Raw genomic sequence first — 268996 nt, forward strand, 5'->3', positions numbered from 1 at the left:
TTTGCTCCTATAATTAGCAGAAAGACCTCAGCGACTCGGCCTCAAGTACCCACCGCCCCCCATCGGTAATCCCGCCGCTCCTTCCACGTTCCCAGCCGGGCCACCACCTGCCGGCGGGCCGGCCCCTTTTTTACATGACGGCCGACAGGTTCTCGCGAGCGAAGACGGCACCCGCTGCCCGCCGACGACAACGCGGGAAGAAATAAATAAAAGAGCCCCGAGAGCTCGCTGACTTGTCATTGCGTCCGTGTGGACCGGCTAATTGTTTTCCCGCCACATGCCGAGCAGTGCGCCGGCAAACTTTGTGGCTAGCTGGGAGCTGAGCATTCCTCAAGGTGAGGGCGCAGAGCCGCCCGCCGCCAGGCCGGCCAAGCGGCCTTCTGAGGTGGCTGCTCTCCAACAAGAGAAAAAGTTGCCCCAATTTGCCCAAAACAGCGGCGTCCTTGTCTCCACTTTCTGGTGGTTGGCCTGTCTTGTCTTTGTTCTTAAGCCGTTTTCTTTCCCTTTCCCACGCCGGTTTTGGCCGTCACGGCGGATTTGTCCGCTTTAGCGCCTTTTGGAAAGCTGAGGCCATGTTGATTTTGGGGCTTTCATTCCACACAGCGTGACGAAAATGTGCCACATTACACCTCTCTGAATTGGCTTTTTCATTGAAAGAGTCTTGGTGCTTATGAGAGCACATGTAGGGCCACGCAAATATCATCATCATTATCATTATTATTGGACGGACAGATGGGCGGACAATTGAAAGTGGCAGCGAGGTGACACGGAACAAACGTTGAAAAGGGTGCGCACACTTGCGCAACCCCACCACCGCAGTTAATTATTCTCACTCGGAAAACACTTTGCATCTCGTCAGCTTTGGGCGGCAAATTAGCAACATTGCTAACGAGGCGGTTGGGGGGCAGGCGGCGTTTGGCTGGGGGGCGTCCGGGGACACCGTGCGCGCAGCTGTCGCTTTTATTGACCCGTCACTTCTTATACGTCGATGACAGTCGGCCGATACAAGCGGCTGGCGAGCTGGCAGGAAAAGGCTTGTAAACTTCTCCATGGCGCTCATAAAAACACGCATATAGAACAGCGCGAAAAAAAATCACGCAGCCAGCCCTCATTCATTTTCGAGAATAATCCGATTTTTGCCCTGCAAGAATGAAAAGCGTCTCGATGTCATACTGCTATGGCTCCCGTGTCAGTATCATGGCATGATATCCATCTCCGTTCAAATTGAAAGATTTTCATCCAATTGTTTTTCAACATGGATACGACGACGACTAGAATTTGGTGCATTTTCCAGAGCAAAGACTGATTTTTAATCCCAAAAATACGAGGGCGAATTCTTTGGCGTGTGTAACGTTAGCTGCGCGTGCAGCTGAGCGCCAAGTCACCAAAGCAGATGCCAACCACGCGGCTCAAATGCAGTCTAGCGGAATGTTCCACTTGACCATCCAGCGTCCGCCACGGGCCGGCCCGGCCCGGCATGGCACGGAGAGCGCGCATGCAAGCACGCGCGTTCTCGCCTTTCCGCGGACCTTCTCGTATTGCCGCGCTCGAGCAAATATTTGGGCTCATAAAACAGGAGATGCGGCCAGCGACTTTGTCCGCTACGACGTGTTAAGTGCGGACGTGAGGAAAGCCGGCAGACATAAACGTGCCGGCCGCAGTTCCACGTCACGAGCACATTCCTCGCGTCACCGTTGATGCTCGCTCCAGACCGTCATCGGTACCGTACGCAAAAGGGTCGCCGTCTGCCCAAGGAGCCAAACCCCTGAAATAGTCAACCGAGCACGTCTTTTCAACAAATGAGCGAGCAGCTCAGCAAATTCACCCGACGACAAGACAAGACAAGGCAAGGCAAGAAACAAAGTCTGTCTGGCTTTGCAAACTGCGGCTTTGCGCTCGTCTAGACAAGGCCACGTTTTTCAAGCGCTGGCAACAAGTTTGCGACTTTTCAACAGAAAAAAAAAACGGTCGCGACAAGAGGTTTCACCTTGCCGCCGCCAGCCGACAAGCATTCAGCGCTCGGCGACCCGTCTGTCAGCGACCGCTCGACAATTAGCACTTCATAAATCAGACCCTCCTTTTCTTCAGCGATGGAACTCATTAGTGGACACAAGTATTGGGACGCAATTAACCAAAGCCGGAAAGTCCCTCGGAAGTCTCGCAAAAGACAACGGAGAGCAAGCTCACATCGCGACAACGTTGAGAGCGCTCGGTACGGCAAACGTGGCCGGACCTGGTGAAAGTCCAACGAGTAAACAAACAAACAAACAATCGGTCCAAATGTCTGGCTTTCCCCCGCTGGGCCTTTGCGGGTCAAAGGCAAACGACCAGCGGAAAGCTCATAAATCAGCCAGATTTTAGAATCTGATGACAAACTAAATTCCCGTCTGAAAAGGTCCGCAGCCCCGCCCCCCACCCGGCGGGACTGTCATCGAAGCCGCCCTATAAACATGGCAGCTGTCAGCCGGGCTCGCTCGGACCGCCATCCGACCGCTCACATGCTCCTTCTGAGGGACAATTCTGGCCCGACAAATTCCACTTTGCATTTTGTCACATTGGACTGCTGAGGTGCTGCTCGTGGGCGGGGAACGGGGGACTGGGGGGGCTGTCACAGCTTCCAAAAAACAAGAAGAACAAGCACTCGCTACCCGCCCGTTAAAGGTGGTCCCATAACGGGCCAGGCCGGGGCCGGGCGCCCAGCTGGGAAATGCCAAGCCGAGGGCTCAGGTTTGGGTCATCACATCGTGCTAAATGTTGTCACGGCAAAAGGCCATTTGATGAGGGGCTTTGGAGCTCATTTTGCACTCACCAAACGCTCAGTGATGATTTTGGGATGGGCCGCTTGGTTGCTTTCATGGCATCCTTTGTCACTTGAACTGGTGCGGATGCTTTGTGCTAATGAGCTAGCAGCTCGCAACTAAAGCTGGAGGAGCACGTTGATGCCACTTTCAATATTCATTTGACTGCAAAAGGATCGATTGCGCCCTTTCTTCCTTTGGCGGCTTGATCAAGAGAGGCGAGGAGAGCGAGCGAGCGAGCGCAGCGTGAACAAGTGGAAGCGCTACCAAAGTGTCAGAGTCCAACTCGGGCGTCCTGAATTCAAAGCTGTCCTTAGGCGCTAGTAAATTTAACTTGACATTCCGCCAGCCAGCAGGTGGGGGGGGATTAGCGTGGAGCGCTAGGAGGCGCGTGACACGAAGGGAGGGAGGCTGGCGCTGCTGGGTTCAAGGGTCGCTGCGTACGGTAAAAAAGGCCGCGGGTGGGTCTAAATGCATACGGCGTATAAATACATACATACTATGCGCGCGGTGGAGGCACATGAAAAGACGTTTGCCCAGAAACGGCCCACGCCGTATTCTCTAGAAGTCAATCAAGCGACACCTGTTCCCCGTATCAACAGCAGCGCTTACATTTAGCTAGCGCTTATCCTTAGCTAGCACCTAGCTTACGGTCAGGAAACCTTAGCTAACTTTGGTTTCCCCCTTCAATTGCTGTCAGCGCCCTGCCTTGTTATGATGGCAGGAAGTTGAAGCGCGGCGTAGCCACAATGCTAACGAGTCGCTCTGCCCTCTAATGGCTAAATATTGAGTCATAATGAAGCAGCACACACATGCGTGGCATAAATCACTTTTATAACGCTTGTCACGTAAAATTGGACTGCCGAGTGTGTCGGCTGCGTTTCAAGTGGTGGTCTGTTTCCTGGCCGCTTGGCCCCCCCACCCGGGTCTATCTATGGGGGGCTCACACAAACACATACATACGTGCGTGTCTGAATGCGAATCTGAAGGTGGCAGCTGAACCGGGACACGCAAATGCACACATCTCAAGGTCAAACAATCGTGACAGACATGCGAGGAACTACTTGTCCTACTTTCTAATGTGGAAATTTGCCGGTCCCATGTCCGTGTCGTTTGCGCAGAAGGACGGGCGACCTTGAAACAAGGCGGAGCTTTTAACGATTCTGCAAGCTTAAAGGGGTACGATTGCCAATGCACACTTTACCCCTTCTGACTTTGTGGGTAGGCCGTGCTATTTATGGCTAAAAAAGGTACCACGCGCCCGCTGCCCACCTTTCCTGACTGCTGGCACGAAAAGGCGAACTGACATGAGAAGAGAAAAGCCAGGTGATAATGTAAGCGGCCCGGCGTCTGGAGGCGGCCGGGGGTGCAAAGCGTGTCGTTAACAAGGCGGCTCAAAGCCAGCGGCCGCATTAGCATGCGTCGCCTGCCCGCCCGCCCGCCGGCCGGCCGGCCGCCGCTGCCACCACGTCTCTTGAGGTGTGAGGTTTACACGGGCGCTAGCATGCTACCGTTCCTCGCACCCCACAAAGCTAACACCCCGACAGACACGACAGTAGGGTGCTGCTGATGCGCTTTATTGGCCAGGGGTGCTAAAAACGTGACGCTAGCTAATGACACATTGGAATGAAAAGTAAACAAATCAGCCTCGGGCACGAGTTTCACCACTGGACCTGAAGCTGGCTGAATTTCATAATGGGACACACACAAGTCTGGAGGACCTTTGCCAAAGATAAAAGCGGAGGCCGGCCATTTTGGGTCTAAACCGACATTTGGGAGCAAATTCCAGGCCTCAAACGTTCATTTACAAAAAACACTGCCCTCAATAGCAGTTTGACCAAGGCATTCAAGTTCATGAGAGAGTTAGTCAAAGAAATAAAAACATTGGTCGCCGACAGCAAAAAACTCAAGACGTGACATTCGATAGAACGTCGGCCATTTTGCTTTGAGTTGCATGACGGCTCCCGAGGTAACAAAAGCGCTAGCTTAGCCGAGCGGCAGGCTCAAAGTGTCACCGGGGTGCGGGCGGGCGGGCGGGCGGACGGATGCACGGACGGACGGGGGTTGGGCTGGTCACACGATCCGCTCTCGGGACCCCGCCCACCGAAGCGGACCTTTCTCATTTCGACACGGGGGTTTCTCGGCGGGACGCCTCTTCAAATGAGAAACACCTGCCCGTGGGGGTCGTATCTCCGACATCTCCCGAGGCTTTGGTGTGCGCGCGGCGGGCTAGCTGGCTGGCTGGCCGGCCGGCCGGCTGGCTGGCTGGCTGGCTGGCCGGCTGGCTAAAATGAGGCAAAAGGGCCCGCCCGCGGCCACAAAGACTGTGCTCCTTAGAAGCTTCAGTCTGGTGCTGGTTAGGCTTGAAAGTGGTGGCCAAATGCAAACTCTGTCTTTTTGTCACGCACCAAATGTTGTTTGCTCCAAAAGCTTCCAGCAGTGATCTAAAGCACCAACTTGATCTTGACCCTCAAGGGGGGAAATCTACTGTTCTTCTTTCTGCTCTGCTTTTGTCACAGGTAATGAAGAGCGCCAAAAGAAGCAATTAGATCGCACTTCTTTGACCAGAAATCTCAGCGAAAGACAACAACAAAATTGGCAAAATCCATCGTGGCTATTTGCTTGACGTTTTTGATTGTCCAAAGCTGCGAGGCCATGAAATTGTAATTGAGGTCATGTGGACGCTGAACAAATTGGGAAGCATTTCCAAATGAGGGACAAAATGCGGTCAGCCTTTTGTCTTGTGTGGCCAAAAACTGTCTGAAGGTGCTAAGTCCTATTTGGGCACTCACTCCAGTTGAAATTTTCAATGTGGAAATCTTTTGAGCACATTCCTGACACGCGGATGACGACTTCACAGATGACTGCCAGTGCTTGGGAAGCTTTTCTGGCACTTTTTTTTCCTTTTTTTGATTGAACGCTTCAACACGTGTCGAAACCCGCGCGAACGCAATGATTCACGTCTGCGGAATCTCGGCACGAGAAGAACAAAGGTGAGAGCGCGACCTTTCGTCACAGAATCCAATTGGACAAGCGGAAGCAAATTGGCGCAAGGAGAAGATGGCCGCAGACGGGGCCGTCCAATTTATTTGCCGCCGCCGCCGGGGTGTCGGACGCCCGCTCGTCCGTCGGCGCCTCGGCCGGAATGATGAAAGGCTTCCGGGACCTTCTCTTCCACTCGGAGATTCTGATGGATGGCGCACGGTCCATTAAGCCATTGATGAATCGGCGGCGGCTGGAAATAACGTCCGCATGGGTGGCGCGCCGCCAAAATTATGAAATCACGTCCCTCCCGCTCAGAGGGGGGAAAAAAACAACAGGTGGTTCCAATCGTCTCGGCGCTTGTGATGATGGCCCGCATCTGATATTTCACGCGCGTGATTGGCTAGAAATAGGCGTGTAATGGACGCCGATTGGCCCCGCAGGCAAGAAGGAGAAAACTTTTAGTGGACGTGACGCAGCACTAATTCCGCCGACCGTGTCAATTTGATCACCGTATGGGTGAGAAGTGACTGGGTTCGGGCCCCCCGGGACCTCTTGCCGTTCGCTTGCGTCCGGAAAAAAAAACACAACAGCTAACGTTACGTAACGGAACATTACGGCGCACAAGTAAGCTGACGGAGCGGTGCAAGCTTACTCGGGAGACCTCGGCGCAGCTTCTAATGGCAAAAAGGTGTCAGGAAAAGGAAGGGCTGATTTGTCTGCTGCCGTCACCAATGTCCAGCAAAAGTAGCAGCAAATAGGACACACACACAGACAGACCGACAGACAAAGGCAAAAAATATTCTTTTGGCTCCCGTTCCAGTTACTCATTCAAGGTTCTGTCCTGTGGGCAATTTTGGCCACATTGCTAAAGGAAATGAAAACGTGCGTGAATTTAAACGTTTATTGAGCTTCTTATGTGCTTGGCACTTTTTTTTTTTTTTTATTTACATTTGCGCAAAGACAAAGACATTTCTTTCTTGCTATATCACACATTTTTATAACAACCGTTGGACTGCTCAGCACATAAATACCACAACACACACCTGAGCAACTCTGCTTGGCTATTGCTGATAAATTCACACATTGACACTTACTGATTTGAGATATATATATATGTGTATATATATATATATATATATATATATATATATATATATATATATATATATATATTTCATATGCTGAAAGACATACGAGTAATCCACTCCAAAATAGTGACAGCAGGTTTCAGTCTGTCAAAGGTCTTTTCTTGGGGGTCAATGTTGCCCGTGGGGGGGGGGGGGAGTTGTTTAGGTAACGTGTTTAACAAGACAGGTCCCCAGATCTCTGCCCGCCCCACCTAAGGTGCCAAACCCAAGACCGCCCGCAATTCCGCTTCCAGCCCTTATCATGCCTACTGCACATGCCACCCCGAACATAAAGTTTAATAGTAGTAAGGACGTCCCCCACAAAGAGCTTTTTAAGAAGAGGGGTGCATTCACAAAGTCGCATCCTTTTGTCTTCCAAATTTCCGTTTGGGTTTGTCCCCGCCTGCATGGTTACACCATGTGCATGGACATCTGGGAGGGCGCCCCGTACTGGCGAGCGTCGCAGGCGGCGCCGCCGCCGCCCTGCTGCTGCCCGCCGCCGCCGCTCATGTGCATGGTGTCCACGTTGCCGTTGGACAGGTACTGGCGCTCGGCGAAGGCGCCGGCCTGGCCCGGGGGGCACAGCAGGCCCCCCTGGGGCTTCTCGGGACTGGTGGCCAGGCGGGGCGAGGCAGGGAAGTTGTAGCCGTACAAGTTGTAGGGGTTGTGCAGGGAGAAGGCGTTGTAGGAGCCCTGCTGCACGTGGTGGTGGTGGTGGCCCCCGCCGAATACGTGAGCCGAAGACGAGGAGGATCCGGAGGGGGCGGCGGCCGAGGCGCCCGCCGACCCACCGGCGCCGGCCTGCATCACGTATTGCAACTGCGAGGCGGGGAAGGAGCCCAGCTGGCCGCCGTAGGCATCCATTTTGCCGCCGCCGCCGCCGCCGGCAGCCCCGGAAGCGCCTCCCTGCATGCCGATCAAAGAGGAAGTCCTCTGCGGCAGGAAGGAGTCAGCGGGCTGGGCGGAGGCCACGCCCGCCGCCGTGCCCCCGCCCGTCGCCTGCAGGCGTCCGTAGGAGCCGTCGGCCAGGCCGCCGTAGCCCTGCAGCGCCGCCATGTTGCTGCGGGCGCACGGCGGGTACTCGGGCAAGCCCAGGTTGCAAAGCTGGCTCTCCCGGCAGCCCACGTTGAAGGTGTTGGGCGCCAGGTGGAAGGCGGGCGGTGAGCAGGACGGGGACAGGAGGTGAGCAGCTCCGGAGGGGGAGGGCGTTCCCGTGCTGGAAGCGGTCGGGGACGTGCCCGTGCTGCCGCCTGAACACACAAAACGGCAGGCACATTTTCAGCACCGTGGGCGCTGGCTGGCTGGCTGGCTGGCGGGCAGGCGGGCGGGCTGATGCATGCAGTAGCATGCAGATCGTCTTGGCGAGGGCATCCACTGGCAAAAGTGGCAAGCAAACCATGCGACGTAGACTGCTACGTTTGCAGGTGGAGCATGCGGGGCAAATGGGGGAGGGGAGGGGAGGGGGGGGGGCATCATTGCTTTATTTGCAGGACATGCGGGCAGAAAATGATTTTTTGGACTGGGTTCTATGTGCAAAGGATATACTGTGACTCGTCTTAAGTTTTTTTTTTTTCCACTCTAACAGAGAAAATGGTGGAAAATGGTGCAAATGATTTGTTTGTTTGTTTGTTTGTTTGTTTGTTTGTTAGTTTGTTTTGAATTGAAAAGCCTAAGTCTGCTGGACTGACCTTGCTGCTTCTGCATGTTGGTGAAGTCCTCGAAGGTGAGCGTCCTCACCGGCGGCCTCCAGAAAGCGTACGTCTCCATGATGGCCTCCAGGCCCGTCCTGAACCGCAACACAGTTGCAAAGTTGGCATGGCTTCAGCTCAACCGGTCGCCGCAAGTCAATTTGGAAGACGCGCCTTTGGAAGAACGTCGACCAGGCTGGGAAGCCCGGCCAGAGGGAGGCGCCGTTTGGGCCAAAGAGACCGACTGGCCCGCTTTCAACTCCCACTTGACTTATTTCAAGTCACGGCGTTAGCGCTAACTGGACGACGGAGTAGCGCTGAAATATGTGACTGAGCAGTGGGAAATCTACGGATTCAGGCTCATTAATAAAAAATGCATCCATTTTGTTTGATGCCACGCTTTTACAATTTGGAATGTCAGCACCAGATGAAAATGCCATGTTTGATTTTGGCCGTGAATTAGGGAGCAATATTTGTCACTTCTCAGATTTGATTACGGCCTGATGATCTTTATTGGGGTCAGGTCGAAATTGCGAGGGGACCGGAGACGAAGAGGTTCTCTCTGTTTCATTTTGACGACGTTCGGCGAGCGTTATCGTCTCATGTGTTGCCGTTTTTCCTTTTAACGCTCGGCCATAAATCACAAAGTCTATTGTTTGAAAAGCGAAAAAAGATGTCCGCGCCGCCAATAATGCGGACCAGATGACGGGGGCTGCTTTCATGTTCCCCCCCGCCCAATCCCTCCAACGCGCTGATTCAAAGACAGACAAGGAAGGTATGATGTCACCACGGACGCAACAGAAGCCAACGAACGATCTGATCTGCCCGTCCAACCGACGTCGTTTCTTATGCGTAGGCTCCAAACAAACAGCGACCCGAGCGGCTCACAAAGGGGAGCCCCCTTTCACGCACGCAGGCGGCCTCTGTCTCGACGAGCCTCGTCCGGGACCAGAACAGCCACTAATTCCGTGGCCGGTGGTTCTGGACGGCGACGACTGCTTTGGACACAACGAGAGCGTTGGCCAGACGCACGCACCTGTTTCTGCCAGAGTCCCGAAAACCTTTGGCAAAGGGGTTCCGGTCGATCTTTAATCTGGTGATCTGCCGAGAGAAGAAGAACGCCGACGGTAAGCGCGGTCGGTCGCACGGCCTCCGAGGAGGACGGCTACGCCACCTGCTGGTTCTGGTAGGCGGTGACGGTGGTGAAGACGGTCTCGGGAAAGCTGAAGGTCTTGACGCCCTCGCCGGCCGGCACCGCCTTGTTGGGTGACAGCTCACCGCTGAAGTCCTTGCGGATGACGTGAACGCGAGGCTGGTACTTGTGCATGGAGTGAAGGATGATCTGCGGGAAAAACAGCCGTCACTCCAGCCCATGCCCGAGCGGGATTCTTCGGGCCGGCCCACGCTCAAACATTCGACTCCAGATGGAGCGAAGGAACATATTTGCGGCACATGTCGCCAACGCGGGATCAGCCAGAGGACGAGCGCTCTCGTCCTTGTTCGCACTCGACGGCGCTCAACGGACGACGTTTGTCCTTTCACGCAAACCGGGCCAGCAAAGTCAAACAAGAAGCGGGCCGACCGCTTACGTGTCCTTGGTCATCCAGTTCGTTGTTGGTCAGCTTGAGCTTGTCGAAGCTGACCACCTGCCGCATCCAGGTGTCGCCCGACGCCAGCGAGTCCGGGTGGATGTAGACCCGCGGCGGCACCGGCGAGTCGGCGTTGCCCGCCACCATCCACTTGGAGCTGTGGTACACGTACCTGCCCGCAAAACAACAACAACAACAACATGAGTGACCAGCCAATAGTTTCACTCACTGCTGGCCAAAATGGGAGGCCAGCGATCCTTGCGGTGCTTGGCGTCACAAGCGAAAGGGCAGCCTCAACCATGAACATTAAGGCTGACGTGTTTTTGACGCTCACCTATTGACTTGGCACGCCGCTAACGTGACGCTGGGTCGGGAGGCAACGTATCGCTCATTGAACGCTAGCTTGGCTCACGGCAGCACCAGCGGCACACAGGCCGACGCCTCCCATCCAAGCACGCACAACAATGTTTTCCTTTTTAAGAATAATCTTCATCATTTGACGAGATGATTGGTATCAAAGTTGACACCGGTTCTGCTAATTTCACGTTTGTTTGCTTTGGCTGGTTAATGCGCACACGCGCTACTTATTAGCCACGAGCGTTAAGTGCAAACAGACGCGCGTTTTTCCTTCCAAACGCTTTGAAAGCTTCTTGTCCTTTTTATTGCAAGCGCGGAAAAATATGGCAAGTACAATTGGGCCTTTTGGTGACACGCAAACCTGTCAGGACGTTGGATGATTGTATTGTGTTGTGTCCCATTAACTTGTTTCCAGTTTATTTTCATTAAGAAAACGTCTCGTGTAAAACGAACGCATATTAAAAAGGTTACAATCCATTTGCAATACATTGTTGATGCTTCATGTTTGGATCTATTCGATCATGGACAATATTTGCGGTGATTTAATTCGGCCAAGTGACACGTTGCTCCTTTGGCTTACGCCACACGTGTTTATTTCCGTCACTGGCGTCGACGCCCCTTGCGCGTTTTCTTCGTCAAAAGTCGTTTCAAAAAATAAGGTCCTAAATCTCTTCAGTATGTCAGCGTTTTCAATTGAGGCTTCTTTGGCGACAAAAAATAAAACTTGCTAGCCGAATTACGAGGCCAACTATATATCCTCCGCGAGATTACCCAGATTAGTGCCGTCAACAACTTCTGCAAATAGTTTCCTGGATGTCAACACATTTAATTGGTGGCAGAAAAATGACAATGAGGTTTTGCGGAAAGACATTTGAAGCGCTTTCAATGCAAATGCTCGGCGCCAGCGTCAGTGCCACGTTTCGGCCGACGCACTCGGTCGGTCGGTCGGTCGGCACTAGCGAGCGACAGGCACTCGAAACGTCGCTTCGACGGACGCAAATTCACAAGACGCAGAACCATACAAGTCGCCCATTTGCTTGGCGGCTGGCTCGCTCACCGGTAGCGCTTGTTGTCCACGGGCACGATGTCCATGGCGATGTAGTACTGCTGGTGGGGATCCAGGCCGGCGATCTTGACTCGCATGGCAGGAAACATCCTCCTGAGGCAGCAAACCAGCAACAATAAGTCACCGATTTATTCGCAACGATTAGCAATCGAAAAAAAATTGGAAATGGTCACATCATGCGGGAGAAAACAAAGCAAGAAGCTTGGCCTTGTTTCCAAGACACCTAGCATTGCGCGTTCCAACGGCTTCGTTGGGGAGCTTCTCGGCTGTTCGTTGGACTCCAGCGCAAAAGCGAGAAGCACATGGGGAGAAAGAAAGAAAGAAAGAAAGAAAGAAAGAAAGAAAGAAAGAAAGAAAGAAAGAAAGAAAGAAAGAAAGAAAGAAAGAAAAAGAAAGAAAGAAAGAAAGAAAGGCGACGACTCGGCGGGATCAATCAACGTGGGAATGATCTCACGAGGGCCGAGCACGCAGTTGATTCAAATTCCTCGTCGCCGTCATCGTGGCCGGACGCCGACGCGCCGCTGTTTTACGGCGCTCGTTTGGGCCGGGAGAAAGAAAGAATGAAAGAAAGAAAGAAAGAAAGAAGTGCTGATCTTGCCGTTCTTATCGCGACATGAAGAAAAGATGGAAAGGCATAAAACGAGAGTAGACGAAAACAAACTTCGCACGAGAGAGAGCGCAGTCGTAAAATGAGTCGGTCGGTGGTCACTTTATTAGGGAGGCCATGCAGGTTGCCATCTCATCTGGCTCCGTGAGAAGGTCGGACGGAATATGAGGAGCAGCTGTCGGCTTGGCGCGCGGCCGCCTTTCGAGGAGACGCTGCGCGTAATTCAAAGCCACGAAAAGCAAACAGCCGCTTCTGCCTTTCCCGTCCGACCTGCATGATCAAGCGGCCCACATCGCACTGCATCTATCGATCGATCGATCTATTGATCTATCTAGCTAGCGTCCGTCTGTGCGTGCGTGCACTCACTCCCTTATTCTTCCACCAACGCTCATTTCGTCTTGGTCTCGCCTAATGATGCAGCTTTGACATCATCTCCAAATTTAAAACATCATATTTGATGTATGTCGTTAATGATAAGCCTGGATACTCAATCGAGTCGATCGAGCTATATTTGACAAAAAAAGGTTTGTATTTTTATTTGATGAAACAACTATTTTTTGGACAAAAATTCCCCAAAAATGACAATACTTTTTTTTTTTTGCAGGGACGTTCAAGGCAGCTCAAGAGCTTGCTGGTGTTGCTCTATTTTGGGGGTTACCTGCCAGCCTTGGTGATGATCATCTCGGTTCCGATGTCGTGGAATCTCTTCCACAGGTCGGCGCACTGCAGCTCCACGTGGATATCGTCCATGGACGCGCAGGCGACTGCTGAGCCTGCGGTCGCCGGCGGCGGCGGCGGCTGCGGGGAGGCCTCGCGCGGGCCGCCCCCGCCTCCCGCCGCGGTCAGCTCGCTGAAAGGGCACGACGTCCCGTCGACCAGGTCGGAGCCGTCCGAGCCGGGACTCGCCTCCGAGTCTGCGCCGCGAGTGGGAAGGAAGGAAGGAAAGAAGAAGAAGAAATTAGCCGTTTGGCGTGGGCGGCGTCCCACGGCAAGGACACGAGCAAATGACGTTTGCCATTCAAATTGCGCCTTACATGAAGGCAGATGTTTCTGCACGACCGCTTGTTTGTGTTCTTTTCCTTCATTTGAGCTGCAACGCTCTGAATGTGCATGGATCGAGCGACTGATTATTATTTATTGAAAAGGTTATTTTATTGCAGCTTAATCCCGGGGAACTGAAGCAAAGCTTCCATCGAATGAATGAATAAATGAATGAACGATATTTTTCTTCTATTCAATTTTAAGTTCTTCAATTCCAGTCAAGTCTATTTTTATGTCGAGGAGCAAAGCTAAATCGAAAAAGCTCCGCTGTGATGTGATTTTCACATATCGCCAGATATGATATTATTATACGCCAAGTGGCCCTGCTTCGAGGAGCTGATGCGCGTGCATGTAGAGATGGAACTTTTTTCACCTGGCACCATGCAAATAAACAAAGAAAAGCTAAAGATTGGGAAATGCGTGACGTCAAGTCCATTTTTCAAACCAATTTAAACGCGTCCACGCACTTGTTGCCGTCATCACACGACAACACGCAAGCAGCTGTTTGGTTGCTTCACTTGCATTTTCACGTGCACGTGCTTGCCATCTTGTTTTTGAAGCTGGCGTCCAAATGGAAGCGCGCGTATATATGCGCGCATGGACGACATGCACATATGGCGCACGCAGATGTGTACATTTGAACGGAAAGTCGGAGCGCGCTGGAGCTGTCAGCGGGCCGGCCCGCTTGGCATGCACCCTTCCGCCCGCCCGCCCGGCCGCTTGCTCGAGTCTTGGTTTCCGGCGGTGCAGGAAAAGGGAGCAAATGTTGCCCTGCGCCCGAGCTTCTTAGCGATGTTTTCCCAACCATTGCAATAGAATGGAATGGAATGGAATGGAGCATTTTCCCGGCGGGCGGTTCTAGTTGGCAAACTTTCGTTGGTGGAACTTTTTGGTGGTGTCGTTGGAATACAAGCCAGTCATGGCCGCCAACATGTTTGAGTGGCAAAACATCTCTTTGAGCCTTTGGAAATGCACGAGGCACTTTTCCCGGAATTATTTTTTGCCGCATAAACAGGTGTGTATTTGGACTCACGCAAGGACACACGCTCGTTTGTGCGTGCGCGTGTGTATTTGTAAATAGTGAGTGTACCGTGTGCGGTGTCGCATCAATGGAAAAAAATAAAAAGAGGAACATTTATTGTGCACAAATGGTGAGTATAGCTACTTGAGATTTCACGGTAAATCGAGCATGGTGCGTCTTTGCGTTGCTTGTTTGTGTGCGTGGCCGAGCGAGGCCGAGCGAGCGAGGCCGAGCGGTGCAGGCGAGAGACCAGGCCGGCGACCGCGAGGTTCAGCTCTGCTCTGCTCTGCTCTGCTCTGCCCTGCTCTGCATGGGCGCCCGAAAGCAGCTCGGCCGCCGCCGCCGCAGTCTGACTTTTCTTTTGCCTTTTCTTCCGCTGCAGCTTGCTCGTGTTTTAAATTCGCATGTGCCGCAGCTTCGTCAAGTGATTTCAAAAGGTACCGGAAGGATGCATCTCTTGATTGCATGCACACAATCGCGTCAATGTGTTTTTTGCGCGCGTCGCTTATCAGGCAACAATCAATTTCATTTTGGGTCAAACTACATTTCGTTGATAATTTTTTGGAATGCTTCGGTACATTTGCTAAACGGACAGTAAACAACTATCAATGATTGTCTTCTCCTTTTGGAAGATTTCAAGCCAATGTCGGCAATATTTACACCCCAAAAGATTGCAGCGCTCATTTCATGCGATTATTAAACTATACGTATTACTGATTTGTTTATGTCCATATTTTAATTCCTTTTTTAAGCCAGACTTTTTTTCAGATATTTGAATTGTATTTGGTGTTCATTTGAACATTTTTCTGGGACGGAGAATATTACCAGTGTTGGATTCTTCCCCTTCACATTCTTGCTTAAACATATGAACGGTTTGCAGATTTTAAAAGCATTTACAGATTGACATTTTACATTCATTTTATTTGAATTTTGACCAAATAGTCAAACAACATTTCCCCTTAAATATGTGTAATTAAATTACAACATTAGGTGTGTCATTTCAATCTAGCGCTATAGGGCTATATCAATTGAAAGAATGATGACACTGGTGCGCGCGCGTGAATGTGTGTGTTCATTCGCGCAAATGAGAAAAAGACATATGGCATCGCATGATGCTAGTAACAACTCAAGGACGTGTTTTGTTTTGGGACGTGCGCGCTCATGTTGGCCCGCATGCTTCGGTTCGCGCACGCACTATCAATCAAAGCTATCTGACAAAGACGGCCAAAAAGTTTGGAAAATAATTGTTTGGTTTTTTTGTTCGTTTTTCCGTTCCATTGATAAAATAATTAAATAATATTATATATATATATATATATATATATATATATATATATATATATATATATATATATATATATATATATATATATATATATATATATATATATATATATATATATATATATATCCGTAAGATTTGATTTCGCTCAAAGCCTTATTTTGGTGTGACGTCTTTCACTGCTCATCTGCTAATTTATCAAGTGCAAATTCCAACATTGTTGTTTGCGTGCTTTCACTGTGGGTTCTCGTCTCGTCTCGTCACGGCATTGAACAATGTATATGTTCTTTAACGTCATCTTGGTATCATTACAACCCACATTTCAAAGAGTAATTCATCTTATTCAAACGTATAACTTGTCGTTATTTAAATGACATGCATGTTACATTTTTGGGGGCAATTAAAAACTGTGAGAGACTTTTTTTTTTAGGATTTGGGACGTGCACTTGAACGTGCGCGCTCCCGCGGGCCTGCGGCCAGCCTTCACGTACTTGCACGGCGATCCGTGCTTCCTTGCAGCACCGGTTAAAACATTGCTGTCCGGTTCATAAACACGATGGTTTACGCAAATGAATAAAAGAAAAGAAATGTCAAAAGTGCGTGTGTGGTGTTGGGAGCATGCGTACTGACCAGGGTCTATGTCGAGACAGTGTGCCGGGTCGTCCAAATGGAGGTCGTCGTCGTCGTCCTTGTGGTGGTCCCAGCCGACGCCTGAGGCGCCGGCGGCCGCTGCAGCTGCAGCAGCGGCAGCGGCTGCAGCCGCCCGGAGCTTCCGCTTCTTGCTAGAGCCGATCAGGGCTTCCACGGAGAACGCGTGGGCTCGCGAGCTCAGAGCGGCGGCCGAACGCCTTCTCTCACTCATGTCGGACGGAGCACAGCGAAGCACCCGCTCGGTCCAAACCGCGCGTGGCCACGGAGACGTTTTTCCACCCCCAAAAAAGCAACCCCGAAAAGTAATCCAGCACTCAGACGGCGAGGGCGAAGCTGGAGCGTTGCGTGGAGCTTCCTCGGGCCGCCATGGTGGAGTGAGTGCTGGGCTCGTCGCCTCTGATTGATTCGATCGCTCCAATAGATAGAACTTGTTGGGTTTTTTTTATGCCGAGGGAGGGGCCGCTCCCGACGTCCAATCGGGAGTGAGAGCAAGCTGCCAGCCAAACTTTTTTCACCAATGGCGTGAGAGCGAGCCACCCCTGCTGCCTGCCTGCCTGCCTCACGACCCGGAATGCACGCGCAGCCAAACTGGAAGAGTTCACAACAGCTGTCAATCACACGCACATGCCAAATAAGCAACATTAAAAACAAAAACCAACAAAATAGGAGCTTTACAATCCATCAATCGTCACGTATCAGTTTGAAATTTCGCTGATTTGAATCTTATTAAAAAGCGTAAAGGAAAACCGATGGTGGGTCGCAGAGGACTGACTCCCATGCACGATGAGAAATGGATATGTAGAAAAAACACATGATTAACAAATACACCTTATTTCACATTGTCTATTTCACCACTAATTCATTCCAACAAATATGTTGTGACCAACAAGTGGGAATGTAATGATTCTATTTACAAGTTGATGAAAACGATGACATTCATACAAGTTAACGGTGGTTTATGAAACGTACAAAAATCCGTCATCACAAATATTTCTGCTTTTCAAAAAAATAAAAAGTCACACAACGACAATGACGTTTGTGTGCTTTTAATAGTCACATATATTGAAAAGTAATTACTGAAGGGGAATAGCAATATGTGCATGCCTTACGCATTTCGATAATAATTAACGCCACTGTGTGCCGTTGAATTTCTATTTCAAAAATACACAATTACGAGGAAACACCAACAAAAATAGATCAAGTATTACAAACTCCAAAACCTAAAAATCCAACCCGTCATATCATTTTTTTTAAGGATGTCTGACTTTATTTTCATGTATTTACCGAGCAAGTGCAAAAATCCCGTTGCTTTTTTTACATCTCTGTATGTGGACCTGCAAAACAGGACTAAAGTACACTCGCACGCACGCACGCGCGCACATAAACACACACGCTCACATGATATTAATTGCATTACACTGTATGAATGCCTATTACGTTTGATTTTTTGCCCTATGAAATAACGTATAGAATACCTTTGGCCGATTGCATTTCAGTACAATCAAGACTCCATTTAAAAAAAAAATATTTCCAGACCAAATATGGGAAACATAAATCATGCAGGTCATGATTTGAATGTTGTTAAAATTTCAAAAAATTGAAACCAAAATATGAGAATTATGAATGAATAGTTTCTGCGTTCCATCGTATTTTTCTTTCAGGCATGGTTTCATGATTTGAATGAGCTGCTTGAGGACGCGGACGCGCTGCGCCTGCGTCAAGGGAAGGCAAGGGAAGGCTGCTGCTGCTGCTGCTGCTGCTGCTAGTGCTTTTAATATGCAATTAGCACAACCCTTTTGACCCCGAGCGAGTGACCCCTGCAAGTGCAACAACTAAAACGTGCTGCAACAACAACCCCAAAAATCATTAGCCAGCGGTGCATGAGGCCAGTGATCTCCGCAAAGCGCGCGCGCGCACACACACACGCACGCACACTCACGTGCAGGATGTGTTTTATGTTCAAATAAAAGCCAGTCGGCGACATGATTTTGTGTGCACAAAAGTAACGAGATGTTGGTTTTTTTTTTTCCTACAAAATGCTTTTAAACAGTCATTTTTGTTTTGCAGTTTAAAGCAGGTCGCTTTCATTATTGTTCAGCGTGGTGACTTTTTGTGTTCATAAAACACGTTTGCACGTTTTGGTTTGTTATAGACTAAAATCAACTAAATAGCACTTTTCGCACGTTCTTTCATTTTACGTTGATTTTTTTAAAAGGGTGCGAAAATGACCTTATTTAGGGGGCGGTTAACGCAGAATGTGTGTGCGTTCGTGTGTGTGTGCGCGCGCGCGTGTGTGTGTGGAGGGGGGTTATAAAAGGGTGGCAAGAAAATTGTGGAAATGAAGAAAAATAAAGGGTTAGGGTTGGCGAAAACTTTGGATGGTTCCTTTTTGGGCTACTTTGTATGCATGTAAACTATGTCTACATTTAATGTTCACATTTGCGTCCTAGTTGAGACAAAAATTGAAAAGCGCTTAACGATGCATTTGATTTTATTTATGAATCAAAACAATGCATGTGAAAATTGTGAGTTTTGGACATAACATATTCTAGTATTTGAATGCATCTCGTGGCCTATTTCGTATTTCTTAACCAGAAAAAATATAAACACACATCAAATGGTTTGATTCAAAACATGATGATTTAGTCTGTGATGTCATAAAAAAATGGACCACGCAGGGGCCATAAATGTCATGGCCATCTGTGAGCTGTTGTCTGACATTTTCATCAAACAGAAAAAGTGTGTCAGAAACAACAAACAAAACCAAAAAAAAACCAATAATAATAATAATTTATCGTTTTTAAATATGACTTGCTAATTTTTGTAATCATGATCACGGAAAAGAAGAAAAGAGGAAAAGACATTTTGCGGAGGAAATAATCAGTGAAAAAGTAATTACTTTAACTTAAGTACAAACAAAATAAAACAGAAAACATTGACTGTTCAGACATTTGTTATTATTTCTGCCAATTGTAGTCTTGAATAAAAAAATAAAATAAAATAAAGAATCCCTGCAAAGGCCTAAAGTGATGTCCCAAAAAATAAATCAGCCAGCTCGGTATCTGTGCCATGTTTGCCCGTCAACCGTCTGACTTTAGGTGAAAAACTCAAGTATTTCAATTTGAATTTAGTATTTAAAAATGTGTCATAATTATTGTGACCGCCATGCATTCAAAAAGAATACATAAAAATAAAACATTTCAAAGACAGGAAACAAAAAATTAAAACCAAAAAGGACCAGGTGGCATCTGTTCCAATTGCGTCTGTCAATAGTCCTTTCACGCCTTGGAGCAGAAAAAGCATAAAAAAATGCATATATTGTTGGTGTCACAAAGAGACACAGACAATTAGAGGCAAGCAGAAGGACCAATGGGGCGCTCCCAGTTCCAAGTCAACTGAATCCGACCAATCTCCTGACTTGCCGTATGGTGGGAGCCGCCAGCTCCCTGGCTCGGCGACGCCCCTCGTCCAGCACGGCCTCCAAGTGGGCGCCATCGGCCCGGAGCCGCAGCAGCCGCTGGCGAATGGGCGCCAGCCTCTGGACCAGCACCTCGGCCACCAGTTTCTTGTACGCCGCCGTGTCCAAACCCCGGGCCCGCGACACCGCCTCGTCCACGTCGATGGCGGCGGCGGCGGCGTGGATGCTGACCAGGTTGGACACGCCGGGCCTCGTCTCCGGGTGGTACGTCACCTCCGAGGTGAAATCGGTGACGGCGCGCCGGATTTTCAGGGCGATGTCGTCCGGCGTGTCCGTGATGTAAATGGTCGCCATGGTCTGGGGGTCCGACTTGGACATTTTGGAGGAGGGCTCGCGAAGGGATTTCACCTTACGGGTGGAGCCTGCGCGCGGACGGATGGATGGAGGGAGGGAGGGAGGAAGAAGGGGTCAGGGTCCAAAGTGATAGAAAATGGGTCACTTATTTGGGAGTGCACATCAGAAAATCTGGGCTAGCAAGAGGCTAGTCTGCTCCAACGACAAAGCAAAAGCTGGGACACAACAACCGGCGCTGTTCAGCCGAAAACTTCGGGCAAAATGGCACTCGTATGACTTCTTGGGAAAAGGGGGGGCGAGGCAGAAGAAAACCTTTAGGAAAGGTCACCAAGGTCTGCTACGATGAACGGTGGGACAGCAATTTGGAAGTGCGCATCTTCTCTTAAATGCGTTCAAAAGTTGCAAAGACAAATTTAAGGGTTGAATATTTGGAGATGCGCAGCTGAAAAGCCTGTCCAATTTTCAAACCTCATCCATTGGCCTCCAAAAGGAAGAAAAAAAAAAGACAGGATGGCGGCTGCAGATCAGAGCATCCTCTCCGCCGGCCACCGATCAATCACAAGTCCTGCCCCCCTCAGCAGTCAATTATCACCCTATTGGTGGCAAAGAGGCTTCTTTCATCAAAACTGCTGACGCCATTTTGTATTTTTACGACGCTTGGGAATAAACAAGCGCGCTTGGCGTGTGTGTGCGAGTGTGCGAGTGTGCGCGAGTGTGTTGACCATGTGTGTGTTTAATTGCAAGGCTTGCGCTGCACACGCATTTAAAAATAGCGAAGGTGTCCTTACTGAGCAAGGCGCGGGGGTGCGGGAAGAGCGGCTCGCCGTAACGCGCGTTGAAGATGCGAGCCAGGTCCTGGGCCAGCTCCAGATGCTGGACCTGGTCCTCGCCCACGGGGACGTGCGTGGACCTGAGAGCCGGCCCGGGAGGATGAGAGCACGTCAACAGAGCATCATCTGGAGAACACGGGCTTGCGCAAACGTGCTTGAGCGTGGAAATCAAATCAAAGCTGCGGCGGCGCATATCGCCACCTAGAGGCCTGGAGCCAAAGCGCACGGCCTGGGCCGGCGACAGACTCACTTGTAGAGGAGAATATCGGCAGCCTGGAGGACGGGATACGTGTACAGGCCCACGCTGCCTTCGTTCTTCTGCGTGCTCTTCATCTGGACAAAAGAAGACATTTGGTGCCTCCAAACGGGAACATTTTCCGACTGGACAAGGTGTAGTTTTTTGGGCCTCCTCGGGGCCCGATCCACGCCGCATGTGTCCGGGAAATGACGGCTATTAAGAGGACAAATCTGGCAGGTGGAGAAAGCAATAAAACAGACGACGACGGGGAAGCGAAATGGAAATCCGACACCCGGCGGCGGGAGGAGAAAAAAAAAAACACGTGCTGCTATTCCAAAGGTTTCGTCCACTTGAACAAATAAACACCTCGCCTCGGTTTTCGCAAAATCCGAGCGGCCAATGCGCAAAGCTAAACAGATGTTAGCTTGCCACAAGTTGCGGCATGTGGCGTTGCTCACGTGGGGAGAAATGAGCTTGTGTGTGTGCGCGTGTGTGTGTGTTTTGCATGGCTACCTTCCACTGCGGCAGGTGGCGGAGGCGGGGCATGCTGGTCAAGCATCCGAGGATCCAGGAAAGCTCGGCGTGCTCGGGCACCTGCCGAGATCGGATAAGCTTTCACACGAGTCACGTTTTCAAACAAGACGGCGAGTGAGAAGGGGGCCCCTGAGAGGCGGCGGGAGGTACTGCGCACGGGGGCAAAGGCTTACATGAGCCCAGGTCTAATCAAATGAAAGGACAGTCGTAGAAGTGCGCCGCGGCTCCATTGCTTTATGTGACATTCTCTCGGCTTCGAAAAGCGTTTGCGGTGACAAATTGCAGCCGGGCGGCCGCTGGGATTTGCCGCTTCGTCGCTCCAGTGATGAAAATGTGCAAAATGGGGCCTCGCGCTTTTTTTGTTTTTCCTTTCTTCCTCCTTGCCACTGAAATTCTTTCATGCGGTTAAAGCGGCTATTTCTTTGCGGTTGCTGTTTGTGTGTCTTTCCATCCTGTCCTGTCAAAGGAAAATGAAGCAGGCGCACGCGAGGGTGTCGGCGGGTCAAGGCGACGACGGCGCAAAGATCAACTCCGAGATAGAAAAGGAGCCGTGGAGGGCTCCGAGCAAGGGGTCGGACTGCATGACTAAGTTTGAAAGGCGGGTGTGTCAGGCTTGCGAGGAGGGAGGGAGGGAGTTAGGGAGGACCTGTGTCAAATGTGCAAGCGGCGGCGGCGGCGGGCGGGACGTGCGATTGGCTGCTCTGCTGCGCACCTGCGACTGCTGGAAGAGGATGACCTTGCGCGGGTCCACGCCGCAGGCGAGCAGGCTGGCCACCATATCCAGGATGTTGGTGCGGAGAGCGCGCGGGTCCTGCGGCCGGGTGATGGCGTGCAGGTCCACCACGCTGTACAGCACCACCGGGTAGCGCTCCTGCAGGGACGCCCACTGCTCCAGGGCCCCCAGGTAGTTGCCCAGGTGGGGGACCCCCGTGGGCTGGATCCCGGAGAACACCCGCTGCGCTGCCGCCTGCCCGGCAAAACAAGCTAACGTTTAGCATGAGCATTGCGGCTAGCTATCAAACACTTGCCGGCGCTTAACTAGCAAAAAGAAAAAACACCATTTGAATTGAAATGCCAAGCCCGACGAGTGGCTTTCTTTTCATCGGATTTCCTCGGGCCTTTCTGCCGAGCGGTGCCGAGATCGGCCGGCGAGCGCAGAACGAGCGCCTGTCGCGGTTTGCAAAAATGCACCGGAGAGGCCGGAAGCGCTTCGTTCATTAGCCTCCGCCGCGTGATTGCGCCGAGCCTCTTTGGAGGTCGACCTGGGGCGCGAGCGGGACCCCGAGTCTGGCTCATGTGTGTTCTCACTTCCAGCTGACATGTTAACCCCCCCGAGGGAAGCCATTAGTCACGCAGACATGCTAATGGCGTCATTTGAGCCAATCAAGTGGCGCGCAGAGTCAACAGCAGCGGCTACAAAGCGCCCGTCACCTGGCCAGACACCGCTGCGGAAGGAAGGCCTGCCTGCCCGCCCGCCCGCTCGCTCGCTTTGTGGGAGGGAGGGAGGGCGGGAGAGTGGGGGAAGAGGTAAATCAGCCCCCGCCCGATGACAGGCCGGACAGCCACGGGTGTACGGCAATTAATTTTTATGACGGATGCCGCAACACAAGCGCAATGGTTGTAAAAGGTGATACGCTTTGAAATCACAGCGGCCGCTGCGCCGCGACATGATTTGTTGCGCAATATTTCACGCCTCTAATAAAATTATTGGAGAATAAAAGGGGGGGGGGGCAGGGGGGACTTCCTAACTTTGGAGGTTTAAAAAGGACACTGTGACAAGCGCAGGCCATTTGGGCCCACAAGGTCAGGCAAAAAGTTGTCCAAATCAAATGGAGTCCATTCTTTTTATTTTTTTGCACCATCCACGTCGCCTGGGAGCTTCGGCCCGCTCGCCCAACCCGCTCGGGTGGGTCGCTTGTGGCGGCTTCCATTTGCTCTTGCGGTCGCGAGCTCCCAGCTTGTCCACGTGGAGTTAAAGTCGGACGAGTTCCCGTGCGAGCCTTCGCTCGCAGTTGAAATGTTCCGACGCCTCCGCTCCACGCTCGCTTGCTCACTCGCTCGCTCGCTGGCGTCTTGTATTTATTAAGCATTCTTGCGCGAGGATGTCATTTTGTTGTGGCTGATTAATGCAACATTTTCTCGCCGTGCGGTCGCTTGTTCATTGGAGAAGAAGAAGCCAGAGAAATGTTGGAAAAGGGCTCTCCTCAGGAACCCGAGAGGGGGAGAAAAAAGGCTCGCTCGCCGGCCATGGCATCCCGTTCGCTCTTAGCCCCTCCGCGTGAAGTGACGGCTGTTTTTCCGTCAGGCTGAGCGTGAGGCAGCTGGTTTTTTTTGGGTCCAAGTTTCAGATGGAAGCATTTGCGCCCCCCCAGCGCACGGTACAAGCGAAGACCTATTCTGGGAAAAAGTGTGAAAACACAGCGCAAACGTAAGCTTGCCGTGGCCCGCCGCCTTCACACACACAAAGCGTGTAATGTCTTCAGCACATGGCGGCCGCAAAAGAGCAAAGCTTTCGTCGCCTTGGCGACCGCTGCTGTCGACGTTGAAATATCAAGAGCGGAGCGGGGGGCGTGGCGGATCGGCTTCGACGTGCCGACAGTCGTTGGGTTTTTTCTTTCAATTTTTTTCGATTGCATTTGCCAAAGAGGGAGAGCATTTCCTCAGCGGCAGTCGGCTGCGGAGACAATGACATCACTTTCAACCAAAATGGCCGACTTGCTGTCGGTGTGCAGGGCTGATTGACTTTTTTTTTCCTTGAGCAAAGGTGACATTGGCCGCTTACCACTAAAATGGCTGACTTCCGCACGCATCTGCGGCCAATTTTGGGATGGGGGGGGCTAGTTTTGAGTGACTGTGATGTTGCAAAAGCAAAACAAAAAGCATCCAAACTTTCAGTTCTTATCAGCATTTGGCCACAGACACGTGCGCCCCCTAGCGGCCGTGAGCGCTATGCAGTAGCAGTGCGACCCAAAATAATCTTTTTTGTACAGTAGGGCACTCTTTGGCATACAATGCCAATTGGAGCTCCACGTCGGAATCCAAACGCGGGCTTCCGATAAGTGCTCGCTCGTTGTGAATGGGCCACGCCTTTTTCAATGCGGTTTCAACAGGGATGACGGTTTTGGCCAGGCTATGTCAGCGGTGGAGAGCATTTTCTCTCTCCGGCCGAGGCTTGGCTATTGTCGCCGACGATGTTCCAGCAGAGCCGTCAAGGTTATTCATCACGGCCGGCCCGACAGAGCGTATCTGTTGGGCCGTGGATGTGCTCTGGGCATCCTTTCAGGGCTTCCACGCGGCTTCCACGGCAGCCAAGACATTTCACAGCGTGCCAATTTCAACAAGCGCGCGGGACGGCCGCCCGCCGCCGGCTGGCTCGACCGCTGGCTCGGCCCCCCGCCACCGCCGACCGTCAAGTCTTTGCGGGGGGACTCCGGCGTCACGTCTTTGCCAGCGCCGCATCCCGGCAGATGGAAGGGCGGAAGGATTTCCCCCCACCGCCTCGGCTCTCCCGCAGCGCATCCCCACACAGAGGGCCCAGTGTTCCTTTTCCGTCCCGTGTTCACGGCGACGTTAATTCACCTTGACGTGCCTCCCCCCCCCCCCCCATCCCACTTGGTCAAGCGAACTCTACGACATCGCCAGTGTTTTTGTTCGAGGTGAGAACACACCGCAGGTCCAAAACCCGGTACCGAGCGTAAAAGAAAACCGGACTGTTCTTCCCAAAAACTCTCCGTTCCAAGCCCTCATTTTGATGGTTCTTCAGAAAAAGCCTTTGGTGGATTTGCACCTGCGGAATGTTGGCGTCGGCCGTGCGGTCGGTTGGGGGGAAGCCAAGCTGAACGAGTCGAGAATCTCCACGGCGGGGCAGAGAAGAATGCAGCTACATAATGAGCCCGAGGGAATAAACGCTGACGTGGCAGATCCCACCAACGGTGCCCATCCTCATTTATGCCCTGATATTTGGTGGCTAGCGGCCGGCGGGTCACCGGCGAAGCCCAAAGCTGGTTTGTTTTTCCTTCACCGAGGGAGGGAGGGAGGAGCGCATTTGATTAAGTCTGCGTGTGAAGGCGGGACAGGTGAGATTGATGAGGTTCCTCCGAGCGTCACGCTGTGCGGCGGCCGGGCAGGAAGAGAAACGCCGCAGTGTGGCACCGGCGGGTGGGCGGCACGGCCGGCCTGATTAATGGCCAACGCAGCCCCTTCAAAAACAGCGGCGCTCCAAAAATAACCTGCACGGGCCGGCCAGCCGCGGCTTCACAAGGCTCCAGACTTCAAGACGGCCCGGAGGGAGGCCGGGGCAAGAAGGGAGGGGAAGGCTCAGGAAACAGTCATCGGCCTCATTAGGAACTCCAGCTTTAACGAGCGTTTCCACTTTACGCAAAAGTGACAAAAGTTGACGAGGGCAACCCAAGCAAGTATATGATCTTGCCGGCCAGTGACAGACGCAATTAGGGGGGAGAAGTTAGCGGGCCGGCCGGCCGGGGTCAGCCGGGCCCGTAAACCGCAGCGACCGACCTTCTTCTTGCTGCGACCGACGGCGCTCATCCCAAGGGAACAACCGCAGCGGAAAGGTCCAATAATTTTTTTTTTAAAAAAGCAGAGTCACATTTGCAGCTCAACAAAAGGAAGCCGTTTGGGCAATTGGTTGTTATCCTGTTCCCGGGCGGTAGACGGACTCTTGCATTTTGGTGCCGAGTGGACAGAAAAGCACGCCCAGGCGGGCGCATGAAAACTTTTGCCTGGCGCCAACATTTGCAGGTGAGCTGCCAATTTGGTGGAGCTGGCGGCAGACGGACAGTGTTGCTTTTCCTTCCTCGTCACGCTCCCCGAAAGGGGGCCGAGGTGTGATTGGCGTCAAACCTTCGCTTCCCCTTCACGCCCTGGAAAAAAGATTTTTTTTCCTTTGCTCATTCCGCCTGTGGTTGCATGATGAAGTGTCGCCTCTCCGTCACGTGTTCCACATTCTCACACACACACACGTGTGAGCAACATTTTCACGTGAGCGCTGCTTCAATTCTCTTCACACTTGCGCTAAGGTGGAAGGAGGAAAAGCGCTAGTTTGGAATATTGCTTTTGCCTTTGCGTAGGAGCTGCCGCACCGGTTGTGTTCAAACGTCAAGGCAATGCGGAGTTATGGCGCAATTGTTTTGCCAACAAGCCACGTTTGGTTTGCGGCAATGCAAGCATTAGGACATGACATCTATATTCTTGACCCCAAAGAAATACATTTAAATCAGGGAAAGGCGGCAACTACATTGTTTTATTGTTGTGCTTGCCGAACAGATATTTGTAAACTAGAGTCACAAGAAAATGAACTCACAAAGAATATCTGTGACTAAATGATTGATTGTTATCAGGACGCTCATCTACGACTATGAACGAGTCTTATATTCCTATTAGAATATTACTCCGTGCTATTTTAGAGCGAACGAGCGTTGAACTCAAGCTTTAACAACCGGACCAAATTGTCCGCACAGGTCGAACACGAACACAAACACAAAGGCTGACTGTCAACAGGCTCGCAAATACGAGCGTCTGATGTTGACATTTCCACCACTGGTGGAGGGAGTGAGGCAAGGCAGGTGAAGGCAAAGAGGAGAGTCGGGCTCCCAGGAAAGAGCACGACACACAAGACACACGAGACACACGAGACAACTAGCACCGATCTCCGTCTTTACCTTGTTTTCCGACGCGCCGCCATCACAGAGAGACCTTCGGTGCACTCGCTGAAAGCTCCTGGAGAACCTGAGCAACACATGTCGCGCAAGCTTGGACCGCACCGGCAGCGCCATCTTGGAGCAGAGGATGGTGACGTCACAGCCGGCCAGCTCGTACGGCAGCCTCGCGAGGTCAAAAGCACTCGGAGAAAGGCTACCTGAACAGACGCGGCTCGAGCGAGTTTCCTCATCAGTCACCTTTGAGCGTTCTTTTGTTACATGTTTGACGGTTGCGTAATTGTAGCACTTGTCATTAAAGCTTGTTTAGCGTGTTTAAGATCAAGAGGTGTTTTCAGGGAGCAACAAGTCCGCTGAAGTGGAAATAAAGGCGCTAACAAATTCGAGTTGAAACTGAGAGTGCCGTTGTGGTGTCAATAAGAGCCACTTTTAAGGCAGAAATGAAGGTGCTGATTCAGGTGTGTTGAAGGTGGACATTCTTCAGGTTGTGGAAGTGCGCCTTGTTGTTGTGTCTGGGCCCCGACTGGCTGGCCTTGGTTTTCCCATGACCGCTGAGCTGCGCTGAGCTGCGCTGCGCTGCGCTGAGCTCTTTTCCATGCGTGGCTGTCACCTATTATTATGATGACACACATCGCCTATACATTAGCGATCAGTCGGCACACGGGGGTCGGGTTACGCGACCGACGGACGGACGGACGGCGTGTCTGCGGGGCGCGCTCGCTCGCTCGCTCGCTCGCTCGCTGGCTCGCCACTACCTGAGAGCTTTCATGTCGGCAACATCTGCCGCATCTGGTTGCGTTTGCCACGCAAAACGTGAGCGCGTCATTCCATATTCATTAGCGTTTCCCGAGGCAACGCAAAGCAACGACTGCCGCTGCCGTCTCCCACGCTGCTCCCCGTGTGCGTCTGTGCGCGTGCATGTGCGCGTGCGTGGCCCAGCTCCTGTTTCCTGGCCACCCACCAGACACGCGCGCGCGCACACACACACACTATCGTGGACCCAGTTGGAAATTCCTCGACTTGACTCAAGGCAAAGTTCTTTGCAACGAGCGAGACAAAAAATGCAGAATAATAATAAAATAGAAAGAGCTCGGGTTACTTGCAAGGCAGCCATGGAATTGTTCAAACGGGAATGCCACTCTAATAAAATGTGTGCGCCAGATCTGAATAGATTGCATTCACTGTGCCTATGAAGCTATTGTACAAATGCAGACGACCATTACCATCAATACACAACTCGACAAGAACATCTTCACAATTTTCAAGCAAGAGTAAAAAATAATTGGAATGGAAATGTTGCCGATTTCTGAATACTATCTGAATACAAAAAAATGCAGATATACACGATATTATGTGTACGTAAAGTGAAAATTAAAAAAAATGCAAAAACTTATGTTGTCATCAGCTTTTAAAAGCATGACTGAAAAGGAGCATTTATGCGTCCAGAAAGATTGGCGTCAAAGCCTTCGATGTGTCCCAAAGTAGTTTGACCCGCCCGAGAAAGGTGACGAGCGATAGGCGACGAGTGAACGCGTCAAAACACTTTGAGCAATAACAGAGCACAACAACAGCGCATTTGTCTTCCCGCTCCACATTGGACACCTCATTAGGTACACCCAACCACAACAACCGACGGACCGACCGACCGACCGACCGACGCCATGCCAAACGCCTTTACGCGACAAACGCAAAAACAAGTTGAGAGGTGAACTGGAATGCGCATCTGGGAATGAAGGTCGCTCTGTGCGCTCGGGGTGAAAAAAAGGTGCCAATGAAGTGTCGAAGGTGGAGTTGGAATTCGGGCTGCGTACGTGCAGGGGGGGGTGAAGAGCGAGCTGAGGGCTGTTGCTCTTTCATGCGTGTTTATTATGCCGGTTGTAGTTTTTCGGGGTGCCGTCCACCTGTCATAATAACGCCGGGGGGAAGGAAGGAAGGAAGGTGATGAGTGACGCCTCAAATGTGCCACTGTGCGCATGTGCGCGTGCGGACGGTGACGCTGAAAGACGCAACTCCTCGGGCCGACACCGACGGAACGGACGCACGCACGCACGCACGCCACCCAGGCGGACGGAATGACGGACAAGCCACTAAGGATTGACAGACAGCTTGAGGGAGGGACAAACGTGAGAAACGGTGACGACCCCAAATGATCCACGTGTGACACTTCACATTCAGATACCAAATTTAAAACGAATCAAAATGCATGCGTACGTATGCGAGTTCCCTTGGGGAGGCCCGTTTCAGCACCTTGTCTCGTTGCCTGTCGGGGCGTCGACAGCAGCCCAAGAGTGCAAACTTGCTCGTGCGTTTGTGGGCTAGGGGGGAGTGCATGTGTTGACCTCCTTTCAGGCCAGGGGGGGTTGTGTGTGCGTGGGTGAATGGTTTCCCCCGCCCTGATCTGGGTCAAGTGTGGTTATTAAAACATGTTTCTCTCTTCCGCTCACATGAGAGGAGGTGCGAGTCCCAAACCCCCCATCAAGAGCTCGCCGAGTGTCGTGAACTGACCACTTTTTTAACAAGCCGTCACTTCACTCTGGAGGGAGGGGAGGGGAGGGGAGGGAGGAAAAAAAAAAAAAAAAAAAAAAAAAACTTGGCATCGGATATCCTCGAAAGGGAATCCATGCAAACTTGGATAGGAAACGAGTTGGGTTTCCAAGTTGGGTTTAAACAATTGAGGCGTTGGTGGACATACAGAAAATGTCATCAAGGAGTCCTTTGAAAAGATGCACTGGTCTTAAGTGGGAACAAAAATAAGTTTTATTGTTATGATTGGAGAGACGGGTAGAAAAAAGCAAGAGTCTGGTTTGCCATTAGCGTCAAGCGAGAGTGAGGATGGCCCTCTCGCGTTTCCTCCGCCGTTTCTTCTTGTCGGCCAGGCGTCCCGTGGCGTCGGCGAACAACATCACCTCCTCTTTGCTCTCCAACTCGCGCTGGAGGAACTGCAGGGCGGCGCTGTTGAAGCCCATCAGGTCCTGGAAACAAACCAAAAAAAGACACCACCGTGATGACAAAGAGGAGGGGCGAGGAGGAGGCGGAGCTTCGAGCGGCGCACGTACGCGGATGTCTTGCACTTTGGAGAGCGTGTTGGTGCGCAGGTCATCGATGACGGCGAGAAGCTTCCGGCTGTCGACGATCCGACCAAAATGAATCCTGGGGGGAAGAAAAAGCGGCCTTTCAAAAACGGGCCCGTCCGTCCGTCCGTCCGTCGCTGGTCAAGGGAAGCGAGTGACTCACTTGAGCAGGAAGAAGAGGCAGCGGCACACCAGCTCCACCTCCAGGCCTTCCTGGATGAAGCCGTCAAAGAGCTCCAACAGCTCCGGAACGTACGGGAACGGCAACACCAGCAGAGACACTTCCAGCTCGCTGACACGGCACAAAACACCAGTCCAAGAAAAAGAACATTTAGTCCTGTGAAAGAAAGTTGCTTCTCACCTGGATCGGACTTTCTTGATGACGTCCAGAACGTAGCGGGAAGGCTGCAAGTGCGACACGTGCACAAACGAGCGAGCAGCGTGTCAGAAACTTGCCGCTCAAATCCGGATTTCAACTCCAGAGAAATTCTACAAAGACTCTGCGCTGACAGAGGTTCACACTTACAGAAATGTTTCCAAAGGCTACCAGGATGGGATTTGCTTCGGGAAGCGCCAGCTGCAAGTAGTGGTGGGAGAGCGAGGGAGGGAGCGAGCGAGCATCAGCCAAACTTCCACATACTTGATGTCCAAACGCACGGCAAGCGGCTCACCTCCTTTCCGGCTCGCTGACAAGCGTATTTATGTTCCTCCATCTTCCTGTTCTCCCCGCGGAGGAGCTCCAGAGCCTCCATGATGCGTTCGGCCTGTCGGTCAACACGCACGCGCGTCAACGTGACGAGCCACGTCGCGATTACTAACGGCTGAGCAAAGTCAACTCACAGCTTTGACCGTCTCCACCGTTTTCTTGGCGGCCGGCGCGGCTTGGCCAGGGGTCTCTCCGGGCACCTGCAAAACGCAACAGCAGAGTGACTGCGCTGCGGCCCGCTAGGTGGATTCAAACTGTCCTGAAGCCTTGGAAAAAGTAGAGAAGGAACAAGGTGGCGACTCACCGCCGGAGTGTCACCTTTGGCCAGGCTCTCCTCAAACTCCGCCTCTCGCTCCTGTCAAACCCGAAAACACGCTCAGTGGCGAGAAAGGCCAAAAGGAAGATTGATGAGAACGCTTACTCACCATCTCCCGTTCCTCCTCCAGGATGACGGGCTCCCTGGTCCTCTCCCACAGGCGCAGAGACTTGTCATGCGACGCCGACACCACGTGGTCGCCGTTGGGGCTGATGCTCAGGCACCACACCTCGCGGTGGTGGCCCTTGCGTGGGCGAGAAGAGAAACGTCAGCGGCCGGGCCCGCTCCCGTTTTGGGACAGGAGAGACTGACCTCCAAGGTCTGGATGTGCTCAAACTTGTCAGCGTCCCACTGTTTGATCTTCTTGTCCTTTCCCGCCGTGAAGAACAAATGCGTCTTGGGGACGAACTGCAGGAACATGACGCTGTGCGCGGGGCAATCCACGTGAGAAATTGCGAGGCGAGGCGAGCGTGCCGCCTGGCCACGCGGCCCACCTGTCGTCGTGCGCAAACATGGAGCGGTGACAGTCGCCAAAGTCCAGACCCCAAATCTTCACGTTGCGATCTGCCGAGCCTGTGGCTATCAGCTTGCTATCCTGGGGGGGGGGGCGAGTTAGGGTTAGGAAGTAAAAATCATTTGATCCTGGCAGCGGGCGACTCACGTGTGTTATGTCCAGGCAGAGGACGGGCAGCTTGTGTCCGTACAGCGACAGGAAGAACTGCAGACGAGATGAGACGAGACGAGAAGAGTCATTACGTGCGGCGAGCCCCTCGCCTCGCCCCCGCCCGACCGACCGAGCGGTTGCCCCACCTTCAACGTGTCCGTGTAGAAGACTTTGACGGTGCAGTCCAGTAGGGAGACGGCCAGCAGGCGGTGATCGGGAGAGAACTTCACGCACAGGACGTCGTCGTCCAGCTGCAACGTGCGTCTGTGCTTCAACGTCAGCTTCCTGCAACGCGTTGGGTGCAAACGCCCATCGATGACAAGGAAAACATTCAAGAGGGAGAATGAAAAGAAGTCATCAAATGAGCAAAGAAAAACGGAAAGGTCAAAAGAAAAGGACAAAAGACAGAACACAAATGAAAAAGGAGGAGAACAAGAAAGGCAAGATGGAAAAAGTGCAAAAGAAAAAGCAATTAGAAAAGCACAAGGGAAATGGGAAACAAAATGGAAGAAAAAAGAAAGTGAAAAACCAGGACCCAAACGGGAATGAAGAAAAAAGGGAGAACAAATGGAAAGAGAGGAAAAACAAAACAGAAAGAAGGAAAGGAAGAAGGAACACAATGACAATCAAGAGAAACGAGGTGAGAAAAAGGACAGACTGTAATATGCACATCAGGCCACCAGAGGGCGCTCCTGCACTTTCAGCAGCTTCTGCCAATGGAGCCTTGAAAGCAGACTTACTTGTGTCCACTGGCCTCGTCCTTCACCAACTCAAAGTCCCACAACTTAACCTTCTTGTCAGCGCCTCCCGTCACCACGCCCCGCTGCGGACCATGCAGATTGTTACACATACTATGCACATACCTCCATCGGCACGGCACGGCGTACCTGGTCGGGCGCCAGGCAGAGGGACCACAGGGCCCCGGCGTGGGCATCCAGCGTCTCCAGGAGGCTCGCTGACGCCAACTCGAAGATCTGCAGAGCACCGCTCTGCAAAGCAAAAGCTCATTGATGAGAGCGCCTCGCCCCCCCCCACCGGTGGGCACGACTCAGGACCGCTCAGCCCACCTTGGTCCCCAGGATGATCTGCCTGTCGCCGGGCACAAAGAGGGAGCAGAGGGCGTAGTCGCACACCATGGTGCGCACCACCTGCAGCGTGGACCTGAGAGAAACGCGGCACACACTTTGATTGGCACGCCCCGAGGGCAAACGGCCGGTGCACGGCCACAAGAGCGGCGACGTGTCAGCGACCTGTTCCACACTTTGACGGTGTCGGCCGACGCCGACAGCACGGCCAGGTTGTCGGAGCTGAAGGCCAGGGTGCGCACGTCGCTGCGATGGCCGTCCAGCGTGAGGCGCGCCGTCTTAGCGGCCGTCGCCGCTTTGTCCCTCGTCTTCAGGCTGTACGTCTCCACCGTGTTGTTGTGCAGCAGCAGCGCCACCTTCAGCTCACCGCCGCCGCAGCACAGGCAGTCGGCCCACCTGAGGCGAGGAATCGGCCCGTCAAGTGACGGCGGTCGGTCGGGCAGATCCGGGCCGCCGGGCCCCTGGGACTCGGTCACCTGATCTTGGAGGAGGCCCTGATGTCGCTCAGTCGCACGATCTGGTCTTTCAGCGTCCAGTCCACCTGCGGCTCCTCGCCGTCGGTGCCTCCCGCCGTTCTGAAGGAGCAAGGCGAGCATCACGCTTTTACTCCGTACAATTGGAAGCGACAAAGGATGTTCGCGCCTTCGTTGCAACTCACTTGGCGGCCTTCTTGATCTTCTTGTCCATCTTCCTGCGCGCGTCGCGCTCCGACAGCACGGCAAACACTTCCAGGACGCTGTCGTTGCCCTGACAAGTCGCCATATTTCATTGCGTCTTTGCATTTGTTGTCTTTCTCCCCAAGCTTACACTCACGTGACAGGCGAAGATGCCGGCCTTGGTGTCGGCGGTCAGAGACACGACTCTGTCCCTGGCCTTGCGGAGGACGGAGCCCGCTTCCTTGCACCTCAAAATACGCTAAAGACGGCGAGAAACACAGAGTTGGTCACACATGGGCTCCAATGGTCAAGACACGCTTAACTCGCTCCGTACGTCTTCCGGACTCTGGCCGTCGTCGCCGTCCTTTTCGCCGTCGTCGCCGTCGTCGCCGTCCCCACCGCCGCCGTCGTCCGACAGACTTTTGCCCTTCTTCGCTTGGGGCTCACCCTTGGCCTGCCACGACACACACACACGCCGCAGGCGGGCATCAAGCGCAAGGAGTCCACGCCCCCTTCAGGGCGGGCGGCAGCGTCTCACCTCCGACAGGTAGGTGACGTCCCACCCTCGGAGCTGGCTGTCGCCCGAGCCCGTCAGCAGCTGCCGCTCCTCGTTCAGGAAGGTCATGGCCCACACCTGATCACGAGAAACGCAAAACTGAGTCAGCGATCAAATTGTCATCTCACCATAACAAAAGCAATTGATTTCAGTTGACGACTCCACGTGTTTGAGACGGCTGTAGTTTTGAACTACAAGTGCGTTAACGGGGACGCTCACCTCACTGCGGTGGCCCACCAAGGTCTTGAAGCAATGCTGCGTGTCCAAGTCCCACCACTTGACAAAAGTGTCCTTGGAGCTGCCCACAGCACGTTCGGCGGTGAGATCAAGTCGTTGTGCGTTGGCAGAAGTGAACTCCAGTAAGCTTACCTGGTCACCAGGAGGTTCTTGTCTTTGAGCAAGAGCACTTGCGTGACCTCGTCTTTGTGCCCCCGCAGTCGGTACAGGCCGCACTCGTTGATCACGTCCCACACGATCACGTCCGTGTCCTGCGAGCGCAAAAACAAACACAATAAATGGGAGGAAATCGGTCCCGCCCAAAAGTGAAGACGAGCGGGGCAAAGGTTTTTATTGGTTGACCTTGGAGCCGGTGACGAGTCTGGCCCCCAGCGCGTCGTAACACATGGCCGTGACGGCCGACTTGTGTCCGTTGAAGCAGACGTTGCTCTCTCCGTTTAGCAGGCTGAAGAGCCGCACGGCGCCGTCCTCGTAGCCCACGGCCACGTGGACGCCGTCCGGCGACGGCCGCAGGAACGTCACCTCGTGTTTCTGACCCGCCAGGATCAACACCTGCACCGGGAGACGAGAGAAAAACAAAACAAGTAAAAAACGTGAGCAGGAAGTATCCCCCCCCAAAAAAAAATAATCAAGAAAAGTTCTTTGAGTCGATTGATAAGAACGGAACCATCTCATCCCAAAATCCCAAAGCAAGTTTGTTCATCTTCTCTCTCACCTTCTCCGCTTTGCGGGTGTCCCAGATGAAGACGTGCTCGCACGCGGCCACGGCCACGTAGCGGCCGCGCTCTCCGCCGCGTAGCATGACGTAGCAGATGTTAGCTCTCTGGCTGCCGATCACGCCAAACACGGCGCCCGCCACGTAGCGTAGGTACTGCTTGGTCAAGCCCATGATGCGTGGACTCCAAGTGGCGCCGATCCCTGTGGAGACCAACCGCAGGAAAGCTTGCTGTGGCCAACTATTGTATTTGTCTGAACAATTGCAACCTACTGTGAATACTTGCTGTTTTACAACTACTTCTTGTTCTATTCCTTTAAGAAACTACTACTTTCCAAAAGCCAAAAGAGGCCATTTTTGTCCACAGCAAGGAAATAGTTGATGACAAATTTTAGTTACAAAATTGGCTGGGAAGGTGGCAGGTGTAAACCGAATGCAATATTTTGCAGTTTAAACACGATTTGTTCCAAGGATGTGCTCGAGAGCCATTATTGTCATTGTTTGGCACAGATGCAACGAAACTGAGTAGACAGTACTGCAATATGATCTCTTTGACGACCTTTTTTTGTGGCAAAATGTTGCCTTTTGCGATTCAATTGTTTTAAGAGCTCATTTATGTGGGAACCAACCACTGTCTGTGTATAAATATTGTCCAGTCGTTGGTAGATTTACTAACGGACAAGATTTGAATTCTTTTTCAATTCATTCGAGCAAATAAACGCACTTGCAATTCTATGTACCATGGGGTAAGCTAGGCTACCTTTAGCCGGAAACTGACTGTTTAACCGTAAGAAATCCCCCGAGCGGGCGGAGATAAAGCGTCAAGCCAAAGGAGCACCGTTTAACGTTCTTAACCCCGCCCGCCCGGCTACCCGTGTGCATCAAATCGCTCCACCCTTGCACCCACGTGTCGATATTTCCGACTCGAAAGAGCTCATAAAGTCGCACCTAAGTTGTCATATGTTTGTTTGTGTTGTGGAGTAATGTGAGCTCTATATTTCAACGATTGTCCTCAAGAATCGGGCTCGTTTTTCAAGTCTTACCTCTGAAACGCAGCAGCGAGCTCCTTTCCTTCCTCCGCTGTTGTGAGGGGACGGGATGGCTTCAGACCGTACTCATCAATCACAGATTCGCATCAAATCACAAATTGCAGAACGATTTTTTAAAAACACATTGATTTTCAGCCACATTCGTTTTATGATATTGATTCTGATCAACTCACAAAGTGAACCGGAACTTTGAACTTGCGTTGATAAATTGCAATCAGCGTTGATTCTACTGCTTCTGACTGGGGTTCAGAACCCGGAAGTGTCAATCGGTGGCTCCTCATGCGTTAGCTTAGCATCAACCTTGGTTGTGTGTGCGTGTTTGGGGCCAAAAATGTCTTCGAAAGTTAACAATCAGCACCGCAATTCAAACGCACAGTCAGCCGAACGCAAGGAGGAGCTAAACAAACAGGTACTTGGATTGATATGAAAGTAGATATTCCTTGATGTGTCCCACAAACGTTTGTGTTTGAACTTTTAGATCAACGAGCAAACGGTGGTTGTGGACGAGCTCTCCAATTTGAAGAAGGACAGAGTGAGTCGGACGAAATGAATGCAATACATTCCGTCGTGAATGACTGAAATTGGACTGAAATGGATTTTCGCCTTACCTTTAGAATGTATATGTCCAGCAGAGGAACAGCAACGTATTGTTTTTGGCGGACAGAGGGCAAACGTTGAGTTCATGCAAGAGTAAGTCGAGTCCAGCTCCCGAGGGATAGTTTCATGTAAAGATAACCTCTTTCTTTTCTCGTCCACAGAGAAGCTGGACAGCCTGACCCAGGAGTTACAGGACATGTGAAGCTGAGCAATCGTGCAAGCATGTGTGGCATCTTCTGTCTCGTGAGTCCGGCATCCTCTCCTTTCACACGGGACGAAGCCATCGACGAGCGTTTAAAAAGAAGAGGCCCCGACTCCAGCAAAGATGCAATTGTCTCGGGCTGCCAACTTCCTTATCGGTGCTTGTTCTCGGCGCACGTTCTCCACATGAGAGGTCTTCTCACAACTCAGCCGCTGCAGGACCCCGCCGGCAACGTCCTGGTCTGGAACGGCGAGGTCTTTGGCGGTTTACAACTCCTCCCGACTGAGAATGACACCACTGTCGTTCTGAAGCATTTGTCCTCTTGTAGTGAGCCGTGTGACATTTTGTCATTCCTATGCACCGTTCGAGGTCCCTGGGGCTTTGTGTACTACCAAAAGAGTAAAGACTGCCTCTGGTTTGGGAGGGATTACTTTGGGAGAAGAAGTTTGCTGTGGAAGTATGACCAAACACTGAAAGCCTTGACACTGAGCTCAGTGGCTGCCAGGCCTCGCCGTCAATCTGCCACGCGCGCTACCGCTCACTGTGAACCTGGTCACGAATCTGGCGCCGAGTTCAGCCCGGGTGAAGCTTGCCAGTGTACCGCTCCTTGCAAATGTGGATCTTGCGCATGGCAGGAGGTGCCTGCAGTCGGTGTGTACAGAATCAACCTGAAGTCAATTGTAGAATCCGGGTCACCGACCATTGAGCTTCATCCCTGGTCTCAGGTTGGAGATCATCTTGTTTCTGCCTGCCTGGAGACGACCCAGCCTTCTGGTCCGGGCGGCTGCGTCATCCTAAAGAACCCCCCCAGCTTGCTTCGATCACCCGTTGCTCCTCTAAATACCACAGTGGATGAGGACCACGGAAACCCAGAGTCCACTGTGGAGGATCTGGAGGAGCTTCTGGACCGTATCAAAAAGGATAAGGCGGTGAAAGGTCTGATAGACGTTCTCAGCGAGGCTGTCAGGAGACGCGTCCAGTCTTTGCCCGACGAATCGCAGGCCGGCGACCGTTCACGCGTTGCCGTCCTTTTCTCTGGCGGCATCGACTCTATGATCCTGGCCGTCTTGGCTCACCGTCACGTACCCCGATGTCACTCCATAGACCTTCTTAACGTGGCTTTTCAACAGCGCGAGGCTCGGAAAGACTCTGCCAGGGGGGAAAAACCCGGTCGGAGTAAGTCGGAAACCCAAACGCGCACCCCGATGTTTGATGTCCCGGACAGAATCACTGGCAAATCGGGCCTGAAGGAGCTACAAGCCTTGGCTCCGCAGAGGCGCTGGAACTTTGTGGAAGTGGACGTAAGACGGGAGGAGCTGCAAGAAATGCGGCGCACGCGCATCGCTGACTTGGTGTATCCGCTGGACACGGTCCTGGACGATAGCATCGGGTGTGCCGTGTGGTTCGCCGCCAGAGGGGAGGGCTTCCTGGCCCGGGACCACCGCCGGACCGTCTTCATGTCTTCGGCCAAGGTATGTAATTGGATACCCCCCACTTGACTGTACGCCGTTTTGGCAGGTGACGAGACGGCATCCCTCTCTCCCTCCAGGTCATTCTGACAGGAATCGGCGCCGACGAGCAGCTGGCGGGTTACGCCAGACACAGAGTGCGCTTCAAGACCTCCGGACACCAAGGACTGGTCCAAGAAATCGCCATGGAGATCGGGAGGATCTCGTCCAGGAACTTGGGAAGAGACGACAGAGTGATTGCAGACCATGGCAAAGAGGCTAGGTAAGGGACCTTTATTGTTTGTTAGTCACGATGGCGCCGCTCCGAGGGTTAAGAAATATTGAAAGCGGCACCGTGCGTATGCAAATGGCCGGGATGAAAAAGTCCGTCTCGACCCTCCCGAGGTTTCCCTACTTGGACGAGAGCGTGGTGAGCTACCTCAACTCTCTGGCCATGCGCGACAAGGCCGACCTGTCGCTCCCGAGGGGCGTCGGCGAGAAACTGCTGCTGAGGCTGGCCGCCCGCCGGCTGGGCCTCGGGCCCGCCGCCGTCCTTCCCAAGAGGGCCATGCAGTTTGGCTCGCGCATCGCCAAAATGGAGAACGGGCGCGAGAAGGCGTCGGAGCGCTGCGGGAGGCTGCTGGACGGGCCGGCGGGAGGAGTGGTGGCCCTTTGAGTCGCGTCTGTACATCAAGGGAGTCAATAAAATGTGGAAAGCTGCGCCGCTTCGTCTACTTCATGTACGCCCGCGTGCCACCGAGGCCCTCTTTGAAATAGCCGTCGCACTCGACGTACGATTGCAAGTTGCCCACGTCGAAGCGGCCGCAAATCTCCTGCACGTACACGGGCTTTCTGCCAAAAGTCCAATTCAATACACATGAGCAGATAGGTATTACATGACGTTCAGCAAAAATCACTTCCTCCAAATGTTTTGTTTACCTCGGAATGAGCCAAGCCACAAAGTTTCCAGGGGCGTCTTTGTGCTCTATGGCCGCATCCTGACGTGACGGAAATTCAAATTCATTCAACGGATCGACCGTCGTGAGTTGAAATGGAACGCGCGCGCGGATGAGGAGCGTCACCTTCTTTTCCAGGAGGAAGGCGTCCAAGAGAGGAAGGCTGTTCTTGGACAACACGTAGAAACAAGGACACTGCGGAAACAAAAGCAGGATTAGCAAGCAAAGGGGGAGGGGCTTGGTAGACAACTTACCGCTCTCCTTGACGTGGTCTCTGAAGGCAGCGGCTTCTCCTTCATACACAAGGCCCGAAGATCAGGATCAACTTCCACTATTCCGTATTTGGGAGTTTCTGCACCAGAAGCAGGTGAAGACTTTTTTCTTTTCCTTTTTCTACTTCATAGACCGAAGCGCCGCAATGCTCACCGTCGTCTCTGCACTCGTAAGACAGCACCAGATTGTTATCCTCGCATTCCGCTTGGAGTTGACAAAACCTAGACTGGATCTGAGCAAGGCTGAAGTCTTCTTTGAAGAGTGTGTCGCTTGTGAGGATGGGGAAAAAAACCAAAAACAGTTAAGCTGGTCAACGTTTTGCGAGCAAAAAGCTGCTCACGTATATGTATGAGCTCACCCTCCAATCACCATGACGTGGTCCTGGATGTGGAAGTGCTTGACTGCCAGCTGGAGGCAGGCCACCGCACCAAGGCGCCCCTGGGGATAAAAAACAACAACAGAGTGGGCGGGCGCACGCCATTCTTTGAAATACGAAATGGACAAAAAGGCATCATCAGAAGAATACTAGGCAAAGTTGAGCAAGAAAAAAATGGCTATATTTACATCATTGCTCGTGGTCTGGTCACAGACAATCTTGACGTTTGGCAAGTGTGCGGCCCATTCTTCAAATGCTGACAGGTAAAGAGCGTTGCTCTGTGGAGAAAAAAAAAAAAAACACACAAAAACAGAAGTCAACATTTTGACAGCACTTTCATTTGTTAAAGGCTCAAGGAGCCATGGGCCAAATTAAACAGGAAGTTGACCACATTGGGTTGCCGTTGTGCGTTACTGCCGTCGCACAAACAATGGGGGCGCAAAGTCCATTTCATTGAGTCGAAAAGTGGACTGAACTCACCACGACGTAGATGGCGTCCAGCCCGTCGGAGGCGCTCAGTGCTCCGATCCAGTGGCTGAGGAGCGCGCGGTCGCCTACGGGCAGCAGCGGCTTGGCGACGCCGACCAGGTGAGCGAAACGCCCGCTGCGGTCGGCCGACACGTCCCGCTGGAGCCTGGTCCCGTAGCCGGCGGCCAGAATCACGGCCTTCATCGATACGCAGCGGCTGGCGTGCGTGCGTGCTTGTTGCCGCAGTCGTACTTTGGCAGTGGCCAGCCCTCACGCCCGCACACCCGAGACACTTCCGGGTTGCTGTCACGTGGGACTGCGATTGCCACGCCCCTCGAGGGAAAGATTTGCTGAGATTGATTTCGTGCACCTCTTTTCGAGATGATTCAACAAATGTAAGAAAATGTTTGATTTTTTTTGACTTGTTTATTCATAAAATAAAATGCTCCTTTTTGCTACTACTTCTTCTACCAACCACTACCCTCCAACTAGCCATCAGTCAAGACTGCGCTGCAAAATGTCAAAGAAATCAAGAAGGAAAAGCATGTGACAATGTCTCTTATTTTGTTGATTTATTGTCGACCGCTGCGGTGGGGGTGTGGAAACAATCCTGACACTCAAAATCAATTTTATACAAGAACAAAAGGAAGAGAAGGAACATTATAGTCTACAAACATTTTTTTTTCTTTTTTTGAGCGCTCTTCATTTAGCACCTTCACAGCCACTCCCAATGTCCTGTTTGGCATCTCCGCCCTCGTCCTCTTTCAACGTCTCCTGGGTCTCGCAAGGTTCAGCTTCTGAGGTCTCCATTGGCTCCTCAGCTGGTTCCGTTTCCGGCTCTGGTTCGGGTTCAAGATCGAGCTCGGCTTCAGGTTCAGCTTTTGGCTCAAGTTCCAGTTCAGGTTCGGCTTTAGGTTCTGGTTCCACCTCAGGTTCGGCTTTAGGTTCTGGTTCCACCTCAGGTTCGGGTTCAGGCGTTTCATCGGTTCTCGCCATCTCCACCTAATGGAATTCAGATTGGAGTTAAAGTCTGTTTTTGCGAGGTGAGTCCAATTGACCCATCTCGGTCACAGCGTTAACAAGGAGATCCGTCTTCTGGGCCGAGGGATGTATGGCCACACGCGGGTTTGTTAATGGCATTCACATCAGGAAATTGGATTTTACCTGCAAGGTGGCATCGACGGTCTCCTGGCTTCTCACTGGATCTGCTTGATCTTGCTGCTGCTCCTGCTCCATAGGCTCTTCCTCCTGCTCCTCCTCCTCCTCCTCCTCCTCTTCCCCCTCCGTCTCCACATTAGTCGCGAGGGTGCGCATTTCCTGCTGCTGCGCTCGCTCGGTGCCCTCGGCCGTGAGGTCGGCAGCCCTCTCCGTGTGGGGCGCCTCCTTCTGCACGGGCTCCGCCGGCTTAGCCGCGGCTTTCTTGCTGGCTTCCAGGACGGTCATGACGGAGGCAGGGATGTGAGCTTGCTGTTGGATTCACCAGAAAAAAAGATACAAGACAATGAGGGGGGGGGGGCCACGATGTTGCGAAAAACGATGTCGCGTTTGGAAGCCGTTCCAGATGTTTGGGCGGGGGTCGGTCCTTGCCTGGTGCGGCGTGAAGGACCGGACGTGGTGCAGCAGGGGCTCCCTCATCTCCGGGCAGCGTTCAAAGACGCCGGCGAGCTGGGCGGGAGGCAGCTGCAGGAGGACGCTGTACGACTGAGGTCTGGTCCTCTGGCAGCATTTGACAAAGCCCTCCCACACCTTGGGATACTTCCACACCTGAGGAGAGAGGAGAAAAGAAAAAAAAAAAAAGGATAGCCCTCGTGTGACCTTTCACATATTCTACTCGCCAAGCCACAGGAAGCAAGATCAAGGCCGAAGCAGAAAAGGCCTTAAAGGAGCCGTGGGCAAAGCTGACCTGCTTGACGATGAGCCTGGACAGGATGTTCATGACGAAGCCGCAGAGGCGCGGGTACATGCTGAGCGACTGGATGACGGTCCGCATCAGCAGGATGGGCAGAGGGCTCTGCTCCATCAGCTGCTGCATCACCACCGCCAGAACCTCCGAGGTGTAGACGTTCTTCTCGCCGAAGCACAGGTTGGTGGCTGACGAATTGCAATTTGACACATTTCAGGGCGGCCGGTCCAGCGTCTCGGGGCTCCTCCCGACTTCTAACCTTTGATGATGGACTTCATGTCGCATTTGGCCGAGTCGATGTTGTGCAGGGCGATGAGCAGATCGCCCGGCGTCAGAGGGGACACTGACGAACTTCCCTCGCCTGAAGGACAACACGCACAATAAAGCGCACTGGCACCGGTCGCTGAAATGGCCTCGTTGCCTCGGTCTCTTCTGAACGAGCACGGCAAAACGGATTGACGAGGGAGCATCTTACTGTGCTGGGTTCCCAGGAGCCGGTTGAACACCTCCTTGACCACAATGGGGTTGAGTTTGATCAGCTTGGGGAGCGCCTGGATGACTTCATTCTTCAACACCAAAACAAAGGCGAAAAAATGTTTCACTCAAATTTTCCAATCCTTTGTTACATTTAAAAAATATACCTCTAGCAACAAGTAGAAAGAAAAAAAAAAGGTCATCATGGACTTGATCAAATCAGTGGTTAACACATTGATGGTAAATTAGAGCAAAAATGTTTTGAGACTTGACGTGATATTTTGCATGCTTTTATGAAGCAATTGGTCAAATGACATAAAAATGTAAATGGTCCAATTTGTTACCTTTTCGAGGCCGTTGATGACCGGGATGAGGAAGCGAACGTCGGGCACACGTTTATGGTAAAGGTCCCGCACCCGCTCCACCAGTTCCGGAGACGGAGGCACTGCAAAGCGCAAACATGCTTTATACTTTGGCCGTCTCAAACCCGCCGTCGGTCCGTCCGTCCGTCGTCGGGCTCACCTTTGTCGGTGAGAATGTGCAGGCAGCGGGTCACCAGCGTCTCGGCACCCTTGGGGCAGTTTTCCACCAGAAGCAGCAGCTCGGGGGAATTCATGCCCATTCCGCGGATCTGCCGGCCAAAGACGCATCCCGTGGTTATTGCGGAAACAGACGTTGGCAAAAGGCTCAGAGGCGGGCGGGCGGCCGGGCGGCGAAGGCCATTTTGACGTACGGGGAGTTCGATGGCTCGCAGCACGCTGCGCTTGATATCGGCGATGGCCTCGGTGTAGACGGACGCCAGCTCGTGCACCAGCTTGTGGTTCAACGGCAGCAGAGACAAGTAGAGGAAGAGACACTGACGCACCGTCTCTTCGGTCCAAGGGGACGCCACCTCTGCGCCATCGAGCAAAGGCGTCAGTTTGCGAAGACCTGAAACGGCGGTGGCGGCGGCGTGCGCCCACCTGTGTCTTTGTCGGCCCCAAAGAGCAGCGACGGGGGGTTGGGGTGCACCAGGAGTTGCATGTAGTTCAAGGCAAACTTCTCAATGTAGTCCCGGAGGTGCTCTTTCTCATACATACGCTTCAGAAAGGCCAGGGCCGTGGAGCGCACTTTTTCCTTTTCATGGGAGCTGAGATCCAGAAGCACGTGAAGGTACTGGAACTGCCTGGAGGGCCGCTTGACGATGAGCTCCTTCAGCGTGGTCATGCCTAAATAGACGCGCGACTGCAACGAGACGACCGGGCCGAGCGTTGAGCGGACGGAAGGCGGAAGACGGAACAGCCAGCGACCGACGCACCTCGTCCTCGCAGTAGCGCCGGATGACTTCCAGCGCCGACTCTGTGATGATGGGAGCTTCCAGGACCAGTTTGGTGAACAGCCTGACGCGCAACGAGGACACGGGTTAGGCCAGCCCATGTTTGGGCGCGGTGTCAGGAGGCTGTTTGGCGCTCACCCGTCCTTCTGCTCGGGCTTCTCCTGCAGCCCGGAGAGCAGCGTGTAGAGGCACTGGTCGTAGCTGTCCAGCAGCCCCGACGGCAGCTGGCTCAGGTACGTGTTGTACTCTTGATAGAGCAGCGAAAAGGCCAGCTCGCTGCGGCTGCGGATGTCCTCCAAGATGAAGTGCAGCACGTCCTCCTTCATGATGCCCTCGAACTGCGTCACCAGCTTGGAGAGCAGCTTCACTCGCACCTGGCAAAAGACGCAACGAGCCGCTCGTTTCTCCCCGTCGGCACTCGTGACGACGTCGCGCGGGCCTTACGTGGGACATGCCGCTTTGAGAGATGGTCTTTTCGGAATGAAGGATGCGCTTGATGGTTTTGGAGGTCAACTGCTCAATCTGCGTGTCGGATAAAGGCTGGATCACGTCGGACAGCCTGAAGACTTTCTTCCTGCCGCTGGGCCCCGCCAATCTGCTCCGCAGGGAGACAAAGAGAGTCCAGAAGAGTTCTCTTTTGCCATTATTTTGGCCGTTGCTCGCGCCTCTGACTTCGTTTGCGCCGACGGAAGGATGGGCTCGGGAAGCCTCTTGGTGGCGGGGACGTTGGCGGCGGCCCTCCCTTTTTCCGAGTAGCCCCCCACCACCGAGATGGCCTGGCCCACCATCACTTTGCGCTTGATGAGCGAGTCCTTGCCGCCGTCTTCGTCGCCCGCCTCGTTCTCTCGCGCCTTGCACTGCTCGAGGCCTGCGCGTGCACCAAAAACACACTTCAAAGCCAAATCACGCCCCCACATTTTGACTCCTACGGGTCGATGCCACGACACTTCATGGATGGTCGGCGGCGTTAGGTCAGGTCCGCTCCAATTCACGCGCATGCTGCTGTTTTGGTTAGCGACAGAGGTCGTTTTGACAAGCGCGGTTGGACCGACCTGGCCCGATCCCAGCCGCAGTCATCTGCGTGGCCATCAGCCGGGCCAAATGTCTGATTTGAGCGTCGGTGCCCGCCGACTCCACGGGCGTGTACGTGGCCTGGAAGGACGCCGGCATGGTGTCGGGCAGATACACCATGCTGATCAGCACCTGCGCAAAGAGACGGCGGGGTCGGGTCAGGTCGGGGAAAAAAAACAACGTGAAGAGGGTTAGGGTGGGGCGCTCACCATATTGGCCACGTTCTCCGCGTTGAGGAGCGGGCGCAGGAAGTCGGCAGTGAGGTCGATGGCGGATTGCGCCACCGGGACCGGAGCCGGCTTGGGCGCCGAAAGAGGGGCCGGCTCCTCCTTGTCCTCGTCGTCTTCCATCAGGGTCGGCTCTGAACGCCGACGCAAAGCCACTTTAATACCGGCAGCCGAAGCGCAAACTCCGATAGGCGCGGCTTTGCGGAAGGGCCACTCGCTCACCCATCTTGACCTTCTTGCCCTCGACGTACTGCTCCTGGCGCGGCCTCTTGCGCTGCTCCCGGACCGGTGGCGTGGAGCGCGCAATCTCGCTCTGAGGCATGCCCAGGTCCAGCAGCAAGGTGCCGATCTGGCCCTGGAACTCCACGCTGCACGGATGCTTGAGCACGGCCACCAGGTGCAGCTTGAGGTTCTTTCGCACGCTGCTCACCTGTGACTTGGCCAGGGTGGGCGGAAGGTTGGCTGCAAAAGAAAAGAGCTCAAGCCACGGAACGCCCTGCTCCATCTCAGTCGCCGCCGCCTCCTCCTCACCGTGCAAGGTCTCGTAGGCCTGGACCACTTTGGACATAAACATGGGCCTTTGGCGGGCGATGGTGGCGAGGGAGCCCAGCGCGGTGGTCAGGTTAATGCTGGAAATGGCCGGATGCACCATGAACTTGAGCAGCTTGTCCAGAGCCGACTTTCCCTCCTCACACAAAACATCTAGGGAGGAAAACATGCCGACTTGGATTCAGAAGAGGCTATATCGGCGGGCCGGCATTCTAAATCGAGTCCAATTTCATCGCAGAAACGACCGAACGCAGGTCGGCGGCGCTCGGGCTCCCGGATCGTCGTCGATTCCTACCGTAGCGGATGTACGCGTGGTCCTTGGGCACTTTGTCCAAGCTGATATCGCTCTCCTGCCGCTTGGGCACATCCGAGTCAGCCACGCGAGGCGACAGCGTGACGATGAGCGACTCGGTGAATTTGATGGCGTGAGTGCGCACGCCGTCGTTCTCAGAGTCCAGCAGCGCCAGGACGTCGCCTTTCATCTGCGTCACCATTTCCCAGCAGGCCTCCTGCATGTCCGACACGGCTTTGGCTCGCACCAGCCACTGGTGGGAAAAGGCAGAGGACGATGAAACAGCCAAAAGCGGGAATATCTTTTCAGCCAGATAAAGCTACTGGGCAAAACCAGAGCAATGGCTACTATACAGGCAAGAAAGAAGGCCTTACCTGTAGCGTCACCTTGTACATCTGCGTGAGTGTGAGAATAGCTTTCTTCACCACGTTGACACTGTCGTCCTTGAGCAGCATGTTCAGGTTTGCGATTAGCCTGAGCAGCAGCTCGTTGTCACGTTTACTGCAAAGACAAACAACGTGACGCCAGGCTGCCTAAGCGCTTGTTTTACGACGCTCCCACCGCAATTCAAGCGCGCACCATGCTTCCTCGATGAAGCCGATGACAAACTTCCTCACTTCGATGGATTTGTCCGTCTGAAAGGCGATTATTTCCTGAAAGGTGAAGAAGAACAAGAAGAAGAAAAGAAAGGCTCAATTTCACATTACGATTGGGAGAAGAAGATCCATGCTCACGTGCGCCCTTACGTCCAGAAAATTGTCAAGGAGAGACGGATCTTTGTTGATGATCAGCTCTTGGACCTGGACAATAAAATGGAGGTGTCAAAAACAAAAGTTGCTGTTGGGGGATGTCTCCCATTGCACGTGAGGGGGAGCACGAAGACGATTGAGCTCCCTCGATTGGACTCTTGCAGGAGAGTACACACCTGTTTGAGCACGGCCAGCTTTACATCTGCGGGTATCAAGGCAGCCTGATTCAAAAGCTCCACCACCTGAAGGCAGACACGGAGCTCATTACATGTTCATTCTATATTTGATTATTATTGCTTCATAGACTCCTGTTTACCTTTTCGCTTGTGGTCATGTTGATGACACTGGGTGTCTCTCCGTCATCTGCGGAGAACTCCATCGTGTCCTTGGACTTCCTTTACTTACTAAGTGTATCACACCATATTCCCAATTCTGGTCACATAAACATAAAACCAGTGTCACGGACAGCCGTACATGAATTCAAGGCAACCGCGTGTAGGACGTAACAATGGACACAAGCTCAAAAACCATGTTTACGGCTAATACGCTAACTGGCGCCATGCTAACCATCAGGCACACAATTGGTCGCTGACGGCCAAGAAGCCCGAAATAACACACTCGCTAGTTGATACCGACACATGTAACGCGCCTTGATACGGTTGAAATACCTTCAATCGCATGAAAACCAAGCTTAGCTCTGTAAATGAAACAGGCACGGTTCGGCAGCGGCGTTTTTTGTCTTCTTCGTGTAGTAAAACGTGTAAGCCCGCAGCCACACTGCCTCCCCAGGGCACATTGCTCATTACACACACACACACACACGGTGCAGTACTTTGCGTCGCATTTCAACAAATAATATTACAGCTAGAGTCATAAATAAAAAACACAAATACAAGTAGTTTTTAAGCATTCGCGTCGCGCAACATCCGAATAATGATATATAGGAGCATTCCGGAAGTCTGTCTCTTCGCAGTTGCTCGTTCATTTGGCAAAGTATGTACCATTCAATGAAAACCAGTGTCCATAAAACACGAATTAAGGGCGTTTACACTTTCTTTTATCTTGAAGGTGGATCCGGGAAGTCATCTCTCGTTGCTATTGGTTACCTTGACGCGTGGCTCGTGGAAAAAATGGCGGCCATCGTCACCCAAAGAAGGAATTCAAAAATTCCCCACCTTTAGTTTTAACGAATTAAGCGGCGGAAAACTTCAAGAAAAAAAAATCTGAAGGAATATCATTTGCTTCCCCATGCTGGCTGAAAAGTAGAAGGCGTCGCGAGCTACTTCAGGTTTGTCTCGCTATGTTTTGTCAACAGCTGTTGAACGAAGTGCTGAAGCAGCTCTCCTTGTTTACAACAACACGTCTGCGCCCTTAACTTGCTGCCATTGAGATAGATAGATAGATAGATAGATAGATAGATAGATAGATAGATAGATAGATAGATAGATAGATAGATAGATAGATAGATAGATAGATAGTAGTCAAACGCTCCATTCTGTCGTTTCTGCTGTTTGTTTGTTCATTTCCATCTTGTGTGCCTGCGCAGTGTGGCGATGGACTGCATGCTCATCATGAACCGGATGGGTTCTCTGGGTAGCTCGGCTGCAGCCCAGCGGAGGCGCATGGCCCTTGGGGTGGTCATCCTCCTGCTGGTGGACGTCATCTGGGTGGCCTCCTCCGAGCTGACATCAGTGAGGGCCACGTTGGCACCACGAAGCTTGATTTGATATCGATCGATCGATCGCTCGCTTATGACAACTTGACTGCTACCGATGTGGATCTTGAATCTTGAACCTTCCGGTGAATTGTCTTCTTTCTGTGCCCGTTGCAGTACATTTTCAGGCGGCAGGAGTACAACAAGCCCTTTTTCAGCACCTTCGTCAAGACATCCATGTTGGTGCTCTACTTGCTGGGCTTCCTGCTGTGGCGGCCCTGGAGGCGGCAGTGCACCGGCTCGCTCAAACGGCGACACGCTTCACGTGTAAGCGGAACGGCGAAGCCGAGACGTGGTTTCCTATTGATTTTGGAATGTGTCCGCAGTTTGGCGATACGGAAGCCTACTTTGCGCCCTGCGCCAACGACACCGCTGTCAACGACGGCTTGGTATGTCCAAAGTCAGCTCTATTTCTCGACCAATTTCAATAAATGAAAGGCCAAAATGCAACTTGCGCGTGCGTGTCAACGGTGGTCTCCTTCTCACGCAGAGCGAACCGCTCTACGTGCCCGTCAAGTTTCCGGACGCGCCCGCCGAGCTCTCCAACGGCTCCATGGAAACGAATCGCCAATCTGGTGAGTGTTGTTTTCCGTGGACGCGGCCGGGCGGGAGGGAATGCTGCTTTCTCATTCACTCGGGTGTGCCTTTGTGTCCCAGCGGCCTGTAAAAAGCAGCGGGTGCGTTTCAGCGACATGACGGAGGTGCGGCGGCTGCCCTCCACGCAAGCCGTGGAAGCCAAACTGTCACGCATGTCCTACCCGGCCGCCAAGGACCACGAGGCTGCGCTGCGCGCGGCTACCAAGCTGAGCGTCCGCGACGTGGCCAAGCTCAGCTTCTTTTTCTGCTTCGTGGTGCGTCCGTTTTGATTCCATCAAGCCATCCAAAGATTGGTCACCGTGTGCCTTTTGCTTTGTTCCCGGGCAGTGGTTTCTGGCCAACCTGTCGTACCAGGAGGCCCTCTCGGACACACAGGTGGCCATCGTCAACATTTTGTCGTCCACCTCGGGTGACTCCCGCTCATCGGAACGGGCGCCGTGCTCGCTCGCTCGCTCGCTGGCTCGCTCGCTGAAACGCCCTGGTGTGTCTCCCTCCCCGTGTGCGTGCACGCAGGCCTCTTCACGCTCATCTTGGCCGCCGTCTTCCCCAGCAGCAGCAGCGACCGCTTCACGTTGTCCAAGTTGCTGGCGGTGGCGCTGAGGTCAGACACGGGCCAACGTGAACCGTTGCCGAGACGCGCGCTGTGCACTTGACATCTTGTGCCCCCCCCCCCCTTTAGTGTGGGAGGCGTGGTCTTGGTCAGCCTGTCAGCCTTGGAGCGGCCCGACGACAAAGGCGCCGCGGGTAAGTCCCCCGACGACAAAAGCCGCGTAGAGCCAGCGTGAGTGCCGCCGGCGTGTCGCCGCAGGTTCCTTGTGGTCCCTGGCCGGGGCCCTTTTCTACGCCGTCTACGTGGTCATGATCAAGAGGTGGGCGGATGGCGAGGAGAAGCTGGACATCCCCATGTTCTTGGGTAAGCTCCGGCCGGCCGCATGAGGCGAGCCGGCTAGCCTGCTAGCTAGCCGGCTTGTTTTGCGCCAGACAGGCTTTGTGGGGCTCTTTAACCTGCTGCTGCTGTGGCCGGGCTTCCTGCTGATGCACTACGCCGGCTTGGAGGCCTTTGAGATCCCCGGCCGGCTGGTGTGGACCTACATCTTGCTCAACGGCCTCATCGGGACCGTCCTCTCTGAGTTCCTGTGGCTCTGGTGCGGGCTCCGCCGCAGCGCAGCGCCGTGCCGTGCCGCGCCGCCGTCTTGCGTCTCAGGGCGCTTGTTCTGGCCTCCGCAGGGGCTGCTTCCTGACTTCGTCGCTCATCGGGACCCTGGCCCTCAGCCTCACCGTGCCGCTCTCCATCATGGCCGATATTTGCATGCAGAAGGTGACAAGCGCGCTGCGCTGGCAGCTGGCGCACGCGGGAACAAAACATTTTGGGCCTTGCAGGTGCGCTTCTCCTGGCTGTTCTTGGCAGGGGCGGTGCCCGTCTTCCTCTCCTTCTTCATGGTCACGCTCTTGTCCCACTACAACAACTGGGACCCGGTGACGGTGGGCTTGAGGAGACTCCACGCCTTTGTTTTTCGAGCACATCGTGTTCACAGGTACGTACGCTCGCAGCCGGCGCTCAAAGCGAATTTGTAACGCTTCTCGTCTCGTCTCGTCCTCCCCGAGGCTCCCCGAGGACCGAGAGCTGTGCGAAAGCCTTCTCCCTTTGCACGCCGTCTCCATGAACCAAAGAAGCCCGTGCTCGTGATCTGCTGTGAGTCCGACCGCTTCGCTTCCTGAAAAAGAAAACAAAAAAAAGTTGCATGTCAACGCAGGGCTGCTCTTCATCTGACCAGAAGCATGACTGTCTGTTTGTACAAAGTGCCGATAAGGCCCGTGCTGACATTCGTTTGAAGGAGGGAAGGGGGATTGGGGGGGGGGGGGGGGGCAGCGCTCCAGACCGCTCGTCACTTTGTGTTGCTTGAATCACGTTGTGACTCAGCTTTGCTCACACGCTGGCGTTGATGGAAAAAAAGGTCGGCGGGCGGCCGAGCCGCCGGGAGCCTTCATCGTCCGACTCCCAAAAACAAAAGGTCTGGCCCATCTGCTCGCCACTTGGACCAATCTCGATTCGATTCCCAACACACGTTGCGCCGTCTTCCTTTCCGCAACGCGTGCAAGCTGTTGATCTTTTTTTTGTTTCCCAGGTATGAAAAAGCTGCTCGGCGTCCGCCCAGCCGCCGCAGAGACGATGGAGCCGGCCCGTGCCTCTATTTTCAATGCTTCAGTGTGGCGGTGGCAGCGGCAGCGGCTTTTGACTTTTTGACTTCAGTGGCAAGCCAAGAGGTCCGGGCGCCGGCGGAGGACTGGAGCGGGACTCGTCACGCTTCCTTTTGCTTTTCCTTTGGCGAGATTAAAAGAAAGGACGAGTGCAAGCACAACATCAATTTTGGGGCCGCTGTCATTCCAGACTTTTTATTGGGTAATAATGAGAAGAATTTGAAAAGATTTGATGATGAACCTACCAGTATCGTTTCCTGAACGGGTTCAGCACTTTACCTTTGGGAGAAACGTGTTCCTTCTTCTGGTGTGACGCGGCGCCGTTTGTTTGAAAACACTTGATTCCAGTTTCTTGTCGTTTTGCCTTGATTGTTGGGGGGGGGAATGCCAATCATTTCTTTTTGTTGACCATCATCTTGTTCTTTGATTTGACGGATTCTCCTTCTCGGGTTCAACACAATTAAAGACTTTTTTTTTTAAATTGCTGTCGGTGGGCATTTTCTTATGGTCAAATGTAAATACTTGACAGACTTTGCAAAGTCGCTTCATTCCATGTGTCCGACTCACTTTTTTATCTGTTTGGAATCTTGGCTGGCAATCCAAACTGACTTACGAATCATGCGCTAAAGGCGAGGCGAGGCGCTCATGATAAGGAAGGAGAGCAAATCTTTGTCATGGCGTTTAATGGTTAACTTGGCTGCTTTTGGGGGAGGAATCAAGCGAGGGCGGGAGGGAGGCAGGGAGGAGGACTTTTGTCCAAGCGCAGCCCCCTGTTGAAACAATTTTTCATGGGCAAAAACACATAGAGGACTATTTCAGGGGGTCCTGTGGAGACAAGATGAAACCTCTGGTGTTAGGACTCACGTCAGAAGAGAGCGTCCTCGCCGCCCGCCGGTCCCGGTTCTAATCACGGCGACTGCGCCCAGAAGCTGATAAGACACAATCGATACGAGCAAAATCTAAAGCGGCGTGGAAGAGGAGATAGCCGAATGAAGAATTTGGCCCAAGGAGCTGCCGCAAGTCTTTAGTCCAGCACGCTTTTGGCGAGACGGTGCTTGTTCAATCGCAGGTCAGTGAAAGAACGTCTTGAAAATTTCATTCAAACAAGAATTGAGTCTTGAACTCCGGGGAAGCCTATGGTCCCGGTTCTCCGCCCACCCACGGCAACATGGACGAGGAGATAGGCGAGGAGAAAGATTGGAGGCGGCTGGAACCCCAGCGCGGCGTCAAAGTCTTCCTGAGCGTCTTGTACGGCCTCATCCTGGTGACGGGCATCGCGGGCAACTCCGTCACCATCCGAGTCACGCAGGTTCTGCGGCGCAACGGCTACCTTCAGCGGAACGTGACGGAGCACATGGTGAGCCTGGCCTGCTCGGACCTTCTGGTTCTGCTGGTGGGCATGCCGGTGGAGCTCTACAGCGCCATCTGGTTCCCGTTCAGCACAGCGTCCGGAGGGGACGCCGCCTGCAAGCTTTACAACTTTGTGTTTGAGGCGTGCAGCTACGCCACCATCCTCAACGTGGCCACGCTTAGCTTCGAGCGCTACGTGGCCATCTGCCACCCCTTCCGCTACAGAACTCTGCGCGGGCGCCGTACGTCGGCTTTGCTGGCCCTGGCCTGGCTGCTGTCCGTTCTGGTGGCCCTGCCGCTGCTGGCGGCCACGGGGACGCAAGGCCACGTACCCGCGCGGGCCGACGGCCCGGTCCAGAACCTGACCTTCTGCACCAATCTGAGGGAGCGCTGGCTGATGTACCGAGCCAGCGTCTTTGTGGCCTTCCTGGTCTACGTGCTGGTTTTGGCCGCCGTGGCTTTCATGTGTAGGGCCATGATCGTGGTCCTGAGAAAGTCTCTGGGCTCCTCGGACGGGAATCTCAAAAGGCCCCGGCATGAGAGTGAAAAAGTGAAGATGGCCAGGAAGCAGACGATCGTTTTTCTGTGTAGGTTTTCGGTCGACCCGAGCCGTCGCCGCCGCCGCCGCCGCCGCCAGTGATTGGCGTTTGTGTTCCCTCAGGCTTGATCGTGGGCTCCTTGCTGGTGTGCTGGTTCCCCAATCAGATCCGCCGGCTGATGATGGCCGGCGCGCCCAAGTCCCGCTGGAGCGCGGCCTTCTTCCACAGCTACATCGTCCTCCACCCGGTGGCCGACACCTTCTTCTACCTGAGCTCGGCCCTCAACCCCTTCCTGTACAACGTGTCCTCCCGCCGGTTCCGCCGGGTTTTCGTGCAAGTGCTGCGCTGCCGCGTCGGCGTCCGGCACGTCAACATGCGAAGCGTGCCGTCGGCGCCGAGCTCCATGCCGCTGGCCGACGGGATCCGGTCCGAAGAGGAGCCGCGTGGGAAGGGGCGTGACTCGGGAGCAGAGGCGGAGACTCTCAACAAGGACTTGATTTTGTAGGAATTGACAGATTTATGCCATATGCATGCTCAAATGGCTTGATTGTTGCAAATTGTTGCCTGTCCAGCGTCGTGTGCGCCAGCCAATTGACCCCCGGGCACAATTCAGCCAATCTCACAATGATCAATCTCTTCATTGACGACTAATCAAACCTCTGTGTTGATCTCGTGATGCCAGTTGGTACAAGTGGTGCGATTCAATGCTCTTCCGCCAGATGGCAGTGTGTACAATATTTCTACCTTTCGTGCAAGCTAAAAACAAATCAAGTCTACTTTTCACACTGAGTAAGCTTCTTCGAGATCAATACTATACAACACTCACAAGGGCTTTCCGCCGTTATTTTTTTGGGGATGGTAAGAATTGTCCATTGAAAGTGGAAACTATCTTCCTTGGCCAAGCAAAGATAAGGAAGGAAACGCGTTTACGTTTCAGAGCACCGTCCGTCTGCTCCGGATTTGTCTTCTTGCTTGCTTTTTTTTTTTCTTCCACTTGCTGTCTGCTGGAATGGCCAATTTGAGTTCTCGCAGCTCAACTCATCCTCCACGTCTTATTTTTTTTCGCATACATTTAAGCAGACTCCTCCATCAGATCAGCCGCCACCATCAAGCGGCATACATTGATTCAATGACTTTATTTAGTAAGCAATGATTCTCATAATATGAGCATAAACTAAATTCACTTACACATCGAACCTTTTTTCGCCCTCAAAACTCGGTTTGATTAAGGCCTGTCCTATATTTGCCTGTTTCATCCTGAAGATTTGACCCCACTTTGCGTAGCTTGAGTTGACCCCTTAGAATAAACAGAGCAAATAAAAATTCAGGTCAAACAGGAAACACTTTATTTGTTATTTTTTTCCCCTCCAAAGTAAAACAAAGCAATTTCATAAGTGATTAGTGCAAAGGAAACGATCACCAAAAGACATCATTGTGATTAGCCATTTTTTATATATTAAAAAAAAAACATCAATATCAGGAAGTTACAATAAATGTGCAATAAACTGACAAGTCCACCAATCAGTGCAGTGAGTAACAAATACGAGGTAAATGTTAGAAAAATACAATATGCATACTCATTATAATGAGCCTTTTCTGGGTGTTTTTTTTTTTTTTTTGTACACGACCACCACAAGAAGAAGAATGCCGAGCTCAATCTACCCGTATGTCGGTGTTGCCACTCGCTTCCCTGATCAATAAAAACCGCCTCACGCATTTCTAAGAGCTTTGTGTTGCTACGGGTATAAATAGCACTGCTATTTTCTTTTCTCTCCAACATGCATATAGCAGGTGAGCATAGTTTAAGTCACGAGGTAAATAAGAGGTCTAATGCTACCGTTTGAATATTTCTCCCCTCCAACCTTGATATGGCTCAATAGTGGCCCGATTGATGAGTGAATGATCATTTGGTGCCAATGGACAGTGCTTAGCAAATAGAAAAAAGGTGGCTTTGGGACATTTTCACATGACTCCATTCTTTGCGGCTCTCCACACGGTCTGTCCAAAGTGGAAACGTGGGAAATTGGCTTGTTTGCAACCTGAGCCAGCGCTCTGCACTTTCCCCCGCCCGCAAAAGCGCACAATTTTTACAAGCCAAAAAGCTTTTCTGGGTGTTTGGTTCTGCGCAAGCAAAGGGTGGAGCCAGACGCACACACGCAGGACTATTCAACTCTGCGCAGGCAGCAAAAAAATAAAAAAGGACTATTTCATCAACAAGGTAACAGAGGCAACATGATTCAACAGCAACAACAACACGCAAAAGTAAGATGGAGCCAAAGCAGGCGCCTAAATACCAGCAAAGCGACGAGCACACCTGGACGAGACCGCCGGCCCGAGGGAGCCCATTGGCTCCCTCCCGGCTGACGAGAACAGGTGCAAAGCAAAAGCTAACCGGGCACACCTGGACGAGACCGGCCGCCCGAGGGAGCCCATTGGTCCACCTGACGAGAGCGGACGCAAATGCTAAGCAGGTGACGTCGCACCAAAAAGGATGCGGGGAAAACGTGAAACCAAACCAAATGTAGCAAAAAAATCATCAAGGCCAGGCAGCAAGTGGGCAGACAAAGTCAGCAATCCTGACACAAAAGTTTGAAGGACACGTGCTTGCAATTGGACCGGAAAAGTAACCAAAATGCCACGAGGAGCTTGTGGCAAGAATGCAAAGCACACCGTTCACGCCGCCCGTGTGCGCAAGCAAGCACCATCTCTCTCCACGCGAGCTTTGCCTTCTTCGCATTGAATCCGGATTTGCAAAAGGTCACAAATGCAAAGTGAGGAAAAGCGACGGCCGCAAGCTCCTTGGCAGGCGGCGGGAGCGTCCGGCCGGGTCCTCTGGCGGGCGAAGCTCTTCGACCACCGCGTGGAGTCAAAAGCTCTGGAAGGCAGACAGCGAGTGAAAAGGAAGTCGCGGGCGGCGTTTGGTCTTCGTGGTCTTACAGTTGGCCAGCTGCAGCCTGCTCTGCTCCTTCTGCTGGGCCGCCCTGCTCTTGCTTTTCATGTAGGTCAGCCTCTTTGCCTCCATTTCACCTGGCAAAAAGCAGAGCGCAAATGTGCTGCGGGGATGCGCCCAACTTGAGCCAGAGGCCACGGCGTTAGTAGCAAAAGCAAAGCGGCCATCGTTTGGGGACAAGAATGCTGAAATACGGAGCAGCGGAAGGGGCGTCCCGGCTCGACCGCTCATACCACGGATCACCTGCCGGCGGGTGGCGTGAACCCAAAGGTCCCGCTCGGCGTCCCCGAGCTCCGGTGGCGGCCGGCTCTCCTTTACTTTACCTTGCGGCTCTCTCCGGGTTGCGTCGCGGGGATCGCACACGCGCTGGCGGTGGCGGCGGCGGCGGCAGGCAGACGTCACAACGGCTTGAGGTTGGGCTCGGAGGAAGGCCACGGAGGGGAAAGGCGGCGACCGGTCGGGGGCGGACAGAGAAGGGGGCGCACCGTGGTCCCGAAAAGCCGAGGGGATCCTCCAGCGGGGGAGCGGGGACGCCTCCTCGCCGGAGGAGCCCGCGACGGGCGGCTGGGGTTCGGGCCCAGGGGTTGATGATGATGAGGACGACTTGGGGAGGAGGTGCAGGATGGAGGAGAAGAAGGAGCAGGATTCGGGGAGGGGGATGGTCCCGATTCCGCTGTCCAAGGTTCGCATCTGGCGGCCGTACCCTGGGGCACAAGCACAACGGTCGGCGGGGGGGAGGGAGGGGAGGGAGGGAGGGAGGGAGGGGCCGGCGACACCGCTAACCGGCTAACTGTGGCTGAAGTGGCTGGCACTGAATTCCGTTCTTTAGCCACCCGCCATTATTTACATCACCAAGACGGACAACACTGCATTGGCTTCGACCTCGTTAATCCCCCCCCCCCCCCAAAAAAAATCATCATTTTTCTGTTGCGTTTGTGTCACTCTCCAAATAAGCAAAGGACTTGTCGCCATGGCGTGTCATGAACTTTTTTTTCTACCAGTGCCAATTGACACGGAGGCTGGAAAAGAGCCAATTGCAGTGAGTCCACTTGAACCACGCTGTCCGTCCGTCCGTCCGTCCGTCCGTCACGTTTGACATTGAACAACCAGCATGCGTCCACCACAGCCACCATGGAATGCACCATGCCTTCAAATCCACACCGCATTTTCAAGTTGGATCCCTCCGGGTGTCAACAAATGCCATTTTCTCAGCTCAGCATCCGACAATTAACACGACGAACTGCGGCCAGACAAAATCAACCTTGCTGTCGGCGTAAGAAGCAGGAGTGAAGAGCAAAAAGTAGGCACAGCTCGAAATACATATTCCAATTGAGCGGCCCTGCCATTTGGTGGCCGACGGTGGAATTACACCCAAAACCGCCGGCCCCAATTTGACGGAATCTGACCCTGGGATCCGCCACGCCGGGGGATTCCCGTACATTGGTTTTCACGTGAGCAAACAGAAGCAATAGGATGACGACGTTTGCATTAAACGGAAACATTAGCTCTCCCTCTTTGAAAGGGGGAAAAGATGCCCAAGAGTCTCCTGCGCCGCCGCCGCCGCTGCCACCACATGACACACAAAACCACGACACGAGCATCGAAAGCACGACTGGCGATGGATCTAATTGAACAATTAGATCCAGAATGGGCTCACCCTGGCAACATATGAGGAGGACAATGAGGCAAGGCGAGGGAGGCAATGCGTGGACAACATGCCGCCGGGCTGAGCCGAGCCGAGCCGAGCCGAGCCGAGCGTTACCTTCACAATGCAGACTGGCCGGATTGCTCCCGAATGGCTCCTGTCACCATCGTAAAAGTTCACCTTGTCTGCGGGACGCCTCCCGCACGCACGCACGCGCGCACACACGGCGGGCCCGACTCCAGCAAAATACAAATAAGGCTCAAGCGCTTTCCCCCGTGTCGGAAGCAATGCAACGAAGCAAGTAGCAGAGGGAAACTTAGTTGGGTTAGTACTTAGGAGGCCTGGACTTACAGCAACATTTCAAAAGTGCTCTTTACTTCTTTCTGCAAAAAGGCAAGAAAGCCTCAGTGAGACTTCCCAGAGCCACGGTTTGCTGCGGCCGGAGCCAGCTTACCCGTGACGGCGTCCTGCAGGGCGCTGGCCATCAGGGCCGCCTTTTCCCCCTCTCCTCTCTGGCTCGTCACCGAAAGCAAAGAAAAAGAAAAAGGCGAGGTCAAGCACGCTAGCGGAAAGAAGCTCACCGCCGCTTCCGTCACCTGCGCGTCCCCGATGATGTCACCGCGCGGGCAGGGCACGGCGATGCACGCTCGCACCGCATCGTGCGACTCTCTCCTTCCCGCTGAGCTGAAATGGCAAATGGTTAGCGCCCATCCCGCCTTGGCCATTCTCGTTTAGCCAAGGGAAGGACCACGACGACAGCGACACGTCTCACCAGTCTTTTCCGTCGCTTTTTCTCCGCTCTCTCTTCTTGTCCGTCTTGGTCTGCTTCCCCCCACCCAGCAGCGAGCTCATCTTGGGATCCCGCTTCTCCTCTTTGGCCTTGGCCACGTCCGTCTTGGCCGGAAGCTTCCCCTTGCGGAAACCGAACCAGTTGGCCAAGGCCGATCCGGACTTGTGCTTGACCTGGCTGCTCCTCTCCTGCTCCTGAGACTTGTGCAAGTTCTCCTCGATGCCGAGCATCACCTTCTCCTCGATGGCGGTGACGGCGCTCCGCCTCTCGGCCTCTTCGCAGACGGGTTCGCCGAAGGCGCTGCGGAACTGCTGCTCGATCTGCAGGCGTCTCTGGAGCCTTTCGCCGGACGAGCCCGGCCACGGAGGAAGCGCCGGGCCTTCCTCCATCAGGAAGTTGTTGAGGAGCGATCGGTTCAAGGGGCAGTGGTAGCTGGCGGAGCAGCTCACGCTTCCCGGCAGAACGTCGCCCAGGGAGTTGAGGGAGCTCCCGGAGTGCGTTTTGATCTGAGTGCGCACCTTGCCGGAGCGATTGAAGCCGGGGCGCTCGGCGTAGCGGGCGCCAAAGCTTTGGCTCCGGGCCTTGGCCCCGTTCATGCCCATTACCGGCTTCAACGGGGGTCTGGTGGACACCGAGACGGAGCGCTTGAAGAGCCAGCCTTCCTCGTCCAAGCCCCAGTCCGGCGTCACGCCGCCGCCGCCGCCGCCGCCGCCGGGCTCGGAATCCAGAGAATTGCAACGGGTCTCCTCCGTCTTGCGTTCCTTCATCACGTGCGCCTCGCAAATGTACGTCTGGTAGCTTTGGACGCCTTTGGCCCACGGCTCGGGATCCTCCCTGTTCTGCGGACGGGCGAACGTGAAAAAGGTAGCGCTTTCCGCTCCCGAGATCGCCTCGTGGGATCTGGCGTTGGCGGGAAGGGACGTTTTGGCAGCTCTGGAAGCAGCACTCTGGCAGTTGGCGTAGTAGACGTCGGCGTACGTCTGAGGCGGGACTTGGGAAAGTTTGGGCTCGCTGATGCTCTGCTGAGACCTTTGCAAAACGTTGGGCTTCGGCGCCACCGTTCCGCCGTGGTACGCGGCGGCTCTCCCGACCCCCGGTTCCGATTCAAGGTGGGGGGCGGCCGGCGGCGGCATTCTGGGCGAATGGCCGTTGAGGACCACTTGATTGTCGGCTGAAAAGTCGCTCTGGCGAACGGACGCGCTCTTGCCCGCGGCGGCGCTCGGAGGACCGTTCACTTGTCCGGAGTCCGACGCGGTCCTGAGCAGGAGCGAGGCGGTCCGACACGGCGGGAGCAGGGCGGGCGGGGAGCCCGGCTCCGAAGAGGCCGACGGGTCGGCGAGTCGCTCCGGGTGAACGGTGGCGGCTTGCGGCTGTGCCGCCGGAGCCTTTGAATCTTCACCGTCGGCCGTCAGTGACGCGCTTTTGACCGGCGACGCCAGCGGGGAGCGCTGTTGCACGCGCTCCAAAGACTTGGAGTCGTCGTCCTTTTCCGCCTCGTGATTCAAACTGTGCGCTTTTCCGTGACTGGCCCTTTTGTTGGGGCACCCGGACTTGTGACCCGGGATGAGGTTTTGATGCAGAGGCGAGCGGACCTGTTTGTGCTGTTCTGCTCCGGCGTCGGCGCTCTTGCTGCGCAGGATGAAGGCCTTCCTGGCCGAGTCGCAGAGCTGCGCTTTGGGCTTGGGGTTCCTGGAAACGCCCTCGCCGTGGCGAGGGACCTCGGCCGAAGAGCTGCGCTGCCGGGCCTCGCTCACGCAGCTCAAAGCTTTGGCGGCAGAATGGCGCGCGCCGGGGTCGGCGTCTCTGGCCCGGGAATCCGGGCGGGATTTGCGGTCGCCGGATGGTTCCGGGTTGTTGTTGCTGTCGCTCAAGGTGACGCCAGAGATGTGGCTTTCCGCCGGCGGGTGCTCTTTTATGTTCTCCGGTGCCTCTGCCGAGAAGATGGCGTTGTCTGTGGCGGTGAGAGGTTCTTCTGCCCCGCGGTGGCTCTGGACTTCTCCTGACACGCGGCCACCGGATTCCTGACCGATACGCCAGTGGTTGGCGCTCTCGTGGCTGATGCCTCCGTTCACATTTTTGTTTGTCCCCGACGGGTTCATTTTGACGCCCGGCAAGGAGATGCCCTCGTCGGACGCAGTCGTGCGGTTCTCCTTTGAGACGCTGCTCTGAAGACGCTGGAGGTCTGCCGGACGAGCGCCAAGGGGGCCGGCGCTGGTCTCGGGGTCCCAGCCGGCGGCGCGCTGCGTTGCAAGCATCATAGTCATCGCAGTGGCTCGCTGGCGGTGACCTTGGGAGTGTCGGAGGCGGTTTGTCACCTGATGTTTGGACGGGCCCCGCCCCTCCGCCCACGTGCGCGATCCGGCACCGGACGACGGCAGACGGCCGCCGCCTCTGCTGCCACGTGGGCACGTTAGACTCAAGAGGCCGGGCCACCTCCCCACGCCGATCGACACGTTTCCATTCCTTTGGATTTCCTGGACAGAAGAAAGCATTTGATTTTCAACCAAACAAAAAGTGGACTGATGAAAAATGCCAAATCCAAAAGAAAACCTGTGGCGGCGGCGGCGGCGGCAGACTCGGGGCGGTGCCGACTCGCTGTTGGAAGAAGACGCTCAGGAGGCGGTTCTGCTGCTCCAAGTCAAAGACACGCGTACGCAGCTTGACGCATTCCTCTTTCAAGTCCTGCCAAAAGCACAAGAGGGAGGACGTGGCAAGAGCGGAGAGGAGAACATCGCCAGAGCGAACACTTGAGTCTCCAACTTGGCGTACCTTTTGAGCGAGGAGAGCCTGAACCACCTGGTTGGCCACCTGCGGTCACAAACCAACGGTTGAGTAGACCTCTGACAGGGCGCCTCCGCCTACCGTGGGCGGTGTCCTACCTCATCTAGGCAGCGTTCGTACTGCTTCCTCTGGTTGCGGTTTTCCAAGGAGAGAGCCGAGTTCTCGGCCTGCGAGAGCCACAAGGACACCGGATGAGAGACCGCCAGCGCATGGGCGCTGATCATCAACCGGAGTCGCCATCGTGACCAGCCTAAAATGGTTTGTCGGAGGTCCGCCGAGTCGCACCTCCAGAGCTCTGAGGCGCCGGAGCACGGAAGCGCCTTCGTCGGAGTCCTCGTCCGGAGCCTGCGGCGACGTTTGTGAAGGCGCCGGAGCCTCCAGGCTGTCCTGCTGCTTCCACATCTCCTCCAAGAGTTTGTCCTGGAAAGCAAAGCGCAGATTTGGCCTAGGTGGATTGCGTCTCGGTCTTTTGTACCTTATATGCTTTCATCAGGTCCAGTGGGTCCACCTTGGGGCCCTCCGATGAGTCCTGGTTCTGCAGGAGGCTTGGCGCGCTCTCCTCCATCCTGCAGAAAGAAGAACGGGACCTTGTCATTTTGCCGTTTTCTTTTTTTGACTCATCTGAAAAGCGGCTGCATTGAATGTCATTCATTTGACGCCTCCTCAATGCTCATGTGTGCTTGATGAAGGGCTGACTTTTTTTTTTTTTTGCAATATCATCCGTCCGTCCCCTGATCAGGCTCAACGGTTCTGTGATCACTCGTGATGGCTTGGGCTCATGTTGAAACGCAAGCCAGCCATCCAGCCAACCAGCCATCCAGCCAGCCATCCAGCCAGCCAGCCAGCCAGCCGCAGTGTATTTTTAGAAATCCATTTGCATTTGAAGGAGCAAAAGCGGAGCCAAGTTGCGTGGTGCGCGTCGCTCATCAAATTGCTCAACGTGCAAAACAAAGCCAAAGACTTGCTGTAAAACGCTTTGGTTACAATTGACAGCTCCTACGTTTGACTTGATGGCTCTGATTTTCTCCAACTTCCTGTTATTCGGTGAGCCATTTCCTCACTGCTATGGGGTGTGTTTGCCGCTATGGGTGCACGAGGGGCAAAGGTTTTACCCGGCCGGCCGGGGAAGTTCTGTCGCAGCGTCACCGTCTGCCAGAGCCTCCGCCACGGGTCGGCCCGCTTCCCTTTCCTTCCCTCCGTCCGTCCGTCCGTCCTTCAGCTTTGCTGCTGATTGCTGCCTGCGCAAATGAATACATTGTTGTTGATTGGAAATGCGTTGAGAATTGCAGAAGGACTGAAATACAGATGTTGGTGAACAGGAAGAACCATTTGGGTCACATTCCAGTCCGTCGCTGCTGCCAGCTTGATGGTTTGTGATCCTGGAACTTACTGTCATTCGGAAATCGCCCCGGCGTGTACAAAAGGATGCATTGACACGGATAGGCCTTTGCAAATGTCCATTAACGTGATAATAGTTGCTTCCCTCACAATGAATCCAGGTCAAGTGCCGTGACACTTAATTGCGCCTCTGGCCGCTTCCGACTCACTCCGACCGACCCATTTACTCCACTCGGATGCTCGCCGCACGTGAACTATTGCCAAGTTAACACCACGTAAATAAACAAGACTCGGGGAGACAAATCAAACACCGACCAGGAAGGACATCTCCTGGCAAACGCTCACCGTTTAGTCTTGAAGAACAAGATTGAATAGCACTGCTGCCTAGTGGCGCTTAGCGGGAACGGTCGCACGGACATCGGAACCGACTCAAATACACGTGGACGTTCACACGTGCTCCTAAAAAGCCGTGAGTTCGGGCCCACGCTGAAGCCCCTGAAAGGCCATCGCAAATGAAGACAGCCATTCCAAGGGAGGCTTTGTAAAATTGCAAATGGCCTCAGGTGCACGTGCGAGTCACTGGCAGTGACGCTTGCCAAGGAAGCGCTCGCCGCCTCTGCTGACCTACAAATCATTTCTGGGACAAAGGACATGCGAGTTCACTTCCAAATCATTTGGAATACCGTGGTGAACGGGATGACTGCGATGTTACAATTGTCACAAAGTCGTATCTTTGCGCGACTAACAGGACACCGACTCGTTTGTTGGGCTCTGAAGACGAGACACGTTGTTTGGAGAATAAAGGCAGAGGTGCGCTCCAAATGTCTTTGGCACACGACGGAGCCTCGCCTCGGCTGGAAGAAGAAGAGCGGGCCGCGCTGCCTCCGCCGGCTCGACCGGGACAAATGTGGACATTGATGGGGCTTCACAATGGGCGGCAAACAAAGGCGGCACGCGCTGACTTTGGGAGGGAGGCCCGATTATACGTCTTACTACGCCGTTAAAGTGGCCATTCAGCCGCGGACGTCGGAACCAACGGGGACGGTTCCCCCCAGGGCATCAAGTGCAGACGCTCACGTTTCAGCAGCTTCCAAATGGGTTAGCTTGTCCCCAAACTACGAGCGGATTCGACTCGGCCCGTGCGGAACGCATCAATGGCCGTCGAGCTAGCATGGTCTCCATTTGAAACGTGTCTCTTTCAATGAATTGACCGTAACAATGGTTTCATTCAACAACATCGTGGCATCGAAACAATGTAACGAGTTAGCTCGTCTTCCAACAAGTTGTTGCCGTCAAAGGCGGAGCGGACGATGTCCGTCTTTCACTTTGTATTTTGCTTGCGATTGCTTTTGGCCTGCCTGCTCGCCTGCCTGGCCGCTGATATTTTTAGCGCTTTTTGAAGATGGTTGATGTTAGAGAGGTTGTTACCCCGCTGAGACGACGTTACGATTCTGTCGCTCTCGCAGTCTAATCTGGTCCCGCCGCGTGTTTTTATTTCTGGAGTTCAATCTTTGAGCGAGAGCTATTTATTGCTGATGTGCTTTTAAAAATACACGTCTCTTTTTTGATTGTGCTCACACTGAAGGCCAACAATCAGGATTATTTCAGGTAGCACATTCATCTTTTAACATCTGTTGTAAAAAGGAAAGAAAAGGATTTGGACCAGTCCCTTCGGGACACTTTGGACATCGCTAAACCTTGGTCGAATTCATTGAACCATTTCATTTAGCAACTCAACGTCGATCGAACGATGCCGCCACGTCGACCGACACCTGCGAGTTGCAAAAAAGCCCCAAAACGAAATGCTGTGCTCCGATGCAGACCGACTGGGCCGGCCGCTTCTGAGCTCAGGTCCGGTGGCAGCCGCTCGCCAGAAGCACTCGCTGGGAGCCTCAAAGAACCTCCGGGCGAGCGCTGACCCCCTTCAGGGCTTGATTTTGTTGGGAGTGAAACTTTCCAAGAAAGCGCCACGCCAAGAAGTGGCCCAAAAAGCCTGAAAGTAAAATGGATGGCCTGCCGGCTGGACCGTTGCGATCAACGTGTCCTGCGGGCGGGCGGGCGGGCGGGTCAACTAGCCTGCAGGAGACAGTCAATTATTGATGCGGGGCTTAGCTTAGCCTACTTTCTCTGCGACTTCGGGGCAAGCAAGCAAGCAAGCAAGCAAGCAAGCAAGCAAGCAAGCATGCCGATTTGTTGCCATGCGTGCGTGCCACGTCTACCTGTTTGCGTATTATGCATGCAGCGGCGCAGGCTCGGCCCAAACCGTTTCAATGTGGCCGCAGCGTCTAAATGGAGGCTTTGGTAAGACGTGGAAAGACTCGACTTGCTTTGTGCATGGCTTCGATCTGGGCCATTTTGCCAGCGGGGCCAAAATCCGGCTTCCCGAGCCGGATTTTGCCTCAGCGAGCCAGCAAATCCTCCAGTGTCAAAAGTCAATAAAGGGCTTGCTACTTTGAAATCTTCTGCTTTTCCTGCTTCAACTTTGACGTTGTGATTTGGAACAAAGTGCGAGTGTGACTTGTCAAAGTACGGCTGTTTTTGTCAAGATTTTTTTTCTTGAAAAAGATTCTTCTCAAAGCAACTACTATGATGTATGTTTATATGACAACATTAGGACAAACTTAAAGGCTTACTTGCATTTTTTTCTTGATACATAACAAGCTATTGAAAAATGCCACGTTGCATCATAACAGTACGTCTTTTTTCTTGGGGGAAAAAAAACAACAACTCTCTTCTCCAAATTGTTCACCCATTCATGATTTTAACAAATAAACAAATATGAATTTGTCACGTTCGTGTGTGTGTGTGTGTTTTTTTTGTCTCTCTAATGGAGTTGGCTTTTTACCAGCTGCACGCGCACGCACGCATACGTGACATCACAGGACCTTTGCACCTTTTCGGGATGTGACAATTATGCCATAGTATGTCTGCATTGGCGGATATCAAAGCGTCGACTTGTGCTTAAGCTAAGCTAAGCTAAGCAGAAGCAATGGGTTGCTTGCCGCACATCATGCTCCTGCTCCTGCTCCTGCTCCTGTCCTTACCTCGTCAGAGATGGACGTTACATCCCCGAGCGCAGCGGGTAATCTGGGTCAGTGGCGGCGGCGGCAGCAGCGCATCCATCCGGGCCCGCCCGTGCGGACGCCCGCATCCGGCATCAGGAGCATCTGGCAGCAGGTGCTCGCATCCTTGCGCACAAAAAAGAAGGGAAGGAGAGCAAAAAATATGGATGAGGGGGAAGCAGAGAATGGGGATTCTATCTAGCAGGGCTCTGCCAAGGACTCAGCAGCTCCGCTCCGCTCCTCCTCCTCCTCCTCTTGGTGTTCTTCCTCCCCCCCTCGCGCTCACGGTGCCTAATTTGCCGCTTTATGGCTCTATTTGTGTCTCCCTGTGATGCTCAGCCGCGTTTCCACCTCGCCGCTCTCTCTCTCTCTCTCGCTCTCTCTCCTCTCGCTCTTTGGGTTCCTCAGCTGCCCAGAGGATGCTGAACATGTGTGGATGGCGGGGGGCTGGGCCGGCTCGGAGTCGAGGGCCACGCTTCATAGGTGGTGACGCGTGTGGAGCCAGCGCATTTGGGGGGCATGAAAATGGATTGTTTGTTTGTTGCATGCACTCCCACCTCCCCTCCCTTAACCCAATTTTGCAGTCTGACAAGAGAAAAGGCATTGCAGACATTTGGGATATTAACAGAAGGATTTTTGGATTGGGGGGGAAAAGGGACAACTTGCTATTCAGATGTTGAACTTGAGTATTGCAAAAGATAGAAGACTAAAATAGTCTTTTCGAAACCCAAATGTGGTGGGGGCAGGGCGAGGTGGGGCAGGGATCTGCTTTTACAGCGCTACAACAGAGAGCTGCGTGTATTTATAGCAGGCTTGGCGGCGGAGGACGACGTGAGGAAATAAGCTCCTCTATTTTCTCGGCGAAGCCGTCACACATGCGTGCGTGCGCTCGCTCGCATCTCGGGTGATACGCTGCCAGGCTGCGTTAGATCAAATTGTGCGCACGCACGCACACCCAAAATGCACTTAAGTGTCTCTTTTAGGATGGAGAAGACTCGCTCCCGAGTGCGCTTGGTCACGCTGGTCTTGAGCCAAATTACAAGTCGGCTGAGCCAATATTGAGCGCGTGAACCGTTGAAAGATGCGCTCATATGAAGATGCATGCACGCATGCATGCATATGTGTGTGTGTGCGCCGTTGCAGGAGAATCCCTTTGGGCTTCTGCTTTGACCTAGATGGAGCCGTGATGCTCGGCAGCCTGACAGGCAGGCAGGCAGGCACGGCGTGTGCATATGCGCAGGATGCGCACGCTCCGCCTTCATATGCAGCCCATGCCAAAACGGAAAAGATGCAGCAAAAGAAGCAGAGATGCCAGAAGCTTAGCTGGAGGCCGGCCGGCCGGCCAATGAAAAGGGCCTCAAAGAGGGGCCCCGGTCAGCTTATGTAACTTGAAAAGAAAGGAAACCAACCATTCATGAGTGGTCAGTCAAAGCGACAGTGAACATAGCAGAACTCACCTAAAGGGAATCAGTTGATCTTCAGGGTGCTGGCACAATGGCACAAGTCGGCCGTTTTTGCTTGAAAGTCCAAGGCGGGAAGCCGGCCGGTATCTCCAACAAAACGGGAAACTGCTCATGGGGTGCTGTTCATCACTTAAGGAGGCGTCCTACTCACTGGCGCAATAAAGAAGCTGCCAAAATGAAGCATCACCGTTCATCTGCAAATCCGAGTCATTGAAAAAGAGAATACTTTGCTGAAGCCCAATTTATTTTCACATGCGAACACTTTGCCGCTCTTTCCAAAATTCAGCCATCCCTCGAGACAGAGCCGCCTCGGCTAAGGCCCGGCACTCGCTGGGGGTGAAGCCCGCCAAAACGGCGCCCCCGGTGGCGACCCCGTGCTCGTCCGCCAGCTCGGCCACCCTGGCGGCGATGAGAGACGCCGGAACGTGGCAGTACGGCTGACCCGCGATGCTGAAGGATGGCCAGGGCGCCGCGGCGCCCCTCTGACCCTGCGGAACCTCCGGCGGAAGCCCCGGCACGCTCTCCACGTTGCAGGCGATTTCCACGGCCCCCTCATGCGGCAAGGCCAGGACTTGGACCCCCGGAAGACCTCCCGGCGCCGATTCCCTGAGGGCGGCGGCGATGCCCCGGCCCACGCTCAGGTCTTGAGTGTCGATAGTCACGTTGCAGTTCATGACGTAAGGACTGGCCCCGATACCTGCCATAAAAAAAAAATGAGAACAATTTTGTTTTGGATCGAAGCGTCATGCCATTACCGGTGAGGCCAAAGCGTTTGTCCGGCACGGGCCCGACACCGTTGGAGTCCGCCGTCTTCCGGAACCAGCCCATCTCCTTCCTCCGCTGAGCCAGCCCCCGTTGAAGAGGGGCATCCGCCCACCCGAAGAGGAAGACGCTGGTGCCCGGCACTCGTCGGGTGAGGCCCGCGGCGATGGCTGAGCAAGTCCGGCAAAGAGCAGAGACAGACAGGAAGAAGCCCAACGTGAGCGCCCCGGACCTCCACAAAAGAACACGCGCCCAAACAGAAGCTGACCGCGAGATTCTCGAGCACAGTCGTCAGGTCCCACGTCCTCCCCCAAGGGGTAGATGGGTACCAGGTCCACGGCACCCAAACACGGGTGGACCCCCGAGTGGGCGCGCATGTCAAACAGCTGGCAGGCTTTCTCGCAGGCGGACAAGACGGCCTCCCCTTATGTAAGTACGCACAAAGAAGGCAGATATGTTTTTCTTCCTCGTCAATTAAGATGGCATCAAAGCGAGTCGGGACCTACCGATGGCTTCGATAGCAGCCACGATTGTGATGACGGAGCGGTTGTAGTCACGGTCGTTGAAAATGTTCAGCACCGCGGTCGTCTCTCTGCCAACACCTGAAAACAAGATCTGCTCAAAACGGCCGATTCAAAACGAAATGTCCGACTCACGAGTCCATTTGGAGAGTTGTGTTCAGGAGTCAGGACAAGAAAAACAGCAGATTCCTTTTTAGCAGTCGCCTAACAACCTTGCAAAAATTGGAGAGAATCAGCTCCACGTGATTAGAAATCAGATTTGCCTTGAGAGTCGTACAAGGCGGCCTTGGCCACGCTTTCCACCAGGTCCGCCCTGCGAGCTTCCGACACGTTGAGCAGACACGTCACCAGGCGTCTTCCCAATGCAGTGGTCGACATCTTTCTCTGCAAGAATAAATCGTTGGAATTAGGGTAAGCAACATGCTAAGCTTGTGAAAAAACAGAGTGCTCTGAGAAAAGGGCACAGAATGTCAACTTCGGAATGGTCCAGCCTGGGCTTGAAGCCACAACCTCCAAACTGGGAGGCAAGTGCGGTAACCGAGTCATCCACCGAGCAGTATTCGATAAAAACAAGGTATTCAAACTCATCTCAAAAAGTCGCTTAACAACGGGGTAACATCCATACTATCGCCTATCTTGTATTTGGGAAGACGCAATAATGGTTTGTTTTCTTCTTACAAAAGGGCAAATAGTGCATCATAGACACTTTGTCTTTTTAGGAAAGTGCAACATTTCATTTCCAAGTTTGTGCGCTTTTCACTTGTGTAGCCGTAAAGTAATGGTTTACTTTTTCATTTGGTGTGTGTGTGTGTATTTGGTGGGTTCCTCTGTTTATTTCGGCTGTATCGCTCAAGCATCTATTGGAACTTTACGAGCAAGTTAGCTTTAGCGGTTAGCACGACTTCTCTCGAGCCCACAAGCCACTCGAGCTATTTTCAGACACTAGTTTTTGTAATAAATGCAGTTTAAATTTGCTTTCCGCCAAGGTGTATCGGTGGCCGACTATGTAAGCCTCCGGAGTCACACTTCCTGTTCCATGCCTATTATGTTCCGTGTTGAAACTCGCAGCGAATGTCTGAGCAAGGTGTGAGAATCAAAACAAACTTTTCAACAGGTTCATAATCAAATGTTTTATACGCACCGAGTGGTCAAGAATCACTGGCTGCTTATCATCGCCGGTGGCAGTGCAGAGTACAGAGATTGGCCAAAGTCCAACCTGTCACAATACTACTGTGAAATGTTCAATAAAAAAAAAAATAATGAAAACATTTGATGAACTCATTTTATGTTTACAATCGATCTGAATATTAAATGTAACCATCCCTAAGTTTCGGAGAGAGCAGCGCATTGGAATGCGTTTAACGAGGCGACCGGACGTCGTCTCACAGCGAAGACGGAAGTAACCATAAGTGAACCATCTTGGTTTATGGTCGCTTCTGATTCGTGTACTGTCGCCAATTGTCTTGTTACCTCGCGACAGTCACGTCTTGAATATGTTGAATATGATTTTCCCTTCCCTTCATCAGTTCCTGCGTATTCAGAGCACTGCATTTGAACGTGCCGGATTAAATGCATTTTGTTCGACTCTTGTTTGGTCGTCTTCGAGAGAAAAGAGAAGTAAGCGACGATCGTTGGTTGTGAACTATCTTGGCCTACATGGACATTTGCGCAGGCTCTGTGGTGTCAAAAGTGCCACGCACGCGCAGTAGCAGTTGACGACGTGTTGAATTTCAAGCATGTTTCGGAACATGACACGGTGCTGCCGTGGATTTAATAAACAGCGCCTCTCTGTGGGCACATCACAAAAACAAGCAGAAGAACGCAAATTGGACGATTTTTCAGGCGGCGGGGGAGGCGCGCGCGCGCGCTCGCGCCCTGATATAATAGCGAGAGCGGAAACGTCACGCAATAGCTCCTATGCCAGAGGGAATGTCTTTTACAGCCATCTCGGAGCTAAATGTGCTGCTAGTTGCACCGAGGCGGCTCCTGCACATGTGAGCGCCTATCTAAATGCTTGTCTTGCGTCCGATTGAAGGATTGACCTGATTATAGTGACAGCTGCAGCCCAAACCGCGCCGATGACAACCACGGTGGCGCCGTCTTCTTCTCCGGCGTCGAGCAGCCGCCCGGTTGGACTCTCCAAAGGTCCGGACGCGCCGAGGCTCCACAAGCTACTGGCCGTGCCCGGGTGCAAAGGAAACATGCTCAACGATCTGCTCCTCCTCCGGCCTGGAGACGGACACGGGTCGCAGGCAGATGAGAGCAGCATTAGCAGGCACGTGGTGTTTTTCCACGGGGATATTCAGGTGAGCACAGGTAGAAAATGAACAGTGCGGTGTGCGTGCGCTCTACTGCATTGGATGATCGAGGGGGTCACTAACATATTCCATTCAAAGTTAGTCAAAGGAGAAAACGTGTCCATCACAGTGAAAACCATATGAGCAAATTGCATCCAAGTGTGCGCTGCGCTGGTGTGGTCTTGTTGCAGAACTTCCAGGAGGAGATGTCCTCGCAGCCGGAGTGCGCCCAGTGGCTGGCGTGGAGCCTGGAGCAGGTGGGCGTCGCGCTGGGCCGCCGCTTCCCCGGCCACCACGTGTGGGTGGTGCGCGCCTCCCGCATGCACCTGCACAAGTTCAGCAGCTACCGCAACTTTGTGGAGAGCAACTTGTTCGGCGCCCCGCAACACGGCCCGTACTCGCCCGACGGCGGAGCGCTGCGCCAACTCAGGTAGGGGAAACTTCTTTCCTTTGCACGGCCCGGGTAGAAATCATGGCTTAGCATTACAGCTAAATGCTAGTTCACCATGTTTGCTCCACTACTTGACACAAGTCTGCAGACCTTTGAGTCCAACTGGGCTTACACGCCATCAACATTTCGCATGATCACGACCACTATGTCATTTATAGATCAGGCACATCATTTGAAAACATATGCCACAATAGTTTGAATAAACTCACCCTAAAGCGATGCGAACAAAGAAGTGGAGTGTCTGGAGCAGTTGAATCTTCAAGCTGACGAACCTGGACTGTGGTGGTCGCAGGTCTCTGCTGGTCCACGGGATGGAGCGAGCCGGCCTGCCAAACACCATCCGGCCTCCGGGCGGCGCCAGCGGCAAATTCTCCCTGACCTTGGTGGGCTTCAGCAAAGGCTGCGTGGTCCTCAACCAGGTGGTCCACGAGCTGGCCGGCGCCCTGGCGGACCCGGGTCTGTCGGACTTTGCCGGAAGCCTTTCGGACATGTTCTGGCTGGACGGCGGCCACCCGGGGGGAAGCGAGACCTGGGTGACGGACAGGAGGCTGCTGGGCCAGCTGGCGGCCAGCGGCGTCGGGCTCCACGCCCACGTGACGCCCTACGAAGTCCGGGACCCCGCGCGGGCCTGGGTGGGCCGGGAGCACGCGGCTTTCGTGAAGACCCTGGAGGAGTTCGGGGCACGTCTGTGCCATAAAATCCATTTTGCCGACGAGCCGCCGTCCATTGAAAACCATTTTGGGGTCATTCGGGAATTCTGAGCCCCCCTTTAAGAGCTTTTCACAAGCAACAGAGAATTGAACTTGCAGTCACGGTCAACCTAGGCCGGCTGTCGTCGCCATTGAATGTAGCAAAGCCAATCATTCCATTTGAATGCCCTATTCCGATGTGTCTCAATGACCCGTCAGCATTGAAATGATGTCAAGAAATGAAAATCTGCATAAAACCTCCGTTTTTATTCATTTTGCTCATTGCTGGCTTAAAATGAGTTTTTTTTAATCGTTGCGCTGAATACAGGAGGGAAGTTTAATTTCATGGTTCGACATTTCCCCTGCAAAAAATGGCAATTCGTTTTTTTACGGGTCTTCAAAGCAAAGGTCAAGTGTATGGGAGGGAGGGAGGGAGGAGCAAGGGGTCGCCGCATCATTTCCATCAGCTTTAGTGAGCCGAAATGTGCACTAGCTTGATCACAAAACCTGAGTTGGACGCAATCGACTTGCCCCTGGGTTCAATTGGAACCATTCCAAAAGAAACAAACATCTGCGGCCAAATGTGCGCGTGAGGTATCAGACAAAACAGCAGACCATTGTCATGACTGTCACCTGGATGACTGACATCAAGAGAAAAACGCAAGTTGGAGTGAGCGAGCGAGCGCAAGGCTATTGTTTCAATACAACCTGAAGAGGCCGCTCGGGGCTCCGATTCAATTCATTCCATGGGCAGGCTGCTCACAAATCATCTTTCCCCACCCAAATGAATCTAAATGTCAATCATCCGTTCCGGTGCCTCCCCCAATTTATTTTTTAAATAAAAAAAAAGCACTTTTTTTTTTTTTTTTTACAAAGAGGTCAGTTTGCATGAAGCTAGAAAGAGCTTTCTGGAAGGCAAAGTAGTTAAATGAAGGACAAAACTTGTTTCGTTGGAGCGTACAATTGAAAATCAAACAGCTGGAAGCCTCTTTGTCGAAGAAGCCAGCGAGCCAGCGTGGAATGTTTGCTTGCTGAGCCGGCACTCAAGCTTCAGCACGCGAGTAAAAAAAATGTCAAAAGATGGCTTGTATAGCAAAAACTCATATCTCAAGGCACTGTTGTACATACTTGCGTCACCTATACCACCCCAAAAAAAAGCAGCCTCATTCTGAGCTGAACGTTAACAGAAGGCGACGAGCGCTTGGACGCATGCCGTTGATGTCACATGGAGTGTTGGTCCATCTCAATTGCCTTCATTTGCCATCCACATAGCCAAAACATATTAGTGACATGAAAAAAGTAAAATAACGTTGAGTTCCAGCGCATAAATAAAATCAGTAAGGATGACGTTAGGAATATGAAAAGTGAGCAGTGATTTTTTTTTTTTTTTTTTGTCTTTTCTGTTTATACGCAAAGAAGAGCCTTCATTTTAAAAACATGCGTGAATGCATAAAGCGCCGCGTCGATGAGGAAGTTAAGTGCCGGTCGGCGGCGGGCTTCCCTTTTCCGCAGGACGACAAAAGCGGAACCGGTTTGGCCGCCGACGTGTCGTCACCTGAGAATCGGATTAACACTGAAAAGGGAAAAAGGCCGTTCAAAGATTCGGGTTTCCAAAATGTACAAAAAGTGGCCATCAAGTGTGGGAATGTGCTTTTTGCATCAGTCCGGTGCAGTCCTTTGGCAAAACAGGCGAGAAGCGCAGAACGTGCCGCGGCCAAAAGTCCACCGGCGACAAGAGGGCGGGCCGCTTTAACTCGGCGGCCAAGGAGTGAGATGATTATCTTTGGCTTGTGTTAATCAACAAATGGAAATACGTCACCCGGCGGCGCTCTTAAAAGCCGTTTCACACGTCACCGTCTCCGAGAAGCGTCTCCTCGTCCAAGCGGACGCGTTTGGCGTGGAAGTGCAGCGGTGCCGCCGCTGACTCCAGGAAGTTCTCCTTGTCTTCGGGGTCCTCGGGCGGAGGCGCCGCCCACTTTCCACCGCAGCTCCGCTCGCGGGCGCCGCGGGCGGACGCCGCCTCGGGGCCGGCCGACGGCGGCGGCTGCCACAACCAAGGGTGGCCGATGCATTCGGCCGCGCTGGGACGGTCCCTGTCGGCGACAAATACTCGTTAGTGCGGTGCGGTGCGGCTCGCGCGAGGAAAACGAATGCAATCGGCGCGGCAAACAAAGCCGGCCGGTTGAAGAATTGACAAAGCAAACCGCCGGCAGGAAAAAAACAATAAGCAGCAGTTGCGCTTTTGCGGTTACGCTAAGAAGAGAAAAGCATTGAGATTGGCCAAGCCGGCCGGCCGGCTCCAGACTTGAAGCCAGCCACGGGGGATTTGAAGTGGTTCCTTCAAGCAGTTTGGACAACAGCTTGAAAAAAAAACGCAAGAGGAAAGAAAGAGGCAGGCTTGACGGGAAAGTGGCTATGATGAGGGGAGGCGGCCTAATTGCTACTTCCAAACGTGTTTGTTTGTTTATGGAGCGTGCAAGGAGCTGTTGGCAGGTGCCCTCCTCCTTAAAAAGAAGGCGCATTGCTCCAAAATGAAACGAGGGCAGACGACGTCCGCTCTTTTGCTCTTTTCTATTGCGGGCTCGTTCGCCGGCTGGCCGGGCTACTCACTCGGGCGCTTTGACCAGCAGCTTTCGGATGAAGTCCACGGCCAGCTCGGAAACCCTGGAGAAGGCCTCCAGGCTGTAGTCCACGTTGACCTGGGACACGTTCAGGTACGTCTCCTGCTTGTCGTCGCCGGCGAACGGCGACTCGCCCGTCACCAGCATGTAGGCGATGACGCCCACGCTCCTGAGGCAAACGGCGGGCGGGCTCAGCAAACAAAGCCACTCGCTGCCTGCCGCCTTTCAAAATCGCCGCTCGCTGGCTCGCTCGCTCACTCACCAAAGATCCGTGGAGGTCGTGATGGGCTCGTAATTGAGGACTTCCGGTGCTGAGTGAAGAAAAGCGGAAAGAAAGCCATTTAAGGTGGACGACTTACTTCCTGCTCGAGACGTTTTTCACGCGCGCGCGAGGCTGCCCGCTTCAAAGAAAAAAAAGGGCTGACTCATTCACTTGAGTCATTTCAACTGGAGTGGAGTGGAGTGGGTGCGTTCAATTGTTGACTTTTTTTCATGTCGGAAGGAGGTTTCGCAACAGAGCCAGCCAGCGCTTTCTTCCGCAAAAATGTGACTTTTTTTTTTTTTCCTGGCTTACCCACATACTCAGGTGTGCCGAGAATCTCTCGCAGCTCGCCGACCGCGCCCAACCTGCGCGCCAGGCCAAAGTCGACAATTTTGATGTCCCCGGGTGGGGAAAGGCTGGTCAGGAGGATATTCTGAGGCTGAGACACACAGCAAAGAGTCAATGCGGAGGCAAAGGTGCAGCAGAGGCCCGGCCCGGCGCGTCCCGGCCCGTCCCGACCCGTCCCGTCCCGACCCGTCCCGTCCCGTCATGTCCGTCGCCCACCTTGAGGTCCAAGTGCACCAGGTTGCTCTGGTGAAGGTGCTGAACGCCCTCCAGCGTCTGCCTGATCAGACGGGTGATCTGGGCCTCGGGCAGCAGCTCGTCACACACGCAGTGGTCGAAGATTTCGCCGCCCGCCGCGCTGGAAAAGGCCACAGCGTCAAAGTGTCCGTTTTCGGCAGCCGCTTTGCCGTCGGGACTCACTATTCCAGCACCAGGACGATGTCGTGGTCCGTTTCGTAAGCGGCGTGCAGGTTGACCACCCTGGGGTTGCTGCGGGCCGTCTCCAGGACGGCCATCTCGTGGACCACCTCGGCCCGGCAGTCGCGGCCCCGCCTCCTTTTGCGCAGGAACTTGGCGGCAAACACCTTGCCCGTGGCTTTCTCCACGCAGCGCTTGACCACAGCAAACTTGCCCCTTGGATAAAGCGGACACCGTTAAGGTTCGGCTTGCGGCCATCCGGCAAGCTCGCCAAAAGTGCGAGTCGAAGAATAGGTCAAAAGGTGACACTAAAAGTATGTCAACGAGATCAGGGGACGTTCCCATCAAAGTGTCAGACTGCAGGAATAACACAAGTCCAAACCGCTAGAACAGGTTGGACAAAGTTCATGTTTACCACTCACGAACAAGAGCAGAGTGGAAAAGTGACCTCGATTTGCACCAGGGCAACATGAAACCAACCGCCTTCCACTGTCTGTCTGTCTTTCTGTCTGTCGTGTGGAGCCAAAGCAAATAGTCACGTAAACACTCCACCAAATCTGGCCTTTCATCATTTGATGGGCCTAAAATAGCAAGTGGTGCTCAAACTGCGGTCCCGGTCACCTGGAGGGGCTGTGTCGCTCTGCAATTTCAGGAACAAAGGGCACACTATTGCAGGAGTGGAATATGACCTTTTGGAGAACAAAATGGGGTTTATTTTGAAAATGCTGCCACTTGCTGTTGGCTCAAAGTGACATCACAAGTTCTCAGACATTCTCCTGCTGAAAATGGCCAAGTTTCCTTTGCAGCGTAAAAGGCACACAACTCGAGAATGGCGTTGTGCTTTCAAAATGCACGTTTTGAAATCATCTCATGAAACTTTATCCTGGTAGAATTCCATGTTGCACGGATCAATTCATGACTTTTGATTCTGGCAACTGCGCTTCGGTTTCAAAAGCGATCGTGCTGACTGAATGGACTTTGACACCGACTTGATCTCGAATTGTTTCGTATGCCATTATTTGTTGGACCTTGCCCTCCCATCTCATGGTTTCTCACCCCCCTTGCCCGGGCATCAGGGGATGTGGATGTTAACATCTGTCACCCTTGAGAAGCCCCTTTCCGCGGCGAGAGAAGAAACAAATTGGACTTGCCTATCCTATCATATCTAGTTAGTGTGTTTGGGAAGTGCTCCGACTCACCTCCCCAGCTCGCCGGTGACTTCGAACACGGCATCCAGAGGCTCCGCGCTGATCGGTGTGTGACTTTCGGCCAGCAGTCCGGCAGCCAGTCCGCTGCGGCTGTCCAGCCGCCTCCGAGACATCGTCGCCTAGATCAGCACCAGTCGGGTCGCCGCGATGCCAAACACGGTGGGGGGCTGTGAAGAGGACTCTCGAAAAGGGCGAAGCGAAGCGAACGAAGCTAAGACCGCCCGCCGCCGGCTACTTCCATGCTAGCCCGGTTAGCTTCCGCGGTCAGGTCAGCTCAGCTCGACGCTCGATTTCGTCAACTTAACCGAGGAGGAGGAGCTCGACTACAAAAAAGACGATCTACGACATGTCCCTCCATTGATTAGCGCGTCAAAAGTCGAGCACTTCATTCTAGTTTGTGGAAGACTTTCCGCTTCTTTGCTCTTTTCGCCTGTTTCTTTTTTAACGACCTTCTTGTTTGACACTTCTCGACGCGTCACCGCTCCGCTCCGCTCGGCTCGGCTCGGCACGGCACATGCGCACTGCTCATTTGCGGGCTTTGGTTTGAAACAGAAAAGAGTTGAAAAGGAGATTGTTTGCTGAATGTGACTGCAATATGTCTGGAAAAAAGTAACTTTTAGTTTACGCATTTCCAAAAATGTAAAAAAAGAAAACTGGTTTAATTCCAAAACAAAATAATCACTTTTTCAGTTTTTGATTGCCTGTCAAAATGGACAGAACAATACATTTAGAATCAACAGTGCCTTTTTATATACAGTAATCTTAATATTCGATGGATTTAGAGTTTTATACGTGAGAACCATTCACGTTGTGTAAAAACCACTGTAGGATTTAAACCCGTCTGTGTTTTTTGGGTCAAGTCATCGAGTCTCACTGCCGTGCCTTTCCCAATGACGCAAAAATGTTTAGCAACTTCTCTTCTGTTTACCTGTCAATGACATAAGGTTCGAATTTGGCAGCAATTGAGCAACGTCTAGAAGATAAGGTTTTTCAAGGACTCCTGGAAAGAACCATATGGACTCGAAAATGGTGACTTGAAGCAAAAGAGCCCAGACGTTTTCAGTCAGAGCTCCCTGCTCATAATAGACACCAAATTTCCAAATTGGCAAACTCAGCTTAATTGGATTGAATGCGGCCCACAAACTCAAAGGAGTCATTGGAAGCAGGCCCACTTGTGGAGCCCCTTTGGTCCATTCAGTGCAAAATATATATTTGTACACACAACAGGACAGATATGCTGTACATTTACAGATATGTACAAATAAGAGACAAACACGATGACTGCACACATGGTCCACATACGTACATGTGTTGCTTTTTTTTTTTCTTCTTCTTCTTCTCAAAACAGCCCTATCGGTTCATGGCCGTCTGACTGGCCATGAGCCGCAACCATGGAGATAGGCGGGCCACGCGCGGAAAGTGACGTTTAGTGGTAACATGCCAGACGAGACACATTCAAACTACATTGCACGTTGCCAGAGCTCATTCAAAGTGACTTTTGCGGAAGAGCAGCGGAGCACCCCATCCTTATTACTCTCGAGCCTCGCTCGGGTCAAGCGCGAGGGCCTCACCGCAGTGATTTCCACGATGGAAAAAAAACAACAACAATTCATCCTTCATCTTGGTTTTTTCCTGATAACAATATCGTCATGCAGAAAAAGCTAGTAAGGACAGTCAATGTCTTGCAAGAGCCGAGCATGCGATATCAAGCGAGAACACGCCGCCGCCGCCGCCGCAGATCTTGCGGCCCCCGGCGCGGCTCACGGAGCCCACCGAGAAGCGCTCACATGCACGGGAGGATTCAAAAGTCTTGCCGCCGCCGTCCGTGTTAGTTAGCCAGCTAGCTACTCCGTCCTCGGCCACACTCAAGTTTCCCTTCGCATGCATCCCCATAGAAAAAGAAGGAAGATTTTGGTTGGCGACGGTAGCAAAGGGCTTTTCGCCGCGGACGCAACAGTCTGTTTGTTCCATGGCATGCTGTCGAGGCAAAAGTAGCGAGCGGCGTCGCACGAGTCTTAGGTCGGTGGCTTGAGGAAACGCTTTGGTCCTCCGAGCGCTAGCGGCTGTCAACGGCACAGTGCTAGCAGACGGGGATAGACAGGGACGCTCACAAAATGTTGATTGGGTCTCAAAGCAAATGCGTGGTTGTCAGCGTGTCACCTTTGCCACGGAGCACAAAGGCCCGCCCCGAACATTGTCATTCGTCCATGCTGTGAAAGAGGAGCGATGCGCAAAATGGCTCTGGAGAGGCGTCGTGGTCGTTGGCTGCCGTGAAGGTGTCAATCCAACACATACACCGGGGCGGCTGGCATCATCGTGCCGCTTTGGAAAAGCACTTTGTGGGGTTCTTCTCTCTCTCTGCTGGGAGGGGGTGGTGGTGTCACTGTGTGTGTGTGTGTGTGTGTGTGTGTGTGTGTGTGTGTGTGTGTGCGTGCGTGCGTGTGAGTGTGTGTTAGGGTTAGGGTCACTCCAAACCAAAGGTGCTGGTCTCCTCCACGGCCGTCACCAGCTTCTCGTAGAGCATGGAGAAGGACGGGTAGGGCGGCAGGTCCAGCCGATTGAAGCAAGTGTGCGCTCTGGAGGACACACAGGTAGATGGACTTGGCATGTTTGGGTGACATTTCAGACACAAGTGACAGATGGCTCAAAGGTCGGCCCACCTGTCCAGCAAGCAAAATGGCTGACTTGATGGTGTGCTCCTACCTGGGTAAGGAGGTGATCTTCCCCCACTTCTCCACACAGAACCGGCGGGGTCCGTTACTTCCGCGTAGCGAGGCGAAGCCCTCATAAGGAATGCTGGACGTGCCCGTCACAAACTACATTGGAAAGAGGACACGGGAGAGAAACCGGTGAAGACGTTCCACCGCCGTTCTTCTTGTTTTGTCGGAGGCAGTACAGGCTTTTGGCCAGCGGGTGGCAGCATGTGCCTCACCTGCAGTAGGCGCAGCCTCTGCTCATTGTTGAACCTCTCCACAGCTGCCCAGAACCAGCGGATCACTATGTGGTTGTCATGGTAACCTGCCAGAGGAGAGGACGGGGGGGGGGGGGCATGGCAGAGCATGAGTCAGAGCAATAACAAATAAGGAGATTCCGATGCCTTCATCTTTTGAAGGCTCTGCGGGCCGTGCCGACGCAGGACGGCGACGAGACAGAGCCACATTATGAAATTTGGACGTTAGTTCCTCGCAGTTTCTCCACGATGATTGTTTTGGCTATTATTGAAATTGCTTCTACGGAAGCGAGCTGACCTCCTCTGTACTCGGTGTTGTTCCTCCAGTCCGCCAGGTCGATCTCGGCCGTGCCGGCGATGACCAGCTCCAGCTCCCTGGCGTCAAACACCGACACCAGTCGCACGTCCACCACCTGAATATGGCAAAGGGGGCACAGGGTTGGAATTTGGATGCGGTGGCTTTTGAAGGCAGCGGCGGCGGCGGCGGCGGCACCTCGTAGAAGCCTCGCACCAGGCTCTCGGTCTGCTGAGCCACGCCCCTCTCGATGCGCCACTTGACCATGCGCTCGATGTACTCCTTCTTGTTCTTCTCCGACACGGGGATGCCGGCCCCGCCGGGCTTCAGCTCTCGCTCGGTGATCTGCAACGTCACACGAGTCACACCGACCCGCTTTTAGGGAAGGTACAAATATTTACTACATTTTTTTTTTAACCTGGGCAACGTTTTATCCTTCACCACGTTTTTACAGTGGTTTGTTTTGACCGTTTTATTTTTAGCTATGCAAATGACTCAAAGTAGTTTTACATCCATTTTCAAAGCACGTACCTGCCCAAAGACCTCCTCGTTGACAGTGAACGTGAGATCCAGCATGTCCTCGATGTCGTTGTCCTTCATCCACTGCAAGCTCTGGTGGAACTCCTCGTCCAGGAACTCCAGGTCACTCAGATCGCACGGTCTGCACAAGTAAAAAAAGAAAAACCTCGTAAAACATCCCAGAGGTTGTGCGCTTTGAAATACAAATCATGCGCGGCTTGCAATCAGGCAAATGCGGACAAACAAGGTTGGCCAGATCCAAACGAAACGAGCACCGATGCCGTAGGTTCAAATGGGATTGCGGTAAACGGACGACCGCCGCCGCCGTCAAAAGAAAACTCGCGTGAAGCTAAGCGGCCCTGCAAAAGTCGCACGGGGTTTAAAACGTGCGCCTGCCCGCCCGCTCGCTCGCACGACTTACATGCGTAGCAGCCCCTTGTAGAATGGACGAGTGAAGAAGGCGTCCAGCAGATACTGATGGACCAGGGCCAGGCCCAGAATGCGCCCGCTGAAACGAAACCTTAAGACACGCAAACGCACGTGTCTTCACTTCCACCGGCCGCAATGAGCGCCACTTGCAAAACGGCGGCGCCAAACCATTCGTGGTGATTGTCCACAAAGGCCGACATGGGGCTGATTTGGACCGTGTACGTGTCGTTGGCCGAGTATTCAAACAGGCCGTAGTAAGGGTTGAAAAGCTCTCTGGACACCAGGAAGAAGAACTCTCTGGAGGGGCCGCTGTAGTCCAGCCTGCGCAAAAACAAAACGGTGACCACCGTCGGCCGCGGCTTTCGACGGTCCGTTGATTTGCGCTCACCCGTCCTCGCCCACGAAGCTGACGTAGAGTTTACTCCTCTGCAGGTCTTTGCGGGAGTAACACATGATTTGGTTGAAGGCGTCCTCCAGGAGGTGGTCCCGCCGTATGATGAGCCTGGGTGACAAATTGTATCGTTCAGAAAACCAATGAAGGCAACGGATGAATGGTGTTTCACTTGCACATACTTGACTTTGCCGGGGCCCTGCCCGTATCCCTTGGTCTCCAGTTTCCGATAGAAGTTCCTCAGCTTGGCCTCAAAATCTCGCTTGTAGGGCGCGGGAGCGCGCGCGTTGGCCCGTTGGGTGCCTGACGGAGAAAAAGGAGGCAAAGGTCCGGGAGAGGGAAAGGCGGCAGGGCGAAAAGTCCAGCCACGCGTCTTCTCACCCGGGGAACTCTGAGGAGACGAGGACAGGCTGTAATTTGGGTGGAGCAAAGGCGGCACGTAGGACATCACCTCCTCTTCAAATAAACTGCCGACAGAGGGGGGGAAAAAAAAAACACATCCCATTTGCAACGTGCACGCGTTCATGTGGGTGCGAGCAAGCACCAACCTGAGCAGCATGACCAGGTCGGCGTCCCCGGACAGACGCGCCAGCCCGACGGCGCCCTCGCTGCGGATGAACTGCACCTTTTCCCTGCGAGCCACACAAGCGCGTGCCATTGGCTGACGGCGAGGACTGAGCGCCAGGCGGCGGAACCTACTTGAGGGAGCTGTTCCTGGCAAGCTCCGGTTGTCTTTCCTGCAGCACCTCAAAGACGTTGGGCTGCCTCAGGAAGGCCACGATCTTGTCGTTGTACGCTGGAGGACGGCAACGAGAAAGACACGTCACGGCAAAGGCGCTCGGCGGCGGCCCGGCGTTGGCGCTCTTCCTCGGCGGCCCACGCACCGACGGGCACCGGCTCGTGGTACTGGCCGGAGCGACTGGACCCGCCGAAGGTGTTGGAAGGTCGCGGCGCGGCGGACGGGTTGCTTTGCCGGGAGTCGTCGCCCACCTGCGGCAAAAGGAGCTGCTGAAGGTTCAGCTCGCATCCGGGTTCTGACGCATTGTGGGAATGCGCCGACACGACTCCGGGATAACTCACCTCGCCGGCGCTGTGGCTGCGTTGGCGGCTCAGGTGCTGGCGGTGGGCAAGCAGCCCGGTGGAGCGAGAGCTCTGGAGAGGAAGCCGCGGGTCGATGAAGGTTGTGGAGCGACAGTTGTGATCCACAAAGAAGGGCTGACGGGGTGAAAGGCAAACTCGTTTAGGGGTACCAAAAGTTTGGCAAGAGCGAGCGGCCCAGCCTGGCCCGGCCCGGCCCGGCCTGGCCCGGCCCGGCCCGTCCAACCAAACGAATTGGAAGACACATCCACGCATGCATCCAGCCAGGCAGTCAGCCACCTTGCCGGTGTGGTCGTGCTTCATTTCCCATCCGCGGGGAAGCTCCAGCTGCTTGTTGGAGAACATGTTGAGGAAGGTGACCAGGTCTCGGTTGTGCTGGTAGCGCTCAAAGTAGTGAGCGTCTCGCCGCACCTTGCTGATCATGTGCTTCAGGCAGGTGTTGCTCGTAAACATGCGGTAGGCACTCTGAACGAGAGACAAACACGGCCTTAGAAAGCTTTCAAGACCCCCAAAGACGGTGGACACTGACGGGGTTAGAATGCAGCACAGTAAAGAAGTCGGGACTGCACAGGAACTTGGCGCTGGGCGACTGGAGCAGCAACGACAGACGGGAACGACTGCTGGAGTGACCCACCAGACTGTCTCGTCTGTATTCTAGGAGAAAGAAAGAAAGAAAGAAAGAGAAAAAAGTCTTACACGACGACGCCGATTGTTTGTCTGGTCATGGGCGTGTTCAAACGGACCGGAAATGGAGTGAGGAATGAGCTCAGCTTCTGGTTCTGGTTCTGGTTCCGGGAGCAGCTCAGCAGGGCTTTCCTCTGGTCTATCGCTGTTGGTTATGGTTCTTCGAATGCTCTGGTATCTAAAAATACAACCAGCAATGGCAAGTCGGAGCTATTCGTTTGCATTTTGGGGAAAACAAAAAAAACGACAGCTTGAAATTCCAAGAAGAAACCTAGAGGTCAAGGTGAAAAAAGGTGACAACATCACAGTCCCCTGACGTCAACAAAAAGACATTTACAGTACATTTTGGGCCTGAGGAGAAAGAGTGCCAACACAGCAAACTATATCAATGACGGACGGGGGGGGGGGGGGGGGGGGGGGGGGGGAGAAGAAAAAGCCAACAACATTTTCTCCCAAATACCTGCGGTTGAGTTGCTCCATCTGCTGAATGGAGTTGGAGCGGGTCAGACCCTGCGGCGCGGGGGGTCCGGTGGGCCTCTGCCACGTTGTGGTCCTGTTCACGTGGTCCACAAAAAAAATCCTGCCGTGACTGTCGATCCGGGCCTCCCAGTCTGAGAGGACACGAGCAAAAGTTGCTGAAACATCCACAACGACAACATCCGAAGAGGAGGCTGGAAATGGAAATCGAGACCGGAAGCCGACAGAGCATTTGAGCGGCCCCCGACGATACGCCAAACAAACCAATGATGGAAATGCTCAAGTACATCAAGACGTACTCGGCGGCAGAGGCTCGTCCACTCGCTGGTAACGGTGAATATCGTGCCGTACGGACGGAAGCGACCGCACCGGATGGCCGTTGACGGGCGTTCCTGCGTAGGGACAAACGCAGCCGCTCCACAAACGCAGGATTTGCAGATTGACAAAATGTTCGGGGACCTGCTGGCCATACCTTCCTCTCCGTCTGTTTTGGCGCTAACTTGCTCAGACTTGGCAGAGCCCGTCTCGTCGTGCGGCTTGGACTGGTCGCCGTCCGCCTCTTGGGCCACGCCGCCCGCTGCCTGCGGACTCATCTTTCTCTCGCCTATCTCCTCGGATGCCCGAGCTGAAGCTGCAGCTTCTCCTTGGGCCTCGGGACAATCTTCATGGTGGACAGGCGGCGGCTGCGGCGGGGGGGTGGCGTCCATCCCACCTCCCCCTGGATCGATGGCTGCATCGGCCCCTTTCTCTGCTTCCTACGAGCAGAATGATCAGAAAAGGAAGCACCATCTGCAGCAACTACTCGAGTATATTCACAAAGTCCATCGAGTCGAGCTCGCCACTGGGTTGAAACTCACCACAGCTGTGGTCAAGGTGACCGGACAACTATCTGACGACGACGCCACCGTCTGCCGGGCTGTGGCCATGGAGCACGTGTCCACCTCGGAAGAAGGCTCCTCGCTGGGTCCCCCTCCCACCTCCAGGGCCTCCCCGTCCTCCGGCAAAGCTTGGCGGCAGGTGCTCTCTGCGAACGGCGCTTCCTCCGCCTCGGAGAATACCTCCGCCTCCAGAAGGTCATCTTGTTCCGCCTCGGGGACGGGCCGGGCCGCCTCCGGAGCGCCGGCACGCTCCGGTTCGTCGTCTCCGGACGGCTCGAGGACCGGTCGCAGCTCAGGAGACGGCACGTCTTCATCCGGACCGCTGGTATCCGGAGGATCCCCGTTAAGTAGCAGCGGGGACGACATGGGAGGCAGTTCTCCGAAAGCGGAGCGGTCGTCATCCTCGTCCGAGTCGATGTGCAACATGGCGCTGAGCCGCGTGTGCGTGGGGAAGCTGGAGCGCAATTTTGGCGAGGCTGCGCCCAAGGGCCTTTCGCCGGGCCCCTTGGGGGCCTCGATAGCATCCAGACCCTCGCTGAAAGACCTCTGGAGCAACTCGCCGTGGCCCTCCAAAAACCTGGCCCCGCCGGCTCGGACGAGCAGCAGCTCCTTTTCCGGGTAGGCCGCCGCCGCCGCCGCCGCCTCGGCTTCCCAGATACCTCGAGGACTCTGCGATCCGATGGGGGAGCTTCCTACCGAAAGCACTCCCGGAAGGTGATGAGGCAGGTCCTCGTCGTCCGAAGGCGTCCCCGGAGCTCCGTTGAAGGTGGAAAGGCCAATGATGGAATCCGGAGAGGCACCTGGGCAAACGGAGACTCTTAATATCAGCATGGTGAATCTTTTGGGGGGGGGGCGATTGATTGTTTTATTATTCATCTCGGTCCTTACCGTCAGGTCCGGTGGACGTGAGTTCAACCTTAAACTGCAGCTGTCCGCTGACGTGCTCGGTGGGCAGACGGCGGCACAGGGGAAACGTGACGGGCTGGACTCTGCAAGACACGCCCGCCATTCATCTTTAGAGCATGCTCCCATTTGGCGGCTGAGCACCTACCCGGGTATTTTCTCAATGAGCCGCTGCACGGGGATGGTCAGCTGACCCAGGAAGCGCTTGATGATGGGCCGACTTTTAGCAAACTTGTCCTTCACCTCAATGTACAGGATGTCTGTCATCAGGGCGACAAATGTATATTTCTGCAAAGAGACGCCCGCATCGGGCTCGGGTTAGATCACTTTTAGGAGAAGAGAAAAAAAAGGGGTTCGGCCTTCTGGCTGGTGCCCTGACCTACCTCTCCGTGCCAAGTGGGGTTGACGGTGTTGGCGATGATGGCCGAGCGACGTTCCTGCCCGTGGTGGCTGAAGACGGGAAAGACGCTCCTCTTGCCCGGGTGGATGGACATCTTGAGGTACGGATCGGGATGGAAGAACATGCCTTTCTTCAGGCCGCTGGCACGCAGATCTGCGGGCCGACAGCGAGCGCTTTCATTTGCACTTTGGCTTAGGGAGGAAACCGACCCACCTGTCAAGGTGAAGCTTATCAATTTCCGAGGATGCTCCACGCCCACCTGCTCGGCCAGACCCTCCACCTAAACGAGCGAAGAACGGTCCAAATCACGGATGGCTATCTTAGTTATTTGGCCTCTCCCCCTGTCACAAACCAGGACGGCCGTATTCTTCACAGTGATGCAGGGGGTGGTTGCTCTCAGAGCTCCGCTCACTCCGTGGTAGTACTTGAAGCAGATCCTGGTCTCCGCTGTGAGAAGAGCAAAAAGAATCGATGCTGCCAGTAGAGCGTCTCGGTTGGTGCGGCTCAGGTACTCACGTTCCATGAAGTAGGGCCCGGCCTCCAGCCTCCAAACGATCTGCCCCTTCTGGGTACCGTTCACCCCTCGGTTCTTACAATCCCACACGTTTGACGGACTGGTCTCATCTGCGAAGACCAGAACGCAATCTGAGACCAATTGCTCCCTCGCGTGAAGGCATTCCAGGAACAGAAAAAAAAAAAAAAGAAAAGCCTCACTCTTGCCGTTTGCAACAGCAATCTTTGTATTTTTTTTTTGCAAAGAGTCGAACTCGCTGACATAGTTAACGCTCGGATCAATGACCAAGCAAAGGCGTCATCCGATCAATGTCTGCTTGGTCGACGGTCGGCTGTGAAGACCTCGGCGTCAATGATGAAGTCCTCCGTCGATATCGAGTGACCCGATGGCACCGGATGGCACCGGATGGCGCCGGATGGCTCCGGACGGCACCGGACGGCACCCGACGGCACCCGACGGCAGACGGCTCGCTGACAGCTTTTCACGTGGTTACAGGCTGAAAGTCTGAAATTGCTTGCTTAGATCCCATCCAGCGAGAGGAAGGAAAGGACTTTGCCTCTGCGTAGCGATACTTTTGGAGGAGAGCGCGGCCGGGGTCTCCATGACAAATGTGCCTGTTGGACACTATTACTCGAGTATTACTTTTCAGCCCAGTCAGAGAGATTGATAGCCTTGTTCAGCACTCACTCCTTCTTCCCTGTAAGCACAATTCTCAATAGCAACTAGGCTAGCCCGGTTAGCATCGCGGACAGAATTGCCTTCCAAATCGAATCCAGTCCCCAACCAAATCCCGGCCTTACCGATATGGTAGAGTCCGATCCAGTCGGTGGCGTCCACTTCCTCCTTGATGTCCCAGGATATGACCAGGGTCTGGCCCCGGTTCAGCGTAAAGTCCAGGGTGGACGCGGTCAGCGAGGACCTGGTCTGCGAGCTCACCAGGTCGGTGTCGCTGTTGGCGCGGGGGAGGCCGACGGGCCCGCTCACCACGGACACGGCGTCCAGCGAGGCCCCGCCCCTCTCCGCCAGGCTGCGGAGGTTCTCCGGGCTGAGGGTGTGCCGAAGGTTGGGGCTGCGCCGCCGCGGGGCCGAGAGGTGCTCGCGGCCCCCCACCGCCAAATTGGGCACGGCGTTGTGCGTGCGGGTCCTGGCCGGGAGGACGGCCGTGGCGAGGGACGGGCGCATCTTGACTTTTATTCACCATCCATGGCGTTGACTCAAAGCCGGCCGGGCTCTTCACTCAGTACCTGGAGACGGGCAAGGACCGGAGAAGCCGAGAAAGTAGTTTGAGCAATTGGACTGACTTTCCACACAAGCAATTCAAACCTTGACCTTGAGAACTTTTGCAGTGTAAATAGCAGGCAGGAGAGAGCAGAGCAGAGCAGAGGCAAGCAAAAGAAAAAGCAGAGCATTTCCTATTTGGGCCACAAGTCAAATGATTGCAATGGTCCATCTTGTCCGAAATCAAACGTGAGCAACACACACAAAGTCACCACTAAGTCACTCAATCGGCGCCGCTCGTGCGTTTAATCTCCGTTCGGCGGCGGATTACCCATTGATTCGGGGAAATGACAGGAGGCTCGGATTGATATGACAATCTAAAAATAGCGCTGTTGAGAACACGGGTCGGCCAGACACCTGGAGAGAGTCGAAATCCCAGCGAGTGAGCGAGCGAGCGAGCGAGCGATGAAGCTGCGGCGGGCGGCAAAACTCTAAACCGGTCTCAATTGGAATGTTTCCAAATCAACTCGCCCGGAGCGTATTTTGTAACATTTGGAAAAGCCTTGAGGTGCTTTTGCAGGCCAAAGTGCGGTTGTGCTCTATTGATTGCCACTTAATGAATTGCACCACTGTGCCGCCTTCCTTGGTGGAGACGAGGGAGAGAGGGAGGGAGGGAGGGAGGGAGGGAGGGAGGGATCCCTAGCTGCCGTCCGTGCTGGAGGTGACTGCAGCACTTTGTTGCATGACACGACGGGCACCTTGGGGAGTGCACACGCACGCACGCACGCACGCAGCCAGGGCATTGAACCCTGGCCATCCGCGGAAGCAAGAAGAGCACATTTGGATGAGCTTTGCTCCAGCGCAGTCGCCCCTCAAGGGTTCCCGCTGTGAGTCTGCGATGACGACGGCGACTCGATGTCAGCGTCTGCTTTGGCTGGCTAGCTGGCGTGAGAGACGTTAGTTTGATTTTGGTTTTGTTTGTTTTTGCTTTGTTTGCTGGAGACGACCCAAAGGTCAAGTGGGTTAGGGTTGACACTTGACACCCGACTTTTGTCAGTCGAACTCTCTCTCCAGTTGTAATCGTGTCACGTGGAAGCTCGAAGCAAGGCTTGAAACCAGCACCACGTTGAGTTGGAACACGACTTTGAACAGCTCAATTTGAAATGGAACAGGCCTTTTTGACCTGGCAGATTTAAGAGCGTACTTGTCGAATTTGTTCTGGGAACAAGCTCGCAACTCAAATGAAGTAAAAACAAAGAAGCTTCATCTGATTTCTGTGAAAATTCCCATTTGAAATATTGCAGGCTGTTAGCTCCAGTTGACAAAAGTTGCATTTGGTGTTAGCTTTTTGTGTTTTCTTCACACGTCATAAACATTGTTGAAATTGTGCTCAGCTTGTTAGGGCTGTTATTTATGTTGCATTCTATTTCGGTAGGGTAAAGGAAAATGGCTGTGACTGAAATGTCGTCATCTGCTCACCGCCTAACAATTTAGCGATTGTTTGAGAATTGCGCCAAATGAACAGCAAAGTCGTGCACCGACCCAGTCACTGACTGCATGGTGCGGCCCACTCCAGATCCAATTGGAGGGAGGGAATGTGGCCCCTGATCTCAACTGGGCCTCACGGTTCCAATATGATTTGGCGCGAGGGGGAGCGTAGGATTCCCTGACAAGTCATCCACAGGTTGGCTACCCCTTCCATCTTTGTTTACCTGCCACGCACGCACGCACGCACGCACGCACGCACGCACGCACACCACATTATTTATCATGACTACGGCACTCAGGCAGGCAAGACACTGAAGCAAGGTATGCGTTGGGCGTTCGTTCAAATGGGTATTACGCAACAACTCGACCCCCCCCCCCCCCAACTTGAATCCTTCTCCATCCATGTGCGCCTTGCATGCATTGCATGCAATATGCATACATGCATGCGATGCATGGCTATTGGACTGCTATGGGAATTCCCTACGTCATTTTCCACGCTCAATTAGAATCTTGCCAAGGGACGCATGCATGCAAACATCGACGACACGACACGACTGCATGGGAGCCATCGCGCTTACCTTTGACGCAGAGGCAAAATCAGCACCGAAGAGGAGGAAGATGCGCTGGCGGGCGGTCGGGCTGGCTGGCTGGCGGTCGGGCTGGCTGGCTGGCTGGCTGGCTCTTCTTCCCCACTTGCAGCTCGTTATCCCCGCAGTCCAAATGAGGCGAGACGGGCGGGGTGCAGCCGCGGCGGCGGCGGCTCTGGGCCCCTCCCACACCCACGCGCACATCCACCAGCGGCCGGGGGTAGTCACGTAGAGCGGGATGGATGGATGGGTGGATGGATGGATGACTGGATGGATAACTGGATGGTGGTCCCGGACAAGCAGCCTTCCCAAGCCAAAAACGAAAATATCCAAAATAAATCTCGGGATGACGTAGTGTCCCTCTCTAGTTCTCTGTAGTTCTATTATAAGAATCCACGCATGGAATCATGACAGCAGCTTTTTTAGTATCCACATGACGTCTTCAGGGGTTCCTGTGCACCACTATTTGGAAAAAAAAAAAACAGGGGGGGGTAAACTCGTGCTTGCCGCAGAGCGTGAGGGAGTACGGTTGGCAACACAATGGCGCCCCCTGGCAGGCCCTTGGACGACATGCAATACGTTCATTTTCGTTATATCAAGCAGTTATTTCTCGACAGTGTCTTCTTTACGTTTTATGATTATTATTTCTAATACGTATATTTTTTAATTTGATGTAAAATTGTGGCTGGCAAAACGACAGCAAAGTGGCGCTCTCTATTGGCCAATCAAAAGTATTGAAACGGAAGGATTTGTTTCTGTTGTACGCTGAAGACCTTCATATTTCCGATCAAAAGAGAATAAGAGAGGAAAGTTCAGAAGGCCAGAAGCGAGGTCGTGCCAAGGGAGATCCAAACGGACAGACGTTACGGACGCTTTAGTCCGGAAAAAGTCAAACAAATAAATTGATGGTACAGTACTTCAGTTTTTATTGAGATAAATACTTATTGCAGTTGGCGTAACAAAATCAACTGCTACTCAGCTACTTGACGAGAAATGACTTACAAAGTCAAACTAACGCAGCTTCTGTTCACTTTAAAAGACCGCAACTCTGAAAGATACGATTCAAGTAACTCCACACGACTGCTGGGTGGGAATCTTTCACCGGCACCGTTAAAAACACAAAGATTCACGCTAACCTGTCCGCCGCCGTCCAATAGACGTGCTTCAAAGAAAAGTGGCGGGGTTCCCAAGCCACGTCACGGCTTCTGGAAACTTGGACACGTGACGGGAGCAGCCTATCAAATGGGATGCTGGCCAACAGTGGATTCTTTGGCCCAAAATCTTGACGCTACTCAATACGGAGAACACAATGCCTGTGGAAAATGCTGAAGAAAGAATGCTTGAAATGTTTGCAACGGGAAACTTTGAATCCATTGAGAAACACGGAATGAATAGAAAGGACAAAGAAAGAGAGAGTGATTGGTCTTGGCCTCTTCCGCATTCACACAATTAGGTTCATGTTTTCACAATGGAGTGCAATTGAGTTTTTCCAGTCTTTTGCAAAGGGATCCAAAGAGCGGGCCCATATTTGGGACGGAAGGTCACTCGGCGCATTCGGCTATCTCGGCCCCGTCCACCAGCAGCGTGTGAATGAGTCCGTCTCGGCGCTTTCCGCTGCTCACCGCCTTGACGCAGCAGTTGTGCTCGCCCAGGGTGAAGTGGGTTTCCGTGCCGTCGTCCACAAACTCGCCCTTGGAGTCGACACACACCGACTTTGGAATTTGCTTCAAACAATACGGAACTCTTTTTCTGTTCTGATTATTGACTCTGGACGTGACAAAGCAAACAAGCAAGCAAACAAACAAACAAACATAAATGCACTTACTGCAGTTTCAATCTTCTGTCCATTACACCAAACATCCATGGTGTCTTTCTCTGCAAGACAAGAAAGGGAAGCTGAAGTTTCGCCCATCACTTGATGAGAAGTCCTGCCAGTCGCGTGGCCACCCCAGACGCAGTGCACGAGGAGGAACTCACCCAAGACCACCCTGGAATCCATCCCGTCCAGGTTGAGCAGCCAGGTGCTGGTCACCTTGGACCTATTCTCCTGGTACTTCTTCAGGCTCTTGCCGTTGATGTCCAACGTGTACTCGTAGGCGAAGCCGCTGACTGCGTCGATGTTGATGGTGGCTTTGGTGTCCAGCTTGCCCACCGTGAACGTCTCCTTGCCCACCAGCTTGAACATCCACTCTCGCCTCAGCACCTCCTAGCAAAACAAAGGTCAAGGTACGATTTGAGCCCGCCCCCTTCTCATCGGTTGCTTGAATGTACCTTCCCGTCGACGTAGATGACCCTCTTGCCGGTGGTGGTGCCGTGCTCGAAGGCGATCCTATGGACTCCGTCGCTCAACGCCACGTCCCACACGGCAGCGAGGTCGCCGGACATGGCGGACATGACAACCTTGGCGAGGAAGTCACAGAGCCATCGAAAGAGATGAGTTGACACGTCTGGGCGCCCATCAATTAGAAATCGAGAGAAACGCGGTGAAGAGCAACGAGGTCAAAATGACTTTGAATGTCACTTGACGTTTCAGCGTCATCCCTTAAAAATAACAGCGAACGACCCTCGCGCAAGATCACACATTAGTCCCTAATTCTTTGATATGCGCATCAAATAAAAGTAACAGCTCGACTTGAGTAACGTTTAATAATCAATAGATGGGTTTTGATTGCTTTTGGCTTCGGGCAGCCCGTCAATTATATTTATTTTGAAAACAAAACCGGAAACACCGCTGCAAGAACAGTCGTAATCTCTGCCGTTAGCTTGTATCCGCCGCTAGCTCGCGTCATCGTACATACCCAGAAAATTCCCTTTTCGGGGTCATTTGATAAAACTTACTCTGCATTAATGTAGCCTTTTAACCATCACCAATTACCTTGACTGTCTTGCGGAATGGGGTGGAGCGTGTAATAGACGACTTTCGACAAAAAATGTGGGGCGAGCTTGAGCTGTATGTACGGTATCATGTAACCATAGCAACACGACATCCGCTTACGTGTATGCTTGGCCACGCCTTCTTAAAATCCAACGCGGCTTTTAAGCTTAAAAAAATAAATAAAATAAATCTCATTTTCGTCACCTAACCCAGATAAGTGTCTTGTTGTATCCGAACAATGTTGTTTTTTCACTTTACAGTACTGTTTATACTATATGTTAATGAGCGCTCTCATTTTTGTGTTGCATTTCCCGCTTCAGCCAGAGAGCGGCAGCAGTCAATAACTCTTAACGGCATTCCAAATTTTAGGAAGAGCTTCGTCTTTCCTGCAAGCAGAAACCATCAAACGTCGTTACGTGCGAATGTTGTTTGTCTGCAAGTAGGCTACCTATCCCCCAATTGACCATGCAGTTTAGGGTGTGTCCCGTTTCTCTGGCCAAAAGTCTTCTGGAATCGCCCCTCCGGGGAGGCTCACTCGCTCGCGGTGCTTTTATTTCACTGTGTGGGGCTCGTTTTCCATTGCTTCATTCAGAGGAAGACGCAATGGAGACGGACTCGTAGGCTTGCCTTACATCGGCTTTGACTTTCCCCTAAAACCCGATCCGCCGCTTTTATGCTCCCGAAGTTAGTCGCAATCACGGTCAACCGCGTTTGCCGACCGAGGAATTTTCCGGCCTCCCAGTTTAGGCCAAAATAACACGTGCAGAAAGCAGCCACGGAAATGTGCGGCGGTGCGTCCAAAACAGAGGAGGGCTTGTGGAGGAGAAAAGCCAATAGGTATCGGCGTTACGTTGACAAAGGCGCTCGCTCTCTAGACCCCGCCGCTTGTTGCCATTCCTGTCAAATAAGCCAACACAGCAGGCCTTTGTAAACACACACACACACACACACACACATATACAAAGATTTCATAATACAGGCATTTTGGCATGGAGGGAAAACAGCACACGGGTGTTATCCTCATAAAAGTTGCTCGCTCATCCAGATTGAGTCGCAATGTCATAGACTTGTTCCTCCGGTAACCTTTGCCATTTGACACGCTCTACTGTCTCTAAATAATAGCTCGTTAGCTTTACGAGCGGCAAAACAAAACAATCATGTGCCAAAATGAGATGCTGGAAAAGGATGTGAAAGAAAGTCCAGTTGTAATATATTTCACGCAGGATGCCCGTTTATTATCCAAAACAAGGACAAATGTTACATGTGCGCAATATAGGAGGAAGAGTCATGCAAAATGGCCGCCCCTCTTAGGTGGATAAAAACAGGTAAGTTTTGCCTGTTCAATTCATATTCCACACACAAAACCTAAATGAAAACGCTGCGTTTCGACGCGTTGGGCTGCGCAGAACATATCGCAAAGAACATTTTTGGGTTGCGTTACACAAACCCGAAGGATTTTTCTTGGCATACCACTAGAGGGCGTCTAGCGAGCTCCGATTTCGAGATGGCAGGCAGGCAGGCAGCATGGCAAAGGAAGCTAAAGCGCAAGAAGGGGAAATGGAAGCAACGATCATGCGTGTCCTGTCAACAGCTTGCTCAAACTGGAATCTTTTGCTGAGTCATGGGGCCCAGCGGGAACAAATAGCGAGACACTAATCACTGACACGCTGGAGGTGTGACAAGAACAACTTGTATTCACAAAGCGGCAAACAAAATCCCTCTTTGTCACCAAGCGCACCTGATAGCACTGTTGATTCCTTTAAATTCCTGACAAATAGAACGACAGCGCCTTTCGTGTTGATTCAAGAAGGAGCAGTTGAAAACATTTCGTTTTCACCCCGCTCGCCAAGGTCAGGCGACGCCGCGTGTCGTTCTCTGCCTCGTGATCGACCCGTCAAAATCGCTGGAACTTTCAAGGAATCAAGACCGTTGAGAAGCTGCAGAAGCTTCTTTTTTATGGACCCGCCAAGACAATATGTCGTAAAATGGAGTCCAAAGTCCATCGATGAAAAACGCCCGCCCGCAGTCAACGCATGAGTGATGAGCGTCAAAATTGCGGTCAACCAGCGAGACAGTTTTGCGGTTGACGCAGTCTTAGCCTTGAGCAATCCCGACATGGGAATGTGTCAGCCCCCCACCCCCCCACCGAAAACAAAACAACAACTCTCTCTGTCTTGTGTGCTTCCCCAAATTATAAGAGATGCAATGCGTATGGGCGTTGTTGTCGCAAGAATGTTGTCAAACAGGTCAAAAGACAATTTAATGGCACCTGGCAAAGCTGTTGGCAAATGGCGACCAAAAAATGACAGCGTAATTAGGGACTCTTTGATGGCACCCGGCAGAAGCTGTTGGCAAATGCAGTACAAAAAAAATGACAGCGTAATTATGGACTCGTTTGAAGTACAAGCAATGTTTGGAAAAACCTCCCATCAACTGCATAACTTGCACAAAGTCACCATCCGAGGTGAAAGAATTCAAAAAGAACAAATGTGCAAATGCAAAGTCACAGGCAGCATTTCCAAGGTGTGATTTGTTTGCGCCAAACGGCCGTTGCTCCACTCGGACAGGATCGCTGCACTGGAATGTCAACACGCAATATTTTGCAGCCGCTTGCTGAATAAACAAAGGTCTGGAGCATCAGCATGAGCATCTGGCTTTTTTTTTTTCTTTCTGGTTGTAGTGAGAGAGACCTCCAAAGTGATTCCATGTGTTTGTTTGCTTCTCGTTTTTAAATGTTGCTAAAGTGTCGGCTGTGAAAATGAGTCCAATGACTTTTTTCAATTGTTTTTATTTTATTTTCCCCCTTTCTCCAGCCTATCTATCCTGTCGGCCTGCTTAGTCATGCGCTAGCGTCGCAATCTGTGAAAGAGTCTCAGCACCTCATTTAGCAAAACGTGACGGAACAGGTGGTGCTACATTTTGGGAGGGAGGCAGATACAGCAAGAGTAGCAAACGCTATGAATCAAATGAACCAATCAAATCCAACTCCCGGGCCATATTATGGCGAAACTCTCGTCTTTGCATCCGGATGTTTGCGGAAATCTGTCGATGGTGATGGCGTTGCAAAATTCTCTTCCCAAACCATTGGAATTGTTTTCAGAGGCCTGAAATTGTCTTGTCGGCTCTTTTTAATACGCAGTGTCGGTGCGGCCGTTTTTCTTTTTTCTTTTGATTTATTTGGTGCAAGCTGGCGGTTGTCACCGCTATCTCGCAAGAGGAGCATTGATTACCCGCCACGTGGACTTTTTGCATGATTTTCAGTGGTGTGAAGCGGAAATGAAAGTCTGCGTGTGTTTGGTGTTCTGCTTGCCGAGCCAATGGATTCAAATCCCACCCTGGGAAGATGTTAGTCATGTATTCATTCAGATTTTCTCTGACTCACTGGCTGAAATCTTGAGGAAAGCGTGTGTCATTTCACAGGAGTCTCCCCAACAGAAAGTCTACTTACGTTTGAAAAGGAGAGAGCCTTCTAACTTTGTGACCTCACCGCCCAGACACGACAGAGCCAGAGCACACGAAAAACAGACGGCGCTTGTCTTCTGATCAAACGGCGACAATGCGTGCGATTCAAAGTCGGTAGCCCGGCTCCGAAGTTGAAGCGCGCTGAACTTTGGACCGGAGGCTGGCGCTTCTATTTTTGCGTACTCTCACTGGCACACTTCCGCCGAGGAGGGCAAAAAAGCGCTAGACGTGAGGAGTCGGTTTGTTCGCGAGGGCCGAACTGCACGTTTCTCTTTTCAAAATGGCCCCTGGAGAGAAAACAAGTCAGAATGCAATGTTGCAATGCTCCATACCAGATGTGGACAGCTGCAGAGTTGAGTCATGTGCTGCACACACACACACACAGCCACACACAGCCAAGTGTGCAACCCTCCAATAACTTTCATGTGGCCGACATCCAAAATGTCAAGTTTGGCATGGCTCTCACGTGAATGTTGAGCTTTTCCGCAACTCTACGGCCAAGTGGCCAAGTAAGGCGAGACGGTGCGACGGAGCCGCCCATGGGACGGCGCTCCATCCACCCGCTTCCCGTGCTTCAGCGCGTCTCTGGGTTCACTTTTGAACGGGCCGCCTCGAGGCAAGTCAAACAAAACGTCGAGCACATGGAACACAAAGGCCAGCTCCATTTGAGGCACCGCAATTGTTTTGATCGTGGCTTTGGCAATCTCCTTTGTTTTCAAATTTGGAATAAAGGACCTGACAAAAGGTCTGTTGAAGGGATTTAGCCATTCATTTGAAAAGTCATTGACGAGTAACATCTTTAGCTGTGGCCGCCTGAATGTAAACTGAACCAAGAGGCGTGATTTTACAAGGGTCTTCTAAATCCCGCCATAGCTTCACCGTCACCATCTGCTGCGGCCGGCTGGCCTAACGGGGGTAGGGCTGTAGTCTGTTTCCACGGCAACGCTGTACCCTTCCTCCCAAGAAGTATGGGGGTGAGGGCTTTGTTTTTGCGGGTCCCACACGTGCGGCGGCCTCACTTCCCACCGAGGGCTGCCGTGAACCGTGCTGCCGACGCGCCGTGCTACGCCACATTCCTTTCCCACCCAGCGGGGAATTGAAGGGGGCCAAGTCATGGTGAGATTAGGGAGGAAGGGAACCCCTCCCCCACTTTACAACAAGGTGAGCGTGCAAATGGAGCACCCGTCCCGTCCCGACCCCCGACACAGAATAGTGGGCTGTGAAAAGGTCCATCAGCAGCAAATAAAGCGCACAAACTGGGGAGCTGCATCGCAGCGTTTGCTCCGCATCCTTCAAATGCATCTTCAACCTGTGGGAGAAGAAAAAAAAAGGAAACGTACGGCTTTAGCACTCCAACACCGCTTGACAAATCCGCCGAGTCGGCGTGCAGAAACCTTCAAGGGATGAAAGATCGGAAAATGCCAAGAAGTCGCTGGCAGGCAGGGAACTCAACTCCCTGTTGCGCTCGAAACGATTATCGTACTTAATGCAATTGCGGCTCGCTCGGCCAAAACAAACACGACACATACGAGCGAGCGGATTTATGAGCGCCGGCCGGCCGGCCGGCAGAAAGTACGCCACGCGTTTGCCTCTTCATTCCAGATACGCTTTTGGAAAAAGAAACGCGACCACTCGACGCCCAAAAGAGCCGCCAGCAAACGGAGGCAAGGCCGGCTAGCCCGATGCGCCTCCGGATGAGCTTTTCTTACATGCGCTGAATAAAAGACCCGCGCTTGACAATAGGGCCACGCCGCTCCCCCCGACCAGGGGGGAAGGGCATCGCATTCCTCGGCCGACCCCCGCTTTGCGACGCCCGTGAAACCATAACCGGATTTGTGCGGCCAAATCGTAGCTTGCACATTTCCTCCATTCCAAAGGGCCGCAAATTGCCATTTCCAACTGCGCATTTGGTGTCTATCCGCAATTTTCGTGTTGTGTCATTTATAAATTTCCGAATGGGCAAAAATCGTCACGGTGCAGATGAGTCACGCCGAAGGCGCTTCTCTTTCACCTCATTTGTCAACCCCCCCTCCCAGTCTCTGGTGAAAGTGCCGAGTCATCCCTCGGGGAAGAAGTGCAGTCTTGAAAGGGACGCTCGCTTTTTGATGGAGTGCGGTTTAAGGCTTTACGTTGGGCTATTGTGCAATGGGGCGGGCACTTTTATTTTCTTCAGAGTGCTGAGCTCAGGCGTCCGCCGAACTTGTGATTCACGATCCGGGCCAACTAACGTCGTAATGCGGTGCATAAATCTCCCGGTGGAAATGCTGCAAACTGTACAAACGAGTCGGCCGCGCGTCACGCCTCGTTGGCGGCGGCAGCCCCAAAAAGCTCGGCGACAAAGTCGGAGGTTGTTTTGGGAGACTTTTGTCACACACAAGACCAAAAACCGTCCCGGCTCAGGCCGACCCGATAAGCGAGTAACGAAGCAGCTCCGTTTTCCGCCGTGGGATCGTCAAACGATGACGTCGTGCTCGGTTGCGCAAAGGTGTCGGTTTGAGCTTTGGGCCCAAGATGGCCGCCTCCTTCAAAATGGCCAGCGTGCCGCTCCGTCGACCTCAGCGAGAACATTGAGCGCTAGCAAATCAGCGGAGCATACAAGAAAGAAACGTGACAAACGCAAACAAGCAGCCACACTCGCCAAGCGGCAACGTTGCGACTGTCTCGGCCGGGTACCGTCGAGTCGCTTTGAGAGATTTTGCTTGCCGAGCAAGCCGTTACGAGCGACGAGGACACGTGCGGCCTTGAAGAAAGCATTTGTTTGCAAATGAATGCAAAGTTTCAAAGGTGGTTCAAAGTTTGATTTCAAGTTTTGAAATGGTGCAGATAGACACCTGGGTGCTATGGCTTTAAATTCAAAAGAAGAAAAAACGCACAATGCACAATTTGGCATCGTAGCAGTATTACAATCGACGTCATTCCAGAAGGGACATAGAAAGAACTCATTCAATCGGAATTCGTGCGCATAAATATATGTAGCTATCTTATTTGTCACGTCATGTGTGTAGGTCGGGAGATAGCACACACTAACTCCCGCCTATGTAGTTGAGGGCGACACAGTCTCAACGGCACCGAAGCGTTTGGACCGGTTGTGCGGGGGGGTGCAGGGGGGGACGCCGGCCGGCCGGCCGACTGGCCGGGCAGGATCGGGAAAAATGAGGTTACATCAGGAGCAGCCAACGCGGATGAGGGAAGGCGAGGCGGAGGCGGAGGCTGAGGCGGAGGGGGTGGTGCAGCAGAAGCGGCGGCAGCAGCAGCAGCGGTGAAAAGGAGGGGGACACCCACCCTGCGGGGCTCCATGCACTCAGTCTTTGTCTAAAGCCCGCCTGCCCGCCGCTCGCGTCCTACGCACACAAAAGCTATCGACGTCGCATCCGCCGCGTAAGCACACGAGCGAACTCCTCCACCACGACAAGAGGACACAACGGATGGCTTGAACGGGGACGCCCGTGGCGCGTGTTTTCTTTTTTTTTGTGCAACCCAAAAAAAAAAAAAAAAAAAGAGAAGAAAGTCCGAGCAGCAGCCGGAGCAAGAGCAAGAGCAAGAGCAGGAGCAGGAGCAGGAGCATCGCAATCACAAGGTAATTGTTTGGCTACTTGGCGAACAAAAGCAGCTTCTGCGCGTTGGTAGCGGCAATTTGAACGCAAACTTTTCAGCCAGGTAGGACGTGACGTGGCGTGGCGACTTTTTGGCTCCGTTCGAGCTCAAAATGAATTTTCCCCTCCGCTAACATTTGACTACGTGTAAGAAGCTGCTACGCGCAATGTGTGGCAACACGCGCAAGCACAAACTGCTTTCAACGCAATTTGTGCCTTTTGGGAAAACTCGTTGAAACCGTGAATCATTCTAATACCAAACATATATAACATATATCAGGGTTTGACGTGGACGTTCGGAGTCTGAGGCGTAAAATGTGACGAAAAGGCACAAAGAAGGACCTTTTTGTCCTCCCCATCCTTCCTTCCTTCCATGCATCCATGCGTCCATCCATCCATCCTCCCAACGTCAAATTGTCGATCGTCTCGGTTTGTTTTCCAACTTGTTCGTGGTTGCGAAGTCATTTTTGCCTAAATGTCGAGAGGGCTCAAACACGTGGAGCGTGCAAAATGGACCACGAGGAACATTGCAAGCTTCACAATCGCGTTTCCCCCTCTCGTTGTATTTGGTAAGACGCCCTACAGGATTGTTTTTGTTCCAACTCGCGGAAAGGAACATAAAAAAAGCCCATTTTGGAGCATTTATTTGGCTTCCAAAATGCAGCCCCCCCCTCCGCCCCCGTCCCGCTGAGCCCTCTCGGCCTGTGGAGGAATTCTTAACTCACCTCCCAGATGTGGAAGCCACAGCAAGCTAAGCTTTTTTCTTTTTTCTTCCCTGTTTGCTTGGCTTAGTCAACGCTGTGAATACACACTTTGTCATATTGACTCAAGTTGTGAAAACATTTGCCACAACCTTGAGGAACGAACCACACACCAAAGGGTGATTTTCGACTTTAGCAGGCAGAACATTGGAAAGTTTATTGGATGGAAAAGTGATGCCGACTCACTGATATTATGCTTCCTCCAGCGATACTTTGACTTACTAGTTGAGTCTCATCACTCAGGGCCTCAGTTTCATCAGTATTTACGTAAGTTATGACAGATGTTATCTCCATCTAAAAGACAAGATAAACGCTTTTAGCATTGAAACCTGTGAGATTCCTTTTTCTAAGGTGGTTCTCCAACCCTAACAATTTCTGCGTGCTTCTTGGCAAGCAAAGTCATTTTTGAGGTGGCGCTTGCTATAAAAAGTTTCTTTTACCACATGATCTAATGTGGTTGGAACATGGGGTCAAAGTTGGATGAGGCTTTCTCTGTCTTCAATGGGAAGGGGTCATTTTTTCCCATGAAAAGCAAGCAAAAATCACACTCCTTGCTGGCTGGAAGGCAACATAGAGTAGACAACAACGAGGCACGTTAAAGCATCCATCCGCCTATCCTCGTATCTCGGCTTGGATCTCTGTCGCACGTTAGCGCTCGGGAACCACAACATCTGTGTCGCGGGGTTGCTCCGACACCTGAAGATGACTTCAACTTGAGCTTTCCCACCATTTTAGCGCCAGGGTTTCAATCCACTGACATCACTTGCGAGTCAACGTGTTCGAGAAGCCTCTTTGTCCTTGTTGCTGTCTTAGATGTGGCTTGAGGGTCCTCTCTGAAACAGCAAATGCTCGTTCAGCACTTTTCTGCGCCTGCTCGTGTCGCGCGTCGGAAACTTGCGCAAGCTGGGATTCGTAGAGGAATGCTTTAGCACGTGAGCAGTGAAGCGTAAAGGCCGGCAGAGCAGCTTCTCGGCTTGATTTGCATCCCAAAATGAAGGGAAATTGCGTATAGGTGAGAGTGAGGCTTTGAAAGAGGCGTGAAAACGACATGCGTGTGAAACTATACAAAGGCCGCCCCGCCCGCCCGCCTCAAGAGAGCAGGAGGCATCTGATTTCCAGTGCCAACGCCCAAAAGCAGCCACACCCGGCCGGGAAGAGCGACCACGTAAGCGGCGGCGGAGGCGGCGCCACCTTTGGAGTGGGGCGCGTCTTCATAATGGAGCCATGAATAGGTTTTGCAATTAGAACGTTACGTTGTGTACTTTACTGGAAGGGCAACTCCCTTAGAGCCATCCCAGATCCTTCCTCTAGCCTCGCGCAACGTGTTGGATACTTGACACTCGTCAGTCAGTCCAAGTTAGGAGCTTGGTCACAGATGGCGCGAAAGCACAAGAGCCCCTGACTCGCCGGGTCATTGATCATTTTGTTGTAACGATCTGCCTCCTAAGCTCAGTCGGCGGCCTCAAATGTCAGATTCCGAGCAAATTGCGTGTTGAATAATGAGGCGAGATTAGGAAAGGAAAGGAAAGGAAAGGAAAGGAGGCATGCGTGCACACCGTGGCTGTGAACGTTGTCAACATGTGAACGCTCTCCGAGCGGCAAACGGGTGCGAATGGATGGAAGCAGCAGTGCGGTGGCGCCCCCTTGTGGCTCAGTTTCAAAATGCTGATGACTGTTGTGTCCCAATGTAACGTTTGTGTCCTTTTTCAGGACTGAGAAGCGGATCGCGGCAAGATGAGCTGGAGTTTCCTGACGCGCCTCTTGGACGAGATCTCCAATCACTCCACGTTCGTGGGCAAGATCTGGCTGACGCTGCTGATCGTCTTCCGCATCGTGCTGACGGCGGTGGGCGGCGAGTCCATCTACTACGACGAGCAGAGCAAATTTGTGTGCAACACGCAGCAGCCCGGTTGCGAGAACGTGTGCTACGATGCTTTTGCGCCGCTCTCGCACATCCGCTTCTGGGTCTTCCAGGTGATTATGATCACCACGCCCACCATCATGTACCTGGGCTTCGCCATGCACAAGATCGCCCGCATGGAGGACGCCGACTACCGGCCGCGGGCCCGCAAGCGCATGCCCATCGTCAGCCGCGGCGCCAACCGCGACTACGAGGAGGCCGAGGACAACGGCGAGGAGGACCCCATGATCCTGGAGGAGATTGAGCCGGAGAAGGACAAGGAAGTGGAGGAGAAGCCCAGCAAGAAACACGACGGGCGGCGGCGCATCAAGCGCGACGGCCTGATGAAGGTGTACATCTTCCAGCTGCTGTCGCGCGCCATCTTCGAGGTGTCCTTCCTGCTGGGCCAGTACGTGCTGTACGGCCTGGAGGTGGCGCCGTCCTACGTGTGCACCCGCTCGCCCTGCCCGCACACGGTGGACTGTTACGTGTCGCGCCCCACCGAGAAAACCATCTTCCTGCTCATCATGTACGCCGTCAGCGCCTTGTGCCTGCTCTTCACCGTGCTGGAAATCCTTCACCTGGGCATCAGCGGCGTCCGCGATTGCTTCTGCGCCCCGCGGGGCGCCGCGCGCCCGCCCACCCCCCGGCACTCGGCGCCGGCCAGCCAGAGGTCCTCCATCTCCCGGCAGCCGTCGGCGCCTCCGGGCTACCACGCGGCGCTCAAGAAGGACCCGTCGGGCAAGCCGGGCTTCCGGGACAACCTGGCCGACTCGGGCCGCGAGTCCTTTGGCGACGAGGCCTCCTCGCGTGAGCTGGAGAGGCTCCGCAGGCATCTGAAGCTGGCCCAGCAGCATCTGGACCTGGCCTACCACAGCGAGGAGCTCAGCCCGTCCCGCAGCAGCAGCCCCGAGTCCAACGGGACGGCGGCCGAGCAGAACCGACTCAACTTTGCCCAGGAGAAGCAGACCGCCGCGGCCGACAAAGGTTGGACTTTTTCCCAATGACTTTCTTCCGAGACGAGGCGTTGTGGCAAAGATGCAGAAGCCAGCGCCAAAATTGTGTGCGCGCGAGCATCACCTTGAACTCTTTCTCGCTTTCCTTGCAGGTGTGCGTGCGTAGGCAGTGGTCAGCGCCAGCCCAGCCCGGAAACTGGACCTGACATCCGGATCGCTGATTGGGCAGAAGGGAAACCCGCAACAATTACAAATGTGTGTGTGTGTGTGTACACGGAAGAGACACAGTGACTTTCTCCGGCCGGCTTGAGGTGTATGAAGTCGGCCCCGAGCAATACCAGTGTTATGGCCCGTCCAAAAAGGAGGAGAATGGTGGACTCAACCTGACATTGCTTGAGACAAAAAAAAAAAAGTCCGATCCAAAGTGCTTTTTGCCATAAAGCGTCTCCCTCAGGGCAGCTACTTCTTTTCCATTTTTTTTTACACATATCTTACTATCTATGTTTGTTATAGGAGACTTAGAGCTAGTCACAATTTAAGAGTTGGAAGTGTGGGAGGTTGAGTCAAATGCATCTCAGCTTTACAACTGGAATGCCACATTTTGGGAGTAGTGTGAACGGTGAGCAAAGCTGAATGGATGAGGCACCTTGCTTCAAAAGAAAGGTACTGACTGGACCAAGTGTTGGTGGACCAGACCAAGGCCCTCCAGTGATTTTTTTGATACTGTTCTGTTGTTGTTGTTGGCGGCCATGCTGCACCAGCTTTGCAAACACTCCGGAGGTGCCTCCGTCCAAAGACAGACAAACCTGGGTAATGCTTGAAAACTCTTGATATTGTTCTTTATTATTATTATTATTATTTTTTTCTACAATCATGTCAAAAAAAGGCGCCTTTTTGGTTTTATATATACCGCTATCTATATATAAATCACTGCTGTCTTAGCTCCCTTCCGCAGCCTGATTGAGTCTGGGGGGTGGGGGCACGTTTTGACTATTTGCTTTGGTACTAGTTCATTTTCTTCTTTCTTTTTCTGAAATCGGTACACAGAGCACACGCTCGTTTGTTCCAAAAAAGGGATACTTGTTGTTGAATGACTGGTTGTAAACCTCGCAATCATTTCAATGTGAACTCAAGGCCTTTGGATTTTTGGGGTACGTGAAGTCGACCCGCTCAGTGCCACTTTGTGCCGACTCAAAAACAGTCATCTCAATGTATTTTTGTAGAATGATACTTTTGTACGTTTTTTATACCTTTTTGTAATGATAGTTTTTGTGGTTGTTGTTGTTTTTTTTAAATAAAATATTCGCAAAAATGGTTGAAGTGGCTTTATTCACCGTCTCAAGTTTGTTTGGAGGACAGAATTCGTGTATAAGAAAAAAACAGACGGTCATGGACTCCTCGCTAATCTTATTCCAAACACTTTGGTTTTATTCGCTGAGCGTTTGTAAATAAAAAAGAAGATCGAATGCGCTGCATGGCTGCTCTGCGCCGAGCTGGATGCTGGAGGGCGTGTCCTACCTGGATGCAACAGCCAATCATTTCAGCGGGGCGTGTCCTTCCTACCTTCCTTCCTTCCATAATAACGATGGCAGGCATCAATACACTAAAAAGGGACTGAAAACAACACGCAGGGCAGGGCAGCGCAGCGCAGCGCAGCGCGTCGAGGTGACAGCGTGTCCACACTTCCATTTGTTTTCACGGCCCCACCCAGACGGGCTCAGGTGTGCCTCCGCCCACTTGTTGCGGCTCCCGAGTGCGGAAACGTCTCGCTCCACTTCCCCGCTGCGCCCATGGCGTCCTCTTCGGTTCCGACGCCCGACAGCGGAGCTTCGTGGCCTCCCGGGAGCTCGGAGCTCGGCGCGCTGCACCCGATGGCTCCCCCGAGCCTCGAGGAAGTCGACGCTGGTTCGGAGAAACTCACCTCGTCCGGCGTCAACCGCATCCTGACCGAGTTCTTCATGTACTTCCTCCGCGGCGCGGTGCTCTTGTACCCGGTCTACCTGACGGGCTACCTGGGCCTCAGCGTCAGCTGGCTGCTGCTGTGCATGCTCATGGTCACCTGGTGGAAGAAGAACCGCCAGTGGAAGGCATCTCGCATCGGGGGCGCCATCGACTTTGTGGACAACGAGACGCAGGTGGTGAGCACGGAGCTGAAGAACTCCCTGCAGATGGCATCGTGGGTACGTACGTACGTCCCAAGCTCCACAAAGAACAGCACTCGATTCCCCTCAAATGAGAAGAATGTGCAAACCGCGGTCCGAAGCGCACAAATGATATTCGAGGTGCGCCGTTCCCGTCCCAGCCCAGCCCAGCCCTGGCCAGCCCAGGCCAGCCAGCAAAGAAAAAAGTGCTTCCACTTTCTGCAAGACCTATTTCTGTTTTCTGTCTGTCAATTGAAAGAGCCGACCGATAGTTGTTCAATTCCATCATTTGGGAAGTGAAATCGGACGCTGCTGTGCTAGCAATGGATTTATTTGCATGACATACCTGACTTGGGTTGATCCTCCGAAACTTTGCACCACACCCACAAAGTGCTTGAATGTGCTTGCAGTGTTTGAAAGTGAAAACAATTAGGATTCAGAATTCATTCATTGGGGGGAAAAAACAAGGAAGATGATTCAATCAGTCAAAAACTTGATGAACTGACATTGTTGCTGTTGTTGTTTTTTTCTCTTCCTCCCCCAAAGATCCAATTCACCGACGTGGAGAAAGTGGAGTGGGTTAACAAGGTATGACTTTAAAAGCGCTCGCACGAACGCACGCCGAGCTATCTGGGGCAGCAACGTAAGCGAGCGCTGTTTTTTGGAAGGTGGTGGAGCAGGCTTGGCCTTTCTTCGGGATGTTCATGGAGAAGCTCCTGCGGGAAAACATCCAGGCGGCCATCCAGCAGTCCAGCTCCGAGCTCAAGACCTTCACCTTCACCAAGATCCACTTTGGACACATTGTGAGTGGGTCTTCGAGGTTGACCGCGGCGCATGCCCACATAGCCTCTGAAGTTGATCTGTGCCTTTCTGGATGGCAGCCGCTCCGCATCGTCGGAATCAAAGCGTACACGGATGAGGTGGATCACCGGGAGGTGGTTCTGGACATGACTATCAAGTGGGTGCGGCTGGTACAGTTCTCCCGCGGCGGCGGTAGCAGCGGCGACGGCGACGCCCCCTCCTTTCTGACGCCTTTTCTTTCCTAGTTACGAAGGCGACGTGGACATCGACGCCGAGCTCAAGTCGGCCATCACGGCGGGCGTCAAAGGACTCAAAGTGAGCCAGCCGGCCGGCCGGCCCGTTGCCCCTCCGTGGGGGCCAAAACGCCGAGAGCGAGCACGGAAAGGCCAAAGCTTGGTCAATTTGCCGCAAGCCTCAATCTCAATCTTTCAGCTGCGGGGGATGATCCGGGTGATTCTGGAGCCGCTCATCGAACAAGCACCGCTGGTGGGAGGAGTCACCTTCTTTTTCATCCAACGGCCGGTGAGTGGGCTCGGCCGGCCGTCCGTCCGTCCGTCCAGCCGGACCATTATCACGTGGCCTCTTCTCTTTCAGACCCTGGAAATCAACTGGACGGGCATGACCAACATTTTGGACAGCCCCGCCTTCAGGTACCGCCTCCGCTGGGCCGATGGGGCGCCGGTCCCTTTCGCCCTTTCGGCCCAGTCAGTCTCGCCCGCGCGGTCTCTCTGACGTGCAGCTCCTTGTCCGAGGGGACCATCATGGACATCATCGCCTCCCTCATGGTGCTGCCCAACCGCATGTGCTTTCCGCTCATTGACCAAGTCAAAGTGGACCAGATGCGCTTCCCGCTTCCTCGCGTACGTCACAAAGGTCCCGGTCGCTCGGTGCGCAAATGCTAGCCAGCCCCTTTGCTCTTCAGGGTGTGGTGAGAGTCCACTTGCTGGAGGCCAGGGACCTGGTGGCCAAGGACACGTATATGCTGGGCATGGTCAAGGGCAAGTCGGACCCGTACGCCGTCCTCCGCGTCGGCGACCGCAAGGTTAAGAGCAAGACCGTCAAGGAGAATCTGCACCCCAGATGGGGGGAGGTCTACGAGGTAGGAGAGCTTCCCAGCAGAGCGACCGTCGTCGCCATTGAGCAATACCACGTGTCTGCTTTTGCAGTTTGTGGTCCACGAGGCACCGGGACAAGAGCTGGAAGTGGACATTTTTGATGAAGATAGAGACAAAGACGACTTCATCGGAAGGTCAGAAGAATCAAACGCACAGGTGAATGGTCTCCAGGCGTGACTACGAGTTTGTCCTTTCAGGTATCGCCTGGATCTGGGAGAAGTGAAGAAGGAGAAAGAAATGGATCAGGTGAGGCCGCACTTGTCATTTGAATGAAGTGGAGTCGTCCCGTCCAGCCCCGCCCCGCCCCGCCCTGCCCTGCCCTGCCCTGCCCTGCCCTGCCCCGCCCCGCCCCCCAACTTAAGTAATTTCGATCTCTTTGTGTGTCTTGACATGCGGAGGAATTGACAGTAAAGGAGACTTTGACTTTGACTTTGACTTTGATGTTTCTCTGCCAGTGGTTTCCTCTGGACGGGGTCCCGAGTGGAGAAGTTCATCTGAAGCTTTGTTGGCTTTCACTCCAAAGTGACGCCACGCTGATGAAGGAGGTACGAAGCGGGCCACAATCAATCCAAAAAATGGAATGGCTTTGACGCCTGCGCATGCGGAGAGACGAATCCATTTTCCTCCTCCCGCAGTCTTCCGAAGGCTACGCCTGTGCCATGCTGGCCGTGTATCTGGACAACGCCTCCAACCTTCCCGTAAGTCACCTTAGCGGCAACGCTTGATCCAATTTGCCTTCATGATGCTTCTCGGGTCAACGAGGATGCCTTCAAATGCATGTCTGCAGAAAGACCGCAGTGAGATCGAGCAGCACCAAAAAAAGAAGCACGGGCGAGAAGGTCGGGTAAGTGACCTTTTTCTTTCTGTTTGGTGCGCCAGCCGGTATTTCCTGTCTTTCGGCTGTCATATTTTCGTTGGCGTGCTTCCCACACCCTTATCACTTTTTTTTACTTTTGCCTTACGTTTAATTTGTTTGGGGATGAACTTTCTTCATAAGACATCCTGGTCATTGGGGCTTTCGTATTTATAAGTACCCAATATTGTTGTCTGCTGAATGTCAGCGCCTCAGTGGGCTCTGGCTTTCTACTGCCACCTGCTGGATGTTTACTGAAAGTACACTTAAAAGCACACGAGTGGAAATTTGGACTTGCCAGTCGTTTGAGTGACAAAAACAACTTGGAAAAAGTGAATTATTATTATTTTTTTGCATATTTCCCGACGGACTGGCTTCATTTTCAGCTCACAAGGAAGTCTGCAGAGCCGAGCTCCTTTACGGAAATTTCCATCGATGACAACGTTCATAAAAGCAAGGTATGGCGTATGCCGTACAATATTCTTGTTTCATTTTGAAAATAGGAGCAAGAATAGTTTGACTCAGATGGCATGCACATGCCAAGCTAATATTGCTAACCGACTTATTACAACTAGCGCTTCTCCATCGCTGTTCGCAGGTTGTGTTTTCCAGTAAAGACCCCGTATGGGAGGAGGGCTTCACTTTCTTTGTCCACGACGTCAAAACGCAGCAGCTCATTGTTCAGGTCGGTCGACGTTACGAGCCCACTCTGGCCCGATGAGCGTGTCCCTCGCTGATTTGTGCTGGCAGGTGAAAGAGCACGAGAAGAAGACGCAACTGGGCATTCTCCGCCTGCCCCTCACCCGCTTTGTCAACATCTCCAGCATGATGTTGGACCAGCGCTTCCTGCTGGACCAATCCGGTGCCAACAGCCAGATCAAACTCAAGGCCACGCTCAGGGTGGGTCGAGATGGCCAAAAGGAACAGCTTGACCCATGGACATTTTTGCAAAGTCTATTTTCTGCGACATGCCCGTCCGTCCCCTTTGACAAGAAATTCCCCTCCGCTGATCTTCACGAGTCCTTTCTTTACCCCGACAGGCTCTTAAGGTGGAGCAGCCAGAACCCAAACCGGTGAAGCCGCAAATGGCGGCGAGCAACGCCGGCGCGTCCTCCCTCAGCGCGCTTTCTACCAGCACCAGTCTCGCCAGTCAGGCCTCGTCGGCCGCCTTCCCCCCGGAGGACTACTCCACCCACCGACGGGCCTCCTATCTGGCTTCGGAGGCCTTGAGGCCGTCCCCGGCCACCCTGAGCATGCGGCGTTACGACTCGCACAGCCTCTTGTCCGAGAACGCTCTGGCGGCGTCGCGCTTCGATCTGGTGGACGGGGCCTCCTATCCCGAGTGAGTTTGTCTGGGTCAAAGTTCGCGCAACACTTGGCGGCTCCCTTGGGGCTCACTTTCATTCGGCCAAATCAAAGAAGTGAGAAACCTACAGCAGGTCTTATGGACGGAGCCCTATCCAGAACATGCGTGTCACGTGAACGCTTATCTTGACACTTGGTGGTTTTCCGCAGGGTCCTCCGCAAACATCGCGGCTCCTTGGGAGAGATCAGCCTGACCGTGCGCTACGCCACCTTGAGGAAAAAACTGGTCATCATAGTCAACAGCTGCAGGTATTGCCCCCCCCCCCCCCCCCTCCCATCCAGTCTGCGGTCGCGCTCTCTCACTCGCCGTCCGATGGCCGTCCGCAGAGACATCTTTCCCTGCAGCGAAAACGGAACGGACTCTTACGTGCGGCTGTACCTGCTCCCGGACCAGACCTGGAGGCACCGCAAGCGGACCCACGTCAAGAAGAGGACCGTCAATCCCGTCTTTGATGAGAAGTAGCCTCTCTCGCTTTGCTTAGTATGGACCGGCCGGCGCCACCTTTTCTCTGACGCCGCCGCCGCCGCCGCACGTCTTCCAGATTTGAGTTTGACGTGAGCCTGGAAGAGGCCCTCACGCGCACCTTGGATGTGGCGGTGAAAAACAACAAGATGTTCCACAGGCGGGAAAGGAAGGACATTGGGATGGTCGGTCGGCCGAGGCGAGCGTCCGCGTGGCCTTTCACAATTGAGCTTGAACTTCATTTCCTGTGTGCAGGCGCTGATCAGTCTTGCCCAGCTGGATCTTGTCAAGGGTGTCAAAGACTGGTATGTGATGCCTTCCTTCTTCATAGTCTTTTCTCAGGAATTGAACTGTGGTGTCAGATAGTTTTCCCCTCACCATTACTGTAGAGCAAACGAGACGTTTTTTGGGAAGGATTCTTTGTGAATATTTCTTTCTTTTTCATGGAAGGTACAAGCTCTCGTTACAAGGCCCGAAGAGTCGAAGCAACAGCACAAACGATGCTTCCGGATCAAGCTCCTTTTCTAAGTGATTTGAAGATGTTACTGTAGACTAACTGGGTTGATGTTACATATTTGAGAAATATTTTTCTGCACTACTCTCATTTTTGTAAGGTTTGATTTACAAGCTGTTCTGCATTGTGATGTCATTTTTTATGGTGTTTTGGTCATATGTTAAGGGATGTTAAAAAAAACAGTTTTGATTTGTTTTTGTTTTTTAATTACGAAAAACCGTACTGATTTCACATTATTTCACTTAATAAAAGCATTGAGTAATAATGCAATCTAGTTTCCGCATAAGCGCGATCCAATGTGTTGTGCCCACCTTGGCCACCAGAGGTCAGTAGAGAACATGCGAATTGCGCAGAAACAAGCAAAGAGGAAGAAGAAGAAGCAGACTACCGCTTCTGACGCTAATTGATATTTCTGCGTGTTAGCATTATGCTAAAGGACTCGAAGAACAACGTACAAATGTTTGCTTGGAAGGTAAACTAAAGATGGGAGTGTTATTTACAGAAGACTCAGTGAAGACTCACTTTTTCAGAATTTTTCTAAATTTGGTCAAGTGCCGTTTGTCGGCGAGTGCCCTCACCATGGAGTGTTCTGATGCCACCTTTGAGCTCGCACGTCAAGGAAAAGTCGGTTCACACCAATCACTGTGTAAAATAACATATACTGTATGAAAGTCCACTTAAAAATCTCGTGGAGTCGTGGTTAATTCACGTAAAGTTGTAGTCCTTGTAAACATTGAAAAGAACTCCCCAACACGAGCTCGAAAAGACACCAGCAGAGGGCAGCAACAACTCCAGAGAGAGAGAGAGAGACACACACACACACACACACACACACACACACGGAGTGGGAGCGCAGGCTCCCAACTGGGCATGCAAAGTTTTCTCATGCAAGCATTGCATCCACAAAATTGTGTTCTGCAGCCGCTTGGGAAGAATCCCGAGAGTCCGCCAATGGGATCGGCGGCCTTTCTGCTCGGATGGGATGCACGGTGAGCTTCATGTGCTGTGAAGAAGAAGACTTCCTCCCCATGCCTGGTGAGCTGCATGACGATGATGAGGACAAGCCGAAAAAGAAGAGGAAAGACGGCAGCCTTCTCGGGGTGAGTCATTTAAAACCTTCAGCTGCTCATCTTAAAACTTTATCAGTCGAAATCAACTGTGGTCATGGCAAAATGATTAGTGTCAGCATTTTGAAAATTCAATTCGAGGGGGCTATATATTCAATCGTCTTTAAAAAAAATATTTTGGCTTTTTTGGGGGGTTGACTGCATCCAGGATTTTAGAAATCAAATTGCAGTGATTATTTTCTGCGCGGACTGCCGCTGCAGAGTAGCCAAAGATGCAAGCCAGGAGCAAAGAGTGCGTTTAAGACAGAAAATGTTCAGCAGGCAAAAGTGCCATGTGTTTCATGCAAAACAACTGGCTGACAGTAAAGGAACCACTGAATGAGTGAGACTGCATTGTGAGCCATGACAGGTGGTCAGGAAAAGGGGGGGGGGGGGGTGCCTTTATAATCACTTTATTGCACAAATGGTTAGAAAATCGAGTGCAGACAAGCACATTCTTCGACGGTCTGCCCGTGACCTCAACTGACGTCGTCACCCGCCACACGCAGTGCAGTGGCTCACACTTCATTTGGCTCCCTGACTGCACTTTTTAAGGTGCACACGCACGCATGAGACCATGGATAAAAACAAAACCTGCACCTCACTTGCTCACTTGAAGAATCAATATATATATCGGTATATGCTCGTTTATAAGTAACTGAGGAGTTCCTATTAGTTTGTGTGTATTACACTGCCCTCTAGTGGCCAAAGAGGAGCAGCACAAATACAATTGAATGGTTCAAAACTTTTTTTTGTTTTTATAAGGTGATCATCGATTAGATTGACACAGATTCTACAAAAAACAACGTTGGATGGATGCCTTTGTGGGAATGAGTGGGATCTACTTTTGGGCTTGGGTGTGTTTGAAAGGGATGTGGTGAAAGGTGATTTTTTTTTGGAGCAGCAGCGTCACTCACGCATTCCATTGGCCGTCAGCGGCAGACAGTGCGTCCTCTGTGCTGAGTGTGCGAGGACGGCCTATCGCTTGACTCCTACCTGCCAGCGGGCCAGAACAAGAGCCTCTCTGTCTCGCCGGGGTCTTTGCGGCGTCCGGCCCGCCTGCGACCCGGGAGAGAGGCGTGCGCTGCTCCAGCAAACGCAACCTCTGCTCATTTCCAGTGGCGGGACATTGTTTTTTTTTTTAAACAGGCTCGTCTTTAGTTCTAGCATGTCAGATTGATCTGTTGGTTTCTTTCTAATGCAAAAAAGTACACACAGATCTGCGGATGGATTATCAAGTTGGGCCGGGGGAGCTGGGTCGCCCCATCATGTCCCGACGCCCCCCCATTGGCATACTGCATTTACTTTGAATGCACACAGGGAGAAAGAGCCCGCTTTTTTTCTTTGCCCCCACACATCTTCTTTTCGTGACAAGCTGAGGCACATCGTTGACACTTTGCGCTGACTTTTTTTTTTAAAGGATAGATTAGTAGGTATTGCCACTGGAATGCGCTTTCAGGTTAGCCTCTGCAAAACAAATGTTGCCATTAGGCACCGACTAGTATTTTCAAATTTGACCGAGGGAAAATAAAGCCTGTTGTTCGCTTCAACACTGACCTTGGCCAAAGCAGCGCAAGAAAAAAAGAAAAGCAAGATTTTGCTTTCCATGTTGTGTTCGTAAGCTTTCCATGATGTGTATGTGTGTGTGTGTGTGTGTTTCCTCTGCTCTGGCTAACAATGCTGCTCAGGAAGTATGTCAGGATGAGGGCCAGCCGACAGGGCTGGCTTTTGTCACTGGAAGCCTCAGCGAGAAGAACATCCAAGTGGGAAAGTTTCAAGAGTGACGGAGCGCTTTGCTTTGGATGTGTCTAAGGAGAAGGAGAGCGCTGTCTTGGCGGCAATGTCGTTCTTGTTGGTGAGTGCCGTTGACGCCTTTGGTGGCTGCCTGTGGCGTTTTGCTTTGGCTTTTCCTTGAAAGGAGCTCCCTTTTACTTTGTTCAAGTCGCTGGGTCAAAATGCCTTGTTTCTGCCTCTGGGGTGGGTGGGAGAGGAGGACAAAAAGCAACATGGCGGCTTCATTTAGCAACGTAGCTGTCTGTAATGTTGAACGTAAGAAGCTCACGTCGTCATAACATTGTTGACTAGAACGCTGCTGACTGTCTGTGCATCGTGATCAATTCTTTGCCACTCTTTCTGGTGTGTGCAACTTGGCCACTGGGCGGCAGTGGAGTACGTAGAGACAAACAAAGAAGAATGTAAATATGCAATTAGGTCGTTGACAAAAAGCACAGCGAAACATATACAAATGGCGGACTGCTAATTTAGCACAGCTTGCGCGCAGCTTGGGCTAAGTGTCCTTTCCTAGTTTTCACCCGCGTGACACTGTGTGGGCCACCAATTAGATTTTATTTTTTCTCCGGCAAAAGTGATGGACTCGAAAAGAGGCTCACTCCCATTTGCTGACTCGAGGTAGAACCTTGGTGCTTCTTCGCACTGCTAATGAAATGAGCTTTGATTTAATCCCTCATGGCTTTCTGCCACGCACTTGCATTGGCCAAGCTCTTGAAAAAAAAGATGGCTGCAGTGGATCAATCGTGGGGGCGGAGCGGGAGACAATTGAAACATTAATCATAGGCACTTGGCTGGGATGGAAGAGGACGGTTGGCCGGCCAGCCGCTAATATGATTAAAAACGCTCTCTTGTGGCCAACCTTTTGGATGAGCAACATTGAAAGGCGGGCCGGGCTGGGCCGGGCCGCAAGGCCTTGCAGAAAAGAATCTGCTTGGTCCGCTTGTCACTGAGGGGATAGAAAGTGCAAGCTCAGCACAATGCGAGGACGGAAGCAGCACCACCGCATCCGACTGATTAAAGTCGCCGACCGGCCGGCCAGAACGCTTGACCCGGACCGATTGGAAGAGCCAAGTAGCCTGTTGGCTGCTCGCTCTCCAAGGAGCAAGGAGGTCGGACCCGGATGGACGGATGGACGCTCTGCTTCGGGAGCGTCAATGACAGACTGCTAGCCCGCCATTACATCTGCTTCGTAATTGGTGTCTTTCTTCAGGGTGGCGGGGAACCCGCAGCCCAGTTCTGGTCGCCGGTCATTCATTGAGGCGAATTGCCATAACGTCATCGGGTCCTCCGAGTTGATCTTGGTGTGGAGGAGGAGGACACATCTGTCTTGTGTCAACTGGAGTCATTAGCCTAAAAAGCCTCCCTCCCTCCCTCCCTCCCTTTTTCATCACTTTAAGTTCCTCCCTCAGAAGACGAGCGGTCCCACCGCCTCCCACTTGATATGTACGACTCTCTTCTCCTCCTTTGCCTTCTTCTTATGCTGCAAAGAGGACGAATGGATGGACAGATGGATTGACGGACGTATGCAAGGCCACTCACTGGTCAGGAGTCGACCTAGGCACATGCGTCCGCCACGTCTGTGATTGGCCTGAGCGCCTGCCAGGCCAGGCCAGGCCATGCCCGGCCCGGCCCGGCCCTGCCCGGATGGTCTGTGTGATTTCTCAGCTGGTTGCTTTTGAGGGAGCGGCAAGAGGCGCATACGGCGAGGAAGATCTGCGCTCCCACGGCCGTCCCGAGAGGATGGGCAGACTCCAGCGCTGTCTGGCCGCAATCTTCCGCTGGGCCAGATTGTTCCTCTGCTGCATCTTCCCTTTTTGGAAAGACGGCAAAGGCCAACACCAGGTATCACTCGGCTCTCCTCGTTTGCCTGCGAGCCACAATCAAAAGTCATGATGGGCGGTGAGAAAACAATCAGTGCATTCAGAGAGCAGCTTCATCTTGTTTGTCCGCTCGGGGTCGCCGGCCTCACGTTGTCCACTGTCGTATCTGTGATAGTGGACCAGTGGGCTCTGTTATAGACAAACAATCAAATATGTCTGGGAACGAATGGAAAACATTGTTTGGAATGTTTTTTTTTTTTTGGGGGGGAATATCGGCTCAGTTTTCGTACTTCGTACTTAGTCAATTGCATTTTCTGGCAGTCGGTCGGGCTTAAATGCTGGCCGTCTCCCTTGGAGACTTTGCTTCTCTCCGGGTGGTCTGCGGGAAATACCAGGAGATTAATCCTCTCGGCTTGCTGCGCGGTGTGTGTGTGTGTGTGTGTGTGTGTGTGTGAGCGTGTCTTTCAGCACCACGGCGGAGGTTTGTCTATTTATGCGGCGTGTGATAAAGATGTCAAGAAGTTGAGCGGGTGATTATTAGGAAAGATGCTTAGAGAGCCCAGAAATTTGCGTCTACTTTTTGTGTGCACGTGCTACATAGGCATGACTTGGAACTCCATGGGGTTGGAGTCTGGGTTTTGGTCAGCACCCGGAGCTGACCAAAGCCCTTCTCGCTCTCTCTGGACGCAATCTCGTGTCTGTGCTGGCAACGATGGGGGAGGTGGAGGGGGTGAAGGGATCGAGAAATGAATGAAATTAAAATAAGTGCGGCCGAGAAGGTGGGGGGGAGTAGAAAGAGGAGGGGCAGGCAGGAGAGATGGAGAATAAGAGCACCCCACCCCCTTGGCTCCATGTGGAGAGGTCGGAGCTGGCTGACCCCCTCCCCTCCCCTCCCCAGCCCGTTGGTTCCCCTTGTTTCTAAAAAGCTTTGTCAAACTTTGCATTGGCAGAAGGGAGGAGCCACGGAATGACGAGAAAGAGGAGAGGCAGTCGGGATCCAATTAGAGGACAGAGCCACTTTGACATTGGGGGGAGGGGGGCAAGGGGGGCGAGTCGAAGGATCCTGACGTTCCCAAGCATCCGCCTGGTGCGTGGCAATGGATCGGCGAGCCGGGACGGGATGTCCGGAAGCCGTCTAAGCGAGCCCTCCCCCTCCCCCACCATGCCGTCCGTCTCCTTCGGCTTGCCGAGCGTTTTGGCCGCCCCCGCTCGTACCTGGGTCTGCCTGTCCTGCATGTTCTGGGTGAGATGATGTCGTGCGTGGCGCCTTGCTCTTTCTCGTCTGGCGTGCGTGCTCCAGACCAGACGACTGTCTTGATGACACGGGCGACTTTCTGGCAATGAACAAGGAGGAATCGATGGCAAAGCTCTCGGGAGTGATTTGGTTGCAGACCTTTGGTCTGGATCCAGATGCAAGCAAGCCAAAGGATCTGTTGGGTGGTCTGCTTGTCGGGGGTTGGCTGGAGATTTAGCTCCTGGAGGGGGGGGGGGGGTCCGGTGTGACACTTTAGGGACTTCTTGGAGGACAGCGCATTGAGAAGACAGGAGGCGCATTGTCTCCCGCTGGATCCAATGAGTGTGCATTTCTGCTGGCTTTTAGGTGGTGGACACACGCACGCAGCCTTTTTGTTGTCGTTGTTGTTGTTGCTGCTCTCGCTCTGGTTTAATTGAATCCGCCGTGTGCTCGCCGAGCGCTTGTTTGTGCAGCGCCGGCTCCTTCCGGGTCGTGAGCTTTCCTGTGCGTTTGCCCGAAAGTGGCTTGAGCAAAAATGTCCTCCGTTTGACCTGCCGCATTAGTCCCTTGCACCTCCGCTGTGTCAAGATCGGGTCAGATTGACCCACTGAGGAAGTTGTGGCACTTTTGCTCGATTGCTGAAGTCGGCTGATTTTGACACGAGAGGCCGGCCTTCCAAACACCTCAGGCGCTTTTCTTTTTTCTATCTCAAAGTAAAGAAGGAGCTGATCCCGCTGGCGCTGGTCCTTTGGAACTTGACGAGCGGACCGGATAAGCTCGTCATCAGTCATCAGTTAATTACCATTCTTTCCGAGGGGGGGGTTGTAAAATATCCTCAAAGCGCTCAAGCAGCGGTATAGCTTTCTTTCACTGATTGAGCGCACCACAGCAGCGTAGAACAAAGGCAGCCAGCTCGCTCCCGGACCCAATGCGGGTCGCCGTTAATTGACGCTCCATCGGGCGAGGACAAACCCCAGACTCCCTCCAAGGAGCCTAAAAATTGGTCTCGCTGTCTGTATTGAGGTGGCGCTCGTGTGTGCATTTTGAGTCCGTCGGAGGTCCAACTGCAAAGTCACAACGTTGACATTGTCAGAGGTGGGAAAAGCCCGGCGCCCCCGCCCGTCGGCCCCTTTTCCGCAACGTGTTTGCTTTGGATGACTTGCATGAAAAATCACAAACAAGAAAAAAGGGAAGTTCAACCAGCGCTGGGTTGATTTATGAGAGGTGCCGGGCTTTGTGGAAGGCCCCTCCCAGGCCTTTGGCTGGCCTCAAGACCCCCCCCCCCCCCCACACACAACTTGGGGCACGCTCGAGTGGGCACATTGGCCTTAAAGCTCCCGGCGGCGGCGGCGGCGGCGGCCTCTCTTGGCATTTGCGCAATTTTCCAATTTTTCCGCTGCCTGATCCAAGGCTGCTTGACTTTACTTATGTCCACTTAAGTGCACATACGCTCAAATTCTTTTCATTCCGTTCTCTTGTGTCAGTTCTGATCAAAATATATATTTTTTGGGTCAACATAAGTCAACCTTTTTCAGTGTTTTTCTTTTTTGCTTTTCACAAATGCCATTGCAGGAGTGGTTAATGACGTTGCCGTGTTTTTTTTTTTTTTTTTTTTTTGCAAACGGCTTCGGACAGGATCCAAAAGTAACGCATGAGCGATTTACGGCGTCATGGCCGCACATGTGTGTATGCTCTTGCATCTGGATGAGTCACACTTTTGGAGTGATTTGAGAGCAAGGCGAGGAAGGCTTGTGCAGGTTACCTTATGCCGCTGGAATGCGTGGAGTCGTTGATCTTGTTGAGGAAACGTGACCAACCATTACTCTGCTTAACATTTTTGGAATTGGAGGGGGGCGCACTTTGACACCATGTTTGTGTGGATGCATGCGCAACTGTTCCCATGTGTGTGTGCTCATGAATGCCGAACAGGCGTCAGATTATGCATGCGTCGCCGGGGTGAGGCCGTCTGTTCCCAGGAGCTGGGAGGGGCGGAGCCTACACGTGTACAGCCGAGCTTCGGGGCTCCCATCTGCCCGCCCGCGTCACCCCCACAAGCGGCTGGCTGGCTGGCTGCCTAACCAGCCCCAAAACAATAAACAAACTGTGCCAGCTGCATCACTAATGCTCGGAAACATTTAGGGGCCCACAAAAGGAAAGGTGGCCGACGCTTCAATGTCTGCGACCGGATTGCACCAGGACGTATGGCCTCCACATTCCGGAGCATGACAATGTGGAAATAGGGCCAGTGCTTGCCCCCCCCCCCCCCCCCCCCTCCCCCAACATGCACCTCCTTCAGCGCTCTGTAGAGAACCCAGCTGACGCGCGGCTGCCATTTCAGCCAAACTCGATTAAGCTAATCACGTTAAGTCGCGATGGCCAGCCGCTACGAAGGCTTGGCCGGATGGTTCCCGCCATGCGCCTCTCGAGCGAGCCGGCACGCCGGCTGGCGCCGCTCGCATCATTCCATTTGTCTGTCCAAAACCACACGCACCACCTGCATCGCTAAAAGCAAAACGCATTTCAGCACCGACACCTGATGTTTTTTTTTTGCAGCCTGAGGAATTGGAAGCGGTGCATTCCCACACCTTCCGCCAGAAGACTTTCAAGAAGCCCAAGACCTGCGTCGTTTGCAAACACATCATCGTACACGACGGACTCATCTGCAGAGGTCTGTACTCCAACCCGTTAGCGTTAGCCTCGGAGCGGAAATGTCTGTTTTGGGCCCGCCCGATAACTTTGCTGGTGGCCCAGCGGGAAGGTGCCCTTGTTTAGTTTGGCGGGAAAATTGGGAACACGCATTTGATGCTTGCACTTTATTTTTCGTATTGGGACGAATGCACTTAATTCGTTGAGCAGCAGATTCTAGATGGATCGAAATGTGTTTGGCAGCTCCCCTCCGCTGCTCTTGTTTACTAACACTGTGCAGTCACATGGTCTCCCCATGCATGACGCAAGCGTTTGGACTTCCTCCCGTCCGGCCGGCCGGCGGTTGCCAGGATACCGCGTGTGGGTTACTCTCACAATAGGCGTGTTGACGCAGGTCAGCGGTGCTCTTCCAAAACAAGCAGCTCTGCAAGTGGCTATTTTGGGCCAGGAAGCCACTTTGATTTTTATTGACAGAGGGGCGGTGGCGGCGACAGGAGTGCGTGTGTGAGTAAATGTTGAGCGCATCCAGCTGCTCTGTATGCATGTCCCACGCTTGCACGGTTCCAAACTTTCCAAAATATTTCTTTTTTGTGTGTGTGGGTGGGGGGGGCAGACAATTAGACAGTAATAGGAACATCTTGCTCAAGATTGGTCATCATTCGTCATAGCCATTCGTGCAGCAGAACAATGTCAAGGCCCGTGTTTGACAAAATTGTCAGTCTGTGCCCAATTGGTGGAGCCTGAAGCCTACCAGAGTTAGTATATCCGGCCCGTTTTGCTGCTGCAACCCAATAATGATGACGTGATGGGAATGGTGCTTGCTGAGGAGCCGAGCTCATTTGAAGCAGCAGCAAAACAGGCACAAGAACGTGGCGGTGGCGCCCGGGCTCCCCTTCCCCTCCTCTCGTAGTCAGGAACACAAGCGTCAGCATGCCATCTCCTGGTCATATGGCATCATTGCAACCATTTGCACGCTTTGATCAGGTTGGCCTGCGTTTGCGTTGCGTGTTGAGAAAGAGATCCGATGCAAAAGCGTTGGCGGACTCTTTGACTTGACAAAGATAGAATTGCAATGATGTCACGAATGTATCTGTCTCGACTGCTGCGTCAGATTAGCCAAAACGCTTACCATGTTTCCATTCTCGCTCAAATTGTTTTCTCAACATGGCATTTGAGACAAGATCATCGATAGTCTGACTAAATGGAGCCAAATGAAGATGGCTGAACAGGAAACAATGATGGCTCATATCCCAAGTGACGGTGCGGCCCAGTCGCCGCAACCTGTGCACGTGCGTGGCCGCTCACGTGGCGGCGCAGCTGAGGCAAAGGACGTCGGCGGGGCGCGGCGGGGCGGCGACACATTATCAGTAGGGTAAAACTAACCTGTCTCACGACGGTCTAAACCCAGGACGGGGGAAAGTGAGAGCGCATGCGGAGGAAATTGTCTGGCCCCGCCCGGGCGGGCCATTGTGTCCGGCCTGGTACGTACGGGGAGCGGTCGGGCCCGGCCGGCCCTGCGGGACTATGCGCTCGTTCGGTACTGAAGGGCCTGCGGAAGGAAACGGCCCGAGCCTACGTCATCTTTTCCTTCCTCTCACTCTCCGTGCCAAGCAGCAAAGTGAGGGGCGAGGCCAGGCCAGGCCAGGCGCTGGTGTCGGACGCGCTTGGCTTGACTCGTCTTCTGTTGCTTTCCGCGCCTTCTGTCAACGGATTTGATTCTATTTGGAAAAATGACCATTTGCTGATTGTGGATGCGGGCTGGGCCCCTTGCGCAATCTGATGCTGGCTGTTTTTTGCTCGGATTTCACGGCGCTGCCCATTTTTGATGGCCTGTAATTAACAAGTCAGAAGGACCCCCCCCCCCCCCCCCCACTTGCGCGCGTCTCTGGAGGGCCCAAATAGGAACCAAATGTCTGATGATGTCATTGGATCTCGTTTACCCTCCTGTTATGCTGTGGGTCAAATTGACCCATTTTCAATGAAGCTTGGTTTAGAGGAGATGTTTTTTTCTTTTTCCCCCACAATGTAAGCCTTCCCAGATGTCTTTGGTCAGAATATTCCCAAAATGAACAATTAAAGCACAGTTTGATCCACTTTGCTTTTATGATTTGTATGTGTTGCCTCAGATTTCCGCGCCTGTTTGAACTTTTTTAAGCAATAATAGAAAACGGGATGTCAATGCAACATGCTGGAAAGACACTTCCTGTTAAAGATGTTCAAATTGACTTATTGCTGCTGGATATTCCAACATGGTTTCAGCAAAGCCCCTCAAGCCACATGACTAGAAAAGATTGGAGGCACAAGGTGATGCCACAGATTTTTTTTTATCTGTCATGGAAACGGTCCGGTCCTGCTGACAGTTTGAATGAATATGAATTTTTTTTTTCATTTTGCTATGCAACTGTGGCAATAATCCATTCTCTTTTTTTTGTCTTTTCTCTCCCCTAGTGTGCCGAACTCCTTGCCACAAGCAATGTGAAGCCAAGGTAAGAAGCACACGCTCGCTCGCTCGCAAATGCATCAAAATGCGACCGGTGCCGTCTCGTCACATGTCTCGTTGGACATTTGAAGAATTTCCAAGCGAGCCGTAACTTGGAAATTGTTCTCGAGTCAGGAACTCAAACACCTGATCCCTGCCGGAGCGTCCGAAGATTGCGCAACGCCCGCTTGTAGCTTTCCATTGAAATATTCTCTGGAGCCCAGCTCACTCTTTTACTGGCAGGAAATGCCACACAGTCTGTGCTAAATATGATTGGTGTGAGAGAGCAGGCAGGAAAGGGCAATTGGAATTTTTTGGGATCCAAATTCTCCAACAGAGGTGGGAGGGAGTCATGCCACGTGCCAGCCAACAAGTCTGACATTTATCTGTCTGGACATACATTTGATGCACAAGTTAGCAAGCGCGCACTTGCTAGCCGGCCGGCTACCGCGGCTTTGTTTGGCTTTTCGAAACGCACCGTCAGCAGTGGGAAGTCGTTTCCGTGACGACGGCTATTTCCTCATCGCAATGACTTTCCACTACACAAATACTGCGTCACGTTTCCAGCTCCTCTGCGGAAAGAAAACGTTGTCTTGTTTGTTTGCCGTTTTGAGCGCAAATGAGAAGCCATTTGAAGCGGCGCTAAACTGCCAGGATGGGCTGTTGTTCCTTTTGGAACGTTGGTCCGGCTTTGTCAAGCATTCCCTCGCCCCGAACGGCAGCGGCATTTCCTTTTGCAAACATTTCCGAGGATGGCGTCACGGGCCGGCCAGGAAACAATTTGCCAGCCGGGCCGAGATGACGAGCAAGGGCGGGACTTTGATGGCCTTCCTCCCGATGGCTATCGTGTCGGTCGGGCATTCTTCGCCCTCATGGCGCTCATGGCTAATTGGATCGCTCGCCCGTTTCTTCTTCTTTCCAAGAAAGGCATCCCAGTTTTTGGGCGGGGCTGGCGCGCAGTGGATGCGTGGCACTCACTTGTGAAAATGTTTGTAGCAGCCATGTGCTTGTTTGCAAGGGGATGTGAAAAACACGTTTGGCATGTCGGCAAAATTTCACACGGAGGTGAACACGCAACATTTGGTCCTCCTTAACTCCAGAACATGTCCAAAACAAATCGGGCCCCCGCCAGCCTGAGGGATGGTGCTCATCTTTCTTCATATTTGCTAGCGCCTCCTTCTGGCCGCATAAAGCTCACGTGGCTTCTGTCCTTTTGAAAAAGGCCCCTTGCACCTCGGCCGCATGGATACGCCGGAGAAAACAAACAGGAACGCCCGGGCGCTAACGCGATGGTGTCATTGGGAGTTGCAGACGCCATTTTTGGCTCTCGCAACTCATTGCTCCCTTTTGGCCACACCGGAGCAGCAGTGTGGACCAAAAAAAAGAAAGGCAGTGTCTTGATTCAGCTCAGAGTTATGTTATACTTTTGGACTTGACTTGAAAACGGCAATCAAAGCAAAAGAACGCCGTGTGAGGTACGAGTGCAACAAAGTCATTGCAAAGTTCATTTTGTCCGTTCAAAAGTCCCGGACAAACGTCAGCGTCACATCTGGCCCGCAGTGTCTGGGTGTTGGCCAAATGTTGCGCATCGCTCTCGAGGAGGGGAGGGGGCGGGGCGGGGCGGGGTGGATCTGTCAGCTGCTTCTGCTCTTGCCTGAGTCAGACATGTCAAAGTGGACCTCACCCTGTCCCTCCTTTTCGTATGCCAGCCCTTTTGCAACAGGAAATCGTGGAGGGTGATCTTCATCATCATCATCAAAGTGTGGTCTGACTTTGCCTCCATCTCCCTCATGAGTGAAAGGTTTATCTCAGATTAGCAAGCATGGTGTTTTGGGGCCATAAAAGCACCCCCCGCCCCCCCTTTGCCCCTTGCTTCTTTCCTGGCCCTCGTCGAGCAAGGGCTGACTTTAAATGATGAACGTCATGCATGCGCGCAAGATGTTGCCCGCTCTTCTTCTTCTTTGGGCCACGTTGTGTGCGTACACGCGTGTCGAAAGAGAAAGTCAGGACAGGATTTTTTTTTTCCTCCCAAGGGACTTTTGAGGGAGGAAAGGAGGGCTTATATTTAACCTGTAACTTGAGACCTTGATAAGATGGACAGAATGAGGAATGGGACTTTTTTCCCCTCCCTCTTTCCCAAGTCCAAGTCCAACCATGGGAAATTCACTTTGAGTCTATTTTTTCCCCCACTCTCTCTCTTTCTCTCTCTCGCTCTCTCGCTCTTGCTCTCGCTCTTTTTCTCATGACTTGTACGCCTTGAACAAGAGGGGAGGAGAAAAGCCCAGGCAGGCAGCAAACACACTGAAGGGGAAAAAAAAAAGACCGAAGCAAGCTGTAAGCGAGCTGCAAGGGAGCTGTGCGCCAGATTTGACTTCTTCTCTTGTCGCTTGCGGTGTGCTGCACTGCGATGTTTCCAGTGGCGGGATGTTAGCGTTTGCCTCCGGCTGCACTTCTTCTTGCGCTCTCAGCGAGACCGCTCGGACATTTTTCTGCTCCTTTTCCAATGGGAAGGAGGAGGTGGAGGAGTGAGAGCCAAGCGAGGAACGAGAAGCCAGACGAGAGCCAGACCTACCAGCCCGGAGCTTCAACATACACGCACATCGACGCTCGCTTTCTCTTCTAACAAACGCGCGCACGCACACACACACACACACACACACACACACACACACACACACACACACACACACACACACACACACACACACACACACACACACACACACACACAGACACACACTCACTCACTCTCCCTCCCCAGCGTCTCTGCGCTGCACCAAGGTAACCCTGAGCGGATTCAGCCTAACTGGAGCAAGACCATGCAGCACTAAAAAGAAAAAAAAAAAAAACAGTCAGGAGAGGATGGCCACCGCATTGTTTCAGGTAAGTCCACCCAAGTGGCAAGGAATTTCGAGAAGTCCAAATTGCCTGGTTGGAAAAAGCTTGGCTTGCCGTGGGTCGTTTTTCTAGCCTTTAGTGCCGCTGGCACATCAATCATCAGTTTGTTTGGATTTGCTGTCACGTGGCCACGACGTGTGCGCGTATTTGCGCGGGCGGCAAATCTCGTTTACATTTGCTGTGAATCCTGCGTGGCATCTTCACGGCACGTGCGTGTGTGGTCTTCTTGCTCGCTTGCTTGCCCGCAGCATTGGTGGCATCTCCGAGCAGGCAGGCAGGCAGGCAGGCAGGCAGGAAGGCAGGCAGGCACGCAGGCAGGCACGCAGGCAGGCCATTTTTGTGGCTCGCTCAACAAGAGCGTGATGGGCTGCATGGCCTCAGCACTTTGCTTCATGAAAACTTCCTCCTGGAATTCTTGGGCTCTCTCGCATCTTTCATGTTAGCTTGGCGTTTCAGATGTGTTTGTGTGTGGGTGCAGCAACACACTGCGCTAGGCTAGCTAGCGTACCTTTGTTTCTCTCCGTTTGTTGTTTCTTTCTTTGTCAGGACATTCCAAACGGTTGTTGTAAGCGGCCTTGTGCAACGGCTGCCATTGACTTCCCTTTGCCGCCTCGAATTCAAACGAGCGCAGTCCTCGCATCAGGCCGCGTCCTGAGTCAAGTGACAGACGTGATTGACTCAAAGTCATGGAGGCCTCCAACAGACAAGAGCTGGCGATCGCAAAGGGCCCAATCCAAAGGCAAAGTACACAATTGCAACGGGCTGTGACAGGAGTCGCTCGTTCGCTCGCTTACTCGCTGGCTCGTCTCAGCTTGTCCAAACTCCAGGATGGAAATCCATCTCGCTTGTTGCCCTTCCAATGAACGGATGTCCCTTGGAGCTGCTTTGACTCTTTGCCCCCCCCCCCGTGGTCAGTTAATGACACGCCACAAGAGCCCCGCTTTCACGTCTTTGTTTCCCATGTCCTTGTTTGCCGGCACGCTCAATCTGCACATTACTTTGAGCTCGCCAGCAGCTGCCTGATGACATCACACGGAAAAATGTTTTTACTGGCTCCGAGATGCAAAACGGAAGATGTTTAAAGGCCTACTTCACTTTGTGATGAGGCTTGGAAAGGGTGAAATCTCCGCTCGTGGCGCAAAGCTCCTTCTTGGCATGGCTTGACACGGACGGCCACCGGTTGGGGTCCCGTGAAAAAGCGCCACTTAAGCGATTGGCCACCTCGTCGCGCCTTCTCCTCTCGGTGTGAGTCACAGCCAGCCTGACTGTACGACACGATTCCCTCCCGAGTCAAATGATCTCGTTTATGAGCAAGACTTTTCCATCTTGAGGGATTACGCCCAAAAAGACAAAGAGGCAGCCCCAAACAAATCAGTCATGCCTGTAAGTCTCAAGTCCTTCTTTGCGGGAAGATAAATCAGCAGCGTTCCGACGGGAATCGCTGCGTGAGCCAGGTGCTTTGACTCACGTTTGCGCCGCTCTGTCCGGCCCGCTTGAGAGCTTTCCACAAAGTTTTCAGCGAGAAAGGAGAAATGTCGTAACTCTCAAGCAAGAAAGACTCTGCGATAAATCAAGCCTGAAGATGCCTGCCGAGATTCCTTTTCTCTTTGATAAGCGTCCCAGCCGGACCTGCCTTCTGGCACGCTGCGCCGTGACGGACGGACGGACGGACGGCAGGACGGACGCAGCCAGACAGCTCGCCAGTTAGCCAGCCAGCCAGCCAGCCAGCTAGCTAGCCAGATAGCTTGTTGGCATTTTGGCCAAGCGGACTTTTGACGGTGTGTGTTTGCACGCGACCGAAGCCGACCGACGTGCCACCGGGATCTCTGTCGGCAGGAAACGGGCCCTCGCTCGCCTAATGTCGTTTCCGCAAGCACGTCGGGAATGCGAGCCTTGATTACATTGCGCTCGTTTGAGTACTCCCGATAGCATGGCCACGCGCTCTGGCCGGCCTCCTTCCCACGCAGCGCAAAGCGCGCACAAAGACTCTGTGTTGCTTTTGGCGAGCGATGTCGCCGACGCACGTCGGGCATTGTGTGGACCCCAAGTTGAAATTCCGTTGCCGACGCCCGACCTCGCATTCCGCTTTTCAAATTACCATCCAACTTTGATGCCACGTAGGACGGCGCAGGCGACAAAAAGCTCCGTCTGTCCACAGTGGGGCTCCCAAAATACAGGAGTTACTTTACAGCCCAAACGGTGGACTCGGTCTTGCTGACTTTTGGGCTCGGGTCCGGCCCCCGAGTAGGCCGCTAGAGGGCCTCGGCCGCACGTGGCCTGAATCCACCGCGCCTTGTTCCTTTCTGTGACTTTGCGGCACACGAGGAGACAATGTGAGCGAGACGTGCCGATACATTTGTCCACGGCGCCGTCGAGTCAAGGAGCGAGACGCTCGCGTTGGATGCTTTGAATGCAAACACGTGACGCCCGGCCGGCCACGACTGCCGGAGGTCAATATTGTTGCCCGTATTTAGGAAAGGGAAAGAAAAAGCGCTTCTCGCACGTGGCACCCACTTTGACGTCCGGTTGGACTACGGAAAGTGCAAGTGCTTTTCTTCTGTACCGTAGCATACGCTGGGAAAAATGATTTGCGCATGTTGAGGATGGAGACACGAGTAGCGGCGCCCTATTTGTCTTGATGCTCGCTCACGGCCGACCGACCGGAGGCCATTATCGCCGGGCTCTTCCTGTCCGCCAGAGTCGCTTGGTGGATGCTCGTTGTTTGACGGCTGGCTTTTGTCGACTGTCATTGTTAGGATGGAAACGCGTGACGTGCTCAAGCCAAAGTCACTTTGGGTTGCAAAGACAGCAATTGGCTGCGCTCCCACCGCTGCCCTGTAATCACTCGGTGGTCAGGACAACTTTCAAACATTGTTTTTTTCATCATTCACTCACTTAGAAAAAGACAAAAAAGCCGCCGCCCCGCTAGCTTTTGTTGTTGTTGAGATATTTGGGCCTCAAGCTGAGCTGCTCCACTTCCTTGACTGACAAAAGATCAATGAGTTTTTATTGATCAACGTCTCCTTTTGTTTTTAGGTGTCTTCATCTTGTGTTCCGGCGACCAACTATGAGCTGGTAAGTGTATTTTGTTTGGGATCAATGACTCTTAAATGTGGTTCCCACTGTTTTATTACATTTGAAATCTATTCACCTACTTTCTAGTTGGTGAATACGTATTCGGACGCAGGCAATTAAAAATGGCGGCCCTGAGCAAGGTGACGTTTGCGTGGTGTTAGATGCACGTGAAGGTCAGCCATTTTGCTTTGCAGCCATCCGTCTGAGTCTTTGTGTCGTCCCGCTGGCAAGTTTGAAACACGCCTCCCCAGAGAGCCGCATGACATTTGGCGGGCCACCCCAAAACCATTCACTCTGCTCTTCTAGAGAATTTGTGTGGTTGCTACCAGATTTGAACATGCGTACTTGACACATGGACCAAATGACCAAAATAAAACGTTTTCATCTCGGTGTGCGGGGACAAAAAGTGTTTGTGACAAACGAGAGCACTTTTGGAAAATCTTACGTCGGGTGGCCCGCTGGTCCCGTCGTAGCAAAATATCGCCGCTTTTCAAGTTTGCACGAGAAGCAGACGATGAAGCTTCTGCCAGGCTAAAGCAAATGGAAATCAATATCAAGCCGAAGCTTGTGAGGGGAGGCGGGAATGCGCCGCTCGCTCGCTGGCTCGCTGGCTCGCCGGCTCGCCGGCTTGCTCGCTGACGACATCCTTTGCTGGAGCCGTGCGAGTATGAAGAGAAGTCAAAACACGCTTGCCTCCTTGCCTTTTTTGGTCATGGGGCGCTACGTGCGGCAGCGGCACCGCTACGGGCCGCTCGCTCACCCTCTTTCTGCATGTTTTCTATTTTAACGCTTTTGGACGCTTGACAAACCTAAGCAAACATACGACACCCCCCCGACCCCGCCTCCTCCCTCCACCGCTTTCCTTTGCTCCCAGGGAAAAGGCTTCCCAACGTGTCTTACGTTTCATGAAATGGCGCTTATGTAATGACACAAGAACATGCTATTAGACCCAAGTCCAAAATTGAATGTAACTTGTTGAGCTTTCTGATGCAGAAAACGAGATGGAGCAGTCCTTTGGGAAGAAACGCACTTTGATTGCATTCACGTGCACAAAACATTTTTTTCAAATTGGATTTCTCAAGTCATTGGATTGACAGATGAATCCTCAAATAATTGATGGCCGAGGTTTGCCCCGCCTCTCGCACAAAAGTCAGCTGGGATCCAAGATGGAGGACGGTTCGCCGCTTGACCGTGTTTACGAATGCACATTTCCTGCGGGAGTGAAAAAACAAGAAGAAAGAAATTCCTTTGGCGCCTTCCATTTGGCTATTTGGTCAGATAAGAGGAGCAGTTTGTTTAGTGGCAGCAAAACCACCAAGGTATCTTGGGCTCACGCGTTTCCCACAGAGAAGACGCTTGTGTTTGAGGGAGGGAAGGGAAGGGAAGGGAAGGGAAGGAGGGTCCCGGGAGGGCCTGAGGGGAATGGGAACCCCACCAACTCGCTTGCAACTCGCCATACTTGCTGTGTTTACATTTCGGGCCCAGCTGTGTCTTCATTTGGGGATTTCTTGGCCATAATCACAGCTTAGCAAAAAAGAATCCATTTTGGTAGAATGTTGACTTTGCCTTTGGAGCCCTTGTCGTCTGTGGACGTCAGCGCTTTTTCTTGGACGTTTCCAAACGTGACCCGAAGAGGACTCGGTCACACTCTGGCAACGCTGACGACATGAGCATTTAGAAATCGGATCATTATTTGGCGCTGCACATGTCGCGTCCGGTCCTCGCAGGCTGGAACGGCGCTTATACATACGGTTGGTTGTTTCCCCCAAGTCCCGCCCGCTCGTGTCACGCACGCAGACCGAGACGGCGAGCATCTGGCTGCAATTGCAAAAGCGGAAATGCACACGTTGGTTGGAGAGCGCGAGAGAGAGAGAGAGAGGAGAGCGTGTTGTTTTTCTGTCTTGATGCACAATGGCTCTATTTGTGTCAAAATGCCTGCGGCGGCGGCGGCGGCGGCAGCGGCCGCCGGGAGCCATTCCACTCGCTGATTTTAGCGCATCCGTCTGATGCTGCTGCCGTTTTGCTGCATTTCAAGGAGCATCAACCACACACATGCAGGCGCGCGCACACACGCACACACACTCGGGTGGCCTTCCTCAGCCACACTGTAATTTGAGTTTTTTTTTGTTACACAAAGAGGAATGCTGAGCATCATCCACCTTCCCGCCCGCTAACTCAAAAATAGACTCTGTTTTTGCACCTCAATCATTTTCAGCGTTGTGAGTGAAAGGCGTTGACTTTTGTACCTAATGGAGCGTCCAGGTCGGCAATAGCCAACGGACAGCGCGTGCGCTCAGCTCCGCTCGCCGTAGTGAGGCAGCGAATGCCGGAGATGCCTTGTGGTGTTTTTCTTCCTTGCGCTCGCTCAGCCCTCATGTCTGTATAAGGCCTTGAAAAGCGGGTCGGGCCTTCTGGCTCATGGAAAAGCAGCCTTGTCTGCTGGAGTAAATATTTGCGCGGCGGGCTAATAGACGGACGGCTGCCTCGGTCGGGGGCCACATTAGGGCAAAGAACGGCGGCGGCGGCGGCAAATGACGTCAGGTTAAGTTTTGCAAAGCCAGCCAGCCAGCCAGCCAGCGCTGACCTCACTTGTTGTCTCTTCTCTCCCAAACAGGCGCCCGCCACCGAGCTGCCTCTCCGACATGCCGATGCCTCGGTGAGTGAGTGTCATTTTTCTCTGGCAAAACAAAGAGCCAAAAGCAAGTTTACAAATCTCATGAGCATCCTCACAAATCATCACACTTGCTTTGGCGGATGGGACAGCAAACATTGTTTTCCCAACACACACATCACACGCTGCCATTAGCAGCTGATTTGTGACCGCTAAAATGCGCCTGCTTTCGATTTGCCTCACCACACACACACACACACACACAAGTAGTTTAAAGTTCAGCTGAGTGTCATCCGCCTCACACACAAGTTTGTCAAAACCGCACGTCTGTGGGAAGTTACATCTTAAAGGAAATGTTCAATACTCCGAGATGTGTCGAGAGGATTGTTTTCTCTCGTAAGCACACCGAGACGTCTGCTTGAGCCGTAAACATTGTTTGGAGCGGCGCTGGCTGATGATTTTCCTCATGGGAAAGCGGAGCGGCCATCGTGGGCCACGGCAACTCAGCGCTGACCTCAGCTCACCGTGTCCGTGCTCATTCATATGAAGTTGTCTGGCTTGAATGAGACGTCACTTTTGCCGTCGGAACTTGTGTAAAGGTGTGTCGAGGCGGCCGTGGTTGAAGGGGCGGGGGAACAGTTGAACCCGGGGTGAGACCGAACCAGATGCGAAAGGGAGGGGGGAGGGAGAGAGAGAGAGAGAGCGAGAGAGAGAGAAAGAGAGAAAGAGGGGGGCAAAAGCAGAAGGGCTTGACGAGGACCATACGGAGCGACGACAAAGGAAGAAGCGCGGCGGCGGCGGCGGCCGAAGCATGCGGCGGCTCGGCCTTTGAAATAGAGAGCCGCTTTTTCAAGAACAAGTTTCCCGGCCAGAGATGGACAGAGAAGGTTCTTTGAGGAGGCGGCTGGCCTCTCTCAGGGGGGCCTGGAGATGGAGTACCGGCTACGTATTCAGGAAGGTAGGCAGGATTGTTGCTGCTGCTGCAAAAAAAAAAGAAAACATTTTATGCAACATTTGGACGTGCCAAGTAACGTTCCCTTGTTAGCGTGAAGGCAATCGATCAGCTTCACTTGTTGTGGATTTGACTCCTGACAACCTTGAGAGTTGGACGGTCTGGAGTCTCTTGAGCTTAAGCCGGGCCGGGCGGGCCGTCTGATGGAAGGCCCCGTGATGGATAGCGGCCCCTCACGTGGGAGGGAGCCAAACGCCGCAGCGGAGATAACCATTCTTTAGGCCCACTTGCCTGCTCTCAAGGCGCCTTTAGTAAGAATCTCGGCACGCACACTTGCTTTGTTAGAAGAAAAAAAGTCATTGAAACCCATTTGCAGCACCTAAATGGTGTGACTAACAAATGCAGGCATCACTTCAGAAAGTTGGTGAAGTAGTGGTCAGTGCGCCCTCCAGTGGACAAAATTAGTAACAACAGTTGATTTGAAGGAAACATTGCAGCTAGCTGGCTGGCTGTACCTTTCACACCTCTTGCCTATGGCAAAAATAAGATGCACCAAAGCGCTACTTTTTTCAGTCTCATAGCAGCATCGAGATGTGACAGAGTGGTGCCAAAGTACTACTTTTCTATTCGACAGGACTGTGGCAATGGCCCAAATAAAAAGTACATTTGGTGCATTTGTGTTGAAAAATGTCTCTTTTTGTGTTGTACAGGCTTCAATCAAATCGTCCAAAAGCATGGAGTCACGTCGAAGAGCGTCCAGGTAGGGTCCTGTTCTTTTTCTTCACTGTGGGCAGAATATGAAACATCGCTGCGGTTGGTTCCTGAGAAAAATCATAAAACACTGACTTGACTTCCTTGCTCTTTTCCCCACACCAAGACTTTGTCAGACACAAAACGCACTTGCTCTATAAGTGTAGCCGCAAATTACACGCGTGACTTTACTGGAGCGTAACCTCTGGTGCCAAACTTGACTGAACAGCTAAAGCTTTTATTTTGCGCTGGGAAAAAAGAAACAAAGCCGGTGATCATCTGACATTCTACCGCATGTGTGAGTCCGTGCGTGTCCAGTGGCTACGAGGAATCCGTCAGCGGGCAGCTGTCGCTTACGTAACGTAACGTAACGCACGTGTTGGCAGGCGGGGCAGGCGGGGCAGGCTGGCTGGCTGCTCTCGCTCGGCCCTTGCAGATGCTTTTGACGGGACGGGCTAAATCATTTCCACCATAAACTGATAGGGCAGATCAAAAAGAAAGTTTAGAAAAAAGTCAAGTACAATGAAAACTTGCTGGTGGGAACATTTGCGCGGCTCCAGATGTGGAGCACGTTTGCTTGTACAGTCGGAGCGGCGGCGGCGCTCTTATGAGCAATTTCCTGTGGGCCGCTCGCAGATGACCAATGCGGGAAATATGAAGAAGCCGTCTGAGTTGGAAGCCACGGGATGAATGCATTTCTTTGCAAAATTTGCTGCGTTGCTTTCAAAGACCCCAAAAAATCCAAGATAAATCAGCGTCCCAAATGATGCTGAACATCTCGTCTTTTGTTTGTTGCGAATGAGTAGCACAGAGCTATGCAGAAGACATAACAATGCCTTTCTTTTTTTCTTTCTTTCTTTCTTTCTTTCTTTTTTGGTATATCCACAAGCACATGTATTGAAATCACATGGGCTGGATTATTTCCAAGTGGCATATTTCACAGTCCACTTGCAACAGGCCACCTTGTGTTGACGCTCTTTCTTTGAATTCCAAACGAAGCCAAAAGAGAAAGGCAACATTTATTTCAATGATTAACGTTTCTTTTGTTTTTGCCAGCAGGAGCGCCAGTCTGCTGCAGGAGAGCTACGAGTTGGACCTGCTCTACATCACAGAGAGGATCATCTCCGTCTCCTTCGCTAGCGGCGCCGAGGAGTCCGCCTACGCCGCCAACCTGCGCGAGGTGGCCTCCATGCTGCGCTCCAAGCACGGCCACAACTACCTGGTACGCGTCTTGCTCCACCTCAAGCCCCCTGCCCCCTCCCTACCCACCAGCAACGAACTCCTTTACCTTCTCCCCTCCTTAGCTCTTCAACCTCAGCGAGAAGCGTTATGACATCGGCGAGCTTCATTCCAAGGTAAAGGCGAAAGCGGCCGTCGGTCGTCCTCGTCGTCCTCCGTGGCCTGACGCGCGTGCCGGCCGCTCCTCTCTGGGCAGGTGTTGGACTTTGGCTGGCCCGACCATCACGCGCCGGCTCTGGAGAAGATCTGCAGCATCTGCAAGGCCATGGACACGTGGCTGAGCGCCGATTGCCACAACGTGGTGGTCATCCACAATAAGGTAGGACCAAGCGTGGGAGGTCGCCATAGCAATCGCCTTGTTTGTTTTTCCCCACGAACCGCTCTGTTGCAAGTTTTGGTGCTTGTCGCTAAGGAGGAAAATGATGTTTGGCTGGCTGGCTGGCGTGCGTCTGCTTGCTTTTCAGGGCAACAGAGGCCGAACCGGAGTGGTGGTGGCTGCCTATATGCATTACAGCAATATATCCGGCAGGTGGGTGTTGAGATTTTTGCAATGATCTCCGGTCACAGCTGTTTTCACCTGACGACCTTGCTTTTTTTTTGGGCGTGTGTACGCGATGCAGCGCCGAGCAGGCTCTGGACAGGTTCGCCATGAAGCGCTTCTATGAAGACAAAGTGCTTCCTGTGGGGCAACCTTCTCAGAGAAGGTCAGCTTCAGTTCCTTGAAGCCTCCAAAACGCGCTCCTAACCCCCGCTCCCTACCTCCCTCCCGCCCAGGTACGTGGAGTACTTCAGCGGTTTGCTGAGCGGACACATCAAGATCAACAACAAACCACTGTTTCTTCACCATGTCATCATGCACGGCATTCCCAACTTTGAGTCCAAAGGAGGTATGCGGGCCCTGCCCACTTTTGCACCCGCAAATGGCCACCACCCCGTGCCAATGTTGTATGTGTTTTTTTTTTTTCCCCCTTCTCCCCAGGGTGCCGTCCTTTCCTGAAAATCTACCAGGCCATGCAGCCCGTCTACACATCTGGCATCTAGTGAGTGGCGTCAACTTTCACCAGAATCCAGGGAACTCTTGATGGTGCAATACAGGCTGTAACACGACTTTTTTTTTTTTTTTGCAGTAACGTTCAAGGGGACAGTCAGACGAGCATCTGCATCACCATTGAGCCCGGCCTCCTTCTCAAAGGAGACATTCTGGTGAGGACGATCGAAGCGGCTCCCCTGCTTACACTAAAAGGGATGGTTTTGATTTTTTTTTTTTTTTTTACTGTTGAATAATTAGGAGGAAATCCTGTCCTTGGTGGTGTTTTATTTCTTTTTTTTCTTACAACTCGACTGTAGCGTGTGGGGATTTGATTGTACTTGACATTCGCAGCAAATGATGGCGCCGTAAAACATGCGAGCGGCCGGCTGGCTTCATTTCAAGACTTCCATTAGCAGGCAGCTTCTACATATGTCGTCGGAAAGCATGACATCATCGCAACAAATGATTTTTGGCTTGTACTCCTCCTCGCCCAAGGGAAATTGTCTTGGAAAGGATGTCGGCGTAGGCGCGGTGAATCTCATCCCGTGGCTTTCCTCCCTAACAGCTCAAGTGCTACCACAAGCGTCATCGCGGCCCGTGCCGGGACGTGATTTTCCGGGTGCAGTTCCACACGTGCGCCGTTCACGACCTGGCAATCGTCTTTGGCAAAGACCAGCTCGACGAGACCTTCAAAGGTGGGCCGGGCCGGGCGGACCTGGCCAAAGACTTTGATGCCACCTGAGCAAAATGAACATTGTCTCCTTTCTCGGTTGCAGATGAGCGGTTCCCAGAATATGGCAAAGTGGAGTTCCTTTTTTCTTTCGGCCCAGAAAAAATGTATGGTAAGCGTCAAGGAATGGTTTTGCCGCTCATCAAATTGTCGTCCTTTATTTTGTGAGGGATTCACATGTCTCGGTACCTCTGCTCAAGGTGTGACTCACCTGGAGAACGGGCCCAGCGTCTCGGTGGACTACAACACGCAAGATCCGCCCATTCGCTGGGACTCTTACGAGAACTTCAACGAGAATAACCAGGACGTCGCGGAAGGTGAATGGAGAGTCAACGTAGTTTTTGTATTTGCCAGAAAAGCCGACTTTGATTCTGATTCTTCCAACTCGGCGGCCAAAGTCTTTCATCTTCCGCGCTGGGATTTGAAAGACAAAGTTGAGCTGAGGTTATTTTTACCTGCAGCCTGGTCGGCATGTTTTCTTTCTTTCTTTTTCTTTCTTTCTTTCTTTCTTTCTTTCTTTCTTTCTTTCTTTCTTTCTTTCTTTCTTTCTTTCTTTCTTTCTTTCTTTCTTTCTTTCTTTCTTTCTTTCTTTCTTTCTTTCTTTCTTTCTTTCTCTGCACGGATTTGCTTCCCTCCCTGAATGCAATGGCTCTATTTTGAATGGCATGTTATTTTTACCAGGCGGTCGAATGTCAAAGGTTGCTCGCTAAGTGGCACGAGGTGGCGCGCGCATGCTGAAATAGAATTGTTGGCCTCTCCTCCCAAGAGGCTTGCTGTCTCTCGCTCTCTCTCTCACTCTGATTTCCTCTGTCTCTCTATTCCTTTCTCTTCCTTTTTGAGTAATCCGAGGGACGTGGCCTTTCCCACGCTTGCATCTTCACCACTGGAGCCTGTTTTTTGCACGCCCCGCCCCGCCCCGCCCAAGACATGCCTCTTGTTTTCGGCTAGCTTCCAGTCCATTAGGGCCGAGGCCTTTTGGGTACATTAGCTAAGCGCACTTTTCAAGAAGATGCCTGCACGGGCAAAAGCACTTTTTCTTCTTGCCTTGATGAAGGGGAGCAAAGGCGTCGCGTCACGCTGACCGCCAAAGGCCAACGAGGTTGTCGTGCCAACCAGCCCAGCCGGCTCCTTGGCATCGGGCGGAGGTTGAGGCCGCTGCGTTCCTTGGACGCTACAATGGCGCTTAAATATAGCTGCGGAGGCCAAATAGCGCCTTGGCTGGAGGCCTGGACGCAGTCGTATTTTTCGGCACATTTTGACTCCAAACATGTGGTTTGCCCCCTCCCCCCGATTTAGCACAACAAGGCACTTGTTCTTCCTCTTGTCTCTGGTTTCCTGGTCAATCGCAGTCACTTAAGTGGATTGGAAATGTCTCCATGTAGTTGTGCTTCTGTTGAGCTGCGTCAGGATTGCATTTGGCAGCAGGCAGGCTGGTGTTTCAAATTCCATTCTTTACGGGCAGAGAATGTTCTTATTGAATCAACAAGGTCTGTTTTTGCTCACAATCAATGATGATTTTGCTTTCTCCTCCACTTTGAACGCGTCCTTCATTCCAGGGGCACTCGATGGATTGATGAATATTTCATGGACTCAATGAGCCCGTTTAGCTTTCCGTACTTGACTTACGCTTGCTCGATGTCGCTCGCTTAGTCAGGCGAGCTGCGCTGGATTTCGATGACTTGATTTTCAGGCATCTTGTTTGGTTTTGGACACTCCCTTCAAGTGTCTCCGCTTTTTGTACTCCCTCCCCACTTTGAATGGCTGCGACGTGTTGTCGTCCGCCTCCAACGATTGTCATTACGGCTGTAACACTTGCGCTCGCTCGGTCTGTTGAAATAGCGCACGTGCACTTTGTCAAGATGTTGAGCGTGTTTGCGGTAGTGTAAAACAGGTGCTACGTCCGCCGCTCAAGGGGTTTTGTTGCCACAGAGTTGAAAGGTCAGATTAAAAGGTCACACAGATGCCCCATCTGCCCCCGCCTCCAACCTTAAAATATCCGGCCGTGCGCCACACCTTTGACGCTTTGCGTGTGTTGTAATCTCAAGTGGTGGGCTTTATCTGCAGCTGTCTAGACAAGAAAATATGCCAGGTGGGATGGCTCATGTTTTTTTTTTCTCTTTTCTCAGCCTGTCTGAAAAGAGAACATGCGTAAGCAAGCGGTCACTCCAGGCAGGCAGAACGGTCACGGTCCAGCCTCTGCACTTGCGTAACTGCTGAAAGCTCAGAATGGTAAACATTCTCCTCCTAACTAGCGTGAGAGAAAAGAAATGCACCCCCCGGAGAGTGCCAGAAGAAACCACTTTTAGGAAGCCATTTGTGAAAGTGAGACAACTGTCTTGCAGAAGCTCCATGACGACTTCTTCTGCTCTCTCTCAAGATGAACTTGTAACGGCTCCAGTTGCTAATGAGATGAATCAGACAGCAAACAAGTAGCGGGTCAAGAACATTCTTTCTGTTCCTGAGAATGAAGATAACCGGAGGGAGGGAGGGAGGGAGGGAGGGAGGGTCGCTTCTATGTCCCGCATTGTCCATGTGTCTTGAGTAGGGCGGACGGCGCACAGCCCCCCCCCCCCTCCCACTGTTTGAAGGGGCGGAAATGTCAACGGCGACATTAACATGCATGAAGTGGCTCCAGTGGCTTTCAAACGTTGCTTACTGTGTAACGCCCTGGCCTGCCCTCCCCATCCAGAGTAAAAAAAGCTGTCAGGGACCTCCCACTCCAGTCAATAAGCGGCGAGCAAGAGGACTACCGGCCTGCACACACACACACACACAGACCCACGCAGGCAGGCTGGCAGGCAGGCAGAGCGGGCCGACGAGCGCCATAGCGCACAGGGAGTCCGTCAGGGGACATTTGAGTTTGTCTTCCACGGGTAGGGCGACGAGGCATTTGCGTCAGTGCGAGGAATTTGCACAGAAAATCAGTTTTGAAATCTAGCAGCCACATTTGAGTGTCCCGAGCATAAGGCGAGCTCTCGCTTCAGTGACGCTTTTGAAAATGCAGCCGCCGGGCTCGATGCCGTCGTCTCGTCGCCGACTCGCAACTTTGACGGGCACAGCGGCGTGGCCGTAACCCCACGCTCGTCCTCGACCGTGACCCTCTTCTCTTCTGCTTCTTCTTCTTGCAGACGTCGTCCACACCCAAGGTCCGTTGGACGGGAGTCTCTATGCCAAAGTGCGCAAAAAAGAGTCTGTTGACGGGGCGGTCATGCTCAACGGATTGCCGTCGGCTTCGCCAGGGGCGCCGCCGGCTGCTCTCGAACACACGCTGCCCGCCGTCGATCACGCCTTGTCTGTGAGCAGCGACTCGGGAAACTCCACAGCCTCCATTAAAACGGACGAAGCGGCGGCGGCAGCGGTCCACCCCGCCGTGAACCCGCCAAGGGCTCCCGCCGTAGCCCGCTGTGACGAGCAGCGACCCATCAGTCCCCAGGAGAAACAGGAGCTGGAACAGCTCCTGGGTGGCCTGGAGGGACCTACCATGCGCGGCGGACAGGGCGAGCGCGCCTCGCCCGGCGTCGGCGCCTTACTCCAGCAGGTGCCCGCCCAGGTCCACGTCAACGGTCACCGCAACATGGACCGGGAAACGGACATTTTAGACGACGAGCTACCCAGCGCTCAAAAGGCAAACAGCGTGGACAGTCTGGGGACGTTGTCCTCCTCCGCCGACGGCCGAGCCACCCCGGCCGATCTCTACTACCGCTCGGAATCGGCTCTCGACGCCCAGGAGCGCGTGCCGTACCTGGAGCGCGGCGTGGCCAAAAGCCCGGCGCCGTCGCAAACGGGCTCCGCCGACAAACTGGAGACGTGTGACCATTCTGCGCCGGCCTCTCGGGTTCTCTACCGTTCCCAGTCGCTGGGTTCGGACACGCGGGCCATGCCCCCGGCTCCCGCCCGCACCACCAGCAGCAGGGACGCCGTCCAACGCGGCCTCAACATCTGGCAACGCTTCGGGGTACCCGAGGAGCCTGTCACCGAAGGACTCACTTTCGGGACGCCGCCCGCTCACCGGAGCCTTCCGCAGTTCCACAGCGCGTCGCAGGAGGAGATTGAGAAATCCATCGAGACGCTCAACCTCCTCATGTTGGACTTGGAGCCGAGCCGTTGTTTCGTGCCAAAGTCGCAAAGCGCTCCTCTGAGGCCGAGCCACGTGGTCACCGCGCAGCCCTCCTTCTCGCAGAGCCAAAGTGGAGCCATCTATGAGGTGGAGACGCCTCCAGCGTCCGGCCGACAGTCGCCCGTCAAATCCGTCTCGCCCCTCGGATGGGAAACGGGCGGAGCCGCTCCATCCGGATCCGGTCCTCTTCAGCTCAAAGCCGCCGCCGTTGCCGATGACACCTTTGCAGCGAGCCCTTTGTCCGGCCCCGGCGCGGTGCCCGCTTGGAGGGACCGTGAACCCGACCAGCACGTCTTGAGCGTGGAAGGACTGGTGGCGCAAAGAGTTGCAGGTAAGAGATCCACTTGCACCCCGTCCGTCGTCAGCGGCCGGCGCAATCCCAAATAAGCAGCCGGCAGGTTTGTCATTCTTCTTTCATTTTCACGTCCGTTGCCTTTCATTCCCATTTGCCCAGAATACTCAGCACGAGCGCAAAGGCTCACCTCCAGAATTTCCTCCTCTCACGCACTTTGGGGTTTGTTCTCTCGTCCCGTTTCTGGTGTGTTCCTGCAGTCTGCATTATGGAAATGTTTCTAACATGTGACACGCTCGTTGTGTTGATTCTCAGGAATGACAATAACGTCCACACAGGGCTTGATTAATCATCTAAAAGTGCAAAAAAAAAAATAAAAAATTCCATCATATTTCACTTGTCACGCGTAGACAAAACGAACTATCAAATGTAAGTCATCGACATCTTAGCCAGGTGTTTTTGCCTTTGAGCAGTTTGTGCAGGAAGCTGAGTCTCCCTCCACCAGCAGCATGTCGGCCTCACGCTTCTGCGCTCCTAAAATGATGCGGTGCGCTAACCTCCCTGGCGCCCATGACTGAATTTGCGCTCACTCGCAGGTGTCCGCTCCCATGGGACGTCTGCGGACGAGCCGGCGCTTTTCCCCCGCCGTAGGATCACGAGCGACGGCTCCGAAGACCCCGCGTCCCCCGACGTCCCGCTTCGTTCCCCTGTCCGTTGCGTTTCTCCGGAGTTCGCCAACGCCATCGCCATGAACCCCGGCGGACGGCCCAAGGAGGTACATCTGTCCGTTCATCACCAGTGGTTTGATTTCAGCCCATTTGGGCACGTTTGTCTACTTGTAAGTAGATGCATATTGGAGACCTTGATTTTTTAAATCTTTTTTTTGCCTCCATCATCTGTCGTGGCAGTTTGATTGAGGTTTTGCGCGCGAGGGTCGCTAGCTAGCCCGTCACAGTCTGTCTTTCTCCTCCGCAGAGACACATGCACAGCTACCGGGAAGCCTTTGAGGAGACGGAGGGCGGGCCCACCGGCCTGACCCCCACAGTCGGTGGTGAGGTGCTTCCCCAAAGTCCCGCCTCGCCACACACCCCTTACTTCAACCTGTGTAAGTGTCAGGCAGAGCGAGCCACGGTAGCATCAAAAAGGCTTCTGTTGAGCGTGGTCGTCATGAAATGTTCTGCCCTGTAATGGCGATGACATTCCCCAAATGTTTGACTGGTTAATGATGCACATGTAAGCAATGTTTGTCTTCAGTGATGTTCTGGCCTCGTTTAGGACTTTGATTCTCTTTGGCGACACCAAACCTAGTTAGCTTGCTGTAAATAGCAAAACTCAAGTCACGCATGTGATACCGGAATTCATTTAAGCAGAGTTCGCAAGTCACGCTGCCCGCCGTGTCAGCAGTAAGTGGCTAATGCAGGTCTCTTCTATTGTCCCGGCCCCTCCCTCCCCTCCCCGGCCTCCCCTGTGCCTGCTGAGTGATCCTTGAAACGATTACGCACAAAACCAAATCGACCCAATCATTGTAAATCTACACATGGCCATTGCTGGGAATGGCAACTCAGTTTGACGTGGCTAGCGCATGTTCCGCACGAGGCACGACCTTGGCCAATGTCATCCCACGCTAACTGTCCGTTCCTCCTTCTTCTCTTCAGGTCGCTCACCTCCGGGTCTGGCCAAGACGCCGCTGTCGGCGTTGGGCTTGAAGCCCCACAACCCGGCCCATCTCCTGCTCAACCAAACCGGCGCAGGTTGTTACAACTTCTCCTGGATTGTTTTGTAAAGAAAAGTTGATACTCAAGCGCAATGGGTGCTACCATGCAAAGGTGGTTGACAATATCGACAAGCCATTGGAAATGCTTCCAAAATGATCACGAGCAAGATAGCTAAACATGACATCACGAGGAATTGCTCGCTCTTACAATCTTTTGTTTCTCTGACTTATTTGCAACGACGCCTCTCAGACGATGAGCACGTTCAGGACGAAGAAGGTAAGCTAAGATGAGGTGCGATCACCCCGCTCCGGCCAAATGTCATTGGCGCCGTCCAAGAACACCTCTTGACCCCTGAGTCTCCTATGTTGACGTTGCAGCCCGCTCGACCCACTGTAAACAAAGTCGTGCTTTCATCACAAACGCCTTTGTATTCCCATTTAGCGCCCCGAAGTTACGTGGAGTCGGTGGCGAGGTCGGCCGTGACGGGAGGAGAGCAAGCACCCCAAAGCCCTCAAGGCGACGCTCCGGAGCAGGCCGCAAGTCCGAGTCCCGCGTGGCCCACCCTCAACCGGCCGCTGTCCGGAAGCAGCGGTCCCGAGCACGGCTCGCAGGGGTGTGTAGCGCGCCTTTCCGTCAGAGGCCACCTCACGTGACTGAACCCGCATCTTTGCTTTGTCCTGCAGCAACGCCGCCTCGGCAGAAAGCAACTCCGGCACTCCGCCTCGAGCCGCTACCGATTGGAGTTTGCTCACGCAGGCGGCAGCGAGTGCATCCTCCACTCCCGCGTCGTCCGCTTCCCCCAACTCCTCTCATCCGGATTCCATTTCCGCAACATCCTCCTACCTCGGCACGGCGACGCCGGCCGGCCTCGGCCCCGACGTCCAGACCGAGAGCCGCGCGGCCTCCGATTCTAGCCGAGCCCCCTGGACGGAGGCCTTCCGTACCGGAAGTCCCCAGTTGGGGCTGCGGGCTTCTTTGGAGCACCAGCCAAGCGCCTATCAGGAAGCCTACACCAATATCCCCGCGGTGAACGGGGGAGCGGACTTCCGGAGCAGCCCCGTCCTCGAGCGCCATCAGTCGTCTCAGGGGAGTCAAGCGCTCACGGCGCAGGCCTCGACGGGACAGCGCTCGCGACCGAGCCCGACCCTCGGCAGACGAGCGTCCTCGGGACAAGCTGCGCTCGGCGGACACCCGTCCGTCTCCCAGTTGCAAGGGAGCCCCGGTTCGGAGCGACGCCCCGTGCGCAGCGGCCACGCCACGCCGGACGAGCGGCACGCCAACCTCTCCCGACAGAGCAGTTCCTCGGGTTACCAGGGACCGCCGACCCCCTCCTTCCCCGTAGACGCCGGCGAAACGGCGGCTGCGGGCGGAGGCTTCCGACAGGCGAGCGCCACGCCCGCTTTTCAACCTCAGCTACCGGAAAAGAGGCGCATGTCGAGCGGCGACAGAGCCAACGGAGCGCCGGCGTACGGCTCCCTGAGCGAAAAGAGCAATCCCGGCTACTTCCACACCCTCTCGGACTTCTCGCGCTTCAACATGCCCGGTAAGGAGCTTCAAAGAGCAAGTCGCAATCTCTCCAGCCTGAAATGCAGAAGACTGGATCGAGCGAGCCGTGAACGTTTCTTTAGCTTGACGTCCCATCCGTGGCTTTGTCTTTTTCAACAGACGGAGGTCCCGAGAGCAGGCTCAACGTCAAGTTTGTCCAAGACACGTCCAAGTTCTGGTACAAGCCCGACATATCCCGAGAGCAAGGTAAGCGGCGGGCGGCGGAGCCGTGCGCATGGAAAGCAAAGCGTGTGAACCTTTTGTTGGTGTGAGCAGCCATCAGCGTGCTGAGAGAACGCCAACCCGGGGCCTTTGTGATCCGCGACAGCCACTCCTTCAAGGGGGCCTACGGCTTGGCCATGAAGGTGGCCTCGCCCCCTCCCTCGCTGCATCCAAACAAAAAAGGTCCGGCCGGCACCGAGAAAGCGGCCACTTGTCGTCTGCGCACATCTGACTCTTGCTGCGGTCGCAGGTGACATCACCAACGAGCTGGTGCGCCACTTCCTGATTGAGAGCAGCCCCAAAGGAGTCCGACTCAAGGGTTGTCCCAACGAGCCGTACTTTGGTGCGTGGAAGCCAAAGAAAAGATGCCCGCTACTCACGCGTGCCGTTCGGAGTCTCCATTTTTTTGCTTGTGCTTTGCAGGCTGTCTGTCGGCGTTGGTCTACCAACACGCCATCACGCCGCTGGCCCTGCCCTGCAAGCTGCTCATTCCTACCGCAGGTTGGCCCCATCAAGTTACTTCAACAAAAAGATGGCGTGCCTGCGTGCCTGCGTGCATCCATCACCGAAGCAATGTGGTCTACTTTGCAGATCTTGTCGAGGAAGAGCCGCAAGTGGTGAAAAGCAATCCGCTGTCTGAGCGACTGAAGGAAGGAGCGGGTACGTGGCCACAATGAAAAAGACCCCAATTCGAGGCGCATTTAGCATTTCGCCTTTTGTGTATCAGCGTGCAACGTGCTCTACATCAACTCGGTGGACATGGAGTCGCTGACGGGCCCCCAGGCCATCGCCAAGGCCATTTCGGAGACTCTGGCCGCCCCCGCCTGTCAGTCGGCCGTCGTGCACTTCAAGGTGTCCTCGCAAGGCATCACGCTGACCGACAACCTGAGGAAGTACGCAGCCAGCCAGCCAGCCGTCGGGAGGGAGGGAGGTCCCGCCGGACGTGGCTGGGGAGACTGACGTTGCGCTGGTTCTGCTTTCAGGCTTTTCTTCCGCCGCCACTACCCCTGCAACACCGTCACCTTCTGTGACATCGACCCTCAGGACAGAAAGTGAGCAATTTGACTTCATCTTGCGCGCCCGATGCTTTTTTGCCTCCACTTGACGTGCCGTTGAACACATTTGCAGGTGGAAGAAGCCGGAGGGCGGCACGGCCAAGTAAGTGCCCGGGCCGGGGCGCGTTTCTTGCCGCAATTGCCGTCAAGGCTGTTTGAGCGCCAAGCACGCGTATGTTCCTTTGCTGCAGGTTGTTTGGCTTCGTGGCGCGAAAGCAGGGAAGCACGACGGACAACGTGAGCCACCTCTTTGCCGAGATGGACCCCGAGCAGCCCGCCGGCGCCATCGTCAACTTTGTCACCAGGATGGTTACGTTGCAAAAGCGATGAGCACGGCAGTTTCTTCCCTCCGCTCACTCGCCCCTCCCTCCCTCCCTCCCGCACCCAAAACTCTTTTGCTTACTTCCCTCCCTGCTTTGACCAACAGACAGATGGACGGATGGACGGACACTCCTTTCCCCTGCAAACACTTTGTGTCGCTTCTCGGCGTCGCGTCCGAGCACACGTTTGTCTCGTCTCGTCCCGTCTCGTCTCGCTTGCGCCTTTCTTTGCGGACGGACTCTCGAGCGGAGCTGCGGAAGTGCAGAAAGGGGGCGGAGCCGGATGTGAGTAAGTGCAACATTTTTGCACTTTTGTTGACCCAGATGTCACATGGGCGGAAACATAATCAATTGTGGCACACACTGGAAAAAAAATGTTGTGTTGAAATTTCCTCCATTTCACTTGACTAAACAAACCATCTGGATCCTTCCAAAAAAATCCGGACAACATGCGCGTCACGTTTTGCAATTTCTCCCATTTGCTTGCGCACACGTACAAGTTGTTGACAGAAAGGACCTTCAAGCCGCAAAATGAGCCTTTTGTACGGTGCCACAATCTTGTTGTTTTTTTCCCTTCCATTCCCTTCTCCTCCCATGTCATGTCTGGGTCTTTGTCGTTTTGGGGATACGCCAGAAGAGAAAAGTCAAGTTGTGTGACCTTGGTGGATTGCAAATGGCAACTTTTGAAGTGCTCAACCAAAGACAGCTTTTGCGCATCAAGACACACACGCACGCACGCACACGCACACACACACACACACACTTACACACACACACACACACACGTGGCTGCTGGCTGGATTGTTTGGTTGTGTATGTATTGATACTGTAGGTCAATTAATCGCTTGCAAAAACAACAATGTTACAGGGCTGTTTTTTTTCTTTTCTATTTTATCAGCACTTTTGTGCTCGTTGTAAATATTTCTCGTGCCTGACTTCCTTTGATAAACCAACCTTTTTTAATTGAAAAAACAAAGAAAACATTCAGCATTTCAGGATTTCGAATGCGCAAAATTCTTATGACTTGGCTTGCTTGGTGTGGTCCCCCATCCTAAAGGCATATCTTTCGGTAGTGCCGCCCTTAGAACTAAAGCCTATAAATCACGTCAAGGGTGAAGAAGAAAAAAAAAAAAAAGTAATTTCTGTGTCGAAGCGGCTTCATAGAAAAGCACTGTGCCATTACACTGCTGTCGAGTTTCTTTTCTGTTTTGTTCCAAACATGTTTATAGCTCTGCACCAGCTGACCAAACATCATTTTATACATATATATATATATATATATATATATACATATATATATATATATATATATATATATATACATATATATATATATATATATATACACATATATATATATATATATATATATATATATATATATATATATACAGATATTTATTTTTTTGCTTTGTTGCTCGATGCTCACTTGTATACATGAATTATGTAAACTGACTGAAACAATAACAGAATATATATATACAGAATATACAGAACAGAATATATATGTGTACTTGTGTGTGTGTGTGTGTGTGTACGCACATTCACGTTATAGGGTGTAAAAGTGAGTGTAACACTGATTTATTTTTACTACTCTTGTTTTTCTTCCCACATCAAATAATGCCCTTTTGAGATGTTTTGTATGAGTCCAACCTCATCCTTATTGTCCAAGTCAAGCACTTAAGTTCAGTTGAAATGAAGCTTTTGCATTTGAAGATTTGAAGTCTGCGTTTTAAAATGAGAATGTCCAACCTTTTTGTTTTATTTTGGGCATTTTTGTTTATTTGGTGGTGTGCCATGACATTTTTCTGAAGTAATAATGGGCCTTGAGTCGGCCAGTTGGTCGTTGCCCTCCTGTGGCAGACCGGCATCATTACAGAAAACACAGGGTCCGTGGACTTGCAAGTGGTTTCAAAGTCCAGTTCCTACATGTTTTCCAAGTTTCCTTCGTTAAACCCACCTGATTCAATCGATCATTATCAGGCTCCTACAGAAGGTGAGGCTCAAGTTATCGTTTGAATCAGGTGTGTTTAACGAGGGAAACGTTGAAAACCTGCAGTGATGCCGCCGCCGACGCACCTGATTCAATCGATCATTATCAGGCTCCTACAGAAGGTGAGGCTCAAGTGATCGTTTGAATCAGGTGTGTTTAACGAGGGGAAACGTTGAAAACCTGCAGCGATGCCGCCGCCCCCGCCACCGAGGCGCGTCAAACTGGAGTTTGGCACCTGTGTGGTAGACACTTTTCATAGCAACAATTTGAACCTGAAAACAAGACCAAAAAAAAGCAAATAATGATAACAATTCATTTTGTTTGCATTGGCCAGTGACATCCCCACCAATTCAATCAATGCATGTTGGTTTGAAAGCTTGCACTGAAAATGAGCAAAAGAGAGAGCGAGAGAGCGAGCGAACCAGCGAGGGGCCTGAAAATGCATTTTGATACAAAGTGTTGCATGCAAGACAAGGCAAGGCAAGGCAAGGCAAGGCAAGACAAGGCGAGGCCAGGCCTTGGAGTGCATGTTTGCCGCCGTCCTTTCCCCAATCAATGATTGGTCTGTAAGAATGTCTCACAGTGTCTGTATTGAGAGCGCTGTCCATATTTGGTTGGCAACATTGTATGAATGAATGGCTTTGACTATTTCTGATGGAAAATAATCATTAAAAACAAAGCAGTTCAAATAAGAGTTTGTCTCTTTGATTAAATGAGTCAGACATCTTGGGAACTGTTTTTCAACTTTCCCCATTTCCCCCCATATTAGTTTCACTATTTCATAAAAACAAAAGTGCACAAAAAGAAGAGACATTTGACATGAAGTTGAACTAACTTTAATGTGTAATAAGGCGTTTTGCCCTCGTGGTGTCAGTGTTTCTCTTTCATACACGCAGAGAAGGACAAGGAAACCTAAGACAGGCCAGGCACGCCTCCGTTTGCAGGAGATGAGACTCGTTGCGTTCTCCATCGGGGTCCCGATGACGGTGTGGCGCTGGGCTGGCCTGGCCTGGCCTGGCCTGGGCTGGCCTGGCCTGGCCTGGCCTGGCCTGGGCTGGGCCTGGCCTGGCCTGGCCTGGCCTGGCCTGGCCTGGCCTGGCCTGGCCTGGGCCTGGCCTGGCCTGGCCTGGGCCTGGCCTGGCCTGGGCCGGGCCATGTTCTATTTTGGGGCAGGCGGCGAGGCGAGGCGAGGGTGCGTGACAAGGGGCTAATCCTTTTAATCTGCGTGTGCTTCTGCTCTCTGCTTTGCCTCCTCGTGATTCGCCTGCGTTCATTTTGAGACTCGCGCGCGTCTGACCTTGTCCTCTTGGAAAGCGGCCAAGCTTGGTCTAAACGCCCTTATTTCACCATGCTTTTCTATGCGCACCAAGCTTGTCATGCGCGCAGTTTTTACTGCAATGCCCCAACATGCCGCAGGATAGCGCTAGAGCCATTTCATTTTCAATATCTGCTCAATAGGAACTCTTGGCCGTCATCATTGGAGGAAATGTTTAAAAGGAAAAAACGGTGTTTCACATTTTTAATGGCAAATTGTTTTGTTGACTGTGCAGCATGTTATCTGAAGATGCTATCCTCATGTGAGCGTGCCGCACGTTGGAGCATAGGCCACCTTGCTTAGTTGCAACGTCACATCTCCCATTCCTACTCTCCTAAAAAGTGATTCATCACACAACTTGCTGTGTCTATTTTTTTTCTTGAAGATCTTTCGCTACATATTTAGTTGGACAGAGTGCAAATCCGAAGATAAAGCGCATGCGTTTTGCAGGAAGGTCCAATTGAAAAGACTACGCATGTTAAGTGGTCCGATTTGTGCCAATAAATGTCAAGCACGTTTCTTGCCTCTGCTTCTGGCTAAAATCAACAACACTCGAGTGGCCTAAATGCTTTAACAGAGATGTCATTCATTCATTGGCAACCCCCAAAGTGTTTTCCCAAGAGCCGAGGAAAAGGCCGAGTCAGCGTATGTGCAGACAAAACCTACTCATGTACACGTATGCACGTGTTCTTTCGATTAGGACTGTTTGGGCGCTGCGATGAGCCACGGCGTCTCGTGTGACTTTGCCACTCTTTGTTGACGTCGCCGCGGCGCCTGACACTCCAAATAGATGCAGTGCAGTCAGCCCATGCCAGCAAAGATCTTTAAAGCTGCCAGCAAAGACCAAGCGGATGGATGGATGGATGGATAAGTGGATGGATGGATGGATGGATGGATGGATGGATGGATGGATGGATGGATGGATGGATCCTCCACATGAGGCTTGTATTTTCATGCCATGGGTACAGACCTTGGCTTTATTTTCCCTAACCCCTGAAAGGCTGCTTGAAACCAAAAACACACAGGCAAAACAGGGTGCAAATAATCATCGGCGATACGAGTGCGGTGAAGAAAATGCTGTGCCACACCAAGCAGCAGGCTTCGAACAAATGAGCCGCTAACGCTGCCGCTGCCAATTTGATCCAAAACGAGCGTCCGAGCCCGCTCTTTACCCTGCAGCCAATGGGCTCGTAGCAGATGGCCGCCAGGGTCTCCGGGGGTCATCTGGAGCGGGTTGGGGGGTTGGCTAAGGTTACGCAAGGGCACACGGGTGTTTGGGATTGTTGTGACACGGCCCGTCTGCCTGTCAACGTGCAGGTGGAGGACTAACATGTGCTTGTTCAGATCCCCGTGACCTCCCCCGCCCCCACCCTCGCTCAGTCAGGGGGCTGTGATTGCAGGTCAAGGGATTCCGTTGACATTCTTGCGCAAGCCCCCCCAAAATCATGTTTGGCTTACTCAGCAGTCCCGTCCTCTCTCTCGCACCTGCTTTGGAAAAGGGGCATCACTCAAATAGAAAGTCCAAGGCACCTGCAATGGCAAATCATACGTGTAACTGAGCCGTAGCTGCTTAATCTCTCGTTCCAGTTCCCGAGGTCTGACCCGCCCCCCCCCCCCAAAAAAAGCTAATCAAGCCTCCGAGTGTCGGCACGAAAGGGTCACCCAAAAGCCCATCTGCTCCCTGACCTTGACCCCCCCGCTTTAAATCACCCCCAGCTGTGCGGACGTACACACTTGTGACACGGGCGCTGGGGTTGGCTTTAAAAGCGGCAGGGGCGGGGCGGGGCGGGGGACTATCCTGCTGAGAAGGCAGAGTGGCGGAGAGGTGACGACCTTTTGAACTTTGGCCATCGCTGTGGACTTTGCGCGTCACAGCCTCCGGCGGGCGGCAGGTGTGGCGGCTGCTTTTCAGCTCAGGCAAATCTCACTTTGACCGTGCCTTCGCCCGCTGGTGGTCGGCTGACTTCTTCATTTGTGTTCTTAACATGCATTCAGCAAAATGCACTTTGTTGTTCATAATCTTCAATGAATGGAAGGTGAATGTCCTATTATTGGCCTATTTGCTGGGCGCAAATGTGCTTTCCCACACATGCCATTCAATGGCAACATGCAAAACGTTGCTCTGCTCACTGAACCTTGGTGCGCCCCGACCATTGGCAGACCATATTATGCTCCTTCCTTTCCCAGAAAAAAAAAAAAAATCAAATATGACTAAGTGGGAAAGCACATCAGAGAATTTGCTGTGTGCTTTTAGTGTTCTTCCAACGTTTGAGGAAAATGTGCATCCGCCCGCCCGCCGCACCTGCAATTGCTCGCTCGCTCGCTCGCTCTCAACATAGAAGAACAAGTTTGCACCGGGAGACCTCACAGGCCGACCGATGGCGGCAATTTGTGCAAAATTGCTCTGATTTTCTGGAAGTCTTTAGGATTTCCACTAAACTTGTAAATCATTAGTTCATGTGTGCTTGTATCCTTTGAGCCAGCAGAGGAAATCACTCATGCTCAGTAGCTATTTCAAGCTTGGCAAAATTTGAAAAAAATGCTCTCTTGACAGACTTCTTGCTCAATTGCACCTGTGACCAATCAATGCAATTACAGAAAACAAAACACGGCGCTTCCAACCATTCACTCGACGAGCATCGGTGGCTTCCGGTTCAAAACAGAGTTGCAGGTGAACCATTTGGAGAGCCGAAAACCAATCTTCTGTCGCAATGGGCCGTTCGTTGGCAACCGTACAAGAAGACGCCAAGCTAGGCAGCCACGAGCAGATTGATAGATAAGCCGGACCGGAATCAATTGCGCTTCCATCCACCGATGAGACAATGACGAGTCTCCGGGTGGAAAAAGTCTGTCACGGAGCTCAACGCGGCCACGCCCGCTTGGATTGTTTTGCGGGTGGCGTCACTTTTCAACTCGAATGGAGCCCAACAAACGCATCCGACCGACATCCCTCTTCTGAAATGTCTTTTCCACCTGACGCAGCAGACAAACGAGTTCCTTCCTTCCCTTACTCGACTGGGCTTATTGGAAATTTCCTTTGTCTCTCAGGACTCTCCGCAATTCGGCTGCTGACAGGAAATACGAAAGTTGCTCTCTGTCTTTCTTTCTTTCGCATCTTGAACGACCACCGGGAAGGACAATGGCGCCTTTGGGCTGGCCTCCCGTCTCCTACAATGTCCGTCTGCTTGGCCCGCTCTTCATTCTTGACCAGCGGTGGACTTTTTTGGCTCCCAAGCCATTTTGCCAATCCACTCTATGTGTTTGAAAGGTCCGTTTGATGACGGACACTGCGTGGGGGTTGGAAGCGAGCACGTCCTTTGCCTATTGTACGCCGCTGCCGTCCTTGTGACGGTCGAGCCGCTCTCTCTCGTGATCTTAGGAAAGCGGAGCGAGCGGGGCTCGTCCAGATGCTCGTCCGCACACCGCTGCCGGGGAGGGAGAATGACTGCTGTGATTAATGGTACAGTCATGGAAAAGCCAGTTTGGGCCGTGCCAAAAATGTTTAATGAATTGGAACCGTGCAAGGGAAAGTGAGGTGGGAATGCTGGGGGGGAGGGGGGAGTCAAAACAAATCAAGGATGAAAGATGGCCTTTCTGGTGATCAAACTCAAAGGACGGAAGAACACAACCTCAAAAATCCATTTTAAACGGAGGCGTGCCGCTACAATGGCCCGACACGGATTATTTGTCTTGTGGATTTTTTCTTCCCCGATTTTCTGTGTGGGTGAAACTGACACGACAGAATGTCACGGGCAAGGTTTGTCTCGTCAACTTCTTGTACTCGGAGACGTACAACAGACGTGCGTTTGTGGATCCAACTTTATGTTACGGTGCTCGCTGGCTATGTTTTCCCAAACTGTTCTTCTTGTTCAAACAGTCCAATGATGTATGCGCTACGCTCAACTATTCCATTGCCTTCCTGGCAGCGTTGCGACGACCCTGCGAGAGGCTCCGCCTTCTCCAGCGACTCAACCCAAATGTTCTTATCCGTACAGAAAAAGGCAACTTTTTGAAATGTTCCTTTCACATCTGGACAAAATGCAAGTTTTGGTGTGGGCGAGGCCGGCCGGCCGGCCACGGCCAGCGTGTTGCTCCCATGGCAACAAAGGAAGACGATTCTTTGAACGTAATCCTCCGCAAAGATGCGAAACAGGGCAACTTAAGGCAATCAGCGAATGATCACAACACCAATGGACATGAGATCAAAACCACTGAACCATCAACATGCATAATACACTCCAAACCCCCCCCAAAACAATCTGTCTTTGATTATGAGACGGTGAGGCTGTCCGTCCACACCTACTCTCATGATTCTTCTTCTCTGTTGATTTCGGCTCTCAATTGTATCTCTATTGTTTCTTTTTGACCTTGTCTTGATTATTTCTTGGTACGGCAGACAATGATGGTCAAGGTGAAGACACCTGCCTAGATTGAAGGCACCTGTGTTGAGTGAAGACACCTGTGTTGAGTGAAGACACCTGTGTTGATGAAGCGGGCGTGCCTCCTCAAGAGCCTTCCAGCACGCAAATACATCAAGTATGCCATGTTGCATTGGCATCAACAGAGTCTTGCAAAAACACAAGGAGAGACGTTATGTTTGGGGAGGCGTAAGAAGCATCCCATTTCCCAGCTCATAGAAATGAGATGAAATTGACAGCTGGTAGCTGAGAGGGAGGGGCGTGGCTTCTGGCCATTCCAGGGACCTGAGAGGGACTTGTTTTTTTTCAAGCATGATTCTGGTGAATTTTTCCATTTGTTAGCAACATTTCTCTTCAGCATTGGCGCACGCCATATATTGGGCTGCAATATCCCAAAAGCAGGACGGCGCCGTGTTTTCCGAAGCCCGCTAAACTCGGACAATGGCGTCGCCAGCCAATGTTGCTAGCGGAAGCCGGTTTTGTGCCCATACGGAGCTCGCCCATTGACTTGGGCCATGCGAGCGTACGTGAAGAGCAGGCACATCCGACTGACCGACCAGAGCGTGAAGCCAGGGCTCGCGTTGATGCTGATATGCCCGCTTGAGACACCTGGAGGGGGGCCGCCGGATCCTTCTGATTTTCCTGGAAAAGGGTGATTTATGAACGGGAAGATGACCTGGGCCATAAAATGAATCATCAAGTCAAGAAAATTGACTGCCATTGGACAAGTTGATGGGCTCTTGGACCGGACGGGTAACTAAACACGGACACCTCCCGGAATATATCCTGTAAGCGCATCCGACAGAGGAGTGAGTTGGAGCAGCTGCTTCTAATTCCACCGCGACCGGCTCTGGGAAAACACAGCTGATCAATAGACAAGGAAAAGAAGAAGAAGAAGAAGGAGGACACGCCCAGACGCTCCATATGCTCTGTCAACATGGGCCAAAAGGGTGTGGTGGCCCCTTCTTGCTCTTGCTCCGTCAGCCCATGTTGTCTTGTTCTTATTATTCCAAAGTTGAAACATATCCCGTGTCGTCTGTGACGATGCCCGCCTGCCCGGATGGCCGGCCGGCCTTTCCCACCAATTTCAAGGTTGACGTACTTGGAATTTTGTTCAGCGGTGCCCGTTGATAGGAAGCAGGTCCACCCAATCATCCACCCACCCACACGTGTCGAAGAAATTGCTTGCGACTGCTGTATTTCAAGAGCTCGGTAGGCTCGCAGTGTCAATATTTCGAGGGAGTAATGAGAGGTCGACGTGTTCTCATCTGAGGGAAGTCCTGGCCGTTTGGCTGTGCAACGGTGTGACGATCACATTTTCCCTTTGACGAGTGCGCCCGTCCGTCCATCCGTCCCGTCCCGTCCGTCTTCCTCTGGGCAGCGGCAGGAAGGAAGGGAAGAGAAGGTGTAGGCTGCCGTGACGTCAATGTGAAATAGACGCCGCTTGATTTCATCTTGACTTTTGCCTTTGTGACCATTCTGACAACGTCCTTAAGCAGCATAAACAAGCAGGGCTGGAAATATGAAGCCCTTGAACTGGAGTAGCCCAAAGAGGCTAATTGCTTCTGCCCCCCCCTTCCCTTCCCTTCCCTTCCCTTGCTTTCCCTTCCCTTCCCTTCTCTTCCCTTCCCAACTCATCATGTTTGAAAGTGATTTTAAGGCTCCGTGCTTTCCCGTTGACCTTGCTCTTGGCTTTTCTTTGCGGTGCCTAATAAAGTCTTGCACCGACATGTGCTTTCAAGTTGTTGACGTAACATGTCTTTTATGATCCTTTTTTGTGGTCTCTCCCACTAATGACCGCTCTCTCACCTCATTTCAACCATCTTGCTTTGATTGCACTTCCTTTTGCCGGGCATCGGCGTTATGAGGATATTCATCACTCTACCCTCAGTGGCTGCGCTTGAACGTTTTCCAAGGAGGAAATTCTTCTCTTGCTTGTAGAGCAAAGTCAAAGAACTTTAGCATGTGTACTCACACCTGTCCAATCCTGTCCTTTCCTAGCCTAGCCTAACCTAGCCTAGCCTTGATTTATTTTCTTAATTTCTGCAAGTTGATGATTTCCCTTCTACATTTCAATGCAAGCAACCTGAACCCGTCGATCCGGCGAGCAGTATTTTCTTTCATGCCTCCAAAGCAAACAGCTTCGTTGACGAAGCGTGTCGCTGCGTAGAAACGAGAACACGGTTGCTTTTTTTCCCTTTGGAAATATTGTTTTGATAAGACACGAGGAAGGGAGATAACTGAAAGAGATTTCTCTTTTCCCTCAAATTTTCCACAGTGGCGTTTGTGTGCGCAAGACATAACACAGGTAAAGCACACGTGAACGTTATCACGGTCAATCATCTTACATAAACCAGACGCAAAGGGATTTTCTTCCGTCAAGTAGAAAAGCGCTTTTCATAAGTTCATCTGGCTGAATATTTCTTTCTTTCTTTCAAACATGGACACTGACACGTTGACTTGACCAAAACGAAAAGGACGTTTTGGGTCACGGCCTCGGCAGAGAAGAGCGACGGAGAGAACGTGCACCGCCACCACCATCTTTGCTCTCATTGCACAAAAATGTATGACGGCATAAGCGATAAGCGTGCCAAACCTTGTTTACTGCTCCTTGTTTATTTAGCTGCCCACCTATGGCTTCATCTCTGCACCACATCAATCTGGTGACGCTTTCTAATCAAAAGAAGCGGGCCATCGCCTTCCGAGCGCAGGTGTTCCAAAGGAAAAGGGGCAGAGCAGAGCAGAGCAGAGCAGAGCGTGGCTCAGGGTGATGCTCCCTTTCATCACCTCCAATGTTTAACCCTTGAAGGTTGAAACTTTTAAAGCGGAACATGGGGGTGAGATGAAAGCCACGCTGGCAAGACTTTGTCCTCTTATTCCTGCATCCGTCCTATCCCAACGTAAACACAGCTGCCGTGCCTCCGTGGAGGAGCTCACGCGTGGCCCGTCTATATACGTAAGCGAGAGCACCTTTGACCCTGGCTGCTCGTGGAGATAAATCTGCCGGCAGCTTCTTGAAACGGGACGGCCGGCTTTTACTGCCTGGCACGCATCACGGTAGCCGAGCGACTATGCTGAGATGAACTTTTGAGTGTGTGTCACATCCTTTCAAGTCAATCTTGCCGCTGAGTCAACCAAGCGAGGCCATTCGCTCATGGCAAGGGAAAGACGGCAGGCAATTTTTGATTGATTTCACGAAGCAATGCCTCGAATCTGCCCGAACGTTGCCCGATGACATCATCCCGTACGGAGAAAAGACTGACTCATCCCCAGAAGAAGCGTGGCATCGCGTAGCCAGGCGGCATCTGACCAAAGAGAGCCAGATAAAGAGGAGACTAAAATGAAAACAGATGACTTGTCCAACAGAGCTGACAAAGAAAGGGGGATGGGTGTGCCCGTGACGTGACGTGCCGAAGAATCAAACATACGCAGCAACGTGTGGACTTGATCAAAAACAGGCATCGTGGGAAAAGCCCAGCAAGACACCCGTGCGAGGGACTGAGGTTCATCGGGGCAGCGCACAGCTTGAGCCGCTGGATCAAAACACAGCGAGGAGAGCGGCGGGCGGAACAGCCAAAACAGAGCCCATCCAAAGAAACCAGTCAGAAGGCTTTTCTGCAATCCTCCTTGCATCTGCAAAGTCTTTACAGGTTCTAGAAAACGGATCGGTGCCTTCCGAGAACGGATGGACGCGTTCCCATCGATCCCGTGTCTTAAAAGTCTTGATTCTGAAATGAAATTGGCCACTTCTACCTTGTTTGAGCGCTGGCCTGAATTGGGTCAAGGAAGGGAGTGAGGGTCCAACTTGGGCTTTGCTCTTCAGATGTCTTTGTTCTGAAACTTGATCTACTCCTGAAAGATTGATGTTTCCAAGGGAATGATTGAAAATATGAACAAATAAGTCCATGTCTATCTTTTCAGCCATTCAGCCAGATGTGTGGTCAGAGTTTAGCAATCGCTGGCTTAGCGTTGATTGTGTTTGTCAATTCCCCCCCCCCGTTCAAATGTCGGTGTTCTGAAACAGACCCTTCTCTTGAAAGACAGACGTTTAAAAAGCAATCCATCAAATATGATTTGATACATATCTGCTCGCCTCAAATCATTAGCAAGGCAAATGCTTTTCTTGGGAACTTAATGTCCGTCTTCTCAGAAAGCCTGGCTGATTTGGGTTAGGGACATTGAGATTTCCCAGTATTGTTGCACATGTGCTCATTTGAAAATGGTCATAGTTTTTGTTTTCTGTGTCCCGTCACATGAAGCGATTTGGGGTTTTGTGTTAATGGTGCGCCTTCCTTTGTCTTCTTTGTTGATGTTTCTTTGCCTTAAAAAGTGGATCTTCTCAGCAATGTCAACTGCTGGCCTGCTTTGCTTCTGCTTTTGCATTCTATGTTGGGTGGAGGTGGGGTGGGGTTGGGGGGGGTGCTAATTTAACTCCGAGTTTAGGCCAAAAGACAAGGCAAGCGAGGGGAGTCTTTGAAATTCAATTCTTCGGAACATAACACGAACTTGAGGTAATCCACACCATTTGTGCGGATTTCTCAAGATTCAGCCAAGCGCTTTTTTTGCCCCGACAGGTTACGATCTGCTAGATGAAAAGGACAAATGACATTTCCACTGGCTTCTAATGGTGGAACGAGGATTTGAGCCTCCGAACTTTTCAAAAATGTTAACTCGGGCGAGGGTTGAGGTTTTACCTTCATACATTCCTTCCTCACGTACGCTGCGATTGCGTGATTTGAAGTTTTTGATCCTGACGCCTTTTATGCTCCTCACAAAGAGTTGAGACAAGCCGACATGCTTCCAAAAATGTAGATGAGCAAAGGAGAAGGAGCCGTCGCCCACTCTCAGACTTCCACTGTGTCCAGCTTTTCGTTGAACTTGAGGACAAGCGTTGGCTGTTCAAAGGTCAAGTTATGAGCACATAGCGTAGCTCTTGAAATCTCACGGTCAGCTTGTTAGCGCCTCGTTTGGAAAGAAGCTCTCACCGGCCTGCTTTGTTTATTTTGTAGCCGCTCGTCTTTCGATCAACTCCCTCCTGCCTCCTTGCGCCTTTGTCTCACTTGGTGAGGTCTTCGCTTCGTTTCCTGTGCTTCTTCAACCACTGCCGGCCTCCTGACCTTCAACCTGCCTGGCCCGAGGACCGTGTGTGGCGTTGTGGATGAAAACACTTTTGGGGTCTCTCCTCCAAAATACACCGAACTGGTGTGTGTTCCTCACCTCCCGTACCTTGAATAGAAATTGATTTGGGCAAAGACTTCCTACGGCATCGTCATTCTCGTGCGGATTCTCCATCGATGCCGATTCCGATTGCGAGAAGGACCGAGCGTTCGTTTATCAAAACCTAGAAGTCTTTAGACAAGTCATCCACTCCAACACGTTAGCTCTGGAAAAATCCTATCAATGTAGTCAAGCAATGTCATCGCAAACACCAAAGTTTGATTATTCGTCACGACTGCCAACATGGCTTGTTTTGAAATCCAAAGTATACAGAAATAAGAACTCTGTGTCAAGGGGTGACTTCAAGTTTACTCCAAGTGGACTCCAACAATAAGTTGAACACAATTCAAAGCGATGGTGGGCCGCTTCTGATCCGGAGCAGTTTGGCCACCTGTCACGGCGGCTTCAAGGCGACTCTGGTGTCATCACGGTGTGACAACTGAAAAGCATGGCAAGTGCACTTTACGGCTTGCCTTGTCTTCCCGGTGACCACGCTTGACATCAAAAGCCACAAGGCGATGCAAATGTTTCCCAAGCGGTGTTGTGTGCTCCGGTTACGGGGCCAGAGCCAACTATCTGTGCACATTTGTTTGACTTGGACAAGTGCTGTGGAGGCTGGCTGATTTCAAAAGGAAGGGGATGTGGAGAAGAGAAGAGAAGAGAAAAAAAAGGGTGGAGGGAAAAACTGTCCTTTAGACTTATGCTCGCAACTATATATTGTTTTGATTTGACGTTGTATTGATTCGTTCTTGCTATGACAGAACATGATGGTGGAGGTGAAGACACCTGTGTTAATTGAAGACACCTGTGTTAATTGAAGACACCTGTGTTGAGTGAAGACACCTGTGTTGATGAAGTGGGCGTGCCTACTAAAGAGCCCTCCTGCAGCCGCCGCGGCACTAGGTGCATGGTGGTGAGTCAACAGAGCACCTCCTGGGCTTACTTTCATTCAGGTTTTGTTTGGGTGCAATTGCCCGGATTTCACACAAGTACCCTCTGCTCTACAAAACCTTCTTTGAACTTACTCCATCGTTGATGCTTTGAATGCAATCTGGAACATTTGATATTTTCCAGCAAATGTAGGAAGAAAAAACATCTTCCTCTGATTTGTACAAAAGGGCGGGTGCCCAAAAACAGACGCTCAAATGACAACATACAAGACAGACGGCAAGAAACTCCTAATAACAACAATGAAATCTGTAGCTGAATCAATCCCACAAAAACAAGGCAAGGCCCATTTATCTATGAATCTAATTTGTAGTGCAATCATTTCATTAGGATTTTTTTTCCCTGTGTGGTTCGCAAGGCTAAAGAGCAAAGAACACGCCCAGGCGTCAATCTAGTCATCCCGATGCGCGCGCTTTAGCATCAAACGTGAAAACGACAGCGTTTTGTTCCTCGGCCAATCGTTCCATGTGCCGAACGGTACAATTTGTCAAATGAAAAAGCTCGTCGGTACACGCATAAAAGAACAATTAGGCACATAACTCTTGAGGTTATTCATTTAGCAGTTTCTAAATTTAAAATGCCAGGCTATTTTGGTGCGTCGCCTTCCTTCCCTTTTCCTGCAGCAGTTGTCGGCTTGTAAAAAGCCTGGGCTGCCACCGCAAAAGCCGTGCAAATGAATCAACTTTTATGGCCTTTCAAGCTCATGCGAGCGGGCCTCGCCTTCCTTCACATGTTACTTCTCTCTTTCCAATCAACACGGGCGGCGGCGACTTTGCTTGGAGTCAAACTAAAGGAGCAAACGTCCAACGTACAGTCAAAGCGGCGCGTGTGATAAACGCCACACAAGAGGAGCGCCACGCACATGCGGCGGACGGTTCAATCGGAGGTCACGGCGGGAAATGCCGGCGCAGTAGGATAAAGAAAGTCCGATCCGAGCCAATGAAGGAATTTTGTTCATATGTAGGGATGGGAGAAGCGGTGCAAGTCTATAGAAAAGACGATAGCTAGCTAGATGGATGGATGGATAGATACTCTTATCATGGCCACATGTGATGTCCTGCAACTTGTCTAGGAATTAGCAACGTCATTACGTAACGACGAAGCCCAAGTACGTAGGTCTAGTCCTATTTGCCAAAGGAAAGCACAAGCTATGTCGTTGGTTCCACCTTTGTGCTGGAAGGCGCTGGGCTTATTTTTAGCCTTGAGAAAACAGAAGACGACACAACGCACTTCAGCACGTTCCGCTCCAATCCACTCCAAGCCCGTGTTCTGGTTTCCCTTGTTGAATTTGTCGGAACATCTCTGAGCGCTCGGTGTGAAGTAAGGTACAAGATTCCCGTCGAGGAGAAGGCGACGTGTAAACACAATGTGGCTGCCACGTTGTGATTCAGAGGCTATTTTAAGACAGGAAGTGAGAAATAGCGGCAGGAATGCAAATGAAGATGGACATTGGCTGCTGCCGCCATCGAGCGAGCGAGCGGGCGAGCGGGCTTCTTCATTTGCTTCATCAGAGTTCAGTGTAACCTCAGCAGCAAGAATCCACAAGGTTGTAAATGTGCGCTGTATTTATTTTTACGACGCAAGGAAAGCCTAACTGCTCTGCGGTTAGTGTTGTCACCTCAATCTTTCTTCCATCTGAGGTCGTTCACATTGTGGTTGTTATTCTCCCTGGCGGTGGTTGGAGTGAAAAATGAATTTGAGAAAAATCCCAGGGGGCACATTTTGACATTTATTGACTTGTCTACGAGCTTGTATACAAGTGGCTTACTTGTCCACCCAACAAGTGTGAAATGAAGCAACCGAGTCAATGTTTCATCTGCTTCCAACAATGTGTCTGCTGCTCTGAATGTCCCAAAGCAGAATCTCTCTGTCTCTCTCTCTCTCTCTCTCTCTTGTGTTGAGCTAGCATGTTCTTCTGTTGGTTTGACGGCTCACGACGGAACCTGCGACGTCCGTCCGACGGGAGGTCGGCGTGGATACGGACGGGACTCGGTCGCCGAGCCTTCCTCCAGAAAGTTGTTTTCGATCGGCGCCGGCCTGGGTCGTGCCTGAGGATCAAGTTGACTAGGCTGAAGGTTGCGCCGCGGTGCGTGGCTGCTTTCCTCACTTTGTCACAAGAGTTGACGTTGCCTTTGGAATCCAACGATCTGCTTTGAAGCAAAGTGCCGTGTGTTTTTACGCCATTGTCCTTTGACTTTGCGGCGGTGGGAAACGATTGCTTCTCGGAGGGAGGCCTTTCGCCGCACTCATTGGTGTCATTGGTCCGCATAACAAAATAAAACAAATGATGTAGGATAGAGTTTTGTATTAGTTGGATTTCTTCCCGGTGTGAACTCCCACCCAAAATAATTCATTACTGATTTCACAGTAAGTATAATTGAAGTTCTACGTGGCCGCCTGTTTCGAGAGAAAGCGCTGAGCCATCTGTCCAGGAATGATATCAAGATTTATTTGTTGGATTTTCACTTCCACATGACAGGACAAGAGCAATGGGCCAAAGTATTTGAGTGAGAGTCCAGGAAGATAAAGCACACAGCAGCAATTTCTGAGGTCTGGCGTGAAACAACTTACAAGTTCCAAGCTGAGAGATGGGGGGCGGGGAAATAAATGGAGGTCACTCATGTCACTTGGAGGACAATGGAGAGATTGTTTGGAATTTGGAAGTGTCTTTGGCCAAGAGCAACTTGTCCCCCATCCTTCATTCCTCCATTGATAGCATATAAACTCAATTGAATCATTTGATTGCAGATCTGGAAACTTCCAGCCAAACACTTCAAGTCCACCCCGACCGACCAAGTTCTCTCTGGCGGTTCTCTCTGGGGTCCAGAACGTTTGTTTGAAGCAAATAGCAAAGAATAAACATCAGCCGCAATGAGAAAAGAGGAAGCGGTTGCGTGAGTCAGCTCCTCCGAAACGTTGGCGTAATAGTCCGTTTCCTGCGAGCAAAATGCAAACACGTGCACACAATATCGTCATTTGAGAACGGACGCTCCGGCCCCCGAGCGGGGGCTTCCGTCGGCGCTGACCGGAGAAAATATCATCATTCTTTAATAACAAGATGGACTGTGCCAAATGCCGCTTCCCCGCGGGATTGCCCCGTTCTTCCACGGAGCGCCCGCCCGCACGCACGGTCGGACGGAGGGCTCCCACGGTACGACTCGCGCAAAGAGCCATGAGGCATCGCTCAATATTACTTTCAATGTTTTCTAAATAACTGTCAGACACGTTGAGTGAAACTCAACACGGTGAAGCGCAGATATTTGAGGCTTGGACAGCCAGCCTGGGGAACAACGGCTGCAAAATATTCAAACCGAGATACGGAATTTTTCATTTTTATTCCTGTGAGACGCAGCCGCAAGTGCGCACACACACGGCTCATGTTTGCTCGAAGTTCTCTTAGGTCATCACGAAGCTCATTTCTCAGAAACGGCCAGCATTTTCCTGGGTGAGATTGACCCGGAAAATAGCCAAAGGTTTCTGAAACTTGAGTCATCTCTCAGGTTCCAGCTATCACGCAGCAATATTTCTTTTGTGCGTGCGCGGGAGGCACGCCATGGCGACAGGTGGCCTTTGACCCTTTGTGGGCTTCCCCCTTGGCGATTGTTCTCCAATCTGGAAACATCTGTCCGCCTGCGCCAAGAGCAGCAAAACCGCTGAGCCACAACTTTGACCTGCTGGCGGTTGCTCTGCCCTACCTTCTGTCACCAAATTGTCAGGTGCGCCGAAAGCCGGCCCCGGCTCTGCCAAATTCCCAAACGCAGATGAGAATCGATTTGCCCACATTGTTGAACGGCGATACGGCTCGAGGCAACAAAATGAGCGACGTGGGCCATTTGCGTCATCGCCATTGATGCTGCCGTTTTATGAGCTATGGCAGCAAGCACGCTGCAGGGAAAATCCATAACGTCACCAGTCAAGGTCTGCGGCACGTTTTGAACAAAGGCAGATGTTGCGGACGGTTCCGTTCAATAACAACACGGAGGCTTTGCGTTTGTTGATTTGCTGCCGCGCCGCCGCCGCCGCCGTTAAAGTCGAGGCCGGGCCCCCGTCCAAAGTTGCTGCCAGGGGCCCTGGCTCGAAGCAAATCGAAACAATCTTTTCTGACTGTCCACATGGGTTGGATCAAGCGGACACGTCATTGGTGGTAAATGATCTTGATGTTGCGCATACGCGCATGAGACGGCGAGTGGCGCTTGTTGGATGCTTTGTCTGTCTGTCAACAATATGGACGATTGCAAATGTATATCAGCTGTCGCAAAGAATGTTTTTCCATGCTGCATTTCCTCAAAGACAATTTGTGTTTGTTTAAATGTCAAGAACTTTCTTTGAAGAAGTAGAGCCAATGGGTCTTGTTTATGTAGACAGGTGACAGCAACTAGACTAAGCTGGCGGCATTTTCATTTTTTTCAAAATATACTTGAGCATGTTTGTGAATTTGGTTGAGCGCGTTTAACCGTGCAGATATACATCTGGCAATACGGTACCAAAAGTCGATTTTGAACTTGCTAAAAGATGGTCTAATTGCCGGCGCTGTGATGCCTTTTTGTTCAGATATATATATCTATGAACCATTTGTTAACATTGGCATTTTCAAAATCTGCTGGCTCATCCACGGACGGGGCAAACTTTAGCTGCTCTCCTATGGACCCCCAAATACCTGAACGGTGGCGTTCCAAAGTTTGAATGTGTCTTTTGGTGTTCCTGCACTTTTTTTTAATTGCTAGCTCCCACACGCAACGCCGTCCGGTACCTCATTTGCCATCGGACAGGACGTCTGCACGCTACCTGCCGCCTTCTGCAAGTGTCCAAGTTTTCCATTTGGATTTCTGGAGCGAATGGAGTTGACTTTCAGAGCGTCAAAGGCAGCTCATCTCTCTGCCAAGTTGGACCGGAGCACGGGCCATCCAAGGGCAACAGAGGCACCTAGCCTCTTCCTGAGAAAGGAAGTTGAATTGGACTATAAATGCCATCGCGTGTAGCGACTCTCCACGGAATAGTTTGGCACGGGCTGTGCTCAGGAGGAGGATTCCATTCGTCATTTTGACCAAAATAGAACTTTTCGGGACCTCCCAAGTTTGCTCCGCTGAAGACTAGTCGCTCGTTCGCTCGCTCGCTCGCTCGCTCGAGGTGTGAAATCTCCGTGTTGCTACTATGTTTTATGTATGCCTGTTTTCAAAGGGTTTTCTGCGTCTGCCTCGGGATTAGCCCATCAACATTGTCTCACATTTTTGCACTTGACCGACACTCGAGTGGCTTTAATCGACCCACATTACCACCCAAGTGTGACCGATTTAAGCAGTGAAGATGATAGCGAAAGATGGATCGGCTTGTATTTTGCCATCACTGACAGAATGAAGCATCAGGGGAAATATACGTACAAGTGAGCTTTGAACTTGATCTCAAGTGAAAGAAAAGCTAAGCTCAAACACTAAGCGCAACCCAAAACAACTCCATGTTGTGCGTTCAACTTCTCCACTTTGGCAGTTCCCTTTGCCTGCCTGAGGTCGTCTTGACCTGCTGCGATTATCTCTCCATAGCCTTGAAATGAATCAGCAACATCAAAATAACATCCAGAAAATTGGCAGAAGCTTGATGGAGCGGCTTTGGTGCGAGGGGGAGGGAAACTTCTCAAAAAGGCAGGTCGGCGGCCCACGAGTTCACCAGATTCTAAATTAGATTGAAACGGCCAATCATTCATTCAATCAATCGATCGATCTAGAGATCTATAAAAAAATATATATACATAAAAAAATCAAATACATCTACAAAAAAGATATATGATATATAAATGCGTGGCATGTCAGTATGCTGACAAAAGCTTCTGAGAAGGTGCAAATGCAGATTGCACTTGCGCAATCCTCTTTTCATCCTTTGCGAAGGAACATGGGACCCGGAGTGTGGCGGGCAGTTCTCATCCTTAACAGAGAGAGATAATGGCTGGCCAAATTGTTCCCAGGCACCGTCTTCACTGTGCCCCAGTGAATTTGCACCAGTACAATAATCGGATTTTTTCCCTTCCTTTCGCTCTCTCTGCCAGCGCAAAGAAGCAGCGAAGGGGCTTAGAGATGCCGTGTCTACTTGTCACGACCCCTTTTGTGGCCCATCCGCCGACCCGGGCCTCAGACGCCCTTTCCTTTTTCAAGAGCTCACTGTCGTCACGGCCTCAAATAAACCTGCCCGAGGTGCCAAGTCCGCTTTCCATTTTCCCCCTCTGGCTTACGCCACGCCACGCCACGCCACGTTACGCCGCTTCTCCCAAAATGAGGAGTCTCTCAAGGTTAAGCGGTGGAGTTCACGCCGAGGTTGGTGGAAATTCACCAGATCTCTTACAAACGGCCGGACTGAGAAATGTGAGTCACGCCGGGCTCCCCACAATGCGTAAGAGCCTTGAGCTAAGTTGCTGGTGACAGGGCCGTGCCAATTCTGCCGCTACAAAGACAAATTGTGCTTACGGAATTGTTTGGAGAGGATCCCAAAACAGCCCCGGCCCCCGCTCTGGCCTGGAGCTCTGTGGGGACGCCAGCCATCCTTGGGATGGATGCGGAATGCCCTAATTTAGTTCCGACAATTGTTTCAGGTGAAATGCTCATTTCAGCAATCGGACGCTATGAGTAGTCAACGTGAAAGTGGGGACAGGTTGCGGTCAAGCGCCCGCCACGTCAAAGCGGACCGGCCACTTCTTTTGGTCAAGTGTCCTTTACACATGAAAACAACAGTTGTCTTGAGCAAGTTTTGGATGGATTTCAACTGGCTAGTCCATACATGACAGTACCTCGTCTGTTTTTGTTCACATCATTGAGTCTTTTTGTTTTTGGCAGCGGCACGGAGAAATCACTTCATTTCCAGCGCCTCTTGCCAGCCAATCTGGATCAGAGCATCCATCACAAAAGCAAAATGTTCTGTACATTAGAAACACGGAAAGTCGTAACACTGGGTGGTCCGAGAGATTGATTGAGGACTTACAAGCAGATTTATACGTTGCTCGTGTTTCATTTCAGTTTTTTTTTTTTTTTTTTGGGGAACTTTTCTATGAGAACTGCCGAAGTAACGATTTTGTAAATGGAATCTTTCACTATTGATCTTTACTGTCCCAAAGACTCATCTGAAGTATTCGAATTGATTGCTTTTAACGGATGGCACGGAAAAGTCAAAGCTCTCCACCGACCGAGTTGGGTGCGATTGCAAGGATTTCACACAAGTAGAATGGCTCCTCTGCCAAGCCGAAGAATGGAGGTCTTTGACAGGAGGGGAAGGGGGGAAGCCAGCGTGGACTCCCCCGTGCCCTCGCTCTGTGTCGCAAAGGCCTTCCGGAGACAATAGAAGCATTCAGCGCAGAGTATCGATGATTCTCCAGGAGTAGATTTTCTTTCAGTAACTATTTGGATTTGAAATTCTTCTCACCCTGATCCGGCTGCTTTTCCTCATAGCAACGCATTTTCCACCAAGGACAGATTGTCTCGGTGTTGTTGTTTTCATTTTCGGGCTTGGTTGGCATTCCTTCCAGGTTGCAGTCATCCTAACAAAGACGTGAATTCTTGATTTGGCAGGGCCCAAATGGACGATAAATGTTGGGAGCAACTCCCAAGCAACAATAGCCACTTGCTTGCCTCCTCCAAGGTAAACATTGTGTTGAGTCATCCCCAAATAGTGTCCTCCTCCTCCTCCTCCTCCTCCGCCTCATCTTCAAGCCACGGTGGGTGTAATGCGAAACCCGCTGGGCCATAAGCTCCGCATTGCCGCTTAACACAATTAAACGCATGACAAGTTCAGGCGAGCGAGCTGCAATGTGGCACCAAATTGCACACCAAGAGGCCAGTCAGCCATTTTCCACCTCAATGTAACTTGATCCCTCCCAACAGATCGGTCCAGGAGAGCCCGGTTGAGATGCGCAACACACAAAATGGTTGCAGAAGGCCGCAACCGAAAAGCAGACCAGGCGAGATTTGTGGCTTGGAAAAACAAAAAAGTGGGCCAATTGTTGCACTTGTCACGCAGCACCTGCAGCATTCTTTTGTGTTTCACCAAGCAGCAAGACACAAAAAGAGCGTCGTCAATCCCAGGCAGGCATCGACAGGTCGCTCGCTCGCTCGCTCCCATAGCCCACGGATGGATGACGATTGAAAAGCTCTTGGCTCAGATGCCGCCTGTCAAAACACAGAGGGGAGAGAGCGCCGGCCGCAAACGTAGACAGCCCCATCCGTGTTTATTTATAGTCTGCCATTTTAATGCAAACAAATGTGGATCGTGAGCAGAGGTTAGGGACTTTGCCTTTTTGATTTGCCTTTTGGCCACAGGTCCTCCTGAATCCATCAAACAATCTGCTAGGAGACCCGAGCCAAGTCGTAGAAGAGGAAGCGATGGAAATGACATTTACAGACGTCATCTTTCCAATGATGTCAAAGAACGAGAGGGCCCATCTCAGGACTCGTCTCCAAAGTCGTAAAGCTTCAGGAACAAGGCTGCTCCTGAAATCATGTCACGTGGAATCAATTCTTTCAACTAAAAGCAAGGCAGCAAAATCCCAAGACGTCTTGCGTTGCATATTTTTTCACTGCACGCGGCCATCTGAAAACGCAAACGGTTAAATTGATATCATTTATTTCAGCAATGCGCTGAATGTCAGTTCTTAGGAGAGAGAAAACGACAAGCATCGTGTCGTTCGTGGCCGCGCCGTCTTGGAGCGAGAATGCGCAGGTTCAAACTGCTCTCGGGACGGATGCCAAGAACATATCCATCTTTACAGGAGGCCCAGCATCTGTCTCTTGGCACGTCTCCTTGAGCTGCTGACTGACAGCTTTAACAATGTCGACTGAGCCGAGTAACAGCCCGAGGCGCGCACTCTGTAACTTTAGCCATGAGGTTATTTGCCTCTGCTTTTTATTCTTTTTTTTTATTATCTCTCATATCCAACTTGGATCTACCGTACATTTCAGGTCCATTATCAATATATATGTATGTGTATATATATATATATATATATATATACACATATTTATATACACACACACACACACATCCATCATGGATTTCGAACAGTCTCGCCATGTCAACGATGTGCCTCGTGAAATTCACCACCTGAGGCTGTCACGCCGTGGTGTCGTCTGTCATTAGCCGTCATCTATTTGACACCGCCGTATGTCAGCGGGGGAATTGAAATGATTGTACATTTCTAATTTCATTTTCCAAAGCAACGTGCTGACGGCGCCACGCGGCTCAAGTGACAGCGCACTAACAAGTTGCCACAGCTCAAAGGTGTTTCAAACGGACCCATGGCCATAATGTGCTTATTAGGGATGCAACCTCTGAAAATCCACATTGGCTGCTTAATGTTGCTTCATCAGGCAGGCGCAAAGCATGTTTCTTCAGATGTTTATTTTTCTGACCAATTTAGGTCTTGGCCCAGGTACATTCTTGTGGTCACGCATGGTCTCGACGGTTGCCGGCACCGTAAATGGCCGCCGTGGCCCGGGACCATTTGGTGCCGGCTGCACGGTGGCGGCGGCGGCGGCGGCGAAGCCAGTGACGACGAAACGCTGTCATGAGGTCAGATGAGGATGTAACTTGACTGTCCCAGTGGCCTTGCCCCGACCCCGGGAAAACAGGCCATCTCGTCCAACGTCATTGTCTGGCCTCACTTGCGGATGAACGGACACAAACCATCATCGCACGTCTTTCCAGAAGCTGTTATAGATTGGAGCAGACAAAAAAAAAAAAAAAACAAGACCTGGCAATGAGTCAGTATTTTTACTATAGTTGTGGAGGCCCTTTTCTGAAATACCTGAGAATTTGTCCTTACCTGTTTGCAGTTATTTTCTATGGCCTCTCTGAACTTGTCCCACACCCACCCATCCATCCATCCATCCAGCCAGCCATCTTTTTGTTGTGGAAACCACGGATGCCTTGCTCCAGTCAATCCCACCTGTTTTTTTTGGTCATCTTTCTGCTTCCACGTAGCTTTCACCTTAGTTAAGAACCACCCTGATATAGAAGTGCGCTACTAATTCCTTCATTCCATCACACCTTGGATCACACTTGACACGCAAAATTCTGCTCGACAGACAGACAGACAGACAGACAGACAGATGGAAAATGGAGGCAACAATCACATAACCTCTTGCTCATTGACTCAGTGCCACAGGCCAGAGGCATTTTCTTTTTGGCAGCGCCACCGCTGAGGGCTTTTCTCATAATAGACTCCGTCCGGTGCCAGCCAATAAGCAGCCAGTTCTATATTTAGCTTTTGGCGGCGCACCTTCTCGCCCACGCTCACGAGAACAAATGAGCCAATGAACTCGCACGGCGAACAAGATGGAGCAAAGTTGGGAACGGCTGTCTCCTTGGAGGCCAAACACAATGCACCAGTCCAAAATGTTGCCAAGAATATTAGCACAGGCCACCGATGATGAGATTAGTCAATGGAAAGGTTTCAAAAGCAAGAAACGATCAAAGGTGTAACATACGACCACAAAGTCTCTGGTGACATCATGGCCATCACGTCATTTTTCATTTGAAGGAAAAGGCCCGCGAGTGATAGCTTACTCGATGACACGAGTTGTAAAGTGTCGCCGCGCCGTGTAAGTCAACTGCTGAACGAGGATGTGCAAATGTGTTACAAGTCAGAGTTGAAATGATTCCAAATGAAATCGCCAGACTTTTTTTTTTTTTTTCTCACTCGGCTTTCAAAGACCCCAGACGGAAATTGGAAAAGGTTTTACAGTGCGACTTTTTTTTTTTTCTTGACTCGCCTTTCAAAGTCCCCAGACAGAAATTGGTAAAGGTTTTACGGCGCGACATTCCCACTGTGTTTTCATGGCAGCCAGGTTGAAGTATGAAGGAATGTATCGATCAAAGAGTCACTTCTCTCCAATATGCAGAATGTATGAAAACAAGCTCAAGTGTCTTCAGGTTCCAATCCAAATAGGAGAGACAGTCGTATCAGTGTTGTTATGAAAGGTGAGGCGGCCGGGCCGGGCCCAGCCCAGCCCATGTTTATGCACTTACGCTACGCAAACGGCGCTCCGTCTGTCCATTGTCAGGCCCGGCCCGGCCCGGCTCGGCCGGCAAAACAAATTGCTGTTTATGGCTGCGAGGAACACTGATTCATAGTTGGCAGAAGAACGGCTCGATAATGCGTGTCACCTAGAAAAATATTTATTTTCTCTTGGCCAACACACTCCGTCCCCCGCCCTCTTTTATGGACGCAGATGATGGCAGGTGAACAAACAAGCAGCGACCTTTCTGGGAAGTTCCTTCCATTTCATCTTGGGATTTTTCCATGTGGCAGTTATGACATTTCCTCAACTTGCGGCTGGCTCCCTTTTACCCAATCAAAAGGTTTGCAATAGGTCTTGGGTGTGGAAATGGTTTAGTAGACGTGTTTGAAAGGTGAAGAGATACAAACAATGTTGAGCTGGGATTTGTTTTCCTTTGGGACATGTTGGGATGATTCAATCCAATTGACTCTGCAAGAATAGTTGTTCTTGACAAACAAAAGCGACAGCAATGTTTTTTTTTTTTTTTTTTTTACTTTTACGACGCCTCGTGTTGGAGCCCATTTTTCACTGTGGTGATGTCATCAACGCAGAGAACATATTTGCTGCAATGTGTCCCGTTCATGAATTATAGACAAATGTTCCGACATAGTGTGCAGTCCTATGGAAAGTCTCGCCAAAGTCCCGAGTCTCTCATCGTCCCTTTTTATAGCCGTGAAGTCACCGCGTGATAAAATATACATGGTCGAGTGGCTCAAGTTTACATTCAAACACGTTTTCTCGGAACGAGATAGAACAGATGACGTATCCAAGACGAGCGTCTTCCTCGTCAAATCGATGACGGCAGCATTTCTGTGAATAGATTGAAATGATTAAGAATGCATAGCTATGGCCGTCTTGGGCGGCTCTCCAACATGCCCGAAGATGTCTGTCTGTGCCCGCCCCCCCCCACTCAGTCTGGAATATGATTTCATGGTCTACTGAGTTAAAAGCAGTTCCCGAACCCCTGCGGGTGACTGTTTGTGTCTGTTGGCCACAAGTGTTAAAGGCTGGTCCTTCCATTTTATCGTTGCTTGACCTGGGACAACCCTCAACTGTTATAATTGGTTAGCGAGCCCAAAAAGGGGCACACATGGGTTCTTCCCTTTTATGATGACTTGTTTTCTGCCCTTGATATTGGGCCAGTTTCTTTTGTGCAACACGCTTGGCACCACGCCCGACTCCTACAAAGTGCCCTCCGATGGCCCCTGGCAGCCAGCGAGGGCCAAGTCGTAACTCGGCCAAGAACCGCAGGTGCTCTCAAAGGTTGTGGCCGTTTTGGCCCCCGAGATGGCACTGAGGACTGACACGCCCAAGGCCATTCTGCACCGGGGCCTTCAATTGGACTCCCGGAGGGGGGGCGGGTGCAGCATTTGAGCTAAGCACAAAGCAGAAGCGAGACACGACAGATTGTAAAATCTGCACGCTCCTGGGAGGGGGGAAGTAAAGATCTTTGAACCCTGCAAAACCAACTCACAAGCTCCAAAATCGACCAAGGTGACTGCCGGGGCTCGAACGCGGTCACGGACCTTTGGAGATTCAGGCTTACGTTCTGGCCATTTTCTTCCTCTCTGCACTCCAAGTGGTCCGGCACATGTTTTTAGGCTTCCGCACGTTCCCAATAGAGGATCCTGATGAAAATAGATGGCGTGTGACCGAACTCCATTTCGCCAGCAAGAGCTTCATTAGCGACCCGACCATCCTTCGCTGCTGCCGGACCGAGCGCATGACTCAATTAGAATAACCGCTTGCGAGGATTGTACGAGTTGACGGCCCCTTTGGGTCCCGAGTAGCAGCGCTCTTGATATTCCTGCCGTGATGGTCTTTGCGTACGTGTATTAGCCCCAAAACGTGCCAACAAATGACGATTTGGAACCAATCCACCTCTTATAATGTGACGGACGAGCTGACAGGAGACGGAGGCGGCTCGTCTCTGTGCAAACATGGCAGCAAATCTATTTTCATTTGTCGTCTGGGTTTCTATGGAGACCTGGGCGTTCCGTCCAAATCGAAACCTGGCAAGTCCCGATCAGAAACCTGTGGAGGAGGCTGCTCCCATGTGAACACCATTCGCCTCAGTCATCCGTGAAAGAAAAGTTGTCCCCCACGAGATTGACGAGACAGGAACGCACCCAAGATAGGAGGGACCGTGTCACCTGGAACATCCATCAGGTCCACTTGAACAGCACAGGAGCGAGAACGAGAGGTCTGTCCTGGCCATTGATCAGCCCTTGCTTTAGAAAGTCTTACTCTGCAAAAGTGGAGAGTGTTGAGCTGCCACGAATACAAACTTCATCTTGCGGCTGTCAAGAAATTGGATGAAGACGAAGCGCCCGTCTCGAAAGAAAAGAACATCACGCTGAGGGTATCGGGTACCACCACAGGTGACTCCTCATTCTGCTCTTCCTACCTCAAGATGAGAGTGACTCCAAGGTTGTCAGCCAATGGGCAGGCCCTTGCAAATGATTGAAATCCCAGTTCAAACAATCCCAAATGTTTGCGCTCTCCGGTTCCACAGCCACAGACATTTTCTGGTGTCAGTAGAACGCTAACGCACTCATCCGACAAGCTGGGAACGCTGCGGACATGGGGCTGAGCATGGGAAGCTCCCTGTCACGGAATGTTTTCTTTGGTGTCGCTTTCTCGTTCCTTCCGACGTCGCTGTAAGCAAGCTCAAGTGCGCTAAAATGGTATTTGGTCCAGCATAGAGATACTTTTCCAAGTGTGGGACCTAAAAGTAGCTGACCTCCACAAATCAAATATCAGCTGACGGCTTTATGTAACAGGACAAGACGGACTTTTTGACTCTAGCAGAAGTCTGACGCAAGTTTGAATCTTCACGTTCCAAGCAAGTCCCCCGATACCCTTGTAAAACGTCGAGTTGAGCCCCCGCTAGATTTCGAGCCGCTCTGGTCAAGTATTGTCGGGTATTCCCTCACTAGCTCCGCTCATCTCGCTATCTGGACTCGGCTTTGCTGTACTGACACAAATGGATTTGAAAAGTCTCGCTATGGCCTATGACTGGATTTTTGTTTGTCTCTGGCTGACCTCGCTTTCTACCTCCCAATTAAACCCACAGTACCTAAAAGATGAGCCCGTCCCAGCTCAGGTTCTCTCTCAAGGCAAGCACCCCCTCGTCTCCCCCCCCACCCCCTCCACTGTCTTTTGTTCTCCACGATGAGGTCATGTTTCAACCATCTTTCTGTGGGACTTTGCGTGATACAAGCCCCAACAGAAAGGAGCCAAAGCTCTGCTGATGAGGTCAAGATCGTCTGGGGCACGTTTCCACCCAGCGAAAGCCTCGGGGGAGCACGGCATGGCGGCAGGTGTGTCAGGCATGCGCCAAGCTCGCCCGCCCGCCACTCGTACTCATTAGCACATGATAATGACGCTGGAAATGTAATGACTGCTAAAGTCGAAATTCTTTTGCAAAACTATTTCTGTGTCATCACAAAGGAATCCAAAATATACCGCAGGGGACTCGCTCACTTGAGGTCTATGATTTAGTGGGATTGCATTTAGCCAAATGAAGGAAGATTGTTTTAATTTCTTCAAAGTGTTAATGTCAAGCCAAGGCATGTTTGGACGTGGCAACAAGCTGACATCTTCTTAATATGACCAGAATGAAAAGTAAACAAAAAGGAGGTGTACCACCCACCGTGTACCGTGGAACTAAAGGAGAAATCGTTGGCGCTTCAAAGTCATTGAATGGAAAAGTCCAATTTGTTTGGACGGGTCCGGGACAGGTTCTTGATGGTACACCACAGTCAACGTTGGCGCCCTGCTATTTTCCCACCACTTTTTTTTGGTCTGCCCTTTCCCTTGGCTGATTGGGAGGTCCACACCAAGGGATGCCAATGATTTTTCTGAAGCCCTTTGAGACTGTCGCATAAAGAAACTTGACTTGATCAACAAACTCCTCCGCTTGCGTCGCCGGTTCGGCGCTCACCTTGAGCCAAATGTTTCGATGGCCGAAGAGGGGCTATCGCGTCTGCGGACTGACTGACACCGTACTGTGTCGAGCTGTGTTTTTTTCTTCTTTTTTTCTCTGCGTGATTCTTTGGGAAGCGACGACGGATTCTTGGAGGCTGCGCCAGATGAAAAATGCATGCCCGGACCTGCCCGCTTTAAGAGCAAATGCATGTTAGCCGCGCACTTTCATTTTCATCTTTGTCATGTCAGCGACACCTCACGCGCTTAACAAATGCTGGAGGCCTGCTGAAGGCACTGCGTCGGAAAGCCACATCAACTTGTCTGAACAACAAAAACTTCTCAAGATCGCCAAGTGTTGGGTTTTGTCTAAGAGGAACACTGGCTGTTTTGGATCCATACTCGTCCGGACCGTTTTAAAATGTGATTTGGGATTGGTAGAAGATTTGCTCCAGGTCTTGTAGCACTTTCAGATCGCTTGATCCACCTCTCAAGTTTGGGCACCACAAAATTCACAGCAAGAACATTTTGGTTTGTTTTGAAATGTTGTTCATTACCTCTCATAGCGCCTCTCTCTGTTATTATATCCACATTTTCATCACACTTAAGTGAAACGAGAGTCTGCTAATTTCACTTTGGTGGCTTCGCAAAGTGCCAAGAACAAACAGCCATACATAATCGGATGTCTGTTTCCAAAACCCGCTTTGAAGATGAAACAAAATACGTGTTCACACCCACGCCGCATGCCGCAAGACATGCGTGGACGACATGAACTTTACAGTACCCAAAGAAATCCAGGAAAATGCAGATTGAGCTGGCCGAGAGGGAGGGAAGGAGGGAGGGAGGGAGCAGCGTGATGGGCGCCAAAGGAATTGCGCGTGACGCGGATCCGGGCGTGCTCGCCGACTGGCCGCCCACACTGGGAAAGTGCTGAAATGTCCAGTTAATTCAGTCATCGGACGGGAGCAGGAAGTGAGCGAGAGGACGGGATGTTGACATTACCAAACATTTGTTTCTCTAACCTTGTGAATTTACTCACACATGTTCCTCATCCCTCACTGGTTTTGCGCCAATGACGTCTTTTGCTGGGGATCTAACCACCTCCAGCATCAAGATATCATTCTGGATGTCACATGGCACCAGTGTTAGTCGAACCACAGCAGAGCTTGCATTTGTAAGGGAAGAAAAACAGTCAGCCGCAACCATTGTCACGCTATCATCAGATCAATTTGGATTTGATTACATTGGGTGCACATTGTAGTTCTCATTTTGAAATGATTTGAACTGAAGAATTTGGAGTCAAACATTGCATTCAAATTTGAAGTAGAAAAGTCAAGTATCCAACACACCTGACGGAAATGACCCAGATGATTTGCATCAGGTGCATCTCCAATCTTGCGTGACCAGCGAGCGACAACCTCGATGAGCGTTTCAGCCTTGCAGTCTGTTTTTGCTGCTGCTGCTACTGCTGCTGCTGCAGTCGACATTTTATGGCTCTGAAAATAAGTGCGCTAACTCGTGGCTAACTCTCTGTTCCCTGGGCAATCGCAAAGCGCAGCCATCCATAAATGGATTTAGTGGCTCATGTCATCAAGAATAGGTCCACTCCAGTTCCACTGTGCATGTCGACAACACAAAAGATGTTTTTTTTACTTGCTTGCTGTTGTCAATGTTCATTTTGCATCTACCAGCCCAAGACAGCAATTTTACTTTCAGCCCAAAACATTACATCCGATGCAACTAATGGGGCAAAATGAAACATTTGAAATGGGTTCATAAGAGACTTTTTGTCTGGGCTGGAAAATCAAACAGGAGACACTATCTCGAATGGTTTTTCCTTTCCACAAGCAATGGAGTGCTTAGGGCTTGGACTAGTTGCCCGTCCGTCCGTCCGTCCGTCCGTCCGTCCGTCCGTCCATCCATCCATCCATCCATCCATCCATCCATCCATCTTGTTGAAAATGGCAAATTTCAAATCCAATGCTGCGAATATCCCAATCTCAACTCAACTTGATACCAAAAAAGGGCTTGAGGGGACCTGGTGAATATTTGTGCTGATTGATGATGGACCACCGTCTTGAAGAGCCTCGCATGGCCACTAATAGCAAGAGAGAGTCTTTCCCCGGGACCGTATATCAGTCAAGACGCTTTTCAGCTGCCAGTTTGTGAGAAATATGCGCCTGCATCCGTTAGAATCATCAGCAAGTGAAAAAGCGCCTGCATGAACTTTCATCCGTTTGCATTTTTTCATTTCTCTTTTTTGGAAGCATTCTTTGGACCTAACAAGCCGCACCGTACTTGACTCGGCCCCTCGGACCGGAACATTTCTGATCCTCAATAAAGGCTTCGCCTCGTCCAAGTCTCTTGGCTGACCTCCACTTAGCAATTGGACGTACCAGTCAGAACAAATACCCAGGCTGCTCTGTGTGCGTGTGTGTGTGTGTGTGTCAACAAATTGAGCGAAAGCCAGCTATAAAAGTTGATGTAAACTCGGTAATATGATCGTGCTCACCCTCTGAAAAGTTGGATGACCAACCACACTGAAACTATTTGATGAGGCTTCAAATTCCCCTGGCAGATGTACGCCTCCCTCCATGGCTGGAACATGAGAGTTACACAAATTTCTCACGGGGTCAGAGCAGCGCCTTGGCCCAGTCTAGTGCCATCCCCGCCCTCCATTGCAGTCAATTTTATTTTCTTGAGGAAAAGAAAAAAAAAACATGGTAGTGTAGTCCAGGCCTTATGTAGGTTCTTTACATGGGGAAAAGTGGACGGAATCTGCGGGGATGGTCCTTCAAAGTAAAAGGATCCGACTGTGGTTGATCTATTGTTTAGAGAGGATACTAGGTCCACATGATGGACTTGTTGCACGTGCCCAAAATGTTCCTTCCTTCCTTCCTTCCTTCCTTCCTTCCTTCCTTCCTTCCTTCCTTCCTTCCTTCCTTCCTTCCTTCCTTCCTTCCTTCCTTCCTTCCCCCTCATCTGACTCGCCTCGGCGGAGGAGCACATATGCGCAACACATTTCCACTGTTTGGGCAGAAAGATGATTAGGAGGCAAGAGAGAAATGCTGGAAAATGACGTTGGGTGGGGCCCGTCCGCTTATTTCCATCCATACAGACGTGTGGATGCACGTAAAAAGCGGAACCCGTGATTAAACTCAACACGAGCTTTTTCCTTCCCTGACGAGATTAACGGCCGGCCGGTCGTTTGCATTTTAACTCCTCGCGCGGGAACGGCAAAATAGATGGCTTCGCAATATGTCTGCTGGTGGAAATGAGATTTGGAAATAGTACATGTTGCATGCATCAGCGAGCACGCCCTGCCCTGCCCTGCCCTGCCCAACCCAAGACATTTGCTTACTCACCAATGGAAGGCTCCGCCTCCTCCTCTTTAGCTCTTTGCGTTGATAGCCGCTTCACTTGTGCTCCCATATTCCAAATGTGATTTGTCAAAATGGATCTTCCATCCGTCCACCGTCAATGACTTTGGCTTCCCAAAAATTCTCATTACAGGCAAAGATGACGGACGGACAGATAGACCGGCATTGATGTTGGGACCGGTGGAAAAGGACACCACGTTAAAATCCAGAGTCGTTTAAGGCCTTCATCCAAATAGAAATAAAAATCAAGAGTGTATGATACTTGCATTGTCAATATGGAGCATTACACAGCGGGACAGGACCCGTACGCGGTCCAGTGTCTCCTCTCTCACACGTTCTTCTCCTTTCCGAAAGCAGTCATCAACAAAAGCGACAGAAGGACTCTGGCATTGTGGCCTCCAAAGAGCTGAAGACAAGCGCAGGAGGAGATTGGACTCCTCAAGTCTTTCCAAGCATGGAAAAGCCAAAGCAAAAGCACTCGCTTCAGGTCTCAAGAAGGACACGCACGCGCGAAAACGCTGAGGTATCAACTGATATGCAACATTCTCGTATATTTTAAGTGACTGAATATGATGTGTTTTTATTCTTTGGCATTCCTGGACCTTTTGGGCTTTGGCTTGGGGTTTTACGCTTCCTATGTGACTGTAACTTCTTGTTTTAGGCGGCGTCGTGGCTCGCCGTCCAGATTGCCCAACCGGTCTAAGGCCCCGGCTTCAAACGCGCTCCAGATGACAAAACTGATCTCAGGCTCTGCCTTCCTACTGCTTTATCTTACAAAGTACGCACTGTGAGGTATTTTCGGTCTCTGCAAATGAGTTCCTACTCCAAAAAGAAAGGACGGGAAAAAGAATTCTGAGCCTTTCCAATGTTGTAAAATTGCCTCTGTCGAATTTCTCACCAAATGTGAGCAAGCCAATCAGAGGAGGGGAAGGAAGGAAGGAAGGAAGCTGGCGCCAGGCTCACACAAATGGTGAAAGAATCACAGGTCAGCTTGAAGGAGCATTTTTTTTTCTTCCTTCTTCCTTCGCATGGCACAAATCACTGGCTGGTGCTGAAGGTCCGGGGGGGTGAGGCACTTTTCTTCACCTCATCATCAGAACACTTTTCCAGATGGCCAGAGCAGACCGAGGCTTCCGCTGACCCCACCCAGGAATCCCATCTGTCCAAAAATCCAAGCATCGTCATTTGGTAGGTGGCGCCCATCCTCACTTCTCCTGTCGCCAGCAGTCAAGCTAATCGGTTTAGGGTTAACCAGAGATTGGCGGGCCGGAGCTTTTGGCTCGCAAAGAGAGCATCATTGGAGCTGGAAGCTTTTTTCATGAAAAGTCCCTCTTACTTTTCAGGTCTGCCGCTTCTCCCCGGCCAGCTATAGCTGGAAGCTCTGCAAAATCATTTGCAATCAATTATTCCTTCCTACTGGAGCTTTGGGACCCTTCAAGTCTCTTAAGCCTCTTAAAGGTATGATTGCGAGCTATCGCATAAATCTGACATGCGGGCAAATTCACTGCTCCTGGACTTTGTGCTCAACATGCATCCCGGCACCTGCACGCTCCCTTTCTTCCTTCTAGCTGTTTTATGAAGTGCTCATTTTCTGCTCCAAAACAGCTGCAAAAAAAGTTTGCTAAAAGTCATCGGTGCTATCGTCTGAAAAATTGGTGGTGGTGGTGGTGGGGGGGAAACGAATGACACGATAGGATGGATTCACCGTGGGCTACCATGCAAAGCCACATGAACGGCTTTGTTGTCTACTTGACTCATTTCCTTTCTTTGCTTTTGTTTTGTTCTGCCGTCAGAGTATATGATCCATTTAGTCGAGAAACAACAACAAAAAATGCACGTGTGTTCTGATTCAACTTGACATGACATGTAAACAAGGGTGTGTAGATTTTTAGAAAAAGATTGGGCTGGCCGGCCGGCCTGCCTGCCTGCCTGCCGCTTAATTGAACCATCCTCCAGCAGAGCGCCACCGCACGCAAAGACATTTGAGACGGGAGTATTTATTTAGGCTCGCCGGGGAGCGTCCGTCTCACTTTCCAGCAGCTGAAAAAGACTTTCCAGTGAGATGGAAGCGGGGCAGAGCGACAGCGAGCCGGGCTACGGACGTGAGCGAGCGAGCGAGCGAGCGAGCCCAAGGATTTTTCCACCCGGCCAGCCAGATCCAGGTGCTGCTGGGCTCCATCTGACACATTTCATTTCTTGCTCCCATCTTCAGGAGATGCATTTGACAAATGTGCTGAGAGGGACCAATCAAATCCAACAATATTGAGGATGGCTCAATGTACGCGCTGAGTCATCAATGTTGCCGCTCAAATTGACGAAATAACACCATTTTTACAATGTTGATAATCACACCGTGTTTTCATGGTTCAGCACAAACAAAATCCTTTTTCACATTCCCCTGTGGAGGTGGAAAAACTCACAAGCCTGACCCTGTAAATGAGCACATGCATATTTCATACCATTTTGAACAGGAGCAAAGAAACAAAATGTCCGCTCCAGCCTCTAGTTGCAATCATTTAAGTCAAAACGTTCGAACAAATAATGAATTCCTGCTGGAGTTTGTCGCGTGCGCGTCATGTGTTAGTATTTGTGCCTGCGTGCGTCCAAACGGGGAACAAGCGGAAAGTTCACTCAGAGTCCATCTTCGGCTCATAACACAAAAGCAGGCAAAGTTCACATGCAGTTGTGGGGAAGAAAGGCAAGGTGACAGGTTCAAAAGTTCAGCCGCCCCTCGCTGGCTGGCTTGCTGGCTGGCTGGCTTGCTGGCTGGCTCGTTGGCTTCAGACTCACTTGGCATGCCGCGAGCCAGCATTCGGCACACCCTGAAACTTTGCAAATGTCAGTGCATGGGAACCTGGTTGTGCGCCAAACTCTCTCCACGGGGTAGAACCCGGCCGGCCGGCCGGTCGGCCAGTCGGCTCGCTTCCCGCTCAATGGAGGCCCCCCCCTTTTCACACGTGCTCATCTGCGAACGCGTGTCGCTGTCACTGTGAAATCGATTCCTTCCGACGCGAGGGGACGGATGTGTCATAAAAAGAGCGGCCGTCTTGTTGACATTTGCAAACGCCGCCAGCCACCGCCTTCACAACGGCCAAGGGATAGATCGGGGAAGGTGCAACAAGGTTGGGGGGGGGGGGGGGGGGGGGCGCTTCCCCTTATGTTTACCAAACATGCCAAGAGCAATCCAGTGTGATGGGGCTCAAAACCAATCTCAGCTTTGTCCTCTTGCTGACAAAGCAAAAAGTGGCAAAAAGGCTGTTGGGTTTTGTGTTGCCGATGTTAGTTTGAAATTTAGACTCCACAAAAAGCTTTTGGACTTTTCATTGACTAAAATGTAAACGTAGCTAGAACGATGAGCCGAAAGACTAAAACGTGTTTTTTTATCAATTGGCGGCGTCACACGTAATACTTTATACGTAATAGTTCCGTTTGAGGCTTACTTCATCTTTCCTCGACGACAGCCTGAAGTGGCACAAGTGAGCCCGTTTGGTGTGATTGAATCCAGGTGAGCACGTTTGGTGCCATTGAATCCAGGTGAGCACGTTAGGTGCAACCGAATCCAGGTGAGCACGTTTGGTGCAAGTGAATCCAGGTGAGCCCGTTTGTGCCACTTCATGCAAGGAGCCGGTTGGAAAAAAGCAGAGCAGGCAGAGCGGGCTTTCCTCGTCGAGGAACGAGGCCGCGTCACGGAGCCGCGACTAACGAGATGTTTGGCGGCTGTCCAGCGTCCTGACAGCCCGCCTGCGGTAGTTCCCCGCGGGCCTCGCCAGATCACTTGGAATTATCTGGCAAGTCAAACAAACTGTGAGAAAGTCCAGAAAAGCGTATGGATCCCTTCACGCCCTGTTCCGCTCACCTTTCTCGAGTGCCATGAAGATGTCTGGGTGAGACGTGATGTTTTGATCACATTTGGCGCCTTGCGTGGACTTTGGTCAGAATATATGTACGTAAGTAGAGTTGGAAGGAAGTCAGTGTTTTGATGGATGGATGGATGGATGGGTGATGCCTCAGCTAGCTTGCTAGTTGTGCTACCGTCATGGCTCGTGACCCTCGTATCTGCCACAAGCACATTCAGGTGGACGAGTGCATCTGGTCTGGCGTTGGGGATTGTTGCAAGAACATCTTACGTGACAAAGAGCTTGCGCAGATGCGGCCTTGGCAAAAGTCTTCCATCTTGTGCTTGAACGATTGAACGTATTTGCAAACGTGCTGACTGACATTTTTACCAAGAGGTAACCAAAAAGATGAACCAATCTACCTCTTAGCAAGAGAACACTTTATTAATAAGTCAACTTGGTGTTATGCATGCTAAAAAAAACTCCCCAAAACCTATTTTGGGCACTCTGGTATGTGGTGAGAAGGGCGCTTGACGGTGCGTATCAAGCAAGCAGCTGCAAAATGAAAGCGGTGTGCCTTCACCGCAGTGCGCCCGAGCTGTGCAATTCATCACAAGTCGCCCACAAGACTTTTGCATAAGCTTTCATTTATGGATGGACCTTATGCACGCAGGCACGCACGCACACGCATTGTGGCAGCGAGCCTCCCTCTCGCGAAATGCACAGATTCTATATGGAGATGGCAGTACCAGAGGTGAAAAAAAATACCCTAGGCACGTGTACAAGTCCAATGTCAACGTGAAGTATTTTTGGGCTTTCCTGTTCCAGTTTTGTTTCGTGACGGATACCGCAACTGTAGCAAGCGTAAAAATACATAAATAGAAATACAAGAAAAAGATATAATCATACAAATAAAAAATGATAAAAAATAAATATAATAAAAAAATAAATATGATCATAAAATGAATATAAGAATTAATATAATAATAATAATAATAAATTGGAATTTCTGGCGAATCAGGGGCGCTCAATCCAACAGCCAGAGGCAAGCACCCTTCCAATTGCAACGAGTGTCGGGTTTGAAGAAGAGAGTGTACATCTGTCTTTGGGTGTGCAAGTCGCGTGTAGCTTCAGCGCAATCACCTCGCCCAAGCAAGCACCCGTGTGATTATATCTTGCACCAAACTATTATTATCCCGCTTAGGTTCCGCGGGCATCGCTTATCAAGTGACGTCTTCTTCAGGTATCCCTTTTCAACTCTTCGTGCGGCGGATGAAACTAGAAACCGGTTACTCCCCTGATGCAACGAGACACTACCACTATATTCCCGCTGCCAGCGGATCATCCGCTTTCGTTACGCCGCCTATTTCCAACAATAGTACCGTACGGAGAGCGACCGTTCTTGTCCTCATTGGCAGATTTAAAGCGGCTTCTGCCACCATTCATGGTTTTTCTTCTATTGGGGGGCGGGAGGCATGAAATTGTCCAGAAGATTGGTCCCAAAGTCAGTGAATGGAAATCTGAGAAGGCCCCTTCCCGACCCAACTTGACAAAGCAAGGTCCGTCGAGACACGCAGGAGAGAGAGAACTTGACCGGAAGATGACGTTTTCTCGGCCAACGTGGTTTGTGTGAGCTCACCTTCCGAAAGAAAACAGCATGGCATCAACCAAAAGAGTTTTTGCTGTTCGGGCCCGCCGCAACGTGTGGCCCGACGTCGTCGTCGTCATCAAAAAGAAGGACGAGTCGTGATTGATTCCGTTCTGTTTTCTGTGGCAGCGCCTCCCAAATGCAATCAAAGGCATTTGATGGATCTGGCGCCGAGAGAAAGTGCCTCATCGGCGGTTACGAGACGCAGCTGGGTCCAAAAGGTGGCGGCAACCTGCCTCATCGGGTTGCCGCTCTTATCTGATTGGTCCGCGGCGTCACGGTCGTTTGGATCAAGTGGGCCGTGCGCCTCAGATGTTTGCTCAAGGATTACATCTTAGAACATGTTTCCATGGTACTCACACGGCTCCGTTGATAAAGAAAAAGAAAACGGCCCGACAAGCGCTCGTGACGACGCAAAGTGGAGGCCGGTGAAAAGAACCGTGTTGACAAACTTTGGCAAAGAGAAAACAAATCTGCAGCAGCTGTTACACAGCAGATGGAAGGAGCGTGGAAAACTTGACAAGGAATTCTTGCTAACACTTGGAAGGTGCGCTGTTTTTCAGCTGTCGGCCCAAAATGCCGAAGGGGGAAGAAAGACAGAAAGAAAGAAAGAAGGAAAGAAAGAAGGAAAGCAAGCAAGAAAGGAGGCCTTTCAAAATGGCCACTGAAATATTCCTTTGGGCCGATGGATCACCTTGTCCGTACACCCAAGTTTGATTTCATTGTTATCCGGAGCCGGCCGGGCTCAGTAAATGACACCCATCGAAAAAGTCCAAGCAAATCATTCGATGAAAGATTTCTCGGTAGAACGGCAGCCTTGCGGAGAAATGATGACTGCATGAGTTCCCTCCTCATATGTTTGCACTCAAATTTAATGACCTCCCCTGCCCCGAATCATTTTTCCTCAAACTTTTGACATATTCGATAAAAGGCTCATGTGAGGAATAGATGGCTTCAAACTTCCAAGGCCTTTTTTTTCCCTTTTTCCAGATCTGGATGCAAAAAAGTGCAAATTGCAGGTGCTACTCAATCCAAACATTTGGCCTCCTCTTTGGAAAATACATCTTGGCATTCTATGTGTCAAACGACGGCATCCATAGGCGGCGTTGGCCTCGCTCTCAATCTGTCAGACCCAAAGACTCGTTGACAACAAGACTGCAAATCAAGCTCGGAATAGCAGCGCTTGCGCCGTCCTCGCTCAGATAGCGCCAGTAAATCACAGCGCGTGAGCGAGCGGGACTTTCACAACACAGCGCGAGCCATGCGGATCCAGTGTGGACGTGGAGCTCCCAAGTGAGCCGTGAAGAAGCACATATTTGATCTTCTCCCTCCTCTGATCTGATTTTCTCAGCAACAGCAAAAATGTTCCTGCGTCACTTTGACCCGGCGGGCTATGTCGACTCATCCAAAAGTGCTGGAAATGAAGAAAAAAAAAGAAGTCCCAATAAACTTTGTCTCAACTCATTATTGACACCATTAATAACAGTTTGGGCTCCGAGTTCTTCTGTTACTCAAGTCACTCGAGCTGGTTCATTCCCGCCGCACCGCCACCCCGTCAAATTTGGCATTGACGCAACCTCCATTGACACAGCCATTTTCGAGCTGGCGTCATGCTCGCTCGAAGATGTCGTCCGCAGTGGAGAAACTCGGCGCACATTCCTCAAGAGAGCGTCAACGTGACGTCAAGGAAAGAAAACAGCGTGCGTTCCTTTGCTGCGCTTCGGCGGGATATACGCACAATACTGGCAAAAACAAACAAACGCCTTTGTCTCCGAGAATGTGAGCCTTGAGAAATATACGTTCAGAAACCTTCTGGGTGAGTTCTTGTCCTTGAATCGGGCCGATGATGTATCTTGGCACTCGGGACTGCGCGCAAAGAAACGAGAGCTCTGCATTTTATAAGAACCTGCTGGGAAGTTTTGTTGCGAGGTCATTAACCTCCAGATGCTGCGCTCAAAGTGCCAAGCGCAGCAGTTTTTCTGCTCCAGGTGCGTACCACGCGCCACGTTGTTCAAGTCAAGTCGGAGCTTTCTTCATCACACCGTCCGGACGTAAAAATGTTTGAGCCTGCCAAAAAATGGCTCTGTGGCAGGCAGGCAGGCAGGCAGGCAGGCAGGCAGCGAGAGTTGTGAACTTGTGGTTTATCAAGATGATCTCAAGCAGATTGTTGGTCATTTAGCATGTCATTCATTCCCTTCCTTTTGATGGATGATGATTAAGATGAAGATTAGCATCAGAGTGACATTACCTCAGAGAGCCCACGCACAGTTCCGCTTGATGGATTCCCCTGGCACACATGGAAGGTTTTAGCAGAGCGATGCCCACCGTCCTAAACATGCCCTCCGATGATGTCATCCCGATCTTGGACTGGCTTTGTGTACGGACACGGAAGATGAATATTCTTTCACTGAAATTTGTTGTGTGTGTTTCAGTTATTTTGGGCCAGGCAGATGTTCCGACACACATGTGGAGAATAGACGTCGTCTCAGTTGAGTGAGAAGAAGAAACTGCGCCGTTGGCAGCAACTCCACGCCTCCTTCTAGCCTGTGTGAATATGGCGGAGGCCTTCACTGAGGTACTATGGTTCCTATAGCCTTCAATAATGCAGAATGCTTTGGCATTCACTCATTTTGCTTTAGCTCACTTTGCCAATTGTAGGAAGCCAAATCCAGGCAATCCCTGGCAAGGCTGTTTGCTTTCAAGGTTAGTCGGAGATGGCAAAGAATGAAAACACATGATCGATTCGAAGAGAGAGCGAGCGAGCGATGACGCCGGCAAACATTCTGTAAACTTGCATTGTGCTGAATCAAGACATTGAACCTGGAAGAAAACAAAAATCTCCGTTTCAGGGCTGGATGACCCGAAACGCTGAGCTTGCACAATTTATGATTGTCCGCGTGAAGAATGAGCAGGGAGTACTGAGCGATGACTTTGACAAAGCCAATCCGGGTTCACGGCGAGTTAATTATTACGCACGTGTTTATTCACCGAGATGAACGCTGAACTTGGCGAAGGTCACTCGCGCTTTTAAGATTCATTGGCTCTGACCTGCCCACAAAAACACATTCATTGGATCTGCCTGCGCAGAGCCAAACACATCAGACTCGCAGATCTCCCTTTGCTAGGATTTTGGGCGAGCTTCAACGCCATTGGTCCGCACCGCTGGCCTTTTGCAGGTGCAAACGTCGGAGGTGTCCTCTGACTCCCGAGTGCCAGAGGCTTCCTTGTAAGCTGCTTTTGCAAATGAAGGCCTCGGTCGGTGTTTGGCTTTGAATCATTTACGATGTAATTACATAGGCTGCAAAAGCTTCGCTGTCCTCCGGGCCCGTTCTGGATGGGCCGCCGCTGTTGCATGACAGTCACCGCCAGCCAGAGCCTTGACCAAATCAAAATTCAAAGCCACTCTCTAATCAGAGAGCCTCGCAGTCACTTTTATGCCTCGACAAACGGGGTGTAATTTCTGATTTACAGCTCAGCCAAATGTTTTTTTTTTTTTTTTTTTTTTTGTCTTTTACATTTCAGCTACCATAAAATCGCACTCAACTGAAAGCCTGCAAGTTTTTATGAAACATGTCCCCTCATTATAGCTGGCCGCTGTGGTTTTTAGAGGGAAAACCTTAATACATTGCAGCGAAAACAGCGCCGAGGTTGAGTCGACGCAACTGGTAATTTAGGGGGGGAAGGATCAGCTCGTTGCCATATGGTAAATTATAGAATATACGCACACATTGATTTGGCATCAAGGAACGTTTGATGGTGCGTGCGTTTCTCTTCTCGGTACGACGATGCCAATAAAAACACAAACCCCCCAAAGTAAACCGCAATGGCTCGCGATGGCCGATGACCTGCAGTTGACACGCTCCCTCTGACACGACATCACGCTCATCTCCAGTCCAACGTTGCGGTGCGTGACTCAAGCGAGAGCAGGCTGAGCCGCTTTCCCCTTTTGACAACCACAAGTCAAGAAAAGTTCCAAGCCGTCCGCAGCACGTAAGAGGCTCGGAGAGGCTAACCCCTGGAGAACAACTTGACTGGTTATCAGCTCCAATTGTGCCAATCGCCAGCTGCTGGCTATGCCAGCTAGCGCCTATTTGTTTTCACTTTGAAACGACGTTGGTGATTCCGGAGTAAATCAATTGACCATTTTCAATCTGGAGGGTTAAGATTATTCCTCGAGACATTCAATTGTCATTCTGCCATATACTGGTTTTTTTTTCCCCCCAGAAGAAAGATATCATCTTTTGTGGCTCAATCCAAAATCCCCAAATCGGTTGGGGGTCAAATAATACAAATGGACAGCGCACAGATACATGAGCATTTAACAAAAGCCAGGCTTGGCTCGTGGAAGCGCGCTTGCGTGTGCGTAAATGTTTGGCCTCGGACCAGGCCGCAAAGCTCGAGCGTTGCCGTCCCGCCAACGTCTCTGCATGGCTTGGCGCACGTGTTGAAATGGGCTTTGTTTTGGAAATGCTTTCGGCCAGGCGTAGCATACATTAATAGACTATAAAAAGACTCGCACGTGTGTACAGTTTGAAGTTTAACAGGCATCTTATCTCAATCTGCCGCGTTTCCATCCCGGCTGCCTGGGCTGGCCGGGCTGGCCGTGCTGGCTGTGCTGGCTGTGCTCGGTCTCGCATTACAAGACGGTGCGGGTCCTTTCGCGGTCACATGCAGCCATTTGGATGGTAATTGAAACCCGCAGCTCGCAATCTCCCCAGCGTGCTGTTGACAATGCCGCTATAGCAACACTGTCAACTTGGGGACAAGCCAGGTAGAAAAAAGCAACAATAGGTGAGCTGTTTTCATCAGAGCGAGACCTACAATTGCATTTGGAGTGCAAAAGTGAGTCCATTTCTGGAAGTACCTTTTCAAAATGATTTCCAAACAAATTTCGGAGGCTGACGCCGATACGGGCGTTTGTTTTCGGTGGGAGTTTCCCCCGTGACTCATATCTTGATTAAGAGTTGACCGTATTGTGCGTTAAGTCAACATTTTGTTATTCTTGGCACAAATGCAAAGCTGGATTTGTACAATAACAACGTCCAAAGAAGAGCATCGGAGGCTGGTTTACTTTGGGCCAGATTGATTACGGATGGGAAAAATCAATCCCAAACTGACTCCGTGGCAATGACGTTCTTTCCCGCACAACGGTTTACATTCCCGAAGAAAATGGATTCCCCCGCTCGAGCGTCAGCCCGAGTCAGAAGGGCTCCGTCCGTCCGTCCGCTTTGCCCCTTCACGTCATCTGCGGGGAGCGAGCGACTCGGACTTGCGTGGACGGACTCGCAGCCGCAAGAATGATTAGGGAACCGATCGAATGACTGCAAAGACAAACTAATATCTACGATCCAGCTGAATTGTTTTAACGAGCGCTTTCTGGCAGCGTCTGGCCCTTTCTGTCTTCGATCAAGACTTTGGCACTTGAAATGTCCACTTTGGGAGTGGAGGGAATCTGGAAAATTGCAGGGTCAGTCGACGAGAGCACGCCGCCTGCTCGCTCGCTCGCTTCTTGCCCAAAATAGAAGGCATACGTACGATGGCTCTCTGCCATGAATTTGTTTTGAAAGTCAATGCACGGAAAGAGGAAAAGAAACGACGTTGCAATGTTTGACAGAGGTGGTTGTTTCGTACACCGTGTTGTCGTTGGTCTTTTTTCGTCATCATCGCGTTTGCTTGACCTGATTTATTTTTGTGTATTTAACTCTCCTGATAGCTCGCCGCTGGAATTTCTTTCTGCCATTAAAGCCTAAAAATTGTTTATCCTTACGTCCGCTTGCGACCGACTGGCGACCGCTTCAGAGCGAGCGGGCGGGCGGGCGGGCCTTGCACAATAAAGACCATTTGCTGCAGATGCATGCAAAAGAGCACGCATAATGGGCCGACGGATCCAAAGTCAACTTCCAAACGTGTCACGACTTATTTTGACTCTCTCTGGAGCGAAAAGGCTCTTGCTAAAAACAAACCCTCGGGTGTCTATTTTGGGCTCGCCGGCGGTACCATCCAATAGCCGCACTGACACTCAGCCTGCCATACAGCTGTACACTACACTAGAGCTGCCTGCCTGCCTGCCTGCCTGCCTGCCAGACATGAGCCTGCAACCCTTTAGCGTCACTAACAGTGCCTTCTAGTGGACACACACGATGAGTACTTCATACAAAGTTACGTACCATGGTGAAGAATATTCGTGGCAAGTTGTTGGAAAGCAAACGCAGCGTGTGATACACGAAGGACAAGTGATCTATCTATTTGCTGCAGAGATGGAAAGAACAGCCTTGAGCTTGGCCGGCCGGCGGGCCCAAGGATGACATGTGCGCAGCACACGCTGAAACAATCAGCTCTTATTGTGGATGCAGACAACAATGTCAGCGCAAGATTGGCTTGTCAGGCTCGCCTGCAACACACGCGAACAGCGTCTCTCCTCTAAACACGTGTGTGTGCCATCAGGCTCGTCATTGCTTCAATTTATTTCCTTGACACCAATTAAGACTTTCCTCCACTTTTCCTTGATGAAGACCAGTTGGTCACTGAATTTTAGAAAGATCATTTGATTTATTTTTTGGGGCGAGGCAAACTTGAAGTGTTTGTCACTCAGCAGAGCCAAAACATACACGTGTGACAAAGACTTTCCACTAACAACCTTGGCTAAAATGAATTCCTTCCTTCCTTTCTTCCTTCCTTCCTTCCTCATATCATTCATTTCGTGATGGGATGATATTTTGACACATGCAGCGAGTCACATTGTTATGTTTGTCTTTGCTTTAGTCATGAAACGCAACAGGTGGATCCAAAGTTGTTTTTTTTCTTGATTATGATCACTTTTGTCGTCCGAATGTTGCAAGGCTCAGTTTGCTCAATGTGGTGACTTTTCTTTCTGTCTTGCACCTCAGCATGAGCTCAGCCTGTGTGTGTGGGGAGGGGGGGGGGGAGACAGAGAGAGACAGAGAGACAGAGAGAGAGACAGCGAGAGAGTTTTGGCGTGGCTCCAAGCCGTGGAACAAGTGCGCCTCCCCTCCCTTCCCTTCGCTTCCCCTCCCTTGCCTCCCCTTTCCTTTCCTTTCCTTTCCTTCCCTTTCCTTCCCTTTCCTTCCCTTCCCTTCCCTTCCCGTCCCTTCCCTTCCCTTGCCTTGCCTTGCCTTGCCTTGCCTTGCCTTGTCTTGCCTTGCCTTCCCGGCTGCTGTTGAGCGTATTCATAGTTCGGGGTTTGGGCTCGTCGGGCTGTTTTTAAAAAGCCAAAGCAGCTCCCAAGTTGATCAGTCTGCTCCGGAGCCTCCGCTGGAGAAAGTCGCACTAATTGAAGGGGAGCGCATGCAGCTATAGTTGTTGGCCTTTTTGGCGCCCTCTAACGCAAAGACTTTTGCTTTTTTTTTTTTTGGAGCGTCTTCTTTTTGCAGCGGGCGATCCTTTGGGGGATTTGGGGCGCCAACTTGTGCACGTCTCCAATTAAGGTGCTTTTTGCTCTTGTTTTGAATTCGATCGCAGCACCACTTGGATAAAGACTCTTGGCTTTAGCTTTTAAGACTGGATTATCTGATTGAGGCATTGTGCTTCATTAGAGCGGTCCACTTTTCCCCCCACCGCCGCCGCCACCGCCGCCGCCGCCTCCTCCTGGTCCTCCTCCTCCGCCTCCTCCTGTGCGCCGCTTTTACGCGATAACTAGGCGAGACGACAACAATGTTTGGGACTTTGTGCCTGTTGGGGACGCTTCTGTGGGGACTGCGCGGTTGCTGCTGCTGGGCCTCGTACGTGCCGTGCGAGCCGTGCGACGACAAGGCCAGGTCCATGTGCCCGCCGATCCCGAGCGGCTGCCAGCTGGTCAAGGAGCCGGGTTGCGGCTGCTGCCTCACGTGCGCGCTGAGCGAGGGCCAGGCTTGCGGCGTCTACACGGGGACGTGCGCGCAGGGCCTGCGCTGCCTACCCCGCAGCGGCGAGGAGAAGCCCCTGCACGCCCTCCTCCACGGCCGCGGAGCCTGCAGCAACCAGAAGGGATACAAGCCGGCGCACCCGCCCGTAGGTAAGGAACCTAAGGACGTGTGCATGCGCGCGCGGGCGGGCGGGCGGTGAGGCGATGGGGGCCCTGCATGCGTGCGTGCGTGCGTGCGTGCGTGCTGGCGGGCGTGCTGGGTGTGCGGGCGCTTTTGGCATCGCGGTGATGTCTTCTTAACTCAGTGCATATGGTGCGCGCACCGCGGGGCGCAATGTCAAGCTGGTTGAAGCACCCTGGGTGTGTTGCCGGTCAATTTGACTCATGCGCAAGTTCATGAAATACTACAATGCGATGAAATTGGTGACACATTTGCAATGAAATCATGACTTGCAAACTGGCAGCTTTCCAACGCAACGGGTCGAATCGACCAAGTTAAAAACAATTCAATTTTCAATTTTCAATTTTGTTTGCCAGTAAGCCAGCATGTTTGATAACATTTTTCCAATGAAATCTGCCCTGAGTAAAAACAAAACAAAAAAACATTGGAACGGTCAACAAATATAATCAGTGAGTCATCAACAAAAACGGTTACTCCTCATTTGAAATGAATTTGTGATGATTCATTAGCATCTTTCCAATTCAACTTGCCAGGTGACTAACGTCTACCGAGCCCGAGCCTCTATCAAGACCCCAGATGGTGGGCGAATGTAAAAAAAAAAACCCAAATGGTAAAGTAGCCGTTAGTTTGACAGATGGCAGGTGCCACCTGATTAACTTAGCGCCTTAATTTGATTCGAAGCAGGCTTTCTGCAGATTGTTTGCCCAAATCTCACAGCCTGTGCTTGATTGACATCTCTCAGCTTCACTTGTCCGAAAAAGCAGGCTGATGATCTATTTTTTATATGTCTACCCGCCGATGTCTCCGATACCACGGCAACGCATTTCTCTTCAGGCCGGAAGCCACCCCAATCTTGACTTCAACTCAAAACCAAAGCCACTCAGTGCCGCCACCTAGAGAGATCTGGTAGTCATTACTCTCATTTACCAATTTGCAATCTCACAGGCCAACTAGGCGAGAGGGACCCTCTGGAAAATGCTACTTGACTAATATCCGGCCGAGAATGCTTTTCTTGACTCTGTGAGTTCCCGAGCGCTATCTAGGGTCCGATTAGCGTTAAATCGGCATCCGTTGGCGAGACAAACGGCGGAATGAGAGCGACAGAGTGTTGGACCAAAGCAGAGAGAGAGCGAGAGAGGGAAGCGAGTTGAGGCTTCAAATCCCGCCAAGGTATTTCTCCAGAGTGGGCCACTCCAAAAGGCGTTAGCAACTTGTCAGCTCAATAGTTGGCAAGCGCAAAGCAGCCTTTCTTGATTCTGGACTCATCCGGGATGCCTTTGCTTTTGTGTGTCTGTGAGTTGCCTGCCGCCAGCGGTTCATTTTCTTCCCTTTGGTGGCCCTAAATTCCCTTTGCGTCATCCATGCCATAACCTCAGACTCCCAGCAAATTTCGGATTTCTGAGTGTCAAACGGCGGAGTGGATTGGAAGCGACAAGGCCAGCTTCTGGTTTGTTGCAGCTGAGCGAGGTAAACGCTCGGAGGAGAGCTCAGGAGGCCATGACCGTAGCCGTAGCGGCAGCCGCAAACGTTTTGAGGCCCAACAATGGGAGTCAAGAATCCGAAATTTCCACTCGCCCTTCTTGTATTACGTCGTGTAAGCAAAGGCCACGGCGGTGTCTGGGGGTCATGTTCCAGCAGAGCATTCATTAGTGGCTCCATCTCCGAGTCTAGGGCCAAAAGAGTTCTCTGAATCGGGAGAGTCGCTATGTCCCCCGGGAACAGATATGACTTTGTGGCAGCGGGCCGTTTTAAGCTTCACATAGGACCTTTAGCTCCATCCGTTTGCCAAATAACTAAAGCTCGTCATTGTTGCTATCTGTCCGTCCGTCCGTCTCACCTTGAGCACACAAGACGGATGGATCCCTTGCAGGTTCTCCGGTTACGGCAAAAGGTCAGCGAGTTGGAGTCGGAGCGCACATGCCAAAGCCAAAGGCCTACATTGGCTTTTGACAGCGATATAAGATCTGGAGTTACTTTGTCATCATGGTGACACGCGACACTCTCGGTCGGCGCTGTCGCCGGTTAACAAATCGTCTCCCCCGACACGCACCGGTCGGCGGCAAATATTTAGGGCGACATTTGCTCCATTCGACTCGACGTCTCGCACCGGCCGCTCAATTATCAGCTCAGAGCGTATCGGGAACACGATCACCATAAGAACACAAAACGGTAATCCCTTCTACTGTTTGCACTTTTGTTTTGCCACGCTGCTATTGGCTTACTTTCCTCCAAAGAAGACTGAGAGCGTGGCGTGTTGTTTTGGTCGCTGCCCACTCAGCAACAAATGTTTCATTTGCGCAAGTGCGGTCGCAGGCAATGCCTCTTTTTCCGCTCAAATGATCCCGATGTTCTGCACACCTCCGGCTGATCATTTGCATCAAGTGCGCCGCAGCGGGGACACCCGAGGACCGGGATTGAAGACCCTTGACCCTTGTTGTGAGCCCAAGGAGAGATTTTGTCCGTCAATGTCGCTCGTTAGGAAGCCAAAGTTAGATGCGGGTGGGACGAGACCTCAGAGCAAAATTTGGACGTGGACCATTTCTTTGCAGCTGTTTGATCCACAATGCTGTTTTTCCTTTGTGGAATAACTCACATCCTCTGTTTATTTGGTCTTTGGCCGTTTCTCAGCATCTGATTGTTCGTCAGAAAACAAAAGCGAGAGGTTTCTCTGCACAAGATGAGGAGCTAGCTCTTTCTTCGACACAATTTACCTCGCTCAAAAGCAAGAATGTTGCAACCGTTCCCCAATTTGTTTGTCTGATTCCTGTTGAGTCAGGAATTGAGAAAGCTCAGTGAGGGGAGGGGAGGCTCTAAATATTTTGTCACTTTTTATTGGGTCGCAAACATGCCAATTGAAATCATAAAATGTTTCTGAACTTCAAACCGATTCCTAAACATTGTTGCCGGTTAGTTCACACCTCTGTCTCACTTCATGGTGAAATACGTATTCAAGCGGAGGGATGGTTTACTAACGTCACGGGCTCATTTACCTCCGTAATTAGCGTAGCCTAGCCACGGGTGAGATGAAATGGCAACTCCCTTGCATCTTCAAAAAGATGGAATTTCAGACCCAAGCAAAGGCCGGACGGACACAACACGTGGCCTCATTTTAGGAAATCCAACAAGCACCACTTGGCTCACCTGGCTGACTTGAATGCCTCCAGGCCTCCATTTTTTTTTTTCTTCTACAGGGCTGGCTACCTGAAACACGGTGCACCTGCTCATCGGGAGAACCGCACCCCCACAAAAGATGAACAAACGCAAAGATTGGTTTCTTCACGCCCAAAACAGATTGCTAAAATGTGTGCACAAGCAAATAGCGCGCCGGCTAAGCATTAAGTATGTTTTCTAGAGCAGTCAGGGGGTGGCCTAGACGGGAATGCCGTATTTATATTTAGCTGTGCAGTCTGTGTGAGAGAGAGCGAGAGAGCGAGAGAGAGACAAGGACACATCCAAACACAAAGCCCAGGCCTGCCAAGTCATGAGTTGCGAGATTCATTTCAAAGAGATGGCTGTGCACAAGCCCAAGACTCAATTCCGGTAATCACTTTGTAGACCCCCCCCCCCTCCCCCCCACCTACCGCGCCCCCACAACCAACCAGAGACTCCAGACACTCAAGCTGTGTCAGGCTCTTTGAACATCAGTTCCTCGTGGCTCGTGTCCCCGTTGCCTTTCTCCACGGTAACCGGGCTGTGTAGCAACCAGTGGGCGACTTTACCAGCCTATTGTCTCACTCCAAACAAATATATTTGGACAGCGGTATTTGGCCGCAGCCAGAATTCCTCTCCGGTTCAGCGCTTCTTGGCCCTTTGCACCGCAGCGGGTTTCCTTGTCAGATAAATATAACCGGGGTCATCCGCTGGCACGGGCGCTCCGGCGAGGCGAGGTCTGGCAAAGTCCCCGCGCTAACCGACTTGCGGCGCAAAGGGGGGGCCGAGGGCTTCTTTTTGTGGCCTCAAAGCTCTTCTGCCCGGGCTGCTGGCTTATAGAAGGGGGAGGGGAAGCAAAGGACTAAGGACAAAGGACGATCCTATCGAGACAATTTGCGGAACCCAAGGTATAGCCGTCCTATCCGTACTCAATCGGCTTTACGAACGAGGTCCTTCCTTTTTGGCCGGCCGTGCAAGTGGAGTTGAGTGCTTACCGACGCCGGTGTCGAGTCCAATCTTTTGGTCTCTGATTTAACGGCGCTAGTAAAAATATCTGACATGGCGTTGTCCAACGCGCGGGACTTCTACATCCAATACCCAACAATTCTTTTCCTGGTTCGGCTCGACCCGGGATGCAAAATGTCAGCAAGCAAAACAGATATCCAAGGAAGGGCAATGTGTGTTTTGGAAGCCTTGTGTCAGCTGCCGTTCATCAGCCGAGCTCTGGTGTCTCCACAAACACCCGCCCGCTGTTGCCTTTGGGTCATGTTGGTCATTGCCAGAGAAGGCATAACAAGCAAAGGTCTCAAAGATGTAACGCTGAAGACATTTCGGCATTCGAGTATCTTTGCGACTGATACCGTCGTCCCTTGGTGGACGGCAGGCTTGACTTTGACCGCAGTTTCTTTGTCGGGGTTCAGAGGGCGAGTCCCGGGAGCACGAGGACACGACGGCGGCGGAGATGACGGAGGAGCTGCAGCCGGCCAAGGTGCCGCTCCTGACCAAAGACATTGTCAACAGTAAAAAGGTGCACGCCATGCGCAAGGAGCTGAAGAGGAAGCTGGGCAAGCAGCGCTCCATGGGCTCCGCCATGGACTACTCCCCGCTGCCCGTGGACAAACACGAGCCCGAGTTTGTGAGTATGGCGGCCGCCGATCTGCCGGAATACAAAGCAAGCCTTTGAATCGGTCGACGTTTGCAGGGACCCTGCCGGAGAAAACTGGACGGCATCATTCAGGGAATGAAAGATACGTCTCGAGTCATGGCTCTCTCTTTGTACCTTCCTAACTGTGACAGAAAAGGATTCTTCAAACGCAAACAGGTGAGTGAGTGAGTGAGTGAGTGAGTGAGTGAGTGAGTGAGTGAGTGAGTGAGTGAGTGAGTGAGTGAGTGAGTGAGTGAGTGAGTGAGTGAATTTGCCCTCTTCGAGCTACTTTTTTGCGTGGGCTGTCGTCCGACCAAATGCCGCTTGTGGACCCGCAGTGCAAGGCGTCCCGTGGCCGCAAACGCGGCATCTGTTGGTGTGTGGACAAGTACGGCGTTCAACTCCCCGGCACGGATTACAGTGGCGGAGACATCCAGTGTAAAGACCTGGAGAGCACCAACAACAACAACGAGTAAAGGACAAACAGAATACGAGGACCACAATCAAACATCACCCCCCCCTCTCCTCCTCCCTTTCCTCCCTTCCAAGACACACGGCCTACATTTCCGCTCTGAACAACGCGTGTACGTATATGTTCCCGTCTCAGCTCAAGAGTTGTGAACCCTCCTGTTACGTTCCACTCTCAGGAACAGCGACAATGTTCTTGAAATGAATTGATTATGTACATCCATCATGCCGAGCAGCAGATGTTTCATACCGGGAAAAAATAAAATAAAAAAATACTTGACATGGGTCAATTTGACCCGTGACATACATAACAGGAGGGTTGAGATCTCCCTTTGAAAAAATGTCGAAAATGAAAATAACACCTGTATATTTTTTTTTTCCTCTTCTGTTGTTGACCAAACGCTCATCTCGCTAAATGTGGCTCACGGGACCCCTTGTACAAAACTGGCTGACAGAAGTACTACGTGTAAGGAATGATTATTTTTTGGGGGAACTGGGAGAGGGCGGGTTGCTGGCTTTCAGGTGGTTGGGACAATGCAGCAGATTTATTCACTAATTGGGGTGGGGGATTTACGTCAGTGCCTCCCCAGTCAGGAACCTCAGCGCACGTCACCGGTGCTACCTATTAGCCCGCTTTGTCAGCCAATACCAGACAAAACCAAATCATGTCATTTAATTTCATTCCCCTGGTTTGATTTTCTTTTTTCACTGCTTGGACACGGCTGTCCGCTGTGAATTGGTGGTTTGGCAACGTAAAGAGGACGCCCATGGCTCTTTGAGCGTGCGTAGCTAGCCCGATATGCCAAATGTGCCTATTTTGAACAGACGCTGCCAAACGGTGACGGTGAAATCAAAGGCAAGAGAGGAAAATGCTTTTCGCCCGACGGGACTCAATTTGGACTTTTTGAGTCGAGCGCACGATCAAACGTACAAAGTTCGGACAGGCGAGATTCTCTTGCATTTGTGCTTTTTGATTTGCCTTCAGGTAGCCCGCTTTTACCCCAAGCCGTGCTTTTTTTTCTCTCTGTTTGGTGGAACCATGAAATCTAGTCCTTGAATGTGTGTGTTTTTTTTTTTTTTTTTAAACTTCTGCTGCGTCATTTCACTCGAGTTGGTCCCCATCTGTGAATATGTGTGTGCCCCCCCTGCCCCTTCCCCTCCCAGTGCCTTCCTTTATGCAAATACATTTCATTGGTAAAATGGACACCGCTCAGGTGACATTGACTTTTTCAGACAGCCCCTCGCTAGGAGCGACACTTGACACGGGGGTCAAGGGGTCGCTGTCGGTCAAGCGAGAGGAACGATTCCCTTTGCCCGCTTTGATCGGAAATGCGACCTACGGGCGGTTGGACCTCACAAGTGATAAGCTAAGATTCATGCAAGCCTCTTTGATTTTCGTGTTTGTTGCGTGACTGCCAATGTATATAGTTGGCCGAGAGAGAGAAAGAGAGAGAGAGAGAGAGAGACAGAGAGAGCGAGCGGCTGCCAGAGGACGTTTGTTTTGGACGTGAAGCAACACGCAAAACAAAACATGCTTGCAGTTGTGAATATAATTTGCGCAGGCAGGCACTGCCCCCGACAGCTCCCGACAACCGCAAAGGAATCAGACCAGCATTGATATTGATCCAACAGGAAGTCAGTGAAAGGGAAGAAAAGAAAGAAAGAAAAAAAACTTGATGTTGTCCGTGTCATGTCGTGCTCACCTTTTCAAGGGTCACTTTGGGGGAAATTTGTTGACAGGGGCTCTGCATCATTTGCAGCAAGAGGGCCTGATTTTTTCCTTTTCTTTTCTTTTTAATTCCGAGGCGGTGACATAGGAAGAGCGATCACCTTGTACAGTGCACATATTCAGGGCTGAGCCACTTTCCCCCGACCCAGCGCATATCATTAGACGCCGCTTAGTAAGACAGCATGGCGGGAGCCGAGGAAATGCGGAGGAGGAGCCGCCGCTGCGGCATTTGACATCTCACATGTCTCGCCGACAAGCGGCGCAGCGTCAGTGGCGACTTGCTCGCCGCGTTTCCCTCGTGTCTCCCGATTTTGGTTTTTAACTCACTTTTCATCCTTTGGTAGTACAGTATCGACAGCTTTTTCTCAATACGTAACACATTTGCTTTGGTTCGCATCAATTTGGTGCTCTGAATTGGACGGATGGACAGATGGAGGGGGGAATTCAAATGGTCAGGATTTGCAATGACAAATAAGAATAAAAGTCAAATTATTCAAGCGAATATCACTGTGTAATATTTATTCTACTTGTAATTTATATGTACTCTTGTAACCTTTGTCTTTTTTTGTTATGGCAAAGCATTTATTTAAATAAACCTATGTATTCATTTACGCACTCGGCTGACGTTTTATTTTCTCTCTTTCTGGTGTCGAACGGGGGAGGGAAGTCCTCCAAAAACCAAAGACTGTCCAAATGTTTTTTTTTGGTGGTCGTGTATAGTTCCATTATGGCCAACACTTGCAACCCCCCCAGAAGGCTAAAACTAATTTGTTGGGAAACAACGGTGAAGCTCGCTTCCTGAGATTGTCTTGAAATGCAAATGCACCGTTTAAAGTGGATTCATCCCTGCAGTAAGCGGTGTCTAATCTCCTAGGCCAGAGCTGATAAACCTCTTAGACTTGAGTCTGAGACATCAGGCAGGCTTCGGATGGGGAGCCAGCACACGGCACGGCACGGCACGGCACGCAGAATGCCACTTGCCCGAGCCTCCAAAAAGTCACCAAAAAGATTGCACGGCAACTAGGAAGTCATCACAGGCCGGTTTGGACATCAAGTCCGGGGGGCGTGCTTCAAAGATGGAGATTTGCGGCCGTGACGACCCCTCAACAAGGTTACACGGTAGAATGAGTGTGTATACTATATACATTGAGATGACACTTTGAGTTGATTTGACAGAACACAGTCCCCAGTTTGGAAGTTAATGCACAGGCGCACGTCTGGATTTGCACAATTGGAGCCCATAAGAGCCAGCGCCTGTAATTATTGACTCCATTAGAGGTCTGTCTTTTGTCCACATCGGGGGCGAGAATGGCAACCCGGGCCACACTGTTGGGCACAAAAGAAGCCTGTTGACAAGTAAGGATTACTGCTTTGATTTCTTCTATAAGCTGTGTTTACTCTGTTTTGTGTGACACACAGTCGCAAAATAAACGAGCGCTGCCAGTACACAAACCGCTCGGCCGGCACGCATTTCATACAAACACCGCAAGCGATCAACAAAAGAGTCTTCTGGTGTCTTGTGTGGTCACTTTCAACTAGCGCAAGAGTAGAAATGAGGACAAACAATTCTGGTTCTCCACGTAGAAATGGCTTGTGCAGCTGCCATACGTCTTCATTGCAAAATGAAGAAAATCGACAAGTTGTCCTTCCAACGAGTTGCGCAAGGATGAAATGGAAAAAGCCCCGCAAATGGATCTTCCGGCTTTGTAGTTTTCCACAACATTTGATTGTCTGCCACAGCTCCACTCGGTCAACTTTTTGCATCAAGTTGAGGATATTGGGGGTGTATCACTTAGGCGCTGGACATGCGGGCATGTCAGTGTGTGTGTGCGCGTGCGCTTGTGCATCGTTGCGGCCCATCGGATTGGGTGGAACCGGCCCATCTCGAGGTCACCCCCCCTCGCCATCGACTGACAAACACGCACGTGACAGACGTTTGCCCACACTGGCTATTTACCCCAACTAACCGTCCGAGGCCAAATAGCCCCGCGCCCGCCCGCTTGCGTCCCCAGCTGAGCTAACATCTAATCAGAGAGCACATCGTGATTGAAGTGGACACAGTTTACGCCGCGCACCCCGGGATGACAAAAAGAATGAAGGCACAGGAAGGAGGGGGGGCATAAGAACTTTCCGTTTTCTTCCTTGGATGAGAAAGAACAAAAAAGTGACAGTTACAGTAATTGCCCCGCCACAAGGAGGGAGGAAGTCCAAGAGGGAGCCAGCCCAGTGTTGAGGAGGTACAGTGGGAACGGCGGCGCAAACAATGCCGTTGTTTGTGACCGTCCGTGAAAATTGGCCGAGTGGGCGAGAGGCGCTTTTCAATCTTCTTTTCGCCCAAGGTGACCCCGTTTGTCCTTCGCTGTCCCATTTGGCTAGACGCGCTTCCATTCCAATCGGAAGCACAGTTTGTTCCCGTGCTTGACAAGCGCTGCCTTGTGCGGGAAAGGGGAAGCGGCTCTCAATAGGCGGCCATTATCTGTTTGGAAATGTCCTGAACTGTGTTTTTAACCTCTTACTGTATTTATGAAGTGAAACATTTATCATTGCATTTGCTTTTTGGTAGTCCAGGTCTCCCTTTGTCACCAACGATCTACTATCCCTTCCACCTGTCCTCGTCAGCCGGGTGGCTTCCACGGACCAATCGGCTTCCTCGGCCGCTCGTTGTCTCGTCCAGGTGTTTCTCGTTGTCTCGTGGCTTTGCTTGTATTTAGTCGGCTGCCGTGCTGGCCGTCGGTTGATCGCCGTTCTGGCCGCAGCTCACGTCTTGACTTTGTGAAGTTAAAGCGATTTGGAAAATCCAACAGAATATTGGGGCTGTTTAGAATCGCTGTTTGTTATTCTTGATGACAAATGAGTGCGCATCGAGGGGCCTCAGCATGGCTGAAGACGGCCCGATTTCCAGTGCCAATGAATGTGGGGATCCCAAACAATCGCTCAGCACTCAATGTTGTATCATGTATTCAAAACAGAATTGGATGGGCATGTCTCACCAAAGACGCCAAAACACAAAAAGTGCTCGAAGGACCCGTGCTCATAATTCAAATTGAAGTGTGGCCATTGTGGTTGGAAGCTGCAACATGAATTGGAAGCGTGCGAGCCAAATGTTTGCTACTAGCCACGCAAGCTCCTATATGGGCCAGACGTACACATGCAACGGGGACGTTAGCAGACTCGAGCTCGTGTCAGGTTCAAAGAGTCTTCTGACGACTTGGCTCGGGATGAGAGCGAGGCAAATGGGAGCAGACGCCGGTCGTTTGCTCCGACTCTTCCCCTGCAGCCTTGGTACATTGTGTGCACTTGAGCTCTTCCAGCGGGGAAATGGAACGATCAATGGGACGTTCAAACCAAAGGTGTCCACTTCCATCCACTTGAGCTTGGCTTGACACGTTTTCGTGTGACACTGAAGTTTGGGCTGAAAGTGGTGCGTGTCCAAAGAGAGCCGAATGAATAGCCAGTGAGACCACCTATCATTGGCCTTGACACCCATTCGACAAGTAAGGAAGCTAAGTTTTCATTGTCGCTGCAAAAAACCCAAACCATTTTTCTGGCCTGACAAATGTTCGTTTTTTACGTTCGTTTTCATCCGACTGGCAAATCCAATCAAAGAAAAAAAAGGAAAGAAATAAAACCGACCGAGACAGAATGATGCGTCGACGGGATGCGGTTTTCCGCGCTAAGCGGGCTAACTCCCACACTTGGCCGGGCCTCCGATTGTCTCCACGCTATTTCCGCATCACATTTGGAATGGATGACGTCCGCGACCGCACTTTTTGCAGTGGAGCCGTGCGGCCGTGTTGTCGGACTGGCTTGTAAATAAACAACGGAGCCACCAAAGTCCAGATGTGGAGCCTATTCTGCTTGACAGTGAGCGGTTCTGACACATTTGATGAATATTTGAATGGTGACTTGAAATGCTGAGCTGGTCGTTGTCTCGGTTTTGCGCTGCTGGCGAACAGGCAAACAAATTTGATTGCACGAGCACGTTGACAATGTGTGAGGCTTTTTCGCTTTTGGCACAGAAGAAGGGGACCGACCGACCGGCACGGCAATAAAACAAGCTCGCTGAAGCAATTAGTCGTTCCAGCCGTAGCTTGAGGCCATTAACAGGCTGTGATACGATTGACAGCAATCACATAAATCTGCCACCTTTGCATTTCTTGCCTCTCACGCTCGCTTATGGCCGCACAGGTGAGGCGGCTCGAGCTTGCAGAAAGTATTTGCTTCCTGCCAGCGCAAACTGCACAAATGTTGGTGATCAATATGAAAATCGGTGACAAATTGACTTCTGTCTTGCAAGCCTGTGTGAAAGGCCGTCCCGCATTCACAAAGAAGTGCATCTTGTTAGGTTAGGCCATTAAACATAGCATTTTGGAAGCGGCGGAACCACAACGCCCCGTGCGGTCTCAAACTTCTCACATGCCTGTCATTATCACTGATGGTGTTTTTTATGTCAACAGCTGTTTTTGCCCTTCAATGGATTATTTGGACACTCCCGTCATTTCCTTTGCGCCAAACGACTTCAAAATGTGATCGATTGAATTGGAATTTGAAGAAAAGTGACTTGGGGAACATACAAGAAAATGCTCCATGGAAAATGATGTCATCGACGGGCTTGGGGGTTTCTTCTGAGTCTGTCTGGTGACACCTGAAATGAGCAATATCGGTTCTCCATCGTGTCAAACGTGGTGTCCCTGGATTTTACACGTCAAAACATGCCACCGATTTCTCAACACAAGAACGAATGAAGAACTTGTCAAGTCTGCCTCGGGCTTGCACCTCCACCATCCTTATCACGAGTTCGAGGAAAAACATCACACTGGCACGGACGTGTCATTTCAAGAAAAAGAATGCAAGGTCGGCAATATTCCTGGCAACCGCTTGGCAACGTCTGCACAGCAATATATTTTCTTAGCGTGACTCCTTGGCTTTTATGATCTACTGCGACGAGAGCATCGTGCAAAAGCAGCCTCTGATTAGCTAAAGCTAATTTATCTCTTCATCTTTGCATCCCCATTTTGGTTCATGTCACTGTGATTGTCATTAAGCTCAGTTCAACAAAAATGAGTTGAATTGGGACAGCGACGTGAGCGAGTTATCTGCGTAACGAGGCCTGCAAAAACAGAGGCGCTTCTCAATCCCTGCGTTGTAAAGTGAACATGCCTGAGAGGGACAAGCCAGCGCTGAGCTCTGACACCAACATGCGAAGTGAAGCATGCTGACGCTGGTGGGCGTGTCTGTCTCTTTGCTGCTTGCAGGTGCTGAGGAACTGGAAGTTGCCCTTGCAGCAAATGTCATGATTCCAATTTGTGCTTCAGGAAACGGGGGCGCATTTGTGGTGTGCCTCAAGCATTGGACAGTGACAGACTGGAGCCGTCAGAAACTGCTTTAGCAAATTTGCCTTCATTCTGGCAAGGTTCGAAGTATTGATTTGATTCCATTCTTTTGTTTTGTCGATCATATTCTTTGATGCTCCCTTGCTCTGGTTGTCGTCAGTATTTTGGTGACAAAGAAGAAATGTCCTCTTCCCTTCCCCTTAAAAAAAAAATCAATAAAACAAAACATCCGGAAAACGGCCCAAGTCGTGTCATGATAAGCCAATGTTTGAGTCCAATAAATCCCTCTGGCATAATGTCGCGGACACATGACACCGGTTTTGCTTTTCTTTTTAATGATCGTTTGAACAACAAACTTTGCTTTCGTACCGAGACGGCCAGTTAAGCCAGTCTGATGCCGTTTGAAAAAAGTTAGTAGCTGAATGGATTCACTGCTTGTAATTTGGCCGAGCCCTCCAATTCAGGCTTAAGTGTGGGGAAAAACGGCTTGATAGATCAACGGGAAAAGGTGAACGAACGATACCGCAGTGATTGCACTGGCCAAATGCGGCCAAATGTTCTTGCACCTTGTGAACGCAAAGTTGTGAAGAATCATGCAATTGTGCTTTCAAAACAAAAAGCAGTCCACAAACTACCCGTGCTGAGCCGAGCGCACGCCGCAGTGGAGCGTTCACAACAGACTGCAACCTCAAATTGTACGCCGTATCGGCGCTGGCGCGCTCTCCCAGCCAAATCAAACAAAATGAACCCAGGACAAACCGGGCTTGCGCTCAACACATCTTCGGCTTTCATTTTTCTGGCTTTTTCACGGGATTGTTTTCAACACTGCCAAGCGTAAATCAGCAAGGTTACAACAAGCACCGCGGCCCATGCCAGCCGCGAGGTCGGCCCGGCCCGGCCCGGCCCGGCGCCGCTCCCGACTTTGCTATTGTTTTCCCTCGCCGACGGACACGAGCGTTGCGGGCGCGCAAATGTGACAAACAAACATGCTGCGGTGGAGTCAACGTCATTTTCACCGCAGCGGCATTCCGTTGTTACCGTGGCGCTGGAGTTCCTTGCGAGCAGCAATGGCGATGGGGTCTGTGAATAATCAAGCAGAAAAATGGGGATTGCTGCCAAACACGCGTCTTGGTTCTTTGACAGCAGATTGTAAAACATAACAATAAGCTGAAATGGAAGCCTATCAATCAGCTGGTGCCAACCCGCGGCTTTCACCTCATGGATTCCCAACGTGGTAACCTCTTCCAGCTGGGCTCGTCGGCGAGTAATATTAGGGCTCGTTTGCCCAAGAGCCAATAAATGAAGTTTTGGCCCGCTTTCAATGAGAACCAGATGCCTGCCTGGCTAAAGAGTCATCATCTTTACGGTAGGTGGAGATCGGGCTCCACATGTCCAATTAAGCACGAGGGATGAAAATGCAACTCCGACCGCTTGAAGAAGAAAGGGCAAAGCGGCCAACGAGTCGTGTCCTCCGAAACCCCGCGGAGCATCCATCGCTGCCGCATTTCAATCAAGCGTGTTGCGACCCCCCAAGTATCCCTCCCCCCACCCAAATCAAACTTGGAAACATGTAGTACATCTTCATCTGGCATCTCTCTCGTCCGCATGTCTCGAAATGCGATTTTGACTTTGACTCAACAAGAGGCGTAACGCCGACTCAGCATTTCTTCATCTCATTTCACAAGTGTCCTCTTTGGCTATTTTAGCAACAACAACGACTGCTACCAATTTCGAAACGACTGAGTAGCGTCGTCCTCTACCAGAAGCGTGTGGAAAAACAAAGTGATTACGCTGCGGTTTGTCTTTGGGTTGGGACGAGAAAGTGTTGACTTCCCGATAGTCGTACAAAAGTTCTGACCTGAGGCTTTGCTCTCCCTCCCAGTGTCTCTTCCAATCATTTATTGACACGATGGAAAAGGATGGCAAGGTGCCAATGCTCCAGGCGTCAACGTACGTATTTATCACAATACAGCAGAAATGCAAAGAAAAAAACTCACCCGTGTCACACTGAATTTACAAGTCGAGTATTTATGATGTTCCTGGCGAGGGGAAAGAAGCTCTGGTGATTTCTGGCCCGCGTTTTTTCGACAGTGTCGAGCAGAGGCAACGAGTTGGAAAAATGTCCGATATCTGTCGTATAAAAAGATAACAGCTGTTCAAAATTTCAGGTCATCGTGTCTTTGGACACCTAGTGAGGAATTAAAAAAGGGGATGTGAATGCACTGTCAGCAAAAAATGGCTTGCCTGCATCTTGGCCATTTTTCTGTTGTGTTTTCCATCAGCTCGAGAGACTCCAGCGTCACTTTTGCACTCTTGCCTCCATTTAGCCTTTAATTTGAGGGCCATGGAAAGGTTTTCTTTGGACCACTGTGCAAACAAATTCTCCACTCATAAATGCACGGTGCCGATATTGCGGCTACGCGTCGCTAGGCCAACGGGCACGCTTGGAAATGTCGAGGCGGAGCGAGGTCCATGTCGCGATGAGTGAGATGTTTCTGGCCTCCGGCAACAACCACCTTCCACCTCAGCCCTTAAAATCAAGCTCGGCTCATATTCCAAGTAACATTTCAGGAAGTTGGAGCCAGGTTTCAAGATTCCGACCCCCAACTCTAGCGAAGAAGTCAAGTCAAGTCAAGTTTATTTGTATAGCCCTAAATCACAAACAGTCTCAAAGGGCTTCACATGGCCAAAAATTGACAAGAACTTCGGAGGAACTTCAAGCTAGGAGATGGGATCGTGTCGGCTTGTTGACACGGGGCGGGGGGTCTCTTGGGCGTGGGGGAGGGAACATGACTTTGGGTAGCATGGGAACAGTCAGGCCTGCTCTGGGAACGGAAGCAGGCTGTCCGTTGCGGTTGCGCAACGAAAAGAGCTCCACGCTTTCAGCACTAAGAGCAGAAGACGGCAGGCAGATCGCGAGCGCTCTGCCAGCTCTTGCTCCTTCTCAATCGATCATCAAGACGTCTAAAGGTACGTACGTGAGCCTACCTCACTTCGGACTTTCTACTCCTGAGATGACATCTGGGCTGCTTTAACCAAGATGAGTCAGATAGTCCGTGGCTCCGCCCTTGGCCTCATTTGCATTTTCGACATGAACCAAGCTTTGGAAAGATATTGCGAGAGCATCAAACGCTAAGCCAAAGCGAGCTGGACTCTCACCACAAGGACACAAAGGGCTTGGCAGGGCTGCAGCTAGCAAATAGTTTGAGGTTGATAATAAACAATTTGCATTCTTAATGGATTTTTGCAAGTTTGCTATTGTTTAGTGAAGAAACAAAAGCAATGAAGCAATATTAAGCCCGACATTGCCGAAACGATTGTTTGCAGTGACCTTGAAATCTCTCTCTATTTTTCTTACTCTTGATGCAAGGCATCAAATATTTAGGAGGCCCCGTTTGAGGATGTTGACTTCCTTCACGCTGGCGTTTGTCTTCTACGGGACAGGTGAGACGACATGACAACACAAATCCATAAAAGGTGCTTTGTTCTCTTCTGTTGGTCGGCTGTGTTTGCAAAGCATGTCGTGCTGCTCTTAAGCTGGCATGGCTTGCGCATGTGTGTGTGTGTGTGTCTTGTCTCCTCCTCCAGCAGCGTTGTCGCAGACAATTATCCATCCGTGTGACAAGCGCATGTTTGATAGCGAGGTCCGCTTCTGCCGCTCAGCTTTTAACAAGAGCATGGAGACCAGCGGCTACTGGCAGGGATGCGCATGGCCGGCCGTCAAACGGTAAAGTGTGTTGTAGAAACAAAAAAAATAAAGATTCGAAAATAAATGCTGGGATACGCACGGTACTTCTGGATACCATTGGTTTGTGGGGAACCCCCCCCCCCCCAATGCTCCTTACATAATGATCTATATTTTTCAGATGACATCATTTGGGGCTTAGGCGTAAATGGGACGTTAGGGTGGAGTATCTGTCATCAAAAGGAAGCCAGCCATCTTGTAGATCCGACTTTCCCCTTGTGGATGTTGACCTCACGTCGTGGCAAACTCTCGTGACATTTACGGCATTCAAGTGGGCGTCTCCACCCAGAGCGTTTCACAAATCAAAACTATTGGCTCGAAAGACAACAGCAGCGAGCTCGGATGTTTTGGCGGTGGAGCTTCTGTCATATTAAAAATAAAAATATGTGTATATCCGCTACGTGTTTGTGTTTTTGCGAATGCCCTACGAACAACGTCATTTTAATTGCTGTTGTTTTTGACCCAATGCCGGCCGCTTTTAGCCACTTTAGCAGCCACTAAAGCTTCTTTCTCTTCTTGTGTAGCGTCTACTATGAATTGAAGCTGTGTGTGGATGGCAAGGCCGCCGCGTCTTTGTGTCTGAGTCGAGGCTCCCTCGTGGACGATCTCTTCCGGGAAATCCATCAGGAATACTTTGCATCCTGCCGACGAATCCAGGACCCGCCGCCCCACATTGTTGCGGCGCTAATCGCCCCGCTTCTCGTGGCCACGCTGCTTATGCCTTTTCTCTGCACCAAACTGGCCACATGGGACGCTTGCGCACTCACTTGATTGACTGACAAGCAGTCCACTCAAATATTGCACGACCTGGCCCGGAGACTCAGTGCTCCCCCGCCCGCAGGCCTCTTCTAAAATAAACGCTGTAGTGACACTGGGAATGTTGTACGAGTGAGCAGAGTCTTCTGCCTTTTCCTACCTTGATTCTCTTCTCGCCACAAGTCACCAGCTGTGTTGTTTCCTCATTTGCTGAATGTCTCCTTGATGCATATAAAATAGATTCTGGTGCTACTGCTTTATTTTCTTGATTGATTGTGACGTACTTCCACGGTTTGGAATTTTCGCTCATCACGGGCCGGCCGAGTGTGGATACCGTGCCCGGTCCGTTGGCGGTACGTTGAAGAACGCCGTCATTTACCGGTGCTGCGTTTATTCGCAGCGTGCGGTGGAATCGGGCGGCCGGGATGGACACGAGGAGCTAAATTGAAGATGACAAGACGCTGGTGTCTTGACGCGGGTGGACACAATGCGCCTTGATTTGCACATGAATGGCGTACCACCCACATTGTTTTGGCTGAACGTATAGCGTCCGTCCGTCGTCATAAAGGGATTTGTTGGGATCCCGCGCACGTAAATCAACCGTCACCAGCAGCGGCTGTTGTTTTGGTCAAATGACGAGAGGCGGCATCGGACATCTTGAGGCAACACAATAGTTGTTGATGCGTGGCTTTGGTTTGTTTTCAGCCCGGAATGACATATGCGAGAAGAGGCGTGTTTTTTTTTTTGCTCCTTCCTTTGTACGGCCTGTGTCGTATATCAAGCGGCCATGCGTGACGCTCTTGACATTTGGTCCAGGGTAACATCCGGGCTATTTATTCCTGGCCCAGGTTGGTCTTTTTCAAATCACTGTCAAGCATTGCCTCATTGCTGGGTGTGTCATTCTGTACATCAGCATAATAACTATACTTTTCAATTTGGCCCATCTTTTTATAGTCGCCGTAATGAAAAGCCAAACGCGATCATGGACCCAAGCCTCCAGACCGTCCAGGACTCCAAAGATGCCCAGAACTTTGAGCTGTACAGTGGAGCTCCACTTGTGAGCTATGATTTGACGGTGTGACGTTGACTGAAAGAAAGCAAAACCTGTCCGTTGATTAACTTTTGCCGCAATGACGAACACGCAAAGAGAGCAGATGTTTTGAAACACGTTTATTTTCGACAAAAATAATGCTTCACAGGAAGTGGAAAAAAATGTACGAGTATGTTGATAACAATAATGAAGCTGTGTGAACCTGATAGAAACGGCGACGTGCTCGAGCGCGGGTGTCGGCCCAAATGGAAGCCGTGCAGCACCGCTACCTGTTAGCACCGCTACCTGTTAGCATGGATACTTTTCAAAACGGACATGCGTATATGTTTATTTACAAGGATAGATTCACATTTGTACATAGACGCTAATCCCGTGCTTTTCTGTCGACATTATACATTTGCAAGACTTCATCGTAGTTGTTGTTTTTTTCTCGACGGGCTCACAGAATATGATGCGCTGCAAATTCTTTGAATGTGTGTCCGTTGCAGTAAATAAGAAGTTTGGGAAAGGGAGCGGTCCCAATAGACCAAAGTCACGTCTTTCTCTCATCTTGCGGACAGACAAAGCCAAAGTTGCACAAACGCAATGGCCTCATTGCCCTCTTGTTGTTTTTGCTGCGCGACAAAACATCTGAACTTGCCGCACGGTTTAAACAAACACTCCAGCGCCATCTTTGGAGAAATAGCCAAGGTCCTCCCATGATGACCTTTCACGCTAAGAAAAGCACTTTTCAAAAGATCAGTAGGACTTTATTTACGTGGGCTAAGGAGCAGGAACATAAATGGAATGTTGCTCACCACGTGTTTGTTTAGAAGATGTTTTGCGAGGAAAACTAAAAGTCGAGCTCTATCCATGTGCTTGTGAGACGAGCGCTTATCTGTCTTTGTTCCTGACCATCCCGTTCAATTTTGAAATCAAGCTAAGTGCTCTGGGTGGTCCGCCCTCATGGAGGTGACAAAACAAAGACTGTTGACAGCAGGGACGTGCGGTTGGTCAGAGGAGGCAAGGCCACGCCACGCCTCCCCTGCCATCATGAAAAGGGGAAAAACAAATTCAATTGTTTTTATTATAAAGTCACTTTCCTTTTCATTTCAGTCGTTTTGTATCATTTGGAACCAAAATCGCTGACTTTTTATTGTTCTTTTCAAACTGAAGACGATTCGTTCGGAGGAGGACGTCAGTGCCTCCCCAGTCATGAACCTCGCAGCACGTCACTGGTTGACAGGGCCCAAAGTTTTCAGGGTTAAAAGAAACAAAACGCAAGTAGTTTCCTTTTCAACCTGCACGTTTGAACGTCCAACAAGCAGACAGGACACGCACGGCACATTTGATGATCTGCGCTTGACGCTTTACTTGTGGCACAAACGGCAGCACGCTCGCGGGCAATGTGCCGCAAAGCTCCAGCGGCTGCGCTCATTTCCAAAAGTAACAGCTCATGTTCTTTGCAATTGCCAACAAAAGATTTACATTGAGTCGATTGTCTGAAATGAAGCAGTGAGAATGAATGCTCCAAAAGCAGGTACATACTTGACCAAATCAAGCAAGCAAGGGAGGGAGGGAGGTGTGAAATTTGCAAATCCTTCAACACGTCATTCATCTTCTGCACTTGAGCAAAGCAAGCCACATGTGATTTTTGTACAAACACATCTCAGCTAACTAAAGGCTGGGAATTTACAGTTCAAAGGTCAGTTTACCCTGAGAGAATTCTTGTATGGCTCCGGCCGGCCACGCTTGTGTAAACGCACATCGGGGCCAGCAAACATTTGATTCATTCAAATATCAACTGGAAAGGTCCACTTGAGCGGGGGGCAGTTGATTGTATTCCTGCAGCTATAAATCTGGGTCGTCCAACAAAATAGGGATTGGTGATCTTGAGCCACACACAACTCTTACCAAAAACAAAAAGAATAAGCCCATGACAACCGAGAGAGAAGCAATCGCCATCGCTAGCTGAGCTGAGCTGAGCTGACCTGACCTGTCCTGTCCTGTCCTGTCCTGTCCTGTGCATCGCAGCCAACAAAATAACATCAAACACACACAAGAAAGCCACCATCGAAAAGTTACGCGAGTCATATTAGCCGTCCGCTTTCACTTCGCTTGGCTCGCATGGAACTTTTCGGGGGATGCGGAGACTCCCGAGACAGCGGCGGCAGGTTCAAACGTTGCTTATCAGAGGATTTTTACCAGCTGCTGCCTTAATAAGCAGGATTTGTCCGACAGGACTTTTCCTGAATACGCCTCATGAGCAAAAACATCTGGCAAAACGGCAGCGCAGCCCAAAAACATCATCATGGGCAGACATTGACGACGAGGAACGACGACTTTTGAGCAAACTGCGGCTAATTGGAATTGTGCGGCGAGCTCGGCGTTTGGCCGATGGATGACGGAAGATTGCGATTGACAGTGGCACGATCCAATACATCAGCCCGCCGGCCTGCCAACGCTCCCCGGCGTGTCGGCTACACGTGTGTTTGCTTAGTTTCTCGGCTGACGTGTTTTGTTGTATTATTCATGACATATGTGAAATGTGTACTGGCAATCTTGTCGAGAAGATGAAAGAGCTAATATGAAGAAGGGCTTTTTTTTCTTTTCTTCTTTTGGGAGGCGGCGTGGGTTGAAGCACATTACACAAGGTCCTTTTAACTGTGGGCCAACACCTTATTTGCAGTTAAAGTTTAAACATTACCAAGCAGCAGAATGTAAAAAAAAAACTAGGTGAAGAAAACGCCAAGTGACTTATTTGTAAGTGTTCCTTTTGTGCTGTGTTCCGCCTGCCCACAAACGTTTGGCTTGAACGAGTGTTGACGTCTTGTTTGGTCAAAGTGCTTGAAGTGCCCGTCAACATCTCCACAATCGTCTTTTTCATCTGGACTTTTTGAACCCTTCAGGGCTGGGCACATTTTGGACATTTGACCTGTACTGGATCGCTCATATCTGTAAAGTTCTGCCCTTGCAGTGGGCCACCTCCATTTGCTCTCTTTACAAAAGTCAAGTCGGCATCATTCTATTTTTCATGACATTTGCATTGGACCGCCATGACATTGAAGGCAATTTCTGACACGAGTGTAATCCAGCGTCCCATCACAACAGCGTCCAAGGCCTTTTTGCATAACATTGGAAAGAAATTGGCAGTTGTGTAAAGAGCTCAGGAAATATCATTTGGTTTCGACATCCTTTCTGCTTCGGGGGCAAAGAGTTCACCTACTCATTACTACTCGACATTTTTTTAAAGACATTCATCCAGCAGCCGCTTTGTGTTTGTCTCAGGGATGGGTGACCATTAACATTGCACATTGGCCCAAAGCCTGCACGCTAATTAAAGGGATAGAATCAGTCATTGTCCTTTCATTTCATGACTTCAGGTAGGGGACTCGCACACAATTTCGGGGAAGTTCAAGCCGCACCACACACACGCGCGCATACATACATATATATATATATATATATATATGTATTTTATATATATATATATATATTTTTTTTTCCGGCTCGGTCAACTTTACACGAGCATGTGAATCTCGTTGTACTCATCTCGTCCATCTTCATCAAAGTTGGGCGAGTCTTCATCGCAATCCAGCTGTGAAGGTAAAGAGCTCTACTTAGGTTGGCTGGTCCACATTACCAATTTCCCTTTTTTTGTTTTTTTTTTGCTCGTCAAGTGGGAGTTGGTGTGAAAGTTTCCAGGTAGAACCGTGGGATATTTGTCATGAAGGAATTCCAAGTTGAATATTTGCATTTGCTTTGAAGCGTGAGCGTCGGACACTCATCCGATTGCTGTGGCTTTTAATTTGGTTTAGTTTCATTTGCTTGTGAAAGCATATCAACATAACTGTAAAATATGCCAAACGTTCCAGCGGGGGACGAGAGGCAGCCCGGCGCCGCTTCCCGCATTTGTGGAAAGCCCCCTCCCTCCCTCCCTCTCCCCTCCCGGCACACCACCTACCGCCTGGAGCTCCCGTTCCTCAAAAATCCTGGAGAGGATGACGCGGCGCAACGGCACCGTCATGATGAGGACGAAGGGGAATGCCAGCGAGGCGGCGGTGGACTTGACGACCCACAGCGTGACGATGCAACCCAGCTGGATGAGGGTGAACATGTTCATGCGCCATGTCTTCACCTGCACGTGGAGAGAAAGGCATTCAAAGCCGAGTCGTGACTCGGGGTGACGTTTGCGATCTCCCGGCCCCGGTTACCTTGGTGACGTAAATGTGGTCGGGGTGGTGCTTGGCCGGCGTGACCATGAGCGTGATGCGTTCGTACAGCTGGATCCCCGTCAAAGAGGTGACCCCCATGTACAAGAAGATGCCAAAGAGCACAGCCAGAGGGATGAGACGCAGCACGTCGGTCATCACGATGGACATACCTGATCGGGACGAACCACAAGCAGTATTGCATCTTATGGTAAATTCAATCAGAAGGTCTCCCGGCGCGTTTGCCGTCCTTCTTACCGACAAGCACGGCGACGAGAAGTCCCGTCAGCCTCTGCTCTTTGACTTCCTGGATCACGGGCTTCTCTCCAGGCGCCGTGGCTTTGCTCATGACCGTGAGGGCGTTGACGTGAGTGACGGAGCGCACGGTGGCCGCCGTCAGCCACGGCAAGCCGAAGAGCGGGCAGAAGGCTCCCAGAATCACGATCAGCAGCAGGTCCAGGTGGAACCCCGAGCCTTTCACCAGGCGACGCTCCTTCTTACTGACAATCAGGCTGAGAGAACAAAGGAGTGCACGGTCAGCTAATCACAGCGCGTCGCGTCCTTATACGTACTACTTATTTCTAAAATCAACAGAGATCGGGGTCAAGGCCGACGGCAAACGCTGAAAATCGGTAGTTGACACCAAAGCCTCAAAATGTGCAGACCGCAAATATTCGGGGGTTCACTGTCGTTCCTTGAAACCAATGACAACTTTCCAGCCGTTGCTTTCCATCTTTCAGAGCAGGCTTCAGAGAAAGAGCACAGAATTTGCCCAAAGGAAGGATTTTTTTTTTCTTTTTAGCATCCAGCCAAAGAAAGATTCCAAAACACAAAACTCTGCACTTACGAAGTGATCTGCGTTTCCATAAAAATGAGGATGAACACAAGAAGGGCGGGCACAATGGACGCTCCCATCAGCCAAGTGGGGAAGGGCTGCTTATCTCCAAAGGGACTGATGAACCAGCCTCTCTTGTTGGGGGACGTGACTGAAAAGCCGGACGGCACGTCCAGCTTCTGAAAAGGAAACCAAACAGAGGCCACTGCGTCGCACACCAGTCCAATTCACATAATTGGGATGGATGAATTGAATCAAAAGAATCAATTTGTCATTGGGCACTTCGATCTGGAGTGTAAATCCAGCCTCGAGATCCCTTTACCTGTGTGTAAGTGTCGGTGATGGAGTAATCCACCAACACAGAAACTAAAATGGAAATGGGAATACCAAAGTCCCCGATGATTCTTCTTGCCTGCGTGGGGGGAAAAAAAGCAAAACAGAGTAGGGACTCAACTTCCACTGAGCGACCCGGGGACATTTGTGTTGTTCCCGATCGAGGAAGCGTCGAGCGTTACCTTGCCGCCTAAGAACCGACTGTTTCTGAACTTTCTGAGGAAGAACGCCACAAAGAAAGTGCCCATCATGAGGACCAGAGACAGCAGAGCGGTGTTGGGTTGGTTCTGGACCTCCTGAAGCTCAGACGGAGGGGTGGAGTCCCCAGGGTACCACGCCATCAACGGATGTTCTTGAAACACCTGAAAGACGTCAAGCGTAGCGTGACAAATCCAAACGCCTCGCTCGGTCTGACCACGTGATCTCTCGAATGACCTTGAAGAGCTTTGAGAAGGTCTCGTAGATGAAGATGAGGGAGATGAGGAAAGCAAAGATCTCTTGAGTGAAGGGCGAGATGAAGCGGACGAGGAAGCTGCCCTCCGCCGCCACAATCAGCAGCACGATGAAGACGAGCCAGAAGCCGATCCACACTCGACCGGTCAGGTACTCAAAATCGTAGGCCTGACAGAACTGAGCGACAACATTCAGGGCCCAGTCGTGACGCTTTGATTGTGCTCGTGCGCTACCTTGTAGAAGGCTTCCTCGAAAACCAGTAAAGGTCCCGAGAAGCCAATGATGAGAAGAGGCTGACCGGCCAGGAGTGAGAATATAACGCCGAGCGTGGCAGTGGAAACAATCAACTCGGTCACTCCCATCATGCCCTCTGTCTTCTCCCCTGCGGGTGAAGACGCAAAGGAGGAGGACTTTGGAGCAGGTCACTTTGAGCCCAAACGTAGCGACGGGAACCTTACCGAGCAAGCCGCCAAACGTTATGGTGGGCGACAGTGCAGCAAAGTAGATGAAGATGACGGCAGCCACGCACTGCATGTCCACGGCATCCTTCAAGTCGCTAACATAGTTGGGGTAGCGGCGGCGAATGTCATGGAGGAGTCCTCCGAACGGAATCCCTGAACGCTTTAAAGGGTCCATCTCTTGGTCGCCATCCTCTTCCTCCTCTTGAATCACGTCTGGGTGGAATAGGTTCCAGTTTGCACGTCTTCTGACAAAAAAAACTTCCTGATGGATTTAATTACCTTTATTGTTCTGCTCCATGCCGGACGAAGAGTGGTGCTTCTTCAGCTCCCGTTCCTTTCGCTTGCGTAGCATCTGCTTCTGGAAGTCGGCAACGGTCTTCAGCAGGTCTTTGCCCTCCACGTCGGATGGCGGGATGACGATGCTGCAGTCCAGGAATTCGTTGATACCGTTTAGGAGATCCTGTCTGTTGTCGGCAAAGTAAGCCACCTCGTGGAAGCTCTGCGATTCAGCGACATATCGAGTGATTGTACATTGAGGATATCGTCTCTCTAGACCACAGTTTTCCTTCAGCCTAGGTGAAAGAAATCCTTCATAGAAGCGGCTGGGCTGAAATGTGAAAGAACTCGCAACCTTTCTCACCTTGTCAGACATGAGCGTTGAGAAGGAACGTCCGATCTCGTGGTAGTCCACGTTGGACTGACTGGGACCGAGCAGGACGAAAATAAAGCGAACAGGAACCGGCACCTCTAAGACGGACTCCAGAAGCACGGCCTCGTTCAGCCGGACGAAGGCCATGGCCGGCTGCTCCAGGAATTCCACGCAGCCTGCCGGGACACGCAATGGACGTTGGGGCCTTTCCCACCCACATTTTGTTTTTTCAACTTTGGAAACCGATTTTGGTGAAACCATCCGCTTTCATAGAAGACCGCAGAAATGGGAGAATATTCACGTCCGAGCATTTCAAGCTCAACTACGGCATTATCGAAACGGTCGTCGATCGGTTGTCGATTAACCGTCGCATTTGATTGTTTATTTTGGTGAGCATTGCCGCTAAGATACAAAGCTGGCCAACGACCGAGGGTCGAGCAGCTGTAAACGAGGACGACCTCATCTTCGGCACACAAACGCAATGCAACGCAAGCTGCTCTGAATCTCCCAAATTGACTGTAAAATGACTTGAATCGTTTCGATGCTATACGAAAGAAGAAAAAGTGGTGAGGGACTTGCTATTTTGTCCCGACACTTACCCACTAAAACAATGACAGCTTCGGCATCTCTCGGTATCTTGGCCAAGAGTTTCAAAGATCTGGCGGCCGCCGGATGGCTCTCCGGAGATACGGGGTGGAGAGATTTCTTGGAGGAAGAAACAGTACAGGCATTAGCGTGCACGATCGTTACGGGACAACGCAGAGCAATTATGTGCTTTTATTGAGCCAACAGATATTACTTATTGACACTCCCCCACCCCTCCTTTCAATTCAAAACACACAATGGCAACATTTGACATCATTAAGAACATCGCAGTCCATGCATCAACAAGTCTTCAAAGAAAGCGTTGGAAGGAATTCAAGGCATGTGGTCAAGCGCGCTGTGTGAGTGACTTCAGCGAGCACCTCCGCAACTTGTGACCTGGCCAAGCGACATTCAAGGCTCTCCAAGGGGCTCCAAGGCAAATTACGTTGCGGGATTCCCGTAAGAGAAAGGGGAAAAAAATCCACGTGGATGATGTGACAACTGTCGGCAATCTTTCAACTTCTTTATAGCCTTTCGACACATCCGACGTCTCAAAGTGAGAGTCTGAGAATGCTGCGTGCCTACGGACTGCCGTGCATGCCTACGGACTGCCGTGCATGCCTGCAATGGTACAATGGTACAAATCTACCAAGAGGATCAACAACTTACAAAGAGACTGACAAAGACTTCTTGCTTGGGGTCATAGACGGGTCCTTTGCCATCCTCTTCCACTTCTTCGGCCACGAGGGGTAGGCTGGTGTCCTGCACGTGGTTGTGATTGAAACTGCCGTGAAGACTGCTCGATGAGTGGTGCCGGTGAAAACGATGCTTCATGTCGCTCGGATGACTGCGGGAGAACAAAAACAGGCCATTTGATTTGAGTGTGGAATTTCTACCTTTGCGATAATCATTCTAAAAATGGGATTTGAAAAGAGTGCAGCAGAAGTGTGACAAGCCAGGCTAATGTTAGCTCCCCCCCTAACACATAAAGCTCAGTTGAGATTCCTTTTCAGACAGCGCTTTGGCCGCATCTCAGGCAATTTCATAAATGACCACGAAAAGTCAAAAGCTGGCGATAAGAAACGATTAAAAAACAAAAAAAACGGCCTTATTTGTGAATCGTCAAGTTCCAACAATATTTCACTCCCCCTCGAATGTCATGTGAAATTCACTGCTGTCCACCAAGTCCAATAGTGACATCAGCCCCCACTCATGAGGACCACATGGTCCGGTGTGATGGTACCAGACTTTGACAAAAAAAAAACAAGCTCTCAACTTAAGGAGGCGGAGATGTATTTGAATTGCGCAAATGAATCTTTGGAGTGGGCCGAGCGCGAGACGAGCCAAACGCTAACGGCATCTCGATGTGTTTCTTTCCACGTTGTAAATCTGATGTCAGTCTCATAATGACGGAGGCTCGCTTTTCCCCGTGGAAGCCGCCAGTGATATGCCGGGAATTTACGTGGAAAGGCTGACAATGACCGCACCGTGGCCCACTTGGAATTTTGGCGTGGTCGCATGAGTTGTGCGTGCAGTGGTCCACATTTGGGCAACGCCGTTCTCCCAAACATGTTTATTAATGAAGCTCTCTGTGAGAACGTCAAGCAAAAAGACGCCAGCGCACCAGTGACAGATTGCGTTTGACTCCGCGGCTATTGCATTTGGACAAGCATGAGTTGTTTTGTGTCCCGCTAATTCCTGCTGACAGCATCCATGTGGCTAATGTATTTTCATGACGTAATCCTTAAAATCTATACGTCTAATCAATTAGCGCTGCGGTTTTGTTTTTCAGGGCAGCTTTAGCGGCAGGTCATTAGAAGCCAAAGTCAATAGGTGGGAAGGAGGGAGGGAGGGAGGGAGGGAGGGAGGGAGGGAGGGAGGGAGGGAGGGAGGGAGGGAGGGAGGGAGGGAGGGAGAGCCGTCACGTGGATCACATTATAGCCACATTCTGAATGTGCAATAATACAATTCTCTAACCTTCCCTTTTTTTTGTACAGACATAAAGCAATAGCAAAGTGAACATTTTTCAAATGAAATGTCACGTATGACGTCAACTCATTCAGTGCCATTGACGGTTATAGACGTCAAAGATATGAACTGGGCTGGCAGCGAATGAGTTCATTGATGAATTGCTCACATGTGGTTCGTGTGTGTCAGGTGCAAAATAACAATTGAATGGAGCTGAGGAGTCTGGCAAGGCTGCAGAGCAAGGCCGGCAGGCCGCGCGCCCGGGGCTGCCTTCCTCCACGCACCACGGACGATGCTGTTGTCTTTCAAGCCGGTCTCAACCACAGTACAGCTTCAACATCTGCAGCCTTGTCAACCGCAGGAAAGTTCAGATGATGAGCCAAGTCTTGTTAAAGCTAACATTCTGGAAATTCCCACTGCGGGTTCCCTGCGTCAGCATTTTTCTAACACCAAAAGCAGGAGAATAAGGAAGAGGCCAGCTCCCATCTTCCCCGTGTCTCCTTGCGTATGTTGACATGTAGCCAAATTTCTGCCATTGAAGCCGCTGAGAAAAACGAGGAGCCGACACAAAAAAATGAAAGAAAAAAAATCCCACCAAGTCTGAGATCCAGTGAACAACTTACGACGAACCAGATGAACACTTTCAGGATCAATTTTGCTAACGACATCCTGTCGTGTTCTCACTACGCACTGATGCTGTTCAATGTGTCATTAGCGTAGCCAAAACCAACACGCTTGACAATAAAGTCTGCGTGAAGAGAACCCAAGGACGAAAATGCGCCTGCTAACCGACCTGTGTTTGAGCAGCAGAGCCCTGAGCACGCAGGATCTGTCTTCAGCTCTAATTTGATCAGAGATGATCATGGTCTCCACCACCAAGTGGGCAATTCCCGGAAGAGAGTTCTGCTCCAGGTCCAGAAGGATGGCACCTTGGAAAGATCAGAGTCGGTTCAGACATAGCGCCCTTCTCAGTTTCCGAGCGCTCACCGGCACCGATTGTCCTTATACGGAAACATTGTTGTTGACTTATTTGATCGGCTGTTTGCCGTCTACTCACATTCATACTTGGAGCCAAAGAGTCTTCATTGAACCGAGCATGCGTGTTTGGGAAATGCGGTAGGAAGCCGGAGAAAGGCCACGCAAGCACGGTGCGGAGATCCCGGAAGAGTCCCTTTACCGTGCGTGATGGTGCGGCGAAGCTCCAGGAGGCTGCGAAATGACAGCGAAGCCACGTGAGGTTTGCCCCAGCGCTCCGTCTCCTCCTCCACATCCTCCTCAAACTTGATCCAGCGGGCACGCTCCTTCCAACGCATTTCATGGTCCTTCTCCACAATCAGCTCGTTGAGCTCCACAAACAACTGCAATGCCACAAAACCACGCAAGTCGAGTCGTCCAATCTTGCACCGGGCTTTCGCTCCTTGCCTCAAGTCGCGGCATCGCGATGCGGCTTTACCCATCCCTAGCAAAAACCTGATTGTGAGTGCCGCAAACCTCGTGAATCTTCTTGTCCGACGCTCGTTTCTTCATCTTCAGGCTGGACAGCGGCGTGGAACTGTTGCTGCTACGGCCCATCTGAAAGCGGGACGACTTCTTGACTAAGTGGCGTCTCACCCCGGGGTTGTCTTCAAATCTGTGACCTGCAGGAAAAGCCGGACTTTTTCGTGAGAGATCAACTTGCAAAGCGCCACCGTCTATCGTGTTACCGATCATACACTCTATGCGTATTTATAATACGATATTGTTTTCACTGTGCCGAGATGACATCAGCTGAGTTGTCAAGGAAATCCTTTCCTGGTCACTTCAGAAGCATTAACGCAAAAATGAGGATGGAAATAGTAGAATGGAACACAGTGATTGTCGATGAAATTTCTTTCCGCTCCAGCTGCGGCTGAGCCCAAAGCCAAACGGATGCCACCAGATCAATGGAAGCACGGGAAACGGCAGCAGCGGCCGAGCGCCTCGTCAATTCACTCGATACCGACGGGCCCTCTGACATGCGCCCCATAGCATTCTTTATCATCGGTGGAAACTCACATCCATTGATTTTGCGGCCAGAAATAGAATTCAGAGCTTGGCAAAAATGTTATGTTGGGACCCAAACAACTTACGGATGGAATCGTCCGGAGACCCCAGTTGAGTGTGAATGGACTCGAGCAAGTCATAGTCGTCAAAATCAAAGACAAACTCCTCAAAGTCTTCAAAGCCTTCCACGGCGGACAGCGAGCTTTGGCGCTCGCTCTGCCGCTGCCTCGGAGTGCCCGAGCCTTTGTGGACGCTGGAGCGCCGCTCGGATCCATCGCGCTTCTCCTCTTGTCCGTCCAGATCCGTCATCTCCGCGACTGGTACCTCCTGCGGTCCTCCTCGCTCCAGGTGGGCTTACTGCTCATCCAGGACCCGACGACTCTTTTCAAAGTCAAACCCGGGAGCCGGGAAAACGAGGACCTCTCCGGAGACGAGCTCGAGCGACACTGGCGAGGTTTCCCTTGGCCACGGCGGCAAAGGGCAGAAAAGGCGTGGTCTTCTTTGGAAGAACTGAATCGCATTGCCCCTCTTGTTTTGGGTTTCGTCCACAAGCTATTGATTCTGAGGCTGTGCCATAACGATCCATCCAGAGTGAATCAGAGTTGTGATGTTTTCATTGGTATAGTAGAGTAAACTCCAAGCTAGTGTTCCAGGACAAGAGAGCCAAGGCGAGCGAGCCTGCTGCCCAGAACAAAAACACCAAAACGCTGATGATGGAAGTTTCATTTGCCGGACATCTATGGCGTCTCCCCGTACGTGGCCTGTTTTGGTCCAGCTTATGTCAGATGAGGTTGTCCCAAAAGATGATGCTTCAGTCTGAGGTGTGTTTAGGCCAGATTTGTCCCAATCATGGGATTTTTTTTTACGGGTTCCCCAACCTGTATTTGATTTGTCTAAATGACCACTGTAAAATGCCCTCCCATGTCCCTTCAGAAAGTCTCGGCTAACATACGAGCAAGATTTCTGAAACACAATCTTGACGTGTGTGGTTTGGACTGCGACATTCTTTTATTAGTCCCACACGGGGGAAATTCCGATATACTACAGCCAGCCGGCCGACAGGAGTTTGAAAACAACGGCGCTGCCGTGAGAAGCTTTTCCGCCCCGAGACAATCGGAACACAGCGCAGACAACACGAGCAAAGCTCTTAAATGGTAGATCCCAGCCAAAGCACACGCACGGCCCGTCACCGTGAAGCATGGCCCGCCGGCAGCTGTGACTTGAGTGGCCCCGTTTCTACGCAGTCAATGATTACTCCAGTCTGGCAAAGCAGGAAAGGCCAGAGGCAGGGTCGCTGGTGAAGGGGAATCGACTGCGGGCTGAGTTAATGACTGCCCGCCACTAACGTTTTCCCTGTGCCTTGGTAATATGCAAGCTGGGCACCGCAATGGCCCATCCAAAACAAACGGGCCTCCGTTCCACCTCACTCACTTTTCATGTCATCCAAGTCGACGCTGGCCAACATCTGGGCCTCGGCTTCATCCGTCGGCACTTGTTGATAGACGGCCGTCTCGGTCGCCGTCATGCTGCCGATGCAAATGCGCTCCCTCAGGTCGTAGTTGCAACGCTGGGCGCCGGCGACGCGATGGTGGGCGGCCTTTCGACAGAACCAGCCCGGGGCGGCGGCGCCGGCGGACGACTCGCATCCCTGGCTCGCGCTGGGACAGAATGCCCGTCGGCGCTTCGGAAGGAAACCGAGGAGCCGACTCGTACGTGAGCCGACCTACCTGTTGCGGGACTCCTTTGGCTCCTCATCCAGGTGCTCGATGACATCATGTCCTCCGGAGCGAAGCTTACCGTTGCGAGGGATGGTGCCTTTCTGGGCCCGGCGCCGTTCTTCATTTTCCGTGTGGACGGAGGCGACTGGAAGAGCTTCGTCCAAGTGCTCTCGACTCTCCAAACTAAACTGAGAGCAAGCACAAGATGGAGGTGAGAGAGGTGCAGTGCGGGGCGGCAACCGAGGCCGACCGCACAAATTCAAATCAAAATATTACCTGCGCGTCACCAGCCACCGCCTCCCGCCTTTCCATTTCACACTCGGCCTCCTCCTCGTCGACCTCGTGGATGGTGGGCGTCACATCGGAGGGCGGCAGGGACGTCTTTCTTTTCTTGCGTTTCTTTTTGCGCCTGCGCTCGGCGCCGTGCACCCTCTTGCGGAAGCATTGCGTTACGGGCAAGCGAGTGGAGAGGGGGTGATGGACGTGATGAATTGTGTGCCGGTGATCTGAATGCGGACAAACGACAACGACGGATTGGCCAAAATGTACAGGGTGCTTGGCAGCCATATCAAAATATTTGGTGTTCAAAGTCATCCTGACCTACTTTTAACTCATCCCACACACTTAAAGAGAATGAGAGGAGCCACTTTGACTCAAGTCATTTTGTCCACGCGCACAGCGGCGCAGTCCTCCCTCTCTCACACGTTCTCACAATTGAGGACTACCTCACATATCTTCCGAGGCCTTTCATGTGAACACAAGCTCAAATGCATAACAGCGAATGGACCGCAACACGGTGCAAGGTGTACCCACTCTCAAAATCTTTTTCTGTGTAGTGCGGGCCCATCCGGTCTCCACTTGTGGATGCCGAATCACTGATGACGTCGGCAAAGTATTGGACAGACAGCGCTTTCTCCCAGTCGTCCCCCTCCCCTTCTTTCTGCTGAACAGACGATGATTCTTCCTCATTGTCTCCATCGTCTCTCATCTGCAAAAAAAAATGAAGTCTCAATATTTAGTGCAACAGCACCATCTGCTGTAGAATCGTTTTGGAAAGATGAAGCCATTTCTGTTTCTTTCTGAGCTTTTTCATCACAAACTGAAAAGAGCAACTTTATGGATTCCCAGTAACGACCCAGGCTAAAGTTATTTTTTCTCCCATACGTACAAAGTTTGTTCCACCTGAGCACAATCTGCTTCCTTGTATCAATTGAGGTATGCTTTTAATGCCATCTCGTGGCACCGTAAGGCATTTGAGCAAGAATGCAAAAATGGTTGGGGGCGCTCGTGGGTTATTTCAAGTGGCTTGGCAGCATAACGTGACGACACAGCTCCTCGGCAACGTCAGCGCACGTTTCCGGCATGTCGCAGCAGAGCAAGCAACAATGAGCGTGAAAACATGGAAGAAGAGGGAGCATGAAAATGACTAATGCGCTCGGCTCCACGATGGCCTCCGGAGACGATGACGGCTGGTGGGTGGGAGCGCTGTCTCTGGACAAAACGTTCGTCGCTTTTGATAGGTCAAGTGGCTCTGGGCCACGGACGGGACCCTCTGCCTGCCATTGGTTCCAGTATGCTGTGACTGAGTCCTCCTCCTAATGCTCTCATATTTCTCCACTCCATTGAGTCCTAATGACCGGTGGGATGAAGGGACGGGATGCCTTGAAATAGTGAGCAAGGCATTAAAAGCCAGAAACCCGCTTGCCAATGTTTTGGGGGGGTCTCAAAGTTTTTGGATGCAGGGATGCCTCCAGGCCTCCGCTCTTGTTGCCTGGACACTTTGGCCTTCAGCGTGCTCATTCAGATTCCTGTCAGGCCATCAGGCTTGACCATTGCACGGTTTGCTTGCTTCCTTCCTCTTTGGCTGCTTTTGGAGTTGGGGTCATTGTCCATCCCTTGAGCACTTTCTTGGATGAAGGAGAAACCAAAAAGAAGGTGGAGAGGGAAAACCAAGCAAGTCGCAAAATGGGAAAAGGAAAAACCTCAGCACACCAAAGCACTCCAGTTAAAGGTGTTCCTTTTTTAGTGCGTGTTGCTCAAGACTCGAAACTTGGGGTCCATTTGGAATCCTTTTGTCTTCATTTCCGTGGCAGATGGCTCAACTCTGGCAACTAAAACTAACACGGCTCTCACTTAGAGCTGAGGAGGAAAAGCCAGTCACGAGGTGTCAATTGGGACACGGGCGCTCAATGTGTGTGTGTGAGTGTGCGTGCGTGTGTTGCTCCACACGTCTTATGCGGTCTAACAGGTGAATGTGAGCTTTGGCACCAAATCGAACATGATTTTGTTCATTTGTGATTTTTTTGTTTTAGTGGTGTACCCGCATCATGATTACTTCTTGTCACGTCGGCGGAACATTGGCACTTGGCTTTGCATGATCACAAGCAAGTAACAGCTCCAAATTTGTTTTCACGATCATCTGTGCACAAAATTGTGGAGCTTATTCAGCACACCGACAAAGCAATTTGATTTGTTGATAGTGAAGAATGATTCTTTTCGCCCCATTGGATGTTTCAATGTAACATTCAATTTAGTTGGAAATCCTTAGCGCTCAAGTTGAGCGTCTGCTTTTCGGCATTCACACTTTTGGAGTCGCATCTCGAATGTTACCTGATGCAGGTTGATCAAAACATCAATGTCAGGAGCACGACCGCCCGTCGCCATGGGTTTTGGCCCTCTGCCTTGTTGGTGACCAGGCCCCCGAGGTCCGCCAGGAGTCGGTTACTGTCGCAGGGGCGCTGCCGGATGGGGGACGAGAGGGCTGGCGGGAAGCTGAGGGAGGGTGGCGGTGGCGGCGGCGGCGGCGTTCAGCCCTTCTCTTTCACTAACGGGCATCCAGGAAGCCTTGGGCCTGGCATCACCTACGCGACAGATCCACAGCAAGTCATGATTTACATTGTGCTGCTTCTGTACAATGTGCCACGCCTCATTGTTGATGACACAGCCAAAATGGAAGGTGCATGGAAGGCAAGACAGACAAATGCAAAGGGTGACATGGGGAATAAAATCACCTGGAATATTCAATCTAGATGTCACTAGTAAGTTCGCCAACATCCATGTCGATTCCATCAAGCCAATAAAAAAAATTCTATCAATGATTTTTTTATTGCAATTTGTAGGCAGCGCTTGAAATAATAGTGCAGAAAATGTTCTGCTCTGAAAGGACGGGGGACAGAGATCACGGCGGCATCCCTGGCTAGCGGTGACCCACTTTTATTTGGAGCTGCTGTTTTCCCCAGTGTCACAGAAAAGTCTCACTTGCTATGAGCTCAGCTTTCTTTTCTCTTTTGCTCACCATGAGACATTTACAGCCACTTGACTGCACAAATACAAAAAAGCATTCACATGGACACGTGACAATTTAGATGTCCCACTTATGAATGTTGACGTTTATTAGAGATGGCCTGCATTTGAAAAGAAACACAGATGAAGTCTTTCTACTCGCAGCACTATTCAAAGTCATTTCCCACTTTGGAAGCGGTTGAAATAAAAGGTTATTTTGGGCTGGTTTGTCTCATGCAAATGAAGAGGACATCTTTTGTTACCGTGGCAACCGAGGCTCGCTCCATCATAGTTGACTTTTTAGCATCGGGGATTTCTTTCTTAGATTTAAATTGCGAGTTATTGACTATTTTGCAGCGATTCTATTTCTACACAGGCTATCATTGCTCGTGTTGCAATCAGACCAAGATGGAATGAAAATATCCAAAGATTGGGATTATTTCGCATTGAACAACAACAAAAAAAATGACAATGCAAATTGCAACTGTCAATGAATGTGTGTGTAGAGTAAACCGGGTAAGCTACTTGAATATAGTTGTAATCCATATCGGGTGCTTTGGATGACAAAAATAGTGATGATAAAAATAGAACAAATCCACAAATAAAATCATGCAGCCGAAGAATGTAGAACGTGAGCACGGCGAGCTGAGAATAATCCCCGCGTGAGCCTTTTCAAACACACATATGACAAATACAACACAAACGTGGTCGCCACTTCACGAATGAGACACACAACACAAGACACATGTCGGATTATTTCCTGATGTACTTCTAAAAGGATTTGTCATCATCCCACGACGGACGACAGGTGTCGTCACCGTCCGTGTCCTTGTGCACAACGACAACAACATCCATCCATCCATCCAGCCTCGCAGCATCACTCCGGCATCGTCCTCATTCCTGCCGAGTCATGACGACATCATGCGTGTGTGTGCGTGTGACCTTGCAGCCACCCCAGCGATGCACGCGCGACTTGCAGCAAGCGATGCTTTTTTTTTTTTCCTCGCCGATATTTGAACGTCGCCAGCTTTTTGGAGGCGGATGCCCGCTCGCAATAACGATGCGCGACGCAAGCTGAAGAAAGACCAACCTGCAAGGACGCCCTCACTTATCGCGCGTTTGCAAACATGCATCGGTCCTTCTGCAAAAATATTGCTTTGATTTTTCACCCCCCGCCCCCGTTCATGCATTGGGGGAAAAAACGCGACTCAGCATCCTATTCCTCCTCCAGCGTGCACGCAAGCACGCCTTCGCCTTCATACCTGGGGCAATTGCACGGCAATCCGGGAAAAAACACAAAGTTAAGTCCTCGGTCCTCGAGAACACGCCAAGTGGTTTTTTTGGATGGGTTTGAAGAAAAAAAAAAAAAAAAGGTTCTCCTCGTGACCACGTGACTGTGGAGGACAACCTTGCTCAAGTGCTGCATGGACAACATGCAAGGAAGCACACCACGACAGCACACCATTAGGCGTCGTCGGCTGACCATACCTGAAACATAAGCTACATTTTCCTGCTCGCTGGCACCATGCTTTGAACTTGTCTTTTTGTTTCCAATTTGCAAATGTTCTTTTTTAGCCAAGGAAAATAATTTTCGCTCTAAAAGTTCCCCTGCTTTGCTGAATTCTTGCTATAAATTTAGCACCGAGTTCATTTGTGATTCTGAAACATGCAAGTCTTCTAGCTTTAGATCTCATTAGGTTCCTTTGACTCCGAACAAAACAGAGGTCTTGTGATGAAATCGCAAGCAAGCAAACAAAATGTTCAGAGCAAATGACATTTCTTCATGATGCCACTAGAGAGCAGCCTAACTTCAAATATAAATCGATACAGTGAACAAGCTGGGCCATCAAATGTGCAGAGCTTTACTTCAATCTAGCAAAGAATCTCAACCAAACTCCTGGGAAAGGACACATCTGGACTAGGTGGACAACAACTCCAATTTGTGTCCATTGGAGGTGAAAACAAGTGTTGTCGAGGTTGTTGAAAAGCTGATTGTGTTTAAAATCAGACACAAACACTCGACAGCTGGCTGGCTGCTCAGATGGGAGGAATGTTTTCCTGTTGGCCTTCTTCAAAAGAAGAAAAGGTGAGCTTCCGTCGCTGGACCGTGTGCTGAATAAGAGATTTCATGTCTGATATTTTGTACTCAGTATTTTACTTGATGTTTCACTCCAAGACAACAACCTGTACAAAAGCATTGGGTGTAACTTCTTTTGCAACCATAAATATTAGCCTGTCAAGTGATTACAGGCCTCTTTGTAGGAAATGGCCCTTCAAGCCCACTGCCATATTTTTGTGTCTCTGAGCTTGGGCACCTTTCTGCACGTTTTCCCGTTCAGACTTGTGACACACCTACAGTGCATGACCTGGAAATTTGCGCTCACCCTTCAAAAGGGCGAAACTCGTTGAACACTGAGGCCGGCTGTAAATCATGGAGCGTTCACAGTTCCTCACACATGCTCGGCTTTAGAAAATATGACAGCATTTCAAAATGAAAGAGCTTCTGTGTGCAGAAGATGAAGTCATGTCATCGGAATACTATTGCGAGGAAAAGGGCCGTGGCCCGCTGTTTGCTATCAGCCATCAGCTTTTTCTCACGGGCCGCCGTTCGCTATCAGCCCGCAGCTTTTTCTCGTGAAAATGTTAAAAAATACAACACAGATTGTCCTTTCTCTTGAACCGCCGCACTCTTATCAGGCGTCCTTCACCTGGCCGAGGCAAGTGGAGACTCGCAGCGTTTGAAAGGGGGAGGCACGGCGAGGCCTTCCCCTTCCACTTTTGTTCAGATGATGGATGACCTCGTCAAATAATCATCTCATTCCGTTAGAAGGTGTATTACGGGCGGAGCTTATGTTCAGCCCCTTCTCAGAGCGCAAGGCGAATGATACTATGTCGAAAGTAAACATGGCTGAAGGGAAGAGCGCAAATGATGAAAATCAGAACTCCGGGGAGCTCGCTTTGACCCACTTCTTAAAGGAACAGTTGCACAATGCAAATGGGACGAGGCTGGGGTGGAAGCTAAACGCCAAACAATGTGAAGAAAGCAGCTGCGCTTCTCTGGAGGAAAATGAAGGGGCAGCTGCAAGCCAGGACCAGCGAGCTTCCCCTGTCCGTCCGTCCGTCCATCCGTCCCGACATCATCGAGCGCACAGCTTTGCCCTCCCAACCTTTTCTGCCCCTTGGCCAGCACTTGAGGCCATGACTCAGCACTTTTAAGGGTTAAATTGATTCAAAGTGGGGGATTCCAGGCCAGTTGCATCGACAGGAAACAACGATAATGACTCTGCCAGTCCCAGTCTGGTGGGGGGGAGCAATGAGGTCATTATTTGACTTGAGCTTCAGTGTACATTCGCTGCGCACCAAGGCCATCTTGAAGAGCCACAAAAGCAGATTTGTCACCGAGACATTTAAATATTGTTGATCAACGACACATACCAAGACAAAATCGTCTATCATTGTAGTCTATAATAATGTTTTGGGTGTGTGTGCAAATTAAAAAAATATATATATATATATTTTTTAAATAACTAAATAAATGAATAAATAAAAATAAAAAGTAAAAAAGAGGAGGCTGGCTTTGAAGGAACGAGTGAGCATCTTGACTCGTGGAGCAACCCACTTAGCTTTTCCTTTCGCAGCAAACAAGTCCGTACCCGATAAGAAAGCTGAGCTCCATGAATTATTGTGGAGGAAGCCGAACACGCTGCCGGTGAAATCAAAAGATAAGCGGCAGGCACACGCGCGTCACCGCAGGCGCTCTTCCTGATCCTTCCTTCCTTCCTTCCCGGGAGCAACTGCAAGAGTTCTGCAAATCGGTGCTGTCATGACTCACGCATCTGCCATCTGCCTCAGGTCACCTTTACTTGCCCATCACTCACTCAGCTCGGCCACCACAGCGACTTTCAGCTCTCTCGTAACGGTCCTGTGGTGAAAAAAAAAAGCATTACGGCTGAGGGTGGAAGAGATTCAGGTCTGGCAGCTGAGAGAGGCTTCAAGTTACGTTTTTGAGCCCCTGCCAATGATAAGGCGTCATTTGGTTGACTCCTTTTTGTACAGAAGCGGCTTTGTGTTTTAGCACTGAGCAATGTCCTGGGATATAACAGTCATGACGCCCAGCCCTCCACCCATCCTTGGCTGTGGAAACCAAGAAGGCAAGATCCAACCAATAAAGATGTGGCATCACTAGAGGACGCCATTGCTAGCCACGCTCTGAGTCACTCCAATAAATAATAATGCTTTTTTTTTTTTTTTTTTAAACCCCTCCACATTTTGTACTTCCAGACTTGGGCTGACCTCATCTCCTTCACTATAGACTGTAAGACGAGACGGCGTTATTCCAAAAGCTCTGGACATTTTCTGCCTCCGTTTGCAGAATTGCTTCCAAGCTTGCGGTTAACGGCGCTCGGAGGCCTTCTGCATTTGCTACGCTGCCGCCATTTTCAACCGAGTGAACTAAAATGTCTCAGCTGTTGTAGCAAAGAGCTTTGCAATTGGTTAAAGCTGAACTTTGACTGGGTTTGCCATGGCCTAGATCAAATGATTCAGGGTAAGCGTGTCCTTCAAGCAATTTGTCTTTGGCACTCAATGGCAATGATCATTTTCCTCACATTCCCGTCCATTTCAGAAAAATGGAGACAGCCAATTATCAGTCAAACTTGGGATTGAGGAGGAACCTTCTGCTTTTCAAGTTGGTCATGGGCCATTAGACCAGGCCAATCGCTCGCCAGGATGTTGGCAGCTGTCACTCTCCAACAGCGAACTTGACAAATGAAGTACTTCCGACACGAGGCGGGCGGTCACGTGTTCAACTCAGCAAGACGGTCCCAGAAACTTTAATGACCATCCTCTCGTCCCCTCATGTGCCTCCCAACTCTTCTGTCTACAAAGTAAACAAGTCCGGCTGGCCGAGGCAAGACTCCCCCCCCCCCCACCAAAGATAGCTGGCTAATGACTCATGCGCCGTGGCCTCGGTCCTCCTCACATTTTCCACGAGGTGAAAATGATTTCCTCTCGACCGTGTCGAAGCAAACCCACTGGTGGAATTGCGCCCCAAAATTGCAGGAATACCCACGAGTGGCAGAATCGCGTCGACCTTATTCCGCTACGGTTTCGGTGGCAAACGCAGAACACACATTTCAATGCGGTGCGGTGACTTTTCCGCCAGTGGCTTGACAACAAGTGGCCCAATGGACTCTTTTTGTTTTTCCATTTCTTCCACTCTGGCTCGGAGGAGCTTCCCGAGTGTGTGACTGATGACTGCAGTCGTTTGGCTATGCGTGATCATTTGTCACCCGTAGCGGCATTCCTCTTTGTTGCCGGGACTTGTTTGGTTAACTTTCCAGCGCTCTGCCTTCGTGCTAATCGAGCCGCCGGAATTGCTACGAGTAGGAACGGCAAGTGAGCCAAGATGCAATTGTCTGTTTCTGGAGCTGACTAAAATGCCTTTGTGAGAACTTGATGAGTTTTGCTTAACGGCAAAGAGGAAGACCTAAAGACAGAAACAGGAAGTGGATGTCCATGAGCAAGAATCATGTGAATTTGGTGCTTGCCAAGACGTTGGCAGGCAACAGCATCACTGACAAAAAACTGTAAACACGTTTGATTTGCCTCGCACCGACTCTTCTTGTTTTCCCAACTGGTGTTTTGTTTCGGTCTCCGTTTTATGGGCCTCGAGCGTCTTGTTGCGCTTGTTGAGTTGAGAGCAAGATGACTTGAGCAGATGAGAAAGCGCATGTTGGGAAATGACATCCTTGGCAGTCAGTGAAACATGCAAGGATTGGGAATGCGATGGCCCGAGCTTCCTTCAGGAAGTCACGGCTTACGCTCTCTCCAGCTCTTCCGATCTTTGCTAGCGTGAGACAATCAAGTCGTAGACAACGTTTTGCTACTAAGCAGAGCAAGCTAGCAACAGGACAGTGCAGTCACGCGTGAATATGTGACGGAGCAAGATGGTGCGCCGACTTTGTGAACCCGGCTCCTGAGGTGTTCGCGAGGACTTGACTCGACTTGTCATTTCGCGGTGCTTTGCCTCGCTTAATATTTGCTACAGTAACGTGGCGCCTCGGAGTGTTTTCAACAAAATCTGGGAATTTTGCAGTTGAAGATTGGATCAGGTCACAGGAAGCGGACCCCGCGTGGTCAGTGGCGACCTTGAAATTTGGATTCCTCCATGCCGACCACCCACCCTGATGGCCACCCGCAGTGACGATCTTTGTCCGTCCAAAGATGACCTTTCACGGAGAGCCCGACTCAACAGTCGGCGTGTTTGCTAGCGGATTGCGCCCGTAAATGGTATTCTTGGTTTTATGGCCGCCCAAAGAGAATAAAAGCTCGTCGTTTGATGCAGTCGAATGCAAGTGGTTTTACGATTGCGTACAGACGACACTTGTGGCTTGTTCACATCTGAAATTGTCCCCATTAAATTAGGGGAGGGGAGTCGGGGGAAGGGGGTGGCCGTCATTATTTGGAGACCTTAGCTCCCTTGTCGCTCCTGTTCCAACAGTGAAAATGTTTCCAGGTCAGTTTAACTCATGTTCATGCCATCCAAACGTCACACGCGGCTGGCTCTTTCTTTCAACTCCATGGTTCACCCGTTTCATTCAAATTTGTCAAATGAGCAATTTCATACTGGGGGACAAATAAAACTACAATATGACTACGAAACGATTGTTTTGTCACTCCTGAAAAGTGAATCACAAATGCTCCTGAAGGTGTTGAGCACAAAGAAGGCTCGGAAAGTTGCGAACACGGCTGTAGTGCCAGAGGGATGGGATGGGATGGGATGGGATGGAACGACATGGGATAGGATGGAACGGGAGAGGGCTGACAAAAGGGGGAGGAAAATTAGGCTGGCCAGCATTCTTCTCATTTAAAGCTGTAACTACAGAAGAAAAAAAAAAAGAAAAGAAGGGAAGGGACGGGAAGGGAGCACTCAGGCAGTCTGGGTTGGGTCTGCTCGCCGCTTACAAGGAGAGAGGCTGCTTGCTATTCATGCAGTCATAAGCTCATCTCTTTCTTCTCCCCTCTTTTTCTTTTCTCCCCTTTTCCCCCTTTTTTCGCTCATGATGGACTTTGTGCATTTGAGGACTTTCCTTTTTTTGCTGCTCTCCAGCGCTCAGGTTTTGATTGTTACAAGCCAGGATGATGGTAAGTAAAGTGATCCCCCCCCCCCTCCCCGCACTGTTTATTTGATCTTCCGATTGCTGTGCTGCTGAAAAAGCTGAGTGCTGTTCTTGTTTTCATGTCAAACAAGACCTTTGGCGCTGCTTTCAATGCAGGGCGACCCGCTTGGCCGCAGGAGATGCTCGGGGATGCGTTGTGTCGGATGAGCTGCGAAAAAGTTGTTGTTTTTTCCCAGTTCTCGGGGATGTCCGAGATGAGCGTGTGAGCAAATGTGGACATCTGTCAGTAATTGCAAGTGAAGAAGGAAACAAGCACCTTTGCGGTTTTCCATGACTCTTGCACAACTTGCATCATTGGAACATTCATTCTGTCTTACCACAAGCCCGCAGCCCCCCAGCCCTCCGGCAGCCCCCCTCCCCACCATTGCGCTACATTGTACATCTGCAAAGACAATTTCATTGCTAAGGCGTCGGGGAGGGAACATGGACTCGCTGCTATGTTAATTTGGGGCAGATGTGAAGGAAGGGACTTGGGGATTGGGGGAGGCGCGGGGGCGGGGTGGGAACGTTGGGGGAGAAGATGGGCCGGAGTCTCTGAGTCACAGGAAGGCCCAAGAGGACTCGGGCGTTGAGTTGGGGGGGTCTGCTAAAGTCTCTAGGTGGGGGTGGAACACCTGAGTGTGCTTGTTTTAGCTGACCTGTGCTTTTTTTTTTCTCCTCAGTAGTAGAATGAGCTCTCATGACGTCGTCACACAGTGATGATGTCACTTGGTTAATTTTTTTTTTTTAATGAAGTTGCCGTTAACTGAATCTGTTTTTGCACAATGCTGATGATAGAGCGCCACCTTGTGGTAAATGTAGGCTATTATGGATATTTTGAACGAAATGTAGCCCTTTTGAATTATTTTAGCTGCGGAGGTGCTGCCGTTAGAATATTTGTGTAGACTAGCCATCAAGCTAGCTCTTCACTGGGAAACAATCCAAAGCACAAATGTACAAAATCACATTTTAGTGGATGGCTCCTTTCCTGGACTTTTTCCTAACCTTGTAGCACAACTGGCTCTTGAAGTAATCCTTCCACAGACACGGTGGAGATCTCTAGTGCGTCTTTTTTCTCCAAAAGGAAAATATGTTTCATCCCTTTACTTGAATTTATTATCGGATAGCAATACTGCCAGTTCACGAGAAGAAAGATCAAGAAACGGTGACGAAACTTTTGAGATGGAAAAGTGCAGCGCGTGCGTTCGGCCGTCGATGAGGCCCGCATTGCTGCAAGCTGACACGTTTCTGTCCAAATCGTTTTTGGCAGAAAAGTCAATCCAGAAAAAAAAAAAAAAGTTGTCAGGAGGGCAACGGGTTTGCTGGAAAGATATGTGAGAACCTGGCGGGATGCTTTGAAGGTCCAGCTCACGTTAGTGCGCTTACATGGTGCTGGATGGAAGTCAGATGCGTGCACGTGTGGACAGCTTGCTTGCACGTGATTTTTTTTTTTTTTTGGATGAGGGCTTCTCAAATTTTTGGAGAAACGTTTCTCCTCATAATCCAAATGACAAATGCAAATAACTACTAAAGAGCTCAACCAAAAGAGCTTAATTTACTATTCACGTTGACGTCTCCTCTCAGAGAATGAAACGGCTCAAAACTGCTTTTCCAAATCAACGAAATGCACATGAGCTCATTTTTTGGGGCTTTTGCAAATTGTTTCCAGTTGTTTTTCCACCACAATCGCGCCGCTTTTCACGGTCCAAACGGCAGAACTGGAGCGGGTCGGCAGACGGCTTCCATTAAAAGCACACGCTGCATTTTTCAGCTCTGGCTCGGTGACACGTTTCTCGACAGGGGTCTCGTTGCACACTTTGGCCTCATGGTCTTTGTTCCAAAGGGGTCACGTTAGTCAAGGTGTCGCTCGGCTCGGCTCGGCTCGGCTCGGCTCGTCTCTTCTCTTCTCTTCTCTTCTCTTCTCGGCGGCTGAAGTGACCGACGTGAGGAACGCCACTTGACGGGAACCAAATGATTGCAGTCAGCAAATGGAGGCCGGGGCGGAGGAGGGAGCGGGGGGTGACGGGGGTAGAACTTGAGAAGCGATGCTTTCCAGATGTTCAAACTCGCCGCTTTGGCCCTATTTGGAAAATATTAGCAAAGGAAAGGGCCCCCGTCGCTGGGCAGATATGCGGAAGGGCAACTTGAAATGGAGCGTTTCAACCCACGCATGACGGACGGACAGACAAGCTGTCATAGGCATCGTCCGTTTTGGTTGGCCTTGACTTGCCACTCTCCAAAACTCTCAACTGCCACCAACAATCTAAGTGCCACATTTTATTTTCTTCCCACTGCCAAATGTTGATGAACGGAAACCAATCAGGACATGATAGATTTGAACACGTCACTGCGTTGTCATAGCAACAAGCGGCGTGAGCGTAAATGTTCTTCCCAGCAAGGCATGGCATCAGATGTTCACGACTTTATGGCAGTCAATCAGAACAAGTCAAGCTCACTTTGACGAGAGCCACAAAGTGGTGAGCGGAGGCCATAATTGCAGGTTGCGGGAGTCCGAGCGAGGTCGCGCCGGCCGCCGAAGCTTTGCAATGCGGTCCGTGTGTTTGGGCTCTGCGGCATGTTGGACAGACACCTTTTATGTTCTCTCACCAATGTGAAGAGATTCTGTTCTTTCATCCAACGCCGTCTAGGGTCTTGTAACATGGATTTTGCAATGGAAATCCCTTTTTGCTCTTGGCTTGACGCTAGCGTTGTTTCAAATGTCTTTCGCAAATCCATCCAAAGGTTCCGCTTGCCGGTGTTTCCCTCTCTGCCGTTTGACAGAAATGCAGATGTTCCCGTTTGTCGGTCGGCCGAACACCTGCAAAAACCATTGGAAGCGCTTTCGGCCTGAGGATTCCCCCGTTTCAAGCTTACGTCTTTGCAAGACCTATAAAAACCAATGCATCCACGTCAGTCTTGTGTTTGACCCATAAAAGTTGTAAGCTATGACATTTCTGAATCCAATTCCAAGGCCTTACTCTATTGCTATTATTATTTTGGGGAAGGTCCTCATGTCCTTGTGTGTAAAACATGTTGCTATTACCCGACACGTTTCAAAGGTGACGTGAATCCAAAAAGCATGCCTTGTCTTTTTCAGCGGGATGCAGGAGGGCTGAGTTATTTGAGCACAGTCTCCCATATTGGGCCGCAACGCCGGCGCTCTGGAACGACATTATTGGGCCTGGGTCACTATGACCCGGTTCAATTATCCATTCCCATCATTTGGAGCTCATGTCTTTGTTTTGTAAAATACTTAACTATCGTTTTTCTTTGATGTTTCCGATACTTTTGGACGGTGGAACGAGCGCATGGGTCAAACGGACCCATGGCCATTATTGACATTCCTGAGGAAGGGGCAGTCATCTCTATTTTTGACACACTGTTTTGAACTTGTTCTGTTCTTTCCTCTGGCGGTTTCATGTGTTACAATTCAACGTAAACAACAGAAAGAGTTGCTGAGGGGGTTTATTGGTGACTGCGTCCGCCACGAGCAGAGCCTTGCCACGGCCCACACAGATGTGCATGACATGTTGTGTAAAGTATGCGAGTGTTAGAGAAGAGGGGAGGGGAGGGGAGGGAAGGGGAAGGGGAAGGGCGGGGCTTCCAACAAGCGCTGCAACTCCTCTGCATTCACGCAGCCTGGAAACTGTTGATTTGAGTTGAGTTTATTGTCATTAAACAAGGAGCATTAAACCTTGTGTCATTCAACCAATCACATGGCATCCATCGCCGTAGTCATGAGCGTTTAGCTTAAATAATGCTTAACGCCACAGATGGGCGAACAAATGACATTGTTGTCGGGGTCTTGGAAATGGCCGTCTACTTGTCGTTGAACGAAGGCGGCGTGAAGGCAAAGCGTGCACTTGCTGTTTTCTTTGCAGATGATACACAATCCCCTTGAGCGTGTCGGCTTCTGTCGCCCAATAACAATAGCAAGGCTGAGCTCAGATAAGAAGAATTCAATAAACATTGTCGGATCATTTCGGCCTTCAGACAAACGTTGTCCGAGCACGGCAAACGACTCGTACTTTATATGGCGCCGCTTGCTTGACTCGAGCGTCAATCATTACGTCGTGTGACGTAAGCTGCTATGGTGTGTCGGTTAGCTCCTGTAAAGTGAATGACAAAATACAAATATGTGAATGTAATCTCATGCTTGCCAGTGGCCCAGCATTCCTGGCCTGGGGGGAGCGTACAATACCATGCAGTGCATAGGAGCACTAGCACCAAATCCCAGCAGCTGCATTTCTTTCTCACAACTATAACAAAATGGAGACAGAGCCCATGGAGACATTTGTAGACTTTTTCATTTCAGGCAAGGCACCCTTCCTCCTCCTGCCAGTCACAACACCTCTCACACCCTGCAACAACTGTCACCGCTGGCGGATTTATCTTTCCAGTTTTCTTTCTCCCTCCAAAGAAAATGATTCTTCGAGGAGGGCTCATAAATCTACACCAGCATTCCTATGGAATTCAATCGGTCTTTGAGTTTGTGAGCTGACGCCAAACCAATAGATGGCTGGCCATGCAAACCCGTCTAACGTTGTAAAAACGTCTCCCGTGGTTTCCAGCAAGGCACCATCTTGGCAAACCGGATCAAGAATGGCCATTCGTAAACAGTGACATTTTGGAGAAGGGGTTGGGGGGGGGGTCAGCCTGAACATGTAAGCTGTCCACCGTTTTAACTTTCCTAGCACACAGCTCCTCCCTTTCTGGAAAACGTCAACTTTTGTTTGGAGAGGCCAAGCAGAGGAGCGTGTTGAAACCTCGGCCGCTAAGCCTTATCAACAGCCAGTAATGCGGCGGCAAATCCTCAACGCATTACAAAGCTAAACAGGCCAGAGCCTTAAAACAAAGCAGCCGCTTGAGCAAATGGCGGCAAACGCCGTGTTGCTTCGGGGTCGCTTTTGGCTTTGTCTTGACTCAGGTTGCGAGGCCAGCCAAGATATAGGCGACATTGGTCTTTTAGTGCACGAAAAGTCGCGAGACCCAGGTCGGGCTCCCGACTCCATGTTTTGTTTGACGCTGAGAGGAAAATGGCTCCTCTGTGAGCTGCCTGGTGGAAAATCCACATCACGCTGACACATGGATGGTTTTTATTCTTTGTCATTAGCGAGCTGTGCTTCGTACGTTTATGGAAAAGTGGGGACACGGGCGGGGGGGCGGAACATCTCGCTCTTCCAGACTTGCGGTCGGGCTTTTGAGACCCCACTGAAAACCGCGAGGCGCTTCCGTGAAATATGCACTGTTGTGGAATACCGAGAATCTCTGACAGGCTAAAATCCCTTTCCAGTTGTACGTGAGGTTGACGTGTGATGGCAGTCAAGGTGATTGGAAGATTTGTCCACACCTGCAACACACACAAAAATAATTGATGAAGATTTTTCATTTTTTAATCACAGACTCCCATTCAGTGCACGTAACGGACGGCCTTTAATTGCCACGCGTTACGTTCTTATCATGTCGAGGCACGAGGAGCTCAAATTCCATTTGCATTCACATTCTCGGATATGGCTTTCCTTTATTCGTATTCAGCTGGAAATGTTTCAGTCTGTAAACGGCTGCTGTAACCGTGAGCACTTATTTGAACACCGGAATGCAAAAATCGGATTGTTTTGCTTGTGCTTGCTAAAAGCATTGGCTGCTTTAAGAACAAGCCAGGCAACTTTGCTCTCCCTGTGGTGGTCTGGCAATACTTACCTGCAGCTGAGCTGCCCCCTGCTGTTTGGGGGCTGGAGAAGGAACCAGCGGTGATTTGTTTGATAGCTTGACATTGCGGTCTTTTTATTGTCCACAATAATGGGAAGATGTATTTTGCAAGGAGATAGCAAAGTGTCATCAGAGTCGTGCTTTGTGCTGGCAAACAAAATCCCAAAGTGCTTTTTCTTCAGACGGCAATGTTAGGTGGTGAACGCTTGAGCAGGTTTTCTCTGGTGTGCTTCAATGACTTCAGTTCAGAGACGAATCCTCAGGAGGAAATGATGTCATGTCTAACAACTGGGAGAACATTTTCCAGAAGCTTTTTTTTCCATCATGTTTGTAGCGTCAGCTTCCGCCTGTTTTACCTGAGCATGTGTGCTAAAACCTTTTGCTTGGTTATTGTCTTTGTTTGTCATTGTCCTGTGTACAGCACGTTTACATTCTTTGCCATTGTAAAACACAGCAGCTGAGTTGCTGCAGGCTTGACGTTGACAACTATCACCAGTGACCCATTTAGTGCTACTCTGTGCTAACGCTGCATCTTCGCTTACCTTTTTGCCTTTGACGTGACAGTGATTGAGCTCCAACATGGTCAAATTTGACACGTAATGCGTTACTTGGCTGTTAATCAATGCAATCTTGAAACGATGGAGCGTCCCTCCTGATACCCAACCGCTTGCTTGCATGCAAGCAATAAAAATGCCAATTTCCTCTTTATATGACAAATAAATAGGAAGTTAGTTTGAGCATTCGGAGGCTTTTCAAATGGCACGATCGTCCTCTCGCAAGCCAGCGGCTCCAACAAGGCCTTTCCTGTGCTCCTAGGAGGCGATGGCAGCTGCAAAGCAGATGGCCAAGTGTTCCCCAACAGGGACATCTGGAAGCCGGAGCCCTGCCGACTCTGCGTCTGCGACAACGGCCAGGTCCTCTGCGACAACATCCAGTGCGAGGAGCTGAGCAACTGTGAGAAGGTGGTCGTCCCCGAGGGAGAGTGCTGTCCCATTTGCCAGAGTGAAACCCCCAGCCGTGGCGGCGGCGGCGGTGGCGGCGGCTCGTATGGTGAGAGATAGTCAACCTGAAACTAATCATGAATATTTATCCAAATAATTTTGTCTCAGTTTCAGTTCAAATAGAACATTCTGGCAATGTAAAATTGCTCTGTCCCATTCATGTACTTGTCCCTTCTTACACAAACAATGCATTCATGGAAAACTACTAATGTATGCTTTTGTTTTATCTGTAGGTGGGGGCAGAGGTTACCAGGTAGGCAACGGCATTTACACAAGTGTAGCACACATTTGGTCTGCTTGATTGGTCTCATCTGTCCGTCTGTGATCGCAGGGGCAGAAAGGAGAGCCTGGTGAGGTCCCAATCGTGAGTATGGTCTTTGTTTAACACGTCACCTCAGACCATAAAGAAAAACAAAGCCAATTCTAACCGGGTGTATCTGCAGGTGACTGGAATCCGAGGTCGTCCTGGACCGATGGTGAGCATCTTGGCAATAGGCTACAGATGGTACACACACTGCAAGGTGCAATGCATTCTCATGTTTACATCTTTGCCTCTCGTAGGGACCGCCTGGTGGTCCAGGAGCAAGAGGACCCAGAGGAAATAAAGGAAGGCCTGTAAGTCACAGACACTTAAATCCTTGCCTCAATCCATTTTGTACATTTTGAGGAATAGCCGGAGCTAATCCTGGCAGGCTGACTGGCTGACAGTCAATCGAAGGGGCAACACGCAGTCACAGAGCAGCAATCAGTCCATGCTGAAAGGGTGCTGTGGCTTAGAGCCTTGTTTGGCCATCAGGGAACATCAACCCGGTTCATTTGAAAAAGACAGGAAACCGGAGCTAAGAGTCATCTTTACTGGCCAAGCTTATTTTCCATAGCATTTGCGGCGTCTGCCCTGGAAACAACGTTAGGGTGGGAGGCAACCTTACCCCCTGGACGGATCACCAGACGATGACTCACAACATGACACAGGTTCAGACAGTGTGAGTACAGTCTTTCGTTTGCTTCCAGGGACTGCGAGGCTCTCCCGGTTACGACGGAGAGCCGGGAGTTCCGGGTCAGCCCGGTGAACCTGGACCTCCTGGACACCCAACTCATCCCGGAGTAAGTGATGACGACGAGCCTCCGCCAACTCCAATGCTCCACATACAGAAAGCCCAAGAGAATCCTTTTGCGCTACCTTTCCGTCCCTCTTATTCATGTCAACACCGACTCATGGTCCGCTTCGACTGCAGGGTCTCGGCTCGCAGATGGCCGGAGTGTTGGAAGGAAAGAATGCACCGCAAAGCATGTTGACCGGCTCAAGGGTAAGATGTCCGCAAAACACACGTCCCCGAAACTTACTCATTGCTTTGAACCCCCCTCCTCCACAAAGTTCATAATTGTGTTATTTTTATCCTTGAAATGAAAACGGTTATTGGATCAACTGTTTGTTTGCTTTAGGGTGAAGCTGGAGCAAGAGGACCTCCCGGGCCAAGTGGTTCCCCTGTAAGTCCAATATTGTGACCAGCGAATCACCTTTTGAGGCCCTCAATATGCCTAAAAAGTCATCAGCTGCTGCAAGTGTCTTTGAATCTCGATGAACATGTTGCACATTATAATATCTGACATGTACGGTACTTTTAGAACTAAAAGTTGTCTTCACCCTAACCCCTAAAATTCTTTGGCACCCTCTGGAATCTTTAACAGCAGTTTTACCAGTTGACGCTTATTGATGGGGATGTTTGTCATAACGGGGTAAAATGAAAATGTCTCCTGGACCCATACTTGGAAAAAAAACAGAGGGTCAGCCATTTTGGTTTGAAGCAGTAATTTCAGGAAAATTTCAAGACTCGTTCTTTGTGAAAGGCCTACTCGGGAACAACCGCAGAGCCAACAGGAAACAGACAGTCGATGCCAAATTGTGAAGTGGATCAGCATTTTTTACAAAGAAAGGAGTTGTCAGGACCTGTTCATTGCTCCTTTCTTGAATCTTTGTTTCTCTTGTCTCTAAAAGGGTCAGGCTGGACCTCAAGGACCCCCAGGAGATGTTGGCGATCCAGGGCACATGGTATAACGGCCTCTCCATTTCCCATGAGCAGTTAGTTGTCCAGATGTTAACAATGTAAATGTGCATTTTTAGGGTCCGTCTGGGCAAAGAGGACCCGAGGGCCCCCCAGGGAAACCAGGAGAAGACGTATGTTAAGCCTGAAATATCTTACTGCAAACTGCAGCAGTCTTTGTTGACCTCTTGTCCTCACACAGGGTGAATCAGGCAAGCCAGGAAATAGCGGAGAAGTTGGCTTCCCAGGTTCCCAAGTATGAACATTTGACCCTGTTTTGCTGTGTTGAAGGATAGTCATAATGAACCAGCAATATTTGGACTCATTTTAGGGAGCAAGAGGATTTCCAGGTACTCCAGGGCCTCCTGGGCTAAAAGGTCACAGAGTGAGTGAAAGTGTTTTCACTGGTTAACATGACATCAAGACTCTACAATTTATACAATATGTTTTTCCTGCATTTATACCAATTAAAATGACGCATCATTGTTTTTATTAGGGACATGCAGGACTTCTTGGGCAAAAAGGAGAATATGGAGCTGTTGGATCCAAGGTAAAATCAGGCTGGTGTTGGTTTGGAAAACTGTATCCATATTAAGCAGACCTGAAAGGCTTATGTTCATTTTGGATCGGACAACAAGATAATCAATATTTTTTTAATGCCTCCTCAGGGTGCCATAGGCCCACCTGGTCCAATGGGAGCACCTGGACCAATGGTCAGTATCTTGGCTAATTATCCAATGAGCTTGCGTTGTGTTTCTGAGTGCAAATTAGCCACACGTGTTGCTAAATACTGGAATTGATGGACCAAAGGACACGTTGGAATTGGAGGACAGTATAAACAATCAAGTTGTGTGTTTACAGGGTCCTGCTGGGATGCCTGGAGAAAGGGGCCGTTCTGGCCCTGGTGGCGCAGCGGTATGCAACAAATCATTTCAGGGGAAACTTTCTGCCACGATACCTTCACACCAGCAGGCGTTACTGAGTATGAGGCCAAATTCATTTTATGACTCTCAGAGTTTTTGTGTTTGTCTCTTTTTTGCTCTCAGGGTAAACGTGGTCTACCTGGTAACATTGGAAAACCAGGTCCAATTGTAAGTTAGCATTCACCCGTTTAAATTTAAGGAGGTTGAATACAACCTTGTACAATTTGTATTGGTTTGCAGGGTCCCCTGGGTCTCAGTGGCCCTCCTGGATACCCGGGAACACCCGGCATGAAGGCAAGTTCTGTGAACACGATCTTTCCTCCAATCACATGCTCAAGGAGATCCACTTTATAATTTAAACACAAGAAAAAATGTTTGATTTCTATGTACTTGTATCTCATTTGTGTTTGTGTATCATAGGGACAACCTGGCCCCACTGGTGTACGGGGTCCAGAGGGCCCTCAAGGGCAAAGAGGAGAGACTGGTCATCTGGGGAGACCTGGAGCAGTTGGCCTCAGGGTAATGCCTTCTTTCATGTCACACTTCTCACCACAGGAAACATTTGGAATTATCCTTGATCAATTCTAAAGACTTACTATATGCATATGCAATATTCCTATGACGTGTTACCCAAATGCTCGTGTTCTGCATCCAAAGGGACCCATGGGTACAGATGGCGGCACAGGAGTCAAAGGCCCAGTGGTATGTAAAACAACGCAATTGAAATCAAATATGTGAAAATGCTTGGATTTAAAGGCTGAATTATTACAGGGAAACCTTGGTCCACAAGGCCCAGGCGGGCATCTTGGACCCTCTGGACCTCCCGGACCTCAGGGAAGCACAGGCCAGCCTGGCATCAAAGGGCAACTGGTACGTTGACTGCATCAGGTTGGATTTTGCATTTTCCCAATTGTTGATGGCTTTTGATTCATATTCTGTTTTTGTTTAGGGAGATGTTGGTGTACCAGGATTTAAGGGAGAGGCTGGACCCAAAGGAGAACTTGTAAGATGATCTCATACATTGTATTGCTCATACGTGCCACAGGGGGCGGAAAGTGCTTTATTATCGCCGTCTGTCATTCATTTCCCATCCGGTGTCATATTTCTAGGGTCCCCCAGGATCCCAGGGAGTGATTGGCCCCCAGGGTGAGGAAGGAAAGCGGGGACCTCGGGGAGACCCAGGAACTGTTGGTCCCCCTGGTGCTGTTGGTGAGAGAGTGAGTCATCATTCATCTTCAGGCCGTAACCTTGGGCATTTAGAAGTCTCGAAGCTACCGTATGCTTAATAGCAGTGTTTATCTCTGACATGATTGGAAACCCGGTAAGCAAAAGGTAACTTGGGCTGTGTTTACAGGGTTCCCCAGGTAATCGAGGGTTCCCCGGTGCTGATGGTTTGCCTGGACCCAAGGTAGAGTTCTTCTTTTATATCACAACTCCATTACAAGTTACCTTAGATACAGTTTTCTGTGTGATTATGGTGTATATTTCAAAATGCCATCTATACTGTGTTTTTATCTGAAGGGTTCTCAGGGAGACCGTGGAATATCAGGCCCATCAGGACCAAAGGGTTCCTTAGGAGACCCTGGTCGTACAGGAGAACCTGGTCTACCAGGTGCAAGGGTAACACTGACAACTTTGACATTTTTAGCAGCAGTCTCCATTAGTCCATTGCTTCAGTCTTAAATGTTTCCATCGCTGACCTTTCAATCTGCTCTTCAAAGGGTCTTACTGGTACTCCTGGAGTGCAGGGGGCCGAGGGAAAGCCAGGGCCAGTGGTATGTGAATGTCCTTTATCCCTTTTGACATTATATGTGTGAACTGGGTTAAGTCTATGTATGGCTTGGCTTGTCATTTAGGGTGGGCCCGGTGAAGATGGTCGCCCAGGCCCTGCGGGCTCCCTTGGTAACAGAGGACCTGCAGGAACAATGGGAATACCAGGCCCCAAGGGATTTAATGTAAGTCCCACTTTGCAGCTACCTGTTTCATCTATGTATTGGTCACGATTTCCAAATATGTGCTGCCTTCAAAAGGGGGATCCGGGAAAGACAGGTGAACAAGGATCTGCTGGAGTAGCTGGTCAAAGGGTGAGTAAGCTGGAATGTTGCTTATTTTTTGGTCTCAAAACGCAACTATGACATCAATTAGATTTTGCAAGACTGACCTTTGTGCTTTGTCCTTCAGGGTCCTCCTGGAAAAGATGGAGAAGTTGGACCTGCCGGTCCACCAGGCCCATCAGTAAGCGCTATCACCTTTAAAGTCCTTTTGGTTCCTCCACCATTATCAGAAGTGACTAAAGTTGCTAAATACTAAATCAATCAACAGGGTGTTGCGGGTGACAGAGGAGAACAGGGACCCCCAGGTGTAAATGGATTCCAGGTGTGTTAGCCAAGTATCTCCTCTAACTGCAGTAGGCATTGCCCATGTTTGTGACAGAGCTACAGGTCAAAAGATATAATGTTGTTCAGAATAGACCAGGTACTGATGTGTCTATTGCTTAATCAGGGTTTACCAGGAAATCAAGGTCCCCCTGGAGAATCCGGGAAACCAGGTGACCTAGTGAGTATAATTTAAGTTAAAAATTGATGCAATCGTATTCTTTATCTTATTAGTGACTACAGTCATAACATTTTGTGATTTTGAGTGATAAACAGGTTTGCTTAGCAAGCATGTGATATTTTTCTTTTAGGGTATTCCTGGAGAGCTTGGTGCAGTTGGTCAAATTGGACCTAGGGTAGGTAGACTTCACTTCTCAGAATGACCTTAAGGCATGGTGGGGGTAGGCTTTGAGAACTGGTTGGGTTTCTTCCGCAGGGTGAGCGTGGAACTCCAGGGGAGAGAGGCGAGCTGGGTCCAGTTGGTCTGCAGGGACCCAAGGGAATCCCAGGAGCTCCTGGTCCCGATGGGCCAAAGGTAAATCACTCTTGCACAGTCAAGATGCAACTTGAAATTCGTAGTAGGTTGTTCTCTTGATAGGCAAGGTCTGTTAGCTACAGTCACTAAATTAGCTAAGGAGCCATTTTGTCTTGAAGTGACAATCTCTGCTTGTCCATGAAGGGTAGTCCTGGTCCTGCTGGTGCCCTTGGTGATGTGGGTCCTCCAGGTCTTCAGGGGATGCCAGGGGAAAGAGGCATTTCTGGCCCATCTGGACCGAAAGGTGACAGAGTAAGTATTTTCACGTTATTTTCGATTTGATTTTGCTTGTGAAAGCAAGTTGGAATGAATGGAGTTTTGGTTGGAGTACAACCCAAAGTGAGCAATCGCAATATTGTGGTGTCTCTTGTGCAGGGAGCCATTGGTGAGAAAGGCTCAGAAGGTACACCTGGAAATGACGGAGCAAGGGTGAGTAATTATATTCTTGACCCATGTCACACATTGGGAGTTTTTTGAAGACCTAAAGTTCATTTTGTGCTTCCATAAATGGAACGATTCAAAGCCCACCCCAGAAAAACACATGCAAGCCCAAGCCATGATATTATCTCTACTGGCTTTCACCACTGAACGGCAACAGGGCCTAAATGTCTGTGCATTTCCTGTGTTTTCAGGGTGCACCTGGACCAGTTGGCCCATTAGGACCTGCAGGGCCCAGTGGGGAAAAGGTAGTGCTTTTCAGAACCTATGACTGCTTTTCAAAGGACAATGTATCTGGAGCAATTTAAGTAAGTGTGTGACATATTTCAGGGAGAACCTGGACCTAAAGGACCTGCTGGACCTCTAGGTTCTAGAGGAGTGCCTGTGAGTATACGTGGCCAAAGCTTTAATTGCATATGTGCAATTTATTGCATAGTCCCGGTTACTGCAGACAATATAGGCTGACTATTTGCTCATCGTTTGCAGGGAGCCAGAGGTGACCCTGGCCCAATTGGTTCAGTTGGTTTTGCTGGACCGCCTGTAAGTTCTCATTAATTGACTCGAGAACACAGGAACATAAACCCAAGGCAGTGTTTTAAAATAAGTCTGGTGCCTCTTTTACTATTTCATCACAGGGTCCTGATGGCCAACCTGGAGTCAAAGGAGAGACAGGGGAACCCGGCCAGAAAGGAGATGCTGGATCCCCTGGACCCCAAGGCTTAGCTGGTGCTCATGGTCCTCCTGTACGTTATAACAATGACAAGCCAACAGCCTTTCTAAATGTTAATCAAAGCATTTCATGCAAGCAAGTCAAATATTTGATCTCACTTTCAAGGGGCCGATTGGTGTTGCTGGACTGAAAGGCGGAAGAGGAACACAGGGTGCACCGGTATGGGAATTTTATAATCACAAACATTTTTTTATCATATGACTGATCATAAAGCCATCAGTGAGCAAAAGGAGGAAAGTTAATAACAATGACCCATTGCAAGAAAGATCTTATGTCATGTTTTGTCCCCAGGGGCCCACCGGTTTCCCTGGATCTGCAGGAAGAGTTGGCCCGCCAGGTCCAACTGTAAGTATTGCCACCTGTCTAACATATTTCAGACAATACAGATCAATCTGGAATAGCAAATATGTGTCAGGATTTAGCGGTTATTTGCTTTAATGGTAGGAGTATAGCTCATGTGATACATTTTCAAGTAAGGATGCATGAAGCACAATACAGTTTTTAACTTGTGGACAACTGTTGTGCGTAAACCATATCAAATATAGTGACAGTCTTGATCACGTTCCCTTTCATGACCACACGATCCCCTCAGGGTCCAATTGGTGAACCTGGACCACTGGGAGCACCTGGAAAAGAGGGTCCTGCCGGTCTTCGTGGTGACCATGGAGCAAATGGAAGACAAGGAGAGCGAGGACCACCAGGACCTCCGGGAAGCTCTGGAGACAAGGGAGATTCCGGAGAAGACGGCCCTACGGTTGTAGTGACTCTTTTGTTGGGGAAAATACTTTTAATTGAATTACACCAGCTTATCTTAACATGGTCTCTACACAATTTTGAATTTGAATTAAAACATGAGTGTTGTGTAGCTTCTTTAGCATTTTTATAGGTCAATGTACAATAAACCTATTCAATTTGCAATTAAAATACAGAACGAGCTCAATGAGCTAACGTTGGAATTTCTCAGTATTAAAATATTGTGTTTGTGAACTTTGCTTTAGGGTCCTGATGGTCCTCCAGGGCCAGCGGGAACTACAGGACAGAGAGGCATTGTGGGTCTTCCAGGTGTACGAGGAGAACGGGGAATGCCAGGTCTCCCAGGGCCAGCAGTCAGTATCTGTTTCTGTTATGACGCTTCCATACAATTGATGTTATATAGCAAAATCGGTCAGTGCATTCACCATTTTCTAAGAGTCCTTTTTACTTTTAGGGACTGCCAGGAAAACAGGGATCCCCTGGATCAACTGGAGACAAAGGTCCTCCGGGACCAGTTGGCGTTCCAGGTGCCAATGGACCACGTGGTGATCCTGGTCCTGATGTTAGTACTCTTTCAATCTGTGTCTGTGGTTGTCCAAGTACGTTTCTTGCGCCTTCATGCTTGTGTTTGATCCTCAGGGCCCCGCTGGTTCAGATGGTCCACCAGGCAAAGAAGGTGTTCTTGGACAACGGGTAAGATTGAAAGAGGATGGAATTTATAAGAGGTTTTAAATGTTGCAAGGAACCAATTGTTGATACCGTTGCAGGGAGACAGAGGGGATCATGGTCCAGAGGGTTTGGCTGGTCCTCAGGGACTTCCGGGCCCCTCAGGTCCCGTAGGTGTAGCTGGGGAAGCTGGAAAACGAGGCCACGCTGTAAGCTGATATTTCTCATATCTTGTTTGCCCAAAGGTAGTCAGAATATCACTTTGTCTCTCCCTCGTGGAGTTCAGTGTGATACAAGTGTGTCTTGTATCTTGAGCCTGACTCATTTAAAACATTCTGAGGACATGTTGGTGCTTGAATGAACTCAACTCCACATGCTGGAAGGGTTTGGGTATTAAACTGTAGGAGCAGAGGTGTTGGCAGACCCATTCAGTCCCTGAAGCCTTTTTCTTTATTTTGCAGGGCTCCAGAGGACCTGTTGGTCCTCCTGGATCGGCAGGAAAGAGAGGATTAGTGGTGAGCTCTTCCCTTACTTGAAATAGATGCTGGAAGGCAATACCATCGCCGCTTTCAATCAGTCATAACTTGTGCACTTGTATCGCAGGGACCCCAAGGACCACGCGGAGATAAGGGTGATCTGGGTGATCATGGAGAGAGAGGCCAGAAGGGTCATCGTGGATTTACTGGTTTGCAGGGTCTTCCTGGGCCTCCTGTAAGTCCCAGCTTATCAGCGCGATCACAGAAATGTATTTATTCTACTTAGAGACTGCCGCAAGAAGCAACATTTCCCTGCTGGTAACATACATCAGGGAAGCCTGTTCCTCGAGGGCTGGTGTCCTGGGTGTTAGATACAGTATGTCTCAAATGGTCGGGTATTCAGCAAGGTCTGCAGAAGCTGCATAACAGTAGGAAGCACAGAAATCAAGCCGGACACTGGCCCTCCGGGAACAGGCTTGAGGATGCCTCACATACATATTACATGTACACATGTGAATGTTTTCTATTAAGATTTGTGTCTAAAAATAGAAGTAAGACCATCCAAAATAATATTTCTGCCTTTTAGGGTACAACAGGTGAACAGGGAGCTTCTGGAATCATTGGACCAAATGGTGCACGGGTAATTGAAAAACGTCCTCATTTCTTTTATTATTTGATAGTATGGTACTATTGTTTTTACTCTTTGTACTTGGATAATATTTCAGGGGCCACCTGGTCCTATCGGGCCTCCTGGAAAAGAAGGATACATTGGACAGCCTGGGCCCATGGGACCTCCAGGAACACGTGGAATCTCAGGAGAAATTGGACCTGAGGTATTATCTCATGAGACAATTATGAAAGAGTGGAGGCAACTTGCAAAGACTGAAACCACACATGTTTTCAACAGTTTGGTGCTTGAGCAGTGTAACTAACTTTCTTGAAACACAGGGCCCTCCAGGAGAACCTGGACCCCCAGGCCTTCCTGGACCACCAGGACCTCCCGTGGCAGCTATGGATGATCTGTTTGGAGGCCTTCACGATTACGATGATCCCCCCCCTCCACCACCAGAGTTCAGCGAGGATGAGGCTCTACCCAACAGCAACAACTCCATTGTCTTACCCGTGGACCCTGGCGTGCAGGCCACCCTCAAAGCTCTCAGCAGCCAAATTGACAGCATGAAGAGTCCAGACGGCAGCCGCAAGCACCCTGCCAGGACCTGCGATGACCTCAAGCGATGCTACCCCTCCAAAAAGAGCGGTAAGTGACCAAAGACAGTATTCCCAACTGAAGGTCCCTGAGCCTAGTCTTTGACTGCCATCAAAGTCAGCTTTATTGTCAATTTCTCCACATGCCAAAGACACACAAAGAAACCGAAATTTCGTTCCCCCCTATCCCACGGTGACAAGACATGGCTCACAACAGACAAACAGTAAACAAGTCTAACAAAAGCGTGCCATTGACAGCTATTGATGTCAAATCCATGTTAACTGGGAGGGCTTGCAGTGAATCTTCAAACGCAAACTGGCTTAGTTTTGCAGACTTAAACTCAAACGCTATTTGTTTCCTTCTGTGATGCAGGAGAATTCTGGGTGGACCCTAACCAAGGCAGCGCCGAGGACGCCATTAAAGTGTACTGCAACCTGGACACCGGGGAAACGTGCATCTCCGCCAACCCGGCCAGCCTACCTCGTAAAAACTGGTGGAGCTCTTCCAAGAACAAACCTGTGTGGTTTGGAGCCGACATCAACAGAGGAACCCATGTGAGTTCTTTGAAAACATTTCTTTCTCGCCTATGCGTATATTTTTGACCCGGTTGTGGGGCTGGTCTGGACTGTAGCACCCGCAATGGAGGCAGGATTACCGTGGTTATAGATTTTCCACAATACAGTCAATAAAAATGGAAATCCGCCGGCCCGCCGGTCTGCATCACTTCCTTTGTCTCTTTGCAGTTCACTTACGGCAACAAAGAGCAGTCGGCAAATGCCCTGAGAGTGCAGATGACCTTCATTCGCCTGCTGTCCAAAGAAGCGTCTCAGTCTATCACCTACCACTGCAAGAACTCTGTGGGCTACAAGGACCAGAAGGCGGGCAACCTGAAGAAGGCCGTGGTCCTCAAAGCCTCCAACGACCTGGAGCTCAAAGCTGAGGGCAACAACCGCTTCAGATACACCGTGGTGGAAGACTCCTGCACTGTAAGTTTGCTCATCCCACTTCCAAGCTTCCTACGTGCTAACGAATGAGTCAAATGTTTGTTTGTTTTTCTCGTCCTTATACAGCAAGCAAACGGCAACTGGGGCAAGACAGTGTTTGAGTACAGGACACAGAAAACTGCCCGACTTCCCATTGTGGATCTGGCCCCTGTGGACATTGGCGGCCCCAATCAAGAGTTTGGCATTGATATCGGGCCAGTGTGCTTCTTATAAAACCAAAACGTCAGCGTGCGATGGTGAGACTATTGAACTGACAGCTGACCCTGATCAGCCACATTGTACATACGAGTACTGAGGACTATTCTGGCCCTGTGGCGAGATATTTATTGTGCCTTTCGACTCCGAACACATCCAAAGATTTCAAAGCTATGCGCAGAAAGTTTGAAATTCCAACAAATTAACAATTGGTGCCGGTCAAAGCATTCCCTTTCGTTTTACTATGTATGTCTTGACTTTCTGCCTCATTGAGGTCCAAAGTTTCCTGATTTTTTTTTCCACCACTAAAACGTAAATGTCCAAATAAAGATTTATAAATTTGAAATGTTTACCTTGTTTACCATGCGGTGGAGCAACTTAGGGGGACATTTTGCAATTTCATCGCGGTGTCTCGAGGGCCAACAAACTTAGCCCGTTATGAGGGGGCGGTCCCGTCTCGTGACAATCTGCCAAAGCAATGCTGAGTAAAGCTTTCGTTACCCAGAGGCGGCTCTCGGGCTCGACCGTGGGAAGCGGTTTCTACTAACGGATACGCAGCCCACGGTTTGGGGGAAAATAAATGACCAGCCATAGAAAGATGGAGACCACTTCATGCTCGTGTCGATTCGGTGCTGCTGATTCATCCACCCCCAAATGTAAATTCCCAAGTGTGTCCAAACCTCCACCACGCATCAGTGGCTAATGCTGATGCTAATCGTGCGTCCAACAAAACTCCCTGCAGCTTTGCTTCACTTGTGACTTTGATGATAGCGCTTCACCCAATGGCTGTAGCTGGGAAGGGATGGATGACCATCCAATGAGCCCTAATGTTCCTTCATCAAATGAGACAGAAAAAGGATCCTCACAAAAGATGGAGCCACTCGTTTGATTTCACACTTGCTAGCTGGCCAGGGACACCAGGGACCCAACATAAAAGCAATTCAAAAGTCAGTTTTCCAAAATGCGGCCCCTTTACCCATCTTTGCTTGACAATTTTATGGCCTGGTACACACACAGTGTTTTAAATCTTCAAAGATTGTTCATCTCTTTGATAGCTCAGCGCAGAACAGCAAAGATTCTAACACACCACCTATCTGGGAACAAGTCGGCCATTTTGTTTTTATTGTATTTTAACCCAAGGAGGACTATGCAGATGTCAACACCCCCCAAAAAATATCCCGATTGCAGTTTCCTTTGTTAGCTACCTCGTCACCGATACTGACATCCACCCGTGCAAGATTTTTTTTCCACATGTAGGCGCCGCTGTTTTGTGAAGTAGCATGATGCTAACTCCTCCAAGCTATCACGGTGCGGAACCCTCCGTCGTGCTTTGTAATGTTTTTCTTTTTTACTCCTAATAATACTGAAACAGTCAACGGTAGCACAGCTTATTCTGCTTTTTTTATGCATGTTGGTTGTCCCTTTTCAGTAAGCTGGGTTTTAATATAATCTTCAAATCATTTAACATTTTTTTCTTTGAATAGACCAAGGTGGCTATGAGTGCCTATTTGCTTTGTATCTCCTGCTATGCAACAAATTAAACAAAATGCTTGTTAATCCCTTAAACTCTTGTCATGTTAATTTAAGAATTTGTTGCTTGAATGTTAATTTTGTCTTTTTGCACACATATTGACAAACTGTATTGATAAGATTTGTATTTAGTTCAACAGGATAGCTTCTTTGTAACTTGAGCTGTTCAATGTGCCTTCCAGTCATTCTATTGTGATCATCTGGTGCTCATTCCGACTTATTTATTTTAGTTATTTTAAAAAACTTTTCTGAGGCTTGACTGCCTGAGGCAGAGAAGGAGAAAGGACGACAAACCCCCTTTTTTTTTTTTTTTTTTTGCCCACACTGGATGCATTTGAGTTTCATCCTTTGAAATAAACATTGCAACTCATTCACTCCGCCTGTTGTTGTTTCAGATGACAAACTGATGACTTTTTATTGTCATATTTTATTTTTAGTAAATGTGACGGGACTTAACAAGTAAAAATAATGGACAATGTACTGCATATTGTCATTTCATACAGTAGCCCCCCCCCCCATCCAAAAGTGCCTCATGGTGCAAGAAGACAAGGTTAGACAGCAATGAACTAAAAAGCAAATGAAATTGAGGGAAAAAAAATAACAAGACAATATGGGCTACATTTGAACAAGATGTGTACCGTGTTAATATGTCATCCATATTTCATAACCAGCTTGAATGACACGTACTACTGCATCCAAAGCAAATGGAGTCAAAACGATCCCTTCCAGTTTTTACAAAAATATGTCTCTTTTGATTATGCGTCCGAGCTGCAAAGGTTGAACACAACAAAACAATCTAAATGCAAATCCATGTAGAAACAAACCAAAAGAAATGGTGACATCCCAACTGGGCCGGGGAGCGCATTTTGGCACTTGTACAAAAATCGTAGAAACGATTTGAAAGAAGACGACAAAAGACATCTTCAGCAGCGGCCGTCAAGCGGGTCCAGAGAGAAGACGGCTCCCTCCAGAGTTAGTCCCATTTTGAACCCCTCCTGGAAAGCACATACACTAGTGTCAAAGAGCGTTTGCACTCATGCAAATGGATTTGGTGGAAAAAACAAAACACACATTCTCTAATACCTAAATGTGCGATGAAACCAAAGATGTAGCATGCATCAACTGGAAAAAGAACTGAAAAAGAAAAAGATTCGATTGTGTTTTCTTCTTGGGAAACAAATAATTTGTGTTTTTCTTGAATATTACATTTCTATGGCATATTACGGTATATCTGTTAGTAACTTGTAATCGGTGCTAGTATTATGAGCAGATCTTCAACTGTAAGGATGGATCCAAAAGACCTTCTCAAAGAGCAACCGTCATGCATCGCAAAGAGAAAAAACAACAGATGACACGAAGGCAGAGAGAGAAAAAAGTACAAACCATCTCTGTCGCTGCAAGCAGAGGACAAAGAGAAACGTTTCAAAAGATGTCAAGTGTCAAAAATGAGGCAAAGTTTCAAGCAAACGGCTGCCTCAACACAAAAATCATTCAATGTCGCCACCTGCTGGAGAGACTCGGCATAAAAGCAACTCGGGCTTTGGAGGGCGCGGCCGCATGTGTGCGTGCGTGAAGGCCGGATTGGGCTAGAGTGCTGCCAGCCTCTCGCTTGCTGGGTGGCGCTCAACTCCACAATCGGACGTGGTTGGCCGCTTCCGTTCCCTGACGGCGAATCACCAAACGGCAATTGGCAGCAGAGCTTTTAAAAAGGCCACAATAGGGGTGCTCTTGAATGGCGCCACGTTCACTCTTAAATATTCCGCGGATTTGAAAGGTCACACAAACGTTGCAATGGGGACAACATGCAGTTGCACGCATCGTTTTGGAGGAGGATGACGTCACAGGAGCGACATTCCAACAATTGGTAATTATGACAAGCCCAATTAGGCTCATTGTGTGCAAATTGTGTGCTCGGGTTGTGCTTTTATACTCCCTTTTATACTTTTATACTCCTTTTTATGTATAAGTTTTATGCCTTGAGGATTCTTTTCCTGACCGACCGACAACATAACATGCTTGAAAAAGTCAAACGTTTTGACGAATGCCAGTGAAAATGTCCTTATTAGCTGATTATCTCACATGGGTGGAGCGCGCCATCCATGTTTGACAATCATTTCAAAGATCGACCATGAAAAATTTCATTTCCGTCTTGTTGTCAATTGTCATGCTCACACTAAAACTTCTGAAAGATTGCCGCTCACCTGCATTTCATCCAGCTTGGACTGAATATCTGGAGGGAAGTCGGCCGAGCCGCAGGTGAAGGGATCGAACGGCTCTGCGCCAAATAGGTCTTTCCCTTCGGACACACACATTCACCAAGTGGGACTCAAAGTTTTGCTGGTAGCAAAAAGTGAGGCGCGAGTTGGGCACCTATGTTGACCGGCGCTGCGGTTGGCGCTGTCGGGCAGCCGTTGCTGGCTCGCGTGGGTCCCGGCGCCGTCCCGGGCGAGAAGGGAACCATGTCAAAAATGTCTGTCGACTGCCCTTGCACGGAGACGCTCCCGGCCTGCGGAACGTGGCGGTCATCGGTGTAAGAGAGACGGACGGACGGACGGACGGACGGACGGACGGACAGCAGGCGCGAGTCAACGAGACAAAAGAACAAAACAAGAGCGCGAGAGTTTACGCGAGGTCGCGGGACGCCGCAGCCCTCGGGAGCTTTAGGAGGAAGGACAGCGGCAGGCGGGGGCGTTAGTAGGCCAGCAGACAGGTTGGACTCTGGTGAGCTCATAGGCGTGAGGGTGACAGAGGAGATCTCCAGGCAAGAGTTGATGTCGTGACACCACGAGAGAGAGGAAGGCCGCCGCAGCACGTACGCTTGGTTAGCTTCGTTTACGTACAGCGGCTGGGAAGAAAGAGGCCCGACGTGCGCCGCACGTGGTTAGTCGAGAGCTGCGGCGGAAACGATTGAAATGTGCAAATGGTCCTCACTGGGGGCACGTGTGCGATCATCAACTGCTCTTCCAGCTCTTGAAGCTGCTGCTTCAAGTCCGAGTTCTCACTTTCCAGTTCTTGAATCTATATGAAAAACACAACATAGATACAAACGGTGCAAACTGCAGTTAAGTTGGGGGAAAAAATGGTCTAATCGTCGGACGTACTCTTTTCTGCAGACTGCCAATCTGCTTCCTGGTTTCCACATCTTTGCCTCCGGACTCCAGGAACTTCTTGTAGGCCAAGTCGAAGGCCTGGCCGATGGTGAGCGTGATCTCCTCCGCCTGCGGCGGGCGATATTCCACTCAAGGGACGTGGAGCGGCGACTGGCTCGGTCGGCGGGAACGTCGGCCACTTACACACTTTTCGCTGTCAAAGACGTAGCAGAGGTGCTTGTTGCACTCGGAGTCCTTGCAAATGAAGGTAAATATCCGTTTGTCTGTTTTGTCGTCCGCGCAGAAGGATATTCTGTGTAACTGACAGTTGTGCTGCACCTCCTGGAAAAACAAAATGACCCTCAAAGCGCCTTCGGGCTGGCATGGCGCCAAAACGAGACGCTCCACGTCGAAGCGCTTACTTTTGTCTTGGGCTCGAGAATTTTCACGCCATAAATGGAGATCTGCAGCTCCACTTTGGGTGTTTTCTGTCCCTCTGACTTCTTGATGTGTCTCTGAAACTTCAATTTCCGACGTTAGTTGATCACGAGCGACGGGAGTCGGCCGTTGCCATGGCGTTGGTGACATTCCCCTTAGCCGCTAATGACAATCGTGAAACCAAGCGGCGTTCTGGCACTTTTGTTCTTGTGTCATCAAAGACGAGAAAAGCGAATATTTAGTCCAAAGCGAGGTCTGGCTATGTTGGGAGCTGTCTGGAAGACGGACGGCACTAACGTAGGCGCTGCTGCCCACTGTTGATTGATTGGCTCAACTCTGTACACTGTTGTTTTTTTTGTTTTAAAATCACTCTGGGATTTAACTTGGGAATTTGAAAACAGTTTTACGGTAGATAAATGATGTCTTTTATCACCCACTGCGTCGAGTCACTAAATATCATCTACGCTTGGAAGGTAAAGTTCAAAGGCACCTTGCCAGGTGCTGCCGGGCGAGCTAATATTTATCACAGCAATCGTCTGCTCTGAGTTTTTAATCTTCATCTTAGTTTCACCACACAACTATATATAGTTTTTGCTCCTTCTGGCCGTAGTGTGTGGAGTTGCCCTTTTACCTTGAGCTTTCTCACTGCATCCTTGACAACCTCCGTTCCTTTTGGGGCCTCCACCTCGGTGTTCCCGAGGAACTGGAAGAGAATGCAATCACGGTGCTTTTCCAATGTAAACGTTCCAGGGCTGCTGTCACAATAGATCAATTACAAAACCAAAGTGCAAAGTTTTCGATCCCAGAGCGTACAACAATGCTCGAGCCCTCTCCAATTGTGGACACGGAATGTGCGTTAATGAGACTCCAGTAATGTGATTAGACTTGCCCGGGGCGTGATGAGTCGTGGCTCTCCTCTGCTTTTAATTGTAAATCAGTCTTTGAAAACATCTGGCAATTGAATTTGCCCTCGCCTCGCATTGTGCGCGCAGCTCCATCATTCATCAACAGATGGAGCTGTCCAACACCACGGTGCAGCGGGAGCGGAAAACTGAACGCTGGCTTCTTCCAATATCAGGCATCATAAATGCAGTTGAGGCCCGGCCGGCCCTGAAACGAGCTGGAGCAGACGTCGGCGGCTCACCTCGGTGCTTCAAATGGCTACGAATCATTCCGAGGCTTGCTTTTGTTTGCTGCTTGGCTTGCCAGCTAATGACGTGGCATGAAGCCTGCTCTATATGTGGATTCCTGTCTTGCCTGGCCCATTACACCCGATAAAAGATGCAAACGCTGAATTTCTTATTTTTATTCCGCCGGTAATTCCCCGCTCCCAGTTTGAGGCCGTAGTATAAAAGCTAATCGGTTTCTCAAGTCTAACGGCAATTAAAAACGAGGAATCGAGCCGCGTCGAATTAAATTGGCCGTCTTGTATACGGGCAGCGGGAACATGTTTCCGCAAAGACTTTGATCTGCGGGAATATGTAGGTGCACGAATCAAGACTAACGAAATACAAATACCGGTTGCACGCAAATGGGCCGAATCGAAGCGGAGAAGCGAGACGGGCGAGTCCTCTCGGCCATTTTGCGGCGCAAACCGAGACGAGAGGCTCGCCCACCCGGAGGAGAAAAACAAACCGTAGCTGTCTCGGGTGCGGATGCAATTAACGCAGCGATGAGAGCAAAGATTTACACCAGGTGAGAGTCCATTCAAAGTAACGATCCACGCAAATGCGGGCGGCCATGCCGTTTGCGCTTGGTAATTGAAAGCTTTTTAGGGCCTCGTTTCAGAGGTGAGAAAGGCCATTTGAAAAGGGACCTTTTGCCGTCTCGTGGCCATGAGCAATTGATTTGGTGAGCAAAAACATTCATACCTTGGCGTTGTAGGCGATGTAGTGTTTGGCCAGGGCTTCGGGCATGTGCATCCATGATTTCTCTGAGCACGAAAACACAGCAGTCCACAGTTAATTGTCGACCTGAGTCTCGCTTTCCAGTCAGCAAAGTCACGATTAGTAGCCTCTCAAACAATGAATGACGCGTGGTGTCAGATGTTTTCAAAATGATTATTATCAGCATCATTATTATTTTATTTTATTTTTTGAATTGCCTCTGCTAGAGTGGCAAATCCTTCTGCTTGCGGTTGGCCCAACAATAGGCAGTCAGGGACTTTTTGTTCCTCATCATTTGGAAGCTTGGTTCCAAAATGAAAAAAATGGTTAAGCTATTAAAAGCGACTATGGACCATAATCTCCCGTTCATACGTTGTTGTTTTTTTCTTTCCTATCTGCTTGGCTCCGCACGTTCTCCCTCCTACCATTGCAAGCGTATTTGATTTTGGACAAGCAAGCAAACGGTTCTGCCGACTCACTTTTGAGATCTAATGGATCAATTGTGCAGCGAGAAGCGCATCATTTATCAGCAAGCGATAAGAGCTCCTTTCTTTTCTAATTCATCCATTAGTGGCTTATCGCCACATTCTCAAGTTGTTGTGAGCACTTAGGAGGTGAAAACAAATCACGTGTCCCGCCTTGTGCGTGTGCGCGCACGCGGCCGCATTGATGGGAATTAGTCTTCATTTGCGCAGCCTTCATTGTCATTAGGCTGAGCTATGAAGTTTTGGGCTGCGTGCCAATCACAGGCCAAACTTAATCACTATGAAAAAACTCAGCGTCCAGGTTGAGTGAGCTGGGACAGGCCTCGGAAAGGCGAGCAAAGGTTGCTCAATTTTGCATGACAGACGAGACTGGATCGTGTCGTGCTCATCACTAAAGAATAGGTTCGGGAATACGACGGCCCTCGCGCATATTTTGTTTTTGTATATTTTTGCAAATTGATTGTCTGCCGATGAAAATTAGCGTCGTTGTCCCTTTTGAAATCAAGAAACAGAGGATGAAGAAGTCTTGATTTATGATGCAGTGTTCAGTCGGTGACACGGCAAGCATGCAGTATGCGCCACCGATCACAGAAAAAAGAAAAGAAAAGAAAAGAAAAGAAACAGAAAGCCATGGGCTTCAGGGACAACTTCTGCCGACAAAGAGAACAATTGTACTGCGAGGGCACGCTCGTCTAAACACAATGCCTACAAAATGGCAAAAAAAAGAAAACATTATTATGATTCCATTTGATATGGTTCAAGAGGGCAGCCGTGATGTAGACGTCATTTGACCGACATTAGAATTTGAAGTGCGTAAATCCGCCATTTCCAAGAAGACAATTGGATACGTATCTCGATCTATTTCAATTTCATTTAATATCCTGCGCATATAGTCAGTTATCTTGGAAGGAATACAGATGGCAGGAAAAGGCTTCCAGATTCACCCAACGCGTGACTGAGCAGGCCTTTAAAAAAAAAATGATAAAACCACTGACAGAAAGGGGAAATAAGGTCGCAAAGGGATTTTGTGTCTTGGTTCCTGGTGACTTCAATTTTAGCCAAAGCCCAAGTCGGCTGTAGCGATCAGGAGAAGAGGCCAGCGGGGACATACCGAGCTGACAAATGCTCACAGTGGGTAATCTTCCACGCTCTGACTCCGTTTTGGATTTCTCATTTGCGCTCATTTGCTCCTTCACTATTATTCCCGTGCGGGTGCTTCGTTTACTTTGTCTGGTTCCGGATGTCGAGTTTTGTATCGATGATTTTTCTCCCACAGCTCCTTAAGTTGAGCTCGGCCTTGTCCGTGTCTAACGTTATCTTTCAGTCTGGGTAATGAACGCTTCAGGGAACTAATTGCGTTCTCAGCCAAGCCGCTGTCAAGGCCGGCGGCACAGCTGTCCATCACGTCGACATTTTTGCAAAGACCTTTGTCAAACAAAGCACGGATGGAATTATTTACAATGGTAGCCGAGGCGATATCGATCAAATCTCTTGAATAAACATTTCCATTTTTCATCAAAAGAATAACTTGAAACGGGCCAGTAGAAGTGGTCATCTTGGTCAATGTTCAGTTTGAGCCATTTGAACGTTAGCCCCTCCCCCTGCGCGTACTAAATTCATTCCACATGTGAATTGTGGCGTTCATGATAGCTTGGTGCCTGGCGGGCCACCTGGCCCGGTACAATTTGGACAGCAAATCAAATTGCTCCTGCCCTGATGAGTTGCAGCTGAAGAGCAGATGGCGGCTGTTTTCCCCAAAAAGAACCTCCAAATTTTCATAGGCGGGGTCACCTCCAAATAGTGTCAACATTCCTCCAGCCCGGATGTTTGTTTTCTCTGCAGTGCCCCATTTTGTTTGCCTTTTTTTTTTTTCTCAAAAGTTGTTTTTGTTCATCTTTTATTTAGACTCAATTTGCCAGGCTATTTATATTTATTTATCTAAATGTTTTTTTTTATTTAGGCTCACCTTTTTTCCTGTTGAAGGCACGATTCATAGTGGAAAATGTGCGCCGCGCGGGCGGCGGCTCCTCCCCCTCCCCGACGTATTCAGATATTCCACCTGGGAGAGCAGAGGAGAAAGCCATTTAACTCAAACTAAGCGTCTGGCGAAAATAGGAAAACAACTCCGTCAGCTTTCCAATCTTGCGAGAGCGCGAGCACATGTATTCCTCAGGGGGCCTTACTGCCTCATATTTAACGTCTTCATTTCAAAAGACGAGAGGGGACTTTTTTTTGGTCCTGAAATGCAAAGTAGAAATTTAGGATGGTTGTTCCTTTTTTGTGATCCTAAAACTGAAATGACTTTCAATCACAGAATGGAGTTAATGCGAGACTATTGTTCATGTTTTCATTTTGCTTACAAAATCCTTCAATGTAGTCTAAACTCTGCAAGTGTGCCATAAGCAAGCGCTGGCGTGTCTCCCCATCCAACAACCTTTTTTTCTTTTTTTATGCATTATCCAGAGTGTTAAATAATCGATGTGCATGCAAGGACAAAATGTCCAGACGTGAGGTGGGTGGGTGGGTGTCTGTCAGCCACCACATGTCCCCTCCAATCAATATTCTCGACACTTTTACTGTGGGGAAATATACCAGGCTGGCCACTAAAGGTAGACAGATTTTTGCAAACCAATGACTTTTGCAATTTCCCAACATGCGTTGACTGGCATGTTCAATTTAGAGGGGCTCGCGGCTAATATTGCCTTGAAGTTAATGATATGAAAATTGAAAAAGAATCATTTAAAAAATGGTCAGGAAATAGGGAATGCTTCCAAAGCTGATGCTGCTTCTCTTTTCTTGCGTTAAGCAAGCTGCTGAAAGGAAGCCACGCCGATGACGTCAAGTGAGAAGCTTCTCCTGACACCAGGCTGTGAGGTCACTTGGCATGATTGGCGCCTTGCCGCAGTGTTTGGCCTGCTTTAATAGCATCCTGTCTGGTGACGGGGCTGCAGGAGAGCTGACACACACACACAGACAGTCGCAGACTTGACACAACTCTGCCAACTCCCTCCGCTGTCTCACTATGTTGACCGACTGCAGCAAACCGGCTTGGTTCTCTTCCAGGCCCGAACATCTCAGAAGCCTGAGGCTTCACCGCTTGGAGAACATTAATATTGATTGCTCAACACATGGCCACACTTCTCCCCGCCACTTCATCAACAAACCCTAGCACTAATGGAATTCTTTTGTGTTCCTCCGAAATATGTGTTTGCCTCTCGCACAAAACAAAAGCCGCGTCAGATAATCCTTGACGCCTCACTACTTGAGACAGACAATAGCACGCCGCTGGAGTTTGTCAAAAAGCGGACAGAAAAAGGAGAAAGTGGAGATCCAACCACCTAATGTAGCGAGCGCTCAGGTGATGAGAGAAAAGCAACAAAGGTCCTTTTAGTCATCTTTCCTCTGCATTCACCGCGGTGAGTGAAAATGCTAGGCGCTAACAAAAGAACACGACTTTCTATTGAAGCGGCAACAAATGGCGCTGACTCAACCAGTGGCAGGCACAAAGATGGCACCTGACCTCTCTCTCTCTCTGTCTCTGCTTGCTGGCATTTGGCAAAAGCACGCAAGCGGCAAGAACGCCAAGATGGAAGCAACTCGTACGCCTCGAGAAGCCAAGCTAAGGCTTTCCAGCTGCCGGCCAGATGCCGAGGACTTTGCAAACTCAACAAGAAACGGACATGCGATACTTCACCTTCGCCTCCCTCTAACCAACCGCCCACTGTTTGTCCGGAATTCTTTGGGAGTGCTAGCGAGAGGGCCTCCGAGATGCATGGTGGCGGACCAGACGTGACCTATAAAAGGCAGCTCGGCAAAGGTTGTAGTCTGACCTTTCTCCAAGTGTGAGTCATCATCACGGCAGCGGCCTACAATGGGAATAGCGTGGGTTCCATATCGTTGCAACTATGACAACTCGATCGGAGCGGCCCCGTTTAGGAACCAACATGGACGCAAACTGAGAATCATGTTTCGCACAATTGCCAAATACTTTGCCATGCACATTTCTTGCATGTGTGTGTGCGCGCTGAGGTCGGACCTTTGGGCGTGGCCGTGCTTGTGTTGGCACGCCACCCTTTGACTTGTGCATGAGAAAGCCGACGTGGGCTTGGCCCCTTCGCACTTGCCGTGTTATTCCATCTTTGAAACGCAAGTGTGGCGAACCCCTGGCCGCACATTCCGAAGCTTTCACTGAAAACAAAATGTCTTGTATCGCTCGGGCTACCTCGACTGTCTGACTTGTTGCTAAAGTAAACCTGAAGACGTTTACCGGAGACTGTTGCTGACTCGGCGACTTGGCCACAGCATGCGCACTGCGCTTGAAGGCACGAAACCGCCACTGGCCAGAGTTGAAGCGCGGCCCGTTTTTCACCCCGCCGATTTGATTGTTGCTTTAAACAAGTCGCAGGCCTTGAACTGACTCATTATGAATTTGTCCCAAACCGATTCAACGTCGGTGGTCGGGACACAAAGAGAGACTTTGAATGTTGAAGCTAACGACATGATGTGGCAAAGCCGTCCCACGGTCTTCGGTCTCGCAAATGGGCTGGCTGGCTGGCTGGCTGGCTGGTGTTTACACAAACGGCGGCTCCAATTATTTGGACGTCTTGCCGGGCTTGCGTGCGTCTTTGTGGGCGAAGAAGCGGGATGGCAAAAATGTCGCATCTACTCTCAATGGGAGAAACGGCAACATGTCATCTCTCAAATCACAAGAAAGGGAACTGAGAGTGACACGCCGAGTCGTCAAATGAACATTGAACGTGGCGTGCGGGATTGTCGGACCTGTGAATGCAAGCAGGATGTGACGGCAAATCTGAACAAGGCTTTATTAAAAGCTGTCAAGAGTGTTTAGAAAAGAGGCAGTCAGCCGCAGCCTTGGGCAGTCGCCCGCACTTTAGCCAAGCGCTATGATCAATACGCATTTGAGACTACGTGTTAATGGAGTAAGGAAAAAGATAGCCAGCTGCCGGCCAACGATATTTTGGGAGCAGGGGAGCGTCCCTGTCCTCAAGTCTCTTAGCAGCGGGAATCCGGAAAAAAAGTCCTCGCATCAGCAGTCAAACAAACACAAAAGTGCGTTTGGCCGGATGCTAACCGGCGTAGCTGCGTGCAGGTTGGCCGATGGTGGTGAGCTTTGCGCCCCGCTGAGAGAAAATTTTAACCTCAGCGGGCGTTTTCACAACTTGCTTGGACACCTCTCATCTAATCAATTTTCTCCCCTGCGGTTGGCCGGAAACCCGCTGTCGCAAAATGGAAGGTCCGTTTAAAAACGGCAACACTTCTTCTGGTTTGTGCTTTTGGCTGAAATTTCTTGACTCGACCTCTGAAATTTCGTCCGTCTGTGCAACTTTCCGTGTTGGAGAAGCGTAACATTGAGCAGCTGTTGAGCTGTCAAGGTCGCTTTGGAGCTCCTTTTGAAATTCCACCCAAACATTTTTTCCTCCCACAGCAACACTTTAAAAAAGTGAATTTGTCGCTCTCCGACAGAGGCAAAGCAACTCTGGCTGATTGAAGCTTGACGCGACGTCACGATTTACGCTCGCAATCGGCAGGCAATATGAAAGCCCCTTTAATCACGGTGACAATCTCCTTCGTTCTGAACGAGGCTTTCGACGCCACCGTTTATATTTCACTGGGCCATATTTCAGCGTCTCTGGCTGTCGTGAATAAACGCGCCATAATGAAGGCCCGACAAGCTCTTGTTTGCAACAAAGCATTCATCCGTCTCCGGCGTTTCCCGTGATGCTTTTCTGGTCTTATTCTTCTATGGTGGAAATGTTGTGTGACAATCTGAGGCAGGTCCTCTGAGGTAGAAATGTGACAGGCCTATCGCTCTTTCCATTTCAGGCCGGAATAAGAAATACTCCGTGGGGGGGGTTGTTGTGGAAAACACTTCTGTTGTCTTTTCCTTCCCGCATTAACAAAGATGGAGTTAGCAGATAATCGCTCACCTCCAAAGACATATTTGTAGAGTGAGCTTGAGCTCTTTTTTCTTTTCTTTTTTTTTTACTACGCCGCACTCATCGAAAGGCTCTCCAGAGCGCCGGCTCCTCTCTCGACAGAAGGAGACAAGAAAAATCACTTAGCGTCCGACCTGTAGGAGATGATGGAGCACTGCGGCAAGTGGCCCGCCCTCCTCCCGGACTGCATTAAGCTAATACAGTCTATACATCGTGATAGCCACTCACGTCGACTAAATGATTTGTCCGGCCGCCGATTTTGAGCTTTTAATGGAGACCCAGTGGGCCGCCTCATTTGCCATTCATGGCTAAATGAGCTGACTTTTGGAGTGAGAAGCCCGCTCCACCTTCGACTAGCTCTCAGGTGGTTGTCACGGGAGAAGCCTCTGTTTATATTTGGCACAGAGGATGGCGGCTGGATCTTAAAAGCGCATACGTGTTGAACTCCACTGGCCACGTGTGCGCTGACTTCACTTTGATGGGAATTCATTTTACCAAAAGTGAGCTTTCTGGAAGCACAAATCCCCTGCTTGGAACTTCTCTTCACAGCTCCCTTAAATGAATGCTCGTCTTTTCTCCTCTCGGTTGTGAGGAGCATTTTCTGTATTTTAATCTAATTAATGAAAGTATTTATTTTCCACCATCATGCAGTCCAGCAGTGCGCTTCACCTTTTTGGGGGCATTAATTTATCGCCACGCTCATTATGAGCCGTCAAGCCCGATCGTCTGCATCCCGTTTGCTTACTTAATGAGGGAATCAATTTGCTGCCGGGGGAAGTTTTAATTAAACGATGAATCACATCATATTACCGTCGGACGTCTTTCAAGTAACGCTGCTCAACGTGCACGGACGAATGGCGCAGGAGACCATCACGCTGCTGCTGTGGACTAGTTGAGTTTTGCTCCTTGAATAGAAACAAAGTTTTGAAAAAAACGAATCAGTTGTAATCAGCGTGCAGGATCAGTCAAAATAATTGTGAGAAAGATTTTTTATTCCCATCCTCCCTCTATCCAGACGACCTGTCACATTTTATCATTGGTTCTAACTACCCGTGGTATGCTAACAACATTGACATGAAGTTGGCTAACTTAAGACCAATGTGCTTTAGCTCCAAAGCGTCTTGGAGCATCTTTGCTTCCGGCTCGTGCCGCTTGAAATGCGACTCGGCACAAACCGTTCTCGTGTGGGAAAAGCAATTGCTGCAAAATTGTGTGAATGCCCCCAAAGGCATAAAAGTGACGTGCCCAGACATTGTCCAGGGAACAAGTGTGACTCCACGTCCACTAGCTGATCTACTACAACGCTAAACTGAGCCCATTGTCTTATCCTCTCCTGTGTTTATTTACGCGCTGCGGCTTTTGTGAAAATGAAACTCGCATTTGATTATTTATGGAGCAGCGCGGAAAACATCCTGGCCGGCGGCGTGTGAGATTGCGGAAGCATTACCTTGAGTGGATGCGGTGGGGCGTAGGCGGCCTGCTTTCAGTTAGCCCGCCACGGGGGGAGTCCACATTGGGAATGAGGAAGTGGTTAAGACGGAATCGGCATGAAGCGGAACAGGAGAGGCGAGCGGCGCTTGGAGGTTGCCATTAGGGAAGTGGTCTTGGGGTGTCAAACTTAGTTTTGTCGCGGGCCGCATCGTAGTCATAGTTTCCTTCGGAGGGCCATTATGACTGTCGACAGTATAGGCTACACAACAAACTGATGAATAACTAGTTTGGAAATCAGAGACTAGTAAAAATGGAGGCAATTTGTAATTTTATTATTGACACATGAAGTCGACGCATAATTGGTCTTGGCGGGCCACATACAATGATGTGGCGGGCCGTATCTGGCCCCCGGACCGCGGGTTTGACACCGGCGTTTTAGGCTGTCAATCATTAGTAGCTGCTGCGGCAGCAGCGGCAGGCTACCTCGTCACGCCTGCTAAGTCAATGATTTTCCTCAGGGCCAACTCTTGATGAAAAAGAATGATTAAGCTTCTGTGGCCAAAAGGCATCTTGGTAAAGTGGGCCACAGCAAAGCTTATCAGAGGGACCCAAATGGAAATGGTTGACGTTTTGCTTTCACGTGGACAGTCAAAGAAATGATTGAGCGGAAAAGTAGCCTCATTCATTCGGCGCGGCGATTGACCCGACGTGTTTGAAAGGAGCGGCCATTGCTCTTTGAGTTGCGTGGTGATACTCCCTCGCTTCACGCCGTGTCAATACCCCGCCCGACATTCAACTGGTATTTTGCGTTTGAACCGGAGCCACGGCTTTTAATGGACAACTTGGCGAGCGGAGCAAGCGCTCGGAAATGTCAATCTAGTCAGAAGTGGAACGCGAGGCCCGCTTTGCTTTGACTGCCGTTGGTTCAAAGCCGCGCTGACTGAACTCGAGCAGAAGGAACGACGGAGCCTCGGAGCAACTTCAGCGCCAGCGTGGGACACGGGCCAAAACAATCTTAGCGAGGGGGCGATCCTCGGTTGTCGTACTGGTGACAGACAAATGGCCTTGCGAGCCGCTGAGCAAGCCAAACACACTTTCAGGCTCCCTCGAGTTCATTTTGATGAAGCGGTTCAAGGCGGAGGTCAGGATCCTTCCACTTCCACAATCAGCTCAAGCTAACCATGCAAAGGCAAACGGATCGACTCTTGGCATTCTTGTACGCAACGTCACGAGTGACACAGGGAAAAAAAGCCCACTTGAGCTGTGATCTCGGACGGACCCTCTGGCGGGCAAAGTGATTAGCATCCGTCACTGTCCGCTCCTCCCGGACTGCGGGGGCAAGCTTGACACATGAATCGGGACGGAAATGGCAAAGCCGGCCGGGCAGCCCAGGCAGAATGTGAGTCCGGTCGACTGCAACGCGTGAAACCCGTTTTAAAAGGTCAGCGGAAAGAGGAAAAGTATACTTTGGGAAAAGCACGTTTTAGCCTTTGTGGGTGCGTTTGAAAACCGCAGTCGGCGCCTCCTCGTAGTTCCTGTGGCTGGCACGATTCGGTACCATCGTGTGGGGCAAAAAGTCCAAACAATGGCTCCTTTCAATGACGACTAAAAGTCTCTCAAAGCAGTCAGTCAGTCTGTCTGTCAGCAGCCGCAATGGGACTCCTCGAATAACGTGTCGGACAAGGTCGAAAGAGTGATTGACTTTGAAGAGATCTTGTAAAGACAGCCCACGGTGTCAAACGCTGACCCGAATCTCGTGAAAAGCAAGCCAGTCCGCTTTACGTGACTCAAAAGACGACGGCTCTTTTGTAGTAAGCTATGGTTCCCCGTTTGCGATGGCGCACTTTGGCTGCTCCGCTCCGGGACTCCGTGCCGTCCTTGACGATAGCCGCCATCATTCAGATGACAAGTTAAGCATTTGCCCCGCAGCTCACAAATATTCATTATCTTGACTTGGGCGGGCGTTTCACTTATTAGCCGCGTTTGTGTGTTGACATAAATCACGATTAGAAACCGTAGGCAGGCGGACGGGAATCAGCCAGCCTCTAATCTTGCCGTTTTAATTTTCCACAAGGAACAGATGCAAAATCGTCACGGATTAAAAGCGCTTTCATGTTTCCACACACGTCAACTGACACGGAAGCTCTTAAGATGGAAAGCTGAAGCCATGGCGACGGGGCTGCGGGTGACACTGACAAAACGGTGAACATCGACTCCTTCCCACCATGTTATCAGTCACCGCGTGCGATGTTGTTGACGGATGAGGCCTTTGCGTAAACTCGAGAAGAAAGCCTACAACAGGGAACGTGCACGCTAATCTGACAGGAGGGATTCACCAATATGTCAACAGTAGAAGGCTGCAGCAATGTCCAGATAACAACCATATTGCATATAATAACTATAACGTGTAATATAACGCATTATATACATATAAAATACATTGTTTGAGGCAGTTCCAGATGAAAGTGGAGAGATTCAAAGTCTCCTTTCACCAGTAGATCAGAGGCGTCCTGATCACAGCGCCGATGATGTCACACAAATTTGCAAAGTCAACACTAATCAGACAGTACTGAGTGAGGATGGTTCCGTTTCCCCTGTCCCATTTCCATTTTCAAATTGGAGGCATACATCTGTCTGCGCTTTGCTTTGCTCTGCTCTGCGCCGCGCCGCTCCTCATCCTCAGCTCTTTGATTGCAGGGAGAGGCTGTCATGGACGAATGGCATTGGCATTTATTTCAATGGCCACAAATGTTTTGAGATACAAATGCTTTGAGGTACAAGCACGGTGTGTCTGAACAATTAAGCTGCCATCTCAAGGGTGTAGTTTGCATCGTGAGCGTAAACATCATCTCCCTGTACGACAACATCCGTCCACCCATTCGTCAGACAGACAGAGAGCCAGGAGTGAAGATGCCATCCACAAGCTCTCAGCTGTGAGACTCACGTGCGAAGCGCTCCTCCAGCGCAGCACCGCACCGCACCGCCCCACCACCTCCGACCATGTTGGTGCATGAGACTTGACTATGTCGCGAAATGCCATCCACAATATTATCCAGCTTCTTCCCCAGTGCAGTTTGCGTGATCTCATGCTTGTGCATGCGTAAATGATTGCTTGTCAGTAGGTGGCCTGCGATTGGCCGGCGACCAATCCGGGTCGAGCCCCGCTCCCTCATCAAAGGTCAGCGCGATCCATCTATAGTCTACGATGCATGGGGAAAATGACACTCGCATGATTCACTGCCCCCTCCCCCGCTTTCCCGATTCTACCAAAACATTTGGAGAGTAGAGGGAGAGCATATTCAACTGCGTTCAAAATATGCACTCGAATCACGAAGCTGTAATTAGATCGTGGACTTCCAAAATAGAGAGAGGGAAAAGAAAAGAAAGGCTGGAAGGCAGCTCGAGCACCTTTTGCGGACTTGCGCAACAAACTTTCCCCCCGTTCTGCCAAGGCGCTGACCGCTTGAGCTATTCAGCAACAAATGCGCACAAGAAAGAGCGAGAGAGCGAGCGAGCGACTGCAATAGTCAACTTGCAACTTTTCGCTCGCAGCGAAAGAGACGCGTCTTCACTTACGGTGGACGAGTCCGCGTATCCCAGCGGTAAAGACCCAGCGAGCCTGCCTCTCCGGTCCGGTCTGGTCCGGTCCGGTGTCTCCCGCCCCTGCTCGACGTGCACATCCAACCAACAATGTCACTGCTCACTCTCCTCCTCCTCTTCCTCCTCCTCCTCCTCCTCCTCCTCCTCCTCCTCCTCCTCCTCCTCCTCCCCTTCTTCCTTTCTCTCTCCTCCCTCACCGCTCGTGACGTCACTGAGCGCGCAGCCTCCCTCCAACGGTCATACAGAACATGGGCAAGCATGCCTTTGGGTCACCACCAAAATGGCTTTGCCTGTAATTTGCTTGAAATTAAGTGACACGACAAAAACGTCTTTCGTCACGTCGCATTGCAATCCAGGTACGCAGTGAAGTCATCCATCCATCCATCCATCCATCCATCCATCCATCCATCCATCCATCCATCCATCCATCCATCCGTCCGTCCCTCCCTCCCTCCCTCCCTCCCTCCCTCCGTCCGTCCCTCCATCCATCCATCCATCCATCCATCCATCCATCCGTCCATCCAGCCATCCCTCCATCCCTCCCTCCATCCATCCATCGAAGTGGATCGTTTGAGACGGTTGTCAGCGCGCCCTCTTGTGGACGCAATGATTGAAAAGTAGCACTAAAATGCAAACTCTTGAGTTTGCCAACTGGGTTGCTAGAACGTGCAAGCCAGGGCGGCGTGCCCATCTACGACCTAATTATTCAAAGAGTCCGATAATCATTTCAAAAATCCACATGGGAATGCTGAGTGTTCTTCT

At 51.1% G+C, this 268996-nt stretch overlaps 23 protein-coding genes and 2 long non-coding RNA genes across 58 annotated transcripts in view; 12 read left to right on the forward strand and 13 right to left on the reverse strand.

Annotated features, from left to right (window-relative positions):
- Window positions 1–6670: 6670 nt before the first annotated feature.
- tbx15 (T-box transcription factor 15) lies at window positions 6671–16634 on the reverse strand. Its single transcript, XM_088382049.1, has 8 exons — window positions 16192–16634; window positions 12876–13131; window positions 11602–11703; window positions 10188–10359; window positions 9773–9940; window positions 9635–9699; window positions 8599–8696; window positions 6671–8160 (listed from the first exon to the last, which is right to left on the reverse strand). Exons 1-8 carry the CDS (start codon window positions 16421–16423, stop codon window positions 7322–7324), a joined length of 1932 nt encoding a protein of 643 aa, XP_088238175.1. The 5' UTR covers window positions 16424–16634; the 3' UTR covers window positions 6671–7321.
- Window positions 16635–18685: 2051 nt separating this feature from the next.
- Window positions 18686–28160, reverse strand: wars2 (tryptophanyl tRNA synthetase 2, mitochondrial). The gene is made up of 7 exons (XM_088383755.1): window positions 28017–28160; window positions 27265–27871; window positions 22299–22553; window positions 21566–21646; window positions 21065–21147; window positions 20773–20894; window positions 18686–20052 (listed from the first exon to the last, which is right to left on the reverse strand). Exons 2-7 carry the CDS (start codon window positions 27376–27378, stop codon window positions 19604–19606), a joined length of 1104 nt encoding a protein of 367 aa, XP_088239881.1. The 5' UTR covers window positions 27379–27871; window positions 28017–28160; the 3' UTR covers window positions 18686–19603.
- A 1835-nt stretch (window positions 28161–29995) lies between these two features.
- wdr3 (WD repeat domain 3) lies at window positions 29996–36466 on the reverse strand. The gene is made up of 27 exons (XM_088383100.1): window positions 36311–36466; window positions 35268–35470; window positions 34895–35104; window positions 34685–34803; window positions 34535–34613; window positions 34298–34393; window positions 34094–34213; window positions 33917–34018; window positions 33762–33850; window positions 33580–33678; window positions 33269–33499; window positions 33086–33179; window positions 32906–33007; window positions 32759–32841; window positions 32165–32303; window positions 32016–32072; window positions 31849–31949; window positions 31667–31778; window positions 31464–31598; window positions 31343–31393; window positions 31173–31238; window positions 31004–31096; window positions 30859–30909; window positions 30694–30737; window positions 30496–30624; window positions 30318–30411; window positions 29996–30233 (listed from the first exon to the last, which is right to left on the reverse strand). Exons 2-27 carry the CDS (start codon window positions 35439–35441, stop codon window positions 30078–30080), a joined length of 2826 nt encoding a protein of 941 aa, XP_088239226.1. The 5' UTR covers window positions 35442–35470; window positions 36311–36466; the 3' UTR covers window positions 29996–30077.
- Window positions 36237–37220, forward strand: asdurf (ASNSD1 upstream open reading frame). The gene is made up of 4 exons (XM_088383122.1): window positions 36237–36725; window positions 36795–36848; window positions 36931–37006; window positions 37075–37220. The coding sequence occupies exons 1-4, from the start codon at window positions 36648–36650 to the stop codon at window positions 37113–37115; spliced, it is 249 nt and encodes an 82-aa protein (XP_088239248.1). The 5' UTR covers window positions 36237–36647; the 3' UTR covers window positions 37116–37220.
- Window positions 36801–39284, forward strand: asnsd1 (asparagine synthetase domain containing 1). Its single transcript, XM_088383101.1, has 5 exons — window positions 36801–36848; window positions 36931–37006; window positions 37075–38587; window positions 38665–38846; window positions 38969–39284. Exons 2-5 carry the CDS (start codon window positions 36999–37001, stop codon window positions 39237–39239), a joined length of 1974 nt encoding a protein of 657 aa, XP_088239227.1. The 5' UTR covers window positions 36801–36848; window positions 36931–36998; the 3' UTR covers window positions 39240–39284.
- LOC148393762 (uncharacterized) lies at window positions 39095–40947 on the reverse strand. Its single transcript, XM_088383115.1, has 8 exons — window positions 40649–40947; window positions 40357–40446; window positions 40151–40230; window positions 39946–40061; window positions 39774–39871; window positions 39646–39714; window positions 39503–39561; window positions 39095–39415 (listed from the first exon to the last, which is right to left on the reverse strand). The coding sequence occupies exons 1-8, from the start codon at window positions 40838–40840 to the stop codon at window positions 39295–39297; spliced, it is 825 nt and encodes a 274-aa protein (XP_088239241.1). The 5' UTR covers window positions 40841–40947; the 3' UTR covers window positions 39095–39294.
- A 248-nt stretch (window positions 40948–41195) lies between these two features.
- Window positions 41196–54054, reverse strand: sympk (symplekin). The gene is made up of 26 exons (XM_088383095.1): window positions 52591–54054; window positions 47885–51242; window positions 47533–47648; window positions 47393–47458; window positions 47214–47267; window positions 47047–47120; window positions 46842–46968; window positions 46471–46720; window positions 46158–46328; window positions 45849–46088; window positions 45609–45760; window positions 45381–45531; window positions 45001–45196; window positions 44773–44923; window positions 44467–44702; window positions 44311–44392; window positions 43976–44237; window positions 43747–43907; window positions 43536–43644; window positions 43358–43458; window positions 43015–43105; window positions 42799–42900; window positions 42540–42727; window positions 42224–42400; window positions 41801–42103; window positions 41196–41638 (listed from the first exon to the last, which is right to left on the reverse strand). Exons 3-26 carry the CDS (start codon window positions 47593–47595, stop codon window positions 41339–41341), a joined length of 3807 nt encoding a protein of 1268 aa, XP_088239221.1. The 5' UTR covers window positions 47596–47648; window positions 47885–51242; window positions 52591–54054; the 3' UTR covers window positions 41196–41338.
- LOC148393764 (solute carrier family 35 member F5-like) lies at window positions 48307–52207 on the forward strand. The gene is made up of 15 exons (XM_088383102.1): window positions 48307–48504; window positions 48763–48907; window positions 49048–49197; window positions 49257–49319; window positions 49421–49505; window positions 49588–49781; window positions 49855–49936; window positions 50041–50128; window positions 50207–50271; window positions 50336–50440; window positions 50513–50672; window positions 50755–50845; window positions 50908–51062; window positions 51133–51220; window positions 51654–52207. The coding sequence occupies exons 2-14, from the start codon at window positions 48770–48772 to the stop codon at window positions 51212–51214; spliced, it is 1458 nt and encodes a 485-aa protein (XP_088239228.1). The 5' UTR covers window positions 48307–48504; window positions 48763–48769; the 3' UTR covers window positions 51215–51220; window positions 51654–52207.
- On the forward strand, window positions 52464–54956 carry gpr39 (G protein-coupled receptor 39). Its single transcript, XM_088383111.1, has 2 exons — window positions 52464–53663; window positions 53738–54956. The coding sequence occupies exons 1-2, from the start codon at window positions 52895–52897 to the stop codon at window positions 54118–54120; spliced, it is 1152 nt and encodes a 383-aa protein (XP_088239237.1). The 5' UTR covers window positions 52464–52894; the 3' UTR covers window positions 54121–54956.
- Window positions 54939–66710, reverse strand: LOC148393766 (uncharacterized). 5 transcript variants are annotated; one of them, XR_015859866.1, is made up of 13 exons: window positions 66164–66710; window positions 62894–63019; window positions 62257–62347; window positions 62067–62201; window positions 61880–61948; window positions 61770–61808; window positions 61551–61682; window positions 58983–61474; window positions 58807–58894; window positions 58665–58722; window positions 58562–58593; window positions 56553–56642; window positions 54939–56490 (listed from the first exon to the last, which is right to left on the reverse strand). XR_015859866.1 is itself a non-coding variant. In XM_088383096.1 (13 exons), coding segments are annotated over exons 3-13 (3576 nt in total). In that variant the 5' UTR covers window position 62347; window positions 62894–63019; window positions 66164–66710; the 3' UTR covers window positions 54939–56488. The 5 variants fall into 5 exon arrangements, 4 of the variants coding, with proteins under 4 accessions (XP_088239222.1, XP_088239223.1, XP_088239224.1 ...); XM_088383096.1 differs by lacking the exon at window positions 58562–58593 and adding an exon at window positions 56889–57269; XM_088383097.1 differs by lacking the exon at window positions 58562–58593.
- Window positions 66711–67870: 1160 nt separating this feature from the next.
- On the reverse strand, window positions 67871–71136 carry ftcdnl1 (formiminotransferase cyclodeaminase N-terminal like 1). Of its 7 annotated transcripts, none has more exons than XM_088383106.1 (7): window positions 70970–71133; window positions 70069–70154; window positions 69191–69311; window positions 68913–69008; window positions 68675–68830; window positions 68400–68576; window positions 67871–68341 (listed from the first exon to the last, which is right to left on the reverse strand). In XM_088383106.1, exons 3-7 carry the CDS (start codon window positions 69303–69305, stop codon window positions 67893–67895), a joined length of 993 nt encoding a protein of 330 aa, XP_088239232.1. In that variant the 5' UTR covers window positions 69306–69311; window positions 70069–70154; window positions 70970–71133; the 3' UTR covers window positions 67871–67892. The 7 variants fall into 7 exon arrangements, with proteins under 7 accessions (XP_088239232.1, XP_088239234.1, XP_088239231.1 ...); XM_088383108.1 differs by having other exon boundaries at window positions 70069–70143; window positions 70970–71130; XM_088383105.1 differs by having other exon boundaries at window positions 70069–70157; window positions 70970–71130.
- On the forward strand, window positions 70645–72646 carry c8h2orf69 (chromosome 8 C2orf69 homolog). 2 transcript variants are annotated; one of them, XM_088383114.1, is made up of 4 exons: window positions 70645–70921; window positions 70986–71233; window positions 71416–71654; window positions 71968–72646. In XM_088383114.1, exons 2-4 carry the CDS (start codon window positions 71006–71008, stop codon window positions 72434–72436), a joined length of 936 nt encoding a protein of 311 aa, XP_088239240.1. In that variant the 5' UTR covers window positions 70645–70921; window positions 70986–71005; the 3' UTR covers window positions 72437–72646. The 2 variants fall into 2 exon arrangements, with proteins under 2 accessions (XP_088239240.1, XP_088239239.1); XM_088383113.1 differs by having other exon boundaries at window positions 70646–71233.
- stk17b (serine/threonine kinase 17b (apoptosis-inducing)) lies at window positions 72605–77745 on the reverse strand. The gene is made up of 7 exons (XM_088383112.1): window positions 77209–77745; window positions 76013–76225; window positions 75812–75950; window positions 75560–75686; window positions 75248–75296; window positions 74975–75154; window positions 72605–74457 (listed from the first exon to the last, which is right to left on the reverse strand). Exons 1-7 carry the CDS (start codon window positions 77328–77330, stop codon window positions 74208–74210), a joined length of 1080 nt encoding a protein of 359 aa, XP_088239238.1. The 5' UTR covers window positions 77331–77745; the 3' UTR covers window positions 72605–74207.
- Window positions 77746–78825: 1080 nt separating this feature from the next.
- Window positions 78826–90541, reverse strand: hecw2a (HECT, C2 and WW domain containing E3 ubiquitin protein ligase 2a). Of its 5 annotated transcripts, none has more exons than XM_088383089.1 (30): window positions 90040–90541; window positions 87556–87999; window positions 86758–86865; window positions 86594–86688; window positions 86225–86521; window positions 85990–86129; window positions 85827–85927; window positions 84918–85738; window positions 84533–84815; window positions 84360–84452; window positions 84044–84194; window positions 83643–83761; window positions 83429–83553; window positions 83179–83364; window positions 82882–83016; window positions 82686–82806; window positions 82501–82597; window positions 82350–82433; window positions 82183–82268; window positions 81984–82104; window positions 81799–81912; window positions 81579–81731; window positions 81403–81501; window positions 80994–81123; window positions 80661–80807; window positions 80466–80580; window positions 80150–80235; window positions 79921–80033; window positions 79693–79793; window positions 78826–79578 (listed from the first exon to the last, which is right to left on the reverse strand). In XM_088383089.1, exons 2-30 carry the CDS (start codon window positions 87935–87937, stop codon window positions 79529–79531), a joined length of 4653 nt encoding a protein of 1550 aa, XP_088239215.1. In that variant the 5' UTR covers window positions 87938–87999; window positions 90040–90541; the 3' UTR covers window positions 78826–79528. The 5 variants fall into 5 exon arrangements, with proteins under 5 accessions (XP_088239215.1, XP_088239217.1, XP_088239216.1 ...); XM_088383091.1 differs by having other exon boundaries at window positions 78826–79793; window positions 82686–82791; window positions 86225–86394; window positions 86455–86521; window positions 90040–90538; XM_088383090.1 differs by having other exon boundaries at window positions 78826–79793; window positions 86225–86394; window positions 86455–86521; window positions 90040–90538.
- A 409-nt stretch (window positions 90542–90950) lies between these two features.
- faima (Fas apoptotic inhibitory molecule a) lies at window positions 90951–93072 on the reverse strand. 5 transcript variants are annotated; one of them, XM_088383117.1, is made up of 5 exons: window positions 92924–93072; window positions 92320–92448; window positions 92026–92254; window positions 91874–91923; window positions 90951–91772 (listed from the first exon to the last, which is right to left on the reverse strand). In XM_088383117.1, exons 2-5 carry the CDS (start codon window positions 92440–92442, stop codon window positions 91590–91592), a joined length of 585 nt encoding a protein of 194 aa, XP_088239243.1. In that variant the 5' UTR covers window positions 92443–92448; window positions 92924–93072; the 3' UTR covers window positions 90951–91589. The 5 variants fall into 5 exon arrangements, with proteins under 5 accessions (XP_088239243.1, XP_088239246.1, XP_088239245.1 ...); XM_088383120.1 differs by having other exon boundaries at window positions 90951–91739; window positions 92924–93071; XM_088383119.1 differs by having other exon boundaries at window positions 92887–93038.
- Window positions 93073–99598: 6526 nt separating this feature from the next.
- Window positions 99599–104909, forward strand: gjc4b (gap junction protein gamma 4b). Its single transcript, XM_088382217.1, has 3 exons — window positions 99599–99962; window positions 102450–103626; window positions 103748–104909. Exons 2-3 carry the CDS (start codon window positions 102474–102476, stop codon window positions 103759–103761), a joined length of 1167 nt encoding a protein of 388 aa, XP_088238343.1. The 5' UTR covers window positions 99599–99962; window positions 102450–102473; the 3' UTR covers window positions 103762–104909.
- LOC148393773 (uncharacterized) lies at window positions 104906–107929 on the reverse strand. Its single transcript, XR_015859720.1, has 2 exons — window positions 105159–107929; window positions 104906–105113 (listed from the first exon to the last, which is right to left on the reverse strand). It is a non-coding gene; the product is annotated as an uncharacterized LOC148393773 (long non-coding RNA).
- Window positions 105215–111117, forward strand: esyt3 (extended synaptotagmin-like protein 3). Its single transcript, XM_088382216.1, has 23 exons — window positions 105215–105775; window positions 106283–106324; window positions 106405–106539; window positions 106618–106694; window positions 106783–106852; window positions 106970–107059; window positions 107132–107187; window positions 107277–107397; window positions 107460–107636; window positions 107704–107786; window positions 107850–107898; window positions 108108–108197; window positions 108288–108350; window positions 108440–108496; window positions 108892–108963; window positions 109104–109190; window positions 109256–109405; window positions 109546–109847; window positions 110021–110119; window positions 110198–110329; window positions 110413–110518; window positions 110589–110638; window positions 110784–111117. The coding sequence occupies exons 1-23, from the start codon at window positions 105386–105388 to the stop codon at window positions 110863–110865; spliced, it is 2580 nt and encodes an 859-aa protein (XP_088238342.1). The 5' UTR covers window positions 105215–105385; the 3' UTR covers window positions 110866–111117.
- A 98-nt stretch (window positions 111118–111215) lies between these two features.
- Window positions 111216–147159, forward strand: tns1b (tensin 1b). 4 transcript variants are annotated; one of them, XM_088382212.1, is made up of 34 exons: window positions 111771–111947; window positions 119352–119466; window positions 121893–121930; window positions 127858–127896; window positions 130511–130552; window positions 132170–132219; window positions 133266–133431; window positions 133514–133564; window positions 133645–133767; window positions 133913–133977; window positions 134069–134152; window positions 134223–134335; window positions 134428–134488; window positions 134576–134651; window positions 135044–135173; window positions 135255–135320; window positions 135409–135525; window positions 138337–139656; window positions 139780–139839; window positions 140214–140392; window positions 140593–140722; window positions 141273–141368; window positions 141582–141608; window positions 141774–141945; window positions 142016–142875; window positions 142998–143084; window positions 143154–143282; window positions 143350–143442; window positions 143523–143600; window positions 143691–143759; window positions 143827–143992; window positions 144083–144151; window positions 144228–144257; window positions 144346–147159. In XM_088382212.1, the coding sequence occupies exons 1-34, from the start codon at window positions 111825–111827 to the stop codon at window positions 144482–144484; spliced, it is 5163 nt and encodes a 1720-aa protein (XP_088238338.1). In that variant the 5' UTR covers window positions 111771–111824; the 3' UTR covers window positions 144485–147159. The 4 variants fall into 4 exon arrangements, with proteins under 4 accessions (XP_088238340.1, XP_088238338.1, XP_088238337.1 ...); XM_088382211.1 differs by lacking the exon at window positions 111771–111947 and adding an exon at window positions 115374–115586; XM_088382214.1 differs by lacking the exons at window positions 139780–139839; window positions 141582–141608 and adding an exon at window positions 111216–111319 and having other exon boundaries at window positions 111769–111947; window positions 133269–133431.
- A 42033-nt stretch (window positions 147160–189192) lies between these two features.
- On the forward strand, window positions 189193–197834 carry igfbp5b (insulin-like growth factor binding protein 5b). Its single transcript, XM_088383129.1, has 4 exons — window positions 189193–190200; window positions 194803–195017; window positions 195084–195203; window positions 195365–197834. The coding sequence occupies exons 1-4, from the start codon at window positions 189861–189863 to the stop codon at window positions 195500–195502; spliced, it is 813 nt and encodes a 270-aa protein (XP_088239255.1). The 5' UTR covers window positions 189193–189860; the 3' UTR covers window positions 195503–197834.
- A 7540-nt stretch (window positions 197835–205374) lies between these two features.
- Window positions 205375–207310, forward strand: LOC148393777 (receptor activity-modifying protein 1-like). 4 transcript variants are annotated; one of them, XM_088382757.1, is made up of 4 exons: window positions 205375–205526; window positions 205927–206000; window positions 206145–206283; window positions 206826–207310. In XM_088382757.1, the coding sequence occupies exons 2-4, from the start codon at window positions 205958–205960 to the stop codon at window positions 207070–207072; spliced, it is 429 nt and encodes a 142-aa protein (XP_088238883.1). In that variant the 5' UTR covers window positions 205375–205526; window positions 205927–205957; the 3' UTR covers window positions 207073–207310. The 4 variants fall into 4 exon arrangements, with proteins under 4 accessions (XP_088238883.1, XP_088238885.1, XP_088238886.1 ...); XM_088382759.1 differs by having other exon boundaries at window positions 206148–206283; XM_088382760.1 differs by lacking the exon at window positions 205375–205526 and adding an exon at window positions 205542–205765 and having other exon boundaries at window positions 206148–206283.
- Window positions 207311–208212: 902 nt separating this feature from the next.
- Window positions 208213–225989, reverse strand: slc4a3 (solute carrier family 4 member 3). 5 transcript variants are annotated; one of them, XM_088382753.1, is made up of 24 exons: window positions 225867–225985; window positions 225374–225504; window positions 223933–224183; window positions 222136–222310; window positions 221599–221828; window positions 221332–221510; window positions 221036–221262; window positions 219074–219219; window positions 218760–218940; window positions 218376–218511; window positions 216284–216461; window positions 215629–215734; window positions 215021–215205; window positions 214660–214879; window positions 214378–214593; window positions 214153–214301; window positions 213902–214096; window positions 213649–213828; window positions 213456–213545; window positions 213146–213312; window positions 212557–212810; window positions 212302–212471; window positions 212052–212225; window positions 208213–211685 (listed from the first exon to the last, which is right to left on the reverse strand). In XM_088382753.1, the coding sequence occupies exons 3-24, from the start codon at window positions 223984–223986 to the stop codon at window positions 211608–211610; spliced, it is 3690 nt and encodes a 1229-aa protein (XP_088238879.1). In that variant the 5' UTR covers window positions 223987–224183; window positions 225374–225504; window positions 225867–225985; the 3' UTR covers window positions 208213–211607. The 5 variants fall into 5 exon arrangements, with proteins under 5 accessions (XP_088238879.1, XP_088238880.1, XP_088238881.1 ...); XM_088382754.1 differs by lacking the exon at window positions 225867–225985 and adding an exon at window positions 225695–225853; XM_088382755.1 differs by lacking the exon at window positions 225374–225504 and having other exon boundaries at window positions 225867–225989.
- A 5513-nt stretch (window positions 225990–231502) lies between these two features.
- col5a2a (collagen, type V, alpha 2a) lies at window positions 231503–251384 on the forward strand. Its single transcript, XM_088383977.1, has 54 exons — window positions 231503–231750; window positions 238290–238523; window positions 238708–238727; window positions 238806–238838; window positions 238918–238950; window positions 239036–239089; window positions 239486–239578; window positions 239710–239781; window positions 239918–239962; window positions 240471–240524; window positions 240597–240650; window positions 240719–240772; window positions 240848–240901; window positions 241013–241066; window positions 241185–241229; window positions 241378–241431; window positions 241563–241607; window positions 241680–241733; window positions 241860–241958; window positions 242097–242141; window positions 242211–242309; window positions 242389–242442; window positions 242549–242656; window positions 242794–242847; window positions 242961–243059; window positions 243161–243214; window positions 243296–243394; window positions 243470–243523; window positions 243621–243674; window positions 243762–243815; window positions 243942–243995; window positions 244126–244170; window positions 244251–244349; window positions 244494–244601; window positions 244725–244778; window positions 244982–245035; window positions 245118–245171; window positions 245274–245327; window positions 245423–245530; window positions 245623–245676; window positions 245809–245862; window positions 246110–246271; window positions 246516–246623; window positions 246725–246832; window positions 246910–246963; window positions 247038–247145; window positions 247398–247451; window positions 247540–247647; window positions 247999–248052; window positions 248138–248245; window positions 248361–248670; window positions 248992–249173; window positions 249363–249605; window positions 249690–251384. Exons 1-54 carry the CDS (start codon window positions 231666–231668, stop codon window positions 249834–249836), a joined length of 4494 nt encoding a protein of 1497 aa, XP_088240103.1. The 5' UTR covers window positions 231503–231665; the 3' UTR covers window positions 249837–251384.
- A 371-nt stretch (window positions 251385–251755) lies between these two features.
- Window positions 251756–268352, reverse strand: gulp1a (GULP PTB domain containing engulfment adaptor 1a). 4 transcript variants are annotated; one of them, XM_088383983.1, is made up of 13 exons: window positions 268211–268352; window positions 259213–259305; window positions 256747–256808; window positions 255507–255578; window positions 254860–254958; window positions 254642–254779; window positions 254450–254566; window positions 254280–254366; window positions 253975–254193; window positions 253719–253854; window positions 253550–253644; window positions 252432–252482; window positions 251756–252343 (listed from the first exon to the last, which is right to left on the reverse strand). In XM_088383983.1, the coding sequence occupies exons 2-12, from the start codon at window positions 259238–259240 to the stop codon at window positions 252432–252434; spliced, it is 1104 nt and encodes a 367-aa protein (XP_088240109.1). In that variant the 5' UTR covers window positions 259241–259305; window positions 268211–268352; the 3' UTR covers window positions 251756–252343. The 4 variants fall into 4 exon arrangements, with proteins under 4 accessions (XP_088240109.1, XP_088240110.1, XP_088240108.1 ...); XM_088383984.1 differs by lacking the exon at window positions 252432–252482 and adding an exon at window positions 252732–252742; XM_088383982.1 differs by lacking the exon at window positions 252432–252482.
- Window positions 252958–268996, forward strand: part of LOC148393781 (uncharacterized) — a 20867-nt gene continuing 4828 nt past the window's right edge. Inside the window, exons 1-3 of one of the 2 annotated variants that reach the window (XR_015860124.1) lie at window positions 252958–253212; window positions 254462–254705; window positions 255868–256022. This is a non-coding gene — a long non-coding RNA (uncharacterized LOC148393781). Of the gene's footprint in view, window positions 253213–254461; window positions 254706–255867; window positions 256023–268996 lie in introns of those variants that run through there. The other variant, XR_015860123.1, reaches the window with a different exon arrangement.

This window comes from Syngnathus floridae, chromosome 8 (assembly GCF_059516105.1).
Source record: "Syngnathus floridae isolate MCC-2025c chromosome 8, RoL_Sflo_1.0, whole genome shotgun sequence".
Taxonomy (NCBI): domain Eukaryota; kingdom Metazoa; phylum Chordata; class Actinopteri; order Syngnathiformes; family Syngnathidae; genus Syngnathus; species Syngnathus floridae.

Bases quoted from the DNA above. Each gene is read 5' to 3' on its own strand.
- gulp1a (XM_088383982.1), bottom strand. From the start codon at position 259,240: ATGAATCGTGCCTTCAACAGGAAAAAAG. The intron at 253,855-253,974 runs GTAAACTCTCGC...CACGTTCCGCAG, and splicing joins GCGGCGTCCCGCGACCTCGC to GCCGGGAGCGTCTCCGTGCA. The intron at 252,344-253,549 runs GTGAGCGGCAAT...TGTGCTTTCCAG, and splicing joins CCAAGCTGGATGAAATGCAG to GAGGGGTTCAAAATGGGACT.
- gjc4b (XM_088382217.1), top strand. From the start codon at position 102,474: ATGAGCTGGAGTTTCCTGACGCGCCTCTTGGACGAGATCTCCAATCAC.
- esyt3 (XM_088382216.1), top strand. From the start codon at position 105,386: ATGGCGTCCTCTTCGGTTCCGACGCCCGACAGCGGAGCTTCGTGGCCT. The intron at 107,398-107,459 runs GTACGTCACAAA...TTTGCTCTTCAG, and splicing joins TGCGCTTCCCGCTTCCTCGC to GGTGTGGTGAGAGTCCACTT. The intron at 108,964-109,103 runs GTATGGCGTATG...CGCTGTTCGCAG, and splicing joins ACAACGTTCATAAAAGCAAG to GTTGTGTTTTCCAGTAAAGA.
- gpr39 (XM_088383111.1), top strand. From the start codon at position 52,895: ATGGACGAGGAGATAGGCGAGGAGAAAGATTGGAGGCGGCTGGAACCC. The intron at 53,664-53,737 runs GTAGGTTTTCGG...GTGTTCCCTCAG, and splicing joins GCAGACGATCGTTTTTCTGT to GCTTGATCGTGGGCTCCTTG.
- stk17b (XM_088383112.1), bottom strand. From the start codon at position 77,330: ATGTCTCGGAGGCGGCTGGACAGCCGCAGCGGACTGGCTGCCGGACTG. The intron at 75,951-76,012 runs GTGAGTCCCGAC...GGCCTTTTCCAG, and splicing joins ATCGTCCTGGTGCTGGAATA to CGCGGCGGGCGGCGAAATCT. The intron at 74,458-74,974 runs GTGAGTAGCCCG...TGTCGCCGACAG, and splicing joins CTGCTGGTCAAAGCGCCCGA to GGACCGTCCCAGCGCGGCCG.
- faima (XM_088383117.1), bottom strand. From the start codon at position 92,442: ATGTCCGCCATGTCCGGCGACCTCGCTGCCGTGTGGGACGTGGCGTTG. The intron at 92,255-92,319 runs GTACATTCAAGC...TTGTTTTGCTAG, and splicing joins TCATCTACGTCGACGGGAAG to GAGGTGCTGAGGCGAGAGTG. The intron at 91,773-91,873 runs GTAAGTGCATTT...TATTGTTTGAAG, and splicing joins GACAGAAGATTGAAACTGCA to CAAATTCCAAAGTCGGTGTG.
- col5a2a (XM_088383977.1), top strand. From the start codon at position 231,666: ATGATGGACTTTGTGCATTTGAGGACTTTCCTTTTTTTGCTGCTCTCC. The intron at 246,964-247,037 runs GTAAGATTGAAA...ATACCGTTGCAG, and splicing joins AAGGTGTTCTTGGACAACGG to GGAGACAGAGGGGATCATGG. The intron at 247,648-247,998 runs GTAAGTCCCAGC...TCTGCCTTTTAG, and splicing joins AGGGTCTTCCTGGGCCTCCT to GGTACAACAGGTGAACAGGG.
- LOC148393764 (XM_088383102.1), top strand. From the start codon at position 48,770: ATGGACTGCATGCTCATCATGAACCGGATGGGTTCTCTGGGTAGCTCG. The intron at 49,937-50,040 runs GTGACTCCCGCT...GCGTGCACGCAG, and splicing joins CATTTTGTCGTCCACCTCGG to GCCTCTTCACGCTCATCTTG. The intron at 50,272-50,335 runs GTAAGTCCCCCG...GTGTCGCCGCAG, and splicing joins CGACGACAAAGGCGCCGCGG to GTTCCTTGTGGTCCCTGGCC.
- LOC148393766 (XM_088383096.1), bottom strand. From the start codon at position 62,346: ATGGAGGAGAGCGCGCCAAGCCTCCTGCAGAACCAGGACTCATCGGAG. The intron at 61,683-61,769 runs GTACGCCAAGTT...TGCTTTTGGCAG, and splicing joins AGGCTCTCCTCGCTCAAAAG to GACTTGAAAGAGGAATGCGT. The intron at 58,895-58,982 runs GTGAGACGTGTC...TTGCCATTTCAG, and splicing joins AAAAGCGACGGAAAAGACTG to CTCAGCGGGAAGGAGAGAGT.
- wars2 (XM_088383755.1), bottom strand. From the start codon at position 27,378: ATGGCGCTGCCGGTGCGGTCCAAGCTTGCGCGACATGTGTTGCTCAGG. The intron at 20,895-21,064 runs GTGAGTCTGTCG...GCCGGCTCTCAG, and splicing joins GCCGATATTCTCCTCTACAA to GTCCACGCACGTCCCCGTGG. The intron at 20,053-20,772 runs GTAAGGACACCT...GTCCGCGCGCAG, and splicing joins GCACCCCCGCGCCTTGCTCA to GCTCCACCCGTAAGGTGAAA.
- tns1b (XM_088382211.1), top strand. From the start codon at position 115,389: ATGGTCTGTGTGATTTCTCAGCTGGTTGCTTTTGAGGGAGCGGCAAGA. The intron at 139,657-139,779 runs GTAAGAGATCCA...CCATTTGCCCAG, and splicing joins GGTGGCGCAAAGAGTTGCAG to AATACTCAGCACGAGCGCAA. The intron at 143,601-143,690 runs GTTGGCCCCATC...TCTACTTTGCAG, and splicing joins GCTGCTCATTCCTACCGCAG to ATCTTGTCGAGGAAGAGCCG.
- sympk (XM_088383095.1), bottom strand. From the start codon at position 47,595: ATGGAGTTCTCCGCAGATGACGGAGAGACACCCAGTGTCATCAACATG. The intron at 42,901-43,014 runs GTAAGATGCTCC...GTTGTCCTTCAG, and splicing joins GCTCCTGGGAACCCAGCACA to GCGAGGGAAGTTCGTCAGTG. The intron at 42,401-42,539 runs GTCAGCTTTGCC...CTCTCTCCTCAG, and splicing joins CCAGGCTCATCGTCAAGCAG to GTGTGGAAGTATCCCAAGGT.
- wdr3 (XM_088383100.1), bottom strand. From the start codon at position 35,441: ATGGGCTTGACCAAGCAGTACCTACGCTACGTGGCGGGCGCCGTGTTT. The intron at 33,180-33,268 runs GTCGCTGACACG...CGTTTCTCTCAG, and splicing joins ACCGTCAAAGTGTGGAACAG to GTCCACGCTGCAGGTGGTGC. The intron at 30,910-31,003 runs GTGAGCCGCTTG...CACTACTTGCAG, and splicing joins GTCAGCGAGCCGGAAAGGAG to CTGGCGCTTCCCGAAGCAAA.
- asdurf (XM_088383122.1), top strand. From the start codon at position 36,648: ATGTCTTCGAAAGTTAACAATCAGCACCGCAATTCAAACGCACAGTCA. The intron at 36,849-36,930 runs GTGAGTCGGACG...CCTTACCTTTAG, and splicing joins CCAATTTGAAGAAGGACAGA to AATGTATATGTCCAGCAGAG. The intron at 37,007-37,074 runs GTAAGTCGAGTC...TCTCGTCCACAG, and splicing joins AACGTTGAGTTCATGCAAGA to AGAAGCTGGACAGCCTGACC.
- ftcdnl1 (XM_088383103.1), bottom strand. From the start codon at position 70,502: ATGCATTTAATCCGGCACGTTCAAATGCAGTGCTCTGAATACGCAGGA. The intron at 70,144-70,397 runs GTAACAAGACAA...GTATTGTGACAG, and splicing joins CAAGACGTGACTGTCGCGAG to GTTGGACTTTGGCCAATCTC. The intron at 69,312-70,068 runs GTGCGTATAAAA...TTATTCTTGCAG, and splicing joins CAGTGATTCTTGACCACTCG to AGAAAGATGTCGACCACTGC.
- hecw2a (XM_088383089.1), bottom strand. From the start codon at position 87,937: ATGCGCCCGTCCCTCGCCACGGCCGTCCTCCCGGCCAGGACCCGCACG. The intron at 82,105-82,182 runs GTGAGAAGACGC...TTTCTCCGTCAG, and splicing joins GTCTCCTCAGAGTTCCCCGG to GCACCCAACGGGCCAACGCG. The intron at 79,579-79,692 runs GTTTGGAGTGAC...ACCCCCTCCCAG, and splicing joins GGAGGAGACCAGCACCTTTG to CAGAGAGAGAGAAGAACCCC.
- slc4a3 (XM_088382755.1), bottom strand. From the start codon at position 223,986: ATGGCGACGGGCGGTCGTGCTCCTGACATTGATGTTTTGATCAACCTG. The intron at 216,462-218,375 runs GTCGGTTAGCAG...GTTCTCCCGCAG, and splicing joins GCTCTGCTGCTCAAACACAG to TCATCCGAGCGACATGAAGC. The intron at 211,686-212,051 runs GTAGGTGGTGTG...TTACCTTCACAG, and splicing joins AGGAACGGGAGCTCCAGGCG to CTGGATTGCGATGAAGACTC.
- igfbp5b (XM_088383129.1), top strand. From the start codon at position 189,861: ATGTTTGGGACTTTGTGCCTGTTGGGGACGCTTCTGTGGGGACTGCGC. The intron at 190,201-194,802 runs GTAAGGAACCTA...GTCGGGGTTCAG, and splicing joins GCCGGCGCACCCGCCCGTAG to AGGGCGAGTCCCGGGAGCAC. The intron at 195,204-195,364 runs GTGAGTGAGTGA...GTGGACCCGCAG, and splicing joins GATTCTTCAAACGCAAACAG to TGCAAGGCGTCCCGTGGCCG.
- tbx15 (XM_088382049.1), bottom strand. From the start codon at position 16,423: ATGAGTGAGAGAAGGCGTTCGGCCGCCGCTCTGAGCTCGCGAGCCCAC. The intron at 13,132-16,191 runs GTCAGTACGCAT...CTCGCGGCGCAG, and splicing joins CTGTCTCGACATAGACCCTG to ACTCGGAGGCGAGTCCCGGC. The intron at 11,704-12,875 runs GTAACCCCCAAA...TTGCTGCCTCAG, and splicing joins ATCATCACCAAGGCTGGCAG to GAGGATGTTTCCTGCCATGC.
- LOC148393762 (XM_088383115.1), bottom strand. From the start codon at position 40,840: ATGAAGGCCGTGATTCTGGCCGCCGGCTACGGGACCAGGCTCCAGCGG. The intron at 40,231-40,356 runs GTAAATATAGCC...TTTTATCCCCAG, and splicing joins ACCAGACCACGAGCAATGAT to GGGCGCCTTGGTGCGGTGGC. The intron at 39,715-39,773 runs GTAAGTTGTCTA...TTGTTTCCGCAG, and splicing joins AGACCACGTCAAGGAGAGCG to TGTCCTTGTTTCTACGTGTT.
- LOC148393777 (XM_088382757.1), top strand. From the start codon at position 205,958: ATGTTGACTTCCTTCACGCTGGCGTTTGTCTTCTACGGGACAG. The intron at 206,001-206,144 runs GTGAGACGACAT...CTCCTCCTCCAG, and splicing joins GTTTGTCTTCTACGGGACAG to CAGCGTTGTCGCAGACAATT. The intron at 206,284-206,825 runs GTAAAGTGTGTT...CTTCTTGTGTAG, and splicing joins GCATGGCCGGCCGTCAAACG to CGTCTACTATGAATTGAAGC.
- c8h2orf69 (XM_088383114.1), top strand. From the start codon at position 71,006: ATGACAACCACGGTGGCGCCGTCTTCTTCTCCGGCGTCGAGCAGCCGC. The intron at 71,234-71,415 runs GTGAGCACAGGT...GTCTTGTTGCAG, and splicing joins TTTTCCACGGGGATATTCAG to AACTTCCAGGAGGAGATGTC. The intron at 71,655-71,967 runs GTAGGGGAAACT...TGGTGGTCGCAG, and splicing joins GGAGCGCTGCGCCAACTCAG to GTCTCTGCTGGTCCACGGGA.
- asnsd1 (XM_088383101.1), top strand. The intron at 38,588-38,664 runs GTATGTAATTGG...CTCTCCCTCCAG, and splicing joins TCTTCATGTCTTCGGCCAAG to GTCATTCTGACAGGAATCGG. The intron at 38,847-38,968 runs GTAAGGGACCTT...GACCCTCCCGAG, and splicing joins GACCATGGCAAAGAGGCTAG to GTTTCCCTACTTGGACGAGA.